The 259,454-nt window shown below is 38.2% G+C and overlaps 7 protein-coding genes across 18 annotated transcripts; 3 read left to right on the top strand and 4 right to left on the bottom strand.

The window, feature by feature from the left end:
- Nucleotides 1–62,840: 62,840 nt before the first annotated feature.
- rnmt (RNA (guanine-7-) methyltransferase) lies at nucleotides 62,841–72,827 on the bottom strand. The gene is made up of 11 exons (XM_079878274.1): nucleotides 72,731–72,827; nucleotides 72,212–72,369; nucleotides 71,152–71,290; nucleotides 70,890–71,012; nucleotides 70,475–70,590; nucleotides 70,147–70,328; nucleotides 68,727–68,891; nucleotides 68,324–68,441; nucleotides 64,896–64,997; nucleotides 64,772–64,805; nucleotides 62,841–63,001 (listed from the first exon to the last, which is right to left on the bottom strand). Exons 1-11 carry the CDS (start codon nucleotides 72,747–72,749, stop codon nucleotides 62,964–62,966), a joined length of 1,194 nt encoding a protein of 397 aa, XP_079734400.1. The 5' UTR covers nucleotides 72,750–72,827; the 3' UTR covers nucleotides 62,841–62,963.
- fam210aa (family with sequence similarity 210 member Aa) lies at nucleotides 72,812–77,897 on the top strand. 8 transcript variants are annotated; one of them, XM_079878289.1, is made up of 5 exons: nucleotides 72,812–72,859; nucleotides 73,655–73,697; nucleotides 74,376–74,765; nucleotides 76,454–76,565; nucleotides 76,903–77,897. In XM_079878289.1, exons 3-5 carry the CDS (start codon nucleotides 74,404–74,406, stop codon nucleotides 77,167–77,169), a joined length of 741 nt encoding a protein of 246 aa, XP_079734415.1. In that variant the 5' UTR covers nucleotides 72,812–72,859; nucleotides 73,655–73,697; nucleotides 74,376–74,403; the 3' UTR covers nucleotides 77,170–77,897. The 8 variants fall into 8 exon arrangements, with proteins under 8 accessions (XP_079734415.1, XP_079734416.1, XP_079734418.1 ...); XM_079878290.1 differs by having other exon boundaries at nucleotides 72,829–72,859; nucleotides 73,658–73,697; XM_079878292.1 differs by having other exon boundaries at nucleotides 72,834–72,859; nucleotides 74,334–74,765.
- Nucleotides 77,898–79,595: 1,698 nt separating this feature from the next.
- Nucleotides 79,596–176,948, bottom strand: ldlrad4a (low density lipoprotein receptor class A domain containing 4a). 4 transcript variants are annotated; one of them, XM_079878282.1, is made up of 7 exons: nucleotides 176,785–176,938; nucleotides 176,099–176,205; nucleotides 151,289–151,749; nucleotides 140,277–140,414; nucleotides 85,021–85,175; nucleotides 84,048–84,101; nucleotides 79,596–83,046 (listed from the first exon to the last, which is right to left on the bottom strand). In XM_079878282.1, the coding sequence occupies exons 3-7, from the start codon at nucleotides 151,326–151,328 to the stop codon at nucleotides 82,516–82,518; spliced, it is 918 nt and encodes a 305-aa protein (XP_079734408.1). In that variant the 5' UTR covers nucleotides 151,329–151,749; nucleotides 176,099–176,205; nucleotides 176,785–176,938; the 3' UTR covers nucleotides 79,596–82,515. The 4 variants fall into 4 exon arrangements, with proteins under 4 accessions (XP_079734408.1, XP_079734407.1, XP_079734410.1 ...); XM_079878281.1 differs by lacking the exon at nucleotides 176,099–176,205 and having other exon boundaries at nucleotides 176,785–176,948; XM_079878284.1 differs by lacking the exons at nucleotides 140,277–140,414; nucleotides 176,099–176,205 and having other exon boundaries at nucleotides 176,785–176,948.
- A 4,805-nt stretch (nucleotides 176,949–181,753) lies between these two features.
- seh1l (SEH1-like) lies at nucleotides 181,754–204,625 on the bottom strand. 2 transcript variants are annotated; one of them, XM_079878848.1, is made up of 9 exons: nucleotides 204,334–204,625; nucleotides 200,186–200,236; nucleotides 199,555–199,701; nucleotides 198,904–199,115; nucleotides 198,722–198,820; nucleotides 197,741–197,881; nucleotides 196,731–196,888; nucleotides 195,526–195,673; nucleotides 181,754–182,826 (listed from the first exon to the last, which is right to left on the bottom strand). In XM_079878848.1, the coding sequence occupies exons 1-9, from the start codon at nucleotides 204,442–204,444 to the stop codon at nucleotides 182,643–182,645; spliced, it is 1,251 nt and encodes a 416-aa protein (XP_079734974.1). In that variant the 5' UTR covers nucleotides 204,445–204,625; the 3' UTR covers nucleotides 181,754–182,642. The 2 variants fall into 2 exon arrangements, with proteins under 2 accessions (XP_079734974.1, XP_079734975.1); XM_079878849.1 differs by lacking the exon at nucleotides 181,754–182,826 and adding an exon at nucleotides 194,049–194,658.
- A 625-nt stretch (nucleotides 204,626–205,250) lies between these two features.
- Nucleotides 205,251–215,546, top strand: ftr56 (finTRIM family, member 56). The gene is made up of 8 exons (XM_079878270.1): nucleotides 205,251–205,865; nucleotides 206,005–206,100; nucleotides 206,217–206,450; nucleotides 206,678–206,825; nucleotides 214,308–214,453; nucleotides 214,538–214,622; nucleotides 214,705–214,835; nucleotides 214,920–215,546. Exons 1-8 carry the CDS (start codon nucleotides 205,293–205,295, stop codon nucleotides 215,037–215,039), a joined length of 1,533 nt encoding a protein of 510 aa, XP_079734396.1. The 5' UTR covers nucleotides 205,251–205,292; the 3' UTR covers nucleotides 215,040–215,546.
- Nucleotides 215,547–223,638: 8,092 nt separating this feature from the next.
- ptpn2b (protein tyrosine phosphatase non-receptor type 2b) lies at nucleotides 223,639–239,765 on the top strand. Its single transcript, XM_079878939.1, has 10 exons — nucleotides 223,639–223,928; nucleotides 224,978–225,068; nucleotides 225,171–225,271; nucleotides 230,955–231,053; nucleotides 232,008–232,145; nucleotides 232,310–232,519; nucleotides 232,749–232,910; nucleotides 233,010–233,206; nucleotides 234,519–234,620; nucleotides 238,720–239,765. Exons 1-10 carry the CDS (start codon nucleotides 223,872–223,874, stop codon nucleotides 238,742–238,744), a joined length of 1,182 nt encoding a protein of 393 aa, XP_079735065.1. The 5' UTR covers nucleotides 223,639–223,871; the 3' UTR covers nucleotides 238,745–239,765.
- A 313-nt stretch (nucleotides 239,766–240,078) lies between these two features.
- psmg2 (proteasome (prosome, macropain) assembly chaperone 2) lies at nucleotides 240,079–245,680 on the bottom strand. The gene is made up of 7 exons (XM_079878361.1): nucleotides 244,827–245,680; nucleotides 244,527–244,698; nucleotides 244,365–244,423; nucleotides 243,434–243,552; nucleotides 242,906–243,079; nucleotides 242,709–242,829; nucleotides 240,079–240,962 (listed from the first exon to the last, which is right to left on the bottom strand). Exons 1-7 carry the CDS (start codon nucleotides 244,881–244,883, stop codon nucleotides 240,882–240,884), a joined length of 783 nt encoding a protein of 260 aa, XP_079734487.1. The 5' UTR covers nucleotides 244,884–245,680; the 3' UTR covers nucleotides 240,079–240,881.
- Nucleotides 245,681–259,454: the final 13,774 nt, after the last annotated feature.

Raw genomic sequence — 259,454 nt, 5'->3', positions numbered from 1 at the left:
TGGACTATGTGCGTAGGGCGCCCTCAGGCTGCCAGTGTGTATTGAAATCACAGTACATCAGAGTAGTATCCATACAGAACCCATGACTGTTTCATAAATGGGAACAAAAGGCGCATTGAGAAAGAAGGATCAGGATGATCTGTTACCACTGCCTGAAATAAAATAAAAAAATCCCATATAACTGTAGGAGACAATTACTGATGACGGAAGCTGAAACAATAGTTGTCTCTAGGGATGTTTGATTATAAACTCGTATGCATAGCACTAAATGTAGCCTAAATTGTGATTATGGTCCTCAACAGGTGTCAGCTAACGAGAAACTTGTGATGGCAGTCACAAGTTTGTTCTTTTTTAAGATTTAGAGCACCATGGGTGCATAAATAACTCCTCTTAAGAGTTGTTATTCCTTTGGGGGAAAAAATCCCCCAAATGAGAACTGTGCCTGTAAAGTAACTGCAAACATGAAACTTGTTTGGAATTTTAAGGAACAAATGTTTATGTATCACCTTCTATGAACATAAGATTGCGTTAAACAGGTTTCTCTGTGGCATATGGGTTTTTGGACCCTACACCCTTGAGGAAGTACTGTACATAATCAAAGTGGGAAGTGTGTTGGAAAAATATTTGACAAAATAACGGCTTGCAAATTGAAGGGTAAAATACAAAAACAGTGAATTGAAAAAAACTGTGCTCTTAGAAAAGAGTGTATTGCACTCTTTGTCTGTTTCTCTGTGGAGACCTCAGAAAGCTCTTTAATGTTGTGTCATGGTCTTCTGTTTGCCATCAGATTTTTTTTCCAGCGTAATGACATAATATTGCCATATGCTGCTACACAGAACATCTTCCCTTCAGAGATGGCATGCTAAATTGTCTTTTTTATATATCTGATAACAAAGAGGCAAAGTTTATGACAATATCATTGTTAAAATCTCTCTCGATATTCTCTGAGGCACTGAGGAAGTTATTTTTAGTGTTCCCTCGGGTGGACAGACAATTTCTTCCATCAATAACTTCCATTTCCTTTGTATTTGATTAATCCCTTCATCTCTAAGAGAGGGAACACAACATTATACACAACTAAATTACTACATATGGTCTTTATAGATGAGATTACATAACAAATTCATGTATGATTTAATACAAAATATCAGTTCTGTTTTGTGATAAAATCACTGCCAATCAAATTAACTAACACTGAGAAAAATGATCATTTGGAACACATTTTTAATCTATAATTTGCTATAGACAAATGTATTAGTTGATTTTAAATTATATTTATGCCATACCATACTTAATCTATTTAAGACCTGGTTGGCTGTAGCCTGTGATGTGTCCTGTCCGGCTCCTCACCTTTCTGTTTGTTGACAGTAGCTGCAGGTATGTGCTGTTAGCAGGTAGCTAACTTTTTAATTACTGTTTGTGTGGCATTTACTATTCGTTTGTTGCATCCAAGCCTGTCTTTTCGTCTCTTTGTGTTTCCCTCGGCTTGCTTCAGTTGTGGATTTGACGACTGCTCGCCTCTCAGGTAGGCTACTAGTTAAAGCTGTTTGTCACAAGAGACGGTCTAGCTTGCATACTTTTATTTAGCAGTTCCCAGTTTAGCAGCGGGTAATTTGAATGCTGTGTACTTTTGCATGTGAAAGGATAATAGAGCAGGGCGTCATCCATTTTAGGTAAGTGTTTTCTTGCATGTTACAAACGGGGAATTCTAGCAGGTGATGCATATTAATAACATTTTGATTTTCTTTGTTTAATGTTTGTATTTGCCGCAGGATTCTCTCTCTCGTTCTTGGCGATCATTGTTCTCAGCTGTTGCTATAGTTACAGCCTTTTCTCTTCTGCCGTGCTGCAAGAACGCATTTATCTCGCATTTATTATTATTTCGAGGCTCGCTCGTGATAACTGGGACCTGTACCATGCAGGGTTGCCAACTTTGGGACTTTGGCTGGAGTGAGACTCTGTAATCAGTGCGCGCGCGTAACCCTAATTTTAAAAACATCAGTCCTTGTTGGTATAAACCCTGATTTATGGAGAAAAAAAAAAGTTTTCAAAATGTACAATTAATTTATTGATTGCACTATAAAAATAAATAAAGATAGAGGTGATTAAATAACAAACATGTAAAACAACAACATCAAAACAATAAAAAAAAAATCTCAAAACAAAAGGGACACATAATAGTTACTCCACCTCCCCAGCAAACCACAACACAAGTTTCACAAATTAGGCCTGTTGTGCCACAGTGGCAGAGTTGGCCTGCTTCACTACCTCTGCAGGAGGCTCGTATCTGAAGCAGGGTTCAATCCGTTCATGAACGTTCATTGCGTCTGTCACGTGACAAATAAACGAACGACTCGAAAAGTAATTATTTATGTTCCCTGTAAATTATTTTTGACTGCATTATAATGATTTCTTAATTCAGAATATGATAAAGACTGCGTAGGTGGATGTGTTCGGGGAATTTGGCTGTTATTAAAAGTATAACATTTAAAGCCCCTTAAAGTCCCCGTGAACCGGAAGTTGCAAAAGACTTTTCTCCAGTGTTGTGACGTAGGCCTATTTCCCAGTGAAAAGGAATATTGAACAGAGGGCGGGGTTTTACTCTAGCGCTCCTCCTCTCCATCGCTGCTCATAAAAGACTAACGGTTTGAGGGGAGTGGTTAGGCGTTTCCCAACCCAAGCCGTCAAACCTATCATCAGAGAAGGAACGCCATTTCAGACCGGAAGTAACTTTTCAGACTTTGATTAAAGATTACGACGGCAAACAATTTTTTTCTGTGTATTAACTTGCACGGATTAATTTTTCACCACTAGTAATATGCGCTAACAAAGTAAATAGGGTCAATTTTGATTTCAGTTGGACTTTAAATGAACGAAATGACTCGAAAAAAAGATTAGTTCATTTTAATGAACGAGATCGAACAAACGAGTGAGTAAAATGATCCGGGGCCGTATTCACAAAGCATTTTATCTTACCACTAGGAGTACTCCTAAATCGCACTAAAATATTTTAGCTAGGAGTTTTCTCTTAAAAGTTATTCACAACGCCTTTCAGACCTACTCTTAGTAAAGAAAAATGACAACTCCTAAACTAAGAGTGAGTCTTCGTTGCTATGGATGACGTCATTACTCATGCACGAGCTTGACTGAAGTGACCACCTTGATTGGCTGATGATTGTAACGCGGGAATGATTCCAAACACCTCCCCTACGATGATGTGTGACAGGTGACAGGTCTGAGAATGCGTGCGCTACACAAGTAGTGCGAAGGACGGAAGATGATGAGTAACTGAATAAATAGCCTAAATGAATAAAGAGTAAGGCAAAACAAATAGCCTAGTAGCCTAATGAAACATATGAATTGATGCAATATCTTTGCAACATTATTGAATTAATCTGTCACTATGCCTCTGCCTACGTTTGCAAAGAGAAGAACATTTTAATTTGATTCACAATGATACGTTACAATTAGTTTACATGCAATGAGTAGCCTAGTTTTGGTTGTTGTTGGCGTTATTGCATCCCTATGCCTACAATGCAAAATTGTTCCCTCGCGATTGGAAGCTCCTGTAGCCGCCGCATACGCATTTCAAAACATCGCAACGTGAAATGCCACAAAAAGCGGTTTGTGAATAGGTCTTAGTGAGTTAGGAGTCCTCTCGACTTCTTTTAAGCTGTCCCAGACTTAGGTGCTACTTTTAGGGCTAAAATGCTTCGTGAATTACTCTTAGTGAAAAAAATGAGGAGTCCTAAAGTTAGGAGTCCATTATTTTTAGGAGTTGCTCCTAATTTCGCCAGTTAGGAGCTACTTTTAGCCTTAAAGGGTCATTTCACCCGTGGAGACATGAATGTGTATTGAAAGTGGGTCATTTATGTAGAAGAAATGTGAAATTATTTTTGAATTTGGAGCTTTCTAGACTGAGAAAAGCCAGAAAATGTATTTTTGGCTTATGTGGATGAAAGACAACAACTCCCAGAATGCACTTGCTTCGCTGCCCTACAAGGCCACTCCCAAGCCACGCCTACCGGTAAGACAGAGCAGTTGAAAACAAAAACATCAAGGCAAGGCTAGGCTACGAGTGAGTCTCCGTGACGAGTTTGCCCATAATGTCCGGGATTCGGCTTTTGCGTTCTACAGTCGCCATTCATCATGTTTACTGTGGCGAGCAGGACGAGGCTGAGGGGCGCGGGAGAACGGCGCGAGGCCGGTGGCGTGATTACTGACGACCGACACCTGTGAGGCACTGTTCTCGTATCTCGCACGGAGGAGCAGGTATTTTCTTAGCAATGGTAAAACACACATCAACCGATCACGCCACCGGCCTCGCGTCTTTCAACCGATCACGCCACCGGCCTCGCGTCTTTCTCCCGCGGCGCTAGCCTCGTCCTGCTCCCTGTATTACTGTGATTACTGATGAGCGCGCCTGTGAGATGCACCGGTCTCATGGGCTATCTCTCACGGAGGTGCGGGTATTTTCTTAGCAATGTTAAAACGCAAATCAACCGATCACTTGTTTAGCATTCATGTAAACATTACATTCAGATTCACCAATCGGGGTGAATTCAGTTAGATTGAAACAAAAGGTGAGCATGTAAACAATGGATGGCGACCGCAGAAAGCAAAAGCTGAATCCCGGACATTTTTGTCGATCTCGACGGCCGGACATGTCCGGGAAATAGAGTATGGTAACCCCTACTACTCAGCTTTCTTCGTCCCTGTTTTCTGCAGGTTTCTGCCGTTGAAATCAAACGCACTCGCACTGATCTGTGATAGGTCTGTTAGCGCATTAGGTCCAACCCCCTATGGGCGGGTTTGAAAGGGTGGATCTAGTGCTTGTAGTCTTAACAGAAATCCCCCCCTCTTACACTTCCTCCTACAATGACGCAAAATGACGATTTTTGCGTCATTGTAGGAGGAAGTGTAAAGAGGTAAATACAGATTTCTCTCGTCTCGGGGGAAAATGAAAAAATGTTGCATGACCATTCAATAGTATGACTGGGTTTCTAACAATGCAAAGCTTAATGCAAATGGGTGAAGTGTCCCTTTAAAATTCTTTGTGAATATGGCCCCCGAACTTCCCATCACTCACAGGGTGCCATCAAGTGACAGTCTGTTCCTGGTGTCAGTCTTGTTTAGGCCAATAACTGAAAAGGTTCGCTCAGCATCCGCATTTGACTGTGGCAGGCTCAACACAATCTGGGCAACCTTTGATCATTTTTTGATCATCACACAAAATGGGGGAAAAAGTTTTTGCACTTTAAAAAAAGCAAAAATGTTTTTCACAATTTTAATCACATTTCCTGCATTTACATACCTTTTGTTTAATAGGGGCCAATTGCCAAGACTTGAGAGAATCATTTTATAAAGCCAAAAATGTTCACCATTAAAGGTATAGCGGAGGATTTTCTTTTTCCGGGTGGATCATCAAGACTATTGGTCCTCCTAAGTGTCAATCATTCTGGTGATACGTTTACGTAAGGCCGTCGTACGTGCTCGTGCACACGATTCACACGATGGCGTGCGCTCAAAACACAGGTTGGGCTTCCCACTGATGCCTCAGTCGCGAAGTTTCTACTTGACAGGTAAAGTTTGGCATGCTATTTGGAGAAATCCATTTAAAATCACTGCTAGTAAAAGTTAATGTAAGCTATGATTAGCTCGTGCATACGTTTAATAGGCGTTCCCTCTCGGGAGCAGGTAGAGTGTTGCGCATGAGCATTTTTTCAAAAAGTGGAGAGGGCGGTTCTTTTCTAAAATTTGGGAAAATCCTCCGCTATACCTTTAATGTTTTGTGTGCAAATAAAATTTAAATAATGTGAGACTCAATTTCCAACATAAAGAGGTATATTTTAGAGGTATATATAGAAACAACATAAAGACAGTATATTTTAAACAATTGTTGAATGCCTTTTTTTATGAATGAAGGCCAGTATCTCTGTAGCTACTGATGTCTCCATGAAAATGATTTTTTACTTTTGAAAATTATAACAACTTTTAATATAAGTGAACTTAAAACTTTCCTCACATAAACCCAAAAATAAATGTAATATTTACATGTGCCCTTCCTGTGCCCTTCCTGTCTAACAGGTATGAAATATACAGAAATTGAATTAGGTTATCAAACAGTCCGCACTGCGTAAATTATAAATTAAATATAGATTAATCCTTATTAAAGCTGCAAGCGTTCTTTAGTCAAGAGCAGTTAGTGATTTTCTCTGTTCCCTTTGTTCTTTGGTTAACGTTACTGACAGACAGAATTAGTGGCTGCTGTCACTTTAAAATCTGCCGCTGCTGACAGGATCTCATAGCCTGGTTAAAACCAGACCATTCTCAGTAGTAACTGAGTTATGGTCTGGCAAAGCTTCTTTAATAACTCATTTCCAAAGGGGCGTCACCAACGGACGTCGCTCAAATGCCTCTGGGCGCAATTGGATAGACCTAAAACCATTCAGAGCGATCGTCATCGTGTAAAGCCATATGCTGCGTCCCAATTCGCCTAAGTTGCACTACGCCATAAAAGTATGTACTCTTTTTGTGAAGAAAATGTATTTACTTTTAAATGTGTAGCAAAAAAGTAGGCAAGCTTTGGGACATACTACTTCGTCATCTTTATCGGATGGATCTGTCGCGTGCATCCTGTCACGTAAACTGCCCTGTTAATCATCTTGTCACAGTTAAAATCTTCTATTAAATCTAATTTAATTTCCTACCGTTTCGGAGAGAAATGTAGTTGCACGTTCATCTGCCAGTGGGTCTTTCATGGAGACTGTCCTCATGTGTTTGCAATTTGAATATAATAATGCATTTAAAAGTTGGTGCACTTCACCAACGGAGTGGACGTCGCTCAAATGCCTCTGGGCGCAATTGGATAGGCTAGACCTAAAACCAATCAGAGCGATCGTCATCGTGTAAAGCCTGCCTCAACGTTTCTGATTGGTGCCGCGATTTCGACGGCATGGAAATGGGCTTGAATGAGCTCTTTGCCAGACTACTTGCAGAGCAAATCTAAATTTGCCGGAAGTTGTCTGGGTTTTCCCAGGCTAAGGATCTCACGCATCTCATTTTCTCGTTTACTCTTGTTCATTTAAGACTTTATGCAACTAATTTAAGATTGCTTATTGTTATGAGGATACTCGACAAAACTGACATTTTGGCATGTGTTATTGTTCGTTCAAGCGCGAAAGAGAACTGCCCAGCAAAACTGAACGCGTTCTGACGCGTTGTCTGTGCGCTCGATACTGGCGCGAGTCTTTCTGTGTGTTGTGTGTGTGAGTGTGTGCGTCAGGACATTCACAGACAGAGCGATACCTGCTCATTATAACTTTCAGTGAGGTATTTTTAGTGTGTGCAAGCGACGTTCCTGGACCATGCTTGGTCCTGCTCCTTTGGCGATGACGGCGTGCAGTTAAAAAATCATAACAAACTAATTTGAAAGTGGGGGGGAGACGAACGGGATTTCGAAAAGAGGGGGGGACATGTCCCTCCTGTCCACATAGGAAATTACGCCCGTGAGAGAAAGGAACATTTTGTTATCTGCTTACCTTGTCATCCAAACTTTCAAACGCATATCAGTGGCTCCGACTCCGAACCTATGCTCTGAACTCTCTGAAGTTCTCACACACAATTGGCTTTATGCCCAGCTGCACTACTTCCTGAACTTCAGCCAGCTCCTTTGTTTCCTGTCTGCCATTATTGGACAAACTGATTAATCCAGGTGTGTCTGATTATTGTCACTGAGGTCAGGCACACCTGGATTAATCAGTTTGTCCAATAATGGCAGGAAACAAAGGAGCTGGCTGAAGTTCAGGAAGTAGTGCAGCTGGGCATAAAGCCAATTAACTGACGTATCAGGTGCAAGGTTTTCAGCGAATCAACGATCAGAATATACTGCAGTGAGAACGTTGTAGGCAGATAGTCATCAACAGAAAATGAACGGATTGAGAGGGGAGAAAAATGGATTTTGGTGTGACATTTTTTGCATGTGCATGAGATGGATGCTGAAAGCGTGAGTGTCACGCCAGATGCGTGAGAGTTGGCAACCCTGACCATGATGGTGGTTGAACAAACTCCGGGTTACAAGATTAGTTTTGAGTTGACCAAACCAAACCAATCCAATCAGGCTTTGTTGGTATCATGATGCTGATCATCAACTTTCTCTATCAACTCAACTCAGAGTTTAGGGGTTTAGGTGTGACATCAGTAGCGAACTGCCAATCACATGCTGAGAAAGAGTGAAACTGCGATTCATTTCTCGCGAGAGAAGCAGCGTGATTCACTTCTCTCTTCTGCAGAATATTACGAGATTTAAAAAAAAATATTAGGAATTTAAACAAATTTACACAGCAAGAACAAAAATAGCTGTCTATGAAAGAGGACAACTAAAAGAAAGTCTTGCTATATCAGTGCAAGTAAAAGTTGTGAAGTTAATTTATAATGTTGATAAAGGTATAGAGAGAATTGAACTTTTAAGATCACATGTAGTCATTTTATAGCTTTATCTATTGATTCTAAAGCGTATTTATATTACATTTTACTTTACTTTTTACTCTATTTACTTTATATATTTATTCCTTTAAATTGTGCGTAAAAATAATTGATAAACTAAAATTGTACGTGTGATCGATTAATAATTACATAATATCTAAATTATACAAAATTATTATTCTAAATAAATGTTACTAAAAGCCACTTTTGTCTTTAAAAATCATTTGCTATGTAGTGACCTTTAATTTGGAGTAGAAACAGGTGGAGTTACTTTATTCTTTGCTCACAGCTGATTAGTCCAATTCCAGTTTGAGATCTCTTACCTGGAACATAATCTGCCCCGGACCAGCAGCCTATACCATGAAGCCGGTTTACGTGGCTAGCCAGGTATGTTTCAGTTTAGTTTGCGCCAACCCTGGGTTTTAGGCACCATGAAAGTGGTTTGGCTTTTAGCAGTGTTCATCGCCATAGTAGCTCGCGCTCCACGGCTAACCTGGGGCACGTTCAAGTTCAAAACGGTGCGCAACGTTTTGCTACGGTTTCCGGGTTGAACGTCATGTTTCCTGGAAACGGCGTGCACCGGTGTGCAACGGGGTTTGAGATAGCCTACGTTTTCTCTTGTTTGGTGGGTGTGTCAGAACTGCAGTCCAATCAGCAGCAACATGTATATAAAGCATGCGGTATTAAAGTGAACTCGCACAATGGGTTCAATGAAAGTAATTTACAAATGTGTTCGATGCAACAACTGAGGATATTAGAAGACATGTTTGTCGTAAGTTTTATTGTAAAAATATAGGATATCAACATAATGATGTAGTTGTTTATATTTTTAGCGTCATTGCAAGTGTATGACATTTGGTATAGAAATAAACAATGGTAATTAAGTGCTTTTTCCTAAAAATGAGAAAGAAAATACAGGGTATTAAAACAGTATGAACTACAAATAAAGTCAGTATGTGAGGCTAAATAGATGTGTTTTGGTCTGAATTAGGTAAGATGTGTGCTTCCATTTCAGTTTCAGCAATCCCTTCACTCGATTGGGATGTTCTCTTTTGTTCTGGGCGGCAAGTTAACTGTAACATCGGGCATATTTTGTAGCATTAAACACATAATTATACCGACTTCATCAGGCTCAGAAAATTCTTCACAAAGAACACAAAGAATGGCCTTCTCAGCTGCCATAGTTGCAACTCATGCGTCATCAGAACAGTGTGTTCAACGAATCACCGTTTCTGTTTAAAAAACGTTGTGCAACGTTTTGTCGGGGCTGAACGCAGCCCTGGGGCTCGTTCTTCGTACGTCGCTAACTCAGTTAGCTGGATTTGATTGTTGACGATTTGGCATGATCTTGGATTGTTTGGTTCTTCGACGCTCATCCTGGACTTGCTGTCATAGCAACAGGTGCGCAAACTTAAACCTGCTCGGGAGCAGGCTTATTTCATGTAAACAGGATTAGATCGCGGCTTCATAAGCGGAGCTGATACGGGAAGTCTAGGGCAGCGCGATAGTGCACTTTCTGAGATATATATTTTTTCTCGTGACTCGTGAGATTGTCGTTTACATTATTAATTTGTTGGAAACGCACATTTATTTTCGACTTGTCGGAGTCGGGCTTTAACTACAGCACAAACTGTACCCTAAGATTATTTGCGAGTGGCTCTTTCCTTTACACTATTGGAGATGTGGAGAACTTGATGGAAAGTGCTGTCTGTCGTGTCGTTCGGAGTTTACCTGGCGCTTTTAGGTTTAAAAAACAGTTTTAGGTTTTTTTAAAGCATTTTTTTTTTTATGCTATAATAATTTTTTTATGAGGATCATGCAATCATGACCATGCCGATTACAGTAGCCTATATGCCACTCAGGCTTAAAGGGATATATACTCCACTTTAAAAATCTGTCATCATATAGCCTACTCACCCTCATGTTGTTTCAAACCTGTATGAATTTCTTACTTCTGCTGAACAGGAAGGAAGATATTTAGAAGAATATCAGTAACCAGACAGTTTCTGGTTTCATTGACTTCCATAGTAGGAAAAAAAAAATACTATGGAAGTCAATGAGACCAGAAACTGTCTGGTTACTGATATTCTTCTAAATATCTTCCTTTGTTCAGCAGAAGAAAGAAATTCATAAAGGATTGAAACAACATGAGGGTATATAATGACAGAATTTTCATTTTAAAGTGGAGGCTGCCATCAAGGCCTCAATGAAGGGGATTATGTGAACAGAAAGGGGGTTCACAATGTAAATGTGCAGGCCAGTTACTATTGTGATTCTTAATATTCCAGATTATATCAAATAAAAAAAGGCATTTGACTAAAATCTTCCATATCACAAATGTGAAAGCAAAATGGCCAGGATCTGTGCATGACTTAAGAATTTTCAGAGATTCACATTTATGCACATTATTTGAAAGTGGTAAGAAAAGTTCCACAGTTAAATATCAAGCTCACTGTATTACATACACTTATGCTGATCCTAACAGAACTGCATTTTTTCATAGGTGATTATGACATGTTCCAGCTTGCAGACAGGTGTTTTATGACCCCATTCCCTGACCCAAACCAATGCAGCTTCTACCAGGACAAGGGCACACAATGAAATGAACTTTGGCTAACTAAAGGGAAGATTTCAGTGTCTGAAAAGTCTGAGGGTTGCACACCTGACAGGGCCTGTGACATTGTTGCACGTGCCATACTACACAACACTGCCAAAAAAAAAACCACTTTTCATTAAATGTTGAATAAAAGACACATATGCTTAGTTCCTTGAGTTTTATTTCAATTGTTCTTTGTAAAGAAAAGCCAGTGGTCAAGTGCCTGCAACAAGAGATATTAGACACATGCCTCATGCAACAAATAAAAAGGAAAAGTTGGCTATCCACTGCCCACCTGTTGGCCTGTCTTCTCTGTCTGTGCAGACTCTTCTGTAGGCCTTTCTGTACATGTGGAATCCTGCAACTTATATTGCAGCCATAAAGCATACAAGTATAAATGAAGTAAAGTTATTTATGCACTTGCAGGTAGGCTAGTTCCTCCATATGACAGTTATCTGAGAGGGTTTATTCACTGTACAGTGCAATGGAAACATATGGACATTACAAAGTCTTATACTTTCTTTCCTTTGGAAAGTTAGTAAATGTCCACTTACTGCACATATTTCAGCCACCACTTTCTTGGGAACAGATACAAGTGTTGGTGTATTATGTAAAAGTGCACAAAAGAGGAAAACACAATGTCATTACAATGAACTACACTGGGGAAAAATGTGATCAATAACTCATGGCAAAATATTTTTACATTAACATAAGTTTATCAGTTTTCACTTTCACAAGTCAAAGCAATTCATCATTACTCAAGATTTAACAGTTGAAATGACTATAATTTAATGCAGCAAAAATTATTTTACAGTGTAGGCTACTAAGATCTTTTCTATTTTTTTCTCAGCCTTTTTCTTGGTTGCTTTTATAAACAGAACACCATTTATTTAACAGTGCCTTTTTTATAAAAGAGACTATAATATAACTACAAATTACCATTATGTAGAATATTTTTGTACTTCACTTTTATTTGTTCCCATGTTCTAGTGTGGTGACTCTGACATTACAATGCACAAATAATTATGCAATTATTAAAATACAAAAATATAGGCTAATAAGTGATAAAAACATCTAACATGGCCACTTCTAACGGATTTAAATTGTCTGCTACTTTTTGCCAGCCCTCTCTCCTGGCTTTTGCAGACTTTGAGGTGTTCCTGGCGTTTTGATTAAACATTAAAATTCCGAATAAACTTCGACTATTAGTTCTTGCTCTGCTGAGGAGAAAAACTGAGCGCGCTCTTTGGCCACGCTGAGCAGCCAATAGCAGCGTTGCTGATCAATGTTTCTTCTATCGATACATATCCCCTTTTAACCAGCGCATGAACGCGCAATTATCTCAGATAACTCAATCCAGCTATACTAATCATATCCGGCAAGTGTGTTCGAAGAACCTAATTAGCCGGATCATGATTAGCACGATGATATCATCTTGGATGTCTCATTTGATCTCGGATGTTTTAAGCAACGTACGAAGAACGAGCCCCTGGTCTAGGGCAGGTTATCTTCCAGGTTAGAGGTTGCAAACAGAACTTGGACCAATCAGCTGTGAGCAAAGTGACAAATGTCTGATACGATAAAGTCACCCCACCCATTTCTACTCCAAATTAAAGGTCACTACATAGCAAATGATTTTTAAAGACAAAATCGTCTGGCTTTTAGTAATGCTTATTTATAATAATAATATTGTATGATTTAGATATTATTTATGTAATTATTAATCGATCACACATGTACAATTTTAGTTTATCAACTATTATTAACTACTACAGTTTAAAGGAATAAATATATAAAAGGTAATATAAATATGCTTTAGAATCAATAAATAAAGCAATAAAATGACTACATGTGAGCTTAAATGTTCAATTCTCTCTATACCTTTATCAACTGTATAAACTAACTTCACAACTTTTACTTGCACTGATATAGCAAGACCTTTTCTTTTAGTTGTTGTGTTTCATATACAGCTATTTTCTTCTTGCTGTGTAAATTTGTTTAAATTCTGAATATATATATATATATATATATATATATATATATATATATATATACAGTACAGGCCAAAAGTTTGGACACATTACTATTTTTAATGTTTTTGAAAGAAGTTTCTTCTGCTCATCAAGCCTGCATTTATTTGATCAAAAATACAGAAAAAAAAAAATGTAATATTGTGATATATTATTACAATTTAAAATAATTGGTTTTCAATTTATTATAGGCTACTTTAAATTATCATTTATTTCGGTGATGCAAAGCTGAATTTTCAGGATCATTACTCCAGTCTATCAAATGATCCTTTAGAAATCATTCTAATATGATGATTCATTATCAAAGTTGGAAACAGTTCTGCTGCTTAATATTTTTTCATAACCTGTGATACTTTTTTAGGATACTTTGATGAATAAAAAAAAGAAAAAGAAAAAAGAAAAGAAAAAAAAAGAAGCAAATGTTTTCAAGATAGAAATCTTTTATAACAACAATATACACTACTGGTCAGTAATTTGGGGTCAGTAATTTTTTTATTTTTTTATTTTTAAATAAATCAATAATTTTATTCAGCAAGGATGTGTTAAATTGATAAAAAGTGATAATAAAGAAGATTTATATTAAAAAAATATATATATATATATTGAATAAATGCAGTTCTTTTTAACCTTTTATTCATCAAATATATTAGGCAGCAGAACTGTTTCCAACACTCATAATAAATCAGAACATTAGAATGATTTCTAAAGGATCATGTGATTCACTGGATGTCACATGTGACACTGAAGACTGGAGTAATGATCCTGAAAATTCAGCTTTGCATCACCGAAATAAATTATAATTTAAAGTATAATAAATTGAAAACCAATTATTTTAAATTGTAATAATATATCACAATATTACATTTTTTTCTGTATTTTTGATCAAATAAATGCAGGCTTGATGAGCAGAAGAAACTTCTTTCAAAAACATTAAAAATAGTAATGTGTCCAAACTTTTGGCCTGTACTGTATATATATATATATATTTCAATCTCGTAATATTCTGCAGAACAGAGAAGTGAATCGCGCTGCTTCTCTCGCGAGAAATGAATCACAGTTTCACTCTTTCTCAGCATGTGATTGGCTGTTCGTCACTGATGTCATACCTAAACTTTAGTTGACAGAGAAAGTTGATGATCAGCATCATGGTACCAACAAAGCCTGGTTGGATTGGTTTGGTTTTGTCAACTCGAAACTAATCCTGTAACCCTGAGTTTGTTCAACTACCATCATGGTATAGGCCCCTGGTTAGCCATGGAGCGCAAGTTACTATGGCAATGAACACTGTTAAAAGTCAATCCACTTTCATGGTGTATTTTGTTGATTGTCTGTCTTTACGTTTCTGTGAACTGTACCGTTTAGTTTTTATGTATTGTTCTTTTTGTGTATTGTTTATTTCTTTTTGGTACTGTTGTTGGAGAGAGCTGTGAGACTTATACAGTATCACTGAGGACACTTTAACGTGATTTCTTCCTCCTTTTTAAATTAACTTTTGTACCAATAAAATCTTTGTATTTGTATACATTACCCACGTTTCCTGCCTACCACCTGTGTGACCTATTAACACCTCTTTAGGTGTTCTTAATATTTCCTTGGGTGAAATTCTCAAGGTGGTGTAGTCAAATTTGCTGTAAGTAAAAGAACTTGGGTTTGTGTTTTAAACCTGTACCGCTTCATCACATTCATGTAACATGTATACTGTTTTGGTTTCGTTTTCAATCTGTCTCCTTAGTTCCCATTTGCCTGTGTTCTTATTTGTCTCCTTGGTTACTCATTGTTTGTTGACGTGATATAAAGCGGTGATATCTAAATGGCTGATGTCTAAGTATCAAAGAGTTGTTTACTTACTTTTTAATTAGTCATCCCATTAACACCATCATTGTCTTCATTCAGGCCGATTCCAGAATATTGATTATTTCATCATCTAGTTTTTTTTTTTGAGGAGACACTGCCTCCCTTGCCTCCTCGGAGGAAACGCCGCTGGAATGAGGGTACATGGATGGAGGCCATCCTCAGATGTCTGGAGAGCATATACCCCCAGCAAACACCATCCTCCACGTCACAGAGCCCAGAGCCCAGCAAGCCTTCACCTCGCCAGAGCCCACCGCAGACAGGGAGCTCAAGTCTGCCACAATGAACAAGCCAGTTCCAGAGGAGAGGACCGACTGAGAAGTAGTGCTGCCCACCCACAAACCTTCTGTACCACTGGTCCCTTCCTGCACTAATGTCTGTTTTTTCGCCGCTGGTCCCGCCCAGCTCTGAATCTTTTGTGTCTTCATCATTGCCACTGGTCCCGTCCAGCTCTGAATCTTCTGTCTTCATCGCTGCTGATTCTGCCTAGAACAAAGCCTTTTTCGTCACTCTGTACTAAGTCTATAGTCCGTCAGCACCTCAACTCAGATGACAACTTCAAAACTCCCAAAGTGTTTCCGATTTTGTGTGCCAATATGCATCAGACATTCAGCTGCGATGGGTGTCTGAGGCTTGGATCGACCCAAGGGCAGAAGAATAACATGAAAGGAGGTTAAGCAAAAAGTGCTTTTCTGGAAATCCCAAGTTAAGTAAAGTTAAGTAAAACAAAAAGGAAGCCAAGCTTCCACAGAAAACTACAAGAAACAAAAGCTGGCCAAAGACTTAACTTTCTTGGTGAAGATGATACATGCATTGTATGCTAAAGACTGAACACAGCTGAATGAAAGAGGCATGCTTAAATAGGCCAAAACACAGGTGGTGCTAATAAACTACTGAGCAGCAACACATTGAATTCTATAGCATCTGGGGCCACCTAATGGCTGGGGAAAGACATTACAAGGCAGAAGTGTCAAGGCACAAGTGTCCGACTTCACGTCTCAACGCCTGCACGCGGCTACTCTCGCCGATCGGGTGCATCCAGCCGCAGCCGATGTCGAACACACCTATTAAGAAGTAGAAAAGTCAATTCAAGAGTCATTACAAGCTGGAGCCTTAAAGGAGCCCCTCCTCCAGGAACAACTCCCAACGTAGCCCTAGCTGCATATGGTCCATGGCGGTGGAACTCACTGATGAGATCTGGGTCTAGAATATCTCGAGCTGGCACCAAAGACTGCTCCTCCAGGCCATAACTTTCCCAATTCACAAGATACTGGATTTCCTCACTGACCTGGTGAGAGTCCAGCAGTCGGCGCAAAGTGTAGGCTGGCTGACCACCAATGATGCGAGATACTTGAGGGGGTTTCCTGACTGGGGACAAAGGAGAATAGACAACCGGTTTCAAACGAGAGATGTGAAAGGTGGGATGAAAATGCTTGGACTTGGGTAGGAGGAGACAGAAAGACATTGCAAATTCAACCCAGATCAAATGGGAGCTCCAAGCAGTCTGGTTGTTAGAGACCAGATATCTGAAAGTCGTTTCAGTCTCCTGGTTGACCCTCTCTTTATGGCCATTTGATTTGGGTTGGAACCCAGAGGACAGTCTGATGGATACCCAAATTAGGTGGCTAAAAGACTTCCAGAACCGGGAGGTGAACTGTGGTCCCCGGTCGGAGACCATATCTTGGGGGAAGCCATGGATTCTGAAGACATGTTGCATCAGTAAGTCAGCTGTCTAACCTGCCATGGTAATCTTAGGTAATTGTATGAGATGACATGCCTTAATAAATATGTTCACCACCACAGGGTTACTGTTACCTTGAGATCTTGGTAGACCCATAACAAAGTCCAATGATGTGAGAGACCAGGGGTGTGTAGGGATGAGAAGTGAGTGCAATAGGCCTTGAGGGTGAGTTATTTCTTCCTTTTTCTGTGCACACACTGTGCACACACAACGCAGGCAGCGACAAAATCCTGATCGTCTCACTGCATATTGGGCCACCAAGATTTTCTCTGGATGTTCTTGTGCTCTTGGGGTGGCCCAAGGAAATGGAAGCATGGCCCCACAGCAACACATAAGAACACATGAGGTTAGGCACAAAAAGACGAACCGGAGGGCCATTATCTGGGTTGGAATGTTGTCTCTGGGTCCTCTTCACCGCCGTTTTGATTCCCCACTGGACTGATGCCACCACTCATGAGCTGGGTAAGATTGGTTCAGGATTGCCTTCCACTTCTGGTGGATTAAACTGTCTTGAGAGGGCATCAGGCTTTGGGTTCTTGGAACCTGGATGGTATGAGAGAGTAAAGTTAAAATGGTTAAAGGAGGGTTCAACGAGCCTGAGTGTGAGTTCAAAATCTTGGCCTTTTGGATGTAGGTGAGGTTCCTGTGGTCTGTCCAGATGAGGAATGGGTGCTTGGCACCCTCCAGCCAATGTCTCCACTCCACAAGTATCAACTTTACCTTCAACAGCTCCCAGTTACCAATGTCATAATTCCTCTTGGCTGGGGAAAGTTGACGTGAAAAGTAAGCACAAAGGATGAAGCTTGCTGTCACTCCTCACTCTCAGACAAGATCCTACTCTGACATCAAAAGCATCCACCTCCACTACAAAGGACAGAGAGTCAGAATGGGTGCGTTAATGAAAATCTGCGTGAGTCGTTCGAGTTGCTTCTCAGTCCACTTAAATTGCATTGATGCCTTCTTGGTGACAGCGGTTAGGGATTCTGCTATAGAACTGAAGTTCCTAATGGGCATCATGTAAAAACTGTAAAGTTCAGGTTTCTCAGTGCTTATCGTAATTCTCTTTCTGCGCCGACAACATTTGTGCCATTGTCTGAGCACATGACTGACACTTGTCCTCTTCTACTTATAAAATGCCTTAAAGCATTATGCATGAATCAATGTTCAAACTATCAGCTATCTCAATGTTTACTGCTCTGATTGTTAGGCAAGTGAACAACACTCCATACCTTTTTACAGTACTCCAGACCCGTTTTACATCGAAGGGTCCAAATTAATCTACGCCCACATTCATGAAAGGGGGTTTATCAGGTAGCAAGCGGTCTTCTGGCAAACTTGCCATTTTTTGCTCTCCAATTCTCCCATTGAATCTGCGACAAACTGAGCATTTATGTATAAGCTTCCGAATTGCTGAGTTGGCTTGCGGGATCCATAATTTTTGTCAGAGAGTAGATAGCATGTAGTTTCTACCACAATGACCACATCTTTGATGAATGTCACTTAGAATGAGAGTTGAAACCCTGGAGCCTTTTGAGAGGATTGCGGGATGTTTAGATTCCTCTGGCATGGCTGCTCTGTTGAGCCTACCACCCACTCTTAGTATCCCATCCTGAAGCACAGGATCAAGCTTGTACAGCTGACTTTTCCTCTTAACAGGAATATTTTTTTTCTCAAGCCTCAATTTCATTCTGAAATTGCTGTTTTTGACTGAATTGAATGAGCTGAATTTCTGCTTGATTCAAGTCCTTCAGTTTCAGTGACTTTTTCTCCATTGTTGATCTGTATTTTTGCATCTGCTCCTGTAAAAGGGACGATTGTTTTTCTGGGTCTTTCTCTGATTGTGCAATGGATTCTTGAAACTGTCTTCTTGCCTTACATAATTGTAACAGTGTTTCCTTGAGTCTTAGCACCCATGCCACTGCCTTTTTCAGACAAAACCAGCTTGAGTAGTAATGAGTTAACTTACTCAGAATGTCATTATTTTCTTTAATGTTGAGAATGTTGACCTTGAATTCATTTTTGATTTCAGGGTCTTGTTGTGCACCTTGACTCATTTGATCCGGTCTTTGAGGCCATTCTTCTTCTGGTTTCAACAAAAAGTTGGGCCCTTTAACCCACGTCTTCTCTTGTATAAAGTCCTTCGTTTTAAGACCTCTGGTCGCTTGATCTGCAGGGTTTTGTGATGTCCTGACATACCTCCACTGTAATGGAGTAGTAGCATCTCTTATTAGCGAGATCCTCTTTGCTACGAATGTTGTAGCTCATTGTCAATGTAGCTGAGCACTGTAGTGCTGTCTGTCCAGAAAACAGATTGCTGTAGTGGAATTTGAAGCTCTTGTCTTAGTATTTTGTCTACTTTGACGGCTATGGCTGCTGCTGTCAGTTCAAGTCTAGGGATTGTGATTTGCTTGAGTGGGCTAACTCTTGACTTTCCCATCAACAAGGAACAATGTTTTTGATTTTGTTCATTGGTAAGTACCAGATAAGTTGCTGTGCCATAAGTATTCTCGCTGGCATCAGAGAAATGATTTAGCTGTGCTTCTGATGTATTCCCAAACTTCTCTGGTTTTACGCACCTTTTGATCTGGAAGTCTGAGAGGTGATTTAGATCTTCTAGCCATCTGACCCCACTGATCAGCACACTTGCCCTCAATCTGTTCATCCCATCCATATCCTTGTTTGCACATATCCCTTAGAAGGAGCTTGACTGGTAGAATGAGAGGCACCAGAAACCCAAGAGTATCATAGATTGAATTAACAACCAAGAGAATACCTCTTCTACTCAACGGCTTCTCCTGTACCTTGATGTCGTATGTGAAGGTGTCTTTTTCTGTACACCACTGCATGCCAAGTGCTCTCTCGATAGGCAGAGAATCCTGTTCCAAGTCCAAGTCCTTTACTCCACTGGCCCTTTGTTCTTCTGGGATGGACAATAATACTTTCCTATTATTGCTTACCCACTTTAAGCAGAAACCTCCTTCAGCACACAAATTTCTAACACCCTTTGCTAAGTCAATTGCTTCTTGTTCTGTAGACACAGATTTCAAGCAGTCGTCCACATAAAAATTGAGCAAAACTGTTTCAACAACCTTTGGAGATGCTACATCTTTTCTATCCTCTGCTTTTCAATGCATAAGAGGCACAGCTAGGTGATGAAGCGGCTCCGAATAAATGCACCATCATCCTAAATTATTCTATAGGTGCATCTAAATTGCCCTCTGGCCACCAAAGAAAGCGAAGCAGATCTGCGTCCTCCTCAGGAACCCTCACCTGATAGAACATAGATTCCACATCCGCCATCATGGCTATTGGTTCTTCCCTAAATCTGGTAAGGACACCAATAAGTGTGTTTGTGACGGTTGGACCTTGTAGCCTTGTAACCGTTCAGAGACATGCCTTGAAACGAAGCAGTACAATCAAAAACCACTCGAATGTTTGTTTTTTTTCTTTGGGTGGTATATACCACACTCTGCTGTCGCTGCGACCAAGCTGTTCTGTCGGAACTTTAACTGCGTATCCTTTCTCTATTATGCTATTCATAAAGCTATTGTAGTCTTCAAGCAAACTTGAGTTCTTTTGAAGCTTTCTCTTCAGGATAGGTGCACGCAGTTTAGCAACACTTCGATTGTTTGGCATCTTGACTGCTTTATTTCTCAATGGTAGTTTCACACAGTAATGACCATTCTCAAACTTAGTCTTTTCCTGCACTGCTTGCATGAACTGTTTGTCCTCCAGGGACATTTCCTCTTTCTCTTCATAGTGGCGCTCTGGAAAATCAGTATTGTACTGCTGAATCAACAATTGCTCTATTTCCACCACTGAGAGCCGATTAACTGAATGATATGGCAGTTTGGACTTTTCTGAAGTGTTGCTTTCTTTTTTGATGGGTCCGTTCACTACCCAGCCCAGTGCAGTCTTTACAGCATACGGTCCATCTTGTTGGCTGTTTATGATGTACCACGGTTCCATTGCCTTTGAATTGTTGGCTCCAATTAGAAGATCTACATTTGCATCGATATTAGGTATGCTTACTTTGCTTAAGTATGGCCATTTTCTGATGTCTTCTTGTTTAGGAATGTTCTCATTTTGAACAGGGATACTGCTGTGTGTGAAGACTTTAGGTAACTCAAAGTACTTTGTGTCTTCCAATGTGCACACTTCCAAGTCTGTAAGGATGAAACTGTTTCCCAATTTCTGCTCTCTTGGCTCATCTTGACACATAGTGATCAGTAGAATCTGAGTTGGCTTCCCTTTCAGGTTCAGTTTACTTTGCAATTCCTCAGTACAAATGTAGCTGTACTTCCTGGATCCAGGAAAGCATAAGTTTCTACATATCTGTCACTCTTGTTTGACTTGACCTTTACTGGCACTATTGACAGCACACAGTTATCTCCTCCAGATTCTGTGTTATCACTTGATTTGTGGTTAAGGGAGACTTGGGCACATGAGATCTTCCTGTCTGGTATTTCAACATCTTTTGTTCCTTTTTGGTTCTACTTAATGTGTAAAATGTCTGGGTGTTTTGGGGAACATTCTTTACATTCCATTTTGCAAGTTTTACTAATATGGCCTTGAGTTAAGCATCCAAAAGCCTTTAGACTTCAGAAATTACACATGCACCATATGTGGCTGCTCCTTTATTTCACTACATGACTCGAGAGCATGATCCTTTGTGCAAAACATACATGGTTTCTCAAAGGCATTGAGCATCTTGGATGGACTGACCTGTTTCCTTGACACATATTGAGGTTTTCTTTCCTCCATGCAAATGTTGGTAGCAAAGCTGCTCCTTGTTATTCCTTTTTTAGTAGGATACTTCTCTCTCTGATTCACCTTTGCTGCCACAATATTGCTATGGTCTATTATGTCACCAAAGAGGGGGTCCATGGCCACTTTAGCTTGATGATCAATAAAGTCAACCAAATGAGTAAATTTTACTCTAACTCCTTGCCGCTCTTTGATGTCGTAAGCTTCTGATCGCCACCTTTCTTTCATCTTGTATGGTAGCTTTGAAAGTATAACTCTCATATTGGTAGGATTGTCCATTTCCTCCATGAACTCTCCATCTTCCATTGTATTCCGACAACCAGTCAGGAACAGAGCATATGCACTCAAGAATTTTTCCATCATCAGGCTTGATCTGAGGCCACTTTAAAGCTTTATCAATATAAGCACTTGCTATGATTAGCTCATCTCCATAATGCCTTTGTAGCAATCGTTTTGCTTCTTTAAAACCTTTGCTTGATGACATATATTCACAGTTTCTTACTATCTCTTGTGGCTCTCCAGCGCAGTGTTAATTTCGTTGACGAATAATTTTCGTCATAATTTTCGTCAACGACATTTTTTCACAGACGAAAACAAGACGATAACTAAATAAAAACTAGTTTTGAATGACAAAAACTATGACGAAAATCTATTGACATTTTCGTCAGCGAATAAAAACTAGACGAAAATGTTAGATAGTGACGATTTGGGAAGCGATCCAGTCTGATGTCCTGAATTTGTGGTAGATGCGCACAATTGTACTGTGACGTGATCTACCCAGTGGCACACGAGTTGGCATGCGCTGCATGTCTCATAAAACGTTAAAACATGTAAACGTCTGGGAAGTTGCTAAGAGTGACGACCCAAAAAAAAAGAGCTATATTCGGTACGGTTTTCTGTGCGCACACACCCGACCCGAAGCGTGCAGCCATTCACATAGACACCTAGCCTATACAGCGCGCGACTACAGAATTGAGCTCTCTTTCGTGTCTGAATGGACAAAATACAAATACACACAAATATTATGTCTAAATGTCCGTTTTGGAGAGTATTCACGTAAATTATGTCGGTTATGTCTTAAACAGTTGTGAGTGTATCTATGTGCATCAGTGCATTGGATCCGCATGTCATTCGACCTGATCCGATGTCTTAAAGTGACAGTGGGTAATAAACCTAATGCGGTCTGTGTCCTTAATATTGATCAAGCAACAAAAGAAAAAGAGAAAAGCATTCACTGCTCATTAAAGTCCGCGTGAACCGGAAGTTGCAAACGACTTTTCTCCAGTGTTGTGACGTAGGCTATTTCCCAGTGAAAAGGAATATTGAACAGAGGGCAGGGTTTTACTCTAGCGCTCCTCCTCTCCATCTCTCACTCATAGCAGACTAACGGTTTGAGGGGAGTGGTTAAGCGTTTCCCAACCCAAGCCGTCAAACCTACATCATCAGCCATTCCAGACCGGAAGTAACTTTTCAGACTTTGATTAAAGATTACGACGGCAAACAATTTTTTTCTGTGTATTAACTAATTTTTCATCACAAGACTAGTAATATGCGCTAACAAAGTAAATAGGGTCAATTTTGATTTCAGTTGGACTTTAATAGCTTTAATAAGGATTAATTATATTTAATTCATGCAAATAAATATGTCTGCTTGAAAGAACAGAGAATGATGTAGGCCTATGCAAGTAGGCTAGTTATAAAGAATATCATTCATTGAAAAAAAGACTGTCTTCTACTTTAGGAAAAGTGGTTTTATTTAATTTTAAGATATTTTTTAAGTTACAGTAGTTAAATCTGTATCTGTATTGCATGTTCAAACTTTAAAATCATTCATATTAGCAGGTTAATATATGTTTTCTCCGGGAGTATATGGGTTTGGAAATTTTAGAGAAATTCTAAATAAATGCATTTAAATTGAAACCCATTATATTTTAGTCGACTAAATCTACTGTAGATTTAGTCGACTAAAATCTTATTGTATTTCGTCGACTAAAACTAGACTAAAACTAAAACAATTCAGATGACTAAAAATATGACTAAAACTAAATGGCATTTTAGTCAAAAGACTATGACTAAAACTAAATCAAAATTTGCTGTCAAAATTAACACTGCTCCAGCGGTGTATTGCTCTAGATCAGGGTTCCTCAAACTCAGTCCTGGAGGGCCACTGTCCTGCACAGTTTAGCTCCAACCCTGATCAAACACACCTAGCTGTGAGTTTCTAGTGATCCTGAAGACATTGATTAGCTTGCTCAGGTGTGTTTGATCAGTGTTGGAGCTAAACTCTGCAGGACAGCGGCCCTCCAGGACCGAGTTTGAGGAACCCTGTTCTAGATAATATAGCTTGTCTTTTTCATTGTCTGTTTTATGTTCTATGGTATGCTCAAAGGACCTGATGAAGGATTTGAACGTCAGTGGATCACCGGTAAACACTTGGATGTCTTTATTTGGAAGCTGAATTTGTGTCTGCTGTTTCACAAGCAATTCCACCAATTAATTTTGCTTCTGCATAATTTGAATAATGCGGTCACATCTGCTTGACGATTACTACTGTGGTCTGTGGCCCTTGATGTGTCTAATTGTAGCGGTACAAGAAACACTGGATTTGGGATGGCCTTCATTTTACTTTTCCTCTCAGATGAATGACCTGGTGAATTGTCAATCTGCTCTGTTTTCAGTTATTTTGGCTTCTGTTGCATTCCCCTTCTCTTCCCCTTTTTTCTTTAGGGAAGCTGCCCTTGCACGTTTTGATCTTTCACGTGCATATGCAGATGATACAGAGGAGGAAACAGATCGACTTTCAATATCTGAATCACACTTCTTTTTAGATTCACTCTTGTTCACAGATACTTGTGAGGCACTGTCATGAGGAGAAACATCATCCTCCATATCAACATTGTCATCTTGGCCTTTTTTATAACCAACAGCAGCAATCCAGTTTTTTGTTTTATTTTCAAAAAGTCTCATGGAATCCATTTTAGGCTGAAACCAATTTTGTTGATCTGCAATCTTTTCATCTTGAGGCAAAATATCTTGAATTTGTCAATTTAAATCCGTAAATTCGGTTAACAATTGTACAAAGTCAAATTGCATCAAATATTGTACATTCTGCAGATTGTCTTCATCAATCATCAACTTTTCAATGGCATTGATCTTACTGGTAAGAGCTGATAATTTCGCTCTTCTCTGTCCAATGAGTTCTGACAGTCCTCTTGTGTTCAAAAACTGCAACGTTATCCTCTCCTCCTTCAGCCATCTTAATTCCACCAATGCAAAAACTGCTTGCACACGATTAAAGGCACACTAAATACCTTTCTGTATCAAACGTGTGCATTTCAGCTTCTCCAAACATGCATTTGTAAACTTAATAGCTGGTTTAAAGGGGTGATGAACTGAGAAATCAAAGTTTTCTTGAGCTTTTGACATATAAGAGATCATCATACTATAATAATATCCTGTAAGTTTCAGAACTGAAAACTACCTTGTTAGTCCAATAAAAGCTTTTATAGACATCAGGCTCAGCAAACGACTCGTTTTTCAAAGTGGGGAACTATGACGTCAAAGAGGATAAAACACCGCCTCCACAAAAGAAGATCAACGCCTACTTCAACACGGCCTGTTTAGCCCCGCCCACCGATTCGCCCAAACATGCTAAATAACATAGGACGACATGATAATTGCTACCGGATCGAGCTACTTACAAGCAATAAACATGCTGTTGACTAAATATTGTGCAGTGCCTGTTTGTGGAAGAAGACAGTCATAAGCTTCGGATTCCAGCATGGTTAAACTTTATTAAATCAGTCAATCACAATTTCCCGACACGGATCTGCCAGCAACATGTAAGTAACCATGTGTATTCTAATGCCTGATCTGCGATCAGTGATTTCGGTGTAATTATTCAAGTTCAGATATTTCTCTTAAAATCGTTCAATACTGTTTATGCATCAGTGACTAAACGATTAACTTCACATAATTTCTCGTAGTATTATGAAAATAATCTTTTTTTAAACTGTTATTAAATTATATAGCCTACAGAAAGCGATCAAAGAACGATCCCTTTCGCCCAAGCTGTCAATCAAACAGCACAGCGCGAGCCGCGAGAGCTTATCTGGACACTTACCAAACTCGTGATGAAATAATGACACTGTTACACACAACGAAGCTCTTACTGTGTACTCACATCGTGTTTGCATTGTGATTTGGTGTAAGCATTTGTGAGAGTGCAAAAATTGCGTTGCAATGATAAGATCTTTATTCACGCGATCAACAGACTGTCTGTCATCTGCTCAGTCATTGCTCATCATGCTGCAACCTTTCATGTGATGGAATAGATTTAAATATAATGCTTTAAACGATACTTTTCACGATTTGTTAATCTCGATAGCTGTAATAGTAAAAACGTAGTGAAAGTTTTCGAGAGAGTTCATGTAATACTAGCTATTTCATTGCAAGCATGTCAGCCAATCACAGCAGTGGGCGTTTGCACTGCAGTCTCACAGCAGACACGCCCCTTAAAACGGAGCGTTCAAATCTGAGGCAGAAATCAGGCTTGGAAAAATGGCTTTTTATTTATAAATTATGACAATTTTTTATGTAAAAATCATACTAACATTATAAGGGCACCCCAAGCAACATTATAAAATAATAAAACAATCCAGTTCATGACCCCTTTAAAGTCCGTTACCTCAAATAATATAACTTTGTTGAGTGACAACGGTATTTTCTGTGACGCTGTTTAAATCCACCGTAGCATAAAACACAAATGTCCACTATTCATAATTGCTTCTTCATCTTTAGGTGAGTGTGATTTGAACTTGAATAACATACCGTAGTCCAGCAACTTCTTTTAAGTAAAGTTTAATAACAAAATTAATTGGAAAATGTTACACGGTCAAAAAACTGTATCGCTCCAATATTGCATCACAAGAAAACTAACTGCCATTGCCGGAAATGACATCATCGTCAATACGAAATATTATATTACACATATAAAATTATCCTAATTATTTACTGATTGCTTAATGCACACAATTATTTATTCCACTTCTATATAAATAAATGTGACTTATGGCTCTTACACTTTGGTAAATCATTCCCATTTCGCATTCCCATTTTGGTAAATCATTCCTGTTGCAGGATTTGCAAACAGACTTTTACTGCAAGATATGGACCCGACAGTAATGCCACAACGTGTAAGTAACCATGTTAAATTCTAATGCCTAATCTGTGATCATTGATTTCACTGATAATCATTCATGTACAGTCAGATGTTCTTTGTCTCAAAATCATTTAGTGCTGTTTAGGCGTCAGTAAATCCAAGTCAGTGACTAAACAATCAACTTCACATTGCTTCTCTTAGTAAGCATGAACATGAAGTGTTATTTAAATTGTGACTGAATTATTTATGGAAAGCGATTGAAAAATGCTCCCATTATAATTGCTGGAGCTGTAAAATCAGTGACTGAGTTCTGGACTCTCGCCAAAACTCCTGTTATAATGACACTGTTTACACTGCACAATGATTATCTTATTTACATCGTGTTTGAAGAGTTAGTTATGATGAAATCATTCGTGAGAGTGCAGAGTTGCTTTGACTAGATCACTGCATTCGTGCACTCCACAGACATATCTCTCATCGGCTACAATTCTCATCACTGCAACATTTCATGCAATGGGAGTGGATCTAAATATAATGCTATAATCAATACTTTTCACAATTAGGTAATCTCGAAAGCTGTAATAGTAAAAACATAGTAAAAGATTTTGAGAGAGTTCCACATGTAATACGTATTTCATATGCAAAGATCAATCATAGCAGTGGGCATTTACATTAAAGTCTCACAGCACCCTACCAACAGAGCTTTCAAATCAGAGGGCTAAAATTAGGGTAGAAAATGGCATTTTATTTCTAAATTATGACAATGTTTTATGCAGTTCATGACCCTTTAAGCTTTGGAATAGTTAGTACCTCTGTGGATTGGGCTGGTGGCTTGAGAGGAATGGGCAACAGCTCAGAGGTGGTTGGTCACAACTAGGAAAAATAACAGAGAAACAGACCTGAAATACCACAATTAGTTTCCCAACGAGTCACTACCTTAGTGGTCTATATGTGAATTGTGGAGGGATAACAATGGGAAGCCAAGAATTAAAGGGAACTCTGGTGAATGGATCAAGAAAAACTGTATATTCTCCTTATGACAACCAATTTGGAGATGGAGGAGTGTAGTGCACTGGCTTACCAGACCAGAGCCCAGGGGTCTCCCATCCAATGCGGTTATGGTCAGGGGTTCTTGGAGAGTGATGGGCTGAACTCTCAGTTGTCTAGCCAATGCAAGAGTATATACAGTATAGTTAACAATTTTTGTGTACTGTTTGTTCACACCTAAAAACTTGTTACATGAAAGATAACAAGAGTTATAATCAACAAACCGACAACAACATGAACAACAAAATCAACAACAGTGTAAATCAAACTAGTGAATTGTCAAACAATGTAACCATATTAATTATTCATGTTGTGGTGCATGCTGGGAAGCGTGCGAATTGGATGCATTTAGGCAGGAAAGGCTTATTCATATGTTTGATAGACACAATAATCTCTACAAAATGTGTAGTTTTATTCAAGACATTTTTAAATGTTGCTTACTCTTGAGAAGCAAAAATATTTTTTTAGGAATATTGTTATTTAACATGTTTTTTATTATTCACATTTTTTTATTTTTTTTTAAGCTCCTGTATGCTGGAGAAAATCTTAAAGCTTTTGTTCCAGTGGCTACTTCTTGTATATGACCTTATCTTTGTGCATGTTTCTGATCATCAGTACCAACTCAAAGAAATCATTATCAATGTGGCATCAGGCACTAGATCATTAAACATGCACTGCTGTGTTGATGAAGTTTTCTGAACATAAAATAAATGAAGCAAAGCTGCTGTTGCCACACCGCATGGACTTTGTGTCCCGCTTCTTGTCAGTTGTCATGGTTATTCATTTTGATTTCATCATTATGTTCAGGTGTGTGTGTCTCGTTATCTCACCTATTTAAGTTCAGTTTGTGAGTGTTTGTCTGGTCTCGTCTCAGTGTAGTTGTGTTTTGGATGTACCTTGTTGAATTTTATTGGAAATAAAATAAATTGGAATTAAAGCCTGTATACCTCTCCCACACAAGCCGTGACAGCTGTCTGAACCTATTTATATATGTATACCATGGATAGTGCTTGTTAATGCTTAATAGCACACAGAGCTAGATGTGTGATGTGTTGTGATGTGTTCTTAATCAAAAACAACAGCTCTAATGAAGTACTTAGGGTGTATGCAAAACAGGTTGTTAGATTCAATTTGCCAGACACACTAACAGTGTCTTTTGGTTCATAAAGCTGTTACCTGCAAATTCATGGAAAAGAAAACCAAATGGTCTTCTTTTTAATAAGATGTTTCTGACATAAGGAAAAGGCATGAAGAGTACAACGACTAAGAGTTATTTACCTGCCTTACCAATATTTTTACTATCTTCACTACACACACACAAAAACCTTTTTTAAACATTTTTTTATATATTTGCTAGACACGGAGCCCCTAAAGGGACCTTTGCAATAATAAAAATATACAGACTTTCACATGCTCGCGAGAAACGTATCTCGTGCGCATGAGAAACTATTTATTTATGGTAAATTTAAATATACTTTAATGTAATTTCTACTGAAACTTGTATGTCTTGTAATTACACATTTGTAGGGATGAAGTTGAAATTTTGAATATTTAAAACATTAAATTTATAGGCTATGTAATAAAAGTATAACACGTGAAAATAAGTAACTTTAAAGCACTACAAATTATTATTAAGACATAATGATTTAAAATGTACTTTTAAGTTTTAAAACTTTTAATTTTACATGATCACAAAGTGCACTTTTTAAAAGTGTACTTAAATGTTTTAAGAAACCATGAAAGTGGACTCTCTTTAAGTACACTTAAATGTCCTTTTATTGCATTAAAATGTTATTATTTATTATATATAATTATTTACACTAATTGCAGTTACAGTACAGTTACAATACAGTTGTGCAAAAATGTACATGTTCTTTACATACATACAAAAGTGTGCTTCTTTTTCACAAGGGCACCGAAAAACAGTTCTTGTTGGTTGTTTTTCTCCAAAATGAATGTACAAAAAAAAAATTAATGAAAATGTTCAGTGCACCGCAGCATTGGACCAAAAAGCAAGTGACAGGTCTGTTAACTGCCAGGGTCAGTTTTTTTTTACTGCCAGGGTCAGTCAATATTTCCAGCAGGGTCATCCTTATTACTGAGCCCTGCCACCTAGCAATGCCTAGTAACCACCCAGTACACTCATGGCGAAGATATAGGCCTACCAACACTGCAAAAACACTCAAAACACCTTAGTAACCACATACCTCACCCTGCAACCCACACCACCGTACCACTACTTCTGCTTAATGATGATTAAGATGAACTGTAGTGAACTAGTCTATCTGAAGATCACAGCAGTCAAGTGATGTTTCTGTTTGATCTCCTTATAACAGCCTTGTTGTTTTCCAGAATGTTCAAAAAGCCCCACATTGAAATTAAATTGTCGTTATTTATGTTTGGATATACACATGGATCAAAAGAAATCTGTTATTTTTTATTTAATATTTATGATTAAATAAAATGTATTCAATATTTCCAAGCTACCGATGTTCTTTGCAATCCTTGCAAAATGACCATGGTTCTGAGCCAACGTTTAGAACACTTTCCCAGCTAACAGGGAACGTTCCCCCATAACTTTCACTAAAGTTATGTAAATGTTAGGAAAATCGTTCTTAAAATAATGTTTACGGAACATTCTTACAATGTTATTAATAGTAAGTATAGTATACATTCTCGTAATTTTGAAAGAAAACGTTTGCGTGAAACTTTGTGAGAACAATTCCTTAGAGTAAGTCAAGGCACAGCACAAGATAGGTGAGGCGGAAACACAGTCCAAACAAAAGGACAGGGCACACAACAGGCTGGTCGAGGATGAGGCAGCTCCTGACGCTTACGCAACGATGGAGACAAGGCAGCGACTCAGGGATCCAGTGGCTTGACACTTGGTGAAGCAGCTGCAGAAGCACCAGCCTGGCTACCAGAGAGACAGCGACCAGGGAAGACACAGGAAGTAGTGTCTTCCCTGGTACTCCCTGTACACACACGACTGTGCAGCTACACACAGCTCCAACGTCATCGTCAAATTCGCTGATGACACGACGGTGGTAGGCCTGATCACTGACAACGATGAAACGGCCGACAGAGAGGAGGTGCACACTCTGATAAAATGGTGTCAGGAGAACCACCTCTCCCTCAACATCAACAAGCCCGGGGAGCTCCTCCCTCCAGGACATCTACACCAGGCGATGTATGAGGAAAGCCCGGAGGATCATCAGTGACTCAAGCCACTATATCCTATGCCATGCCATGCCCTACACTGTAGCACTTTAATACACTAATCTATCTTTATCACCGAATTACCATCCAATGCATATCATACTGGATATGTGTATTAAGGGTATGTTGTATAATCTGTAATTTAGTATATTCATTGTGTATATCGTATTGTGTATAATATGTACTGGTAACTGTTAAGTATATCAACTGTATACTATGTATTGAGTATTCTAATTGTATTTTGAGCATTGTCATCTGTATGTCTTTTAGTATGTAATTGCATTCTGAACTGTCTGGAGCACGCACTCAAGAATTTCACTCACCACGGCATGTTGCTGTTAGTGATGTGACAATAAAAGTGATTTGATTTAATTCGAGACACACACATGACAAGACTCAGGACAACAGGAGAGACAAAAGATAACTAAAGCAGAATAAAACTGACAACTATGACAAGAGAAAGCAAAATAATAATAAAAACTATAATTATATATGGAGTACGCAAAGAAAAAAATAAACAAAATAAATAACAATTCTAGAAATAAATTATTGGATCTTGAAAACTAAAAGAAATAAAACAAGACCACAACCTTGCAGGGAACTAGAGAAAAAAAAAAAAAAAAAGAATCAGAGAGAAACCAAAAATAAGGCTTGAAAGAACTGTAGAGAAATATAGTTTTCTATATAAAAATAAATAGAATAAAAACATTTTCTCTTTCTCTATAGAGAAAAATAAAGACTGGAACTTGATAAGAATTTTTTTTTTTTTTTTTTTAAACAGGAACAAAAAGTCTTATGCTATTCTTGTCATTCAAATATTTAATGCACTTAGCAACTTTTTGTAAAATGTAAACACTCTGGAAAAATGTGTCTTAACAATTTTTGGAACTTAAAAATTCATACCTACAATTTATCAATTTTTATCACTTGAATTTATATAAACATAGCAGGTACAGACAAGACAAGTGGGTAGCACTGTCACCTCACATTAAGAAGGTCCCCGGTTTGAGTCCTGGCTGAACCAGGAGTTAGCAGGTTCTCTGTGTATCAGTGTGGGTTTCCTCCAGGTACTCGGTTTCTTAAACACTGCTGTAATGATACAATCCGGCAGTAAAAGGGTGTTGCGCCAATTATGGAGAAAATGTGGCCAAGGTTTTTTCAGTGGTATGGGAACGTCCTATGAGCAGGCGCTGCCGTGCCTACCACATCATAGTGGATGGGAAATAGCCACATGGACGACCAAAGCAAAGATGGCAGGATATAATTGAAGCAGATATGAGGACCACCAAATTACAAAGAACGGGACGCTCGACCGTGTAAAATGGCATGCCGAGATCCAAAGACTCCACACTTGTAAAAAAAACACGCTAGGATGAAGAAGACTTCAGTTTCCACCACAGTTCAAAGACATTTTGAACGTTTAAAGAACATTCAGAAATAACTTTTTCATAACTTAATGGGAATGTTAGCAAAACATTCTGAGGACAAATTGCACAATAGTTTTGTTAGCTGGGTTCACACAACACTTTAGAATTATTGAACAGAACATTCTGTTCTTGTTTCTAATTTAACCACTTTCCTTTTTTTCTCTCTCTCCATTAAGTGTTTGCTGTTTTCCCAGTGCCATATGCCCTTAAACACAACAAAAGTCAATTGCACATTACAATTTTGAACTAACTTTAGATGTTTTACCCCGAGTGAGTGTTTAAAAGATAATAACCCTCACTTTTCTAAATGTAATAATTTAGTTCATATCCTAAATATAACTAAATAAATTACATTTAATGATGACAGACGATAATGTAGTGACTGTGATCCGTGTGCAGAATCATTTGTTTGAAAATTAGAGCACAATATGAGTAACTGGCTTCACAAAGGATCCCAAAAGAAGTTGATGGAATCACTTCATCATATTACAAGAGCATTAGCACAGCAGAAAATTATCAGTATAATTAATTAGTTGCCTTGCTGACCACTTAATAGAAGCTTGACAGGAATGCATGAACACTGACGAAGGATTATAATAATGGTTGCTTTTATAAGAGCTATTTTATTTATATCTGCAGGAGAGAATGCTATTTCCCTTTCTTCTGTTTTCTGAAGTAAATTGTCTGTGAAGTTTTCTTTTAAAGAGACAACAAGAGGTACCTTTGAAGCCATTCACAAAGCTGAATGTCTGGATGCATGTGTAATAAGCAGAAAATCCTTCCATAACATTCAATTAAATGGGTTGTACTGCTTGGTACTTATCATATTATTTTCATCATATGACAACCATGAGAAGAGTTGTATAGAAGAGTTGTTTTTTGTAGAATAACATGCATCAGGCTATGAAAGATGCTGTCAAAAACACTTTCTTATACAATAGGGATAGTTCACCAAAAAATGAAACTTCCGTCAAAATGTATGCACTCTCATCTCATTTAAAAACTGTAAGACTTTCTTTCTACTGTGGGAAACAAAATATGATATTTTGAAGAATTATGGAAACCAAACAGACTTCCATTTTATGAACATAAAAACAAACTGAGACATTTCTAAAAATATCTTCTTTTATTTAAGTGTGACAAAACAACTTCATAGTTATAGATATTCAGGGTATGCATATAGTTTAGATATGCAGGATCTGATAATCATATTCTGAAGCATAATAAATGGAAGGGAACTGGGTGAAATCGTTCCCTGAGATCAATTTCACTGTAATTTGCTTGTGGCCGTTTTCTCAGGACTTAAGCTTTCATGTGTTCCCAAGGTCTCCAGTGGCCTCATCAAACCCCCATGAGAGAGTATCTCAGTCTTTCACTGCGTAACGCACATTGATAAAGCCCGCAGGCAAAATCCAGACTGTGAAGGTGACTCATAACTGAGCCAGTGTAACTTCTGTCAGCTGACTGAAGATGAGGAGGAGGAGGAGGAGGAGGAGGAGGGGAAATGGAGTGCTTCTTTTCTTTGTTGTGAAAAATGATTGAGGATTAACTGCTGTATATGCAGATCTCCAAGGAATTCATTTTAGTCCTCTGTAGAGGACATGTGTTTGTGGAGTCCATACAAGCAGATTCCTGGACTCCCGGACTCCTGGTCAAAGATACCAAATGTTTTGGTACTGTATATTAGATACCAAAAGTTTGGTTATGAGAACTTCAAGTCCTTGTTTTAAAAAATGTCTGACATCACAATTAAGCAAATGGTATTGAAAGAACAGTAGTTCTCTGTTGTTGTGCAATTGTCACTTATACTTGCACTTTTTTCAGTTATTCAGAAAATGCTTAGCCTAAAGCATTGACATTTTGCCTCAAAAACCTTTGACGTCAGCAGCCAATGTAATTTAAATGTTTTCATTCAGATTATAATAGATTCAATAAAAATAGAAGATTACGAAAGCCTATGTTACTTTCATAACACCCAGACCTAGTCATTTTATGGAAGGGATGTTGTAATTGTGGCAGTGAATGAAAAAGCTCTGCAACAGATTAATAGATCCGATTTACAATGTATTTACAAAACAATAAAAATAAACTGTACATGAAATATACATGCATGTAGAGTAAACTGTTTTAAAGAGGAAAACATCATGTCACAATCCTGGGTTTGTGTTATGTTTTGTTAAGCCTCTTATGTTGAAATGTGTTCTCAGTTACCATTTGTCATGTTCCCGATGTTGTGCTTTTGTAATGATTTTTAAGTTGAAGTGTTTTCTTTTTCTATTGTTTCTGTGTTCCCTTTCGAGGCAGTAACTTCGACATTACGTCGTGTGGCGTATATGGGAACTCCTCCCCTTCTCCACTTTGGGTGAAATCTTATAGACTAATGCCAGCTGGAGACAGCTGGCCAATTGACGCGAATATGCAAATACTGGCAGGTCCGCGGGCAGTATAAATTGCATGGGCGCGACAATTACGTCAGAATCTCTTTCTTCACGCTTAAATCATCGTGCTACAACTCAATCAACGGAATTCTAGTCATCGTAGAAGGTGCAATTAGAAGATTCTTACCTTTCTTCTCAGCATCCGGTGGCTTCTACTTGCCGGACCTGTTCGGGCCCTATCGTACCGCCCGACACCCATCGGTTTTGTGTCGCCTGCTTGGGCCCGATATTGATGGAGGATCTCACGTGCGCCCACTGTGCTGATCTGCCAGTGCGCGCCCTCCGAGCCAGGAGAGAAATGGCTCGAGCAACAGCGGGGATTGGGCCCACTGCCGCCAGCGAGCCGCTGGTGGGCCCTTCCACGCCCCAGGACAAGGAGTTCGACGCCGTCAGCTTCAAGCGAAAGCCCCCCCCCCCCCCCCGTGAAATCGCGGACTTCGTCTTCTGCCGGGGAAGATGACTCCATGTCGCTCTCAGTGTCTGAGAAGGACTGGGCGTCTGAGTCGGCCCGTCCCGACCAAGAAAGCCCTGCAGACCTCCAGGAGGAGCTCATCAGGGTCCTCAGCAAAGCTGTCACCGAGCTGGACCTCACGTGGAGCACTCCAGACGAGCCAGCGAAGAGTAAGCTGGACTCGTGGTTCCTCCAGTTGAGCCGCCGTCAGGCTGCGTCGAGGAGGGGAACCCCATTCTTCCCGGATGTCCACGAGCACGTGGTGAAGTCGTGGGCTGCTCCCCAATCGGCGCACACCCACTCTGCTACGCAGGCCATGTTTGCCCATGTGGACGAGGCGGAAGCCCACGGATACGTGCGCATGCCCCCCGTCGAGGAGACCGTCGCCACGCACCTGTGCCCGTCGTCGTCTGCGCTGGGAAACCCACGGATACGTGCGCATGCCCCCCGTCGTCTGCGCTGGAAACCCCACGGATACGTGCGCATGCCCCCCGTCGAGGAGACCGTCGCCACGCACCTGTGCCCGTCGTCGTCTGCGCTGGGTTCAGACCGCAGCTTGCCGTCCAAGCCATGCAGATTTACGGCCCACCAGGCGGATAAGGCCTACGGAGCAGCAGGAGAGGCAGCCTCAGCTCTCCATGCCATGGCTGTACTCCAGGTATTCCAGGCAAAGCTGCTCCAGTGTCTGGATGAGGTCGCCTCTGTGGACGCTGACGTCATCCGGGATCTCCGCTCGGCAACGGACCTCGCGCTGATGGCCACCAAGCAGGCCATTGGCCGCTCGATGGGGTTCCTGGTCGTCCTCAATAGGCACCTATGGCTCACATTAGCTGACCTGAAGGACACGGACCGGAAAACGCTCCTGAACGCTCCGATTACTCCCTCCGGCCTCTTTGGTGACGCCGTGGAGTCGGTCACGGAGCGTTACTCGGAGATGCAGAAGCGCGCCAAGGCGATGCGCCACGTGATGCCGCGGCGCGCGCCGCCAACACAGTCTCGATCCCGTTCTACCTCGGCTTCTCGCCAGCCTCAGGGCCCTGCTAGACAGGACGCTCATGTTGGCCGGAACAGGCAGTGGCTGGGACCGGGAAAGAAGAGGCAGGGACAGAGAAGGAGCCCACGCCACGAGAAGTTCAGTGCGTCTTCCTCGGCATCCAAGCCATCTTCCTGACAGAGCAGGCAAGAGGAAGAGAGAGCGCACTGGAGGCTCCGCCCCCAAGCGCCTTGTTCTGTTGTATCAGGTCCCTCATGTTACTTCGAGCGACGATTGCAATATGTTTGTGAATGTGGGTTCTGTTCTTGTGAGAAATGCAATAAAAACATGTATCCCTTCACAAAGAGAACTTTTTCTTCCTCTTACACCTCACTCTGTGTCAACCGCCCTGCCCCAGAGCAGCGCGGAGCCACAGCCCATAACTATAATGGCATCTCGTGGGCGCGAGAATGCCAACACAACACACAGCCGCCCTCCGCGATAGCTCCAGCCTAAACACGGCGTTGTTAGAAACAGCAACGGCCACAGAGCTGACGCGCATGCTATGTCACTTTCTGGATGCGTGGAAGGCTATCCCGGGGATTTCGCCGTGGGTACTGAGCATAATTCACCACGGTTATTCTCTTCAGTTCAGACGCAGACCGCCCCGCTTCCACGGCATGGTACCGTCATTAACTTTGCCCCAAAACGTTCCCGTTCTGAGACAGGAAGTTCGCAGTTTGCTCGAGAAGGGAGCGATAGAGCTTGTCCCTCTGAACGAGCAGGAGAGCGAATTCTACAGCCGTTACTTTGTAGTGCCAAAGAAGGATGGGGGACTCCGTCCGATTCTAGACCTGAGACCCATCAACCGAGCACTTCACAAGCGCGCGTTCAGAATGACAACACTGAAGCAGATCCTGGCACAGGTTCGTCCCGGGGATTGGTCCGCTTCGGTGGATTTAAAGGACGCGTACTTTCATATCCAAATAGCGAAGCGCCACAGGCTCTGGCTCCCAGCACCTTTTCGAAGTGTGTAGACGCGGCGCTTTCTCCCCTCAGATCGAGCGGAATGCGTATCCTGAATTATCTGGACGACTGGCTGATTCTAGCCCACTCAAGAGATGTGCTAATCGGTCATGTGGAAACACTGCTTCGCCACCTGGTTATGCTGGGATTGCGTGTAAACATGCAGAAAAGCGTGTTCACACCGAGTCAGACCACATATCTGGGTGTATGTTTGAACTCGGTGACGATGCGAGCCTGAGGCCACTGCAGTTTTGGCTGAAAAATCGAGTCCCTCCGAGGGCGTGGTCTTCCGGCCACAAGTGTATTACGGTTACTCACAGTTGCGTCCGCACTCTGAGACCATGGAGCAACCCGGAGATGTTCAGGTCAGGAGTCCCTCTGGGTATCGTGACACAACGCACCGTGGTCTCGATGGACGCGTCAAATACCAGCAGATTGGGCCCTCTATGTTTACAGCATTAGGTGAGATTATTTTTTTAAATAAAATTTAAAATTTGCATATATCCAAATTAGTCAATATTTAATCAAAATCGGAATCAAATCACAAGAATGGAATTGAAATCTTGAAATTTTTGTCAAGCAATAATAAAAACTGTATCCTACCAGTCATTGTACAATGTAAACATTGTAACATGTTGTCACTAAACTTCATAAAATTCTATTTAGTTACCAAATGTTTTGACAATCACAATTACATACACTGCATTATGAAATACTGTGCAGTGCAGCCTTTCAAATTTGCCGGGGCAGTGACAAGCGCCTCTCAATGATCTCCTTGTCCGTTTCAGCTGGTTTCAGTCACATGACGCTGGCTCTGAATGAAAACGCGTTGTGGAAACGTGTTGGAGGTAGGCTAGTGCTTTTTGTCTCTCTCTGCTATTATAGTTTTTCAAAACGACATGGAAGCCTCCTTGGACTTACCAAGGGGGTAATCTTTCAGCCGGAAACTGAAGCTTCCCCGGGGGCCGCCATTGATTAGCAGACCATCACCTGCTGTTAGCATTCCATTGACTCCCATTCATTTTGGCGTTACTTTGACAGCGAATAACTTTACATCTGAGGTGTTTAAAGACTCCATTTGTCCATTATTTATTTCTAAAGAAACACGAAAATGTATAAAAGGCTCCATTACATTGTATCTTACGTTATGGCCCCGTAGAAGCAGTTTTTGTAAAAATAGGCTAACGATTGCGTCATAACCAGGGTTATTATAGTTTTGCATTTTTCATTAGTTTTTATTTTTATTTCATTTTGACTTTTTGTTTTCAAATTCAGTTTAGTTTTAATTAGTTTTTAAAGTGAGTTTGCTAGTTTAGTTTAGTTTTTATTTTTTGAAAATGCTTAGTTTTAGTTTAGTTTTTATTAGTTTTAGTGTTAGTTTTAGTCTTTTTTGTAATTTGGGTTATTTGTCAGGGGCAAGATTAAAAAAAGTCAGAAAAAGTATTGTGTAATAATAACTCAACAAAAACATCATACAATTTTAGAAAAAAATTCACACCCCATTGAAATTCCTTTACCTCTTACAAAATCCACACACCGTACCAAAAATCTACACATCTTCTATACAGAATTCACACCCTAGGCTATATAAATACCACAGCTGTACAATTTTCACACCCTATACTAAATTTTACCCTATACAGTCAATAGCCTACCCTTCTGGATTGAAGCAGCAAACATTAAGTGTAAAAGTAAAAAAATTACATAACATTATTTAATATTTGGATCACAGCTTAGTGTTTTTACATCGACAACCACAGCCAAAAAGTGCATTTTACCTCAAACTTGCGACTAGTTAACTTCCTAAAGAAGGTGCAATTGCTTCTCGGGTCGACATTAACACACGGACAAAATTATATTCAGAATTTAAAATATTTTATACCACTTTTTAATGTGTGATTGTGTAAAGGTGTTCACGAGATAGAGATACTAACCTTTAGCGAACTTGCTTTCAACGTTGAACGAACACTCGTTCTCATGGAGACGCGGTGTGCACGGAGGGGAGGGGCTGTGTGTGTTTGTGTGTGTGTGTTTGTGTGTGTGTGCGCGCATGTGAGAGACGCATGAGAGACGGAGGGAGAGCAGGGAAAGGAAATGCAGCTGAACGAATACGCTGCGTGTTTTAAATAGCGTTAAAAAATGAAAGACCTTGACAAAGACGAAAACTAAGGACATTTACTCTATAATTTTATTTTATTTTAGTTGGTTTTGCCAAACACACATTACAGTTTTAGTTAGTTATCGTTTTTTTGTAATGCCTCGTTTTTATTTTTATTTCAGTTAACGACAATGTTTTTTCCCACCTAGTTTTCGTTTTTTTGTTCGTTTTCGTTAACGATTATAACCTTGGTCATAACCACGTGACTCTCTGTCGCACAGTAGAGAAATTACCATATGGACAGGAGGAGAAGCTCGCGGGCAATCGGGGGGACGTGGAGGCAAAATGACAAAATGATTAATCAGAATACTTAGAAAAAGTTGCTCCTGCTCCTAGCTCATGGACACCTCCTACTCACGCTCTCCGTCTCTGCAAGTTTCAGAAGGGAATGATTCAGATTTCTCTTGGCACAGCTACTATAAGACAGACAGGTTGCTCACGTCACATCTACGTCGTCAAGCTCAGTTTGAGTCTGCGCAGTACGGTCAGCCACCAGGAAGTGAGTGCTTCTAATTGACTTCACTTTTCTCCGTTGAATCCAATGGGGTCGCTGTGTCCATTTCTTTTACTATCTATGGGCCTTACCCGTCCAATGTAAATAAAGATAAGAAATTCTTCGCTTTCGAGGATAAGTTAGATCATTGGCAGAGGTAATTGTACACCAATGAGGACATATTTACCCATATGGAAAAGGTTTGCTAAAAACTCCTGTGATTCTTATATGTTCCAACAGAATATTGTAAGGGACATATATGCTGCAAAAACCACATATATAAATTGCATAATATTAATGTATTTTTAATCATATTATGTCATATATGTCCTACATACAACTAAAGCCATATAGATTTTCATAATGTAAAAACATAGGAAAATAATGCTAATTTAATATGAATGTCCAGCATGGACGTGTATAAAACACAGTGCAGTTTACCAATCAGTATAAGGCTGTACTTCACTCATGCTTGTTCTTATCTTGTCCTAAGTCGAGCCCTATGCCTGTAGGAAAAAAAATATACTATGGAAGTCAATGAGACTAGAAACTGTCTGGTTACTGATATTCTTCTAAATATCTTCCTTTCTGTTCAGCAGAAGAAAGAAATTCATACAGGTTTGAAACAACATGAGGGTGAGTCAGAGTATATGATGACAGAATTTTCATTTTAAAGTGGAGTATCCCTTTAAAAATTTGCCAACTGCATATAAGTGAATCAGATGTTGGTCATCAAAACATGAAATCTGTATGAAACACATAAACAAATGACACAAAATGTGTATAAATTCTATATGACTTTAATTTGACTAGCATATGATTCAATATAAGAACTTTAAATGATTTATATATGAATTTTATGAGTTTTATATATTTCTACTAATACCATACACATTTGCACACTTTTGTCATGTAAAACTATATTAAAAAGTATTTTAGTATTTTAACAGTATTCATATATAACGCAAAAATCCCCTACAAGTTGTGTGTGTGCTATTTAGTATGAAATGGGCCATAATCGGTCTGATTTTGTATAGGACATGTATTGGCCTTATATGAAACACAGAAGGTAATTCTGGCCGATTTAAATAAGGAAGATATATGGTTGCTGTATATGAACCATGCAGGTTTTTTTCATATGGGTATGAATAAAGATATTGATTTTAGTTAATAAAATACTTAAACTACACAGTGTATCTTTAAGCAGTGGCTTTTCAGTTGTTCTTTGCTAGTTGTTGTTTTGTGGTGGATCGTTCCTAGATGTTCCTGTCTTCAACTTCTTCCAAGTCATGTGGAGTCTTGTCATTAAAAGCGTGCATGCAAGGGGATTCTCTCTCTGCCTCGTCTATCCATGACATGTCAATGATTTGCTACTAAATCAGGTATGTCTCACTGGAAAGAGAGATAACTGTTTGCTTATGACTTGATTTAACAAACCCAAAACTAAACAGATCAGACATGTCTGTGATGACATCATTGTACATTAAGGTGATCCATTTATTGACAGGTATCTATGTTTTCTCCCCTAGAGTATCAAATTATAAATTGCAATATTTTTATTACTGAGGAACCTAAATATTCTGGAACCTAAAAGTTTATTTGGTGAACGAAAAACATAATTTTTGCCTGCAGTTTCTTGCCTTGAATTTCTTACTGAGAAAGCAATAGCCATATTGGGAGTGAGCAGGCAGAGGTGAGGATCCAAGTGTGTGGAGTACGTTTAATAAACAAATAGATGTACATTCAAAAACAGAGAAACACTGGGAACCAACATGAGAAACACAAAAAAACAACTGACAAAGCACAAGAGAAATACAAGGGCTATATATACACATGACATGGGGAAGCTTAACAAGATAACGAGGTAAACTTTGTTAAACTATGGTAAACTAATCAAGGGGAAAACTACAAAGAACTGCAACATGGCACTAAAGACAGGAAAAAACAAAAAAGTCCACAAACACACACAGGGAATATATAACAGCAATTGCTTTACCTCTATTTTGCCCTTTAGCTAGACATTTAATTCTTTATGATTTAAGTAATGTAGTTGAGTTAATGAAAAGGTTTGTTAATGGTATGCAAGTAGAAAAAGTGTGCTGCCATAATTGGTTTTCTGAATCTCAAGAAATGCACACATTGTAGGTAAACATGTTTTCAGAGCATGCATTTACTGGGAATCAAACCCATTACCTGTGTTGCTATTTTGTCATGCTCCTGAACTGCACATGCTTGTGAAAAAGTGTGCTTGGATACACTTTATTTTAAGGTTACTTTTTTACACTGTAATTATACATTTCAGTACTGAGTAATATTAAGTAACTACATGTACTTATTATATAGTTAGGATTAGGGTTTGGTTTGGTTTGGTTTGGTTTAGGGTTTGTTGCATGTAATTGTGCATAATTTATTGTTATTACTATAGGGTTAGGGTTACTAATAAAATAAAGTGTTACAGTGTGCTTAATTATATTGAATTTGCTTTTGGTGTGTACTTCAAATCTCAAATGTATATTTAAAATGTCCTTATTATGCTATTTTAAAGTCTCCTAATTTTGTTTTGGAGGTTTCTACAACAGGTTTAAATGCATCAAAGGTTTCATATTATCATAATATACATTGCACATCACCAAATTTAAATCTCTAAATCCCTCCTTTCCGTGAGCTACTCTGCTCTGATTGGCCAGATTGTATAGTCTGTTGTGATTGGTCTACCACGTACAGCGCCAGTCTTGGACTGCAGTTTTGGAGAGGCAGTGGATATGCGTCCTTCTCTGTTCTTTGGTTAAGCCACCTGAAGTCTGTGCATATCCACAATTGTCCCGAGATCTTCCAGACAAGAACAAATGGTGAGGCCCACTCACTTTTGGACTTCCGGATGATACTGCATGCCTGCATTTCATCCAGGGTCTGTCTCAACTTGTGGTAGTCAGCCGGCGGAACCGTTTTTTAAGGCAGTCAGAACCTTGTCATTGTCAACTCTACTATATGTACAGGACATACAGAGGATTGAAATTCCGTTTCCCTCAGACCCGCGGTGTAAAACACCAACATAACACAAGAAAAGTATTAAACATAAATAAGATACAATATAGGGCTGGGCGATATATCGCATGACATTGTTAGGCGCATCTCGTCAGTAAAGCTGGTTCCTTGATTAGTAGTAAATCACCATCAGTTAACTGACAAGCTGAGCCATATCGCATTAATTATCGCAGGCGATACGTCCACGATATTAATGCGATATGGCTCAGCTTGTCAGTTAACTACGGCTCTTTGTAGTGAATGCCGCACCATCTGAAAGCAGGTGATGGCGATTTACTACTAATCAAGGAACCGGCTTTACTGACGAGATGCGCCTAACAATGTCATGCGATATATCGCCCAGCCCTAATATAATACATACAATAAAAACATCACAGCACATGAGTTTAATTATATTTACATGCAAACAGTATGCAAAAGAGAGAGCAACAGTTGATTGTCCCAATCTGTGGTGGCAAAGCAGTCATGAAATTCTGAGGAGGCACCTTCTGGCCACACACGTACCTGTCTTAACTGGTTTGGTGACTTTCACCATTTGTCTGTATGCTGGAATTAGCATAACAGTGGTGTGTTCGGAAAGGCCAAGTGGGGGAGGGGTAAAGCTTTGTATGCCCCTCTTTGGGTTGTGTAAACCAGGTCCAAGATATTTTCCCGCTGTGTTGAAAAGTCAATACGTATGTGTTTTTGGAAACACAGACCTAGGGTCTGCATGGTTGAAATCTCCAGCTAGGAGGAAAAATCCGTCTGGGTGTGCTGTCTGTTGCTTGCTGATGGCATGATACAGTTCACTGAGTGCCTCGTTCCTATCGTTGTTGTTAGGGCTGGGTGGAATGTAAACAGCTACAACCATGTTCACTGTGAATTCCCTTAGAATGTAGAAAGGTCGGCACTTGATGATTATAAACTCCACTAGGAGTGAACAGTATCTGCAGACTACTACAGTATAATGGCACCAAGCATTATTGATGTAATCACAGACCCCACCACTGCAGGTCTTACCACCCTCGAACAAGACTGGACTAGACTAGTCCGCTGGGTATGTGGTCCATTTTATTGGCCAAAGAGCATACGTTGGCGAGCAAGATATCTCTAGGGATAGCTGGCTTGTGTGGGCTAGCCGCTAGCCTAGCCCGGATACCTCTGTGCTTTCCCCTCTTCTGCCTCCTCTCATGCCACCTGCGGTGCCTCCTCAGCGGTTGGAGTGCAGCATTCAAGGTTGATGTTGTGTGTGATAAGCCGGAGGAGTAATCCCAAGCCCCGAAGCTCATCAGCGTACGCAGAGTTTAACTCGTAAATAGAAGTTCTGTTTGACTCTAGCAGAAACGTCCGATTGTATACGCGCCTAGAGATGGACAAACGTGACGAACACTCATTCACACTTAAACACAACAGCTCACACGAAGGTAAACATGTAAACATCATACTTTCAGGAGTGAGAGGAGCCTCTGCGTCTTCACGCGCCACCGCAGCTCAGTTATTATACAGAAATCCACTTATCAGCCCACAATGGACACGCACTACGATCAATCATAATGTTCCATGATTTGGAAGTTGATGACTCTACCATCACAGTGCTCCCAACAGACAAAAGAACTTCTTCTTTCAACCTTCCCCAGACTAGATGTTTGTGTTGCGGCTTAATAACACAGTACCAACTCTTTTTTGGAATCCTATCTCCATGCTGACGGTCAACACTGGAGAGTAGAATGAGGAGAGGGTCATTACTGTTTTCCTTAACAGGCTGTGAGACTTTCTCACAGTACTACTTTGTATTTTCGATCTGCTGAGTCACATACCTTAAAACATTTGAGCCTACTATCAAGTCATCTTCTTAACCTTGAAAAGTTCACAGTTATTTTGCAGGTAACAGGTTACAGATCCACTGTCTAGAATGGCTAAGAGTTCTACTTTTTCTTCAATTTATACCGGAGCATGGAAAAGATCATCCTCATCATTCCCTTTTGTATAGATCGGTTTTCTCTGGTGATTTTAGTTGGCTGGTACCCGCACTGTTCTCCTTGCAGTGCAGGCTTTCTTGTTTAAAGGCCGCTCAGGATCAGAAGACCCTCTGGATGTTTCTTGTTTTATTGGTTTTCTTTTGGGGCATTGTGGGCATTGTTTGGGGCATTGTGGGCAAGCCTCTGTGTCCAGTCTTGTAGCACCTGAAACACAGCCCTAAAGCAGTGTGTCTTTGTTGTGTGATCAATCTGGCTGATTGCTCACCTCTATGATGGCTGTCTATCAGCGCTTGAACCTCCCTAGCTTTCCAACTCTCCAGTGGTTAACTCCACAGGACCATATAAAGGGTAGGTTCCAGACTGTACCTAACAAACATCTTTGTTACTTCATGACTAGGGTATTCAACTCTTTTTCCCTGTCTCTGTAGGCACTCATCAGCAAGATCAACAGTGTTATTAAGTCTGATACAACAATCTGATTCCCTTTCTGATCGCCTGGGCAAGGTCTCATAAAAGTCTCTCAAAGGAGTAGTGGAGGAAATTGCATATCTAACATGCTGTCTTAAAATAGAGAAAATGGGTCTCACATTAATCAGGGGGTTATTGCGAATGCAGATCCTTACAAACATTTTTAGCATGGCCCATCAGCCTATCAAGAATCTCCTGACCTTGTTCTAACACACTGAATCCCATCCTGTTCAGATAAATTTGTATTAACTTCTCCCATTAACCAATGGGGCATCTGTCTGTTTTGTCACCTCTGAATGTCGGAGGTTCTTTGATATCCTGATGTCTGACAACTAGGTCGAGATTTTACCTGTCAGGTATCTGAACTGAGGACTGTTGGGCATTTAGATTATCTCTCTGGACGTTTGACAACCTTTTCCAGTTCATCTGTATCACCTGTGTCAGTTCATCATCATCTATGTCACCTGTGTTCTGTTCATCAGTGTTTGTATATAGTTCCTTTCCGTTCAGTCAGTCTTCGTCTGTTCTCAGTCCTATTAAGTGGGTGTGAACCTTCTGCCCGTTTGTACCTGTTTGAATTATATTGTAAGTAAAAGTTTGCATTGGAACTTTTGACTCCTCTTCGTCTTCTTCTGCCTGCACCACACCCTGACAGAACAACGGACCGCCCAAAATGGACGATAGGGCCAGAATAATCGTCCTGGCTCAGGAGAGCCCTGACTTTTTTTCATTCATGAAGAACTTTATGTGTCTAGCCGCCACCAGCGCCCTGGACATCGAGACCCTAAGGACCCTGTTCTGGATCGGGGCAACTTTCCACCAACATAGCGACCTCCCAGACACCACAGGTTTGGACTGGAAAGAGACTGTCAATAGGTGTCTGGAGAGCGTTGCGTCCCGATCCAGAACACTGCCTGACCAGCCTGATCTTTACGTCATGCCTGACGAACCTGTTCTTCACGTCATGCCCGCAATGCCTGAGCCCTCGTCTTCAGCCAAGATGGCCGCCGCCTCACCACTTGAGTCTTCAGCCAAGATGGCCACCACCTCACCGCTTGAGCCCTCAACCAAGATGGCCACCGCCTCACCACTAGAGCCCTCAGCCAAGATGGTTGCCGCCTCACCGCCTGAGCCCTCAGCCAGGATGGCCACCGCCACGCCAAGACCTGTTTCTGTTCCCCGTTCTGTGCATCGACCTTTTCCTGCCCCAAGGACTATCCAAATTCCCAGACCTGTTCCAGTCCCTGTTCCAGAGACTCGTCCCGCCAAGACCGTCCGTCCAGAGTCTCGTCCCACCGAGACCGCCTGTCCAGAGTCTTCTGTTCCCGAGCCTGAATCTGTTCCCGAGCCTGAATCTGTTCCTGAGTCTGTTCCAGAGCCTGAGCCTGAGCCTGTTCCTGACCCTGTTCCTGAACTCCCACCCAGCCTCCCTCTCCCACCTCCTCCCATCATCCCTTCCTCAACCATGCTGTTTCCACCTCCTGCTAGCCCCACAGCTCACCCACATGCCACCTTAAGTGAGGTGAGCTTGCAGGTCTACCAGTGTTCTGCTCCAGCATGGTCGGTGGATCCCCGGTCTCCACCTCCAACCTCCGCGACCAGGACTCCACCTCAAACCGTCAGTCCAATCCAGTCCAGTCCAATCAGCTCAACATTGGCTACTACCTCCCTCGGCTCCACCGTGGCCCATCAGTCCACCAACTCCGCCAGGATCCCTCGTCCACCCGGCTCCACCTTGGTCGCTTCTCGCCCTGGCCTCGCCTCGGGACCACACTCCTCTGGCTTCGCCTCGGGACCACACTCCTCTGGCTTCGCCTCGTCCCTTCATCCCTCTGGCTCCGTTGGGCTCCTCACTCCCTCCAGCGCCACCTTGGTCCTCTGTCACTCCGGCTCCACCGCAGCCTTCTGTGTCCCCGCCTGCACCTCGGTCGCCAGAGCCTGCGGCATCGCTATGTCCCGCCAGATCCTCGGTGTCGCCTGGGCTCGTCGGCTCTCCGGCTTCACCCTGGGGCCGGTTTCACAAAGATAGACTTTGACTATGGCTTAGATATAGTAGATAGTCAGACTTCAGATAGACATCTAAATCAGACCGTTGCACAAAGCACTTAAGACTCTGACTATCTTAAGTAGGACTACACTGCAATGCATTCTGGGTAAAATAAGACACTTTTCAAAACAAAAAACATGGCGGATCGAGTAAGCGCATTCAACCGCTCAGTGCAGTTTACCCCAGTGGAAAATATTTGTTTGTTGGAGGAGTATAACAGTTACAAGGACATATTACTAGGGAAATTTAGCAGAGAATGTAGTAACATGAAATGAAACATGAAATGTTTAATTTGGAAAAAGATTGCTACGACAGTTAACAGCGTTAATCCGAATGTTGAGCGGAGCGTTAAAGACGTACAGAAAAGATACAAAAACATGGTACAAGATACCCTGTATACCACCCGTGACACAGAAGCTTTGCTGAGACCCACTGTGTCACCAACAGCATTCAGAAAAGTTCCTGTTGCATAAAAATCTCAACGCAGTGCAAACCGGCGGCGCCATTCGGCGTCTGTCCACGGCGCCCAGTCAGTCTTTATTTTTGTGAAACAGTCTAACTTGCATTAGACTAGTCTATGAGCAAATTTTAGACTTGTCTAACACTATAGACCGGTCTAAATAGCTTTGTGAAACCGGCCCCTGGTCTCCTCTCCCACCTGCTCCGCCCCCGTCAGTCGGCCCCATGGAGTCATCAGCCCTGCCTCCTCCATGGCTCCTCACTCCATTGGCGCTGCCTGCACATCCTGCTCCACCCTGGCTGCCTGCATAGCCTGCTCCGCCCTGGTCCCTCCTGCCTTCCGTCTGCCTTTCACCTGCTCTTCGTACTCCTCCTAAGTCCCCTTCCTCCCTCCGCAGTTGGCCTATCTACGGCGCGAGGACGCGCCTACCGGGAGGGGGTTGTACTGTCACGTGTCAGTGTTTGTTTGTATTTTCATAGTCACATGTCTTCCTTTTGTTCTGTTTTCCTGCCACTCATTTGTTTCCTTGACAACCTTTACCAGTTCATCTGTATCACCTGTGTCAGTTCATCATCTATGTCACCTGTGTTCTGTTCATCAGTGTTTGTATTTAGTTCCTTTCCGATCAGTCAGTCTTCGTCCGTTCTCAGTCCTATTAAGTGTGTGTGAACCTTCTGCCCGTCTGTACCTGTTTGAATTATATTGTAAGTAAAAGTTTGTATTGGAACTTTTGACTCCTCTTCGTCTTCTTCTGCCTGCACCACACCGTGACAACTACAAGAGGATATAATGAATGATGGTCAGAAAAGAAGGTGACTGTTGATAATAATAGCCAAACCACAGTTAGTAGTGACTAACACAAAATATGCTTTGTTCTGCATTATTGTAGTTGTTAAAAAATAAAAATGCATGCATTTTAATAATAACATTAACCATGTGACTTGACTTTATTAACATTGTGGTAATATAAACATACAAACATATTTTAGAATGGGTTAAAGTACAATATTGTTCAAAAGCTTGGTGTCAGAAAAAGTTTCTGGTCTTTAAAATAAATGAATACTTTTATTCAGTAAGGACACAATAAATTGATCAAAAGTGACTCTAGTAAATATGTTTATCATCCATCCATCCATCCATCCATCTTCTTCCGCTTATCCGGGGCCGGGTCAAGGGGGCAGCAGTCTAAGCAAAGATGCCCAGACTTCCCTCTCCCTAGACACTTCCTCCAGCTCTTCCGGGGGGACACCGAGGTGTTCCCAGGCCAGCCGGGAGACATAGTGCCTCCAGCGTGTCCTAGGTCTTCCCTGGGGTCTCCTCCCCGTGGGACGCGCCCAGAACACCTTCCCGGGAAGGCGTCCAGGAGGCATCCGGAACAGATGCCCGAGCCACCTCAGCTGGCTCCTCTCGATGTGGAGGAGCAGCGGCTCTACTCTGAGCTCCTCCCGAGTGACCGAGCGTCCCTATCTCTAAGGGACCGCCCAGCCACCCTGCAGAGAAAGCTCATTTCGGCCGTCTGTATCCGGGATCTTGTCCTTTCGGTCATGACCCAAAGCTCATGACCATAGGTGAGAGTAGGAACGTAGATTGACCGGTAAATCGAGTCGCCTTGCAGCTCAGCTCTTTCTTCACCACGACAGAGCGGTACATCGACCGCATTACTGCAGAAGCTGCACCGATCCGTCTGTCAATCTCCCGTTCCATCCTTCCCTCACAAGACCCCAAGATACTTGAACTCCTCCACTTGAGGCAGGAACTCTCCACCAACCTGAAGTGGGCAAGCCACTCTTTTCTGTTTATATGTTTATATGTATGTTTATAATCCCACAAAAGATTTCTGTTCTAAATAAATGCTGTTCTTTTGAACTTTCTACTCATCAAAGAATCCTATAAAAATGTAAAAATTATTGTAATAATATTAATGTTTTTACTGTATTTTTGATCACATAAATCCAGTATTAGTTGAGCATAAAAGACTTCTTTCAAAAACATTCAAAAATCTTTCACAAACTGTGTTTCCTTAAACCAGAACTTGTGTAGAACATCAATATTACATACATTTACACTGAAAAAAAGTCTGTATTAAGATCACTGGCCAAATTAGAGTCCACCTCCAAGTATTTGTATATTTTGATCTTATTATATGGTTTAGTCTGTGTATGTAAGTCTAATATTTTTCACCCAATTTATTGTCTGCCAAATTAAAATCTTAAGTCCAATTGCCTAGAAATGTAATAGCACACCTCTCTTCAACCAGCTGAATGATCTGTAGCATAAACAGTGTGGGACAAGTAAAACTCATCCACTTTAGCTTACTGGCTTTATGAAAGCTTCATTCTTAATGGCTTTGAGAGTGGAAATGAGGTTATGTGTCTGTCTCCTCCAGCAGAGCTTCAGTTCAGAAGAGCCCGTTAGTTTTTCCCCCAGAGACCTTCAGATAATGACAGCCCCTCAGTCTTGCGCCTCATTTATCGCTCCTCTTACTGATACGTTACATAACATAACATGTTACTCTGTCTCAAACCAGCATTCTGCTTGAAGCTCCCAGTGGTGACTTTTGTCATGATATCAGTGCAACCTATTATATAATACTGTAGCATTCCTCATCTGTTATCTTGTGATTTTGAGATGACTCTGACCCTCATTAGCATACAGGTTTCATTACATTAGGACTACTGTGCACATATACACGCGCCTGCTTCTGCACATGACTGTCAGAGGACAGCTCAGTCACAGCAGCCAACAAATACAGTGCTGCAATTGTCATTTTCATAAATGTAAACAGCTCAGTTTATCACAAGGATGATAAATTACCAAACTTCAACACAGCACTTCAAGCCTTTCTAGCCTTCAAGCTCCCATCAAGTTAAATAAATAAATAAATAAATACTTACTTACTTAGGGTTATGGTTCGACAGAAGTTTGTTTGTTTTGTATTAGTAGGTTATAGAGACTTGTGTTTTAGAATCGATTTGTGTTCAAATTTGATGATAGAACAGTAATGTGATCCTTACTAAAGTGATAGCCTACCAGCTATGCTAAACAACAATCTATGGAAGAGCGTTTCCACCACACTGTAAACATTTTTGGAGTAAGCAAATTTCTAAATTTCATGTTTAAAGTCTGCAAGAAATGGAGGTTCCCTTTCAGACGTTCGACGTAACGTCGACGTGATGACGTAATTGGGATCACTTCAGGGAGCCCTATCATCTTCGAGTGTCTACAAACGAGCCAATGAACGTTGGCGTGCATGAATCACGTCACGCGCCCCGCCCCGCAACACGGGTATAAACAGGAAGCGGTTTAAGAAGGGGGGAGCCATTGGGTCCACCATCTGTTGTATTAATTGTTGACATCTGCAGTGCCCTTGAGGCTTGTCCTCCCTAAGTCCTCCCACTTCTTCCTGACCTCCTTCCCTGATCTTTTAATGCCCCTGGTTGCAGTTAGTTTTGTAGCAATATCCTCCTAGATTTTTTGTTTTTATTTATTTGTATGACTGCCCTTAAACATGCTGAAAATTTGTTTCGCTCGACCTCCTCTAAAATAACATTAATTTCCTCTTTTTGAAAAACATATTTTCTTTGTTTTTTGGTTCAGCCATTTTTGCTGGTGTCTCCACCCTAAGTGCTTACAGTATATAGATTTTTGGCATCATAGCAAATGATACTTAGACTAAACATTTCAAAATACAAGCGTGTGCTACAATTACGAGCCGTTCTAAGGTGACATTTCAGCACTTAAAGCACCACTGCGTGTGATCGTGTTAAGTGCATTTTTGTGAAACACACGTGAAATTAATATGAACGTTCTTAGAATTGCTCGTAGAAAACGCTCTTAAGTGCAAAGATCCAACATTATCTGGAAACGCAGCCCATGAAAGTTCACTAAGAAAAAAGGTTATTAAGGTCCATGTTGATTTCATGTTGACTCTAATGAATCTGTATATAAACACAGAAAACATATACAACAGTATTAAGGACATAAAGCCATGCTGTGGAGCTCTGGTGTGGACTATATATTGATCTCTAAGCCAAGAGTGAACACCTGCTCAGGGCATAGAGTTAGATGCTAATTACTTACATTAGCATTCAAGAGGAAGGAACATGAATAATCATTGATATACCAGAAGTAGAGCTCAAAATAAACCTCCAATCTAAATACAAAATCTGAGCACAAGCAAGTCTAATATTTAGACAATGTGCTCAAGAATCAAACCAGACCCGTCAAGGAGGCACATCTCCAACGACAGCTTGCAAAGATTGATTGAGAAGGAAAAAAGTGTCATTATTGTGGAATCAACGTTTCTCCAGGGTAGAGACAGAAAATAATTGAGATGTCACCAACGTTTCCTCTGAAACCCTACAAGCAAAGACAGGTCAGGTAAAATGTCACAGCACCCGTAATGGGATTGTGGGATCATTGAGGTTCAAGACTTTCCAATTTCGGCAACCACCTGCAAGTCTGAAAAACAAAGAGTGCATAAATCACACACTACTACAACAAAGCTTTTCTTGGCTGCAGTTTTTTAAATTTCCGCCCTAAAAAGCTCCATAATGGACCCTTTTCACAGACTATGATGACGCATTTCCAGAGTTATCAACATTGCAAATCTAGTAAAGGTTTTCATTTATATATATATATTTTTTTTTTATTATTATTATTATTTTTTATTAATATACATTTATAACACTAGTAAATTACAAAATTTGAAATATGTGAAAAGGATCCATTATGGTACAGGAGGGGTAAGACTATAGATGGTAAAAAATTTCAAAACATTTGATGAATGGTTATGCTCTTAATTTTGTCATTTTATCGGAGTATCAATATTAAAAAGATTTAGTCAGGCTCCTCACCTCTAATACAAATACATTTTAAAATAAATTTATGTAAAAAAATGTACTGAACAATAATAATGTACAATAAAAGCCATATAAGCATTAGAAGTTTTCACAACAAGAAATAGACAAGCAGACAGTTCAGTCAAAACTACAAAGGCAGCGCTCAAGTATATCATTAAAGTCAAATAAATATATAAAATGTTATGAAACCTAACTTTGCTCTTTTCACGTTTGGTTTTGGGTTTTGTACCATGTTTATGTTTTCATGTGTTTTATTTTGTAATTTTCTTAGTCACAGGCTGAATCCGAAATCACCCCCTATACCCTTAAATAGGGCACTATTTGAGGGGACATCCATTTGTAGTGGTGTCCGAAACCATAGTGGATGTTATCGAGTGCACTCATTCTGTCCCACATTGCACCGCAATAACGAGTGTACAGCCGATTTACGCTCAACGGCTGTCCGAATTTGCTCACTCGTTTTCATTCACTCCTTCAAGTGAACTGTATTAGTGGACTAATGTAGGGATGAGGGTTTGGGGAGCGATTTCAGATTCAGTCACGGTTCCTGTTTTTTTCATGTGTTTCGTTTGCCCTCATGTGATCATGTCATGTGCTTCCCTTGTCTAATGTGTCATGTTCTGATTGGTTGTTTTGGTCATGCATGAGGCGTGAGGTGTTTCTCAGTTCTGTTTACTCATTGGTTCATTGTTTTGATTGCTTTCAGGTGTGTCTTGTTTAGTCATTAGTCCTTGTGTATTTAAGCCCTCTTTTTTTTCCATGTCCATGTCCATGTCCATATCCAGTCTTTGTTTTGCTCACTTTGGATTATTTTCAATAAACTGCACATGGGTTCAATTTCATCTCGCCTTCAGTGGACTGCTGTGACAGCCCTCAGCCAAAACAATTTGCCCAGAAATAAATAATAGATTCACAAGACCAAAAATTGCCCGTCATATATAGCCTAAACAAATTATATCATGTTTAACCACTACAGAGACATCAAAGCCAGTGGCAAATGTCAGAAGGACTAGCTGAGACATGGCTGTTCTCTGCGGGGTACATATTCCGGACCTCACAACTCTGAAAATGTCTGAGCACATTTTCACATAGGTGCTATCGATATAAATAAACTGCAGATTTTAGGTTTAAACAACTATACTCTTGCCTGAAAAAAACTCTTAAAACTACATTTCATGACACAACAAAAGAAAATTAGATGAACAGTTCAATTTTGGACATCGGACCTCATTTACAAGTTAGCCTGTGTGTTATTTATCAGTGGAGACAGTTTTCAAACATTTTCACCCAGTCCTTCCAGTTGCATATTTCGCCGGTGCTAGCCTGCCATTAAAAACAGTTTTACCCACTCCACAGTACACCAAAAGCAAATAAATTATAACGCCAGACTACCGATGTAAATGTCTGTTGAGAGAATAATGTTAAAAATCAAACTACCCTTTCATCGCATTGCAATAGTTATAATTTGTTCCCTGTATTTATTAGCACAGTCTACAACAGCGGCAAAGTGATATTAAGTTACCTAGGCAACCGAGAGAGCCGGTCCACATGACAATCACGCAAGTGTATTTACCTGCCGCTGACACTCATCACTACAGCAGAAGCAGAGTATATTTCACGAACAAATCAACAAGACATAGGACTATGGCCACGTTTGAAAGCCATGGCAATGTTTTGGACTTTGGAGACGATGCAGGTGAGGAATGTGTGTTATTCAACGAACCGTAACTTACATGTATGAGTCGGAATACACAGACGAACACAGAGGGCAGAAATAGAAAGAATGTCTGTCTGTAGAGACAACAGCAGCTGGAGATGCCGTAGAGAACCAGGACAGAACATCGGGAGACCGGTGGTGCCAGTGCAGAAAATGTATATCTACATATAGCTAGCTAGACGTCCCGACTGTAGTGCGCTTCTATTCTGTGTTTACTTTTCGGCGCAGTACTACTAACCAGAGCAAAGTAAAATTCCGCCGCTGCTGAGAAACTAGTTCCTGTAAATGTAATGCGATCATTGAGATGCAAGAGTAGTTTGATTTTTAACATTATTCTCTCAACAGACATTTACATCGATAGTCTGGCGTTATAATTTATTTGCTTTTGGTGTACTGTGGAGTGGGTAAAACTGTTTTTAATGGCAGGCTAACAGATACCGTTGACTCGCGCTAGCCTAGCACCGGCGAACTATGCAACTGGAAGGGCTGGGTGAAAATTTTTGAAAACTGTCTCCACTGATAAATAACACACAGTAAATGAGCTCGGATGTCCAAAATTCGGAACCACCCCTTTAATGACTGTACAAGTTTAATTAAACCATTGAAATATTAGGAAAATATTTGATTTATATATATATATATATATATATATATATATATATATATATATATATATATATATATATATACAGTGAGGAAAATAAGTATTTGAACACCCTGCTATTTTGCAACTTCTCCCACTTAGAAATCATGGAGGGGTCTGAAATTGTCATCGTAGGTGCATGTCCACTGTGAGAGACATAATCTAAAAAAAAAAAAATCCAGAAATCACAATGTATGATTTTTTAACTATTTATTTGTATGATACAGCTGCAAATAAGTATTTGAACACCTGAGAAAATCAATGTTAATATTTGGAACAGTAGCCTTTGTTTGCAATTACAGAGGTCAAACGTTTCCTGTAGTTTTTCACCAGGTTTGCACACACTGCAGGAGGGATTTTGGCCCACTCCTCCACACAGATCTTCTCTAGATCAGTCAGGTTTCTGGGCTGTCGCTGAGAAACACGGAGTTTGAGCTCCCTCCAAAGATTCTCTATTGGGTTTAGGTCTGGAGACTGGCTAGGCCACGCCAGAACCTTGATATGCTTCTTACAGAGCCACTCCTTGGTTATCCTGGCTGTGTGCTTCGGGTCATTGTCATGTTGGAAGACCCAGCCTCGACCCATCTTCAATGCTCTAACTGAGGGAAGGAGGTTGTTCCCCAAAATCTCGCAATACATGGCCCCGGTCATCCTCTCCTTAATACAGTGCAGTCGCCCTGTCCCATGTGCAGAAAAACACCCCCAAAGCATGATGCTACCACCCCCATGCTTCACAGTAGGGATGGTGTTCTTGGGATGGTACTCATCATTCTTCTTCCTCCAAACACGTTTAGTGGAATTATGACCAAAAAGTTCTATTTTGGTCTCATCTGAACACATGACTTTCTCCCATGACTCCTCTGGATCATCCAAATGGTCATTGGCAAACTTAAGACGGGCCTTGACATGTGCTGGTTTAAGCAGGGGAACCTTCCGTGCCATGCATGATTTCAAACCATGACATCTTAGTGTATTACCAACAGTAACCTTGGAAACGGTGGTCCCAGCTCTTTTCAGGTCATTGACCAGCTCCTCCCGTGTAGTTCTGGGCTGATTTCTCACCTTTCTTAGGATCACTGAGACCCCACGAGGTGAGATCTTGCATGGAGCCCCAGTCCGAGGGAGATTGACAGTCATGTTTAGCTTCTTCCATTTTCTAATGATTGCTCCAACAGTGAACCTTTTTTCACCAAGCTGCTTGGCAATTTCCCCGTAGCCCTTTCCAGCCTTGTGGAGGTGTACGATTTTGTCTCTAGTGTCTTTGGACAGCTCTTTGGTCTTGGCCATGTTAGTAGTTGGATTCTTACTGATTGTATGGGGTGGACATGTGTCTTTATGCAGCTAACGACCTCAAACAGGTGCATCTGATTTAGGATAATAAATGGAGTGGAGGTGGACATTTTAAAGGCAGACTAACAGGTCTTTGAGGGTCAGAATTCTAGCTGATAGACAGGTGTTCAAACACTTATTTGCAGCTGTATCATACAAATAAATAGTTAAAAAATCATACATTGTGATTTTTGGATTTTTTTTTTTAGATTATGTCTCTCACAGTGGACATGCACCTACGATGACAATTTCAGACCCCTCCATGATTTCCAAGTGGGAGAACTTGCAAAATAGCAGGGTGTTCAAATACTTATTTTCCTCACTGTATATATATATATATATATATATATATATATATATATATATATATACACTCACCTAAAGGATTATTAGGAACACCTGTTCAATTTCTCATTAATGCAATTATCTAATCAACCAATCACATGGCAGTTGCATCAATGCATTTAGGGGTGTGGTCCTGGTCAAGACAATCTCCTGAACTCCAAACTGAATGTCAGAATGGGAAAGAAAGGTGATTTAAGCAATTTTGAGCGTGGCATGGTTGTTGGTGCCAGACGGGCCGGTCTGAATATTTCACAATCTGCTCAGTTACTGGGATTTTCATGCACAACCATTTCTAGGGTTTACAAAGAATGGTGTGAAAAGGGAAAAACATCCAGTATGCGGCAGTCCTGTGGGCGAAAATGCCTTGTTGATGCTAGAGGTCAGAGGAGAATGGGCCAACTGATTCAAGCTGATAGAAGAGCAACTTTGACTGAAATAACCACTCGTTACAACCGAGGTATGCAGCAAAGCATTTGTGAAGCCACAACACGCACAACCTTGAGGCGGATGGTCTACAACAGCAGAAGACCCCACCGGGTACCACTTATCTCCACTACAAATAGGAAAAAGATGCTACAATTTGCACGAGCTCACCAAAATTGGACAGTTGAAGACTGGAAAAATGTTGCCTGGTCTGATGAGTCTCGATTTCTGTTGAGAAATTCAGATGGTAGAGTCAGAATTTGGCGTAAACAGAATGAGAACATGGATCCATCATGCCTTGTTACCACTGTGCATGCTGGTGGTGGTGGTGTAATGGTGTGGGGGATGTTTTCTTGGCACACTTTAGGCCCCTTAGTGCCAATTGGGCATTGTTTAAATGCCACGGCCTACCTGAGCATTGTTTCTGACCATGTCCATCTCTTTATGATCACCATGTACCCATCCTCTGATGGCTACTTCCAGCAGGATAATGCACCATGTCACAAAGCTCGAATCATTTCAAATTGGTTTCTTGAACATGACAATGAGTTCATTGTACTAAAATGGCCCCCACAGTCACCAGATCTCAACCCAATAGAGCATCTTTGGGATGTGGTGGAACGGGAGCTTCGTGGCCTGGATGTGCATCCCACAAATCTCCATCAACTGCAAGATGCTATCCTATCAATATGGGCCAACATTTCTAAAGAATGCTTTCAGCACCTTGTTGAATCAATGCCACGTAGAATTAAGGCAGTTCTGAAGGCGAAAGGGGGTCAAACACAGTATTAGTATGGTGTTCCTAATAATCCTTTAGGTGAGTGTATATATATACTGTATATATATATATTAAATATGAGAATAGAACAAAACACTAAACTTTTAAGATAGTTATGACAAAAAAGGCAAATTAAAGCGACAGGTTTTATTTTACTATCCAAAAAAAAAAACATCACAGAAAAAACAAAAAGATCACAGGAAAAAGCATACACTGACTACAACATAATCAGTCATTATTTAATCAATCAAATAATAAAAGCAAAGAATTTTTAAGGAATGTTACAGATGACCCTGTAACATTGCCATTTTGTCTCAGTCTGCCTAATGGCACAGACAAGTACTCTCCATCTTACTCATTGATTTATTGTAGGTTATTTCAGTCTGGAAGTGACAAGAATCAATTTTACTTTGGTTGAGGAGACTATGTGTGAACTGTCAATAACCACGGCTAACTAATCGCTTTGCACCCTCACTGTTTGCCAAACAAATCGACTGAACCTAAAGAGCTTAAAGGACACAAACTAGCAGTTTTTCCCCATTCACCTTCTCAACAAAAACAATTAGCGTCAGGATGAGGACATTGATTTACAGCAGCAAAGGACGCTCCTGTGGAGCAATGAGTCAGCCTCAAGATTGTCTGATGTGTGCGTCTCACATAATTACAGATTCTATAAGATGTGTATAATTACTGACTGCATCCTAAATGCTGCATTCTCTGATTATATCTGGAGGAAGCAAAGCATCAAAGAACATCCAAATCTAATATTTGTCATATCCTGTCTTCTACAATGCCTGGTTGATTTTTAAAGGCTGCATTGATATGATAACCTATAACATCCTGTTCATAGAGATTGGCAGTTGGTTAAAGAAGAAAAATGCAGTGTGATGGAGAATTTAGTTTATTAATGTCCATTTATTTAATATATTTTACATATTTCTACATAGAAATAAGGATTGTAGTCATTTAAAGCCGATTTCTTAAAGGTCATAAGACATGATGTTTTTGGTGCCTTGGAAGCTGGTTTGAAATTTTTTTCTAAGGTATGTCCATAGAAAAACGGTGTTGTCAGGTAAGAGAATTTTTTTGAGAACGTTCTGAGAACTTTCTTGGATTCAAAAACTAGCATTCTCAGAACGTTCTCAAAAGAATGCATGTTTAGGGTTTGTTTTTGGTTAGCCAGAAACAGAACGTTTTTAGGTGCAGTTTATTTACATTCTGATAACATGACAAGAACGCTCCCCTAACCTCCTAACTCCGCCCGTACGAAAATGAACCATGGTTTTATTATAGTAAAAGTGTAGTAGTGTAGTACCATGTGTTTTTATTTTATTTGTTATTATCGTTTGCATAACTACAGTTTTACCATTTGTGGTATTTGTGGTAACCACCGTTTAACTATAATAAATGTTTTTTTGGTTGTATTTGTAAAACCATTGTAATTTTTCATAAGGGCAATATCATGTAACCTGCTGTAAGTCTGTAATCATTGTGCACTCCCGCAAGCTATATTAAAAGCTCTATGGTAGATGGACGGATGTCAGTAATCAGTACTATACAAACCATGTCGTGTTTTGGTCTGTTCAGTTAATAAAAAATAATCTGAGCACATCAACCATCTGTTTGTTTTACTGACAGAGAAACCACTTCATGATTCACAGAGAGAGCAGTAAGGATGACTGCAAATCAATCAGACTGCTTTGCAAATGTGTTTGGTCATTTCACTGAAAAGAAAGAACCGACTCAAAGGAATGTTTAATTAACAAATGATTGGCATCACTGGTTGAGTCGACAGAAATATGGGACACATAATAGTAAATGCTGAAATATTTGCACGGAAAACTTTTCTCAGGTCAGTTGGATGTCCAGCTGCAGGCGCCAATGGCTTTTGGTTTGGGCTCTCTAATACTGGGTTGGGCACCTCTTCAGGTGTGGGTCTCTGCAGGTCAGAGTGCCAAAAGGTAGGGGCCGCGTCGAAAGGTCTTTACAATTGGTCGTGAAAGCTGCCTGTTCGGTTAGGGGTTAATCTTTGTTGTAGCATTATGGGGCTGTGTCTGAAATCTTTGAAATCAGTGAAACACTGCCTTCAGAGGATGCATTGCAAGGTAGGAAGGCATCAAGGCATGTACGAATCCAATGTTAGCTTGCTTCACTTCCTGTTTCCTGAGATACATTCATCTGAATGATTTTTGAAGGCAGCATAGATGTATCCTTCGCTACCTTTGAAATCCCACAATCCTGTGCATTCCATTCCGTGACAGTTAAGCTAAAACAGAACGATTGCGTCTGAAAGTTGTGGTTGGTGGTCATTTTGTGTGTAAATGTTTTTGACCAACGTTTTCCACTTTTGATGTCATTTCTAATGAGTAATCACTATTGTGGTAAATAAATATTCAAACTCAGCCATCTTGAAGGACATCTCAATTCTCTAATTGCACCGCAAGGAGGCAAGGAACAAGGAAGCTTGCTGAGGAGTCATGAGCAAGGAAACATCCTACGGAGGTGGAGCTGAGATGCAGGAAAGGAAGGAAACCCTGGATGCTTCTCATTTCTAATTTGCATCCTTGTTTCCTTTCCTTGTGTCTCAGCTCCACAGCAACAATACTCAGGTAGATTATGGGGAGAATTGTCTTTAAGGCAACAAATTGTATCAGAATACATAGTAAAATTCACAATTTCAAAAGTATCACAAGATTATTTTTAACATAAGATGAAAGGATGATTTGTACAAATTTATAACTCACATTTTCATACAGAGTAATTAAAAATACTTTAAGAATACATGATTAACATTTATGCATGTAAATCAAGTGTATTCATGTCAACATTTGTTGCAGATGTAGATCTTAATTTGTATTTAATCAGGAAAATTCCCTTAAAGTCGACATGATACGGAAGTTGCGACAATCCTTTCTTCCCTATTGTGACGTATATCCAAGTAATGGCTTCTTGAACAAGAAAAAATGTAGGGTGGGACTTGATTTTGTCCAAAGGGAATTGTTTGTATCATTGGATCATTGTGGTTTGCTACTGCTATGATCTAATGTGAGTGACACGTCATCAGAGAAGAGATGTTGCTGCAAGAGAGAGGGGAAGTTATTTAGATTAAATATTATGAGGGCACATGAAAAAATCAGTTATATGACCCAATATCCCAATTTGAAATGTCTATTTTGATTTCATGGAGACTTTAAACTCAGTTGGTATTAAGAGGCCTAATGCGTGTCAGAACAAATACTCACACCACTACACCACCACCAGTCTGAACTGTTGACTCAAGGATGAATCCATTTATCTTGTTTACACATTTTAATCCTGCCATCTGCATGTCACCACAGAAAGATGCGTCAGACAGGCATCATTTTTCCAATATTCTGCTGTCTATTTTTTGTGGGCTTGTCGCTAGTTTGGCCTCAGTTTCCTGCTCTAACCTGACAGACATAGCAATTGCATGATTATTTTAACTACTGTCGTCAGCTTCAACCATTCTGACCTCTCATTAAAAAAGCAATTTAGTCCACAGAACTGCCACTCACGAGTTGGTTTTCACACCATTCTCTGTAATAACATGTTTGCACGATATACACTACCAGTCAAAATTTTGGGATCATTAAAATGTTTTTGAAAGAAGACGTTTATGCTCAGCAAGGCTTAATTTATTTGGTCAAAATAATAAAGATGGTAATACTGTGAAATATTACAATTTAAAATAAAAAATAGAAAGAACCATCAGAAATCATTCTAATATGCTGATTTGGTGCTCAAGAAACATTTATTAATAATGTTGAAAACAGTTGTGCTGCATTATTTTTGTGGAATCTGGAATTTTTTTTTTTTTTTGAAGATTCTTTGAATTTATTTGAAAGAAAAGAATCTGTATGTAAAGACATCTGTAAATGTCTTTACTGTCACTTTTGATCAATTTACTGCATCCTTGCTGAGTAAAAGTATTTATTTTCTCTCATTTCTTTTAATAGAGTATCACAATTTCCTTTGATAAAGAACTTTTTTCAACATTAATAAGAAGAAATGTTTCTTGAGCACCAAATCAGCATGTTAGAATGAAGGATCATGTGACACTGAAGACTAAAGTAATGGCTACAGAAAGTTCAGTTTTGCCATCAAAGGAATACATTATTTTAAAGTGTATTCAAATTGTAATGTTCTAATATTTTGTAACATTTTACAATTTCAGAAAACTTTGAAATTGAAGCTCTAATAATATTGTTTAATGATACTGTAATTTCCTGCAATGACCATTAGATTTGTGTAATGTTAGAGTGTATACAGCAAGTGTATTGTACCTTGAAAATAATCTTAATAGACACAGGGATACAATTTATGTAATTCAAGGTTTAATATTCCTATACCAGGTTTTAATTCCCTGACAAACTTCAGGACTAACAACACTCTACATACTGAAATCAGAAGGGTAAAGACAGAAATAAACGTATTTTCTGGTATTCAAATACATTTGGAGAGAAACACATTGCGCTATAATTACTAAAATGACAAGTTAAAAAAAAAAAAAAATCCAGATTTTATGGATTAAAGTTGAAGTTCTGTCTTAAATTGGACAAACTCCTCCCTCAGAAAACAGCCCAGTCATACATTAAACATGATATCAATTAAAACTTTACAGTTTTAACTAAAAAAAAAAAACCTACTCAAGACAGAGTTCAGTCGAGCTTGAAGGGAAGGGTAGACCACAATTCAAGTAAAACCCAAAGGGACTGGATGACTAAGATCTACAGGGTTAGTACATTGCTTGACTTGAAGAGAAAGGGTAGCGGGTGAAAAGGTTACAGACAAACAGTCTCAGACAGAATATTGATCATTTGCATTGTATTCACTTCCTTACACAAGCTCAAAACACACCAACACTCACGAAAGAAAAGCTCCGTTTGTATAAAAATATTTGATAGTTTGCAGAATGGACACGGTCAGCAGGCTTTTGGAAACTGAATGAATGACAATGAGATTCCACTCATCCAGATACATCAGCTCGATGGTGAATCCCTCAGACTCATGACATTTTCTCAAACACATACACCAGGTATATGCCTAAAAAAAAAGAAAAAGGAAGGAGTGTTGTTTGTCAAGGTTAAGGACGAGACATCATGGTAATCACATGCAAAATGTACTAAAATATCACTTATTTTGAAATAAATTAAGACCAGACATATACTCTATGGAAGTACACAAATGTGAAAGTGAATGCTGATGATACTTCTTTGTGGACTAATCATAAAACAATGCACACATCCCACCTCTCCTGAAATGCCCAGGAGCCTCTCTCATATTGATAGAGGCTCCATGACACCTACAAATGATATATAATTTCCCGGAAATCGAGCGAACAAGAAAGCCTGGTTCCACCTGGTATTAAGATGCGTTTCACATTCCAGCACCAGATCGCCTATTATTTAACAAGGACCACTTGCGTTCGGATTTTGTGGAGACCCACACCTCCTTTTTTTTGTCACACTCAACTACACATTCACTTTCAAAAACCCTTGTTAGGCGGCTTACATGGATGAATCTAATAGTATAATATATATAATACATCTCATTTCAATTGGATCACCCATAATTAATGTTGATACCAGGTGTAAACCAGAGTTACCTTCAATTGTGAATAAATAAATCTCAATATTTTTATTTTAAATACAACATAAAAAAAAATCTAAATACATATACCCAAGCATTTAACTAAATATTTCTCCATAAATAACAAAAAATTATGCACACAAACTTGAATTATTATTATTTTTTTTTATATCTTTTTAAAATATTTAATAAAATAAATCAAACTTTTCAAAGATACACTACCATTCAAAAGTTTAGAGTCAAAAAGATTTTTTAATGCGTTTGAAAAGAGGTCTCTTCTGCTCACAAAGGCTGCATTTATTTGATATAAAAAAAACAGTAATATTGTGAAATATTATTCAAATTGTAAATTACTGTTTTCTATGTTAATATATTTGAAAATGTAATTTCTTCCTGTGATTTTTTTCATCATCATTCATCCAGTCTTCAGTGTCACTTGATCCTTCAGAAATCATTCTAATATGCTGATTTGCTGCTAAAGAAACTTTTCTAATTATCAATGTTAAATACGGTTGTGCAGCTTCATATTTTTTTTTTATAAACTGTGATAAAAAAAATTCAGGATTAGTTGATGAAAAAAATACTTTGTATAAATGTAAATGTATTAACTGTCACTTTTCATTAATTCCTTGCTTATAAAAAAAGTATTCCGTTTTTTTCAAACTTTTGAATGTTAGCGTACATAGAAACAGAGAGAGAGGACCGTTAGGAGAGTGTGTGTGTCATGAAATATTATAAACATTTTGATATATACTACAGTACTGAATGCAAACCACATTCATATCCATATCCATCTTATACGTGGTGCTTCAAGGAAGGTACTAGCATGACATTACTTTTGTGTTAGTGAAGATGCAAGTAAGCTCTTCAAAGTTAATCATTTTTTCTTTGATGGCCAAACCATATGCTGTACTTCAGTAGGAGGAAAATATTAACTACTTTATCTTTAGAAGAAAAGAGTTTTCACAGCGGGGGTCTTTAATTGCTTGGCTTATATGCGGGCAGAGCTTTCAATACAAATGAGACTTCATGCATGTCATACTTATGAATATGAAGATCAAACAAGCCAATCATGACTTCTGTATTAATATCTTACATCTTTTTGTCATGTTTTGTGAAATCGGAAAAAAACTTAGAGACAACATCTGAGATGTTTCAGAAAGTTAAAGCATCTTTCTATATCAAAAGACACCAGGGTTTAACAGGAAGAACATCACCACGTACTTGTAGCCTCCCACTCAGACTTGCTCAAGGTTCCCTGTGGAGAACACAACACAATTAACACAAAGATACAAACATTTTTTTCTTTGTGTTTTTAAAGAAAAGAAAAAAACACATTAAGGCTCACCAGTGGATGTCTAGCAGCAGGATTCGCAGCTATTCTCTTGGCATGGTCATATTCCCCTGGACTGTCGGACGCCAGTCGGCCCCTCTCATCCGGAGGGTATTGCTATGACAACAAGATGACACAAAACTGTTTGAAAGATAAGGTGATATGGTTCTATAGGCGTCATTATCTACAGATAACACTAAGTACAACCGTTTCTACTGTTCTGGGTGACTGCAAGAGAGGCAACTCCAAAGTGTGTATGATGTTCTGGTATATAGATATGACTGCTATACCTTTGCTAGGGTGCTGTACATGGTTGCTATGGTGTCTGTACACCTTTACCATGGTGATATTTTCAGTCACATGTCTATGATATATATATATATGTCTCTATGATCTTGTAGAGCTGAGATTTGACATTCACGTTGGTGTGCAGTTGCTAGGATACACTATGGTTGCTAGGGTGTGGCTATACAGTTCAACGAATGATATGTAAACTGCTTGCCTGTCAAGTCAAAACAGCCCACCCCAATATATCCCTATATAGTGTTATGGTGCTGAGATATACCAGTTCATTTTACTATACTGTTGCTAGGGGCACGGCTAAGACATTTTTGCGTCACTACTTATTGGCTGGTTGCTAGTCTGAATCAAATGAGCCAAACCCCAAATCTCTACGAGATTCTATATTCTTTGTCGGTGTTAAGTCTATAGGATTTCTCACCCAATTTATAGTCCACCAGGCGAAAATTGTATGTCTCATCGTTTAGAACAGTAATAGCAGTATTCAAGCCAGACAATTTGATACCTTATACATGACAAAATGCGTGATATGCCATAATTTTTACAGAAGAAAAGGAAGAGGTCTGGTTGACAGTGAAAAGGGTAAAAATCAAACCAGTTTCATCAGTTTCATTTTCTAAGCCAGTTCAAGGGCCCATTCTCCGTATGTGGATTACTCAGTTATCTGGATTTTACTGGTGACAATTTGACATGATCTAGGATTGTTAGGCTAGGTTCTTTGAAGCTCATCCTGGAATTCTTGTCAAAGCAACAAGCCTGTAAGCTCAAACCTGCTCAGGATCAGACGTATATCACATAAACAAGATTTGACCGTTTTTAAAGGTGAAAGTCTGTCTCAGCCATTGCTACTTTCTTACAAGAAATATGCTGGTAACTTTACTTAAGGCCTTTACCTATAATGCATTATAAAGGTATCCATAATGCATTCATTTGAATGGTGACTGACAGCTATTATATGGGTGGCCTGAAGCAGTGCACAACCTACAAAATGCTGTCTGATGTGCCATTAGAAATGTTATTGACCATTATGAAGCATAATCTACTTCACGAGTAAATTTAAATGAATTGCTCATTTAAAATACGCTACTCTTGACACTGAAAAAAAAAAGAAAAAAAAGTGTAAAGATCACTGCATTGCTGATCATTGCATTGCTTTGAGGATCGATATATCTGCCCTCTCAATGGACACAAGAACACGAAGTAATATCAAACTTAATCCAGATATTTTAATCAAATCTGCAAATTTGTTTAAAGAACCAAATTAGCCAGATATCAATAATCACAATTAGAAGATGTGGAATCTGTTAAATTATCACAGATGTATAAAGCGAGGTACAAAGAACGGAACGATGAAGCAGATATATTCACATTGCCACTGGCATGCTAATGTGATTACAGCAGATTGTGAGGGGGATTTCTCACAGGCAAAAGAGGTTTAAAGTGTGTTAAATATGCTCAATTTGTGATAATTTGCAGTTATAACAACTGCATTTGATTGAGGATGTGCGCTTCTGTGGACGCAGTCAAACTCACTGAAGACATCAGTCATACACAGGAAAATGCATGGACACACAAACAACTAATAAAACAAAAGTATGCCATAAAATAGTTACTTTATAAACAAATTAAATGAATTAATTCGACATCACTTCAGAGTCATGAAAAAGTATGTCATCAAAACCAGAAGTTAAATTAATACTAAACTTAAAATTGATAAAATGACACTAAATACAACTAACAAATGAAAAAAGAGAACACATTCCAAACTAAATAAGTTAAAACCAGCTGCATTTAGCCCCTTAAGCCCTGAAGGCATTTTAGGCCGTATGTCCTCCAAAGCGTTTTTTCCTGCGGCTAGCTTATTTTTCCAATTGTTTTCAAATGCGTTTTTAAAACGCCACGAGGCACTGAGCGTCTATTTTACACTGAAACGCTGAGCGCTTGGCGAGAGTTGAAGAATGTTCAACTTTGGGTAAAACATCACTGTCACTTTATACCCAGCCATCCAATCACAGTGGAGGAGGGGCGGGACAAAAACCACACCGACAAACCATCACATTCTGCTTGCACAAAGTCAACAGATGACAAGCATAATAACGAAACAAAAGAATTTAAATCAAGAGCCAGAGCAAATACTCTACATTGAAAGACATGTTTATATAGAAACAATACAGAATCAAACTATCTGTGAAATGAGATACTACAAACACTTCAGCGGATATTCCGTATCAACTGAAACGCTCTCAAGCGCCCACAGCTAGGAGTTTTCAGCAGAGCGCCTGGCTTTGGTGGACACGCTGCCTTAGAGTTGTTTTTTTTCTGAGTGACATACATAAAGTAAAGACACAAATACAAAACTATAGCAAGGAGAGTCAAAATGTTTCTACAATTTTAAAAGTGTTCTATTTGGACATTCTCATGCTGAGAAACTGCTTATAAAAAGTAAAAAAAAATGTATTATAATTTTACATATCTTTCTTATTTGACACGCAATAACTCACGAAAGAAATAAGGTAGGAGGAAAATTCTATTTTGGTGATGTTCCCCTACATGAAAGTTGCATCTGGACAGCATTTGGAACCACGGTAGCTTTTTGTTTAACCCTTGACACCCCCTAATGGGCATTTTTAAAATTGTTTCTTCATGAGGAATATCTTGTGAATGATGCAATGGATTATGTTGATTTTGGACTCATTTCAATAGGGAGCATTCACTGTATGTAATGATGTGCCATTTTCTATGATCTTGTGCATATTTCATGAAAGGCCACGTGAAATCTATGTTTTCAGTTAGCACCAGTGGAGTTTTGTGTGTCGTAACTGTTAAGAGTTGAAAAATGTATGTGTATGTAGGCTTAAAGGGTTAAAATATCAAGACTAGAAAGAGAAAGGCAATTATAGCACACATTAAAGTATTGGTGAGCGTCAGCTCGCATGTGTACTGTGACTGGTAAGGACAGATCATATTCTGAGAAACCTGATTTTACTGACAGTGACAAAATGTGTAGTTACGATGTTTTGCAATAATCAATAAAAACATCAGAATCAAATCAAATTGTTAAGAGACTAAAGAATGAATAGATAAAATAATCTATCAACAGATTCATCAATTATGAAAAGCCAGTGACAGTCCGGCACACATACCTCCAGCGCCTGCATCCACTGCATCAGAACCTTGTTCTTCTCATCTTTAACTTTCTCCTCAAAGAATTCATTGAAGGTTTTCTTGTAAACAAGGCGCATGTTGTACTTTTTTGCCATTCTGGACAGAAAAAAAGAAGTAAATTAATAAAATAATAGAAATTAAAGAATTGGAAATTATTAAAAAGACTATCATCATTGATGATATTTTTTCCATAACACAAAAATTACAGTTGAATAATATGTTTGTATATGAATTTTCTAGAAGCAGAAATACACTTAGAAATCAAGACTATCTCTGACACTACAGCACACATTTATGAAGCTGTTGCACCCTCTGCTGGCACATCAGGAAAGTAACAATCATGTTGATGCGATGTATTTTGAGATGAGATGAGACACTTACTCCTCAAACAGGGGGAAATACACCAGAAACTCTGGGACATTGACAACCCCCTCCAGGTTAAAGTCATACTGACAGCCGAACAGAGGGTATTCCCCTTTCTTCTGGAAGGTCACACTGAACACTTCATTTCCAAAGCTGTTGGAGTCTGACTCCTCCAAGCGCTTCCTATTTAAAAACAATCAATTTGAAAGTTTTGGTTATCATGAATAAATTACTGTTTTGTTCTGCTTTAGAACATAGCTAACATGTGTGAGGTTTAATACTTGAATAAATTGCAATATCAGTTATGTGGTTGGCGTTGTGAATCACACAATTTTTAATATTGCAATTTTGGTGTTTTTAATTTGACCATAATGACATAGATATTTTGCACACATCTCTGATTTAAACATCAGTAGCGAAAATGCAGATTGTGTTGGAAAGTTCGATTCATTTCTATGAATAAATTCAAGCCGTCCATTTCAATGAATCAGTTTAAAACAGATTGAATGATTTTTTGCATCAAAATGCTAAAAATAAAGTTCTGTAGGCTTTAAAACATTTGAGTAAAGAATATATGTAGGTTAATGATGTAAATACAGGTATGTGCGCTGGCTGAAAAAACATCATTTTTATTCATATCTTGCACATCTACTGCAGTCAGATTCACCGCGTGTTGACTCTGAAGGAATCACTCACATGGCTGGGCACTTGTAATGACACATCAAGGATGTTAAGAGGCTAAAAGCAGGTTTAAAACTTGCCCCATTTAAGTCAACAGGGTGCAAATTTTAAAAAGAGGATAACACGGTGTAGGCAACACCGATTTTTGTCGTTGTTCTCTGTACTGACAGCACTCCAAATTTACCAAAAAATGAGCTCAATGTTAAAATTGACCAGAGTTCTCCTTTAAACAGAAATCAAATTTATGCAGTAGTAGCCTAGTTTGAACCAGTGCAAATTTAAACATTAATTGTACACACTAAACATCTAAAATTAATATTACTGTTTCAAATAACAGCACTGATGTTTGAGCTGCACGCGCAGAAGCTAAAAGCTGAATTTACCTGTATTTACACGTCAACTGAAGCGCTTTCTTAGCGAGCTAATTAACTCAACGAAATACTGTACATCCTATATGATATGAATCAGATATTTATACAACATAAACATAATATTACAACTTATTCCTGCACAAAATGACGGGAATGCACAAGTGAACTTGAACTAAGCCATGTGCTAGTCAGAATGTGCAACTCCTGTTGTGGATGCGCTCCTCCCGTTACAACGCCCTGCAACACAGCAACTAAACCCAAATAATTCACAATGTTTAAATTCAAACCTAATATACACATCACAATTAGCCCAGCCCTACAACACATTGTGCATTTAAACCGTAATAGATATAAATATCATAGTAAGAGTGTGTATGAGAGCTTACACCAGTTCATATGCATCTGGAGTTGTTCCGATGAAGAATCCTCCAGGCCGGAGTCTCTCACAGGCGTTTCTCAGCATGGTGTCAGCCTGCTGCTCGCTCTCAAAGGAATAATGATACACAAACTGACAGCTGCACAAGTCGAACTGCATCTCAGGGTCTCGCAACTTCTCCGACAGCAGCTCCTGAGAAAGACAGAGAGTATGTGACCCTGTACCATCGGGAACTGAATGATGACTTTCAAGTTTCTCCTTTTTGACAATGAACAGAGTCCCTCTAACAAATGAAACGGTGTAATTTTTTGCACAGCTGAAAAAACACTGGCTCGTACCCTGCTGCAGTCTGCGGTGATGAACTCGGCAGAGTACGTGCGGTCGTTTGGGTGACCCCTCCGTCTGATGTCATTATAGCGCTGCTGACACTGCTCAATGGACACAGCAGCGATATCTGTGAAGTGCAAACATAAATACAGAAGTAAGTGTGATTCCCGATATGAAGACATTTTAAAAAAAGGATGCAGTTCATACATTTACGAGCAAGTTAGGCCCTGTTTACACCTGCTGTTAACATCAGGAATTCTGGAGGGACTGAAATGTCATTGCAACGTGTTATTTACTGTTAGCAAACCACTAACATGCAATAATTGTGATAAAAGGTATGGCTTATTGAGAAATCTTAATAATGGTGTAAACAGGACCATATAACTTTACAGACACTGGAAAGTATGAAGAGGATTGTGTAGTTACCTGCACAGACCAGTTTATCAATGCGTCCTTTTTTCCATTTGAGAAGATCCCCACCTTTGCCACAGCCCAGATCCAGCACAGTTATATCTCTCCGTCTTTGCCTCACCTTATCCAAGAACTCCCCTGAGGAGACCAGCACACAGACCTCGGAACAGTTAATAATTCTCACCCCTGACTCACCCAACCACAAACAAACATGTACCATGTACCAATATTGTGCCATGAAACATGAGAGATAAAAGTAAGCCTGTGCTCTTCTCACCAATAAGAACGCTCTTCAACCAGTTGTTGAAGTTACGCATGTGGACTATCCTGCTTTTATTACGCTCTGCCAGGCCACACTCCTGAAGTTTGTTGTAATGTGTGGCCACTTTTTGACTGTGTAATGATTCCTCTGTGACCTGCAAAACATAAAGCATGTACTGAACTGAGCAATGGTTTGATATATTGCATTTCTATATTTTCTATTGTTGATGTTTGTAACACTATACTTTATGTTATATTGCCTTGCCATTAAATAACAGAAAACTAGTTAACGCTGCTGTTTGAGCATTTCTAATACAATGGCTGAGGGAGTGATGGCAAATGACATCTTCTTCTGACTGATGTAATCAATCGCTCTATATTTTTTCTTCTTTTGTAAAATCATAAAAACGCTATTGTGGATTTTTTTTTCTTTTGTTATTGGAGCAAATGGGAGTGCAAAAATGATAATTGTTGTAATTTCCGTTCACAGCCATAAAAGTTTACCGAACTATGACAACTTCTGCTTCTGAGGACATTTGGAAAGGGTCCATTTAACATTTTATACATTTCATGCATTTTAAATACATATATGTTGTGGAAATAATAATAATAATTATTAACCTTAGTCAGGGTGATCATATTGAATTTTATGAAGATTGCATTAGTCTGTGATTAACAGTACCTGTCATGACTTTGGAAACATTACACTTTTTTTTTTAAATGTTTTTAAGCAAAGCCTCTTAAATTTCAGAACTTTCAACTGTTTTATGGAGTTCTTGTCTTATAGTTTAGTTTTATTAGGAAACAACTGAAGGACTTGCAAGTTGTTAAACAACAGTAAAATCTATTGAAACATATTGTACTTCAGTCTGGCTCGTTTTTATTTCTGTCAAAAAATATATATCCTGACTGAGCACTTCAACTCAATTTTAATAAACAGTAAATATCCAGAGAAAATTCCCTGGAGTAAACAACTAGTTTATAAAGTCTTGAGTTTATAAAGAGTCAACGTACATTACATAGAAATGTACATGTCTATGGAACATTACATGTCAATTATGATGGTGCGAGCTTACCAGCTTCTTCCTGGGAGAGTGATCTTCATACCCCTCATCACCGTCCCTGTGTCTCTTCAGTGAGGATGATGATGATGAAGTCTGGGAACCATCTAAAGATCTTATGCTGTCCTGATCGTCCTTTGGATCAGCATATTTACTGTCCGCCTCAAACAATCCTGTGCATAGAAAAGCATATTTATGTTATGAATGTGCATTCGCCTTTTAAAAATAGTAATGGACCACAGGGGGGAAAAACATAAGTCATGATTTCAATTATTTAAATGAAAGCAATGCGTATATATGAAGTTTACGTAGATAGACTAATATAAACGTAAAATTGTAGTGCGACAGTGTTGCGTTCATTTCAACAGCTCATGTCAAGCGTCCGTCTCGGCACGTGTTTCATCTGCAGACTGATTGAGTCTAGTTGACTTTGAAATGAGACAAACATAAATCATATTAAGAGTTTATGTGCTCAACGCCGTGATTGTGTAACACACAGATCACTGAAGACTGAAACAATGTTGCTGCACTCACTTGAGTTTTGCGCCATCATGTATCCAACAAACAGCGCACTTCCCGATCTTCACTGCAGTATTATATGAGAAAACCAGCGCAGCGCCGCCTAAAGGACTGGCGTCGATAACAGCAGTCGAAATGCTTCAAGTAAGTTAGCTACTTACTTCTGACTAATCACTCGCAGCACTGCATACTGCCAACTTGGAATACTGTTTTAGTACTAGTTAATGGAAGTAAATGATTCTAAACATAACTTAAGTGTAACAGCAAGACAGATACAGTACATACATGGTATACATTTAGAACAGGAGGAATAAATTACGAAAATTTCCGTATTTGTTCCCCACATACACATACATATCACCGCATTTTAACGTATTTTCATTTATTTTGTATTAAAACACGTCCATAAGCACGTGTAAAGACTCATCATTCGCGACGTTGCCGTGCATTATGGGAAATGTAGTTCCAGAGAGAAACATTGCTCCAGGGAGAAAAGCTCTACAGCTCGACTGTACTACATTTCCCACAATACAGTGCGAGTACAGTCACCATGTGTAATGTCGCTGCGTCTGGTGGGGAGTTGTGAATGACAGAAGGGACAGGAAAGTGTTTGTGGTGGGAAAATCACATCATGCCGGATCTAGTCACTCATGTATGTAACTGTGCATATTTCTATAGTATCGTTTCTGTGTGTTTAGACAGGAGGACGAGTGAAACTTTGATTCGTTTAGTAGATTAACTTAGACAGTAGACATCCCTTAGCAATGCTAGCTGATTCACTTTTGGTGCCTATCGTAGGATACTTCACACATGTGAAGTTATACTAATATATCTGAGTTTTAAATACGATTTTGAGGAGGTTAGTCTGTGATTATTTCCAGAGTTTCTTTATGAATGTGATTGAGCATGTGCAGATTATGTTTTTCTTAATGTTTTCAGCAGTTCCAACACCAGTGACGTCATTCTCGATGGGATATTGAAGGTAGAGAAAGTAATCCACGTCAAAGTGATATGATACCCGATAGTTTTTATTAATGTACAGGGTTTGCCTGTTTTCATCCAAAAAATAAGTGAAATCCCATGCTTCAATTGAATTGCAGGCGTCAACACATTGTAATGTACAGTAGAAAAATATGGACAAATGTTTATTAGTATTAATACACATTATGCATGTAAATATTTGTGCTTCCAATATCAATGTAACACCAAAATAAATAAATAAAGGTAAATTAGGGTAGATACTGAGATGCTCACAGATGCAGATTCAGAAAAGTCTGAAAAAACTAGTTCAAACGCCTCTATTTTAAATTACATACTGTAGATGATTAGTGTCACAGATTTCTTCAAATATATGTTTTTTAATAATTTTTGTAAAAATGTATAATTTATTTCATATTTATTTTTATTTATTTTTAATCCTTAAAACATATTTCAGGATTTAATCATTATAAATTCAATGTGGTCTCAAGTTTTTGCACCCTACTGTATATTGTGCATCTTTAGTACTACTGGCCATCTATTTATATTATAAAGGATCCTTTGTCAATCTGTTTTATCTGTCTAGAATTCTTTTTGGATTTTTTGTGAGATGTATTTATCCATTGTCTTGCGCCCACAGTCAGGCCCCTGTCAGACTGTCTGCTTGTTTTTATGCTGACAGACCCTTGGGAGAAGAAGCTTGTTTAGCGATGCAGCGGTTTGTGTGTGCTAGTGTCTTCAGGCAGACTGCTGTCCTGCTGCAGATCTGTCCTCCGTCCTGTAGCCGGACCGCACAGAGACTGCATCCCCCGACCCAGCAGTGCTGGAAACACGCACGATGGCTCAGCAGCTCCAGTGCGCTCTGCTCTCCGGCCTCTCAGAAGAACACCAGCAGTGATCATCTGGTAAACTCAGCTCCAGTGCAGGATGATCCAGACCCTCTGCAGGACAAATCCATCGGTCTCATTCAGAGATTCAAGAAAACCTTTAAGCAGTATGGCAAAGTCATGATCCCTGTGCACCTGTTGACGTCTACAGTGTGGTTCGGTACATTTTATTATGCTGCAATGAAGTAAGTAGATGATGGATCACAGTTATGTTAATTTAGGTTAGAGGCTAAGATGGCGTACCAGAGTTACTCCACAATAATAACCTGTTAGTCAAATCCAGTAACTATTAACTGAGAACCGAGACGCTGTAAAAACTGGATCATGAGCTGTTCACGTGTAAATGTACACAGTGCGGCGCTTCACTCTGAATTACACAATGCATATATTTATTTAAATCACTTAAACACACTAAGCCATATCGTGATATGTAGAGAGGATGGGGGCTAATGACCAGTTATAAAAAAATTGTATGATAAAATTGATCATATTTGAATAAAAAATACTAATAGAAGTCTTTCACGAAAAAATGCAGGCAATATGATATTTAAATATAAATAATATACTCTTTATTAATGTATCGGCCTGCCAGATATATCGGTGTGTTGTTGATGATAGTTCATTCTAGTTTATTAAAGTCGAAGAAAGTAAGAAGAAATATGACCGGTATCCCACAAAGAAGCACAACATAAAGTTAAATTCTGACAAAACAAACCGATAAATAAGGAATGTCTGTCAGATTTCCTGAGGTGTTGGTTCTCAGGCGGTAATCTGTTGACCAGGTGTCTGTGGGGTTATATAGGTAATTTTCTTTTTGCCTGGTCATTCTGTCTGTATATGGCGTATGCTGGATTGAGGTAAATGGCACACTGGAATGTTTACTCTGCAATACATCTGGCTGAATGTGGGTCACCACTGTCTAGACATTTCAGAAATGTGGGAGGTGGTAATGGATGCTTGAATATGGGCTATTTCATTCACCATGACTTCACTCTGCAGAGAAGCTCTGAGTTATCAGTTTGCCTTGTCATACGTTCCCCGCTAATCTTCACACTTGAATATTTGAGCTGTTTAAACATTTGATTATTATGTTAAGTATTGTATTAAGTTGATATCAAGTACTTCAAGATCTTTTTTTAAATACTTTAAAAAAACAATTGTTGTTTGCTCTAAATACTTCATTCTGTTACCAAATATCATCAAAAGACTAAAAAATGTCCACTTATTAAATTGATCTGCTTTTTGAAGCGGTTTCACTATTGTGTTTCAGGACAGCTTTTAAAGGGATAGTTCACCCAAAAATGAAAATTCTGTCATCATTTACTCCTCAAGTTGTTCCAAGCCTGTATGAATTTCTCTCTTCTGCTGAACACAAAAGAAGATATTTTAAAGAATGTCGGTAACCAAATAGTTGATGGACCCCATTGACTTCCATATGCCCATAGCAGAAGAAAGAAATTCATTGAATATGAAATATGAATATTATGAAGAAATTATGTTCCACGAAAAAAAGTACGTTTTAAAGGTATGAATGACAGAATTTTTGGATGAACTATCCCTTTAAGAATCTTTTTTTTTTTTTTTTTCTAATGATGGTCTTAAAGAGATAATTTCACCCAGAAATGAAAAGTGTCATCATTTACTCGCCCTTGTGTCATTTATACCTGTAAAACATTTTTTTTTTTTGTGGAACTTAAAAGATTTTTCTTTTTAGAAATGTCTTTTTTGTTATTGTTATTGTTTTTTTCTCCATACAATGGAAGTCAATGGTCAGCAAAATATTCTTCAAAATATGTTTTGTCAAATTCCACAGAAGAAAGTCATACAAGTTATAATATGCTTTCTGTCTCTCTCTCTTTGTTTTTTTGTTTAGAGGAGTGAATTTGGTGCCATTTCTTGAGTATGTTGGGTTTCCTGACAAGGTTGTGAAACTCCTGGAGAACTCTCAGAGTGGCTATGCACTGACGGCATATGCCATGTACAAGGTGGGCCAAGTTATTTTTTAATAAATAAATTGTTTAAATATAATGATTTACTAACTGATTTACTAATAATTCATTATTTAAGTTATTAATATCACTGAGATGCAAGCAAAATTAAGACAATTTAGGTTCAGTTTTCCTGGACAATTTGTATCATAAAATTGAATAAATAAAATGCATTTTCAGACAGAATCTTGTCACCTACACGACAGCTCATCTGAATCGAATGAATTAGAATGTCATTGACTTCAAACCTTGTGAGAGTCACACACTACATGAACAAACTTCTTTTCAGTTCAAGTTAATGTGACGCTGGTTTCATTTTCTTGATCTCCTAAAGATCGCCACACCTGCGAGGTACACCGCGACTCTAGGAGGAACGTCACTGTCCGTGAAGTACCTGAGGAAGCACGGCTACATGTCCACTCCTCCGCCCGTGAAGGAATACCTCCAGGAGAAGATGGAGGAGACCAAAGAGAGGATCTCTGGGAAAATGGAAGAGACCAAGGATCGTTTATCCGAGAGAATGGAGGAAACGAAAGACAAGTTCACCGAAAAACTTCAAGAAACCAAAGACAAAGTGTCTTTCCGAAAGAAAAAGGAATAGGTTTATATACATTTACGAAAGGTCATGAAGTGACTTTATCTTCCCATAATGTCATGAAGATTCACGTTATTTAACAATATAATACACTTTAAGGAAAGCAACCTGTCTTTAGTATTTTTAAAATATAATGTAGGCTGTATGCTCTACACTCACTGTTCACGTAATAGCCTAAACTATTACAAAAAATGTGGTATTATGATTCATAAATTGACCATAGATTTTTGATATAAAATATTACAGCACACAAGTCTATTGAAAGGCATTGGACTTAACTTGAAAACCTTTTAACGGATGAGAGTGTGTGTAATGTGCCCAATATTATATATTTAAAGCTTTGTTCCCTAACAAATAGCACTGCCTCTTTCAATTCTCACATATGTTAAATAATGTTTAAGTTATGGATTGAGACGTGTCACACAAGTTACTGAGAATGAAATGGTCATATTGTAAAATCTTGAAAATTGATTGTAACTTTAGTTATTATGCAAAGTAGTGTTTGTCAGAAAGTTGTAAATGTACGTTAAGATGTAACACAACTTGTACCGTTGCTTATAATGCAGGGGGGAAAAGTCATAAATTGTCCTGACAGTCATTCTGCAAATCATCAACAGCCTTTACGTCCTGTTTCAAATTCAGTAGATTCCTGCCATATTCATGTTTCATTTATGCAACCTTTATTTTCATTTGGTACTGTCACATATTTTTCAAAGCCCTGTTTTTGCTTTAAATGAAGGTTGATAATTGAGCTGATTATTCCACAGCAAAGGTCTCTGCTGGTGTAGCACTTGGACTGTTTAAGTTTGATGGGACTTTGAGGCCTTTTTGTCTGTTGAAGGATGTTCCACCTGGCTGTCAACAGTAACAATAAACAATAGTGTTTTGATGTGTGTATTAAACATTGAGGTTTTTTTAACATGCACATTGAACACATCACTTAAAAGAACATTTATTACTCATGATGATCACCAGTGAAATGAAAATATAAAGGTGCAGTGCTTTATATATTTTTATACTGACAGTTTTCAGCGTGAATACTTACCAGAGCTGTTTGGAAGTGATAATCTCTGTCAAATTGTAAGGCACAACTGGTCATTGGATCTCAACAAGATGGACCCCATGAGGAGGAAGCACATTTTTCTAGGCTAGTCATCTCAGCATGTTTTTTTTTTTTTTTTTTGGACAGAAGTAGGCCTACAATTCATTTATTTTGACTTGAGCTGCCTTCACGTGCTATCGAAATGATCGTAAACCCATAGACCTTATTCACAGCAGCGCCATCTTGCATCTATTCAATTGGCTACCGCTGTACTGTTATTTAATGTGTTTTTGGATTGTTCTGCTCATGAAACACTAGAAAAATATCTTTCCAAGAAATTTCAGTAGACAAAAAACTCCCGACAAGCTGTGGAAAATGCTAAGTAATCTAGGAGCGTTATACAGCTTTTTACAGCGGATGCCACTGGAAACACGGCAAGTCTATCCCTCACAGCCTCACTTTCAGTTTCATACCTGTCATGGCGCTGCTCTTAAAAAGGTCTATTTGCCTAGTTCCTAGGACATGAACGCCCTCTCAAGTCAAAATTCGAATGCGATGAGCTCGTAATCACGACTTCAGAAGTGGGAAGTCAGAATTTTCCGACAGCACGTGAAGGCAGCATTAGTTGGACCAACTAACTTTTTACTATTAAATTTAGAAAATGTATGTGAAACTGGTAAATTCTGTTTTTTTTTTGTTTTTTGTTTTTTTTGAAGTGTACTTTTTTTTTCACCAAATGAACAAAAAAAAAAAATAGGTAGGCCTAATCATAGTTTAAGTATATTGTGAAACAAATCTGATATGATATAGGCTATTTAAACGTAGATACGTTTAAACGTAAACTGCAAACTTTGGCAAAAAACATTGCAAACTAGGGTAGACTGTTTAAACTTGAGTTTAAAATAATGTGTTTGCTTGTTTTTTTTACTATGCCTATTTCAATTATGAATCATTTATTATGGGAAAAATGACTTTTTTCACCTTTAAAGGAAAGTTTCACATCGCCTTCAGGAGCATAACAGAATGACAAACACAAAGCACAAAAGAGACTCATTCTGGTTCTTTTCCTCAACTTTAATTGCTCTCTCTAGCCATTTGATGACAGCGAAAGAACAAGCGTGGAATCGTTTCATGAGGGACTACAACAGTATCTTTGAGCAATAGTTTCATTGTTTTGTTTTTTTCCCCGTGTGTTTATTTTTTATGATTTTTTTAAAATCATTTTTAGTCACCTTTTTCCTGTAAAAGTATTGCAATTACCAGACCTCAAACTGAAAACCGCTGACATCACAATTAAATAGAACAATAAAAATAAAAAGGCGTAAGGACAGCAGTGTTCCTCGCTCACCGAACTGTTTTCTTGTTTAAAAAAAAAAAAAAAAGAAAGAAGAAAAAAAAAAGAAAGGAAAAAAAGTTTGTAGTCCAAAATTTCATAGTCCTGTGATCTCGCTCAAGGCCAATGATGAACAGTGCTGTGGATTCGTCGGAGTTCCAGATCCATGGAACGAGATGCTGAAGTCAGCCAGACAGCCACACGTCAAAGTCGTCACTCGTCAGTCAGTCATTCACTCGTTGATTCGTTCATTAAAGCGGGTACAGGGAATAATTACCGAGTGTTCTGGAGAGGCGGATCCTTTTGGTGCGGAGCGAGACTGCTATGCCGAGGAAAATGACAACATGAACATGCAGTAACAATCAGCTATGGGCTGGATTCTCATGTATGCATTTGATGCTCTTTTATATACCACACAACTCGATTATGTGCATTTTAAAAAAGAACAAAATGTTAACCGTTTCCCACGGATGTCTCACCGATCCAATAAAGCCTCACCCTGAGCTTCTATTTGATATGAACCACTAAACCATCTCTCGGGCTGGAGAAAAGGCCTCGTGGGAGCCCAAAAGTCGGCAGTCGGTTCCGTTCGTTTCGATAACTACGGTACAATTACGTCATGCCGAGTTATTTTCTGCGATCGGTCGAGCGTGGTTAATACACGTCCAAACAGCTATAGCAGTCACAAAATAAATTTCAATAAATAAAATGACAAGCGCTGGCATAATAATTCTTTCTCTGGAAGTTACAAAAGCAGCAGCTAGTTATCCTTTATATAACTGCCTCAGAATATTTTAATCACATAACAGATTTGCATTTACTGTATAGGAAAAAAAATATAAGAAGTCTTTTTGTATTTATGTGACCACACTGTAGCATTTCTCTTTGCAAACATTACTCTGTTTTACAAAAAAGACAAAGCACAATTGAAGGCATTCACAAAACTTGATGCCACCGTGTTAAAGTTTTCTTTTTAATATTATCTATACATTATATTACAGTATTAACAATGCTTTCTTGTGGTTTTCTACCCATTGGGTAGGATATGTGCATAATATATTCAAGTTATATACAGCACCGTACAAATAAACAGAGTCCGACTACTGAAAGAAGCACCATAGGAAGTGAGGCACAACAAAGGTGGGGACTTTTGAGTGCAAGTGGGTTTCTATGTCTGCTTAAACATGACTGTTAGGCACCGAATTTGCTCATGTAAATAGTAACATGCAAACCTCTCGGCTGCAAATGTAAAAAATACATTTGGATTTGTTTTCCTAGCACGACTATGACAGCGGAAATGCACTAATGTTAACGAAGAAAACAAAAAAGGAGCACAAACATCTATGTCTCGGTTGGTAAGCAAATATAAAGTAATGGGGAAGCGGACATAGGCCTACATACCGAACGAACAACAGCAGCAGTAGCAGTAGCAGCGCATAGCAGCAGCAGCAGCAATACAGTACGAACTCAAACTGCGTGGTCAGAATGAGTGACAGAAGCAGAGCCTATGACAGGAGGCCGTTTCGGAGCCAAAGCGGATGGGTGATATAGTAGAATCTTGCTATTTAAGGGGTAAGAAGGTTGTATAAAAGCCTATTTTGGACTTTGACTAAATATCCTTTCAAACTGGTCACTTTAATAAATAGCTAGTTAATAAATAGGTTTTCTATGGTACTTTTTTTAAGGGAAGGCCAAAGACTGATGGTTTACAAAGCTCAGATGTGATCAAAAACACAATCAACATGTCTGAAAGCATTCCAAATGTGTGCCATGTGGTGATGATTGAATACAACTTCAAACAAAGAAAGGAAAAAGCGGGATGTACCTCGTCATGATTGGTACACTTTTTGTTTGGATGAAAATCTCAGAACAGATAAAAGAATAAATACTGGTGTTGAATAAACAGACAAATAACAGACAAAATGTGTTCCTGTGCTGCCTTGGAATAAAACGGCATTCCAGGAGATGAAAATAAGGGATAAAATATGAGATCCATATATGATTGTGAACTAAAGTATAGTATGGATAACTGGAAAAAAACTATACGCATGCTTTTTTATAGTGGAAAACAAACAGTATGACACACTCATTCAGAAAGGGACAGGATGTGCATAAGACTACAGTTCCCATGATTCCCTTCCATTGGACCCCATGACAATGCTGAAGTGACGTAAGTTTAAAGTGCTACTCGACAGAATGAAAGTGGCGTATGTGTCGTGACTTCCATCTGCAGATATCCATGCCAATATCTCTCACTTGGTCAGTGGAAAAAGTGAACTGGAATTTGAACAACCCTTTTTCTTTAAATAAGTGCCATGATGCAGTTCATTTGTAGAGATTTTAGGCTGGATCAGAGTTCTACATCTCCATTTCAGGAAAACGAAAAACATAAAAAGGAAGGAAATAATTCCCAGGAACCATCAAAGACCTGTGACAGATTGACATATAAAAACTAACTAAGGGTTGCTGTTTCTACTCTTTAGAGAATAAGTGCAACATAAAGACTTTAGTTGTTGTAGTAGTTGTTGTTGTAAGTCACATCCCCAAGATTTAAGATTTTATCATGGCACTCAATTTGGATTTTGATTGATTATGAACAGTTTTTGTGCACAAGTCCTGGAAATGCACACAAACGAATAGAAAATTTCTCAATCCTATGACCTATGTGGTCTCTCACGCAAACAATCTGTGCCAACACGCGTGTTCTTTAAATACATGAAAGCATACAAAACCGAACAAAAAAAAGAGATTTAGCCAAGGAGCCCAAACATCCATACAAGGCCCCGAAGTTCTAGCAAAAACGAAACAAAAAAATACAAAAAAATAAACTTTGTAAGCTTGGTTCCGCAATAATCAATTCAAATTGTGCAAGGGGAGTGGTCTAACAGTGAAGCCACTCCCCTTTAGGTCCAGGAGGAAGTACCAGAGAGCACAGATGATGGCACGCACTCTCTATGGCCCTCTCCATGCCTCCTAGTCACACGGGTTTGTCTCGCCGGCTTTCCTTAACCTTGACGAACAGGGTTGTGCTTGCGCCAGGCTGGGGGGAGCGACTGGCTGTCCTCTGGTTGGAGGGTGGTGCATTATTGCTGTGCTGGTGCAGAAAGGAGGCGGAGCCTGGGCACGTCTGACCCATCACCTCGCTATAGGTGGGCGGCGGCCCCTCCACGTGCGAGTTCGAGGCACTCTTGCCAGAGTTGCTGCTTGGGGGCCGTGGCCCGCCTCCGTGCACATAAACGTCTATCAGGTCGCTGTCGAAAATGGTCCGGTTGGGGGGCGCGCGAACGGATGCACGGCTGAGCTCGAGCTGCTGCTCTGGGTCTCTGAGCTGCAGGGTACAGGGGCCCTTGTAGGGCGGCAGCTCCTCGCCATCTGACAGGCAGATGGTGGGCGGCAAGTGGATGTCCTGCTGCAGGTATGGGTAGGTGGGCTGGAAGCGACTGAATCGGTCCCTTTGCATAAATGAAGGAGGGTTGAAGCGCTCTCCGCTCCGTGGCCCATACATCACCTGAACACAGAGAAGAATATATTCATTAAACCTTTAGAATTTAACCTAAGAATAAATAAATAAATAAATAAATAAATAAATAAATAAAAAGTTAGAAATGTTTTTGCAAAAATGCAGCCAGAATAATTACACAATAAATTAACTATACAATCAATATACTATACTTGTCAAAAGGGGTTGGGGTTTGTATCATTTTTTTTTTTTTTAAAGAAGTCTCTTTTGGTCACCAATGCTTCATTTATTTGATCAAAAATACAGTAAAAACAGTAATCTTATGAAATATGATTATTACTTAAAATGTTTATTTTCTATTTGAATATATTTTAAAATGTAATTTATTCCTGTGATGGCAAAGCTGAATTTTCAGCAGCCATTCTGTGTCTCCAGTGTCACATGAACCTTCGGAAATCACTGATTTGGTGCTCAAGAAACATTTCTTCTTATCATCAATGCTGAAAACAGTTGTGCAGCTTAATATCGATACATTTGTTTTTTTCAGGATTCTTTAATGAATAGAAAGTTCAAAAGAACAGCATTTATTTGAAATAGAAATCTATTGTAATATGTCTTTACTGTCACTTTCAATTAATTTAACCCATCCTTGCTGAATTAAAGTATTCATTTATTTAAAAAAAAAAAAAAACCTTACTTCTTGACCCCCAAACTTTTGATCAGTAGTGTATATTTTGTAAAAAAATAAAATAAAATAATACATGTAGATGTAAAAAAATACATGTAAAACAGATCTTTATTATTATGCTGTGTTATACTGTTGTACATAAATAAAAATAATACTAATGTGTTTATTTAGTGGAAAATATAGTAATTTCAGAGCAAATAGAGAAATATTGAAATAGATTAACTGTCTTTGAAAGGGTTAACAATATTGAGCTATTAGCTCTTAGCTATGTTGCCCAGCCCTAAACATGACAATAAAACATTAGAGTAATAAATAACATTATGCAGAAAGGCTGAATAATAGGTCGTGTCAGTTGACTAACCTCAGTGGCTCCTTGTTGCGTCACCAAACTGTCTGTTGGCCATGCACAGCCGTCCTAGTATGATGCAGAAGAGAGAGGACCGATGTGAGTCATGTATTAAAGACAACACATTAAAAACAACTTCAATTGATGCATTAGAGTTTTGAGTTTGAGTAGAATTTGCTCCAGACATCAGAATACTTGATCTAAATGCACATACAGTACATATGAGAATACAATAATATATCATGTATTATTAATTCAGGGCTGCTGGTAAATTATGTGGCCTCTGAGAATGCAGCTGTAGAAAATGAGCTGTTCTCTAAATTTATGAGCTTGTTTCTAAATTTAAGAGCTCGGTTCCTTTCATGCTCTGCATCTGTTGCTAAATCACATCGTCACCTTCTTCCTATCTTTTTACGACTCTCTCTCATGCTAGGAGGTGAAATGGACTGCAGTCTAGACGAGCTTGTCTTGGCGTTCCCAACTACAGGACGTAAATCAACATAAAGAACAACCAGGGATGTGCAGAACTACGTAATTCCAAAATCGACTAGTCTGTGGGTTGCCTGAACGACTAGTTAGACTAATAGAAACCCTATCTAATTAGGTTGGTTTAGCATTGTGTCCACTGTAAGACATGTTTATTAATGAAATATGGATAACTGCAACTTTTTCCTCACAGAAAACAGGCCTGTTGATTATAATGCACAGTAAAAAAAAAAAAAAATGACTAATGGAGCCAGTTGACCATCATGACCCATCCCTAGGAACTGCGTTATGCATTTGTGCAGGTGTACCGACACAAAGACCCTGAAGCTGGCACGCACATTGCCGAGTCCCATATGAACACGGTCACAAAGTCACACACATGGTGATCAAACAAAAGAACAGGAACTCTACACCCACTCAGAGCTCACACAGACAGGACACACATGGCGACTGGAGAATCAAACGAACACCCACTCAGAATAAAATTCACACGCACACTTACCGGCTGCATGCCCTCCTCTCGTCTTCGGGCCTGGCTGTGGCGTGTGAGGAAGGCCCAGGCCGACAGCCGATAGTGGTTCAGCAAACAGATGATCACAACTACCATTACAGTCATCACCACAATTATGATTATTATCTGAACAAACTCCAGTTCAGCTGCAAGACAAGAAAACAGAGAGAAAATTATTTGCATATTTCACACAATTGCAAAAAAAAAAGAAAGAAGATTTTTACATTTTCAATAGAAAATGAGTAGTGTTTCCCTGTGCAAAACTCCCTGCTAGGGTGTCGTGATTGGTTGCCAGGGCAATGCTATGCAGTTGCTAAGATGGTAATTGTCTGCTTAAAAAAAAAAAAAAAAAAAATTTAAATTCAAATACGCAAATCCTCAAAAATGGCCACAATTTCAGGAGATATTATTTAAACAGTAAAAGACAAGTTAGGCATTAAACTTTAGGGGTTATAGTTAATTCAAAATAGTTTCAAAAATAGTATGATTACTCTTAATGATTTATAAGCTTTCAGGAACATCAGAGAGGCAGCGTAAAGATAGACAGTTGCATACGGATGGATACAAGTATTGACACAGCAAGCACAACATGTTCTTCATTCTTACCACCAGGGGGCAATAAAATGAACACTTCTAAGATTATTGAGATTGGGTGTGGGGAACAGACTCAAAAAGTGACGCAACAGACTAATCCACAAAAATGTGATAACATGACATTTCAAATGGCTTTTCTGACCTACATCAAGTCAAGAAGGGAGAAAAAGAGAAAGAGATTTTGGGTCATTTTTATTATTTATAGGACAGGTCAGAGGATATGATGGGGATATGATGCAAGCTAGATTTTAACTTGAACTGCCCACATGAGCAACACAGCTCAATATGGCAAAGCATGTGCACTTACTGCTAGGCCACAGCTCTGATTTTATGAACTGATGATTATGTCATGGGTAGACCTCACACAGTCAAAGGACGGAATTAATATTTTATGTTTCTCGTCATACTTCCTCTTCACAGAGGTGCATGTACTGGGAATCCTTTGAAAGGAATGCCTGAATGAACATGACAGTCTCCTCTTAATATCCTGTTTTAGACGTCTCCAGCAAATTGCACTAGTGTAAAAAAGGGAGCAGAAATGTTGTTACAAACAGGGTAGACCTCTCTTTCAACCTCCTGCTGACCACAGCCCACCCTGCCGACACACTTTCACACACAGATGGGCCCAGTCAATACAGACTTGTTCTCCAGTCACATGAAAATCATGTAGAGAAATGTGACACACGTATATTCAGAGAAATCTTGTTATCCCTGCTGCCCACTGAGGAACTCCCACAATTCACTCTGACACATGAAGGTTTATGTTTTGAGACAATGGAAAAACTGCTGCAAAGCTGCGGTACTGAAGTAAACCCTTACACGAACAACATTAGCTGTCTAACACAATCTACACTGATGTTAAGGGTAATAATTTTCAAACCTACGACTATGACATCAGCAACGCACAATGGACTTTGGTTTACGCAGGAAAGAAGTTCTGAATGAAATGGGTGCTTTGATGGCTCTCTCCAAGAAGCTACAAACTCAAATTCATCCTCTTTAAATTTAGCATGCAATGAAAACTCACCTTATCTATTTTTCAAACGCCTGTTATAGATCTTATTGTGAACATTTTGTCCACATATATTTAATGTTTAATCAAAGTGTCACAGCTGGATCTTCTGGTGAAAACAACACCAGACTTCTCTCTGGTGACATATGCCGGACTTCTCCAATAATTTAGTTTGCTTAAACCCGCCTCTTTGGAGCATGATGGCGCCTGTAACTGGCAGAGCCGCGGCTCGTCTCCTGCTGTTTAGATTATTGATGGTCATTTTTTCAGTGTACGTGATCATTTCAGCCCGCATAACAGATGGATGCGTCCTGGCTGTATGGACTTATGATCGGGACTCTTTGTTTCTCATCAGAGAGTCGATGGAGGACCTGTTTGATAAATACGACAGGTACAAACAGGCGTTTCCTCCTCCGTTTACTATCGATCCTGACTCACCTGACTACTTGTTGCTATATCGGGCTCCGGGCAGGGTCCGTAAGAGATCCAGGAAAAGAGGCTTGCGATCCGGTGTTCAGGTCAGGCGAAGGCGTGCCGCAGCGCGCGATGGCTTTGTTGTTTTCGGCCGCCGGGACCGCATTCGGTGCCTGCGCCGGATTCCTCTTCTAGATGTGTGCGGCAGCGTGTTCTCGCCGCCGCCTGTTCGGACTTCAACGGGTGTCCTGGATCCTTCACAGCGCTGGAGTTGTGGTCAGAGGTTTTCGCCGCCAATGTTTACTTCCGTGTTTGTGCCGGCTCTCTCCGCATGGACCGGCAGGAGACCATGTGACCGCTGGACGTGCCTTCAACCAATCCCGCTGCACAACAGGGACACTGCCTCCGTGACGTCATCCAAAATGCATTTTGGCCTGTTGAATGCTCGTTCAATTGCGAATAAATCGCATTCATTAAACGATCTTTTCACAAGAGAAGGCCTGGATATTATGTGTTTGACAGAGACATGGCAGAGAGAGGAAGAGCTTATTCACTTAAATGAACTCTGCCCAGCTGGTTGCTTTGCTGTTGGGAGGCCCCGCCCATGTCGTCGCGGTGGTGGACTGGCCATTGTGCACAAGGACATCTATAAATGCAATGAAATCTTGCCCCAAAAATTCTCTTCTTTTGAATTGCAGATGGTCAAGTTGGGTTTCTCATCCTCTTTCTACTGCATATTGGTTTACCGCCCTCCTGGCCCTGCTGCTGTCTTTCTTAAGGATTTTAGTGACTTTTTGTCCTCTATAATAAAGTTGGAATCTGTCTTAATCCTTGGGGACTTTAACCTTCATGTTGATGACAGCTCATCTTGCTCCGCAATGGAATTTTTAACATTGGCTGAAACTTTTAATTTTAAGCAGCATGTATCTGAGCCTACTCACCAAAAAGGCCATATTTTAGATTTAGTTTTTACACTTGGCCTAGATATATTAAACGTATCTGTAAATGATGTGTATATGAGTGATCATAGTATTGTTCTGTTTGATCTTCACTTCAGTTCTGACCCAAAGCCTTCAGCAGTTAGGTCTCAGAGACGTGTTATCACTGCAAATACTGCAGATACATTTTCTGATTTGTTTGATCCTGTTCTAGTTATGGACTGCCTTGATGTGGATGACTTCGTTCACTGTTTTAACAATCACTGTGTAAAAATTCTGGATCAGGTGGCCCCTGTTAAATCAAACTTGTCTGCTCAGAAAAAAACGTGGCCTTGGATTAATGAAGAGATTTTAAATCTTAAGAGACGGATTCGAAAGACTGAACGCCTGTGGAAATCCACTAGCCTTGAGGTGCACAGGCTTTATCTCAGGGATCTTGTGTTGTCCTATAATGTGACGGTTGAAAAGGCCAGATCTGTCTATATCCGTCAACTAGTTACACTAAATAAAAGAAATCCTAAAGTGCTGTTTGACACGATTAATACACTTGTTTGTCCTGCTGCCCCAGTTATCCCTGTTTTTTGTGAAGCTGACTGCAACGCCTTCTTGGGATTTTTCACCAACAAAATCAAAATGATTAAAGATAAAATCCCGTCCCATTCGTGGGGTACCGCTGATGTCTTTGAACCAGTCTCCAGCATGTGGTCCACTTTTAGGACTGTGACGATTGCTGATATTTCTGAACTGGTGACCAGGATGAAGCCATCTTCCTGTTCATTGGACGTCATTCCGTTTAGGCTCTTCCAAAAGGTGTTTGAGGAAATTGGCCCTTGTGTAACCAAAATGGTTAACCTCTCGCTGTCTACTGGTGTTTTTCCAGATGCTTTCAAGCATGCTTTAGTGGAGCCAATACTAAAAAAAGCAGGTTTGGACCCGTCGGATTTTAAAAGTTTTAGGCCCATTTCTAAGCTCCCGCTTTTATCCAAGATCATTGAGAAGGTAGTCTGCGAACAGTTGATAGTTTTCCTGGACAAAAATAACATCCATGAGCCATTTCAGTCCGGTTTTCGCAAACAACACTCTACCGAAACGGCTTTACTGAAAGTGTCAAATGACATTATGATGTCTGCTGATTCTGGAAAACACACTGTTCTAGTTCTTTTGGATCTGTCCTCAGCCTTCGACACTGTCGACCACCAGGTTTTGCTGAAGAGATTGAAGGATCAAGTAGGGCTGTCAGGGTCAGTTCTACAGTGGTTCTCCTCATATTTATCGGGGCGTAGCTTCAGTGTTACAGCTAACCAAATAAGGTCTGAGTCTGCGGATTTGCTTTGTGGAGTGCCTCAAGGCTCGGTTCTGGGCCCTGTTTTATTTTTGTTGTATTTGATCCCTTTGGGAAAGATCATACAAAGGTTCAGTGATGTTTCTTTTCACCTATTTGCTGATGATATCCAACTTTACTGCTGCTTTAAGCCATCAGAGCTCTGTAAGTTAAACTCCTTGCTCCTTTGTCTTGTGGAAATTAAAAAATGGCTAAGTGATAACTCCCTGCAGCTAAATGCAGACAAAACAGAAACCCTGGTTATTGCCCCTGAGGATGAAATCCCTGGGATTAAACAATACTTGGGTGATTTAGGCCAGTCTGCTAAGTCAAGTCTTAGAAATTTGGGAGTTATCCTGGACAAAGACATGTCATTAGTGCAGCACTGCAAGCAGCTGACGAGAAACTGCTTTTTTCAATTAAGGAAAATCTCAAAACTTAGAAATATGGTTTCACGAAATGATTTGGAGCTTATTATTCATGCCTTTGTGTCTTCGCGTTTAGACTATTGTAATAGTTTATTTTCATGCCTAAACCAGAAGGAGCTCTGTCGACTGCAATTAGTACAAAACTCTGCAGCTAGAATTCTGACGCATACAAATAGGAGGTCTCATATATCCCCTATCCTAAAAGAACTTCATTGGCTACCAGTGTCTTATAGGATAAATTTTAAAATTTTGGTTTTAGTTTTTAGAGCTTTGCATGGTCAGGCACCCTCTTATATTAGTGACCTGATTCAGCGCTACACCCCTGTGCGTGCTCTGAGGTCTGTGGATCAGAATCTGCTGACGGTTCCGCGCACTCGCTATCGTACTAGAGGTGACCGATCTTTTCAAGCTGTTGCTTCTAGGTTGTGGAATGACCTCCCACCATCTATGCGCTCTATTGACTCTGTTGATGTCTTCAAATGCAGACTAAAGACTCATCTATTTGTTCAGGCTTTTAATTAGCTGTTTGTGGGTTGATATGATCATGTTCGGTCTATGCTTTTATTGAGTGTATTTTATGATGTAAATGTTTTTAGTTGTGAAGCACTTTGTGGCCTTATACCTGTGAAAGGTGCTATATAAATAAAACTTACTTACTTACTTACTTACTTACTCTGCAAGCTCACGTTCATCTGCCTCCACTTTTGATTGCAATGTCCACATCTCAAAATCCAATCAACAACCAATGCACAAAACCAAGTCCCTGCCTACATTTTTTTCTTTTTTGATAATCCATACATATGTCATAAATAACGGAAAATAACATGGAAGAAAATATCTGCTTCTTTCATTGCGATTTAAAAAAAAATAACGAAGAAAATAAATTAAATTAAATCAATCTCAATAAACTACTTGTCAGTTGTTGAACGACTAGTCATCCATCCTGAGATGTCCAGCTAATAGTTTCTATAGGTGAGCTGTTTCAAAATTGAGTTACTATCATTTCCATCATGATCACTTTCTCTCTATAGCAGAAAGGCCGTTCCCAGGATGCAGTTAGGCCATGTAGTGGCATTGTTAAATAAGCTGCATTGGCGCTGGCTCTTTGCCATGACTCCTCTGGAGAGAGTGCTTGCAAGACAAGACCCCATCTGTTGAGGGCTTGGAGGAGAGGACCAGAGACCAGACACATCCCAGGAGTTAACCCAACATAGGAGATAAAACGGCCCAAATCTGCTGCCCATAACCGGATTACGGCCTGGACCAGATCCAAGAGACAGACAACCGGTGGTAGATTGGGGGTGGGGCAAACATGTTGTAACTGACACACCTCTGAGATATTAAGTTTGTAATCTCTGCCAACCTACAGTACCAGGCACAGCTCTAGCACCATTCCCCCATCCAGGACTGCCCGCTGCCGCTGTAACACAATGTTAACAGTTTTCTCTAAATTGACAGGCTAATCTCATCAGAGTAGCCTCAATCTATCCTCCTTCAAAATGGCTTGTTCGGACCCAAACAACCCAATGTGCAAACAACAGATGATGGCATCTAATATGGTCAAAATAGACTGTAGTCAGGGTGGACACTATGTTTTGAAAACAATGCTGTAAGTACAGATGTACAGTCCTTTGGTCATGTCTAATTTTCAGAACTGAAATGTTTTGCTCACTCAAATTGTTTTGGAAAGATACCTTTTTCAATGTTTTGCCAGCTAAACAATAGACACCTGTATAAACTGTCCATCTATCCCTCACAGTCCTGCTTTAATTTGTCAAATTAAATATGGTGTCTAACCTTACTAGGGTCCATTAAAAGCAGGTGTGTAATTAGTGTGTCGGGTCCTTATTGGTTGTAGCCAAATTAGCTACTGCTCAGATAACAATGCAACTGAATTCAATGTGACTTGTGAGTCATCAGAACATTTATTTGTTATCTCTTTGCCAAGAGTGCAAGTTACATAAACTTGTAATCCTTATATAAAATCATATTGCTTGAGCTTTGTTTAACCTTCCCTGTGCTAATCGGAGGGCTCAAGAGTCTAAGTCAGACGTGACGGCATCCCAGAAGATCTGTTAATGTGTTATGATTACAGACACAAACCCCAGACAGAGCAGACACAACAAACCGTCGTCAGCCTGTTTGCAACAGGGCAGAAATGTAAACAGGCTGTGATAATGTGGCAACAACTGCACAACAGCAAGCCTTAGAGCGAGGGAGAGAGGCAGCTGGGCTAATTCGGGTTAGCCTTATGTGGACTCTCTGAGATTAGACAGCTCAATCCTCTTACCACTACGTATGCTGCTCCATTGTGTTGTTATAGCTAAGAGGAGATATGCACTAACACCTGTCACAGAGCCTCTAACAGACTCTTAGGTAAACTGGAACTTCGGTGAATGTTGTTCAAGCAGTCGTCACCTCGTCTCTAAGGTCGGAAAAAGACCTGGCTGCACAGAAGTGTGCTAGAAGCTGTGAGACCGCTCTGTTCTGTGGAGGCCATTCCATTTCTGAGCTGAAGGAAATGGAGGAGGCATTACATAAGCCTATCTGAAACTTTTTCCCCCCTTTCTCTCTCTCTCTTTTTTATACTGTGCACACAAGCTGCAAAGACAACCAAGTCTGGCCTCCAGATCTATATTTCATGAAGCCATTTCCTGTTTCCTCCTCTCCGCAGTTTCATAACAGAAGGAAAACAGCTGTGCTCTCACGATCTGGGAGTAAAGAAACGGAGAGGGTGGAGGAGGAGGGGGAGAGAGAGGCTGGAGAATGGGGACTGCTGCTCACTGCCAGCCATCTGTGCTCCGTCTCCAAATGTCTCTCCGGTACAGTACTATTCTCATGGAGTCGGGCACAGTATGTGGAGATCATGTCATGAGTGATCCAACAGTTGAACTCACAGCAGTGAGGGAAAGTTCTTAGACTGGGCTTTGAATTCCTACCAAAGCACACATTACACAACAGATTTCCACGGGAAAGATTGTGTGTGTGCGCGGTGAACGACTAATTTCCAAGTGACTTCATCGACATGGCAAGACAGCGAGGATGAGAGAAAAACATTGAAAGTTTCCTTGCGTCCTCTCTAGTTTGGGCCAGCTTGTGGTGCAGTGAGTACAAACAACACTAAAAGTGAGCATCCCCAGTAGATCCCATGCACAAACTGGACATGCATAAAGCCATCGGCCACCCATGTAGGCACTTATGACTGCAGGTTGTACTGGTAACAGGAGAAAAACTGAGATGGACACAGCCAGTCATAATAGCACTGCTTCATCAAGCACAAGCCTTAATGTAGTTAACCATCCATTCACCCACGTCACAGCATTCACCAGACAACAAAGGCATTATGGGAACTTAAGAGGGGACGCATTTCCCCCTCCTCCTGTGTTATCTGAGTTGTCCCATCAGAATGCCAGACAAAAGGAAAGGGCACATGCCAGACGCACATGTGCGATGGAGACTTGAAAGACGGCAGGTTTCACCCAGAAACACAATCATAAGGGAAGCCTGAACCTGGTGCAGTAAATGTCCCTTTCTGGAACATTCCCTAGCAACATACTATGAGTCATTTTATGAGAGGCTGCGGAAGGGGCAAAATAACGAAAGAAAGCCAGAAAAGAAATGTCTGTGGAAGGACGATAGACCAACGTATTGCTATTTCAGTAAATATTTGCAGGCTTCAACAGTGTGTGGGGCTTATTCTATTTAGAAAAGAAAGAAAGAGGCATTTAAGCATTGTGGAATTTTCCCGTTTTTCTGTTTTGGGGAAACTGAGAGAAAGGGGAGGGAGAGCTTGTGAAGTCTTTCACCAGAGCAGCCCTTTCTTGTGTGACAGACATTTTCCATTCACACACAAGGTGTATAAAAAACGCAAGAGACGGAGTGCAAGAGAGACTGAGAGAATGTGGGAGACAGAGGAAAGAAAAGAGAGAAAGTAAGGACACTTCAATAAACTGAGTCTCATGGAACAAATGAGATCAGAGAACAACTCAAAGAGCCACCCAAAAAAACAAAGACGGGCCAAATCTACGAACTTGAGGCACACCATAATCAATCAATGAGTTAAAAATGAACGCCGCTATCTAACGCATGGTCTTTCAGTGGGAGAGATAGCAGGAAGTGTGATGGAGAACTAGGGTGATTTAATCGTGCCAGTGGCAGGAGCTGTTCATCTGTGCCTCGCTAGCAAAGCGGCACTGTCACCTAAGCAGGGAGCAAGCCACTGACCTCGCTCTCTAATCTGAGATAAAGCTCTCGTATTAAAGAGACGCCCCATTAGGGCGCCAGACACGTCTAGACTCCCCATGCCATAACACCCACTTTTCTTTAATTATTTAACCTCCTCGTAAGACTGTACAAGATAAGCTCTGCCTGGGCCCAGACGCCACCTGCTGCAGAGTCCCCCTACACCCACCCCCAACCTGCAGCTCATCTCATCCCACCGGTGACGCCGACTTACCACAAATATTGTTTTACACCCCTCTCCTCCTCTTCTTCTTCTTCAATTCGACACCCCCTTCTCTTCCTCCTCCACCTCTCACTACCGTTCGCCCAGGCAGATTGAGTCATATCCCCTTGAAACTGGACCCAGCTCTGGGTTTAGTTCTTCATCAAATAGTGTTTGGTACATGATGTTCTCTCTGTAGTTCTGACGGCATGACAGAGCTCTTCAAGCACTCTACGATGCAACAGCATGTGTACGCACAACAGACAAATGCTGCATACAATATACATTGTCCTATAGAAACTAGAGCTTCACGATTAATCGTTAAACAACTGTGATCTCAATTCAAACATCTACACGATCTTACTCCTAAATGACCATTCGGATGTCTATAAACCTTTGACAAGTACGATCACACTGGAACATTCAAATCTGATTTGGCACTGCTGCTGACCCATAGCGAGCATTTGTCATGTTAAGGTATGAATCAGCTTCACAAACAGTATTTTAAACCACACAGTATCATTATTTCTGTTATAATAATTTTAATTATCACAGAAGTACTGTGATAAAAGTCTATAGTTCAGATAAACGCTACGGTAGCGATCAAGATAGAGGAAATAACCTTTTGAAAGTAACTTGACGCTTCAAACAAGGGTTGTATCAATTACATTACATCATTATACTAGTAGGTGTGTTTGAATCAAGTCATTGAATCATTCATTCAATAGATTTGTTCATAATCACTGATTTATCCAGTAATGAAAAAACTGAAGTCTTTATGAGTGAGTAATTAAATCATTCATTCAAACCAAAATTTAAAAAAATAATTCAAAATTATTTAAGTAGTTTTTTAATATAGTCTGCAGCTGGTAACATTTTGTCAGAACCTCTAGTAAATTACATGTTATTTTGTTCCGTTGTCTATTCAAAATCTCTATTTTAAACAACAACAACAACAACAACAACAACAACAAAAAGTCATGATTCTCAACTAGTCAAGAATCGTGCAGCTCTAATAGAAACATTTGGTTCCTGTGCAAACAAAGCACTGACGGACTGCACAACAACACCAGGAACATGTATTAAGAAAGGAAAGGAAATTTTAATTTCATGTGGATTTTAAATTGGTTAACATGCTGCAGAGAAGGAAACAACATAACACAATAGCAGAAACAACACAAAGACATTTGCATATTCTGAACTGCACTGATATCAATAAGCCAAACCCTCATATTTGGATCAAAAGATTAAAATGCCATAGTTACCCTCATTTTAAAAGCTCCATTTTCCTCCATTTTGTTTATCTTCTCTGCATGAACCGAACAACATAAATGATTGGAGAGCAAATGGCTTGGTGGCTCTTACAACAGACACAAGTGACACAGTGCAAATTGCTCTCAAATATACATGTGTCACACTGCCAAACCCCAGACAAACTCTACTTTTCCAAAGAGATAATGGAAATTATCACAGAGGGAAACCATAAAGAAAGAACGCTAAACCTTGCTAGCTTTAGTCCAGGCAAGGGAATGTCTTCTAAACATAGTGCTCAGACTCAGAGAATAACTGCAAACATCAAGTCAACAACATGATGATTATGACTGGGTTCAGCATGTGACTTCACTGACTGCTGTAATATGAGATGTGAAGGTAAGAGCCCATCCAATCTGAACACTGACTCACTAGATTAACACACATACAACCCCTCGGCCTCCATGCACTCCCTGAGGAACACACTACATCCAGTGCATCATCTCCTACGCAGCTGCACGGCCATACACGCAGAAAGAATGAGTGGTTGACGAACAGGACCAAAAAAAAAAAAGACCTGGCAATAAAATCCAAGACAGACTAAGCATCCTGACCATGCCCTTCTTGATCACAGAATGGATATAATTCTTATCTTGGATGCTGACTGGTCAATACAGCATTCCAGTCGCGCTAAAATATCTCATATAGTAACATCTATGACGTGAAACACCAGTTCATTGTGCAGCACCAAAAAAGGCCAACTATCAACCTTAGTTTTCATATTTTCATGTAAGAGACTATATCTTCTAACAGAAAAATATCACTTCATGAATTTGTTTTTTACTTTATAAAAGCAATACGACACAAACTTGTGCTATATTGTGATTGTCATTACTTTAGGGGTTGCAGTTACTTCACAGCTCATCACGCCTTAGGAGCCATTCACACAGAGAACATTTTTCCATTCAACTGCGCTACTTTTACATTGTTTTTCAGTGTGCGCTAGATGGATGTCTTTAATCATTGCGCCTTGCATCTTTAGCTGCATCTCTTGCAGGATATGGTATTCTAAAAACGCGGCGCTCAAGTAGTCTTTTTTTTTTTTTTACTCGTCTCTGGACCTTGCACTTTTTTCCATTCCACTGACTTGCAACTCGTGTTTTTAACAGCAAAAATGCCTTCTGCGTGGACCAGTCCTTACAATGCTCTTTAGCTGTGACTATATTGGCATCCTATCGTACACGTTTGGTTAAGTATCCATGAGGACAAAATATACTGACAGGTAAAAACAACACATTATTTGTCTGGTCATTCACTATGGCCCAGTGTAGAAATCGATATTAGATTCTATAACTGCATGTTACAAGCCACTTGCCGGATACTTTGTAAACAGTATTGTGTGACATGCTGGGTCAAGGAAAGTACTAAAAACAATTTACTTCTTGCTACCAGCCAATTGTAGGTGATTAGAGAACATTTGCAAGCCATTAATAGATCTTAGCTTCCATGAAACTGTGTTCTGCATTTTTTTCAACAGAAATATTTTTGTCCTTAAGACAGCTGTTAGCAGTTTTTTTCTTGTCATCAAACAGTCAGGCAGTGGTGAACCAGTCTTACTCTCTCAGTAAAACTGCACCTGTCACAAAAACATGAGGACAGACAGTGAATTTGTTACTCATATTTAAAATGTAGCAGCTTCATTTGAGGAATATTCTATATACATGTCACCACATGGAGTTCTGAAAGGAAATAAAAAGGTCAAATTTTAACCTGCATTTGGCAGTTGTTGAGTGTTTTTTGGATCCTGTTTATATGTAACATAACATCTAATATAACATAGGCAGCAGCATCATATATATCTAACAGTCTTGTGTGATCTGATGTCCCCAGAATGTGTGTATGTGAAGTTTTAGCTCAAAATACCACACAGATCAGTTTTTATAGCATGTCAAAATTGCCATTTGGGGGTGGGGGGGGGGGGGGCTGCACAAAAAATGTGCCGTTTTGTGTGTGTCCCTTTAAAAGCAAATAAACTGCTGCTCCCAGCCCCCTTTCAAGAAGAGGGCGGAGCTTCCAGAGCTCATACCGGCAACAAAACAGGACAATCTCACACACTGAAAATGTCAGTACCAGTGTTCGGTTCGAATTGTAATTGGACTTCAGGGCCAGATAATATATGCTGCATGGAGATACAACAGGTATAGTTTAATTACGTGGTTATAACTTATGTTGTCATCTTGCTTTTATCCACTATTAGTAACAAGCCTGTTGTAGCGGACCCCATCCGAATGATGGCCAAAACTTTACTGATGAGTTTTATGAAGTTAATTGTACATCACACTAAAGATGAAGCGTCCGTTTGCACTCCAGAAAATCACCATAAGAGCTGAATAAAACACAGTACAAGAAATGCGCATTAAAGTCTTATCCATAAACTCTCTCTCTCCCTTGCATTATCATCAACATACACAGCGAATTACACAAAACACTTACAGTAAACAAATGGAGAAAACGGCGGACTGTGTACAGCTCACTGAGGGTGGGGGTCTATGCTAATACGCCAGAGTCCGTCAGCAGTATTTTGCAGTATACGTATTTTGTGACGTCATAAAAGTTAGAATCTACAAACGACTTGTTCTGAGACAGTGCTTAAGATTTATGGGGATTAAAAAAATGGAGCGGGAGGATTTTTATCATTACTGGGTGGTTGTGTACACACTCTGCCAACACACATTTATGTTCAAACATCATGTAAAAGTGAATTTTGCATGATAGGTCCCCTTTAAATAAAATGTAAATATTTAGATAATAGAAATGAAAGGTGAAATTCAAGAGGTAATTTTTCCCAGACTTAATAAAATTATGCTCCCCCATTCTTAGTTTGGGGTCAGGCGCCGAAAGGGGTGGCCGACATAATCAGATCCCCGACTGACTTTCAAATGGGGGTCTGGACACATCCCTCATCCAAAATACCAGCCACACGACAACAAAGCTTTAATGTGATGAAGGTTTAATGTTGCTATAAGATATATGTAAAATATATGATAAACTCTAAAATATCATGTGAAAATACTGCAATGCAACACACAATTGTTCTGTTTCATGTGCGAAATAAGCACAATTGTGAACATTCCAATGACTGAAATGCACATTTTATTAGGCCATTACATTGATTTGTGCATCCTCACTCAAAAATGGAAGTCACTGTTGTGATACTATTCATGTAATAAAATGTATTAAAACATTTACATAAGTAACTATTACTGTTTATTACTGAGTATCATTACATTGGTGCATATAAATCATTTTTCATTTAGTTCATTTATCTATGGAAAAGATTCCATGTATTTCAGAAAACTCCACAAATCCAATCATCAAGTTAATTGTGATCTGTGAAATAAACCTAAAATATTCAAATTATTGCTAAAATAATCCTTTATGTTTACGCAGGGTTCTTTTCTGGTAATTTCCAATGCAGAAAAGATTGTTTTCATATTTAAATCAGGCAGCCGGAACTCCACGATGACGAGCCCGATGAATAAGAAGCTAAGAGTTACCGAAGAGACCTTCTGACCTTTCAACTCTGAGAGCAGGGGGTTGGAGGAGTGATGTCTGAGAGCAGGACCCAGTGCATGCATGCCTGATGAGAGGGGATGGGTGTGAGACACACAGTCTGATAACATCACGTCTGATCTGATTCTGTTGCGTCTGCTGTCTGCTCGGCTGTCTCTCTTGCCCGGAGCACCAATGCACCATTTTACAACAACAACAAAAAAAGGCAGCGGAAGGGAGGCCAGATGCTGTGTGTGTTATGCGGACAAATCGTTTACATTCCTGGGTAAAAACTAAACAGGGAAGCTGCTTTAGATAGGTCTACGTTGTGCCGTGACTGTTTTGAAAACCACACTCAGGATTTTTTTTTAAATGTCTATGTCTGCATTAAAAAAAAAAAAAATTCTTCTATAAACTTCACTGTAAAACAAATTATGCTGTTGCTTAAATTTTCTGCTTTTGCGCTCAGACAATAAAAGGCTTTCGATTTACAGCTAACCATATGAAAAATATTCCTGCATGTGCTTGATGCTTTAATTTGTTTGTTTTTTTTGTTTTTTTTTACTGAAAGCTGCCTCAAAGAAATTGCAGAATGGCGCTCATTGTATTTAACCCACTAAAACTTATTATAGAACTTGCGATAGATCAATATATATTGACCCGGCCATTAAATCTGATAATATTTGGCCATTTAGATCAAAAACCAAAATAATTTGTGATTACCAAAATTAGTTTTAAAATCTAGCCACTTCCTTGGATTACATATTTTCTGCAAAAATATACACTACAGTTGAAAAGTTATGCTCACTAAAGCTGCATTTATTAAATCAAAAATACAGTAAACTCAGTAATATTGTAAAACAGTATTACAATTGAAAATAACTGTTTTCTATTGTAATTTATTTTAAAATGTAATTTATTCATGTGATGCAAAGCTGAATTTTCAGCATTATAACTCCAGTCTTCAGTGTCACATGATCCTTCAGAAATCATTCTAATATGATGATTTGCTGCTCAAGAAACTTTTCTTATTATTATCAATGTTGAAAAAGATTGTGCTGCTTAAAGGGGACATATCATGCTAAATCCACTTTTTTAGCCCTTAAATGCATTTTGTTGTATATTTGGAGTGTTTAGAAGTACAGAAAAGTTTAAATTATTCTCTTCAGGTGCTTCGTTGATATCTTTATATTCTGTTTTGGCCTTATTTTTCAACCTGTTCCGATTTTTCTGTTATCTATGACGTTTTGTGAACTATTACGTCACAGTATTTGCAGCAGAACTGCCAAATAAGGACATTGACTTCCAGCCCAACACTTCGAGCAATCCGCCATTTTCATTTCTCGCTGCAATTTTGTAGTCCAAGCTAAAGGATGCAGAAGTTACGAGAGGGTAAGTTAAAATGTTCGGTTGTTGGATGTAGTAACCCACAAGCTTCATTACACCGTCTAATGTAGATGAACTGGCGCGCTTGTGACAGGGCGCATGTTTAACTGAAAGAACGAGCAGAGAGAGAGAGAGACCCGGTCGTGCGCACGCACTCTCTCTCTCTTTGGAGCCAGGCGAAAGTGTAAACAAGACACCGTCTCCAAACTAGACGCTGTCTTGCTCTCTCTCCCTCGCACATATTAATCAAAATAAATCGACACGGTGGTAAAAGGTCGGAAGACCAAAGTTTCATGTGTAAATACAGTAACACACCATTGCGATACATCCATATGAAGACGTTGTTCTGCAGGCTCGTCGTCTTCATTTTCATCTCGCTCCGGGTCCGACTCTGGCTCGAACATGTAAGGCTGGCTGGACAAGTCTTCCGTTGTTGACATTTTGTTAATAACGTGTGAATAAAAAGTTTCTGTGCCGCTAGATAATCGTATCTCTGCTATCAAACTACAAAAATGGCCGAACGGGGTGGAGTTGAACCGAGTGTCACCTGGAGAGGGGGCGGGGTATGAAGTGTCTCAATTGTATTTAAAGAGACCGCACCAAAACGAGTTGCTCTCAGACACACATCAGAAAAGGGGTAGAAAAGGGGCCTGTGGAGCTATAATAATGAGGAATTCAGACCCAAGCATTGCAGTTCCGCTTTATATAGACTACAAATGTATGATTTCTATGTAAAAAGGAACGATTTAAAAGCATGATATGTCTCCTTTAATTTTCTGGTGGAAACTTTTTTTTTTTTTGCATGAACCTAGTCATTTTAACTGTAGTGTACATTTTTTCAGAAAATTTGTTTAAAATAGAATAGTTAAATATAACTTAAACAGTACATCACTTTATTAATCACTCATCATATTCTTGATGCTGTATTGGCTATTTTTAAAACATGTATCAGTTGACCAATAGAACCTTAAGGGAGTTCAGAAATTGGCTTAATAAAATAATAATAATATGCTGAACAATAATATGCTGACACAACTGCCACTGTGTTTGTGTGACTGCCTAAAGGAAACGACCTCCAAATAAAAAGGCTGACATCAGACACAAGTCTGGTCCTCTGGTTACACAAAAGCCAAACACAGGCGAGAGACGTGCAACTCTTAAACTCTATCCATTATCAGCACACCCCCATCAGACAGCATGAATACATACATGGGTCTGTCCAGATACGACTCTGCCAGACCCGTACAAAACACACAACATGCCTCCCTGCAGGGCTCGTCAAACCCCCAGCATGACTACCAATCTCCTCTGAGATGAGTCCCCTGGGGCCCATGGAGAATCCCAGAAGGTGGGTGCACGACCAGACACAAAGAAGGGGACCATGGCCAATGTCAAGGCTGGCTGACTGCTGCAGGGTGAGGCTCAGCTGCTGCTGTCAGAGGGCAAGAGTGGAGGGTGACACCCTAAAGCTGTCCCCTTTTTGTCTTCCAAAGACACCCAGTGGTACGGTGGTAAAATGACCCAACAACACTCACATAAACAAAAAAATGTTGGATTTGAAACTACTGAGTCACCAAGGGGTAACTATCTAAAATAGTGATGTTGACTTAAATACATGTAATTTGACAGAAGCTCAACTGTTTTCCAAAGCTTTTTCATGAATGTTTCCATTACTTTTTCCAACAAGTCACATTGTAGTGCAATAAAGGGCTATAATCAGTAATAGGGCTGGGCGATAAATCGATAATGATATGTCTTGCGATCGACACGTAATCAATATCAATAAAAAATATGTTCGATAAAACGTTTGATTTTTTTTTTCTTCGTCGGAAGAAACCAGAGGTTGCGAAGCAAGTTTGGTTGCATGAACAAAGGCACTCAATCTCTGGTAACCTAGCAACGTAGGGAGTGACACGCTAACAGCCAGTCATGTAACAGTATCAAGTACCATATCGTTGTCTCGTGTTGGATTCTTCAGTAACAGAACCGGCGTGGAGTGATAAGTGGAAAATGAGTGCCGCAGCGATTGCTGATAAAACAGGAAAAGTCAGCTCGCCAGTATGCCAGTTTTTTGGATTTTATAAGTCTGACCGTAGTCAGACCAATGTCGTCTACAAATTATGCAAGACCGTCGTCGGTTTCTCTGTTTATATTTAACACTTTGCACTATTGTATTACACTTTATTAAGCATTTCTTACATATTCTTTATTTCTGCACCTTAATGTTAAGAGATAACTGTTAAGTGTTCATTGTGATTTTAGACTTATGTTTACATTTTAATTATTTGAGTGTTTTCCATGGTTGTGTTGACATTTCTGCCTTTATAACTGAGGGGATTATAATCAGAGGAAGGTTAAGTTTAAAATAAACATGTTTAAATGTAATATATTTTTCTCCTGGTCCTTATTTTAAATAGGTCATAAAAAATATAAATAATTATCGATATCGACCGATATGAAACACTTATATCGTGATACAGTTCCCAGCCCTAATCAGTAATCAAATGTGCTCTCTTAAAATGTCCAACAAGATGTCATGACAAAACTTAACTATTTTACAGATCAGTGGGGTGTAAGCAGATTGTACGAAACCGTATAAACAAGATTGTACAAACTGATACTAATTTTGCCGCAAATTCACCAAAACGTCAAAGTTACGAATTGCCAAGAGAGTGTTGAAATGGAAAAGTCTTGGGAAGAAATGCATTGAAAAGTCTGATTCATTCTAGTGAATCAATTTGTTGAAATGGTCAATATAAATGAACTGATAAAAAAATTACAGGTCTTTTTTTCTTCAAGTATTTATTTAAGTGCCACCTACTTCATTATGTTTCTTTCTTCAATTTAGTTATATAAATTAGAGTATAATCTAGTTTTTTGTGTGTTGTTGTATTTAGTTTAAAATTTAGTTTAAAAGTTGCTTCGTTTACAAATCCTCATTGTTATGTGCCAGAAAATAAGCCTCTGAATTATTCCATTGCATAGTTATACTGTTGAAAATACATTGTCTTTATAGAAAGCTTTAATGTAGTGACCTCATTTTTATTAGTAGATTGTAGTAACTAGCTAATTACATTTTCAAAAAAATAGCTTGTCTGTCGTTCTAAGTAGCTTCAAAGTAGCTTGTAGCTTAGGAAGCTATGGTTTCAAAGTAGCTTCCTGCCAGTCACAAAGACACACGTTTTTTAAAGGAGACATATCATGCTTTTAAATTGTTCCTTTTTACATATAAATCATACATTTGTAGTCTATATAAAGCAGAACTGCAATGCTTGGGTCTGAATTCCTCATTATTATAGCTCCACAGGCCCCCTTTTTACCCCTTTTCTGATGTGCTTCTGACAGCAACTCGTTTTGGTGCGGTCTCTTTAAATACAATTGAGACACTTCATACCCCGCCCCCTATCCGCGTTGCAGAGGTTCAACTCCACCCCGTTCGGCCATTTTTGTAGTCTGATAGCAGAGATAGGATTATCTAGCGGCACATAAACTTTTTATGCACACGTTATTAACAAAATGTCAACAACGGAAGACTTGTCCAGCCAGCCTTACATGTTCGAGCCAGACTCGGAGCCGGAGCGAGATGAAAATGAAGACGACGAACCTGCAGAACAACGTCTTCATATGGATGTATCGCAATGGTGTGTTACTGTATTTATACATGAAACTTTGGTCTTCCGACCTTTTACCACCATGTCGATTTATTTTGATTAATATGTGCGAGGGAGAGAGAGCAAGACAGCGTCTAGTTTGGAGACGGTGAATCTTGTTTACACTTTTGCCGGGCTCCGAGAGAGAGAGAGAGAGTGCGAGCGCGACCGGGTCTCTGGTCTCTGCTCGTTCTTTCAGTTAAACATGTGGATATGGCAGTTCATCTACATTAGACTGTGTAATGAAGCGTGTGGGTTACTACATCCAACAACCGAACATTTTAACTTACCCTCTCGTAACTTCTGCATCCTTTAGCTTGGACTACAAAATTGCAGCGAGAAATAATAATGGCGGTTTGCTCGAAGTGTTGGGCCGGAAGTCAATGTCCTTATTTGGCAGTTCCGCTGCAAATACTGTGACGTGATAGTTCAAAAAACGTCATAGATAACAGAAAAATCTGAACCGGTTGAAAAATAAGGCCAAAACTGAATATAAAGATATCAACGAAACACCTGAAGAGAATAATTTCATCTTTTCTGTACTTCTAAACACTCCAAATATACAACAAAATGCATTTAAGGGCTAAAAAAGTGCATTTAGCATGATATGTCCCCTTTAAGTTACACATTTCGTTAGCACAGCACTGTTATCTTGGTGGAGTGGATCTTCACTGCATTTAATGGTCTGACGGAAATTGAATGGTGCATTTTAGTAGTGTTGTAAAAATGAATCTAGTTACCCCTCAGCAGGCTGACCCACCCCCTGTGTGCCTTAAAACCCTTTTGACATGACAGAGTGCGCACACACCCTCCTAGGAGCGTGAACAGGCCATACAATGATTAGCAGGAGGGGTTGACAGCTGACCTCCGCTGTGACCTCATCACACTTGCTCACAGACGTGCATGCACACACCCCTCTGAGCTCATGCATTAGGTGCATTAGATTATTGGATGGAGTGCTGTTATGGCCAAGATGGGCCTGTAAAGTCCAGTTTTGATTGCCCTGCCTGGGGTTACTGGGGCAGGGGTGTGACCTTGAGTCTACCCTGGAGCGATGCTGGAGAGGAAGAGTATGCATATTGTATTGGATAAAGTGCTAGGGCCCATGGGGTCGCTTGACTGACACCTCTCTAACAAGGCAATTACTGATCTCACCGATGTGTTCGCACACTTCACACAACTGCTTTGCTCACAAACACTTACACACACAATGTGAATCACTACCACATTCTTGGCAACTTCACTTAGTCAAAAGCTGGTAGTAATAATGAATGTGACTAAAATGTTGCACAAAATATTGGTTATCATACTGGACAATATCAGTGAATTATTGTTGTCTGATTAGGCCAAAATTTGGTGAATATACAGAAAATAATTTGCCCATTGACCTCTGTCCATCATGGCCTCCTAATCATCTGCATATATTTATTAGCTCTATCACTCTGTCTCCTCTCCACCAATAAGCTGGTGTGTGGTGGGCGTTCTGACGCAATATGGCTGCCGTCGCATCATCCAGGTGGAAGCTGCAGATTGGTGGTGGTTGAGGAGATTACCCCCCACTATATAAAGCGCTATGAGTACCCACAAAAGCGCTATATATAGCCTATGTAACAAATTATTAATTATTATTATTAACGATAACAAGAGTGAAGAATGCAATTTTTTCAGCCAACTGGCTTTTATTGTGATTTGTACTATACAAGCCTAAACAGACAGCCAGTCAGAGAGAGATATCGACTGAATGTGTGCGATTACCTGCGTCTATCCTTCTTCAGGTCAAGTCATATATTGGTTAAAAAAAATGTTTGCCATGTCCGAAAAGGAAAGTGAAATCTTTGTCATAGCATCCTGTCAATGGCGTCAGCGCTGGTCAATGCATTGAATCAATGCCATTGGTCTCTATGACGTGAAGCATCAGCTTCACTAGCAAGAGTATTTTTTTTTTTTTATTAAAAAAAGTCAAACAGTAATATTTATAATAAGGGTGTAAAATTACTCACGGTTTGGTTTGTTTGTATCACGGTTTTAGGGTCACGGTTTCGGTACGGTTCGGTATGCGCTATGTTCAGGAAAAAAAGACTACTGTCAAATAGAAATAAAGAAAATAAGAAAAAACTAATAAATACAATAGAGCAAAGATACAAATAAAAATAAACAATGCTTTTCAGGTTTTTCAGGTAGGTCTAACATTAGTTTTCAGGTACAGAAATTGAACAAAATAATCAAATCTAAAATAACACTGCATATAATCTACAATGTATACATTTAATTAAGATTAATAGAAATAAAGTTAAACTTAAAAGTTATTCAATCAAGAGCAGTGAGTAATTTCTTTGTCTTTTGTTGTTTGGTTAACATTAAAACAGACAGCAGCAGGAATATAAGGCTGCTGTCACTTTAAAGGGATAGTTCACTTTGAAATAAAATTTTGGTATGTTTTAGCTTACCTCAAGGGCATCCAAGATGTAGGTGTCTTTTTTTCCGCAGTAGTTTCAATTTTGATATTTTTAGGTCAAACCGTTCTTGTCTGACAGTCATATCATGCAGGTCTATGGTCACCCCCTCAAAGAGCATGCACAGAGTCCAAATTAAAACAATTCCCCATCGTCCAAATTAAACAATTCCCCATCGTAAGTACACATTGATGGCCTAAGACACGAAACGAGCGGTTTGTGTGAGAAAACGAACAGTATTTATATCGTTTTTACCTCTTATAACACAGCCACGTCCAAGTGATCTGAGGGTGCGAGCGCATCCTGGTGTGTGACGTGTGCGCAGACTGGTGCATAGATATATGATATGACTGTCAGACAAAGAACGGTTTGACCTAAAAATATCAAAATTGAAACTACTGCGGAAAAAAAGACACCTACATCTTGGATGCCCTTGAGGTAAGCTAAAACATACCAAAATTTAATTTCAAAGTGAACTATCCCTTTAAGACAGGGGTGGGCAAACTACGGCCCGCGGGCCGCCACATACGGCCCGTTAGGCTGTTTAATCCGGCCCATCGAGTATTTAAAAAATTGTCTTAAGATCGCATTCATTTTGCCTTTTTCTTGCAATACTTTGCATTATATATATATTGCGTTGCATATATTTGACAATCGGAATATCAGATATGTCATGCCATAGCTAACAAATGTAAAAAAGGAAAAATGACATAAAAGCAGATTATCATTCATTCAGCGCTGTTGTGGCTGCGGTGTGTCACGTAACAAGCAATGACGCGTCACCATGGAAACCAAACAGACAGCAACTTAAGCGCATAGACTTGTTGCACGTTAATGTTTTTTCCTTTTTTGGAAACTCACAGAGAAAAAAATGTTTGGTAACCGCTTGCACACCTGTTTAGTTTTTCCTTTGATTTGTCTGCTATTTAGTTTCTTTGCTCCTCTGGATTTGTGGATGTATCCTGACTGATTCCGTTTACCGACCTTTATCGCCCGGCTTTCGACTACGCTCCCCTGTCTGCCATTTAACATTACAGAACCCGTTTTTTTTTTTCATTAAATGTTCTGATCTGCCTTTGCTTTTTATGTTTTATTGTATTATTCTTAAAATAAATTTGTACATTCGTTTATTTCGGGGGTTTTTTCACAAATGTATGAGTTTTGGAAGTGCAAATTGATTGCCGTAGCCTATGCAGTTTCAATAAATTTGAATGAACCCTTCTGTCATTTTTACTCTAAGTGTACACTTGCAGGTGTTTTGTTTCTAATTTACTGTTAGGCCCATTAAATAATAATAAGGATAAACAATATTTAAAAAGTATAGGCTATAATTATCTAACATCTGACTAATTAAAAATTAACCTCAAAACATAACATGCTAAATGGGGGATATCTAGCATAAAAAATGTATTGTCAGAATGTCATCTCTCAGTTGTTGAATTTCGTGCGGACGTTGCCACAACGTAAATGTGTTTGCTCAGCCCAATCTCGTGAAAGTGCGAATACCACGAATTGTATTTGTAGTGCTTATGATACGCAGTTTTCGCGTGCATATGATACGCACTTTATGGCGTGTAATAGGCACGCACTCCGCACCCCTAATCCTAACCAAGGGGTTTAAAAAATTTTGGTGTATAAATGGCACGAGAAATAAAATTCGTGGTATAGATACACACTTTCATGAGATCGTGTTTCATAATCTGCTACGGGGCCGGCCCTCTGTCAAATTTTAAAACCCAGTGTGGCCCTTGAGGCAAAAAGTTTGCCCACCCCTGCTTTAAGACATAATGCACGGATCCAATATACTGATACTGATACATATGCGTTGTCTTTCTCGACTATTTACGTTCACTTAAGACATAACTGACTATGTTTGCTAGGATACTCGCCAATATGGGCATTTGACATCATTTTTGTGTGAATTTGTCTGTTCAAGCGCAATAAGAGTCATTAATACTTAATTTAGTATTCACGTGCCGTCTGGGATGTGGCTTTCCATGTACGCGCTTCGGATGTGTGCGGACACAAATCTTCTCTCACAGTGCGTGCAAGTTTTTCTTCTTGCACTTGCATGTTTAAATTGGTGCAAGAACACGTTAAAATGATAAACTTCTGTGACAATGTAGCACTGGCCCAATCAGGACAGTGACTCTTTCGACAACTGTCCCAAGCGTCTTTCACGCTGGCCCCAGGCCATCAGGTAGTCCTTATTGACGAGCCCTGCCCAGCGCTTTCGTTATTGTTTTGTGCCAGTCCAAATTAGCACTGAGTGCCTGTTTAAACACAGAAGGCAATGTGTGCCGTTTTGCTGTTTGGGTAATGACAGCATATATGAGTGTTCATATTACAGCATATGGCACTCGCAACGAACAAAGTTTACAAAGAGTGACCGTTTATTCCACGTTTATTTTTATTTTTCCCCCCCGATGTAACGCACTGGGAAGCCAGAATGATCACAGACAGGATATTTATATGACAAGCGACTTGTCTCCTTCGCTTGCCATGCTGAACTGCAACACACCAACATGTGAGAAACTGTGATGTCAGCAATAGATTTACATACTAATAGTTGATTGGACCGCTCCGCTACTCTCGTGAAACGCATGCGGAGCGCATCCATTGACAGAAAAATACATTAGCTGAATGTCTGTTTTATGCGTTATTATAGATGCCTCGTTAGATTTGAGATTAACTGAGGTGCAAGTGCGTGCCGAACCATAGGCTAAAAACGGTAAGGTTTGATTTTTTAATAACATTTTAGTCCAATTTTATCAGTTATAACAAAATAAGTGGAAAATGACTGATATTGGCCGAATTTGGCAATTCATGCAAAAATTGTCTTACATTATGAAAAAGTATATCTAAAAACTCAATGTTTTTCAATCCCAAAATATAATCTTATGAACAAAAGCTGACTGCATAAACTTTAATGACATTTTAAAACATGTTAAATTAACCTTAAAAACACAACATCCTCCCACGCTAAATTTTTACTACCATTTTTCTAAAGCCAGCATCTGTAATAAATAGTTAACAACACAGACAGAACCTCTGGCCTCTGACAATAAACACTCGACTCTTGTGTACCGTCTCAGGCCTCACCCTCTAGTCTGGGCCAAGCTTCGGCCCGCCAGTGGAAAATAAGAAAGGTGCCAAATTGATGCAGAGATCAGATATTGAAAAGGATGGTGTTTTTGTCCCCTGCGTATTCGTTACATACGAGCTGCAGCACACTAGTGAGACGAATGCCAGTCCAATATCCTGTTTCTCCATTCTGGAGCTTGACTTTGGCCACTGCCCCACTGGAAATGGACTACACTAATCCTGTGTGTGCAGCCATTTGTTAGTTAGAGCAAGACAGCGAGAAAGAAAGACGCATTTCTTTTTCCATGCAGCACGACTAGCTATGCAACAGTGCCGTTATACACGGCGGTCTATTAATAGCTGTGTTCTGTTTTCACTTGAAATAGCCGTATGGTGTAAGGCCTTTGTCAGATAAGATAAGCAGCCTTTAGCTCGCAAAACCTCAGATGTAGACTGTGCCTAAAACAGCAGACAGAACAATATGGGGCCGGACCAGGAAAAGACAACAGGGAAGGAAACTCCTAGAATCCAATAACGTACACACAGAAGAATCTATTCCACTCGTTTGATGTGTGATGAATGCTAAGGCTAATACGACACTGATTATACTGGCAAGTTTTGCATGCTGAGCCCTTGAAAGGTGTGTCCTTTTTTGCGTTTTGTGTGTGTCTGCTGTCACTAGCTCCCCCAGTTTTCCAGCCTCACTGGATCTCCGGCCCTGAATGCAGCCAGCACTGCAGTAGAATCTAAGCGCCAAGTCACCAAGCATTCCACTGTCTGCATGGCCCGTCCTGAACACCACAGCACAGACACGGAAACCACAAATGCGCTCTCACATTCATGTGCCAACACATATATAGGCTGTTTTGACACATATATTTTTGCATTATGACATTTTCATGACATTTAAGCAAACTGTTTTTGAAACTGTTCAAAAAACGGCTTTAATTTATGATGATTTTAATTAAACAGTCATTGTATTACAATGATTTATTTAATTGTATTTTGACGTTGAAAATTACCACAGACCCTTTACAAATTTCAACTAAATCATAGTTGTCTAAACTTCTATAGTGGTTAACGGAAACTACTACAACACATTATCGTTTTTGATTATGAATCTTGATTGTGCTTCTATGTCTTTACAAAAGAGGAAAAAAAAATATTGAGAGATTGATTACGTTGGTAAGAAGAGATATCAAATTTGCCATCACCCCCTTAGGCACTGTATTAGAACACTCACACAGCAGCGTTAACTAGTTTTCTGTAATTTAATCCCAAGGTAATATAACACTATTTTTACAACAACAACAACAAAAAACCTCAAAAGTAAACATCTTTTCGGATTTGTGGTAACGCAAAATGTGATGGGGGATTGCTATAGAAAAAACTGTCATGAAAATAATGCAAAACTCTAACTGGTCGATAAACAATGCAAACTTCTAAATGATGCTTAATATTCTTTACACAAAATACAATTTATTTTTTTCTTTCTCTTATGTAGTCCTCAATAGCTGAGGGAAACTGCATCATACATCGTACATCGTACAGAACAGAAATCCATTCAAGTTCATGAGCAAATGAAAAGTTTCTGGGGCAAGAAGACATCAGTGCCATCTACCAAGGGGCTTTGAGAAGAGGGACAATTCTTTCATATGAAGGTTTACTTTTAATAATTCATCCCATTTGCGGCAGAAATAGCCAGTGCAAGTACTGATTATGACAGGCCCTTTTGTCCTCTGTGGATTCAGACAGCCCAGAGTCTCAGCCAGTCTGGGCTGAAGTGGGGGAAGGGTTGACTGACTGGCTGCCCGCTCCAGACCGCAGTGAACCAATTCCCAGCAATAACGCCAGCAGACGTACACACAGCTTTAAGATTTTCAGCAACATCTTACCCTACAGCTTCTATGTTAAACAACAAGAGGCAATTACAAGAGGTTCTACAAAGTAATCTCATATTAAGTAGGCCTACATGCAGTTCTCATGTATAGTATAAATGCTAATAGATTAAATAATACATTAATGGAGGGAAGAAACACATTTGGACAAGTAGAGGTGTGTTTGTCTGGGAACCCGACAGAAGGGATATAGTTAAAGAATGTGTGCACTATGGCAAGCTAGTTTAACATTTGTCCATACAATTATTTTTAAATATTACCCTTTTTTCCTTCAAATTTACTAGTAACTATCATTATGTACTAATACTTGGTCTTATAGTACTTAGTATCTATTCAAAGTTACTATATAGAATTAAACAGAGAAAATCTACTCCAGTTTTCCTGGTGTGAATTTAACAGACGATAGGACCTTTATTAGACACTAGTGTATTGCAATTGTTACTAGAAAATGTTTTACAATAAAAAGTAAGATTTCATCCGAAATGCAAAGTATCCATTCTGACTAGTGAGAACACCTGGCATAAGTAAAAAAAAAAAGCAACTGTAACTAACAAGATAAGAAAAGCTACTAGTCACTATTTTTTTCTCATAAATCCGTGCTAGTAGCTATCTAGTAAGTAGGCCTACTAGTGACAAACTGAACATTATGCTAATAACTACTGCATTACCTACTCGTATATAAGAAATAAGCACTTCTAACATAAAACAGACACCAGTTCGTTTTCGGGGATAAATGTTTAACGGCTTGCCATATTGTGCGCAGCCCCCACAGCAATACCAGCAATATCCAACTGATGCATTGAGTTGTGTTCCAGTGCCAAACACTCCCAGACGCCCGAGTCATCAGCAATACTCACTTGTATTATCATATTTAATTGGTCAAGCTGTTTAAAATACAACAGGGGCTTATCAAAAAGTCGTTTTTGACAAACACGTCGCATTTTGGGGGGGCTGAACGAATAGTTTAATACGCCACAGACAAATTCAATGGGTGTACAAGTCATATAGTGGCAAATAACGGCCAAATACTGTAATAATTACACCTGAGAATGACATTTACACTCAGATAAATCTTTAATACGTTCGCGTTTGACATTCGCACAGCTTCCATAATAACGGATTCGAAACTGCCACAGTTACATTTGATTCATTTACTAATGCAGATCGAATTAAATTATTGAATTTAAAACTGTTACATTGCCACCAGGGTGAGTTGATAACGGTAGGTTAAAAACATTCTGTTTTCATTCGGTACACGTCCGAAAATGTATCAAATGTAACAGCTTGCGTTCCCTCCGCATTCGAAAACGGCTCAGAAAAACCCGCCCTACTTACATATATCCATTCCCTGTGGCTGGGATAGGGTGCAGTTGCAGGAGCATGTGTCATTGGAGTTGGCGGCGTTGTTGTTGTTGTTGCTGGAGCTGCTGTCCGGGACCGTGATGTTTCGCATGGGGGCTCGGGGAAGTGACGGGACGGGGGAAAGAGAGCCGCCGGCCGCGGCCCTCACATGAACTGAGGAACACTTCCACAGCAGCAGCCTGCGGTCTCGGTGCACGCGCGTCTCATGCCATTCTCACGATTCTCTCCGACGCATTTTCTGCTTCTAGACTACGGTAAATACGTTCCCCGCATCTTGACGGCCTTTTCCTCTGCTTTCATTCAGTAGAATGGCTTTCTGTGACGGTCTCAGGCTCACAGCCCACCTCCTCCTGCGCCTCCCTCCTCCGAGAGGGGAGCAGCTCCAGACAGACAGACAGGAGCGGTGGGAGGGGGGACTGGCGCTGACAATGGCGATGGTGAGAGAGAGAGAGAGAGAGAGAGAGGTTGCTCTACCCTCAATGGGACTGTGTGTGTGTAGAGGCGGTTAGAATTACACACACACACACACACACACACACACACACACACACACACACTCATTAGTGCCAGCCACGACCAATCAAGGCAGGCATTGAAGAGGCTTTAACCTTGGGCTGACCCCGCAGTCTAGCAGATATTCAGCAGATGTGTCAGACACCCCCCTTCTTTCCCAAACTGTCTGCGGTCTATAAATATCCGGGGTGGTTTTGGTGTGGGGAATGTCCGGCTGAGTGGGCAAAAGTGAAGTAACACCAACACCACCAAAGTATTTGGACTCTCAAGTCACTTCAGTTAGTGAATACAAAATACTAAATATCAAACCAAGTGTGTCATCAAACACAATTCTAGAGCTTTTATCAAAACTTATCACATAACTGATGTCGCAGATGTGCTTTTAAGTGGATGTATGAGGTCAGTTCTCCTCCAGAAGAAATTTGTGAAATAGACAACACAAAGTTTGTCTTTTTTTTGTCAAATATTTTGCTTGAATATCTTAGTTTAAAAAGAATGCCACTTGCTTTGATATTTAAAATTCATAATGTTTTTGGGCCACTGTATGTCTAACTCTTAATTGTTGAATTTCACTTGTCATGCACATATTTCAGTGTCTATTATAAATTATTTAGCGGTGCTAGGGGTAATATCTCAATATTTTCTGGGATTTTATTGATAATAATTAGATATTTTTAATGCACTATATTAGATAATTTAATGGAGCTCAGAGGGGACATGAATGCATTTAACCTGCAGTTACGAATGCATAAATAATGTTGTGATTTTTAAAAAATAAAACATTAAATACTGATATTTGAAACCATTTAAAAAATGAAAAGATACTTTAAATGTGAAATCTGCCCGTAGGTGGCAGCAAGTCTCTGTAAATGAGTGAGTCATTGAGATTGAGATTAATTCAGGAATGAACATAGACAGTAAAAGAAATGGACACAGCGACCCCATAGACTTCGACGGAGACCAGTGAAGCCAATTAGAAGCACTCACTTCCTGATGGCTGAAGCCGCTTGTCCACCAGCGTCCAATCAATTTTTGTTCCGCCGCGACGCCTGTGACGTTTTCGCTGCTTGGGGAATATGAAACCATAGCAACGCCCATACAAAAATTCTCGCCGCCGAGTTTCCATTGGCTGCTGCCCCGCGTTTTGACGCTCTCATTTGCATAAAGTATCCACCGAGATACTTTTTTGCAGCACCGCTGTTGACCAAATCGACGCGACGCGACCCATCATGCTTTGCGGGGGCGTTTTTGCTGCCTGACGTAGTTCCATAGGAAATGAATGGGCTTTGGCGTCGCGTCAGAAATCGAGATGCTGGTGGACAAGCGGCTTGAGCGTACTGCGCAGACTCAAACTGAGCTTGACGATGTAGATGTGACGTGTGCAACCTGTCTGACAGTTGTAAGTCTTCTAGTAGCTGTGCCAAGAGAAATCTGAATCATTCCCTCCGAATCTTGCAGAGACAGAGAGCGTGAGTAGGAGCTGTCCATAAGCTAGGAGCAGGAGCAACTTTTGGTAAGTATTCTTGAATTTATCGGACTTTATGCCTCCACGTTCCCCCGATTGCCTGCAAGCTTCTCCTCCTGTCTATACGGTAATTTCTCTACTGTGCGACAGAGAGTCGCGTGGTTATGATGCAATCGTTAGCCTATTTTTACAAAAACGGCTTCTACGGGGCCATAACATAAGATACAAGGTAATGGAGCCTTTTATACATTGTCGTGTTTCTTTAGAAATAAACAATGGACAAATAGTGTCAGATGTAAAGTTATTCGCTGTCAAAGTGACGCCAAAATGAATGGGAGTCAATGGAATGCTAACAGCAGGTGAAGGCTTGTTGGCTTGTTAGCCAATGGATGCTTCATAGAAGGTACGCTTTCCGGATGGATTACCCCCTTGGGAACGAAGCACTTGACTGTATTAATGAGTGAGTCATTGAATCATTCATTCAACCAATTCGTTCAAAAAACTGATTCATTCACTAACAAAACACCACCGTGTGTTGCTCAGTGCTAAAACAGGCAATATTGCGTCTAAAATGTATTGTGTATTGTTTATTGATCTTTTGTATAAAAATGAATGTCAGATTTGTAATCATGCTTATATCTGGAGAAACTTGTGACATTGATTAACTATATTAAATTATAAAAATATAAAAGACATACAGGAGCATTTTGTCTCCTTATCTTGAATTTAGATTTTAATAGACTAAACCACGCAGTGAATGTGCACGCGCACTAGTCTAACCTACAAGACTGCATCGTATAGTGTATGGGCGTAATAAAACTGAAATAGTAGCTTTCCCACTTCTTTACCTGATTTTCTAAAATTGAGTGGGCGATTCCCAAATACATTTTTTCCCCGTCAACCCCAATATTTGATGCGGAGAAGCACAAGCACCGTCTGCTACTGAGAGATCGTTAGCAGCACACATTTTTATTATGATTCAAGCTTTTTATTTTAGCAGCACTAATTTAATTCCATGCCTGACCCGTTTGACAAAAACCGTGACCCGCACTGCACCCACATTAAATCTACAAATAGATAGACAAAATATTTATTTTCTCATGTAACACAACCAATCTAACTCCCATTAGGCATTCTGAGTTAATGCTTTTAAGAAAATAGACATGCAGCCCAACAGCGCGAATGGCTATACTCAACACTGCAAATCGCGTTGTAATTAGAAACCTTGAGAATTGAGTCTATTGATTCCCAACCCGCACTGCAAATGACAACATAAATATTATTCCACCCGTTACTTTTAAATATTAGAGGTTTACCCGTTGGGTACCTGTCCACGTTCAGGGTAGGACAATCTGTCATATTACATGAAATTACAGCAATAGCAAACCACAACAATCCAATCGATTCCTGATGGACAAAATCAAGTCCCGTCCTATTTTCTTTTTTCTTTTTGAGAAGACATTTTACTCGGATATACTGTACGTCACAATAGGAAAGAAAAGACTATTGCAACTTCTGTTTCATGCTGACTTTAATTCCAAACCTTGGATCATCTTATTTTATAATGATATATTGTTAATGGTATATTTGCCTTGATATTTAAAACTCATAATATTTTTGGGCCACTGTATGTGTAACTCTTAATTGGTGAATCTCACTTGTCATGTACATATTTCATTCCAAAATCAAAAGAAAGAAATATGAATTTATTTTTCTAAAAACATTCCGTTTTAAATCATTTGTGTGATATACAGTTATAACAATTTAAGCATTCGGGTACTCCACGGAAATTACTGTAATGTGAAAATTATTATATATTATTAACACTATTTATCAGTGTTATTTTAGTATTATTTATATAATATTATAGTATTTATTAATGATTTTTTATATATTTAGTTTTCATTTTAATTTAATTTCTTAATATTTCTATTTAGCTTTATTTTATTTTAGTTTCATTTCTATTCTTTAGTTTAAGTTTCATCTATTTAATTTGACCTTATTTCAATTAACAAAAATTATTTGTAATATTTTTAGCTTCAGTTAACAATAACAACACTGTTATTTATATATAATAGTATTTCTCTCACTGTCTATATATACTGATTTAAATGTTTAAGTTATATAAAAAAAAAATTGTGGCTGTCAAAAATTACTATTACAGTAATGATAATCCCTATTGAAAATGATGGGGAATGCAAAAATTCCATTTAGACATTATTTTGAAAATGTGTAGAAGATCATTTGAAAAATCTTTTCATCTTCTTCTTCTTGACTTTGATGTGAAATGTTGACCTGGACATGTTGTTGTGACACTCTGGCCAATGTTCTAACTCTAAATAAAGTAAACGAACACATACTAGCTGTGAATAGACAAAACACTAGCTGTGAATAGACAAAACAAAGAAATGTTTACGTCTCAAAAACAAAGGACATGCCGCTTCATTCAGTCGTGTTTACAAAGATGAAACGTTTGCACCATTTAACTGTTGTCGTTTTTAAGGAATGTTTGTCAGACTTGAGAGCTAAAATTGGCCTTGTTATGACTGAAGTTGAAAGAGATGCAGGTTTTGCTTTAGCGCCCTCTGGTGGCATCTGTGGTCATGGCACCACTGCATTGCTTTAAATGTGGGAAGAGTGACCGGTGTTTGTGGCCTACTTTCTCCTGTGACCTCTCACTGACGGTGTGATGGTTTGAAGTGTTTCAGGCCGAGTTGCGGTAACAGATACGTGAGTGTGTGGCTGTGAGGATATTTACAACGATAAGACAATCTGTGGTGAGACAAGCTTTCCCCGTGCGACTGCGAGCCGGTCACAGTAAGGTCAGACAGATAAGAAGAGTTTATGACAACCTCTGATTTTACTGGGGTACCATTTCAATGTTATACAGTGCCCTCCACAATTATTGAACCCCCTGGTAAATATGATCAAAATTGGCTGTAAAAAATAAATCTGCATCGATTATCCTTGTGATCTTTCATTCAAAAAATTTGCAAAATTCTAACCTTTCATTGAAGTAAAAGAATTGAAAGTGGGGGGAAAATCACATTATGAAATAAATGTTTTTCTCCAAAACACATTGGCCACAATTATTGAAACCCTTTTATTAAATACTTTTTGCAATCTCCTTTTGCCAAGATAACAGCTCTGAGTCTTCTCCTATAATGCCTGATGAGTTTGGAGAATAACTGACAAGAGATCAGAGACCATTCCTCCATACAGAATCTCTCCAGATCCTTCAGATTCCCAGATCCATGTTGGTGCTTCTCCTCTTCAGTTCAGCCCACTCATCAGGTCAGGGGACTGGGACGCTCATGGCAGAAGCTTCATTTTGTGCTCCACAACAAATTTTTGTTTTGATTTTGATGTTTGTTTTGGATCGTTGTCCTGATGGAAGATCCAACCACGGCATATTATAAGATTTCTAGCAGAAGGCGTCAGGTTTTGATTTTTTATCTGTTGATATTTGATAGAATCCACAATGCCATGTATCTGAACAAGAAGTCCAGGACCTCCAGCAGAAAAATATGCCCACAACATTAAAGATCCAACGGTATATTAAATTGTACACATGGGGTACTTTTTATCCTTGTGTTCACCAAACCCATTTAGTGTGTTTGCTGCCAAAAAGCTCTGTTTTAGTCTCATCTGACCACAGAACCCTGTGCCGTTTGAAGTTCCAGTCATGTCTGACAATTAAATTTGCTGGAATTTGTTTTTGGATGAGCGAGGAGGTTTTTTTTTAAACCCTCCCAAACAACATGTGGGGATGTAGGGGTTGTTTGATATTTTTTTTTTTTAGGCTTTCTGACCCTAAGACTCAACTAATCTCTGCAATTCTCCATCTGTGATCCTTGGAGAGTCTTTGGCCACTCAAACTTTCATACTCGCCGTGCATTAAGACAGTATAGACACACGTCCTTTTCCTGGCAGATTCATAACATCTTTAGTTGGTTATAACTTCTTAATTATTGCCCTGATGGTCAAAATGGGGATTTTCAATTCTTTAGCTATTGTCTTACAGCCACTTTCTAGTTTGTGATGCTCAACAATCTTTTGCTACGCATCAGAACTATATTCTGTGGTTTTACTCATTGTGATGGATGATTAAGGGGATTTGGCCTTTGTGTTTCCTCATATTTAAACTCCTGTGAAACACGAAGTCATAGCTGGACAGTTTCATGTTCCTAGTCACCCTGGTGTACTAAAAAAGGTAAATATTAATGGGAATATACTTCAGAGATATTTTACTCGTAAAAAATTCTTGGGGTTTCAATAATTGTGGCCAACGTGTTTTGGAGAAAAACATTTATTTCATAATGTGATTTCCCCCCACTTTCAATTCTTTTACTTCAATGAAAGGTTAGAATTTTGCACATTTTTTGAATGAAAGATCACAAGGATAATCGATGCAGATTTATTTTTTACAGCCAATTTTGATCATATTTACCAGGGGGTTCAATAATTGTGGAGGGCACTGTAACTATTAGTCTTAAAACACTTACACTTTATACTGTTTTGCACGACTTTGTCAGCCAGGCAAAAATAAGTCTGATAAGTAAGACAAATGATTTATGGTATCATTAATGACCATAGCACAAACAATTACACTCCAATGATTAGTAATTGTGCAAACCATTAAACCTCAAGTTTGAGCAATAGTAATGCCTTAGTTAACACAACTGATGAAAACTGGCAGGAAAGAAGAAACTAAAGCTTCCTCCTTCAAATAATGTAGCATCTGTAGCATATTTAGAATTTTTGAATATTTACTGTAAGTCATTTTTTAACGGTCATAATAAATATATAATATCATTTTTAAATATTTAAATCAGTATATAGGCAGTACAAGAAATACAATGATGATGTATAATACCAGTGTTGTTATAGAATTAAAAACTATTAGAAATCCTTTTATTTAATTGAAATAATAATAAAATATAAATATTCGATGAAACTTAAAACAGTTTGGCAACTTACTGAAATAACAGTTAATTTATTAAAATTAACTATATATATATATATATATATATATATATATATATATATATATATATATATATATATATATATATATATATATATAAATAAACATTAACATATTTAAAAAGTTGAAATGAAAACTGAAAATATATAATAAATCATTTTATAGTTACCCAATATTAATCAACCTTTCTTATAATATCACCTCGCGCCACAGACGACTCCTTTCAATGCTTGTCAGTGTCTTTAGGGATGACTCATAGCGTCTACTGCTGGAGGCCAAGCTTCTTACAGCTGAGACACAGACACATCAGTCTGCCTCCGTCACACCACCTGTGATTGCTCAGGTGGAAGTCTAAATCACACTGCCGTCAGCCATCACATCAGCAGAGATCAACATCACAGTTAGACCAAGTCTAGCCAAGTAAATGTGCCTTATATTCGTGGAAGCAGGCAGGGACTTTAGACTGATATATTGCACTATGTATTTGGACACTATAAGATGGGAATAAGAAAAATTAAACTAACTGAACCATGATCACTTCCTCACAGCAGGATCAAACTTGTAGGATCAACACAAACTTGTACAGATTCACTAGTGAGAACCTTCCATTGACCACTAACGGTTTTTATATTACGTTATACTGATAATAATACAACACGGAATACAGTTCATAATATATTTAATTTTATACCAGTCACTGTAAAAACTTTTTTTTTTTTGAAAGCTACAGTATGTTAATTGGTTAACTGTAAGTTATCTTATACCGTACATGGTTTAACATCAAATTATGTAATTTTACTGTAAAATACTGTCAAATTTATAGTTTTGGGACTTCAAGTAGCTTGGTGTAGGATCCATTAATTCTAGAATTTATTAAACAACTTTTACTTATAATCAACACTTAAATAATTAAACACTTAACATTTTTTAACAGTAGCATTTTTACATTCTTTTTTCAATTCAAATTACATTTTTAGATTTAATTAAAAAGAATATTTGGGCCATTTGACAGCTGATTGACATAATTTGACTCAATAAAACCTATACCCAAGTTTCTTTTTTTTCTTTTTCTTTTTTGAATAATAATGATAATAATATTGAACACATGAATAGGCAACAGTATTGATTAGAAGTGATTAGAATAGCTGCAGTCAGCATGAACTAATGTAATCCTCATTAATTCTCTCTCTCTCTGACTAGACTATCAACTATGGTAATACCCCAAAATGTGCTACTAAAGAGTAGAAAGGAAGAAATGCCAGACATGGATAAATCAGACGGGAACAAACCAATACAAGTACAGGTACTTGTCAGTTTGCACCAAGACTGCCAAGTTTGTTTGTGTGTGTGCGTTTACCTGAGGATGGGAGATATTGATAGGCTGTAAAGTCATGGGCGTTGAGTGGCCGTTCCCCTGGGAGCTATGCAGTCTCTCACTGCTGGTGTGATGAAGTGTTTACATGAAGGGATCACCCTGAGGGGGCGGTATTCATTAACCAGACTTACAGACTCAGACTATTGACTTTTCGCTCTAGACTGAACCTCTCTCTCTCACACACACACACTTTTACCTTTAACACACTTTCCACAACTTCTGTTTGAGTAGCTGCTCTTGAACATGGACTTTTGTTATTGAGCTCTGTTTCCACTTAGAGCTCCACAGCACCTCATTTTATTCATTTACAGACTTTACAGACCATACCTAAACTGCAGCTCTGGGGAGTCTTTGATGCATGAGAAATAAGAAAAATTTTACATGTTAAACATGGAAAATATGTTGAAATCCTCATGGAAAAACTCACTGTCAATGTGAAATGACGTTCACAAACGATTTTACTTCCATAATCTTAGATAGATAAACAGGATCTATCTATCTATCTATCTGAATCTAGCTGAATTTTTTAGCAGAAGGCCGTCTGTAATTTTGGCAGATTACACTGAGGGTGATCTATTGTAATTTGTTACAGTAATTCCCACTCCTGTCCAGTTAGTGGCGAGTGAAATCCCACACTGCAGCCGATTCTAAAGATTTCATTGGTCATGTCAATCACTGTACTGATTGCCTACACCAAACACTGATCCCTGCACCTTGCCGTCACTGTAACATTAACCAATGAAATTGGCTGCAGGGCGGGATTTCACTGAACTGGTTTGGGGGGGGGGGGGGCCCACGAGAATTGTCTGTCCGAGCCAAGTGTGACACACAAGTCCTGAAAAGTGAAGCCAAAACGTTTCGATCAACCCAGGTGGCTGGATGCAGTATAGGTCATAAACCCTGCCCTCTCCGTGTAATCAAATGGGACGTGAGACACACACAAAAAAAAAATCAAATTACACTTCAAATAATTTATTTCCAAAGATGGTTTCTGTCATTCTGATGTCATGATTGAGAGCTGTGAGAGAAGTAGTCACCGAGACACTTTAAGGAGCTTTAGGAGCATTGAGGAGCTTTAACTGTAATTTTTATACATTTCCATAACTGTTTGTTTCACACTGACATAATGAGTTGTTCTGCAGTAAACTGTATTAACCGATTCTGCGGGAGTGTGGGCGGGGCCTTGATACCGCAGCTCCCCTTCACGCTCACTACTGCGCAGACTCGGGCTCCAAGATATCAGCTCCATATTAAGACACTGTCAGACTATGTCTGCTTCACTTTTCTACAATGGAGAGTGAAGGTGAATCGTCTATCTTTTTTTACAGTCTATGGTCCAAGCCGACGCACAGATGCAAAATCTAATCTAATGACAATTGCCTCTCAATCTCCCTTAATGCATTTATCATGTTATAATAATACAATTATGATACTACTAACTAAATAATTACATAGGCCTAATTATGTTTCTACTCCAATTTTTTTTTTTTTTTTTTATACATAAACATTTAAATGGTGGCTGTCATAAAAACTTGACTGATTTATTCAAACATACATTAAATATTGAAGAACTGTAAAATAATATATAATGAATATGTAATATGCTGCATATTTTTTAAAAAAAATGCTCCTATCTAGGGTTAATTGTTAGCTGGGGGAAACCCTAAACATTTCACCAACTTCTGCCATACTTTGACATGGTTTTAGAATAATTTTCAGTCCAAACGGCTGCAGTGTTCTCCTGCTTTTTCTCGTTCCTCACAGGACACTCATGGTAAGTAAAACTACTCATAAAAAACCGCACACAATCTACCAGGGGAAACATATGCCTATGTTTGTCCTCACTGACTGTCTCGTCTGGCTTTTAGCAACCTTTAGAGTCTCTGCTACATGACTGTCACCTCAGATCAGGACACATCTCCTTGTTTGTCATTTCTTCTGCTCTTAAGAGTGGGACAGAAAAATACTTTCTATGAAGCTCATTATTAACCATTTCCATCTTTTTTTCATGGATGGATACATTTCAATAAATATTTTATTTAAATTGTAATTTTTCTAAGAGAAACTAGAATAAAAAACAAATAAAGTATCTTTGTGGACCCTAGGGGAGTGAACCTTTGGGTAGACAGTGAATCGCTATCATTCGATTCACAATTCAATGGTTTTTGATTAATGATTAGATTCTGTGCATTTATAGGATTATTCAAACGCTGATAGTGCTGGAGTGCAGCAGTTCGGTACATATTACTATACTTAAATTAGTTTTGGGGGCTTTCAATTTGGTTAGACTATGGATGGATTAACAAAAGTGTATTAAACTATACAAAACCGTTCAAAAGTTTTGGGTCGTTAAGATTTTTTAAAGTTTTTAAAAAATAATTCTCCTGGTTGTATTTAGGCTACTTGATCAAAAACAAATACTGTTTTTTTTAATGGCTGAGGCTGAATCCCATTCAGCCAGCCACCAGAGGAAGTATTAGTCATGGGCCTGTTCTACACTGCTCATTTCCTGCTCATTTCCAAGGATACTTTGCGAAGTATTGCCAGTTTCACTGCACTACTGAGCGTTTACCACAAGCGTGCCGCACAAGCCCTGAAAAGTGAAGCCAAAACGTCTCGATCGCCCCCTGGTGACTGGTCCTAGTATAGGTCATAAGCCACGCCTCCCTGTGTTACTCAATGGGACGTGAGACCAACTAAACAATTAAATACACTTCAAATATCTATTTCCCAAAGGTGGTTTCTTTCATTTTCTGTCGTTTTTATCACGCTGATGTAAGTTCAAGTGTCTGTTTCAAAAATAAGTTGGTTTTTAGGTAGTTACGTGATGCGGTGGTGTAACGTCATGATTGACAGCTATGATTGACAGGTTCTCTGAGCGCAGTAGTCACTGAAGCACCAACGGACATTTTTTCGGGATCTTCGGAGGACTGAGGAGATTGTATTTACTTTATTTTAACAAGCCTCTTGTCGTACTGCAATCAATTTTTTAAAAAGTGTGCAGAATCCACTCTCTCTGCGAGAGTGAGGGCGGAGCGTTGATTTCGCGGCTTTACTTCCTGCTCACTACTGCGCAGGTCTGGTCCCGAGATCGCTACTGCGCAGACTCAAGTTCCAAGATGTCAGCGCCATATCGCGACACTGGCGGTTTCAGTTCTCATCAATGGAAGAGAGCGAAGGGGCGTCGTCCATCTTTTTTTACAGTCTATGGTTTACCATTGCCTGCTGTTAATGTTGCTTGTAATGACTATTGTGCCTGTTTACTGGATATCATCTCTTGGACTACTGTTTTCATTGTTTACCTGGTTGGACTTTACATGTAGTTAAAGGGCAGGCCGAATATCAAATCACTTCTCATTGCCTCACGATTTGGGTTTGTCTGCTCTATTTATTTTCAATAAACTGCCTCCATGTCGAGTCTGTCACAGAATACTTCGCCACCCATGAATTCAGCGGAAGTTTCTCAACTCCAGGCCACATTCGCTTACCAGAGCGAACTGCTCAAGAGATAAGGAGCAACTATCTATGAGCCACCAACACCAAACACCTCATTCACTATGTCTGCTCTTTCCCATCTATTTAAGCTCAACAGGTAAGATTTCCTGAAAAATTTGATGGCTCCGCTGCGAAATGCAGGGGGAATCTACGCAAGTGTAGAATTTGATTTCTCTACTCAACCTGAGTCATTTGTTTAAGAATCTAAGAAGTGTGCACTCATGATATCCCTACTCACCAGAAAAGCTTTAGACTCGGCCACATCCGTTTGGGAGAAAGATTCACAGTTTCAAACATCTTTTGATTACTTTGTGCAACAAGTTAAAGAGGTGTTTGAATATCCAGCTGGGGGTAAAGATGTTTCTGTTCAGCCGCTTCACTCATGCCAGGGCCATCGATCAACAGCTGAGTATGCCATCACATTCAGAACTCTAGCGGTTCAGAGCAGATGAAACAACGTGGCCTTCAAAACTGTTTTCTGAGAGGGGCTTAACCACGAGCTACAGGTCAAGCTTGCATGCAAGGGTAAGAATGCTACTGTAAGAAATTGGAATGTGGGTCTGCCTCGACCCAGATTCCACTCCAAAATATATTTTAGAATGAGCTCATCCCTAAAATGGCTTAAATGTCATAGAGATGAAGGAAGTGAAGTTATGTTGTTTCTTCACCATTTGGGTTGATCACATCCTAAGCTAATGGTCATCATCAATTGTAGAATGGGTCTGGGACACACAGAACCATCTCAGACAATGGGGTGTCTCAACTTCATTAACATACAGACCACAGCTGTTACAACAAGAGCAACTTCATTTACATTAAGAGTGGTAAACTGTAACAGGATAAAAGGTTTAAGGTTTGGATCTTCTGGGTTCATTCTGACACTGGTGAGCCCAAGGTGCTTTGTGTTCTTTGCCACTGCTATGCTGTAATAAACTTCATTTTTGAGATCTTCGACGTCCACATAATTTTTTCTTACACTACTGTCTGAATTCATAAACATGGCTATCAAGATTGATAAATTGATTCGGAACTCATCACGATCCAAAGTACGCCCCGTTTCCCAAGCCACAGTCTCTATACAAGCATGTCCCAAATCTGCAGAATGCCACGATGAAAAGCTCTGCTACTACTGTGGTAAACCCGGTCACCAGAATGCCAAATGCCCGACACTAAGGCATCAAGTTTACAAGTACTACAGATTTCCCCTCTCCTATTCACCATAGTTTTTCTCTGCCTGTTGATATCTCCTTCAATGAAGCTTCCAAATGTATTACAGTGCTAGTGGATTCAGGAGCAGCTGTTAATTTGATTCATGCATATCTGGTTAAAGAACTCAGCAGGGATACATGGAACAGTGGGGATGCTATCAACATCACCGCTGTTAATAAAGAACCCATTGGCACTGGAATAACCCATCAAACTGTTCCAGTTACCCTGCAGTCATTTCACTGTTTGTCATTGACACTCTCAAGCAAGTATTCATCCTGGGCCATCCATGGCTAGCTGTTAATGATCCATCCATATCCTTGAACCAGGGTGAGCTCACACAATGGTCAGATTACTGTCAAGACAATTGTCTACATGTCACCGTTTCCATGCCATGTCTCACTACTAGCATTGAGAGCCCAGAGGTCTCCAAAGAAATCAAGTTTCCCAGTGAGTACAGAGAATTGGCAGAGGTATTGAGTAAAACCAAGGCAACCCAGTTACTACCTCATCGTCCAAGGGATCTGTGCCATTGAACTGTTAACCAATGCAGCCCCACCTGCAAGCAGAGTATGCCCTCTCTCACATCCTGAAAGCTTAGCCACGGAGAGCTACATTGAAAAGGGGTTCATCCGGCCCTAAACCTCACCAGCAGCAGCAGGCTTGTATTTGTGGAAAAAAGATGACGGACTCCATCCATGCATTGACAATAATAGAGGTTTGAACACTGCCACAGTTAAATACAGGTACCTCTTCCACTTGTCCCATCAGCGGTGTAACAACTTCATGAGGCACAAATTTACACTTAAAGAGTGCTTATAAACCTCATCAGGATCAGAGAAGGGAATGAGTAGAAAACTGCATTTATCACCATTAGGGGGCACTACAAATACCAGGTCATGTCCTATGGTCTTTCCAATGCACCAGTAGTGTTTCAATCATTCATAAATGAGATCTTCAGAGACCTACTTAACCAATGTGTCATTGCTTATGTTGACGATATCCTTATATATTCACAGAGCAAAGCTGAGCAAATCAAGCACATCAAGACAGGCCTCTCATGCCTCCAACAGCATCAACTGTATGTGAAAGCTAAGAAATGTGTTTCATACCACCCAGACTACATTTATTGACTATAACATCAGTCACCAAGGAGTTGAGATGGATGTGTCAAAAAATCCAGGCAGTGACTGAGTGGCCCAAGTCTGGGCTTTGCCAATTTCTACCAGAGGTTTATCCGAAATTACAGTCTCATTGCAGATTTCGTTTCTAAAAAACTGAATGCAGCTGAATGAAACTACAACGTGGGTAATAATGAGTTACTCTCCATGAAGGCAGCTTTAGAGGAGTGGCACCACTGGCTAGAGGGAGCTGTTCATCCATTTCAAGTAAGGCATGGTAGCCATTGTTTTTCGCATGCTTCCAATTTACCGTTACTTACCGCCCTGGCGACAAGAACAGCAAGGCCGACACTCTCTCTAGAAGGTATGATCCACCTCATGCACAACCACATAATGATCCCATTCAACTACCATCTGTCATCATTGGCCCCATCAGCTGGGACATTATGAAAGAAATCCAGAGAACACAACAGACGAACCCTGCACCACCAGAATGCCCACAGAAAAAACACTATGTACCTCAAGCACCACGTCAGAGAACCATTCAGTTTATACACACCTCTCTCAGCACTGTACACACAGGTATTTACAGGACAATCTCACTGGTACTTAACTTATTCTGGTGCCCATCGATGACTCATGATGTAACTACTTATGTAGCCCGCTTGCTGCAACCATTGCCCATTCCCTAAAGATCATGCTCCCACCTGTCCGTAGACTTCATCACTGATCTTCCCAACTCCAACAGATTCACCATAATACTGGTAATCATTGATAGATTCTCTAAGTCATGCAGGTTGATACCCATGAAAGGTTTACCCACTGCAATGGAGACAATCTGATAGAGGACCCTAGTTTACTTCCAGAGTCTGGCAGGCCTTCTGCAAATGACTTGATATTAACATCCGTCTAACTTCAGGGTATCATCCACAGGGTAACGGACAGGTGGAGAGACTTAACCAGGAAATCGGCAGATACCTCAGGTCCTATTGTAATCAGGAGTAACAAAAGTGGAGCGACTTCCTACCATGGGCTGAATATACACCCTAACTCCCTCACTCCAACCTCCAATGTTCCCCTGGTTAGATGAACCCTCTATGTTGCCACCGATGGATGAATGGATCAGGCGTAGTGAGCTGGTTTGGGACTGTGCACACGTCAGTCTACAATGAGCCATACTCGCCCAGAGGATTCAGGCGGATAGGTGAAGACGTCCTCACCACAACCATCAACCCGGTCAAAGGGTCTGGTTGTCCTCACATGACCTCAAGCTCTGGCTACCCTGAAGGAAGTTCAGCCCAAGGTATGTGGGTCCTTTCAAACAATGATGTCAGATTAACCGTTACATACGTTCTAGAGCTTCCTGCTCATTATCAAATATCTCCTTCCTTTCATGTCTCCCTTATGAAACCGGTCCACCGGGCATCTGGCCCTGGTACCACGAATCTTGAACCGCTGCCTCCATTGGAGATTGATGGAGCACCAGCCTACATGGTGAAAAAGATCCCAGATTCTAGGCATAGAGGGGGCCAGATGCAGTACCTGGTGGACTGGGAGAGCTACAGACCAGAGGAGAGATCATGGGTAAATGACTATTGTTATGTCTATTGTGCCTGATTACTGGATATTGTCTCTTGTATTACCGTTTTCATTGTGTTTGTGACTGTTTCATTGCCTCATGATTTTGATTTGTCTGCTCTGTTTATTTTCAATAAACTTCCGCATTTAGATTCTAAACCTGTTACGTCTGTAACAATTTTCTATTGCAATATATTTTATAATGGAATTTATTCTTGTAAATGAATAAATATCAAAGCTGAATTTCAGCAGCCATTACTCCAGTCTTCAGTGTCAAATGATCCATCAGAAATCATTCTAATATGATGATATTTCTTATTATTTTCTCTCTGTTAGTGTTACTCGATCTTAGTGCTGCATTTGACACTATCGACCACAACTTTCTTTTAAATAGACTCGAAAATTATGTTGGCATTTGTGGAATTAAATTAGCATGATTTAAATCATACTTATTTGGCCGTTATCAGTTTGTAGTAGTAAACGAAGAGATGTCATATCGATCACAAGTTCAGTATAGAGTACCACAAGGCTCAGTACTAAGACCGTTGCTGTTCACTCTGTACATGCTACCCTTGGGAGATATCATTAGGAAGCATGGCATTAGTTTTCACTGTTATGCTGATGATACTCAGCTCTATATTTCTTCACGCCCTGACGAAACTTACCAATTCACACAATTAACTGTGAAGGGTTCCTTCCGTTCCTTCACCTCTGTACAGATAAAACGTTGTCAAAATGATTCCAGTTCACATGGATACGCAGAAGCGACAAAAAATAATAATTCTGAATTCTGAATTTTTAAGGCAGGACAAGTAATTTGGTGGGGTCAATTTGTAAAGAAAGACTACATGCCTGCGCACATCTATATTCAAACGTGCATACTGCATACCTATAGACTGAACTGGTATAGACTGGTATGCCGTCAGCGTTTTCACAGATTCGCGTTTTTGAAGTTTACGCAGAGATTATAACATTTTTCAAAAAAAAATTAACGCTTCCACCTTGGAACCTATTTCAAGGTTTGCGTTCTCGAGCCACCAGGCACTGTTGTGAGCAGGCCGGAGCGCATTTAGGGTTTTTTGTTAGAGCACCCCCTAAGTAAATAACTAATGATCTTTGCAACGGAAGTGAATCAATCAAAACTAACTTTAGCTGGATAATAACCTTATAGAGCTGCTGTAAAGCCAAAACAATAGCTGTTAGGCTACTTTAATTTCCTATTATCACTGTAAAGCTGCTTTGAAACAATCTATATTGTTAAAAGCACTATATAAATGAAGGTGACTTGACTTGACAATGTTATGCTGCAGATAACATTGATACTTGATGTTTTTCCAGGATTCTTTGATGAATACAAAGTGGAAAAGAACAGCATTTATTTGTAATATAAATCTTTTGTAATATTAAGCATTTCATTTAATTTACTGTCACTTTTTATGAATTTAATGTGTCATGTGTCCTTGCTGAATAAAAGTTTTAATTTATTTAGATTCATTTATCTAACTGGAACCATGCATCAGATAATTTTATTGATTGTGTACTGAAAGCAATCATAAACTATATCTTTAAATAAAGTGTATCTGATTTTACAAACTGATTTTAAAATGAATCACATCAATATATGCATGCATCTAAAGCACAGGACCAACTACAATGGCTACATTCAGAAAACAGACACTTCCACCTTAGCAATAGCTGTGGAGATCCCAATCCCTTTTTCATCACTGCAAGAAATCACAGAAATCTTAACTGTAACTCAAACGTCATTTAGAAGACTAATCCCATCCGAACAGTGCTTATGGGAGATGTCTGATTTGTGGATGACAGACCACACCCAGAGATCAGCTGACAGCTGCAGGAACATTCTCATTTCTACTCCAGGAAAAACAGTCTGTCTCTTCCTTCATCACAGAAAGAATGGCGGACCAGCAACTTGTTTTCTCTCGTCACTCCTCATTGCACATAAACTGCAATGTTCCACTCGCTCTTTATAAACTTTATTCAATCTATGAAAGCATGCGGTTTTATTCATCCCATGTGAGATTAGATAACTTCTAAACAGTCACATGCTTAATCTAAAATCAGCAGTTTCGAGGCAGACTCTAGCTTTAAAATCAAGTATCTGCAGTCTGCCGTCCCTCCTGTTGCTGATGCGGTGTCTCTGACTGTTTGGGGGTTTGCTGCAGAGAGAGAGAGGGAGGTAGTGTGCACTTCACCATCGACACACTCACTTCCTTCCCCAAACACATGAACACACTCTGCGCACAACTGCCAGAGGGAGGGAGCAGAAAAATATTTAAGGGCCGACTCTACCGGACTGACAAACAACAGGCAGACATCTTGAACGCCAGTGACATAAGCACAATGAAACGTTATCATATCACAATATTTTTCAAAGACAGACTGCAAATGCAAAAGAGACAATGAATGATTTTATCTGATAAAGCAGTTTTAGCTTCCCTTGTGTTCTGTCTGTCTTATATTGTCTTATAATTTTGGATTATTCTTTCAAGAGCATACAAATCATCTTCCTATTTGCAGGCTGCACTGGTCAGGATATGAGTGTTTGTTTGTGCGGAGCAGACAGACAGACAGAACACAGCGACAGTGCTTTTCAATTCACTCCAATTACATCCCACAGACAGACTCAATGCTCTCATTCCTTTTGTGTGTCCAGGTGCCACAATGTCAGGATATTTCCACCTCCCAAAGTTCACTATAGGATAATATGGTAAAGACTGAACATACATTGTGGAAAATTGGCAACAGATGCTCTCCTCAGCTCACACAGGGCACGTTCTTGTGTTCCATCGGCACTATTTTTCAATTGTTAGTCTACTTACACATGCGGTAGACGAACGTCTTTATTCACTGTATTGTTTTTTTAGCATCTTGCGACATGAGTGCCACATTAAAACACCTTGCCAAGTGTTATCAACCAGCAGGCTGTTAATGGGAGTTAATACAAGTTAAAACAGCTCTCAAAATGAAAATGTAGTAGTTGAATTTATATTAAATGCAGTTAGATGAACTTTAGTCCTTTTTTGACCCACTTAAGCAGCAGGACATAAGTACATCGTTATATAATTAGTATAATTATAAAAGGTTTTATTTTACTAAACAAAAAAATTGCGTAGAAAAACAAAAAGCTCACAAAAAAGCATACATTGACTTTGTTGTTTTTGCATGTGTTCATCATTTCTTTCTATGATAGCCTGGCCAAAAATTATTTTCGCACAATTTGACTTGTTTCATTGCTTATCACAAATAAAACAAAATGACTGCTTACAAAATCTTTAACAAATTATTAATAATATTTTAATAAAGCCCAAAGATTTTCCTAGGCCAGACAACACTTTTGGCCACTACTGTAAGTCATTTTAAATATTTTTTCTGTAGTTACTATTGTCTTTGAAATATGATATAAATGTATTATCAAATGTACTGACAAGCATTTATTATTTATTTAAATACATTTGTAATTACATATTTGTAAAGATGAATTTGCAAATGAGTATATTTAAAATAGATATTTACTTTAAATGTGATCTCAAATAACACAAAGGAGTTGAATTAAAACTATAATTATAAAATTATGTTAATTTAGTACTATTCACAAGCTTTGACTACATGCTGAACTATTACAGTACTTGCTTTCCTGGGTGCAGGTCATGTATTCTTCTGTTTCTCAACTGATAAAGTTGAAAGAAAACAATCACAAACTCCTGAAACACAAGGGGTATTTTTTGCTAAACAAGCATGTGGATGCATACTTTAACTGGAACTGAAATAAAAATTGAACTGAAATAAAAATAAAACCATAATTACAAAAAACTAAAACTCAACTAAAAAAATATTACAATGAAATCAAAACTAACTGAAAAAATGAATAATAATAATAATAATAATCCAAAGGGATCTATTTTAGCACCAATTTTATTTTCAATTTATATAAATGACATAGGTCATGAGATAAACACACACAAAAAAATATGCTGATAGCACAATGTATCTACACAATAGCACAGTCCATGAATCAAGCCATAGAGCTATTACAAGACTCTTTTTGGTCTTTGCAATTTCCATTGTTAAATTTAAAATTGGTTTTAAATACTAAAAAAGTCCCACTAAAAATATGCTATTTACCTGCTGTCGCACTAAAATATATGTTCCACCTATTTTAACCTTGGAAGGGGACTGTATAGAAAGAGTTAATTGCTTTAAATACCTGGGCATAAGGCTTGATGAAAGAGGCTGGGTTTTAATATACATATTGAAAAACTTTCAAAAAAAGCTTAGACCTAAATTGGTTTCTCTCTTTCGTATAAAGAAATGTTTTCCCTTTGAAGCAAAAGAGAGAATTATCCAAAGTTGTTTCCTCTCAGTGTTGGATTATGGTGATGTGATTTATATGCATGCAAACCTATCTTTACTAAAGAAGTTGGGACTGTACATATCATGCTGCAATACAATTTGTGACGAATACATCTTCACGTACCTATCATTGTACTTTGTACGAATTGGTTGGTTGGTCCTCCTTGTGCCAAAGGAGAAAAATGCATATGCTGCTGTTTATTGCCAAGGCATTATTAGGTAAATTGCCAACTTATTTTTATAATCTCTTATCGTATTAGAGAACTTCTAAATTACTTTAAATTGTTTCTAAAGTATATTCTGAGTTTGGCAAAGCTGCCTTTTCCTCTTATGCTCCTATGGAATAAAATGCAGCGCATTATGATGGTCTTTATCTTTAAATATTTTTGGAAACCTTTTGGAGTCCTACCTGAAAGAAATATGTTTTTACGTAATTTTTCATATGATTGCCGGATGTTTTTTCTGTTTATGTGAAACCTTTTGTGCTGCCATTTTGGCCAGGACTCCCTGGTAGAATTATTCCTGTTAAAATAAAGGATAAATAAAATAAAAGTATTTATGGTATATTAAGAATGAGGAACATTTACAGCTAAAAGTAAACACACTTAAATGTAATTAGTTAAAACATTAACTTTTGGCAGCCTCAAAGTCAGAAGTAGAGACAGATCTTGCCGTCTGTATTGCGACACTTCATATTTAAAGTGTACAAGAATTGGAATATAGCTACTGTGACGGTGACCTCTTGACCTCAAACATATATCACTGCTGGAATCCAACCACAGATAAACTGGTCGAGTGTAACGAGTATGTCGATATCACATACATCGTTCTGTGGGAAGGTCATGTTGAGCAGGAAAAAAACCTGGACTGAGTCACTGCAGATTTTCCACCTCAGCGGGCGTCAGCACATATCATCCCTTCTCACCAAGACAAGCGCGCATATACAGCTGCAATCAAAATTATTCAACCCCCTGGAGACTGTAATATTTTACAAATTTAAGATACAGTTTTTAAAAAATTGCATCTATAACGGTTTAGTGGCAAACTAAAAGTTATAATGTCGATATATAATGTAATGCTTTTATGTTATATTACTTTTTTTTGTAATACAGCCATGTCATAATTATTCAACCTCTATTCAACGCTGCTGTTTTTAAGTCACTTATTTGTATGGCATGAGACAAAATTGTGTTAAAACACAATTAATCCTTTGGGAAATCTATATCAAAACAGAATTAGCTTTTGCTGTTATACATGCATACATTTAGCCCATGCATGTGCTAAAGTTGAGTAGCAAATATGGCATAAAAGCTATAGAGAACAAAATGTTTTATTACATTAGTAAGTCTATGGCTACAAGAAGATTTCCTAGAGTTCCTAGAGCCACAGTTGGCAGCCGTATTCATAAGTTTAAGTTTCATAAATGCAAGATGACCTGATGAAAGGAGAAAAAAATAAACAATTCAATGCAGAGTATTAATAAGAACACTAGGCAAGCATGGCCTTCATGTTGGGACATCTGGCCAAATGCCACTCTAGACTAAGAACATAAAAGGCTGACTTGATTATGCTAAAATTCATTTGGATAGACCTGTGGAGTTCTGGAAGAATGTTTTGGGGTGATGTGACCAAACTGGAACTTTTTGGACCCATGAATCAGCAGTATGTCTGGTGGAAAAAGGGCTAAACTTAAGAGCAGAAGAACACCATCTCCATGGTCAAACGTGGAGGTGGTGAAGTCTTGTTATGGGGGTGCTTTGCTGTTGTATGAAGGACATCATGAATTCTTTGAAGTATCAAGCCATTTTGGCAAAGATGGTGATGCCTTAGGAGCAGAGACTGAAGATTGATGATCAATGGACTTTTCATGCAGGACAGCCATCCCAAAGTATCCATCCAAATCTACTTAAGTTTGGTTCAGGGAACAGTCGTAAAATGTTCTTGGAATTCAGTCTTCAGATTTAAGTCTCATCTCTTTCTTTTTTTCATACATTAAAAGGCAATGGTCATCAAAACTCAAGTAAAGCATTATATATAGAGCGAATCTCAACTGCTTGATTGTACCATTGCAAAATGCAAACAATATCGCACAGCTCTAATCTGCTAAATGCAACTATAAGGCATGAAGGTATTAAGATATTAATATTATAAACATTAGCATCATGATTTTCTGTCAAGCTGCTTTGTAACAATGTGTATTGTGACATGACTTGATCATTCTGTGTTCTACAGAAGAAAGTTTGGAACGGCATGAGGGTGAGTAAATGATGATAGAATTTAAAAATGGGTGACATCTCATTAAGACAAAATGTCAGGGATTATGTTTCACAATTAACAATGTTGTTTAACAATCGTTTTACATTGTCTTGTGGCTCTTCAGTGAACCAAAAACCCCTGTGCTCACATCATTCTCCTGTCTGTTTGATGAGCGTATGATAACAAACATTTATTTTCTGCCTGAAAACGCTTTCATTTTCTCAACTCACAGAGTGTGTGTGTGTTTGTGTGTGTGTGTGTGTGTGTGTGTGTGTGTGTGTGTATGTGGGGGTGGGGTAGTGTGAAGACCCCTCTCGTACAGGGCCCCCCCTGACTCACCCAGACACCAAGTGTCTAGACCATATTCATGATCCATCTGTCTGACTGAACGCTACACTACCGCCGTAGCCATTAGAATTGAAATAATTTTTCAGCCCCCCCCACCCCTGTCTGTTCATCTCTCGTTTTGCCTCCTCTGCGTCTCTCTCGCTTGCTGTCTCTTTCTCGACGTGAAAATCAGCAGTCCTCAGCCTCTGAAAATTCAATCACAGCGCACACAGGTGTCTCTAAAATAGCAGCCAACCGCAGACGCTTTCATTAACATGCGGCCCAGACTGCTAAATATTTTAAGTGCAGCAGTTGGACTTGTTCCATCGGTAAAGAGTGGCCCTTGTCCTGCAGACAGCAAGGGAAAAAAATAGAAAAAAGCATGTTTAAAAAAAGCACATAAAACCAAGAGATCCCAACGTGGGGAGTGCTCATGAAGAGATGGATGCTGGGGAAGGAGAAAGAGGGAGGAAATGGACACAGCCAATAAAAGCTCAGCTGTAAAAAAATAAAATAAAAATTTTTTTTTACAAAAAGTTCTGTTGGTTATAGAAAACTCTGTAAAAAAAAAAAAAAACGCCAGAGCCATTTTAAATTTTCCTCTTCCATCTGAATTGATTTTATTTACAAATATCATGTGTGAATTAACTTTTATGAATTTTGTCAAATATTTTGATAACATCACATCTAAGTCAGTTAATGGCAGAGTTATTATCATCAACAAAATGTACAACGAAAACTAAAACGAATACGAAAATATTTTCATTCCTTGAAATAAAATAAAACCATACTTACAAAAAATCGAAACTAAAATAAATTTCCCAAAAAATGTCTTCATACCAAAAACCCTCTGCAGAGCCCTTGCCATGTATTCCTTTTCATTTTCCCAACTGATATAGTTGAAAGAAAACAGTCACAAACCCTTAAAACGCGAGGAATTGTGGGTAATATTAGCTAAACTATCAAGTGGATGCATATGGAAATTCAATGAAATTAGTATCCATTATCAGTTTTTGTAGCCATGCACATGGCAGGTTTGTTATCATTAACAAAAATTAAAACTCTCGCCATTTTCTCGCAATTCTGACTTTATAACTCGCAATTGCTACTTTATATCACGCCAAAAAGTCAGAATTGCGAGATGTAAACTCTGAAAATCTGAACTGTGCGATAAAAAGGTTGCAATTACCTTTTTTCATTTTATATTTTGTGGCAGAAACAAGCTTCCATAGAATACAGAGTGGATAGCATTGCTGAATAAAACCAACTAAACCCACTTATATACACTCAGTTAAAAAAAAATGAACCTTGAGCACATTTGTTGAAGTTTTAAAGAGTTAACTGCCTGTATGGCCTTGAGTGAGTGACATCATGCAAGAAAAAGAGAGTGTTTATGTATGCGAGTAAAACAGAGAACTAAAGCACACACATTCATAAACAAATAGCGTCCATCCACATACAAACACACATTCAGACACCTATGAGCAACGCATTCATGCACAGAATGTAAGGGGAAGGTCATACAAACAACTATACAAACCGATTCGGTAAAAGCCCCAGTTAAACAAACACACAAACGCAGTCTGCTAGCAAAGGATAAAAAATTAAAAAAAACATTCAACCTTCAACAACAACCAGTGCAACACTGATGCAGACAGAGAGTCAAAATAACATCAGCATAACATGGCAGCTGTTCAGTACCAAACACTTTTCCAAAATGCAATATCTAACAAATTTGATGAAATCACTAATACTTGCTGATATTTTTATTTAGCAAGGATGTATTCAATTGATCAAAAGTGTCAGTAAAGACTTTTACATGGTTATGATTTCCATTTCAAATGAATGCTGTTCTCTTTTTCTCCTATTCATCAAAGAATACTGAAAATTCTGTTTCCAAAACAATATTAAGCAGCACAACTATTTTTAATATTCATAATAATAAGAAGTGTTCCTTGGGCAGAAAATCTGTATATTAGAATCATTTCTAGAGGATCTTGGGACACTAAAGACCGGCGTAGTGATGCTGAAAATTCAGCTTTGCCATCACAGGAATAGATAATATTACAGGGGGAATTACAGACCCCAAACTCTTGAAAAGTATAGAGTCACATTCTTAAATTGCAATCATTTCCAGTTAACACGTCACATCAACCGAATGGTTAAATGTTGCTGTCTTTGTTATACTTACTTTCTGCAACAGAAAGGGAGTGCAATCATCAAACAGTATTTGTTGTTAAACATCACATTTGGGTTTTAAATTGCCCGTAGTTGAAAAATACAAATGCAACGCAAATCATGATGTTTTACATGAATGTTAACTTTACAGAAAAATATTGAGAAGTGCCTTAAATGACTGAATGTTGACATTAAAGCTGGGACCGAGATGGGTCTTGTGCATGTTGCCCACTTGGGTCATACCAAGTACCAAGTGCAATCCTACATGAAATCCATCTGGGCAATTAACATGGGGCCATTATGGAACCCGTGGACAATCCTACATGGGGCCCATTTTACAGCCCATTTCAAACCCACATGGGCCCCAAATACAAATGTTGGCTGGGTTCAGAGGTGGGAATGTGTGTGTTCCAGCAAATTTTTACCTTGTAAACACTTAAAATTGTGGTTGGGTAATTTTGGTTATTTAGAATGTTCTGTTCTTTTCTCATAATATTGCAACCTTTAGCCTATATTTTAAAACATTTTGCACATAATGTATATTATACATTACATAGACTTCAATTTGAACATTGTTTGAAAGAGATTTAAGGGTATTATTTGATTAAATCAGAATAAAGAAATGGGCAGATTAATAAATGATCAAAATAATTATTAGTCGCAGTTCCAATAAATAGTTCAAACTCTCAAATCTGATTGGATAAGCCACTTTCTTTGTAAAACAGCTAACACACATCAATTAAAATACATGCAATATCATCTACAGTTACGCTTACTGTATTCCTCAGCAGAAGAATTGTTCTCCGTATATACACCCTATATATACACTACATGTTTATAGCCTAAAGGTCCTTGCACACAGAGTTTCGTATGCGTTTTTTTTTTTTTTTTATTCGGTGGCCCTGAATTGTCAAAACACCTCTCAAAATGCTTGCTACGGATGCGAAAAACACAAAAAATCGAACCCGATTAAAAAAAATGTATGACGGATGAAAGTTTTGGGGGCAGTGCCAGTGTGTAAACGTGATTCACACAACATGAGGTCGTATTTATTTTTTAACGTGCAAAAATTTTGTACAAGAATTTCAGACAAGGACCTTAACTGTGGTAAATCAAATGTACCACACCTCTCTTGGCATATTGTTGTACAAAATATCAATAAAGCAAGATGGACCAGCAAAGACAACAGTAGAGAACACACAGCAAAGAGAGCAGGGCGACTAAAAACCCTATTCGCACGGGATAAGTATTACCTGGTGACCTCTAGTCATTTGTAATAATTACAGAGGTTGTCAGTGATCTTAATCCCATGCGAATCGGCCATGTCTGTAATTTGTAAAGTAAAAATTCCCCTGCAAATGACCTACCATATTTCACCAAACACCGAGGTCCTGTGATAGTATTAGTCCCGTGCAAATCGGCATCTCTGTGATTTGGCGGGGTCGTTTATAATTTTTTCAAGATTTTTGTTTCCTGTGCGCTTTTTTATCCATCTTTCGTGAAGAATGGAGGCTGCGTTGGAGTGTTTTGATAGTATTTTGGGTGCTGGGTAATATCGCTATACACCATACAACTATACAATTTGCAGAAAGAGAAAGCTGAAAATCATCAGAAGAGCAAAAACAAAAAGAATGATTAGATGGAGATGAATGACATGTACAGCAGCATGTGGTAAGGAACATTCTTCTGTTTATGATATATCATACAGCTAGACCTATAATGACAAGACATTTCCAAGCAATAGCCTATTGACATCATATCCGGGAGATAAGTCAGTAAATTCAAGTAAAATCACAGGCTTCGCTTATCCCGTGCGAATGCGCCACACGAAATTCAGACGTGGGGGGGTAATTTCTAAATCACACGAGGCCCCCGGATAATACTAATCCAGTGCGAATAGGGTTTAATTTTTCAGTAGCATAACACCAGTTCAGCTGTTTTCATAATAGTGCAGCTTTTCCAGTAACAAGCTATTTTTTTCCAACAAGTAGTGTTATATTGCTGTTTTTATGACACATTCAGCTTTGCAACCAATTGTGACAGTAATCAAACACTCTGGTATTCTGTCACGCTCCAATAGCATTGAGAAGTCTGATTCAGTTGCTTAGTTTGGACTATCATAATATACTAGTTCAAAGAAAGAAAAATGTATTCAACAATTCTTTTTTGTAGTGACAAATATTTAAATACTGCTGTTTAGTCCTATGTTGTCAACTCAATAAATTAGGGTAATTTTTATTTATTTAGTGTAAATAATATGTGTATTAACACACTGATTAAATAAATGCTTTGTTAATAATGAGGATGACTTTTTAAGCTATGAAACTTGCAGGATGTTAATCAAAAAAAAAAAAAAAATCAAGGCAAATTTGATTTCTTATTTCATGACCCCTTTAATTTACAGACACTAACTCGCTTCAATGTAACTACTTTTGGATAGTTTACTACCGTCTGCTCTAAAAGGACAGTTAGCCGAGCATTCAATTCTGAGAAGCTTTCTACTGTAGCTTCCCCAACACTGATGCAATATCACCTGCCAGAGATGCAGATGTGGTGTTGAGACAGAAGTGGGCGGATGGACTTACACTGGATGGTGTCTGGGGGTGGAGGTACAGCATCAGGACAATGTTCCTCATCACTGTTGTCTCCACATTCATTCAGATGATTACAAATCAGCGAGAGAAGTTTCAGACATCTGCCATTGGTGCAGTGGAACTTGCACTCTGCAGTAAGACAAAGAGAAAAATGTGCCTTCAAGGGTGGATGGTTAGGATTGTTAATACACAATGCGGCACTATTATACAACTGAAGGCATCACATACCAGACAGACTGAATAATTAAGTATATGCAGGTTGATGTAATGCACCACATGGAGGAAAATAACAATTATAATTTGGCTTTGGGTGGAGTGCTAGGATAAAAGAGATATTTCAAAACTTTATAGCACATGTGAAACATTTCTACCCAGTTGCTCTTTGACTAATCTAAACCTCAGACGGTACGCCCATAGACCATTCACGGGCTGTCTGATGGATACTGCACACAAAAATGGTATGAGCTGGCTAAAACAGTAAGCTCCAATCTGACTGGCTGGTTTCTAAACAATTTATGGGATTCTGAGTGCACAGGTTTTTATTCTGATCTAACTGCTAGGCCATGGTTTCAATAAGTGACAACATTTTTGACTGATAATTAAGTCTTGATAACAAATAATTATTAAATATTATTGAATATATTAATTATTTTATATATTCTAATGTCGGCAGAATAGCACAAAATAAAATATACATTAAAATAAATGTTATAAATTACGTGACTGATAAGTCGGTACCAATGGAAATATTTTAAAACATATTCAAAATGTTTACATAAACCTATTACATGCTTTATGTGAGTAACTGGCCAGAGTTATTTTAGTACTATTTATATTGTATTTATTAAGATTTTGAATTGGCTTTTCATTTAAAAGGTAAGTTAGGTCATTTTTGGAGAGGCTAGCAATTGAACAAACTCACCTGCCTGTAGCTTTAGTAATCCTGAAGACATTGATTAGCTAAACTCTGCAAGACAGCGGCGCTACAGGTCTGATGTTGCCTATCCCTGACTTAGGATCTGTTTCTATTAGTTTTAATGACAAAACAAAGGCAAAGAACCCATTTATTTGTAGTGCACTGACAACATAGTTTTATATCATTTGTTTAATAATAAGGTAATTTAAATAAATAAATACTTAAAAACAAAAAACATTTGAGCTGCATATGATAACTTCACACTCGTTTGAAAGTGACCTAACATGAAATTCATCTAAATTTAAAATATCTCATGGATGTGGCTATTGTGCTATTTGACGTAGTTCTTTTACATTTACTCGCTTTAAATGCATATTTCCCGCTGTGCACAGTTGAGGCCAAAGTATATTTTTTACACGTACACGGGTCAGCATACAGTGCGCGTGACACAAATTTCATCATTAGAAGAGTTTGCGCATACTATACGCACCGCCGGATTTTTACGCACAGGTCGCACATGCGCATAAAAACTTTTTTTTTTGCAGTAATTGCTTTATCCACAAGGTTCCAACCGTAACCTGGGGGTTTCGATTCACAAGGTACTTTGAAGAAAAACAGAGTAAACAGAACAGACTGGAACGCATGCAAGCTACAGCGGCAATGGAGGCCTAGATGAGAGATTGTGCGAAGAAGTTAGAAAGTACCCTCATTTGTACAACTCTAGCATGAAAGAACACAAAGATATTTAAATGGGTTGTCACTTGTGGTGACAGATTGTACGCGTACAAGTCAAATAAAGTATACTTTGCAAAGCTGTGCGTTTGACTGTGCGAAAAAAAAACTAAGTATACTTTCTGCTTTGTCCTAAAGCCACCAGGGTGGCTGTGGCGCCAGGGCTTGGGCCCGTCAACGCTGCATGCAGCTATATTTTTAGTTTAAATTTGAGATATTTTGATGGGTTTTTTTAATATGTTTTGTTAAGTTTTTTTTTTTTTTTAACAATTGTATTTAGTTTTATTTTATTTTGTTTTTAACGTAAAATTATATTATTTCAGTAGCTGCCAAGAACATTTCACATTTTCACATTTATATCAGCAATATTATTAACAGTTTTAGTTAACAATAAAACTGGACCGTCATTTTTACCTGTAAATCATGGTACTTTTATGGTAATTTTTTTTTTTTTTTAAACAATATGTTCAATTTTTAGAGCTCGAAAGTGTGCAAATATGGCTTATGTCATTATATAGAAAAGAGCAGCTTGGACATTCTGCAAAAAAAAAAAAGGAAGAAATCAAATAAGTTTGGAACAATACGAAGGTTAGTGAATGATGACATAATTTACATTTTTGGTTAAACTGTTCCTTTAAGGATAAGATCAGCACCACTGAAAAGATAACATGTACGATAAAAATTTTCTTTCATTGTAAAGGTCATCATAATTTCCCCCTCCAGTCAGCAAAAAAGAGCCTTTGTTAATCTTTTGTACAGGTGCATTTAAAAGATCCCAAGGAAGAGAACATACGAGGCAGTTGTTCAGCAGGCTGCTCGGAATAAAAGAGGTCAGGGATGCTGTGATAGAGTTTTACATGTCTCTAATCTACCCAGACTCATGATGCGTGACCTGACGCCGCACCGGATGACATAACATCTACCATAAAACATTCACTTCAGAGCCATTATAGCAGGCAGGGATTTCTGCAAGCTTGTATCAGGCTGTAAGCTGGCCGCTGTCTCGTCTGTGGCGTTAATCGCAGATTTGATCACCAGCAAGGGAAATGAGACACCATGTTTAAGACGCCAGTCTCTAAACAACGGCCAAACAAACTCGAACACATTTAAATGTCTGGTTGAGGACAGACAACCATCTATCTGTCCTGAGCAGACAGCCAGGCGTGTCACTCAATTTAAGGATGATCTAGAAATGTAGACCAAAGTCTGAGCCATGCAGACATTGCTGCTATTATCTCTGTGCATTGCAATATAAACTAGATTTTTACAATTTCTGAACAAAATGTGGGTGGTGCTTGTTGTGTGCAAAACTCGCTGCCATAATGCTAGGGTGTTAAGGTTTGTGGCTTTCAAGTCACTTTGCAGTCACTTAGTAGAACAAACAGATCTTCATATCACAACATTTCTTTATTTTCTCTATATATTTTAATTGTGTAGATTTCTTCAGTTTTTTTGTACAAACGTTAATGAAGACACAATATTATTTTTCTAGTCCAATTTCATATTTCAGATTTAACTTCAACAAAAAAGTAAAATAAAAACAACTTGTGGTTGGTTGCTTTTCATTACGGTCAGACGCTAAAAACATCGCAGGCTAAAAACATCATCAAATTTACTTGCATAGCACTTTTCACAGTATTCATTGTTTCCAAGCAGCTTTACAAAAATAAAATTGAATTATTATAATATCTTAAGACATTCAATCCTTGTAGTTGCATTTAGCAGATTAGAGCTGTGCGATAATATTGTTTACATTTTGTGACAATAAACAAGCAATCAAGCAGTCGAGATGCTTTATGTGAATACTGTATGAATATGAATAAAGTTGGACAAACTTGTATGACTACCTTTATGAAAAGAGCTGGGCATTTATAGTTACATTTTGCAATAAAAAAATAAAAAAAGGCAGTTGTGTTGTGCACATCAATTTGTGCAAGTGTATGCGGAAAAAAATTATAATTTTATATCCAACTTTATATACAGAGATGTGCGATAATATTTATATTTTTTAATGATATTACAATCGAGCAGTTGAGTTTTGCTATAAAGTACCGCTTAATTGAGAATATTGTGTGTGTACAGGTAAGATTGAAAGCATTTATTTACAATGCTGAGCTATTTTTCCAAGTTAAATGTAAGTCTAATCACTAAAACTAAATTATTAAAGCTTTAGTCTAATCTTTTAGAAAACAGCATATCTTTACTCAAAAAACTGTATTATTTGAGGTATCAATCATGTCTGTATCAAAAACAGTGAAGGGCGAGTAACACACCAACGTTTAATACTTCAGGTAAATAGTTTGTCTACTTCACTAACCCATAAGCAACAGTAATAGTGATTTTTGCTTTGAGGTGTGGTCATATTACTGAAATTTTGGCGAAATTTCATGAGCAAAAATGGACCAGTATCGACTGTCAATAGTGTAGTGATGTATGTAACACAGCTTACACAGAACTCAATTTCAAACAAAATTTCTGTTGGTCAGCGTGGCAAACTTGCAGGACCAACTTGAACCTAATGTGTCGCCTTCACTCTAAACTCCAGATTGAAATGAATTTCAAACGCAAGATTTCGCAGATCAAGAGTAAATGAAACCGTGCCTTTAGACTGTCATTTGGTACATTGCCAGTGTGTCTGATGCAGCAGTGTTTTTGTCCTGCAGTTGACCAGGACACTTTCTCTCGCTCGCTTTCCCCTGTCTGCTCAGCCAAACTGATGCTCTCTGACCGTTCTCCGTGTCATCGTCTGCCCATCGCACAATCGCCTGCCATTCTCATGACTCATCCGACCCTGATAAGACCTCAAACCACCCTGCGTGTCTGGGTTCTCTTCCCTGGCCCGGCTGTTGAAGTCACCTGCCCTCCACTCCCCTGAAGCAGTCAGACAAGGCCATCTGTGTGTGGCGGTGGAGATCATGGGATGGATGGGTGTGAGAGAAGCCTCAGTGCCTATATTTACCCTGCACCTGGGATTTGGAGTCCGCCAGCAAGTTCAGGCCAAGTGTGTCAGCTGTTCATGTCTGCGGTTTGTTGTCTTTTTTGTCTTAATTTTCCATTTGACATCATGAAATAGCATTCGCAACCCACTTTATTTCCACAATGTAGTCATGAAGTGAAACAGGATATTCGAGAAGAAGAAAAAAAACAATGAAAATGGGACTTGATTGGATCATGAAAAGTGGGCATTCCAGTTCGACATGGGCTACTCCCATCTTGGAGCACAGCCAACACTTACTTTTAAGACGTTTTGATGGCAAGTATCAAAATGGTAATACTTCTTTTCCAAATGATTCACTATTATTGCAGTAAACTTTATAACATTATCATTTACTGACATTAAATTACTTTGTCAACTATTGTCAAGACATCAGAAAGCATGCAATGCCTACAACACTAGCCATGCACAACTTTTGTTTCAATCGGACTGAATTCATTCATAGTGTTTACATGAACGCTAAACATGTGATAGGATTGATGTGCGCGTTTATATGTCACAAGCTTCAAATCGAAATAGATTTTTTGACATGCGCACACTGCACGAATATAGAGAGTTTCCTGCTGTTTGCGCATAATAACTACTCTCCTACATTGGTTCTTTGTTTGTTTTAAACAGCAGACTTAATATTGATCCATTTCTGGTCATAATTTGGAGACAAAATTGAAAGGAGGAAAAGGAGAATTTTAGAATGACGGGACACTCATTTATATGACACTTTATTGAACCGGAAGAACCGCTTGTTCCGAGCGTCATACGTCATTATGCTATTTCAACGTCATTGCACATGCGCAGTCCTTTCAGTTTTGTTTTTCAATCTGATCAAGTGTTTACATGTTCTCTCTATCGGATTAGAAAATGATTAAACCACCCCTTTTCAATCGGATCGAAATTTCATTCAGATCGAGCTCAATCGGATCGATTAAGATGTAGGCTTTTCAGTCCGATTGAGCCGTCAATCCGATTACAGACGGATTATTAGGTTGAATGTAAACGTAGCAAATGTCTAAACAGCTAATTGCCTATTGGTTAACACATTAACCAATAGCCTAAACAGCCAGTAGAAAGTTAGCATGAAATAGAAATTCATTCTTTCTACTTTCTAAACGCATCTTATTGATCTCATTGTAAAGGATTCATCCATCCATTTTTTGAGCTTGTAATTTTTTTATCAAAAACTCAGTACTGGTCACTTGACAATGCTCTTATTAAAATATCTGACCAATTTTATAGTCTGAGACCAATGATAAAACTGTGCTAGATTATGCGTTTTGCGACGGAGGGACAATGGTAGGGAGCCTTTGAGCTCCATTATGATGATAGACTGTTCTTATGATCACAACTATATAGTGATTTTCAAGTTGAAAGTGTGCATAACGCACAACAGTGACTGTAAAATATGTATTTTAGGTATGGGAGTGACATATTTTGAGTTTTGATATTTGGGATACGGTCATTGGGCTAATTTTGGGCTATTTTTGATTGGCTATTGGACTAGTTCTGTTTTGCAGACCTGGCAACCTTGGTTCCACCCCCAAATCACATCATTGGTTGAGACAAAGTTTCTATGTAAAGCTATGTAGGATCTTCAAACAAACAGAGCAGTGTTTTGAGCCACAGAGCTTCTGTATTTACAAATCCACGTGCAAACAGCTTTACTGATAATTGTCTCTGCGTGTTAAACGGGGATAGGAGAAAGTCAAAAGGAATTACACACACTACCTTTAAAAAGATGGGGGAAAAAATACATAATTAGCCAGAATCAGATATTATGTATTTTGATACTTTGCCGTCTAGTTTTGGATAAGATGTCTTGCTGCATTACACAAGTCTTGTGTACTTCTCCGCTGGATTTCTCCTCCAAGGCTGCGAAATGAGTTTTGTTCTTAATACCTTTAATCTTATTTGGACCTTGTCTCCCACACATCATGCTATATCTTTTGTCACTTTCAACACTCCCCTCCCTGTCTTTCTCCCTCAGTCTGTGTCTGTCGCCGCCTCCAGGTCTTGGCTCCTTTATTAAGAAAAGAAAATAAGAGCGAGGAAGCCTGCGAAAATTTTCTGCGCCAAATTCCCCAGCACATTGAGGGGGAGCAGTGTGTGTCGTGGTGAGAAGAGAATGACCTCCGCCGGCTGAGCTTGGATAATTAAGTGTGCGTGCATAGCAGAACCGAGTCAAAAAGTGCGAGACGGAGCAGCCGTCGCAATATGTTCTCACTTTATTAACATTTCTGAGTAAAATGTAAAACAGACAAGGGCTAGACGCTGTACTACATATAGCTGGTGTGATGGTCTTTTTTTAAAGTTGAAAACTATTAAGCTAATTTTGTCAGACTCTGAAACGCCTTTAACTTTAGATTTAAAGTGCATGTAATTAGACAGGAGCGTTTAAATAGGTCAGTCCATCGCAATGGCTCAAAAACTATGAAAACAAGCCCAGCTAACCCGAGTTTAACCTTGCAAGTAGGCTATCAATTGTTTTTATGGTCCCACAATTATTAGGTGTCTTTAACTTGTACTAACATTTAAATTAATAATTTGATACAATACAATTGTGTACGCGTATGTTTATACAATGTACTTATATTTTTTAAAAATACCTGCATGTAATCACAGCTGTAATTAATCTCTGTAATTACATCTGTAATTACTCTGTTGACCCTTCCCTTACCCCTTAACCCACCCGTAAACCTACCCAAACCTGTCCCTAACTTTACCCATATCCCACCTCAATAGCAGTAAAAGTGTTTTGCAATACAAAATCAACACAATAACTAACATTTTTTTGATTTAAGTAAATAGTAGTTAAGGACACCTAATATAAAGTGTGACCAATCTCCCCCATCCAGTTTGTTTAGTATCGCCGTATTCCCCGGCATTTAGCCCACGGTAAACTCCCCCGACCTATCTGAATCTCCCTACGCAAACCTGCGTGCTGTGGGCTCACAGAATGACGGGAATCGATTTGGAAGCTGTCCACACTCAAAACGCCTCTGCCATGAAACACCAACACAATTCCTTCTTCATGAAGAATACGTGTGTGTGTGTGTGTGTGTGTGTGTGTGTGAGGGGAGAGCAAGCACAGGCATCAGTAGTTTCAGTCTCTGTTGCTAGGCAAAATCATGAGCAAATTAAATCAAATCATATTGACTCAAAAACAGTGGCGGCATACATTTCTTTGATTAGGATCATATTAACTTTAACAGATATTAAATGAAAAGCGACTTGACTGAACAATGCCAGAGACGTGTATCTAACAATTTACATGATACTTGGATTGTGATTGGTAGTATTTGTATAAAAAGATTTACTAAGCTTCAACGCTTGTCTCGTTACTGAGCTTGTCTCCGTCAAATATTTTAAAGCAATAAAATATTGTCATTCTGTATTTTAGTTAAACTTATGTTAAAGAATAGTTAACAAAAAAATGAATTCTGATATTTACTCACCCTTATGTCCTTCAAACCTAAATTTCCTTTATGCATGGAAACACAAGAGAAGATGTTTGGAAGATTGTTCAAGCTGCTCTTTTCCATGCAACAAAAGTTACCTAAAAATAATCTTTTTTTTTCTTCTTTTTTTCATTTTATTAAAATATGGCAAACTGAAGCTTTTCTATAGGTGATGTGGGTTAAAGGAGAACTCCGGTCAATTTTAACATTGAGCTAATTTTTTTGTAAATTTGGAGTGCTGTCAGTACAGAGAACAACGACAAAAATCGGTGTTGCCTACACCGTGTTATCCTCTTTTTAAAATTTGCACCCTGTTGACTTAAATGGGGCAAGTTTTAAACCTGCTTTTAGCCTCTTAACATCCTTGATGTGTCATTACAAGTGCCCAGCCATGTGAGTGATTCCTTTAGAGTGAACGCTGGTGAATCTGACTGCAGTAGATGTGAAAGATATGAATAAAAATGATGTTATTTCAGCCAGCGCACATACCTGTATTTACATCCTATTTTCGGTTGAAGTCCATAGTCGATTGTCGAGTTCGGGCGCATGATCGTACGTACTAAACCTATGCGCATGAACTCGACAATCGACTACTGTGGACTTCAACCATCATTTTTATTCATATCTTGCACATCTACTGCAGTCAGATTCACCGCGTGTTGACTCTGAAGGAATCACTCACATGGCTGGGCACTTGTAATGACACATCAAGGATGTTAAGAGGCTAAAAGCAGGTTTAAAACTTGCCCCATTTAAGTCAACAGGGTGCAAATTTTAAAAAGAGGATAACACGGTGTAGGCAACACCGATTTTTGTCGTTGTTCTCTGTACTGACAGCACTCCAAATTTACAAAAAAATGAGCTCAATGTTAAAATTGACCGGAGTTCTCCTTTAATGCCATGTTTGAATTGAGTGTAAAAATGAATACAGCTCACAAGTAATGTGAACTACTTTTCAAGAGCAGGTCTGACATTTTGCAGAATTTCTTTCTGAGCTCCAGAGAAGTCATACAGATTTAGAACGACATGAAGGTGAGAAAATTATGACAGAATGTCAATATATTTATGTTTATGTCAATATGTTTATATCTGAATATGTTTATTCTGACTACACCTATCAATGTCTTTATATTTTATTCAAAAATGTTATTATGTGTCTTGTTATATTTATGTGTGTATACTGGAAGCTTCAATACCAAGGTAAATTTCGTGAGTGCAAGCACACTTGACAATAAAGCTTTTTCTGATTCTGATTTTAGTGCAAACTTTGTTTGTGTTAAATTTTAAACCAGCTTTGTAATGTTTGTTTGGTTTTGCTAGTTTAAACGTTTCATTCTGTTGTGACTACTTTAACTGACAGGTTGCTCAAGACCGTGGGCCGGCGCTTTTCCCCCTCAGCTGGAGAGCCCATCACATGCTTTTGAACAAAATGTTCTGGTTTTTCATTTCTCTCCATGATGAATAAAGAGCAGAACAGTGTGACCCCGGCTCAGCTTGGGGGCCATCCAGTTGTTAAAACAATATCCTCTACCTCAGGTCTCTCAGGAATTTTTGGATGTATGGGTCCAAATTCCACTCCAAGTTCAAATTCCACATCTGATATTAAAAACTGGATCCTGGAGAATTTTCAGTGTCAGCACTTGGCTGGCCCCGGACAAAGACAGAAGTTTCATTTTCTGAAAACATTCTCTTTTTTGATTTTTGTGAAACATAACCTCCTAACATGATAGTGACTCCTTGCAGTTTAAAAAGATGCGATGTGCAATTTCGGAGAGGCTAGCAATAGCAAGCTAGCTTTGAAAGCATAAGATCCTACCCTCCCTTCAGAGCACTCTCTAAAGTCACGTCTCCTCCAAAACACATGAACACGCACAGCAGAAGTCAGCAAAGCATTACAAAAGATGCCGTTAAATTACCTCATGTCTCAAAGCACATAACATTACAATAATAATGAACGTAAACAACTTACAGAGCTCTTGCTTGTACCACCTGACTGCTACAGATTCATTTCGGCATTGATAGAGTTGACATAGAAACGCAAAAAGGACGTGAACAGCTCCGAGTAGATGAGTTGTAGTCATGAGTTGCCATCTTGTAATTACGGTTACGTAGCATAAGCTTTTCTTTTGGTTCAGGAGGAACTGTAAAAGGTGGCTGCTGTTTGTTTGTGGCGCTCAGTGACTGTCTGTCTAAAAATTCTGCATAGACTCAAGAAATGTTCTGATGACGCAATGATTGGATGAAAATGTTTTGGTCCTGAGACTTCCACAGAAGACACACAGTATGTACATGTGTTAATATTTAGACCACTTCTATTATTGAATGCTATCAGAGTGTGAACAGAGTTTAAACCAGTATAACAAAAAGTGTAAAAAAGTCATGTATTCTCAAACAATTAAAGGTGAACTAATACATTTTTTGATACTGACACCTATTGGGCATCATGCACCCATGTTTTTAAAGTGGATCACTTCTTTCCTTGACCAAGTAAATTTGCACCTGAACAGCCAGCAATCAGTATACAATCGAGTTTTATGGAAAAGCTATTTTGTTGGTATTACATGGAAATTCTTAATTTCAAGTGAGATTAGATGATTTTCAGTTTAAAACATGATTTGCGGAAGGTGTAACTCAATTGGACCTACTTTACACATGAATGGGAGATTCCTTATTTCTTATTGTTTTTGTAAATATAAAAACCGGAAGTTGAACTGGGAAGTAACTGACTGGTTATGTGATCGTAGCAGCAACTACAAGGACTCACCTTATATCAAATAAAGTCTTAATCAGATGCAATTGTACATGAATTTTAATATTTCATATATACTATTCATTTATTTATGTGTAAAACTTTAAGGAGAAACTTAATTTACTTAGTTCACCTATCAAGGGGTAAAGTGACTCTTACCTGTGTTATTATATGTGGCTGGGTAGTCAGCTGCCTGCATACTGCCCTTGCAGTAATGCTTTTATCTGCAGCTTTAACCAGTCCAGTAGAAAGAGTGTTGCTGTGTGACCTCCATTTTGGATCCTCTGGTTCAGCTCATGTATGGCAGTTGTTCTTTAAAGTCCTCCTGGCCAGAGGAAGTGCTGGATTTGCTAAATGACCAGTTACAAAACTCACTGTGGTGAAAATGCTTGCTAAACAAGGGACCCTATCCTCCAAGCCATGGATATGCAGCCATGGCCAACTGTGCAAAGTTTCACTCTAAAGCTTGGAAGTGTTCAACGTGTCTGCTAAAACTGTCTTTCTTTCCACTTTTCAGGCTTGGCATGTGAGTGACACAGATGCCCATAGGCACCGTCCTATCCAATGTGCCATGGGTGTCATCCTTCTTCAGGAGTGCTGGAGTTTCTTCTAAGGAGAAACTGTAGAGAAAAAAGAAAGAGAGAAAACTGGTTAACATGATTATATTTGAACAAGTGATTCCTGTTCCCCTTGGCTGGTTGATTTCGGAAGAGAGCCATATGGAAGACTACACTGGAGAAACAACCTTCTTTATTTGTTCAGATGCAAAAACACAGCAGGGTGGCACTTTGAAGTCTGGAGATAAATATAACTGGGGGTGGCGTGCACACCTCTGAAAGTAAAATCATCTCCACTTCAAACACTACAGGGAGAAGAGAAGCCCGCTCAACAAGAAAAGGCAAATGAAACATTGTTAGCAAAAAGTACAAATACGTAGAAAAAAAATATAAAGCAAAGAATATGGATATGTGTAGGGCAGCTATGGACACAGCAGTCTGGTTTTGACTGCTCTTATCTATCAAAGCACCATGTAACAGTCAAGTCATTAGGAACCGGAGACTCTATAGCCATCTATGATAGAGGTCTGCATGGGCGTTATATTGACCCTAAAGTCTAGGAATGTGCATATTTTCAAAATCGGATGCCTTAACGACTAGTTGACTAATCATTCTTAAGAAAGCTCTGTATAATTAGGCTGTTTTTAAGTTAACTCCACCCTGACTGTACATGGTTTTAAATGGGTGCTTATATAAGGCACATTCTTACATTCAAAAACAGCTGGATGGAGGGCAGCAGAATGCAAGTGAAGTTGTGGAAGACTGGAAGAATGTACTGTAAGAGGAAGATTTTAAAAGAGGAATTCTTTTTAACCTGAACTCTCATGGATGCACAAAAAAACAGCACACGAAGCAATGCAATGGACAAATATATTATTCTGAATGCATAGGATTGTAACAATAATAAAAGTAATGTGAAAGGGCTTAAACCAGCCCGTAAACAAGCCCCCGTGACCTGACCGACCAAATCAGTGCTGTAAAATTTTAACACCATATTCCAATAGTCCAACTTTGAATGGTTTTATCTTGAGACTTCTGCAGCACTAAGTCCAATGTTTTCAAACAGAAGAACTATGTGAACACTCATTAAGAAACATGTCTGCTCGCTGTCTAGTCTGGCTATGACCCTGAGTCTGCAAAATTACACAAAGCTCAGGGTTCAGACAACCAGCAAGTCAATTTTGAAAATATTTAGGTTTTCACATAGCAAGACCTGATCAGGAGACAGACTACTAATATGTGGATGCAGATTGGCACAGACAGTGAGTTTAACTCAAGGATGAGAATGTCTAATTTGAAAAACAGTGGATTTGATTTATAACGATAAGGATGTGGAGGCAGTTAGGAAGGAGCGTGAGTGAAGTTTTCTTTTTGTCCCCAGGACAGAGTTTGTTCATTGTTTGACTGACAGCTCCGATATCAGCCAGCACACACAAGCCAAGACTCTCTCTCGCTCCTCTCCTCCTTGAGGACAGTTCCTCCTTGTGTCAGCATTCTATGCGACGAATATCTCTCTCTGGAGATCGGCCAGAGCGCCGCGGCGCACTGTGACGAACAGAAAATGGAAGATAGGGCCTCAGTGCAACAACTGCAGCAGATATAGAGTAATGTGAAGGACTGATCTGCATCATTTCTGTACTCATTTCTGTACGGTTTTAAGTGTCCCTGATACTTTCTAAAACTTTTTGAGAAGCTGACACCATCCAGGAATCATTGTACAGAAACCCCAGGTGTGTCTCTTTGCAGCACACAATTCATTCATATCAGTACATCTGACCATAGATCTGTTCAACAGGCCACATCTTGTTCCTCGAAACTAGGCCAAAAAAGCACATCTGAAGCTGAGGCTATCCAGGAGACATATAAATGCTTTCTGGTCATGACTGAATGATAAACAAAAGGTTCTATGAGACAAGAATCTTGAGGCTCGGCTTTGACATATTATACTGACTAATCCTTGAATTCGCCCATCAATGGCTGCCCATACATTTCCATTATGACACAGCCACATGGCAGCACTCTCCTTTGAGACGAGAAACGCCATAGGGCATGTTGCTCTTCTGACATTGATTAACGATCTAACAACTTCCCACCATGCCAGATAAAGGCAGTTTGGCTGAGGGGCAAACGAAAGCACACACACAAACACATGTCCTGTACAGTGAAGGTGAAACCTTCACCCACACACTATTGTCGTTCCACATACAGGCATGGTGTGGAGACCAAACGCAAATTTGTGAAAACATTTCAGTGCTATTTCAACTGATCATGTGACATATAAAACTTGTACTTTGAGTAATGACTTTAAAGAATTCTAGACCTAGACAAGCAGAAACCCTTTGTGGGGAGAGATGGATGATGGAGTGTTTGAAGGTTGTAGGGGACCAGGTTATTTGCGCCACTGGGATGATGTAGCCTAGTATTGAAAGAGCTTGGTTTGTAACAAAAACATTGTACGTTAAAACTCCCTAAGAGTTTTAACTACCATCATGAACTATCACATTTGTACAATCCCTTCCCAAGTTGCTACAGGTGTATTTTAAATCACCTTGGATAGAAGAATAATCTAAATGACAAAATTGTAAATTAGACATTAGCATTGCAGGTCAGATACTTTAATGTAATTCTTGCAGTTAATGAGAGCTGAAGTACAGACCCGAGCAGAGGCTTGACATAAGAGAATTTAAGGAGGTTAAACACAGGTCAAGTTCCATTTTTCTGGGGGTTTTTTGAAAGACGCAAGTAGGTCAGCAAGAAGTGAGTTGTATTAGCCTAGCCATGAAATAACTACTGCCTGAATGAGCAGCTTAAAAGCTTGAGCCAAGAAAAGGCAGAATTGCAGACCATATATCATTGCAAATGGCCAGTTTCCGTAAAGTGGTCAGCAAAGTCTGGGGTGACTTCTACTGTTTTAGGGAACTGGTAGATATGACTGTATGACCTTTAAATGAGATGTATTAAGAGAAGTTCTAGGCTCAGAAGAAGAGCAGATCAGGCTTGAGAATCGAGATTATTATCACATTTAGAGAGTCTGCATCCAGTTTGATATGTTAGAAAGGCATGACGAGATCCACTCAAAAGATCATAGGTGGAGAGGCAGAGAGGAGGAAATGAGATGAGCTGAGATAAGCAAAATACTTTAAGAGAAGCAATGAATGCATTACAGTTTTGAGTGCAAATGGAGAAAAGTATGGGCCAAGTACCGAACCCTGTGGTACCCCAATGCTGAGGAGACAAACAAGACAGCGTAAAAGACGGGCCAACTTTTTACCAATGGCCGCTTGCACCTGCACACTCTTTAACAACAAATTACAGAAGTGCTCCTAGACCTTCACCAAAACCCCACGTCACTCTCATTGCAATTGTATGTTATTACATAGACACCTTATGAGCACTTCACTAGCAGCCTTCTGCACACACCTCAGAAGGTAGCTGATGAAGAAGATAAACTGAGAGCGGGGAGTCAGCCTAATTTTTTCTACCAAATTAAACTCTGGTTTCACTCTCTTCAGACTCAAGAAAAAACAGAGGAGTTCCCTCTATCCACTACTGCAAGGCTAGTGTGCTGTTGATAGTACCCTCACTGTCAGTAGGTAGGAAGGAATTTGCCAGAATTTAAGAGAATTAGTTTCCTACAAATGATCTTTTAGTTTCAGTTTCACTATGTCCCCCCATGACCCAAGCCTATTGAGAATCCCTAACCCTAATTCCTGACCCTAATCTTAATCTTAGATTTGCCTCTGGCCACACTTAGGATAACCTCCTCACTCACGCTCCCAACATTTTATGTAACCAGCTGTCTTATGTAACCGTGCATACTTAACAGCCAGTGTGCGAAGTACACAATGACTTCCAGGAGAGTTAAAAAAAACATAAATATATTTTTTTTTTTTAAAAGCTAAATTTCAGGATACAATCTATTGAGGTTTCACAAGCCTCAAACAAACCAAGTTGCTTTTTGGGCAATCTTGAAGACTTTTAAAATAAAACACTTTTTGTGTTTGCTTGTCATATATACATAATCTAGAGAATCAAGGACCAACAATCTGCAACTACAATGGGGGGCTCCATCTCGTGTCCCCAGGACTACCAAGACTCAATTTTTAAAGAGGGGGATCCCTTATTTGGCACCAGGTGAATATTCACCTTCTGAATAAATCGTAACCTAACTTTTGTGGTTACAGAAACACACTCTTAAAATATTTCCTTGTGTAATATAAAGTATGTAAATGTAAATGTTTAGAATTTTGTTTACACCACCTTTGTAGAGTTCAAGCATTAAGTAGGGTCTGTCAAACCACCCCAATTTGTGCCCAGATGAAGATGTTTTAAGTAACTGTTATTAGAATCAAAAAGAATATAGACCGCTAAGCACTCATGCTGTTCAGCCATTATTTGGCATAGTTCCTGCTTCTGGTGTAGGAGTGCCCACGTAATAACCCAGCAAGAATATTTGATGAATCTTTTATCTTACGTAAGGTCCCAAAACCCATCATCGTCTCCCTATCTGCTCTCCAATGAAGGATTTCCTTCTTAGTCTCTGTTGTTCTTTATTATAAGGAGCTGTGAATCAGCCCGGATGTGCCAAGCTTAGATTTCATCCTCTCAGGCATATTCTGCCACCTAAACAGTGCTCAAACACACACTGATACACATACACAAACCTGCAGATAACCTGCAGTACCCCATTTATAGAACATCCACCTACTCTCAAACTATCATTTGTAACATTTATTTTTTACCACTTGTCTATTCCGAACTGGACAGACACTCATACACACCTGTTGTCCTCCGCAACCACTGATTCATTACAGTCCTGCCATGCACCCAAGTGTGACACAAGCCTTTTGCCTTCTCCATTAGATGAGTCACAGCTCAATTAAACCTCCCCTGGCAGACACACACACTTTTAGCAGACTGAGCGCTCAGGGGGGTGGCACTGGCTGTAGCAGACCTGGCCTCAGGCAAACATCTCTTTCAGACTTTTAATTATGGCCATAAAGTCAGGCCCACTTTGAGCCTTGTGCGGGACTGTTTTCTTAATCTCGCTCCAGCCCCCTCCTGCTGAATTTCTGACCATTACCACACGCTCCGGCAATGTTTGTATCCACTCCCACCCGCACCTGCAAACATTGTTACAGCTTGTCGAAATTGTGAAAAAAATTACACAAATATTAGGGCTATGCTAAATGTTTAGAATAACAGAGATAAAATATTGTGATCAATTAAACTGACAAGATAAAGTAATGCTAGCACCACAAATGACACACATTTGGTCAGCTTTTTATTAAAACAAAACCACAACTAGTGGAGCATAAAAACATATTTAAACGTCTGCGTAACAACACACACCTAACCATAACATTTAAATTATGTTAACCTAACAAGGCACAATATTTAATTGAATTACTTATAAAATAAATAAATATCAAATTAAATATAAAATAAATAATACTAAAAACATTAAATGTACTTAAGGATTGAATTAAATAATGAATCACTTGGCCTAGCCTGCTATGGAGGAAGAGAATGTTACTGATCAAATGCGGTGAACTTCATGTGTTGACTGTTACGCGGCAAATTGCGGGACCTGCTCTGTATTTTTTGACCACCCACTCCCACCCGCAGCAAAGGTAAAACTGCCCGCTCCCGTGAGATTTCCATTGGGATCCAAATCTCAATCCAGCCATCAACTTTGCAGCTTATCCCTAACCAGGCATGATGTGACAAAGCGACAAGCAGTAGGCCTAAATGTAAATCAGTTTCTATTCTAATCAGACACGACTGCAACAAGCAACTTTATCGGTTGCTCAAGGCCCCAGTACACTTACAGCAAAGTTTTGTTTGTTTTTTTTGGTTCTTCGCTTAAGGGTAAAACAACGTTTGAAATACCTCAACAGCGGTACACTGTTAGCAAACATCTTACTGCTGAGAGTGCCGTTTAATTGAATATGTAAAATGCTGCACGCTTTTCTCTCAATAACAAGGTAAACGCACAATAAAAACGACAGGGGTGAGAAAACAGCAGTTAAGAAAGCATCTGATCATAGAGATGTGGATATGTTTGCATAAACTCTGCTATTTGGCACTCCAGTCAAGTCACATTTATTTAACATTTTATACAAAAGATTGCTTTTAAAACGAGCAGTTTACAGTATTAAACAAAAAACAGTGCCAGTGTTGCTTTCAATGAGAAATACAACCTCAATTTCTACTATAAAGCAGCTCTCCAGTGTGTTTTTACTCGTGTCAGACCTCAATAAACTGAATAAAAGGGATGAACTGGAGAAGATTTCCACGTCAAAGGTGGCGGAGCCACAGAGTACACCTACCTAATACGTAATCACCATGGACTGACTAGTTTGAAGTCGTTTATGGCCAGAAAGTTTGCTTTTGTAAGCAGTTTTAAACTCCGAAAACAAACATATTTTTGCCCTGATTCTCTACACCAGTCAGTGATTTCATTTTGCTTGAAGTATATCAAAGCCTTTAGTTTCTAATTCTGTGGTGTCACACTGGGTAGCCCCACCACAATGAAATATAATTCATCCAAAAACACTCATTGTAGCAGCCCAGTACCATGTAAACATTTTATTTCCAAGTAAATAACCTGAGCCCTCTGACCCCAGGAATTTACTTTGCCGGACATTCAGAAAGCATCTTAAGATTAAACCAAGTGCTTGACATTTATATGGCCAGTATACATTAGTTTGGGGTGCCCAATCCTGCTCCTGCCAATCGACTGTCCTGCACAGTTCATCTCCAACTCTAATCAAACACACCTGAGGCAACCAATTAAGGTCTTCAGGATCACTTGAAACAGGTGTGTTTGATTAGGGTTGGAGATGAACTGTGCAGGACAGTCGATCAGCAGGAGCAGGATTGGGCACCCCTGAATTAGATGATATTCCATGGGAATGTATTGTGAAACATAAAACATGGAAAAGATTGACAGGTCTAGAAATGTTGTGTACTGTCTGTATTTGCGTCTCACATTTGGAATTTGTGTATAATTGTATTGTGCCGAGGTCTCATTATTGTCTGGGTGTGTGTGTGCACAGGGGTTCAGGGCTGAATGGTGCCAGTCTAAGAGTGTCTCTGTGGTGCCTGCCTCATCTGCCAGCCTCAAGATTGATTTATCAAGACATAGAGAATGAGGCAACACCCCCCTCACACCATCTTTCTGTCTCTCTTTAAAAAACACAAAGTCCCCAAAACAACCCCAGCACCCCACCCCCATCACAATCACATTTTCCCCCTCAGACAAGTGCTTTGCAGCCAGAGCTAGACACCGTCTCACACACTCATGCAGGGTGTGGGCTGATGGGGTGGGGGGACGGCTGGCACAGAGGGGAATCATAACACTTGATGGTAGCAGAGCATGTCGGATGTAAACAGCATCATTTTCTCTTTTATTTCATTTACGACAGAATAAAATATGGAAATAAAAAATGTGGGTGGATGTGTCTCCCCCTCCCTGCACAAAAAACTTCCGTCTCTCGCCCGCATCATTATCCGTCTGCGTCGTTTTCAAATCGGCTGGCGAGACTGAGAGCTCACGGGGAAAAGAAAAGCCAGCAGAACATGTTTAATCTCTACCCTGTTCCTGACAAGAAAAAAAAATACAAAAAATAGGAATGAAAAAGCAGAGGAGAGAAGAGTTGCAGTGTGGGTGGAGTTATGACGGGGGCTTTTTTCTTTTACAAACAAAGTACTGTAGAGGTACTATAGTACAGTTATGATATGGGAAAGTAACATCATGGTATTTTGATTTATACCATTGTACCAAATAAATTATTACTGAACTGCATAGTTGGACATTATCAGCATCAGAAAATATTTTGTCAGTTTGGCAGATTAACAGGAGTGCTCTTTGAGTCTTTTTCCAAAATCTAATGACAGCCTTGTCAACAACTAATAAACATTTTCTGTTTTTAAATGTTTTTCATGAGTTTTGAGTAAATATTGCATAAAATAAGTGAAAATAACATTTCATTTCATGTGTATTATATCAGATTATCTATATTAGCAGGGTCCAAAGTAAACATTGCCCAAGTGCCAAATGCAAGTAAAATTTGGCTTAGGTGAATAAATAAGTTGGCCATGTTGGCCGCTAATTTTATTGGGAACTGAAAAATTTGTGATTTGAGTTGAACTGAAGAAAATAATTCTTACCCTCAGTGATGTAAGCATCAAGAACGATTCAAGGAGTACAAACTGTCTATCAAATAAAACATATGTAGAGACTGACTTTGAAAAAAAATTAACATCATTAAATTTGTTAGTTTTTTCTCCAGAACTTTTTTCCTTCCTGAAATATTCCTTTTATTAAAACACAAAAATGTATTGAGAAAGTCTTCACGATTTGTGACAGGTGAGAGACTTCTTTTGTATGATGCTACAAGTGACTCAACAAACCAGCACAGTTCAACACAAAAATGAAAAATAATCGCAACATTGCTATTTTTCACATGAAAATAGCAAAATAATCCCAAAGGACAACAATGTTTAAAATTGATATTATATTATATTATATTATATTATATTATATTATATTATATTATATTATATTATAATTAAAAAAAAAAATCTAAAACACTTTAAACTAACGTTTCATGCCAGATTAAAAAAAATTGCTGTACATTTTCTTCACCCATCATTGTCAAAACACTGATGTTGGACAAAAGGTAATTACAATTAAAAAACATTTTTATTAAAAACTACTAAATACTTCAAAAAAGCACCATGACATTACCATGATACATGTTAAAAAAAAACTAATCAAGGGGTTTATTAGTTGCATCAGGTGTGCTTGAACTAGAACACATGAAATATCTGAACTGGCTAGGTTTGTTGAGTGTCACGTTTTACTGCATGTTAGAAATATGTCTAAGTCAAAAGAATGGTCCAAAAAGTTAAGAGAAGTTTTCATCGCCCTTTACAAACAAGGAACAGGATACAAAAAGATAGCCAAGGCACTCAATGTTCCTAGAGACACCGTTGGAAGCATAGTTCGCAAGTTCAAAGTTAAAGGAACAGTGGTTACACTACCTGAATGGGGCAGAAAAAGGAAGCTATCAACAACAGCAACCAGATTTCTGAGAAGGCCGTTTCAGAAAACCCTCGAGTGACTGCAAAAGACCTGCAGCAACACTTGGTGGCAACATGCACTGAGGTTTCAGCTTGCACAGTAAGGCGCATACTAAACGCATACCAGAACTCCAAGACATACACCACTTCTGAAACAAAAGCACAAGAAATGTCTGCTCCAATTTGCTCAAAATCATATAAATAAGCTACAGATGTTTTGGGATTCTGTTCTGTGGAGCGATGAAACAAAACTGGAACTTTTTGGCCCAATGGATCAGCGGTATGTCTGGAGGAAGAAGAATGAAGCATATGCTGAAAATAATACTCGTCTACAGTTAAGCATGGTGGGGCTCGGTGATGCTCTGGGGCTGCTTTACATCGTCTGGCACTGGAAACCTGCAGCATGTGGAGGGCAAGATGGATTCATTGAAGTATCAGGAAATCCTAGCAGAAGCTGAAGCTTTGGCGTCATTTGACCTTCCAACAGGACAATGATCCAAAGCATACCTCAAATTTCACCAAGGCTTGGTTGCAGAAGAAGTCCTGAAATATTCTACAGTGTCATCACAGTCACCTGGCTTGAACCCCATAGAAAATGTCTAGTGGGATTTGAAAAAGGTGGTTGCAGAACGCAAACCCAAGAATATTACTGAACTGGAGGCCATTGGCTAAGATTCCTCAGAAACGCTGCCAGAATCTGGTAATATATCTCGTTTGCAGCAGGTCATAACAGCAAATGAGTGTTCTACTAAGTACTAAAGATGCTTGCCGTGAAGGGGTTGAATAATTTTGAGACTGCAGAAGTCATTAAAAGTTGCATTTTCAGTTGAAATTGGGGAAACCACAACATTTGTTGTGTTGAGCCATTTCAATTATGTTTGTTTGATTTGTTCATTGCAAACAGCTGAAAGTCTGTAAATTGCCAATAAACCAGATTTGCAATGGGGGTCTAAATCTCTACCATATTGCAATAAAGAAAATAGACGCAATGAGTTGAAAGGTTGCTTATTATGACTCCAGAGAACTTTAAGCTCAAGACGATGAGAGTCAGATCAGTATATAAGGAGATGAATCACATATCAGATAAATGCTAATGCAGCCGTTTCAGCTTGATCCCTCATTTAAAGATTGTATCAGAATGTACTTGTTTCTAAAGGACAGGTTTAAAAAAAAAAACTGCGTCTGGTTCAGCCAGACAAGACGATCTTATATATCTGCAGCAGAAACTTTCACAGATCATTGGTTGACGTTATTGGCTGGAGAAGTGCAGACCTGGGCTTCATTTCGTCCTTTCTAATTGACCTTCTATTCTTGCTGATGGGGTTATTTTATCCGTTTCTGTCTTAAAGGAATAGTCCCTCCAAATATAACAATTCTGGTTACAAGCCCTATTTATTTATTTATTTATTTATCCATTAATATATTTATATATTTATTTTATGTGGAACACGAGGAGATGTTTTGTGGTTGTTTTATTATTGTTGTAGTTTTTCTCCCCCTTTTTGGAGTTTAACAGCCCAAATATATCTTCATGTATGGAAAATAACAATTTTGTGTACCAATAAAAAAAGAACGTAATTCAGGTTTGGAATGACATGGAGGTGAGTAAATGATGACAGAATATTCATGTTTGGGTGAACTACCACTTAAATCCATCTCAGAGATAAATTCAAAACAATAGCAGGTGAGATGTACTAAAATAATAGTCTAGACAGAAAATGACAGAATGCGTGTTTGTCTGGTGCATGAAGACATGAGGTGTCTGTGACCATCCTATGGCCCCCTCATGTGTCAGCTGAGAGCCCGTCTTTAGGGGCAGCGAGAAGACAAGAGAGAGCAAGAGAGAGTGCATGGAAAGGGCACAAGCACATTATCGTCTCGTTTGGTACCGAGGGTGCCAGACTATAATGAATAAAGGAGGCGATATTAAAAAAAGAAAGAAAAAGAGGTGTGAGGATGCCAAGCGCTTGGAGAGACACAAAGGGACACGATAAACTCTGATAAAGTCAAAGAATGTTGGGAATGGAATACTAGTATGTGCTTTCTTCATACTGCACTCTATATACTGTGTGCTACCTACTATTTTAAAACAGTGTGTGAAACAGAATGCAGTATGCTGCAATAAACTTTTCAAGAATTTAAAGTTTAATAGAAAATTTGTATGTCTTAACTCATGGCAGTTCTATCAAATAATGGATCAAAAAGAAAACAAATATGATATTGCTTTTGGTTCATTGGTCACACTGGAAATAGAAGGTTGAGCGCATTGTCCAGTATCCAGTGCGCCCTAGATGTATACTGCAGAGTATTTTGCCAAATGTACTCTAGAAGGTTATCCGGTTTTCTATACTATGCACACAATACATGCTGCATGCTCCAAAACTAGTTTGAGCAATATGTTCAACTATGTTCAGAATACTAGCATATTGCTTACTGTATTATACTGTACTCTGTTATTACTCTAATATTTAAAACTAGCATGTGAAATAGTATGCAATATCCAATGATACTGTATGTTTCAAACATGCTACTTGCTGCCACATCTCTATAGTTAATACTTAATTTTACATTTTTAAAGAAATTGTGTCCATCGTTTGACAGCCTTCAGATTCATTCTTCAAACTGGAATAGAAGGTCACATTGTGCTTTGTACAAGATTGCATTGTAGGATACAGTATTCCAGTGTGTTTTGGTTGAATAGTGAACATTTTGATAAATGTAGCAGCATGTAACCCAGGTATTTAGTGCATACTGAATTTAAATAAAAAAATAACAAAATGTGCATACTGTGCTCAATACATATAGCAAATATAAGTATTTAAGGTCATATTAAAAAATAAAATACTTATTTTACAAATTGACAAGAAATATGTTAAAAAAAAAGTCTAACGTTTAACAATCCAATTAATACATTACTCATTTTGACAAATATAATTCAAGTATTCTATGCATACTACAAACTGAAAATGTGCATACTGCGCATAATAAACATACTGCACATGTATAGTGTGTAATTATTGAAGGTCATAATAAAAATAAATAACTAATTTAATAAAATAATAAATATTACTTCCAATTTATTCATCAAACTGAAATTGAAGGTCATATTGTGCATTGTGGGATACAGTATTCCACGTGGTGTGCTTCGCCTGAATACTCAACATTCTGATAAATATAGCATTTAATCCAGGTATTCTGTGCATACTGAAAAAAATTTATACTACGCACAGTATACATACTGCAAATATAACGTTCTGAATATACCAAAGGTATACAGGATATATGGGCATGTTACATGCATGCCAAGTCATGGCAAATCACAGCTGGTCATAACGTATTACACATAAATATTCACATATTTAAATGATCATACTTAATCTACATTTAAAGGTACAGTAATATCCTTTGGGCGTGTACAGTGCACGTGATGCAAATTGTCACCAGAATAGTACACGCATGCCGCTCGACTTTCACAGGTTGCACTAAAGAGAAGAAAATAAAGAGACGGAAGAACAACAATAAAATACCAAAGACTGCAACAACAACAACAACAACAGACGCCAACATTGACAAGCGCTTGTGAGAGGGAGTTATGAGATAGGCAGAACTTTTCTTTAAAAGAGTACAGACATTTTACCGGTCATAACTTCTTGAGAAAGATAGCGAGGACTTTGGACAAATATGAACATTTCTAGAGCGCAAGGCCGCAAGCGTCGACTGTCTGCATCCGTGCACGCAAACAAATGGAGGATACTTTGAAAGGCTACGTGTTCGACTGTACACATACGCTAGAGTAAAAAACACGAAGTACACTTTGGGCTTTAGTACCACAGCACTCCATAGGGGACTGGGGAAAAACACACTGGCAGGTCCCTATGGTGTGTGCGCGTTCATGGAGGTGTGGACAGCAAAAAGGCCCTGACATTAATGCCGGAGTGGGGGGGGGGGGGGGGGGTCCAAACACTCTGTTGGTAACACTCTCTCTCAGCAATGCTGGAAGTGTCAGCTTCCACCCAATCAATGGTTCTTACGGTAGCACTAACAGCGTCTAGACGACAGGGTCATTGACTGCTCTTCAGAACTGTGTGTGTGGGTGTGTGTTTGTCTCAGTACAGAGGTCGCACGCAGGGCACGCACTCTCTAGCAGGACAGACAAGGCATTACATTGACCGTGTATGTGGGGGGAGATTGCTATCTCGTCTCCACATACCTCGACACACACACAATCTGTTGGCAGACTAAACATTTGACTTCAAAGGCCATGTGGTGAATTAAAGCATGTCTGTTCTGTCTGCGCGTCTTCTGATGTATGAGTACACTAGAAAAACGAAACTAAATTCTAAACGTGTGTCCTAAAAGGCCCAAGTTTAGACACAAAGATGGGTGGGCCTGACATTACAAAGTCACATCTGACATTACTTTACAAAAGTTCACCAACACATACTTCATTGCTTGGTTCAAGTATTGTAAGAGCAATTTCAGTTCCTAAAATGCCTGTTGAACATACTTAACGTGCACTCTTGCGTTACTGTGATGTTACAAACCTCAGTGCTCAAGGGAGTAATAGTTAACTTCAAATGTCTGTCGTTAAACCTATTCAGGTAGCTATAAACATAAAACATTCTTGTTTCAGAAAGATTATCTAACAGCCTGACACAACTAAGCATAAATTGCATATTACACAAACATTTGGGGTAAATAGGAAGAGTTGAGAGTATATTTATGATTTTAGGTGAATCACAACATTACAAATTTTGATTTAAAGCAAAAAAGTATTTAAAAAAAATAAACAAAAATACTGTGTAGTTAAAGGGATAGTTCACCCAAAAATTAAACAAAAAAAATGATATTTTGAAGAATGTTGGTAATCAGACAGTTGACGGTAAACATTGACTTCCATAGGGAAAAAAATACTATGGAATTCAATGGGTGCCGTCAACTGTCTGATTGCCTTCAAAGTATCTTCTTTTGTGTTCAAAAGAAGAAATAAACTCATAAAGGTTTGGAACAACTTGAGGGTGAGTAAGTAATGACATTTGCTTGTGAATTTAGTAATGACAGTGAATTTTTGGGTGAACTATCCCTTTAATACTTAATGGCTTTAATGCTAATAAGTAAAATAACTATAATCTCATGGAGCATATACAGTACATGTATATAAATACATATAAATTATATTACAAATATACATACACACACACACGAGTAGGGTTTTTTTTCACAATATCGATATACAGTATATTATCAAGTAGGCCTATACTGTAGGTGACTTCCTAAAAATAATTCTCAATACTTATTTCAATACCACAGCAAAAACTATACTATTCTAAATAATGTTAAGACTAACTAATCTTCACTGTATTAATTAAAGTTACAAATTAATTAAAAAAAAAGTTTTAACAATGCAGGCTGATGACTTCTACAGAAGTATTTATCATTGATTAATAATTAACAACCTCATATAGCATCACAGTAGGTTTGTCCTAACGGTTTATAAGTAATCATTAAAAAAAAAATCTATAATATTGTTATATTTTATACAGGACAGCCTTAGAAATGTTTGACCTCCTGAGCAGTGTACTCAATAATGAACTAGGGAACAGACTGAGACACACCCTGGGTAGGCAGCCCACCAGGTAGTGAAAGAGAGCTCTAGTGAGGACTATCAAAACATGGGCTTATGACATGGATCATGACATCATAAAATCCATCCATCCTTCAATGGACCTCTCTCATCACTTCATTCGTATAGGGGAAGAAAAAAAAAGGACAGCATGTACTGTCCTACATCCCATCAGGTTAAGCAAACGTCATACAACTTCTCTTAAAAGCATAGAATACAAAACAGATTGTTTTATTTATTTATTTAGTCAAAAAGCCCCATCTGCTTATACATGGTGAGTTTTGACATTTAAAACTCTGCCGTTTTTTTTAGCTAAAGTGTTTTTAAGATTCGCCTGTTCTGTCTCTCCGTTCCTGAATGCATCTGATTGTATTCACAATGTTCCGGAGCATGCAGCCTCTTTCTAAAGACGCCCTGTGTTAACAGATGACGAGAGACACAAGCCACAGCTGTACGTGCAGTACAATCTAAAGAATGAGGGCTTGTACAGTGCTGTTCTGTTCCGTTCCGTTCGCAGACACACACACACACACACACAGATCTCAACTGAAACCATGCCAACTGCAGACAGAGTCTGCCACAGCACCAACGAACATTTATAGCACAGTTTTCACACAGGAAAGGTGAGGTTTGTGTGTATGTGCAAGAGAGAGAGACACAGGGAGCATTAATGTGTGTTAGCATTTACGCATTGCTATTTAAAGATTTCGCAACAATTTTCACCCAAACGCCTCTATAAGAAGTCAGAGCACATGGTTTAGAGGTCACCCCTAATAACACTCAAATAAGGCAGAAGAAGAAAGTGTCTAATTTGCTGCAAACGCAAGATCAGCGCAAGTCTGCCTAGCAGCCTTGTGTGGTTCAAACTAACTAACGCCACCACATTGGCTCAACATATAAGTCGGTCCTCTGAGAAGGCGCACCAGAGGGGTATGGCCTGGGTCATAGGCTTTGCCCCGGGAGGGGATTAAAAAAAACACTATGCAGGCCTGAAGCGTCTCCATCTGGACTTTCTATCAGAAATCATGTCCCACAGGCGCTAACTTGGGGCACGTCCATGCAATATGTTCCGCAAGAGCTAGCCAGATCTTAGCAGCACTGGCAGAAGACAGACAACGCTACGAAAAGACAAAGGCTTAATTTGTGGTATGAGACACAAAGATGGTCTGTACAGAGGGGTATAGCTAGAAATACTGAAAGCATGTAGAGCTATGCTGTGCTTCAAATACAAGATTAATTTTTATGGGTGAATCATAAATCAAAATTTGACCCCATTTACACTACTTTTTTGAAAGAAGTCTCTTATGATTATCAATGCTGCAATTATTTGATCAAAAATACAGTAAAAACTAGCCTGGCAAGCCAGACCTACATCAAGATGTTAGGTCTTGCAACTCTCCATAGACACGGCTCAATCCGAGGGGCGGGATAAACGGCTGTCTTTCAAATTCCCTCTGCACGCAATAGGAGCGCTTCAACCAACCAGAGCGTTTTCCCAACAGCGGAGCTAATGTTAGTTGATAGATTCAACTTTTGAATCTGGCCGGCAAAACTACGAACACATCTTCCTTTTTTAAGAATGACTTAAGTGCCGTTCTTTGCTCTTTTCTCAAAGAAAAACTTAACTCCAAGTCCTCCAGAGTCGCGGCCAAAGCCGATTCGAAAGACTGTTCTCCAGCAGCAGCCGCCATTCTTTGTTTTCAAGTAGCAGGGAACCGTCGCAAATCTGTCGTCATTATGTTAAGCCCGCCCCGGCTACTCTATACACGATGTGATTGGCCTGACCCAATTTAGGTTTTTACAGCTCCGAAAGTCAATGGAGAGTTGATAGACTACCCTGGCTGCAAAATGCTGCCGCTAGGGTGCGTCTAGATTTCTAGGCTAAGTAAAAACAGTATTTTTGTGAAATATTATCACAATTTAAAAGAAACCGTTTTCTATTTGAATACATTTTAAAGTGCCCGTATTATGGTTTTTCGAATATTCCCTTTCATGCAGTGTGTAATATAGGCCTAGCTGTTTGTGAATGTAAACGTTCTGCAAAGTTGTAAAGTCAAAAGTGCATGATAAATAAAGTTATTGTCTCTCAAAAGAAATAATCGACTCTGAGCCGCCTAAACGAGTCGTCTGTAATTCGTTACGGTTCTAGAAAATACATTTGTAAAACGCACACCTATGTTTTACATTGTCCGAACAACTCGACCCACCCTCAAACACGTAGTTTTACTGATGACTGCTTCTCAAATCTTGGAGTTCAACTCGGGATTCACAAAATGCTTGCTCTTGGGTCAGTACCCAGTTTATTTGGACCAGCTTGCTCCTCAGAATCACAACCTGAAAGTATGAATAATTATTGATGTATATATTTTCTACCGGGTGTTCAAAATACATCGTTTTGTGTTTTATATTGTGTTAGTTTCTAGCTAACTCACATTATTACTGTCTTACTTGAAATACTTATGCTAATCAGTCACTATTACCTAAAACTGTGTCTATTAATGCAGATTGTCTGTCATTATTACTACTTTGAGTAAAGATAAAGGATGGAGCAAGATTTGTTTTGCAAACTTTAATGTTACATCAGTCATTCACGTTAGTGCTTGGCTAACGAATTGCCTGTTATTGATAAGTTAATACAGTTCCCACATCTGCCCTGCAATAAATTAGAATTATTTTAGGTGGACTAACCTTTTAATATAGGACCTACATGGTGAACAGTACTTCCAGAGCAGGGCTCCCTGGAGTGAATTTTGCAATTACTGCTGATAAGTACAAAACTCTGATTAGCATGGAAGAGATACCTTTTATCACATGTTCCTTCATCACTTCTTAATAGAACAGGGCTTCTCAACTCTAGCCCTCAAGGTCCACTCTCATGCAGAGTTCAGCTCCAACCTCAATCAAACTCACCTGCCTGTAACATTCAAGTAATCCTGAAGACCTTGATTAGCTTGTTCTGGTGTGTTTGATTAGGGTCAGAGCTAAACTCTGCAGGAAATAGGATCCTGAGAGCCAGAGTTGAGAACCCATAGGACCATAGACTGTAAAAAAAGATGGACAGCACGTCTCCACTTCCTTTCACTGTAGAAAAATGAAGCCAAAAAATCCAAGTAATGGTCATTGCTGATTACGTCATTCAGAGCCTGAGGTGGAGCCGCGGCATCAAGGACCTGCACATACTCCCACTCACGCAGACTCAATCACAAGCACAGTTGTCAATCATGACATTATGCCCTGTTTTTATAGCATCAAATATCTAACTAAAACCATACTTTTTGAAAAAACGATTAACATCTACATACCGTAATGAGAACTAGCCTACCTAAAATGTCAGAAACCATCTTTGGAAAAAAATTATTTGAACACATTTGGCACACTTGGCTAGGACAAGGAAGCGATAGCCCTGTCCCAAATGGCACCCTAAGCACTCGCGGTCTTCCTACAAGTCTGCACTTTTGTGATATAATGCCACTTTTACTGTCAGGAAGAAGTCTGCAGCAGAGATCGCATCAGTGCGGGCTCGGCAAAAGTGCGCATCGAGGGCGCATATCGACCGCAAAGGGGGCGCTTGCGAGCACCCTTCTGAAACCTAAAATGACAAATGGGAGACCCTACAGTCTCATGGATTTAACAGACACACATACGCGGCAGCCATTGTAAGTCCACAAGACCGAAAGTGCATATTAAGTTTGCCATTTATGACAGGGCCGGTGTGATATTCATCACAAAGGAAATGAAACAACGGCCAATCACACCAAGTAATCAAAGACGATTTTGCGAGAAATCCTTTATGATCCCCGAAATTTTACTTAAACAGAAAAATCTTACAGTGTGCACTAGGGCTGGACGATTAATTGAATTTTCTTTTCTATTTCAATTTTGGCTTCTAATAGTTGTGAAAATTATTATTGTGCAGCATTCTGTTTTGCAATGATGCTCTCATTTTGTGTTGTATTATAAATCCAGTGCAAACCTTTCCTTTACAGCTTGTCCCACCCTAAAAGCACAAACTTCATGTCCTGACTGTTTACTTGTCTTCAATAGTTGTTCAAGGACTTTTTACTCACATTAGTTTGCCTAGTAATTTTTGCTGTGATATCTAAATGATGAAATTTGAAATTGAAATTTGAAATTTCACCAGCATCTAAAATGTTGGTATCATTAAAACCATTAAAAAAGGTTGGTTGATCAAAGGGTAGAAGAATAGTCTGACTCAGAAGTGTGTGTCGTGCACTACACTGTGAGACCTTTCCCCTTCAGGCCAACCGAGTTTGGCTGAACACAAGGCATGGCGCGAGTGCTGTCCCGAGAGCAGTTTGACCGCACGGTCGGAGAGGGACGTCACGCATTCCCCGCCTGTGTCAGGAAGCTTTCCTGCTATGCTGTAGGAATGCAGGCTTCTATCGGCTTTCTCTCCTCGAGCCAGGAAGAGAAGAGGGGGAGGGAGGCCGTGCGAGAGAGGGAGAGAGAGACGTGGGCAGGCTACAGGCGAGGAGCAGTCTGCCTCACCACTTATGGGCATGTTAGGTGGCAGCAGCACAAATGACCATACATGAGTCTGAAGCTGGTGGAAGGAGCCGATCACGATGACTGTTGATGTCACAATGCAGTTTTGTGGCATCTGTTGCCAGGTTTGGCCATCAAGCAGTCAGAGTTAAAGTACAAGTCTCATCTCATTCCATGAACTGTAATCAGGATCCCTGACCCCAATCTTTGTCATAGCCATAGCCATGTCTCAGGTCAGCTGATGAATGCTGCACCACCACAGCTGGCTGAATGATGGCTGCATGGATCAGCAAAGTCATCTAGACTCATCACACCACAGCGATCAAATTACAGGCCTAGTCTGGCTCACTTGCTCACCAGACGAGACAGGGTTGGGAATGTTTTTATTCTATTTGTTTGTGTGGGGGATCGAACTAATGTACATGCAATTTTTTAGCTGATGAAAGATGCAATGTAAAGCCCAGTCTTAAGGCTTGTTTACAAATGACAAATATTCTGTGCAAAAAATTGTGTGCAACAAACATTTGAATTTGAATGAATAGTTGTTAATGTGTACAGATTTTTAACTTTTTTTTTTTTTTTTTTTTTTTTTTAATCGCACAGCAAAGAACTCTAGTCAACCAAAAATATTTGCCTCTTGTATACTGCTGTATTTCTGCTTTTGCATAAGCACCACCTACTGTCAGAACATTTGCATTGCTGTGAACAGGCCTTTAGGCTTTGGTCGCTGGAGCGTTGGAGCTTTTAAAGAGATTAATTTAAGCACACAGAATGTCTCAGAGTGGGTTTTAGCATGCTAGCATGGAGTGATGCTAGTGGCACAGACATTACACACTTTACCTTTAAAGTTCTTCCGTACAAAAAAATTAATAAATTGTACTCCCTAGTCAACCATACACTTGTTGGATGACTAGCTGACAATCCTGACCCATCCCTAATAAATAATGGCTAATATTAACCACATTTGCATGAGCAATGAAAATGAAAATGTTCTTAAAATTAACATCTTTCAGTTGCTTTTTTCTTTTTTTTTTTTTTTTTTGCAAGACTTTGTAACTTTAAGTTACAATTTATTTAATGCTAATGGTTTGAGCTTAGAGGCTGAAAAGTTCGCAAAGGGGTCAGTGGCATAAAGACACTATTTTTTATGTGCTACATGCTACACTAATTGCATAGTATTAGAATGTGAATTGTGACATCCGAAATTTCCAGGTCCTCTCCACTGGGGAACTGAAGAGTGGCAATGGGACGTTTACGAATTTAATAATTCTGGTTTAAGAGCCATTCAGCTGGAAGGCATCAGAGACACGGCTGAGAACAGACTACACTTCAATGGACACAAGAGAAAGCAGGAGGGCGTTCTCGGATTTAATCTCCATGAATAAATATGTTGGCAAGCAAAGGCTAGATATGCATCAACACTCTCTCAACATATAATATTTCATTCTGATCTTTCACTCGCTCTGCATTTTGGATGTGTGATTGACATTGGGCCATTTTTGTTTTGTTTACTGGCTCCCAAAGTAAAATCTACAATAAGTATATCAAAGAATAATATTATAACCGCAGTAAACTGTGCTGCTGGTCCAAATCCGTTCAGTCAAAAGTCTTGAATTATTTTTCAAAAAATATTAAGATTAAAAACGAAAGACCTTGGCATTCTTTCCAGTGCTGTGCATCCTCACAGGCTTGAGTCAGGCCTTGAATAAAGACTTTCGAAATCAAGCTCTGTCCCAAACACTCCCTCTTCCTGCCCAATGAATTATTCCTGCAGGAAACTAATCCATCAATAAGCCTTCAAAGCAAAAAGATGCGTTGAACCAGGACTCTGATCAATATTTATGGGGCATACATGAATAAAACTGAGCTTCTTCAAAGGCAGCTAAGAGAAACCTGCAGAAAGACAGAAAAGCCCTTTTTCTCTTCCTCGCCACAGCCGTAGATGCTAAAACCTGGTGAATTTGGAGTCTTAGCCTGAGCTAGAACAGAGAGACTCCCTGGGTGGACTGGGAAGGGTGCCTAAGATGGCTAAAAATAAAGATCGAGAAGGAAGAAGAGGAAAAACAGCAGCCTGTTAGTCCCTAATCAGTCTCCCAAGCTTAGGAACAAGTACATAGATGGCTTGTTGCTAACAGGCTTGTTCCCTAATGCTCCAGCAACACAGGAGTGTAGATTTATGTACCACATCTATTATGATGTAGTGATTGTTGATGGAAAGCATGTGAATGAGTCACAATAAGCACTGCTTGCTGGCTCTGCTCTATACATTACAACCCATGAAATCAAAAGTGAAGCTTTGTGGGTTTTAGTATAAGTCTGGTATATATAGGCATTTAGCATATAGGCCTTCACATATTTACAATACCTACAGCCTTTCCCTTCTATGAAAATTAAACAAATCATCATCATCATGTTTTCACAGGCATATAAAAAAAAATGTATCTGTTGAAATGCTCTCTAAAATGAGAATGCCCCCTCTCTCTGACTAGAAATAGCAAATTATGGGCTGTTCAACAAAGTGAAACACTAGCTTGCTATTTACTGAATACTGTGCCATATTCACTGCATATTGAATACTATTCTTAAAAAATAGCAAGTAAAACAGTAGGCATTAACCTATCGTGAGCATTTCAAACAGTAGTATGCCACACGTAGTTATACAGTTTTTAATTAATTTTGTGTATACATTTTGTAGCTTTTGTTAGTCCAATTAATGGATAAGTCAAAACAAAAGAAATTACAGCTGTAATCACTCATATCACACAAAAAAATAGAAGACCGTTAAATTCACACACATTGCATTTGATAGACATTCAGGCTATTGCCTGAAAACCAAATTTTTCTGTTTCAAATATAAAACACATCAACAGTAGAAAGAAAATTGAATTTGCAAACCATTTCATTGCATCTTCAACATGAAATTAAAGACAAAATCCTGCTACAAATAAACCATCAGCCATATTATATCTGTATCAGTACATAAGCATGAATGGACTGCATAAATACACTGAAGGAGTGAGTCATGCTATCAACATATTTGTGGTAGGATTAAAAAGATTACTGAGTATATTTGCTCCAAACTGGACTGCATTTTTATCAGCTGTTTTTCAGTGGACAATGGCAACAATATAAGGTCACTAGCAAAATACTGTGATGTAAAAACAAACTCATGCAAAAGAGAACAACAAAAACTGCAGCACCCAGCATAAACAGCTGGGCCAACTTCAGACAGGTCAACAGAAAACAAACCTTCAGGGAGGACAACTTTATTTTTCATATCCTCTCAGCACTATCTTTATACCGTCATATCAGTGCAGAAGACTCTCTAGAGCAACATTAGCTGCAGGAAGTGATCCAGGCTTTGCTCATCCACAGGCTCAGATGGAATTTCAGGAATTTATTCCCCAATTTTGAGTGAAAAACTGTAATTAAGCCATGAATATGATCACACTAGACTTTGAGCACGCAAATTTTCACTGGACACTGCAAAGAACGAGAATGACGCCTTTTTAAAAACACAAATTTGACATAAATAATAAAAACACAGACTGTACAAAATTCCAGTGTCCTGCATTTGCATATGTATTAATGGAAGGCAATGGATTGAAAAGTGTAGTGTGAACACCCCCTTTATGTGTTGGTTTCACAAACAAGACTTAGATTAAGCCAGGATTAGGCCTTGGTTCAATTCGGACATTTAAGTAGCTTTTATAAATGTGCCTTAGAAAAAAAAAAAAAACATTACTGGTGTGCACCTTTAGACAAAACAATGGCACTGACATGTTTTAAGATATGTACAAACATGCGTTTTAGTCTGGGACTAGGCTTAAGCCTTGTCTATGAAAACGGGGGAAAATGTTTTAAACTGATTCTTACTTTTAGCAGAGAGCGTTATCCAATTATTCAAAATATTCAATAAATGAATATTTTCTGTTAAAAAATTATTTTTTTGTCATTAATTACTTACCCTCGTGTCATTCTAAACCCCTAATTCCTTCGTTCAACTTCAAACACAAATCAAGATACTTTTGATGTAATCCGAGACCTTTCTGACCAATTTTTGACCAAAGCTTTCCAAATTTTCTGAAGAGACAAGATTGCTTTACATGATGATGAGATTGAATTTAGGCTTTTATAGCTGCGTGTGTTACGCAGCACATTAGAGCTTCCGCAAGAACCAATGAGGTTTGTTCTCGTGAGTAAAGCAGGTTTGGTTGAGCTTCTGTTTATGTTCACTGATCAATGTTTAAATGTGAATAAAAGCCTAAATTCAATCTGTTAATCATATAAAGCGATCAAGTCTCTTCAGAAAATTTGGACTAAACCACTCAATTCATATGGATTAGTTTTAAGATCTCTTTATAAACTTTTTGAAGCGTCAAATTGGTAGTTGCATAGCTGTCAATGGAGGGACAGAAAGCTCTCAGATTTCATCAAAAATACCTTAATTTGTGTTCCAAAGATGAATGAAAGTCTTGCAGGATTGGAATGACATGAGTATGAGCGATTAATGACAATATTTTCAGTTTTGGGTGACCTAACACTTTAATGTTGTTTTTGGGTGGGGTAAAATTAAGTGAACATTTTGTTCACGTACCCCCTCTGTCACCTCACGTACCCAAGTTTAGGAACCACTGCTCTACAGGACTAAACAAGACCAAGAGTTTCCATGATGTACTTTTTGCTGGGTGTTTAACAGAGGTGGAATGAAATGGACATTGAGTGAGACAGAAAGTAGAGGGGTCAGGAGTATCACTTAATTTGGCAGCTTAAAGGGAAAGCACAGGCTCTGTTCCAAAACCTATTGAGCTGTCTTGCTGTCTACTGCCTACAAAGGCAACTGCCTTCTAAGGCAGCATCTGAAATGGAACATCACTTTTTGTACCAGCAGTGTTCCCATGATGCTTTAAAATAGTGCCTACTCAGGCAGCTCTCTAGTTTTCGGAACAAAGCCACATCCGTGTTATGGCGCTGGACTGTGTGCATCACTAGGAACAAATGAGGGAGTCTGGGGCCTGGGGCTCCACATAATGCCACTTTATGTTACTTCAGCCATGCAAAATGACCCCAGGAAAGAGACAGAGGACGTTTTTTCAAGAATTATTGTCTAGCCACATTTTAAGGTACTAGTATGGGCTGAATTATGCATCTTTGTGAGACTGAAAGAGGTTGCAGCCATGGTCTCTGATTCACCTCTCTCTCAGACATGATGAATTATGAGTCTTCAAACTGGCCCCTGAGGATGTTATATACGGGAATAACAGTGTAAGAGCACCATTACATGCCAAAAAGACACAACCCTGCAATAAAAAATAAATAAATAAACATTTTGAAAGCAAAGCTTCAGGATTTATCTTAGTGTGTGTGTCAGTGTTTTTGTCGCATAACATGAAACATTGCATAAAAGCCTTATTGCCCCTCTTACAACAAATCTATAAAAATAATGCAGACAGCATCCTGATATTTCTATTGCATAATACAAACTGACGTTAAACTGTCACAGAGAACTTATATTTCTAAGTGCATACTGTGTTTACCTTCTCAACAGAAACTTTTAATTAGACGAGGATACTAAAGTCCTGACTTTGCAGCAAATAAAAATAAAAACTTGATATTAGACCATAAAGTTTAGAATGGCACAGCCCCGTTATTTACCGCGCATTTAACCTAAGAACACCGCAGTAGCGGAATACTGAACATTTATGCAGCATTAATTAATAAGCGACGGTCCCTTTAAGATCATGAACGCGTCTTTTCCATTGCGACTGTCTGCAACAACTTCAATTGCTTTTTCCTTGCAGAGATGCAGCACATTTACTCCCTCGAACCACTCCGGGCCATCATCAAATAACTCCATATGATAGATAGAAATGGCTTACGTTTGTAAATGTGTCGTCGTGATGGGGACAGAGCCGCAGAGGGAAGTGTCTCTCCTCCAGACGAGGCTGTCAAGAGCGTCTAGACTGACTGTCTCACTCTCATGGCCAAAACTCAGCAGAGCACAAACTCCCGTTGTGTTCCAGTCAGTCCAGCCCTCTGTCTCTCTCTATGAGTAATTTGCAACACACTAGAGCGACATCTGCAGGACAGGAGTACCAATGAGCGCACACGAACGTCATTAACAATGTGTCCTAGGATGGATGGATATGGAATTATTCTTGTGCCAATAATAATGAACGTAGCTTTTCAAGAAACTAATGGAAATAAAAATTGAAACTGAATAAAATATCTTTGAAACTGAAAAAGAATAAATCGCAGGCAAATTTTTTGACTTCGTTTTTAATACACTGCATGTTTTGCTAACTATTTCTCATATTTCAATCGCTGATCTGAACTTACAAATGCGCTTCCAGAGTTTTCATTTGCGCTTCTGAAGTTTTCGTTTGGCTTCTGAAGTTTTCGTTTGGCTTCTGAAGTTTTCGTTTACGCTTCTGGAGTTTTCGTTCGCCGTTCTGACACATTTCTCTCGTGGGGGCGGGGCTAGTGGCAGTGTGTTCTCATTGGCTACTGAGGTTTTGACTGACAGCTTCTTCACCTGGAAGTGAAGACGTCAGTGTTGTGTTTATGTGGATTTAAGCGTCTGTAATCGCAGCTTTCTATTTCATTTTTTTGTTTTTTTTAAATTTTATCTGTATTTACCTGCTGCTAGTACTTTGTCGACAGAAGCTTTTAGAAGCACAAGAGATCTATTCAGTCTATTCAGGTGTAAGTGTACATTAAAGTACTGTATATAATACTTACAATATTGTAGTGTCCAATGTTTTCAGAGAATATTTGTTTATTCCTGATGATTATTCTGCTTGTTAGGCTCTGATTAGGTTGAGCTGTAACAATTTAAAGAGAATATTACTAGCAAACGTGTATGATATATTCAGCCGTCAAGAAAGTTTCACTTCAGGTAATCAAGGTTGGCAACCATGGCCATCACACTACTCATTGTTAGCATGATATACATTTACACCATCAGAATTAATGATCACTTAAATAAGAGGAATTTAAACAATATGAAAATTACAATCGTGGCCTGCTGTCAGATACAGACCTCAAAGGGCATTTCATTACATATGTCATACAAAGAATGTTCTTGATGCCATTTTTTAATTGATAATTGTATTTAGTTATTTCATTTAATTAACACTATCTTCTAACATTTAAAATTGTAAATATATTTTAACAATCATCAACCGTTTCAGTTGTGACTTATACAACCATTTAAATGAATGTAATTGAAAATATGAAATCAAATAAATGTACATTCTTTATTGTCACTAAAGCATATACACAAGTATCAGAGTGAAAGTCTTGGATGCAATTATATTGTAACAGGAAAGACCAGAATCCACAAAACATTAACTGCATACTTTACATGTAATGCACAGTATTCTCATGATATACATTACTATACAAAATGCACAATTACAAATACAGAATACATTTTAAAAATTAATATACATTTTAAATGATGCAATGATTCTTTGAGCAGTTCCTGTTGCAGTACAATAGCAAAGCAGTGACTGGACACAAGCAGTACAAGGATAGTCCACCCAATTCTCTCATCATTTACTGTACTCTCCTTCATGCCATCCCAGATGTATATGACTTTCTTCTTTACATAAACATAGACAAAGAGTTTTAAGGAAATAATCCATCTCTGTGAGTCCATAGAATGCAAGTGGATTGTAACCCATGTACGTAAGACAGTTGGTCGGAAGTGATTTTTAATAGTTAACACAGTTTACATTATAAGTATTTCTTTTATCTAGCCTATTGTTTCACTTCAGAAGGCATTGATTCATCCACTGAGGTCGCATGGATTACTGTCACGGTCACTGTGTGTGGTTTTTAAAGCGTCTTTAGGACTCGCAGAGATGGATTACTTTCCTTACAGTTTTAATTCGTGTTTATCTGTAGAAAGAAAGTAAAATGCATCTGGGACAGCATGAGAGTGAGTAAAATAAGTGAAAATTTTATTTTTGGGTGAACTATCCCCTTAACATTCATATGCTGTTGGTATGCTAATCCAAGATCAGCATAGATTAATAAGAATAAAGTGCAACCTCTTGTGTACTTGTGAACTGTGTTTGTTTTAATCTAGAGGAAATTGAAACATTTGCTAGTTTATAATATTAAAATAAAATACATCAGGTGTCTGAAGATCAAGATCCCAGTCATTCAAAGGTGATGTGTCTGAACAAAGTAAGATTATTATCTGACAGGGACAGTGGATCTCTGGTACTATCACTCCATCCTCTGTGTCAGCATCAGAATTTTGTTTATGGAAAAGTTGCTCCACTCCCTGGAAAATGAGAGAGGAAATGTATTATAATCTAACAATACAAACTGATTTGAACTCTCACAGTAACAAGTTGAAGACTTAAAATATTTATTCCAAACAAATTATATAAATGTTTTAAGAGATTTTACAGTACTAAATATTTACCTCGGAGTCATGCAGCATTTATCATCTGTAATACTGTTGTGTAACCAGTAGATGGCTGTATTGCCCTATATATAAACATATGGCTGTGCATTCCCTAGTTGCTGGATGTTTTCAGTCATAATTACTTGCATGTTTTAAGTTTTTAATTTGGACATATATTTATTATTAAAGACTATTAAAGATTAAACATTTTTCTCAGAAATGTTCATTTGAAGTGCAATTTTTTGCATTATTATTATTATTAGTCAAATATGGACACAGAAAAAGCATTTTGTTACTCATACTAGCTACATATAATAGCTTTATCAGTCATCTTTATCACACAAAACTAATCAGAATAAATATTGCGACCAGGGCGATACTTCAAAATAACTGAGTGTTTACATATTATGAACAGAGACGTTTTCTGTGGTCAAGTCATGTCTCTCCTCTTTCAAAAACTCTGCATCGCAAATTAATCAGCAATTGAGAAATTCAGGTTTAAATAGCTTTATTGGCATGGTAAAAAAAGGCTTTACATTGCCAAAGTTGAATCAGGCAGTGATTGACAGCGCTCTGGTCCAATGGCATCGGTCATTGACTGATTTTTGTACTGTAAGCTACAGTACAGATACTGTACAGTACTCTAGCCTAATGTTGTTCTGGGCTGGCTGGGGGGAAATATGATCTAATCGAAGACTGTAACTGAATGTAGATAAACAAGTCATGTAATGATTGGGCTAACAGGTAAATCAAGACAACACAGCTGTATAATGTTATGGGCTCTCACTGAGCTCTAAAATGCCTCTCCACCTGAAAAAAGCCAGTACTGTATTATAAATAGTATTAGTATAGCCTAGTATTTTAAAAAAATCAGACTTACCACGAGTAGGCTATCCAGTATCCTGATAGCGACGATGACTAATGATAATGATATCATTCGTCTGTACTATTCCCTCTATAAGAAATCATCTCAACAATATAGTGTAGCAGCAAATAAATACAGATATAAACTTAATATCACTAAAATGAAATAGAAAGCAGCAATTACAGACGCTTAAATCCACATATGTAAACACAACACTGACGTCTTCACTTCCAGGAGAAGAAGCTGTCAGTCAAAACCTCAGTAGCCAATGAGAACACACTGGCCTAGCCCCGCCCCCACGAGAGAAATGTGTCAGAACGGCGAACGAAAACTCCAGAAGCGTAAACGAAAACTTCAGAAGCCAAACGAAAACTTCAGAAGCGCAAATGAAAACTTCAGAAGCGCAAATGAAAACTCTGGAAGCGCATTTGTAAGTTCAGATCAGCGATTGAAATATGAGAAATAGTTAGCAAAACATGCAGTGTATTAAAAACGAAGTCAAAAAATTTGCCTGCGATTTATTCTTTTTCAGTTTCAAAGATATTTTATTCAGTTTCAATTTATATTTCCATTAGTTTCTTGAAAAGCTACGTTCATTATTATTGGCACAAGAATAATTCCATAGATGGATGGATAGATAGATAGATAGATCAAATTAATGTTGGTTTAACTTAAAAAAGTAAGTTTCCTGGTTGTCTTAAAATTTTGAGTTTATTGAAATTAAACATTTTAGTTAATACAATGGAGGAGATTGGATTAATGAATAGAAACTCAAAATATTATGTTATCTGAACCACATAAATTATCTAAGTTGATTTGACAAAAGATGAAAAAAATTGATGATAATTTTTAACAGTGTTTATATAGATAGATGATGGATAGATTAGATGGATGGACGGACGGACTAGTGTATAGGCCTATGTGTATAGCAAATGAGGATGAAAAAGAAGGTATTTATTCAGCAACCTGTACAGCAATGTGTGTGAAAACTGAAGGCCAGATCACCACCTGGAGTGAGTTTAACTGCATTAGTCCTCTGAGTCTGTAAGTCTGTCTGGAGGGATGAGACAGCATTAGGAAAGGGAAAGGGAGGTGTTAATTTTGCAGAGGTGTTGTGTCATTTACCCTCTTAAAAACTAATTTACCAAAACATGACTGAACCCCCTGGCAGGGATTTAACAAGTGTGTTTGCCATTACTGTATGGTTGTGTATGAGAGAGTCCTTGCCAACCCAATGCAGACATGGCCACAGGGTTGGCAGGTGTGCAATCAGGCCACAATACTATGTTCTCTTGATTAACACACTCTCAGCAGCCTGAGGGCCAAAGCCCTGACCAGTTACATCTGCCACAGACAGAAGAGGAAAAAAATAAATAAACCCAGAACTACTGTGACCCAAATTGTTAGATCCTGTAGTACTGGATGACAAAAGCAGGGCTTAAAAAACAAAATCACAATCTGATATATAGACACTATTCTATTTGTAACTTCTCTGAAAGAGCAAATTCATATATAAATCTGTTTTAACCTCACAAAATGCACAGTACAAAATTATTTCTTTGACAGTGTTTTTTTATTATTATTATTATTATGAGACAAACATTTGGATCATATGTGAGGAATAATTTCAAGGACATGCCTCAAAATGTACTTTCCTAAAACAATGCCCATTTTAGAACTATGATTTTGTTGTTGTTGTTGTTGTTGCATTGTCCCATTTTCATAAAAAAAGGACAATTCTCTAAATCTACAACGCAAAAAATCGAATTCTTATAACTAGAAGATAAAAATATTTTCATACAAAAAATATTTGAAATTATTTATGCAGTATTTATGCAGTACATCACAGTATAGTGTCTGTTTTACTGCCCTTAATGATTATTTGAATAAAAAACATTTAATAACTGCATTTTTTTTTTTTACTGTAACCCAAACTCAAAAATATTACAGTAAGGTATTACATTACACTAAGAATGTAAAAAAATATCAGATATAAATATTATTATATATGGTTTAAAAAATGTTTTTCATGCTTGTTCAGTGAACCATAACTAATTATTGCACATGCACCTGAAGAAGACACTAACGCTTTACAGGCAGTAGACAATAAAGGTCACAGTTACAATAACTTTGAACACTAAAAAGACCCTTATACTAACTCTGATATACACCAGAAGATGCTCAGGGTCCCTGATCACCTGTGTGAACATGCCATATTCCTTCTCCAGGAGGACTGCAGATGTGGACCGAGTTTGTAATGTAAGATGCCCAAGACAGTGCTACAGGGAGACAGGAAGGATAGCTGATTGTCCTTGCAGTGCCAAACCCCCAGACGTGTTCGAGAACTTGCAAGTGTCTTGGTGGAAGTGTGGAGAAAAATCTTGTTTATGTCTCAGTTGTTGAATCTTTTTCTTGGGGGATTGGGTGAATATGATGTGGACATAAAGACATTACTGATCATTTAAATGGAAAATGTCAGTGGGTTGACTGGCGGATTTCACCATGTGTCGATGACGTAGCTGAGGTGCATGGTTGGGATCAGGCTCATTCATTTGTTCGATGAGAGAGGGAGGAGGCAGGAGGTGGCCCAGTCGGGATCCAGCTCTGGGGGAGTCCAAATGAGGGAAGAAGTACCTGTAAGAACAGAATGGGAATGAAACGAGAAACGCCCACAACACAGACACACAAGAACAACAAAAAAATGGACATTGAGGAAAAACAAAGAAACAAAGGTGAATGATGATGAATGAAGCCGGAACAGGTACGCATCACACAAGATCAGGAGGAGTTAAATAAATGTTCCAGTTTCAATGCAATGAAGGTTTATCTGCAGAATCTGAGACATGATGTTAATAAATGACCACAAAAGTTCATTTCAGCTCATCCTTCAGTTTGTAAAAACCACAGTCATGTTTATCGACATGCTTTTACAATGGAAGCAGAGAAATTTTAGTCCACATGATTTAATGGAGTTTATCGTTTTCATAATTTCATTAACCAAAAATTGGGACATTATTTGCATCCACCAAAATTTGTAATTAATAGTCTACAAACTAGTTTTCTGTGATTTTGTCATTTTCCACTTCTAAATATTTTAATTAAAAAGACTAAATTAATACAATTAAAAATGATTTAATAAACATTTAGCCTAAATTAAGTTGCCTCTCAGTATATAACTACCTAGTTTGGGAATAAATTTTAAGAAAATGGAATAAAAGGTTTTCAGTTGCTGCTAAACTAGACAATAAAGAGAAAAAGAAGAGAAAGAAATTACTTGTTCAGTAACTTTTAGAAAAACTGCAGGACTGAATGTTCAAGCCTGCAGTCAACAGTGATTTGTGTAAAAAATGAGTCTGTGCTTTAAATGTATAGGGGTCATGTCATCTGACTGGGACTGAATCAGGATTTTGTTCACAGTGACATTTTTTTTATTATTATTAAAGGGATAGTTCCAAAAAATGAAAATTATCTAATAATTTACTCACCCTCAAGCCATCCTAGGTGTATACGACTTTCTTCTTTCAGACGAACACAATCAGACTTATGTTAAAAACATATAATTGCTCTTCCAAGCTTTATAATGGGAGTGAATGGCGGTCCTGATTTTGAAGTCCAAAAAAGCACATCCATCCAAGCTTTGACGCCTCTTGCGGTTCAAACAAACAGGGCTGGGCAACAAACTCAAGCTCCTCTTCTCTTATACCAAAATCCTCTGACATTTCTCTTTAAAAATGATCTTTTTAGACTTCTTATTTGTGACAGTTGTTTTGTTTTGCTCTGTCTTCTGCGTTTTCGCATTCGTCAATACGTCATGCGTCAGGTCAGGTACTCTTTCACGAATAACAATGCTTACGGCCATCTGTCGGAAGCTAGTTATTTTGGCATATAAAATTATAAATATGTTTTTTTTTTTCTTACACTAATGCATCGCTTCGCTTCAGAAGGCCTTTATTAACCCCGAGCCATGTGGAACACTTTTATGATTGATGGATGCACTTTTTTGGCCTTCAAAATTTCTAAATTTGATCGATTGCTCCTGTCTGCCTTGCTGCTGGTTTGCGTCTGTATGCTCCGTATAGCTTTCTGTTTTGAATCTCTATTTACTATCATTCCTTTTTGTTTATATTGCTAAATATAACTTACTCATCAACATATATTAGATGTAGTCTAATAGTGCCTATCACATTAATCTGACATTGCTAGCTTTTATCTAAAACGTTATCGCTAGCACAACACGCTAGTATCTCGCTAGCCTGTTAACCTTCCATTTGTGCTTGCCGTCCTTTTTTTCTCTCTCTCTCGTGCACTCACGCTTTTTACAAGTCTATCAAACAACTGTGGTAAGTAGGATCAGTCAACAAATACAGTGAGTAATGTCTTCTCCTGTTATTGTCACTTGCACTTCGTGTCACATAAATAGCATAGCCTTCTCAGTTAGCACAGAGGGATTTTCATGTGATAAATGCAGGGAGATAGTCAGGCTGACGGAGAAGATTTCTGAACTAGAGACACGCATCCAAACTTTAATCGATGATAATAAGCATGCAAGGGCTTTAGATACTGCTTTGGATGTGACTAGCTTAGTGAACTCTGTACATTGTTCGGTTCCGACTGTAGAGCCCGTGCAGCAGGGCAACTGGGTGGCCGTGAGACGCTGTAGTCACGGGACACAACACCGCTCTTCCGTTCTGATTACCATAACAAATAGATTCTCCCCACTTAGTGAAACACCCTCTGAAAATCCTGTTGAAAGTGCCCTAGTTATTAGCGATTCTATTACACGGAACGATGCCAGCACTGATGGGCAGTAACGTGTTAGAAGTAACGTGTTACTGTAATCCAATTACTTTTTTCAAGTAACGAGTAAAGTAAGGGATTACAATTGCAAAAACAGTAATTAGATTACTGTTACTTCCCCGTAAGCAGGCTGTACTGCGTTATACTGCGAGACTGTCTCGTGATGTGAGTCGTGACTTGTGAGTGACAATGACATGAGCGCCGCGAAGTCAGTGGTAAACACTAGGCGCTGATCCACTTGTCCGTGCGACACTTCTGTCGCGCCGCGCTCCACTATATTCCTATAGGTGACGTCAAGCGTCTTTGTCGCGCCCGCAAAGCATTCCGGGAAGGCGGCGCTTTATTTGAAAAAATGCTGCGCGTCAAAAAGCTGGCCATGCCCATCTTTATGCAAATGAATTCCGTTAGACGAGACGCGTCTATCCAATAGAAGTAGAGCATATAGAGACGGAGGGAAGTCTCTCGCAGGTCCTCTGTTCTGATACGCTACATTTCCCGCTCGGTCAAAACCACGCCCATAGCGGTAAACGCCCATCAACGTATGTGGGGAGGCATCGCGACACCACGCGACAGTCGTGTCGGACAAGTGGATCAGAGCCGTATGGCAAGCGATCGCGTTCAAAAGTCTTTAAACGAAACGCGTGAATTTTGACGCGTCAACACGCACCGCTTGTCCGTGTTCAGACGTCATGTTTATTAATGAACGATGTCATAATGGTAAACTGGTATGCACGCATGCAAACATCAGACGTGATTTGTTCATGAGGGATAATGCATTGGTACGTTGTGAGTGATGTCAGTCTTATGATTTGTCATGCCTTTTTAAGTTGTTCGTTTAACGTTCTTTCTCAAGGTAGAAAAGTCAACAGCTCTTAGAATGGCTCTTTTATTTTAGCAAACTGCCAAAAAAACCTTTTCAGACTGTGCAGCTGAAAAGCTTAAGATTGCATGGAGCTGATAAGCATGAATGGCAGAAGAAAAAGACTGCAATTAAAAAACAAAACAAGAGAAAATAATTTTAATGCAAGCAATAAAAAACTGCACACATCAGCTGTGGAATAAAATAAAAGAAATGCATGATCAACTAGATTAAGGCAAACTCCTGTAAATTTGTCCATTTAAACCCTGTCCACCACCCCCAAAGGTTTCACAAAGTTATTCTTGCCACTGTAACTTATGGCTTCCTAAAGACAGGTTTATGGGTAAATAAATGAATAATAATAATAAAATATATACCAGGGGCCCGTTCTTCGTACGTTGCTTATTACATCCGAGATCAAATGACACATCCAAGATGATATCATCGTGCGAATCATGATCTGGCTAACTCGGTTCTTCGAACACACTTGCTGGATATGATTAGTATCGCTGGATTGAGTTATCTGAGATAATTGCGCGTTCATGCGCTGGTTAAAAGGGGATATGTATCGATAGTAGAAACATTGATCAGCAACGCTGCTATTGGCTGCTCGGCGTGGCCAAAGAGCGCGCTCAGTTTTTCTCCTCAGCAGAGCAAGAACTAATATAGTCGAAGTTTATTCGGAATTTTAATGTTTAATCAAAACGCCAGGGAACACCTCAAAGTCTGCAAAAGCCAGGAGAGAGGGCTGGCAAAAAGTAGCAGACAATTTAAATCCGTTAGAAGTGGCCATGTTAGATGTTTTTATCACTTATTAGCCTATATTTTTGTATTTTAATAATTGCATAATTACTTTGTGCATTGTAATGTCAGTCACCATACTAGAACATGGGAACAAATAAAAGTGAAGTACAAAAATATTCTACATAATGGTCATTTTAGTTATATTATAGTCTCTTTTATAAAAGGCACTGTTAAATAAATGGTGTTCTGTTTATAAAAGCAACCAAGAAAAAGGCTGAGAAAAAAATAGAAAAGATCTTAGTAGCCTACACTGTAAAATAATTTTTGCTGCGTTAAATTAAGGCTGTATAGTAATTTCAACTGTTAAATCTTGAGTAATGATGAATTGCTTTGACTTGTGAAAGTGAAAACTGATAAACTTATGTTAATGTACACATATTTTGCCATGAGTTATTGATCACATTTTTCCCCAGTGTAGTTCATTGTAATGACATTGTGTTTTCCTCTTTTGTGCACTTTTACATAATACACACTTGTATCTGTTCCCAAGAAAGTGGTGGCTGAAATATGTGCAGTAAGTGGACATTTTCTAACTTTCCAAAAGAAAAGAAAGTAAGACTTTGTAATGTCCATTTGTTTCCATTGCACTGGCCAGTGAATAAACCCTCTCAGATAACTGTCATATGGAGGAACTAGCCTACCTGCAAGTGCATAAATAACTTTACTTAATTTATACTTGTATGCTTTATGGCTGCAATATAAGTTGCAGGATTCCACATCTACAGAAAGGCCTACAGAAGAGTCTGCACAGACAGAGGAGACATAGGCCTACAGGTGGGCAGTGTATAGCCAACTTTTCCTTTTTATTTGTTGCATGAGGCATGTGTCTAATATCTCTTGTTGCAGGCACTTGACCACTGGCTTTTCTTTACAAAGAACAATTGAAATAAAACTCAAGGAACTAAGCATATTTGTCTTTTATTAAACATTTAATGAAAAGTGTTTTTTTTTTTTGGCAATGTTGTGTAATATGGCACATGCAACAATGTCACAGGCCCTGTCAGGTGTGCAACCCTCAGACTTTTCAGACACTGAAATCTTCCCTTTAGTTAGCCAAAGTTAATTTCATTGTGTGCCCTTGTCCTGGCTAGAGCTGCATTGTAACTGGTTTGGGTCAGGGAATGGGGTCATAAAACACCTGTCTGCAGGAACATGTCATAATCACCTATGAAAAAAATGCAGTTCTGTTAGGATCAGCATAAGTGTATGTAATACATTGAGCTTGATATTTAATTGTGGAACTTTCCTTACCACTTTCAAATAATGTGCATAAATGTGAATCTCTGAAAATTCTTAAGTCATGCACAGATCCTGGCCATTTTGCTTTCACATTTGTGATATGGAAGATTTTAGTCAACTGCCTTTTTTTTATTTGATATAATATTACTAATCTGGAATATTAAGAATCACAATAGTAACTGGGCTGCACATTTACATTGTGAACCCCCTTTCTGTTCACATAATCCCCTTCATTGAGGCCTTGGTGGCAGTCTATGGTAGCCTATAGTCTATGGTACCAATCACGTTAGTGAAGCCTGAGTGACATATCTGTAATTGGCATGGTCATGATTGTATGATCTTCATAAAAAAATATGATAGCCTAAAAAAAAAAAAAAAAAAAAAAAAAAACTGCTTTACAACATTGGGTCTTAAGTGGCTTGGAAATGCCAAAAAAAAAAAAAAAAAAACTGTTTTTTAAACATAAAAGCGACAAAAAAACGACAATTTCACGAATCACGAGAAAAAAATATATATCTCAGAAAGAAAGTGCACTATCGCGCTGCGCTGGCCTTCCCGTATCAGCTCCGCTTATGAAGCCGGGATCTATGGCAATCCTGTTAACATGAAATAAGCCTGCTCCCAAGCAGGTTTAAGTTTGCGCACATGTTGCTATGACAGCAAGTCCAGGATGAGCGTTGAAGAACCAAACAATCCAAGATCATGCCAAATCACCAACAATCAAATCCAGCTAAGTGAGTTAGCGACGTACGAAGAACGGACCCCAGGGCTCAACATTTAAGCCTTTTCATTTGTCCTTCGGTCGGTCATTCACTTGTCTGAGTAAAAACATTTGTTTGAACAGGAAAAAAATGCGATTTTTTGTGTGTGTGTTGTAAATATATTTTTTTCCGAATCAGTATTCTCATCAGTTCAGCCAGCTTTAACATATATAAATCGTCATATTTATAATATTTTAACCTTTATAAAGGGCACTTTTCCCTAATCGTTTGCTTCATCTTTCATTTAAAATTCTTAAATTTGATCAATAAATTAAAATAGAATAATAAGATGCTAAAGGGCTGTTACCAATCAAATAAACTGCATTAAATAATGTAATGAGATTATTTAAAATATTTTTTTAATATACAAATACGAAATATTATTTGTGCATAGAAATAATATTTATAAACCGCCAGTAGGAGGCGGCAGGCGACCATCTTAAGGAGTGAGTCATTGATGCAATGTGCATAAAGTTAAAATACTGAAACTAATAAAACAAGTTTTAAAAAAGAATGTTTCATTTGATTCAATTTTAGATGATGGAATATGCAGAAAGAATAGAATTAGGCTGAAAGGTCTATTGCTTTATAGCCTATTCATTTCGTGCATAATTTTTTTGAAAAGTAACTAGTAAAGTAACTAATTACTTTTGAAAATAAGTAATCAGTAAAGTAACTGGATTACTTTCTTGGAGAAGTAATCAGTAATCAGTAACTAATTACTTTTTCCAAGTAACTTGACCAACACTGGACGCCAGCCACCATAGATACATGTTTACCGGGAGCCAGAGCGCCTGACATCAAAGCAAATTTAAAAGTGCTGGCTAATGCTAATCGTAAATTCTTAAAAAAAAGATTATTATTCGCACTAATGATGTTCGACTTCGCCAGTCGGAGATCACTAAAATTAACGTTAAAGAGGTGTGTGAACTCGCAAGTACGATGTCAAGCACTGTAATTTGCTCTGGCCCCCTTCCTGTTCGCTGGAGTGATGAGAGATTGTCCTCACTCAATGGCTGGCTGTCTAAGTGGTGTCCGCAAAATAATATAGAATTCATAGTCAATAGAAAAGCTTTTGGGACAGACCTGACCTGTTGAAAAGAGATGGTATTCATCCCTCCTGATATGGTGCTGCTCTTCTCTCTAGTAATATGGCACATAGTCTTAGAGCTCAAACTTGAATTGGGGCTCAGGTCAGGAAGCAGACAGACTGACTAAACCGACCGTCTGCTAGCTGTCTCACGTCACTGAGGTCAGATAAATCCCATCACATCTATCACCTAGATGTCATCATATACAGACTGTGTCTGTTCCCCGAATTAGGAAATACAAACAACTCCCATTTAAGGGTAAAAATTTTATTGATGTTCAACAAATACAAAAAAGATATAATACAAATGAACAAATGATAAAGCTTGGGTTGCTGAATACTCGATCCCTTACTTCAAAAGCACTTATTGTTAATGATATGATCACAGATTATAACCTAGATGTGCTGTGTTTGACAGACACCTGGCTAAAACCAGACGATTACATTACTTTAAATGAGTCCACCCCCCAAGATTACTGTTATAAACATGAGTCTCATCTGAAAGGCAAGGGGGGAGGTGTTGCTGTAATTTATAGTAATATCTTCAGAATTACTTAGAAGTCTTGTTTCAAATATAATTCTTTTGAAGTGTTGGTGCTTAATGTAACACTATCTAGTGTAAATGATAAATCACATTTGAGATTTGTGCTGGCTACTGTATACAGGCCACCAGGGCACCATACCGACTTTATCAAAGAATTTGCTAATTTTTTATCAGAGTTAGTACTGGCTGCACATTAAGCCCTAATTGTTGGTGATTTAAATATAGATGTAGATAACGAAAAAGATGCATTGGGATTGGCATTTAAAGACATTCTGAATTCTATTAGAGTTAGACAACACCTGTCAGGACCTACTCATTGTCGTAATCATACTCTAGATCTAATATTATCACATGTAATCAATGTTGATGCCGTTGAAATTCTGCAGCAGGGTGATGACATTTCAGACCAATATCTAGTCTTGTGTATACTTCATTTAGCCAAGGCTGCAAAGCCGACTCCGTGTTACAAATATGTTAGACCTATCACTTCTGCTACTAAAGATTGATTTATTATAACATTCCTGATCAATTTCATCTCCTCAGCAACCCAGATAGCTTAGAAGAACTCGATATTGCGACAGAAACTTTTGACTCTCTCTTTTCCAGCACTTTAGTCAGTTGCTCCTTTGGGCTTAAAGAAACTTAAAGAAAACAGTCCAACGCCGTGGTACAACGAGCACACTCAGGCCCTTAAGAGAGCAGCCAGAAAAATGGAGCGCAAAATTTTTCTGCATTTCATGGAAAGAGAGCACGATTATGTACCGAGAGGCCTTAAAAACAGCTAGATCTGCTTATTTTTCAACCCTATTAGAAGAAAATAAACAAAACCCTAGGTATTTATATGAAACAGTGGCTAAATTAATGAAAAATAAAGCTTCAACCCCAGACGTTTCCAGCCAGCAAAGCAATGACTTTATGCACTTCTTTACTTACAAGATTGATAATATCAGGGAGAAAATTATAACTATGCAACCGTCTACTACAGTATCGCATCAGACAGTGCATTGTAATCTCCCTGAGGAAAAATTTGATTCATTCATTGCTATAGGAGAGGAAGAATTTTCTAAACTCGTTAAATCATCTAAATCAACAACATGTATGTTAGACTCCATACCGACTAAGCTATTGAAAGAGATGCATCCAGAGGTCATAGATCCTCTTCTTAATATCATTAATTCATGTTTGTCATTAGGATAGGCTACTTACCTAAAACTTTTTAGCTGGCTATGATTAAAACCGCTTGTTAAAAAACGCAACTTGATCCTACAGAATTAGTCAATTACAGGCTGATCTTGAATCTAATCTTTTTAGAAAAAAATGGTATTTGCGAGGATTTCCAGTCAGGATTTAGACATACCATATTACTGAGACAGAGTCACATCTCAGAGTCACAAATGAATTGCTCTCATCATCCGATCGTGTTTGTATCTCTCTATTAGTGTTACTCGATCTTAGTGCTGCATTTGATACTATTGACCACAACATTCTTTTAAATAGACTCAAAAATTATAGCCTGCTAATACCAAACTCTGCTACTTCGCTTTGCTTCGTAGACAGAGTCTGGCATGGCATAATTGAATTGAAAAGCGTTTTCTTTCTCGCCGGGGGGGGGGGGGGGGGGGGGTGGGCTTGTCTGAAGTTTAAAATCATTGGTTACCCATAAGCCAATCACATAACGTTTGGTTATGGCATGTGTTATGCGCATGCTCAGCCGCATCTAACAACTTCCACTGTAAACACATGTATGATGCGAAAACAAAACCATCGAACGAAATACCGGAGTGAACATGGCTGTTAACGACTTTTGCAGATTGTGTGATTAAAATCTACGCATCCACGGTACAATCAGCGTCTACGTCACGGCTCTCAGCCCGCCCTCTGTTCGTTGATTGGCCGGCTGTTTTCAGGCCGGAGGAAAACGGGGAAAACTGTCGCTATCTCAGACTGAGTACAGAACTGAAATGAAATTGAGCAGAAGTACGAAGTCTGATGTAGTCAGGCTACAAAAATTATGTTGTCATTAGTGGAATTGAATTAGCATTTAAATCATACTTATCTGACCGTTATCAGTTTGTAGCAGTAAATAAGAGATGTCTTATCGATCACAAGTTCAGTATGGAGTACCACAAGGCTCAGTACTAGGACCATTACTGTTCACTCTGTACATGCTACCCTTGGGAGATATCATGGCATAGCACTAGTTTTCACTGTTATGCTGATGATACTCAGCTTTATATTTATTTAAGCCCCGACGAAACTTGCCAATTCACAAAATTAACGGAATGCATAGCCGATATAAAAAAACTGGATGACTAATAATTTGCTAGTACTTAACTCTGAAAAAACAGAGATTCTAATTATTGGACAAAAAACGTCCTCAAGTAATAATCTAGAATACTGTCTAACACTTGATGGCTGCTCTGTCAAACCTTTGTCATCGGTTAGGAACCTGGGTGTGCTCTTTGATACCAATCTTTCATTTGAAAGTCACGTTAGTATCCGTAAAACCGCATTCTTCCATCTTAAAAATATATCTAAATTACGTCATATGCTCTCAATGACAAATGTGGAACAATAAGTTCATGTGTTCATGACATCAAGGCTAGATTATTATAATGCTCTTATGGGTGGTTGCCCTGCACACTTAATAAATAAACTACATCTGGTCCAAAACGCATCAGTTCTTACTAGAACCAGGAAGTATGACTATATTAGCCCGGTTCTATCAACACTGCATTGGCTCCCTATTAAAAATCGTATACATTTTTAAATATTACTGATTGCTTACAAAGCACTTAATGGTTTAGCTCCCCAGTACTTGAGCGAGCTCTTAACGCATTATACTCCTTCACGTCTATTGCGATCTCAAAATTCCGTCCAATTGATAATACCTAGAATATCTAACTAATGATCTTTGCAACGGAAGTGAATCGATCAAAACTAACTTTAGCTGGACAATAACTTTATTCTAGAGCTGCTGTAAAGCCAAAACAATCTCTGTTACTTTAATTACCTATTCATTTAATTTCTTATAAATTTTACTATAAAGCTGCTTTGAAACAGTCCATATTGTTAAAAGCTCTATATAAATGAAGGTGACTTGACTTAAGATAATATTTTATTTCTTTTAAATGTCTTTTCAGACCAACTTCTTCCTCTTATAAGGGCTCTTTAAATGAGGACCACACAACTCAGAGAAACCTCAGAAAGGTTTTTATTACATAAATCAGAACTGAAAAACAAACTTTATTTTACAAAAATAATAATAATAATAATTGCATTAGTCTCTAGAAATGTTTAAATTTTCTCTTTTTGAATTCCCAATTGAAGAAGCAGCACTACAAAGAATGTCATGGATGGATATTGCCAATATACAGAGTTAAATATCAGATGCCAGCTTTTCATTTATTCATGCACCAAAATTGTGAATTGAAAAAACGTTTGGTGATGGTTTATTAACGGAAGTAGTAGATATGTTTAGCAGGTCAAATGTTTCTTCATTGAATAGGCCTTAGAGCTGCAAAAAGTTGCTTATTTCAGCACAAACAATCTGTGCCAACACCCTAAAATACTTACTGAAATACTATAATACAGTTAGTTTGACAAATTAAATGTAATGTGCTAGTAATTCCAAAGGCATAGTTGGAGACAGAACAAAATTTGAGCAGAAGTGGGCTGAATGATACAATGCCTCCATCTACTGTCCACACCACAGAATACATGGTGATCAGCTTCAGACTAACAGCGCAAACATGTGTAGTGTTCTTTTGAAAGCTTGAAGTCCATTTACTCACCTTCATGCTATTCCAAGTGCAAATTATTTTATTTCATTTTTTTTAAATGAGGTTTTAGAATGTTTCCTTTTGTGCATCACAGAAGAAACTCAGTTGTAAAAGTTCTGGAACAACATGAAGGCAAATAAACAATGACAGAATTTTGAGTTATCTGTTCCTTTAAAAGCAACTATAACAGTTTTTGGATATAGTCAATGGAAACGGGTGCAGACAATTATGCTTTGAAACTTCAAAATGACCTAAATGTAAGTATTAAAATAAATAATTAATACTGAATCACATCACAACAATTAATAAGAATGTCAATATTGGAATCATGTTTAGTGTAATTTGTTAAATAATACAAAAAATGCTCAATGTCAGAAGAGAACACACAAGCACAGTTCCTTTAACAGCCACACAACAGATCGTGCCGTCAGCACACGCTTCCGTCAGATTAGTAGCTAGAAGAGTGTGCATGTATCACACCGTGCAGAGGAGGGGTCAATGAGGTCTCTGTCCAATCCTGTGCATGTGCATGCAGCAAGCAGCCAATCAGCATGTTATGCCGTTAGCCTGGCATCAGCTGAGCTTTTTTTCTGTTAAAATTAAGACATTTAATTATGAATAAACTACAAACTTGCAATGCAAAATGCAATCAAATGCATATATAATAAGAATTTTTTTAAAATGCCTTTAAAAAGTCAGAACTCGTTAACACTTTCCCCGCCATTGATGGAAATTTCTGGCTTTCCCTATTTTCACTGTAGGGGGCGCTATTACGCATCTTACGCTAGTACTGAATCTCTTGATCAAAACACAGGCAAAGGAGTAGCAGAAATAAGCGGTATCATATTTAAGCACATGGATATGTAAAATAACGTGATCATCATTAAACAGAATATAAATCAAAACTGCCTAATGTTACCGAATGAAATATCACCCAGGACGAGCTATAGGACTGTGCAGCTTAGCACAGTTTAGACTCAATCAACCCCATATATGTTTTGATCATCATTCTGAATCATATCTAGACGTAGTCTTTAACAAAAACGCGATTTTCTCTGATTTTCGCTCAAAATGTTGCTTTTTTAATGAATCGTACCCACATTCAAGTTATGATAAAGGAATGCATGAAGCCAGAATAAAACTTTTTTTTGTTTGTTTTTTAAAGCTGAGGGTCTGTTCTTCATACAGCAAAATATTCTGGAGGCCATGAAACTTTTGTGAATATGATCAAATGCTGGCAACTTTTTTCAAAAACACTGGCAGGGAAAGAGTTAAGTAATGTGAAGCAGTAGTTTTTGTACCTAAAAAGAAAAAAAAAACAGACCAGACCTATTCATTTGTGATGAATACTTATCTAAATTCTATCAACTTTCATATTGTAATTTAATACTTTAACCGTTTTAAGCAAAAATAACTATATTGAGGGTCATACTCTACATCACAGCACCGCCACATACCTGCCAGCAGAAGCCGCCCCAACAACCATCTGAGCAGCTCCAGGGACGCCCACAGTGCTCAGAGCAGCAGTGAGTCCAGAGGAGCCGTTCACTGGGCTCCCGTCTCCTCTCAGGATCCCTGTGCACTTCCAGTTGTCCATATAATTAGCTGCAGACAAGATGAACCAGAATGCACAGCATAAATTTACATTATGTGATGTATATCATTAAACATGTTAGGCTGGGATATTGTTAGTCCATATAATTTTCCCCCGCCTGAGCAGCCTTATTGTCAGCAGAAATTAAAAGTAGTTTTAGAGGTTAAAGTTTAAAAGGGCTGGGTTTACGAAGTCTGGCATTTTTATCGCAAGATTGGGTTATGATATAAAAAATAACATGCATGTATAAATAATTCACAAAAAGATACATCATATAACATGTATGTAGAAAATTGAGGTGAATTTTCATTTTATGCTGACTTTAAAGTAGAGGTAAAAAAAAAAAGAAAAATTCACGATCTCGATTCAAAACACCCAGGCAATCTTATTTCTAAATGACAACGATTCGGCTATGCGTTTTAAATATTTGATCCAAAAAAAAAAAAAAAAAAAAAAGCAAAACTTTCAGATCACTGCCTCTGACCCAGACAGAACAGTTGTCATGTATAGGTGTGAAACAGCTTCACAAACAATCTTTTCAGCCTCACATAATCATTATTTCTTAGTTTTTCTAAAAGTTTATATAAACACTGATGTCTAAGGTAGCGATCAAAATAAAGCAAATCACCTTTTGAAAGTAACTTGGTGCTTCAAATAACAATGGTATCAATTACATCACTATTAACTGTAAAAAAAAAAAAAAAAAATGTATTTGTCATTGAATCATTCATTCAAAAGAATTTGATTTGAACAAGTTTTTGTTCAAAAACGCAGATTCATCCAGTAATGAAACAAGTGAAGTATTTATGAGCGAGTGATTCTCAATTTATCCAGAATCCTGCAGCTCTACTTTAAATTTAATACATTTTGATGAAAGCTAAAACCTATTTGTAATATTATATTACAATTTTCATAATAAATGAAAAGTAACACTAGCATTTATAATTAAAAAAAACATTAAAAGAGTTGGACTGTAAAGAATATCTAAAGCAATGATAAAGAGTTATTATTGAGAAATGTTTTTCAAAAGATTCACTCAGCAGGAAGTAGATTGAGTTGACGGCTGACCTTTCCAGAGTCGCACACAGCCATCGTCTCCAGAGGAGGCCAGGAGAGTACTGGTGATGTTCCAACTCACACGCCACACCTGAGAGTTATGACTGTCAAACTGAGCCATCACTTGCACCTCAAACTTAGTGGGACCAGAGCTGTTGGCGCTCTCTCTCCTGTCAGACACATAACATGAATCAACTGTTCCAAAAAGATTCTTACAGTCAGAGTAAAACATGAGTGGCGTTTACCATTGTAAAACTCGGCACAGTGAAGCTAGGGCGTTGACAGGTGGTGGCTTAAAAGTTCTGAGATGTTAGCTCAATACTATTGTGAGCGGTGCTTACTAGGGCTGCACAATATTATAAAAAACTGCCATTGTAAAATTTAGTTTTTCTGATGTGTGTGTGTGTATGTCTCATACACATATATATATACACATATATATACACACACCCCCCCACAGGTAGGCTTCTTCAAGCTTCTTGGAGACGTTGCCGCGGTTCTTCTGAATTTAGTAACTAATATTTATACATAACTACATAACTAATATTTAAGTGTCTTTGTTTTCTTTCATTCTTTATTTTCAAACATAAAACCATTAAGCTTTAACATTGAAACAAAGGATCATGAGCTGAATGCATATAAATGAACACAGTGCAGCATTTCACTCTGAAACCGGCAGCACATATATTTAATTAAATTGCAGACTTCATGATTTGAAAATCACACCAAGCCATACTGCAATTCCATTTTATGTCAATATATCCCGTTGCCCAAGTGTTTACTAGACCAAGTCAAAATATCCCACCCTCAAGTCCCAATAAATAGCGTGGGCCCCTCCTTAGAATTATTTAAAAAAAATTCAATGTTGTTTTATACTGAATCTCTTCTGTTATGTTCCACAGAAGATCAAGACTGATACATGTTTGAAACATTTATTTCAGTATTTACTTTTTGGGTGAACAATTAAGATGACCAATTTGACTGCTTAGCTTTCTTACTAACGAGAGTGATATCATATTTACCTCAATGGTATGAGTTTGAAAATGCGGACGTCTTTGGTCGCTATCGCCAGCACATGGAAGGATCTCCCAAGATTAGGAGCAAATGCGATGTCATGTACTGGGTCAGTCACAGTCATCAATGTCTCTGCTTTGGCATACTTCCTGAAAGTCAACATAAACCCATTAGAAACATGATTATAACAGAAAAATAGATATTAAAGACCTGGGCCCATATTTTTAAAGCTTCTAAGAATCCTCCCAGAAAGCTCCTAATTTATCTTAAGAAATGCGATTTTAAGTATAGGGTCTATTCTAAGCCTTCACTTTGAAATTACAAGTGTAATTTTTCCTATTTTACCATACTCTCTGACACACACACATTATATATATGTATGTATATTCTTTATTTTTTATTAACCATGCGGTTAATGTTGTAATTAACGTATTTGATAGGAAATGAACAGCCACACAAGGTTCTGAAAGTGCTGTAACTGTTTGTGTGATCACTTTGCTTATAGAAGGTTGAAACAGACATAAATCATCACTGCTGCATAGTTGCATTTTTCAAGTTGCCAAATATGATAATGTAGTTAATGTAGTGAATACTTACATTTCTGGCACTATGGCATTTCTGCGCTGTGTCGGAGATGTTAGCGTGTCTCTAATAAGATCAGTCACAAACATGATCCCTCCACGACCTAATGTGTAGCGTCTTATTAACTCACTGACATGCATTGTGTGCAACACATTTATTCTCCCTTTATCACGTTTCGTCCATTTTCTCAGCTGCTAAAGAAACTTTTAAGCCTCTTAAAAGTCCTTGTCCATACTCCTAAAAATGTTGGACCTTAAGACCTCTTTTAAGGGTTAAGATGCTTTCTGAATTATTTCTTTACTAGGATATTTTCTTTAACTTTGAGGAAACACCCACATTTCTGAAAAATTTCTAAGGGAGCAACTCTTTGCACTAAGAAGTGAAATTCCATGAAGCGAAACTCATACCTTGTATTTTCATTATACTCATAGATTTGCACTTTGCCACTGTATGTGACATTGCTGTCATCACTGCCCACAGCTATCATTGGAGGATGTGCTCGAGAACTAAAAGGCAGGACAAACAGTTGTGACAATCAAGAATACTTCTTTCACATTCATATGTTATTGTGTGTAGATGGCGTTCAGACCTTGAGGGGTTCCATGAGATGCAGGAGCATGAGAGCTTGCAGGAGATCTCGTGCTGCAGTGACCACTGGCTGAGGTTCATCACATCAGGGGCCTCGTAGATGCGCACCACACCGTCTGCAGAGCAGGTGGTCAACATCAGGCCCATGTGCTTTGGTGCAAACTTCACATCGGTCACTGATGTCCGACTGTCCACAAGTGTGGTTCTCTTAATCTGGAGAAGCACACAAAAAATGAATAGAAGATCTATGACACTGCTTCAGATTTGCACAAAAACATGATTGGTTACCATCTTGTTTTTAGAAAATTCATAAGTTACCCTCAAAATCACAATTTTACATTTGGACTTTTGGCCAAAGCAACTTTATCCAAAGCAACTCTGAAATCAATGTATACTCTTGAATTATACCATACTTTTCAATTCATTTGATTCTCTGTGAATCAAACCCATTGCTAGCACCATGCTCTACTCTTTGAGCAACAGGAAAAGCAAGTAGTAAGGACCTATGACATGAAAATTTGCAAAATCCAGTCAAAAAGAAAATTGTCCATGTTTTAATTTAAACAGTAAACCTCTATTATGCAGCACTTTAAAAAAATAATACTGATTTTATAGGGCAGTAAATAACTTGTAAATAAATAATTGTACATACCCAGTGACTCTGACCACGCTGTTTATCATTGGATTCACCGACTATCTCCTCCCATACAGCCGCAGTGCGGTCAAACGAACAAGATGCTAACACTTGACCGAACTCAGGATGCGCCCATGTCACCCTCCAAACAGAACCACTATGGGTCTAAAACAGACAGAAAGATGGAAGAATGTGGTTTAAAACAGTTTTAGGAATTCCTCAAATAAGGTGTTTGATCAAATTAATAAATTATTTTCACATTTTATTTTAGAGGTCCACAAACTTTCCCCCGGTTTCAGAGACAAGGTTTAAGCCTAGTCCTAGATTAAAATGCATGTTTGAGAATATTTTCAAATATGTCAGTGCCATTGTTTTGTTTCAAGATGCACACCAGTAATGTTTTTTTTTCTAAGGCACATTTATAAAAGCTACTTAGATGTCCTCATTGAACTAAGGCCTAATCCTGGCTTAATCTAAGCCCTGCCTTTAACTTTAATATTTTTGTTTGGTAAAATAAAAAAAGTGCTATAATGAATATGCATCTACTTGTATCCCACCTTTTTAACCAACGGTGGAAACTAAAGTCAGTTATGCAGTATAGGGTTACATGAAGATTTAGCACATAAAAGTTTTTTTTTTAAAATCATACCTTCCAACTAGCAGTGCAGTGCCATTCTCCATCATCACCTTTGTCCCAGACCTAGATCAGTTCACAACAGCCAAACATTTGTCAACAATATATTTAACAAGCGTGCAAATAAGCTAAAGAACCACAGCCTTAACCTCAGCTCCTATCTGAAGCTGCTATCAATTGAATCCCCAAGCTCCAAATCTATCAATCCATGTGATGAACAGAGGCTGCTTGATCATTTTTGGTTTTCTTAATTTTTGTGTTTACTCATGTATCGCAACACCATCTGTTTCTTTTTATTTTCACTTCATTTAACCCTAAACTTTGAGAGTTCTTGATCATTACATTTGAAGTCAAATTTTAAGTCTAAGGTACAAGAAATTGTTTCAATACCTTGAAATTTGCTCTCAGTTTTGTTTCAAGCTGTTTAGATTCTGAGCTGAAATATTATTGAGGTTTCCATAAACATCTGTATAACCAAAATTTGTTGTGGGCCATGACACAAAGATGGCTGTCACGTTTAGTCTAAAACAGAAGTAGCAAAAGTTTTTTATTCCCGATTGTAATATACAGTTATAATCTAAATTATTCAACCCCCATTGCAAATCAGGTTTATTGGCAAAATTTACAGACTTTCAACTGTTTTCAATGAACAAATCAAAGTAATTAAAATAGCAGTTTAACAACAAATGTTTCAAGTGGTTTCCCAAAATTCTACTGAAAATGCAACTTTTAATGACTTCTGTAGTCTCAAAATTATTCAACCCCTTCATGGCAAGCATTTTTAGTACTTAGTAGAACTCTCATTTGCTGTTATGACCTGCTGCAAATGAGATATATAACCAGACACCAGCTTCTGGCAGCGTTTCTGAGGAATCTTAGCCCATTCCTCATGAGCAATGGCCTCCAGTTCAGTAATATTCTTTGGTTTGCATGCTGCAACCACCTTCTAAAGGGGTACAAGTCAGGTGACTGTGATGGCCACTGTAGAATCTTCCAGGACACATTTTCCCTTAGGATTTCCTGATACTTCAATGAATCCATCTTGCCCTCCACATGCTGCAGGTTTCCAGTGGCAGAGGATGTAAAGCAGCCCCAGAGCATCACCGAGCCCCACCATGCTTAACTGTAGACAGAGTATTATTTTCAGGATATGCTTCATTCTTCTTCCTCCAGACATCCATAGGGCCAAAAAGTTCCAAAGTTTTGTTTCATCGCTCCACAGAACAGAATCCCAAAAACTCTGTGGCTTATATATATGATTTTGAGCAAATTGGAGCATACTTTTCTTGTGCTTTTGGGTCAGTAGGTGTGTACGCCTTGGAGTTCTGGCATGTGTTTAGTATGCGCCTTACTGTGCAAGCTGAAACCTCAGGGGCTGAAACCTCAGTGCCTGTTGCCACCAAGTGTTGCTGCAGGTCTTTTGCAGTCACTCGAGGGTTTTTCTGAACCTGCCTTCCCAGAAATCTGGTTGTAGCCGTTGATAGCTTCCTTTTTCTGCCCCATCCAGGTAGTGTAACCACTGTTCCTTTAACTTTGAACTTGCAAACTATGCTTCCAACGGTGTCTCTAGGAACATTGAGTGCCTTCGCTATCTTTTTGTATCCTGTTCCTTGTTTGTAAAGGGTGATGATATCTTAACTTTTTGGACCATTCTTTTGACTTAGCCATATTTCTAACTTGCAGTCAAACGTGACACTCAACAAACCTAGCCAATTCAGATATTTCATGTGTTCTAGCTCAAGCACACCTGGTGCAACTAATGAAGCCCTTGATTAGTTGCATCAGGTGTGCTTGATATAACACCTGTTTTGCAGATTTGTGCTGTTGTGAGGAATTCTATTCAGAGGGTTGTATAATTTTGAGACTGCAGAAGTCATTAAAAGATGCATTTGAATTTGCAGAAACCACTTGAAACATGTATTGTGTTGAGCTATTTTAATTACTTTTGTTTGATTTGTTCATTGTGAACAGCTGAAAGTCTGTAAAGTTTGCCAATGATACTGATTTGCAATGGGGGTTGAATAATTTAATTCACAATCACAACTATATATCAGAGTGAAACTGATTCTTGAACAAGAAATAATGTAGGGTGGGACTTGATTTTGTCTATCGGAATTGACTGGGTCGTTGTGGTTTGCTATTGCTGTGATGTAATGTGATTGACAGTTGTCCCACCCTCATGCCAATAAACACTGTCATAAGAGATTAGATGTTGCAAGAGGAAGGGGACGTTATTTTGATTTCTGATTATGAAGACATACAAATTAAAATAATAATAAATAATAACGTGCACAGATAAATCAATTATTATAAATACTGCAATATTCCATAAAAATAAGAATTTTCTATTTTGATTTCATTGTGACTTTAAACTGATTAAAAAAAAAACAGTGGTTGGCATCACCAAAACAGAGGTAATCACTCAAAAAAAGGAAAATTAAAAAAAACTGTCAAGAAACCACCTTTACCATTTTTGGAACATATTTTACAACTGAATTAGGCTAACTTGCATACAACGTGATGGAGATTAACAGACACATTATGTCTCCAATACAATCGATCAATCAATTATTTAATACACCAAATCTCTAATTTCATAGAATCTAACCTATACCCTCTCATAAAGTATACTCTGGAGATACAAAAAAATATACAGGTGCTGGTCATATAATTAGAATATCATCAAAAAGTTGATTTATTTCAGTAATTCCATTAAAAAAGTGAAACTTGTATATTATATAGACTCATTACATGCAAAGTGAGATATCTCAAGCCTTTTTTTGTTATAATTTTGATGATTATAGCTTACAGCTTATGAAAACCACAAAATCAAAATCTCAGAAAATTAGAATATTACATGAAATCACACAGTAATTACACAGTAATCCCATGGTCATGAACCATGTTTTGGTTATTTTGGCAGTGTGGGCCGGTGCAAATCCTGCTGGAAAATGAAGTCAGCATCTCCATAAAGCTTGTCTGCTGAAGGAAGCATGAAGTGCTCTGGAAATGTCCTGGTAGACGGCTGCGTTGAGTGGACAGCACAGTGGACCAACACCAGCCGATGACATGGCTCCCCAAACCAACACAGACTGTGGAAACTTCACACTGGACTTCAAGCATCTTGGATTGTGTGCCTCTCCATTCTTCCTCCAGACTCTGGGACCTTGGTTTCCAAATGAGATGCAAAATTTGCTCTCATCAGAAAAGAGGACTTTTGTCCACTGTGCTTTATTAAATCCAGAGTCAACGCAGCCTTCTACCAGGACATTTTCAGAGCACTTCATGCTTCCTTCATTTTCCAGCAGGATTTGCACCTGCCCACACTGCCAAAAGAACCAAAACCTGGTTCAATGACCATGGTATCACTGTGTAATTACTGTGTGATTTCATGTAATATTCTAAATTTCTGAGATTTTGATTTTGTGGTTTTAAGCCATAATCATCAAAATTATAACAAATAAAGGCTTGAGATATCTCACTTTGCATGTAATGAGTCTATATAATATACAAGTTTCACTTTTTTAACGAAATTACTGAAATAAATCAACTTTTTGATGATATTCTAATTATATGACCAGCACCTGTATATAGGCATGACATATAACAATAACATGATGGTTTATACCAGGGATGGGCAACTTCGGTCCTGGAGGGCCACTGTCCTACAGAGTTTAGCTCCAACCCTGAAAAAAATCACCTGCCTGTAATTTTCTAGTAATCCTGAGGACCTTGATTAGCTTGTTCAGGTGTGTTTGATTAGGGTTGGAGCTAGACTCTGTAGGACAGTGGCCCTCCAGAACCGAAGTTGCCCATCCATGGTTTATACAATCACATTTAACAGAAATTGAAAGGCGCTATATAAATAAAACATTATTATTATTTACATACATAACACCGTTTTTTTAAAGGATAGTATTCCCAAACTAATGCACAGCTGCAGGAAAGCCCATTCAATCACTTATAAAGTTTCTGTCCAATGTATAACTTATCTAACTTAGCTATATCTCAAAATGAGCTGCCCGTCTAGACCGCATTTTTGGGTGTCACAGGCACGTGTAGGATTTACTTTCTAGGTAGGCAGCTCAATATAAGTTTGGACAAAGTCTCTATAAAGTCCTCCTGTGCAGTTAAACAGATCCCACAAAAGAGTGTTTTCTTGCCTTGACGCTCTGATCACTGGAGCAGGTCGCCATCCTGCGACCATGAAAGTCATAAGAAACATCGTGAATCAGATCTTTATGATCCGCTGCGATGCTCTTCGCCACGAACATTCTAGTAAAACTATGTTACTTCTTGACACCACCAAGAAAATATCTTGCACAATTCACAAAATGAAACAGCAAATAGGCGTTTAGTCAAACTTCAGCAGAAATTTTTTAACTCTACCGGTGCCATGTTTTTTTTTTTAACATGAAACCGTTGCTCGCTGCTTTATTGGAGATGAAAATCATCTGAGAGCGGATTACTGCCACCTACTGCACTAGCGGAGTTACTGCTGCCACTATTAACCACACAACCGAGGTGCCGAATGAACGAGTTACCAAAAATTAGGCAATTTTACCACATTTAACAAAACAAGCATCTAATGTTTTGATATATTAAATGCATGTTAAATATATAAATTCTTGAATCTTAAATATCGACATGTTCAGCTCAATATTAGCCTACATTTTAAATAGAATAGAAGGGTTCTTTTTTATTTAGAAATTTATATTAAATAAGATCACATTTTATGAATGATTTATTTAGATAAACCAAAATATGAAGACACTTGTCTACACGCAAACTAGCATATGCCTTCATTTCTAAGTATTCACAGAATTTCCACTTATGTGGATAATAAAAATGTGAGTGTTTTCTTTACTTTAGTCAAAAAGGACATATTACACAGTCATAAATATCATTTGTCAAATTAGTCCATGGTTCACATTTTTTTTACAAACTCCAATATTTCTCTCAAGCTCACGCAATCTCTTTCTTTACAAGACTGCCATCTATTGGACCTTTGTATTATGAATGTTTCGCTCATTCTTTATCTCTTTCACGGACCAGGAAATTACATCAGCTCTCCAGTTCAAGGAAAACGAAACTTCTGTGCTGTCTGTGTGCGTGTAGTGAAATGGCTGAAGCCAGGTTTTCTCAGGACCAGTTCAGCTGTCCAGTGTGTCTGGATCTACTGAAGGATCCAGTGGCCATTCCCTGTGGGCACAGTTACTGTATGAGCTGCATTACAGACTACTGGAATCTTAAAGATCAGGGAAAAGTCTACAGCTGCCCTCAGTGCAGAAAGACCTTTAGTCCAAGACCTGCTTTAGCTAAAAACACCATGCTGGCTGAAGTGGTGGAGCAACTGAAGAAAATTAAACTCCATGCTGATGTTCCTGCTGGAGCTGGTGATGTGGAGTGTGACGTCTGTACTGGAGGAAAACACAAAGCCGTCAAGTTCTGTCTGGTGTGTCTGAACTCTTACTGTCAAAACCACCTTGAACAACATGATAATCTCTTCAACGGAAAGAGACACAACTTGATGGACGCCACTGGAGAGCTTCAGAAGATGATTTGCCGTAAACATGAAAAACTTCTGGAAATGTACTGCCGTACTGACCAGCAGTGTATCTGTATTCTGTGTATGGTGGATGAACACAAAAATCATGACACTTCATCAACTGCAGCAGAGAGAAGTGAGAAACAGGTAAGGACTGAAAGACACTGCACACTGACATGATTATTCAGCTCTCTTAGATGAAAACAAATGCTAAATTTACTCAAAAACAATTTGTACTTTCAGTTTCACTCATGTTTTTGTGATGTACTGTTGTTTCATCCTACAGAAACACTTGGGTGAGACACAGAGAAAATTCCAGCTGCAAATCCATGAGCGAGAGAAGAGGCTTCAGGAGCTGAAAGAGGCTATAGAGAATCACAAGGTGAGTTTGGAGAAGAACTGGTTTCAGACTCAGTTGAGAGTTATTTTCCAGTCCTACAGAAGGACAGCAGACTGTGTGAGCAGCAGTTAGAGGTCATTGTAATGTGTGTCCTACAGCGCATTGCACAGACAGCAGTGGAGGATAATGAGAAGATCTTTACTGAGCTCATCCACTCCATTGAGAGAAGACGTTCTGAGGTCACACAGATGATCAGAGATCGAGAAAAGACTGCACTGAGTCAGGCTGAGGGACTCTTGACGCGACTGGAGCAGGAGATTGATGATCTGAGGAGGACAGACGCTGAGCTGGAGCAGCTTTCACAAACACCTGATCACATCCTTTTTCTCCAGGTTGCACCCCTTTAGATTTTTCATTAAAGATTACTTGCACAATGTTTTTATATATATATATTAATTTAATTAATTAATAATAATTAATAATTAATATAATTATATATTAATTATATATATATATATATATATATATATATATATATATATATATATATATATACATTAGTAGTTTCTGTTTCTATGCTAAATTTAATTTCAGGTTGTTTGTCTTTGTGTTTGTGTAGAGTTTCCCAACTCTCCCTGTCCTTGCTGGATCTTCAGACGTTCCTAGAATCACTGTCAGTTATAATGATGTAGGAAAATCTGTTTCTCAACTGAGACAGAAACTGGAGGATTTCTGCGGAGAGGTGATTGAAAAAATAGCTTGCAGAGGTATTTAAATATACTGAAATATGATGTAAAAATACAGTGCTTAAAAATGATTACTGAATTCATATATCAATTGCAGCAGAGAGGTAGCCTAGAAATCTAGACGCACCCTAGCGGCAGCAAAATTTATTTTGCAGCCAGGGTAGTCTAGCAACTCTCCGTTGACTTTCGAGCTGGAAAAACCAAAATTAGGTCAGGCCAATCACATCGTGTATAGAGTAGGCGGGGCGGGCTTAACATAATGACGACAGAGTTGCGACGGTTCCCTGCTACTTGAAAACAAAGAATGGCTGCTTCTGCTGCCGAACAGTCTTTCGAATCGGCTTTGGCCGCGACTCTGGAGGACTTGGAGTTAAGTTTTTCTTTGAGAAAAGAGCAAAGAACAGCACTTAAGTCATTCTTAAAAAAGGAAGATGTGTTCGTAGTTTTGCCGGCCAGATATGGCAAAAGTTGAATCTATCAACTAGCTCCGCTGTTGGGAAAACGCTCTGGTTGGTTGAAGCGATGTCCTATTGCGTACAGAGGGAATTTGAAAGACAGCCGTTTATCCCGCCCCTCGGATTGAGCCGTGTCTATGGTGAGTTGCCAGACCTAACATCTTGATGTAGGTCTGGCTTGCCAGGCTAGCAGAGAGGACTAAAACAGAAAAAGTATTTTTTGATTTAAGAGGTAAGTGACAGGAGACTCATTTACTCCTCAAACTAAATTAACACATCATAAATCGTGATATGATATTGATAATTCAGTGTTTTAAATTGTAAACATAGTACACATCAGAAATTAGTTCACACCCTCTAACCCCCTCTTTAACAAATTTAGCCATTTTTCTGTACAGAGAAGACATCTTAGGGTTCCTTGAAGATAATGTTGTTTGGATGATCAGTTACCCAAAAAGCATCTCAGTATTAAGTAAGGGATAATGTACATCCAGCCGGTTGCTATCTCGGAATAAACCCCCGACAGGGTGATGATCAGCCTTACATCAACCCAAAGGGGGTTTATTCTGAGATAATAATCGGCTGGATGTATATTATCCCGCTTATTACACGGCTACTTGCCAGTAAATAATAAATAATTAGACACGAAATATTGATCTGAGTTGAAATATTTTATTAAGTCTTTAAACGCAAAGCTTCCGCTGAGAGAGCAGTTGCTAGGGCGGCAAGTTCAAACTGAACATTTAAGAGATATAGTCCAGTCATTTTAAGCCAAAATGGGGGTCAACCTTGAACAAATTGCAACAGAAGCAAACTCAACTGATTTTGTATCCTCAATATGTCCTGAGTAAGGGGGAAAAAAAGCCCTGAAGAATCCCATTAGGGGAAAATTTTTAAAAAAGACCCAAATATAACATATTCATACGCCTAGTCATTCTTTTTCTTACGTAAATATATAGGTAAAATGTTTAACCTTTAGATATCACCATGAAAATTACTGAGTTGATTGCTTACATCAAGACAAGTTTTTTTAAATTGTTTGTTAACATGGACAAACGGTGCATAATCTAATTACGTATGTGCTAATTTGCATAAATACCACAACAGATATAAACATTGGGTCTTGCCAGGTGAAAATGTCTTGCTGTCTTGCTTTCAATAAAGTTCAAGAAGTGCAATCATTAAAAAGAGAAACTATTCTGGTTCATTTTGACACTGGTATCATCTGAAAATTTGTTACAAGTCAATTATATCTGTCACACCTCGGTTGTATAAATCACAGGAGGGTCAGGGTCAGGGTCAGGGTCAGGGGGCTTTAATAGTCCACATAGAAGGAAATCCAAACCAGGCAGGCAAACAAACAACCGCAACACATTGACGTGACCAGACAAAGGAGAAGAGTAAACAGCAACTGAAATAGAAAGGCAAACAAGGGTAATGATGACACACAGCTGAATAATCATAATCAGAAACCATTTAAAGTGTGGTGGGAAACTAGAACAAAGGAGACATGTGACTGAAGATAAACAAACTAAAAGTCCAAACATAACAGAACAGTGACAATATTTTACAAAAGCATTAAGAAGAAAAAAATATATACAGTATATACACTATATTGCCAAAAGTATTGGGACACCCCTCCAAATCATTGAATTCAGGTGTTCCAATCACTTCCATGGCCACAGCTGTGTAAAATCAAGCACCTAAGCATGCAGACTGCTTCTACAAACAGAAGAATGTGTCGCTCTCAGGAGCTCAGTGATTCAAGCGTGGTACAGTGATAGGTTGCCACCTGTGCAATAACTCCATTCATGAAATTTCCTCACTACTAAATATTTCACAGTCAATTGTTAGTGGTATTATAACAAAGTGGAAGCAATTGGGAACAACAGCAACTCAGCCAGGCCACATCAAATCACAGAGCGGGGTTAGCATGCTGAGGCCCACAGTGCGCAGAAGTCGCCAACTTTCTGCAGAGTCAGTAGCTACAGACCTCCAAACTTTGTGTGGCCTTCAGATTAGCTCAAGAACAGTGCGTAGAGAGCTTCATGGAAGGGGTTTTCATGGCCGGGCAGTTGCATCCAAGCCTTACATCACCAAGTGCAATGCAAAGCGTCGGATGCAGTGGTGTAAAGCATGCCGCCACTCTGGACTCTAGAGCACGAATCACCCTTCTCTGTCTGGCAATCCGATCGACGAGTCTGGGTTTGGTGGTTGCCAGGAGAACGGTACTTGTCTGACTTGCATTGTGCCAAGTGTAAAGTTTGGTGGAGGGGGGATTATGGTATGGGGTTGTTTTTCAGGGATTGGGCTTAGCCCCTTAGTTCCAGTGAATGGAACTCTTAATGCTTCAGCATACCAAGACATTTTGGACATTTTCATGCTCCCAATTTTGTGGGAACAGTTTGGGGATGGCCCCTTCCTGTTCCAACATGACTGTGCACCAGTGCACAAATCAAAGGTCCATAAAGACATGGATGAGCGAGTTTGGTGTAGAGGAACTTGACTGGCCTGCACAGAGTCCTGACCTCAACCTGATAGAACACCTTTGGGATGAATTAGAGTGGAGACTGCGAGCAAGGCAGGGTTTTTCCTACATAGAGAATTATTCTCTTCAGGGAAAAGGGCTTGACATTAATGCTTGTCGGGGACAAGTGTTTTTTTTTTGTCAATATCAAACAAATAAAATAAAAAATAGCTAGGGAATCACAGAAAATGCGAGGATGATTCTGGTTTTATTTCATTTAATATAAGTGGTGATTGATAGCGTAGTTGATAATAATATATAGGCCTACCTAATGTAGGCTACTGACGGTAACACAGTTGTGCTGTTGAGGCTTGCGCATTTATTATAACATATTAGCCTATACAGTTAAGAAACATCACACGACCAGTGCTGTTTTCCTGAATTCCATCACGATTGAAAACGAGACACTAATTTCATAACAGTTCAATAAACAAATAGGCCTAGTTAAAATTAAGTCACTTACATTTTAGACGCAATGACTGTTTGTTTTTTCAGCAGCGAATTTGTTCTGTTTCAGCAGCGAAAATAGTTCCAAACAAAGATCACAGCAAAACCATATAACGCATCTCACAGGAACACATCAGCGTTTTGAACGAATTGGTTGAGTCAAAGATTCAATTACCCATTCATAAACTGCCTCATTCTGAATAAATCAGCCGTTTGAACGAATTGTTTGAATGAATGACTCAATGACTCATTGAGTCCATCTACTGGCGGTTTAGTTTCAAAGTATCATTCTCTTCAACATTTCTTATTTGTATGTTCAAAAAATATTTAAAACAATCTCATAATCTCATTTTATACAGTTTTAATTTTTCAATATAAATGATTTAATTAGATTGGTAACAGCCTTTGAGCATTGAATGTATTGATCAAATTTAAGAATTTTAAATGAAAGATGGAGCATACATTCAATAAAATTAGGGGGAAAATGTCCTTTATAAATGTAAAAAAATATATATTCTGATTAGAGTGTTTGACAATTTAAGTTTGAAGGGAGTAAAGCCTATGTTTTGCCTATTAAGGAAATGTAATTTTGCCAAAATAACTTTTATTTAAAATAAATGTTAATTTTAAAGCAGCCTACTTCAGTGTGATATGTTACCATATCATCATGCTTAACACTGAGAATTAGAATAATTGTAATGTGATGATCAGATGCAGATATCTAAATCAGAGAATAGCATAGGTTCAGGCGGTTGGCGGGTGGATTATTTATTTTTAACAGCGGATTCGGGTGACTCAATGTGTTTTCTTCCGGGGGGGCATACCTACTGGATCCCCCTAGAGGTACCTTGGCCAGGCCTTCTTGTCCAACATCAGTGCCTGACCTCACAAATGCGCTTCTACACTGTAAACCCATCATTAATTGGTTTGAGTAGGACAAACTTAAATTCAACTAATTAGTTCAGTCCAATTAACTTGTTTGAGTATTTAGCACTTTCTTTTTCTTTCAAGTTCACAGAACTGATTTATTTTAAGTAAACTGAACTGTTTCATTGTTTTGAGTTTTATGAAATTATTTATTTTAATTTAGACAAACTTCAGTTTAATTGAAACGGCTGGGATGTCTATTTCCCAGCATGCTTTGCCGATGGCACTTGAAAGGGAGAGTAAATGCTAAAATTAAGTGTAATATAATGGGGGGGGGGGTTTGTGTGTGTGTGTAAGATTAATGTTAAATGTGAGAGTGATTAATGTTTTGTTATGCTAATTTAGAAGAATTTCTGTTAATGTTGGCTTTACACTGTAAAAAATAAAATCTTAAAAAAAGGGTCAATGACTGTCAGCAATGGCTGCCATACAAAAACCGTAAAATTAATATAAAATATCCTTTTACAGAAATCTCCATTAATCTTTTTTAACAGAAACACAGTTATTTCACAATTATTTTCTGATTTTTTTTACTAAAAAACATGCAGTTAACTACATGCATGATTTGCTGTGACTATACGTCACTGTATCAGCAACTACACAGTTACTGTCAGTTAAATAAAGCAACATGCAGCATATCATCAGTGTTTCTCTGCTCATCCTGAACTGAAGCTCAGGCTCTACTCTTCCACACAATGGTGACACACGAAACACACCATACAGAAACACTTTACATCCCAACAGAACATTTAACACTACCAGATCTCTCAGGATCTCAGCATCTCCACTTACTACAATCCAGACTTTATTTCTTTCATAACATTCTTATTGAGAATTAACAGAGGTTTAGAAGTTGAAGCTTCATTGAAAAGAATAAAGTTTGATGCCACCATGATGGAGATCAGTGTTTGCTTTAGTTGGGCTCTTGACCTTTTAGTGTTTAACTTAAGTTTTTCTCTGGTTGTTTTAACTGTGTGTCTCTGATGCATATTAGTTATGCTAGGAATCCAAGAGAAACTCAGATCAGATGATGTTGGTCACTTTTTAGTGATAATAGTCATCATGTAGTGTCCTGCTTCCTTGTGTAGTATCTGATTAAGTTGTTAAATATTAGTTGTTAATTTTGCATGATTAAACTGCTATAGCCGATCCTGCAGTGCTCAGATTTTGTTAAGTCATTATACAGAAAATGTTTTGACAGGATCATATAGACTCACTCAGACATCAAGAATCAGTGTATGAATCACAACAATGGTGACAATTAAAAAAAATCTGATCAACTCTGAACTACTATAAAGTCACAAAAAGGCTTTGTTGGTTGTCACCATTGTTGAGATTCATATGTTGATTCTTGATGTCTCTATACTACAATAAAAATGAACCAGCTCAAAACTTTTTCTGTATAATATATATCTTTTTATATTTCAGATTGTTATAATACTGATGCCATAATATTTCAAGGGTCATGTGAAAAATTATGGCATTACATACTTTGTATAAAGCTAAAATTCATCTATATTACATTATCTAACCTAATAAATTCATGCTTGACTGACAAATCAGTGAACCAGATCACCATATGATGATTATAACATCACTGTCAACTGACCAAGATCATCTGATATATTCTCCTGCATCTATTGCTATAACAAGTGTGTATCAAAATAATGCTTAAAGCAGCCAGAGAAAAATAAAGTTAAAAACTCAAGGGTCATGAGCCCAACTAAAGCAGACACTGATCTCAATCATGGTGACATCAAAATTATTTTAAAGTTTTCTACACTTTATTTAAATTAGCATATTTTACTTTAATTTTATGGTTTTTGTTTGGCAGCCGTAACTGCCAGTCATTTGACCCTTTTTTAACGATTTTTTTTACAATGAAGGTATATGATCGTGATTATTCAGGAAATACCTGTAAAATAACAGTGTTTTTCAGTTTATTTAATTTAGGATGTTTTACAGTTTTTTGGGGAGCTGACAGTCATTTGACCATTTTATCATTTAACTGTTTTGTTACTGTTTAATTACAGATTATATTTGTAATTTTACAAACATTTTTATGTAATTTAAGAAAACAGAAAAAATACTATATGAAAAATACAATCAATTTCCTGTATAAAAAATGTGAATTACTGGAATTTGTCATTAATGTCACAATACCTAAAATAACAGCTTAATTTTTATTTTACAGATATTATTTGTAATTTTACAGTGTTTTGAGTACAATTTAAAATTAAAGAAAATGATCGTCAAAAAAATCACAGTTATTTTCTGTAAAATTTGGATTTTTTTACAGTGTAGGATAGTTACCATCATGGTGACAAGTGGTGCATGCAGCTTGATTTGAGAGGAAATAATCCCTTTATATTGTTGCGCTCATACAGCAAGTGCTGTATAACATACTATTGTTAATATGTTAGCAAATTAGTATGTTAGCAGATTAGCTTTTAAAAGCTAAGTTTATACTAATAATAGTGTTCACATTGAGATTAAATGAAAGTTATATGTTAATTGTATCAATTAATGTACTTTGAGTTTCAGAACTTAAAATTTGAGGCTTGCCTTAAATGTTTTGAGTTCTGCCAACTTATTCACGGTTACAGTGTCATAACTCATAGATTTGAGTTATATTAATTGAATGGACTTAGTACTATTAACTTTATTTACCCAAGTTATCTTAACAATAAGTTATTGAGTTACTTGGACACAAATCAAATATTTTTTTATGCTTAAATTGTTTGAGTTAATAAACTTAAATGATTTAAGGCAATCGGTTTCCTCAAACGGTTTGAGTTGAACTAACTCATCAGGTTTTACAGTGTAGAAGAATGGTCAAAAATTCCCATAAACACACTCCTAAACCTTGTGGAAAGCCTTCCCAGAAGAGTTGAAGCCGTTCCAGCTGTAAAGGGTGGGCCAACTCCATATTAAATCCTACGAATTAAGAATGGGATGTCATTAAAGTTCACGTGCATGTAAAGGCAGACGTCCCAAAACTTTTGGCAGTATAGTGTATATCCATATATCCTGTTTTGTTAAGAAAAAAATGTAAGATTTATAAATGTGCACTGTTTTAAGTAGACTTTTAAGTTGATAAGTTGAGATGAATTGAAATAAACCTGTTTGATTTCACTGCTCTCTCAGCTGCTCAGACTATGGGTCCACGGCCCTCCACTGCAGCGGCTGCAGCTTCTGCCCCTCAAGTTCGCGGCGTGCCTCAGTACAAATATGCACCCAGTGTCCGCAACTCTCAGCACATGAACACACAGCCTCAGGTTACTATGCAGCAGGTAAGACTCTGCGCAACATGTATCCCCTCACATCTGAAAGATGCGATTTTTGAGTTTAATCTTCTGATTGACTCTCTTGGTTAGCCTGCTGTACATGTGCAAGGACAGGAACCGCTGACAGCCTCCATGCTCGCCGCTGCTCCTCCACAGGAACAGAAGCAGATGCTGGGTAAAGATCGTGAAGTTGTCTGATTATTTGTTCCTCCCACCACACTATAAAAGGAGGTTAATGCTTAATTTTCCTCTCGCAGGTGAGCGTCTCTTCCCACTTATCCAGAATATGCATCCCAGCCTGGCTGGCAAGATCACTGGAATGCTGCTGGAAATCGATAACTCTGAGCTTCTCCACATGCTGGAGTCTCCGGAGTCTCTGCGCTCCAAGGTTGGAGGGTTTCTGAATGGTTGTTTTTGTATGGAAACTGTATGGAATGAAGTGTTTGAAAAGCATAAATGTTTTGTCTGACAGGTTGACCAGGCGGTGGCCGTACTTCAAGCTCACCAGGCTAAAGAAGCCGCTCAAAATTTTTTAACCAACTCTTACTGGCGTGCCAAGCGTTTAAGCCAAGGTAACTGTAAGAAAAAATGATGTGGATGAAGATCTCAAAGATGAAGTTTATTACAACATAGCAGTGGCAAAGTACACAAAGCACCTTGGGTTCACCGGCATCAGAATGAACCCAGAACATCAAAATCTACAGTTTATCACTCTTAATGTAAATTAAGTTGCTCCTGTTGTAAGCCTTTAAATCTCCTTTGTAAAAGCTTTAAGAGGCATAAATAGTCCTCACTTTAGATGAGCTCACAAAAATAGTTAACTGAAAACTACTAAATATTTTATTAACCTGAATTAATCATGAATTACAGTAGGAATGCATGTTAATAAAGCATTTATTAACACACTGAGTAAGTATTACTATATGTCTAAATAATAATATGTATAAATGTACATTTAAATAGTTTATTAATCATTTACTTACACTTTCTAAATGATCTTATGAACCACTGACAATTCCTAAATAACTGGTTTGTAAATAATGTAATACTTAATTTAGAAATTATAAATTGATCATGAATAAAGTATGAAAATACAATTATTAAACACATTAGATGTGCTTATAAATCAAGAATAACGCAGCTGTATTTATAAACTGCTTATTAATGTCTATTAATAATTTATAAATTATGAATTAACTAATTACTAATGCTAAACTAATGATTCATAGCATGCAGTTATTAAAGTGTAACCCAAAAATGTTATTGAGTGTGGGTGAGAAAACATTCAAGAACCATCACAGCCAGTAGGAGTTTTCTAAAACGATTGTTATCTGCAATTTGACATTTAAACATAGAACACAGAACATAATGCATTGGCAAATAATAAGGAAGATACTTAAAACTGTGTTTTAAGTTTGCCTTTAAGGCATAGACGGAAGTGTTAGATTCAGTATTGTAACATTGCATTTTTCAGGCTCGGTGTGTGATTATTGGGTGGAACAAGAGATGGGAGAGTTAGAATGAAAGAGGAAGATGAGTGCCAGAAAGGGAGTATAACTGCCACAAAAAAGGACAAAACTGCATTGAAACTTAATGTGAGCAAAGATTTGAGAAGTGACACTTTTTTTATTGTGACATGTATAAATGAATCGGATGTTAGGAACATTTTACTCTTATTCTACAGTTCTGTAAGGGCGATGGGATAATGGAACAATGTATGTGAAACTTGATACCACATGTCCATTTGAGTAATAGCTCATATTTTATTTTATTTTTTCAGTCTTGGTTTGGGTGATAATTTATGATGCCTTGTGTCAAGAATTCTGAGAGGAAGGACCCAGATGTAGAATAAGCAAGGGGTGTTATTGACAAAGTAACAGCAAAGATAGGTGAGGTAGGAACACAGTCCAAACAATAGGGCAGGGCACAGGGGGGTCGAGGGCACACAACTGGAGAACAGGTTGGTCGGAGATGGGACTGCAAAGATGTGGCGGTCAAAGATGGAGACAAGGCACCGGCTCAGGGAACCAGAGGCTTGACAGTTGGTGATGAGACCAGACATAGAACCAGACTAGCTGCAAGACCAGGAGAATCAACGGCCAGGATACGGGACAGGAACCAACATGAGACAACACAAGACAAGACTCAACAGGCCAAGACAACAAGAAATAAAAGCAAAATAAAACTGATAACTAAAACTAGAGAAAATCAAATAAAGAAACTAAATACTGTAATAACCGGATCTAGCAAAATAAATAAGTAAACAAACAAGTCAAAAGAAATAAATAACTGGAAAATTGCAAAAAGAAATAAAACAACATTGAACTTCGATAACAAATATGATACAAGTATAATTCTGTTTAAGAATTATGACATGACATGCTTGTAATTAAAAAAAAATTATATATATATTATACCTTATAATATTATTAATATTATATATATATAGGCTAATATTTCCCATTATACCTTATTGCTTAATAACAATTAATTAATGTCGTAAAACATACGTAAAAATGCAATTTCTTTCACTTAAACTATATAAATAATCAGGATAAAAATAAAAGATTATTACATGAAGTAAAGTTTGATTGATTAGCCTACATTAAAGGGACACTTCACCCATTTGCATTAAGCTTTGCATTGTTAGAAACCCAGTCATACTATTGAATGGTCATGCAACATTTTTTCATTTTCCCCCGAGACGAGAGAAATCTGTATTTACCTCTTTACACTTCCTCCTACAATGACGCAAAAATCGTCATTTTGCGTCATTGTAGGAGGAAGTGTAAGAGGGGGGGATTTCTGTTAAGACTACAAGCACTAGATCCGCCCTTTCAAACCCGCCCATAGGGGGTTGGACCTAATGCGCTAACAGACCTATCACAGATCAGTGCGAGTGCGTTTGATTTCAACGGCAGAAACCTGCAGAAAACACTGCAGGGACGAAGAAAGCGGAGTAGTAGGGGTTACCATACTCTATTTCCCGGACATGTCCGGCCGTCGAGATCGACAAAAATGTCCGGGATTCAGCTTTTGCTTTCTGCGGTCGCCATCCATTGTTTACATGCTCACCTTTTGTTTCAATCTAACTGAATTCACCCCGATTGGTGAATCTGAATGTAATGTTTACATGAATGCTAAACAAGTGATCGGTTGATTTGCGTTTTAACATTGCTAAGAAAATACCCGCACCTCCGTGAGAGATAGCCTATGAGACCGGTGCATCTCACAGGCGCGCTCATCAGTAATCACAGTAATACAGGGAGCAGGACGAGGCTAGCGCCGCGGGAGAAAGACGCGAGGCCGGTGGCGTGATCGGTTGAAAGACGCGAGGCCGGTGGCGTGATCGGTTGATGTGTGTTTTACCATTGCTAAGAAAATACCTGCTCCTCCGTGCGAGATACGAGAACAGTGCCTCACAGGTGTCGGTCGTCAGTAATCACGCCACCGGCCTCGCGCCGTTCTCCCGCGCCCCTCAGCCTCGTCCTGCTCGCCACAGTAAATATGATGAATGGCGACTGTAGAACGCAAAAGCCGAATCCCGGACATTATGGGCAAACTCGTCACGGAGACTCACTCGTAGCCTAGCCTTGCCTTGTTGTTTTCAACTGCGCTCGCTGTCTTACCGGTAGGCGTGGCTTGGGAGTGGCCTTGTAGGGCAGCGAAGCAAGTGCATTCTGGGAGTTGTTGTCTTTCATCCACATAAGCCAAAAATACATTTTCTGGCTTTTCTCAGTCTAGAAAGCTCCAAATTCAAAAATAATTTCACATTTCTTCTACATAAATGACCCACTTTCAATACACATTCATGTCTCCACGGGTGAAATGACCCTTTAAGAACAGCTCAGGCATAGGCTATGGGGTCCTAAGCTGGGACTCATCACTTCACCTCACTGGCCGAGGGTAAGTGAAAACAATGTGTTAATGGTAATCCATGTCGAATATTGTTTTAGTAGTAATGTGTTTTAACGCGTCAATGGTTCAGGCGTTGAAAATTCATCGATTTTTGGTTGACCGGGAGATCAACACCAACGAAGGCTACTGCACCGGACACCGGACACAGCTCATTTCTGGACCCTTGGCACAAGCGTACAGGTAGCCTAAGCTTGCTTAATGTTCGATATGAAATACTGTTAGGCTGATCGTTAACATGATGGTTAGTGTAACCGACGCAGTGCTGCAGTCACTGAAATAGATTTTTGTTTTACCAATGTGTCAAAATCTGCAAAAAGTAGCCTACTTCGTGGTTCTCTGGTTATAAAGTTAGCAAAACCTCCGAGTCCAATCTATTTTTGTGATAGCTAACTCAAAATACATGTCTGTACCGGTCTGTACCCATTGCTAGTGTCGTGAAATCTATCGATGTAATACAAATCCAAAAATATTAATAATCCTCGAGCAGGGTTGCGCCTGCGATATGTGTGTGATACAGTTTTGTAACTCCATTGTGTTTGTTTTCAGAAATGATAACAGTCGTTTTATACTAGTGCTTATGCGATATCACGATTTTTGATGATCTTATCCAAGATCTGCTTTTGAGGAAAACATTTCATTGGCATTCTGTACTGACATGCACCCGCAGCGCACTGTTACAGCGCCTGACAACCAGGCCTGGCGTCAAGGGGGGGCTTGGGGGGGCTTAGCCCCACATACTTCATATAGAAACAATTAAAATGCCTCGTTAATTTTGAAAACATAGCCTATTTATTATTATTAGCCTGTTTTTGCAGTGAGATTTATTATATTCCTCCATGCACCCAGTATTTAAGCAGAAATTAATATAAATGTGCGATTAGTCGACCAGAAAAATCTTTTGTCTATGGTAACTCTAATCAATACATTTACTATTTAATTAGTTATAAGTATCCAGTTATTTATATTAAATTTGTTGAGTTAACAATTAGTTCTGAACTAATAAAATAATAAACATGATTTTTTTAGTCACTTGGCCTCATAAATTGTCCTTATGAAAGATGACACTGCAAGCTAATCCTTTTTGCCTCCCTTTAATTCGAATACATCCATGAACATATTGGGCAGTTTTGAAAAGTGCTTTGAATGTAGGGGAAACATGATAGGCTAGCCTACAACACATGGACAAATATCCGATCATTGAAAAATCTATAGGCTACTGAATTTGTTCCAATTAAGTGTTCAAATATGTGTTCTGTTTAACTTAAATGTTAATTTTTTGCATAGTGATTTTATTTTCTGTTTTAGATGCTCTTACTCAGCAGATGGGGACAGCCGCCGTCACCCAATTCACTTTTGCACAGGCTGTGCAAAAGTGGCTGCGTTATGCGCCAGACCGGGCAGGAGGGACTGGACGACAAAATATTCAGGCGTCAGAGGACATTGAAGTGTAAATAAAGAGTACAGTGTTTTATACAAGATTTCAAATGTTCCATTACTTTTTAACATCCTGGCTGTAGATAAAGCAGGCTATTTAATTTATGGCATTACATTTAAAATTAACATTTAAAAACGATTGAAATTCCATTGAAATCACGTTGATCCTTAGTTCAGTTGAAATTTCAACATTGTTTCAATATTCCTGATAATTGAAATACCATTGAAATTCTGTTGATCTATGGACAGGATTTCAACGTTGTTTCAATATTAAAACAGGGTGCAAATGATGTAGAATCAACATCAGAGTTCGTTGTTGATTCAGTGACTTAATGTTGAAAACGGAATGTTGATTTAACATAGTTTCAATGACTGTTTGCTATCTGGGGAGCGCCAGGCTATAGGCTATGTCTTTTTCATAACTGAATCGAACGACAATAATATCGCAAATGAAAAAAGATGACACATGAGCATATTCAAGCAATGGCCAGCATATATTAGTTCTGTGAAACAAAGCTAAACAATGTTACTCAACTATCGAGAAGAAATAAAGTAACGTCGGTGTCCGATGTCAGGCCTTTCCGCTCCTTGAGTTCTCTCCAGCGCTGGTAAGCTTTTCTTCACTTTTCTTCACTTCTTCACTTTGACTGTTCCCTGCTGGTGGAATGACCTACTCAACCCCAAGCTGCTGAATCCATAGCCATTTTCAAGAAATGGCTGAAGACGCATCTTTTTTGACAACTAATGATCAGCAACTTGATCCATTAATACTAACACGTTCTTTTCTCTCATATTCTATATCAGTTTGGGGTAAAAAAAATAAGGATACCTAACTGGGAAGGGTCACAGCACTTGCATATTATTATCCTATTATTAGTTTAAAGGGATAGTTCACCCAAAAATGAAAATTCTGTCAGTAATTACTCACTCTCATGTTGTTCCAACCCCGTAAGACCTTCGTTCATCTTCGGAACACAAATTAAGATATTTTTGATGAAATCTGAGAGCTGGATCACTCCTCCATAGGCTTCTAAGTGATTGAAACTTGCTGGCCCAGAAAAGTTATTAAAGAGATTGTTAATATAGCTAGTCTAAGTGACTACAGTGGCTCAATCTTAAGTTTATCAAGCGACGAGAATACTTTTTGTGCGCAAAAAAACCCCAAAATAACGACTTTATTCCACTATTCATTTCCTTCTCTCTGGGCCTCGAGTTAGTTCACGTAGTGTTTTAGCACAGCACTTCTGTGTTCATCACACACATGACCAGCGTCGGCCAATAGTGAGCCTACGTGGTGACGTGCAACACAGACGCGCTGTGCTAAAACATTACGTGAACTAACTCGAGACCCAGAGAGAAGGAAATGGGCCTTTCACACAGGACGCTGTATGCGCGGGGCTTGCCGCTGGGTTCAGCATTGCCCTTCAGATACAACGCGATTTGCACTGCGCTATGACGTATGACGAGTTTTAAAAACTTATATGGGGACACATATTTTAAAAACTGTTTACACACATTGCCTACCTACAAGTTACCTGACTGTTAGAACAACTATTTTTAATGTAAATCTGTCTGTCTATGAGATGATCATCCATTTTGATTTCCGTGCTTGTTTGGATCCCCTGATTCTATTGGCCGCGCTGGTAATCGTCACAGAGCGCAGCGGCAAAAGTTGGACTATTTTGAACATTGACCGCGGCGTGCGCGTGATCACGCCAATGATGCGCACCGCTGCGCTTGCGCTTTGATCGACGCAGCAACAAAACGTCCTTGCGCGGCGCAAGCCATTGAGATGAATGTGTTTTATAGCACAGCGCCGCGCATACCGCGTCCTGTGTGAAAGGCCCATAGACATGTGGGTTTACACCTATTTTACACTGAAGACGCGTCACGCTGAACCATTGCACATGTTGGGATGTCTTGACTCTTTATTGTTCTATTTCACAAGCTTAGAAAGAACCAACACTTACTTTAATAGATGCATTTCATCAGCCGTGCAAAGATACCTCAGACAGTGCAGTGACAGAAGGTGGTGACGGTCAACAGAACGTTTCTCCACATGCTTACCCTGCTGCCAGAGTGCGAATTACCCCACCATAATTGGGGGGTACTGCTCCTTCACTTCTTATATGACCATCATGGTCCACTCCATACCACATCAATCCCCACTGTGATCGCCAAGTGCAACATGTGTTGTGCAACACACATACAAGGTCTAAACATGCGACAAACTGATAATCAGTAGGCTACAGAATATCTCATTGTTATTATATATCCAAAAGAGAACTGTTTTGATCTCAAAAGTTAGAAGTTAAGTGCACTGAAATACCTTTCTAATTACTAGTAAAAGTAATATATTTACAAGAAGCCTATTGCTTCAGGGTTTTTCCTGGCTCAAAATGAGGCGGAGGTAGTAAAATCATAATAATGTATTTTAATAATAAGATAATTAAATGTGTATTTTTTTGTAGATCATCATATCGCTTAATTTGTTTCCCACATTTTTTTTTTGGTGGAGCTTGGTATCTCTAGGGGGTTCCGGGGGCATGCCCCCCCCCCCCCCCCCCGGAAGAAAATTTTGTACATTTTAAAGATAAATTCATTAATCTGGTGCACTTTGAGTCACCCGAACCCACTATTAAAAATAAATAATCCACCCGCAAACCGCCCATATTCTTTGATTTAGATATCTGCATCTGATCATCACATTACAATTATTCAAATTCTTAGTGTTAAGCATGATAATATGGTAACATATCACACTGAAGTAGGCTGATTTAAAATGAACATTTATTTCAAATAAAAGTTCTTCTTTTGGCAAAATTACATTTCCTTAATAGCCTAAACAGAGGCTTTACTCCCTTCAAGCTTAAATTGTCAATGTTTCATTACATCACTGTTTAAAAACACTAAGAATAATTTTTTGTACCTTTATAAAGGGCATTTTCCCCTAATTTTATTAAATGTATGCTCCATCTTTCATTTCAAATTCTTAAATTTGATAAATATATTCAATTAAAATAATTAGACACTAGGCTGTTACCAATAAAATTAAATAATTTACATAGAAAAATTATAACTGTATTAAATTAGATTATTTTAAATATTTTTGAATATAAGGAATGTTGAAAAAAATGATACTTTATGAAACAAGCGTTTTGTCATTCAACGTTGACACTATTGCTTGAGAAGTTGAAGTTGCTTCTAGCCACGGTGGTTAAAAATGGTACGGTCCACAAGGGGTGTCTGAAATCGCTTTACATTAAAATGTTCCTACAGTGAAAATAGGAGTTGTATTGTATTGTAACTGTAATTATATTTTTTCACAATATCAGAAAAATTATCTGATGAATGTTTTAGTTTTGTCCTGCCCAGGGACTGCAGATGAAATTTAGCTCTGTAGCTAATTCTGGGGCTGTCATTGACTGTCCATTGTCCCTGTTAAATAAAATGTAAATAAAATAAAACATCTGTGGAGATATCTATTTATACAGTACGTTATATTATACTGTATATTCAGATGAACATCTTCGTGTCTGAAATATCTGGCATTCAGCAGTTACATGTTCATCTCACTTCAAACTGAACTGACACTTATCTAAGCACATGCATATCTTTCCTTTGCTGAATACAGAAGACTACAGTATATTGTAAAATGCCTTATTCTAAATGTATTAAGTAGCCTACACATTTAAAATATATTTTCATATTATATTATGTTATTTTATATATTTTTTGTTTTGTTTAAATTTTAACTGAGTATTGAGCATCACACATATATTTAAAAAAAAAATTATATATGAAAAAAATGTCCAACAAATGTAAAAATGTTCGCCATTGCTCTGAAATCTTGGAAGCTGTCTTTCAATGCGCATGAGCAGACCAGCGCCGCTCTCCTCGCCCGCGCATGCGCAGAGAACTGAGCTTCTCGTCGCAAATGTCAGCGACACGGACAAACACTGACAGACTCTCTGACGGTTCAGTGTGAGGACGAGAAATGAGTGATTTCTACAGTTGTGACGTTCATTCTTAATAAAAAAATAACCTTAAAGCGGAAGGAATTGACGGAGATATGGAGCAGGAGTTTGAGGACATAGATTCAGAGGGCCGCTGGCAGAACCTTTATTTAGTAAGTGAAGCTAAGTCAGCTAGCATGCTAATGAGCCACGCAATCTACCGTTAGCCGTTAGAGAAATGTCATTTTATATCCTTCATCTGTCTCTTTTTTTGACTTAAATTCAGTGTGCTCTCACTGTTCTTCGTTTTTACTGTTGTTGAAATGGGGATAAAATGAAAGTGAAGCTGCAAAACCAGGATGTTATGGTGGTTGTTCTGATGTAAACTGAAGTGTTGTGAGTGAAACTGTAACTTAGCTGTATCTCAGAATCTAGTAAACTGCCTATCTAGACATCATGTTTGGGAACTGAGTCTGTTTGTTTAACTTCTTTTTTTTTTTTTTTTTTTTTTTTTTTTATTAATATACTTGTTAATCTGTCATAACAACAGAAAAACAGTGTAGGCTGAGATTGAAATCAAAACATTTTAACGTGTATTAACGACAAAAATGCTGTCTTGTTAGGGAACACAAGATTTTGGGACAGACATCTAATGACAACAATGTAACATTCACACCGTGAATGTTATACGAATAACAGCTGTTAGCTATTTCTGACCTAAACACGTTTATTTACTGTAAACAGCAACTGTTACGTTTTCCTAATATCATTGACTAGGCCTAAATGTCATCCGTAAACATAAAAAACCAGTACAGTCTGTTAAATCCAACTGCCCTGTATTATTATTCACATACATTAGTATCCTATACACTCTATTAACTGGATTTCTAAACTTTCACTCCTGTAGTGTTAAATAAACAAGCATATTTTTATATGCCTCATAAATGTAGGTTGTTGTTGAGGGAGTTTGTCTTAACAAACTTGTTGCTTCCTTGATTAACGTTTCCAGTAATATTATGTTACTATTTCTGGAAGCAGTCAAAATCGACATGATCAGCTAATTTCTTTTAAACATGCTTTTCCTGTCCTTTGTTTCCCGACATGGGCAGTTGACTTGGGAAATAAACTGAAATGAAAGTTGATGAATCTAATTAGTAATTACTCAGTAATGATGACCTAAATTAACTGTTGTTTTGAAGCTTTGCATTTATTTCTTTTTCAGGAAATACGCAACCAGTCACACGAGTGTGCTTTCAAAGTGGCCAAGTATCCAGAGAATCGCAATAGAAACAGATACAGAGACGTGAGCCCATGTAAGTAATGTCTAGGTTCTAGGCATGATGCTTCTCATCATGTAATGTAATGACTTTAATATTGCATTCGACATTGTTTCACTTTTTTTCCAAACATATTAGTTGACCACAGTCGGGTGAAATTAGAAAACACAGAAAATGACTACATCAATGCCAGCCTGGTAGTTATGGAAGAAGCCCAGAGAAGATACATACTTACCCAGGTAAGTAAACTCCACCCAGACCATTAAATTTACTCTTGGAGCTCCAAACATGCAGAGCTGACAAGGTTCCCGTGGGTCCTTAAAAAGTCTTCAGTTCAGTTTTTATCAAATTTAAGGCTGTTAAAGGAGAACTCCGGTCAATTTTAACATTTTTTTGTAAATTTGGAGTGCTGTCAGTACAGAGAACAACGACAAAAATCGGTGTTGCCTACACCGTGTTATCCTCTTTTTAAAATTTGCACCCTGTTGACTTAAATGGGGCAAGTTTTAAACCTGCTTTTAGCCTCTTAACATCCTTGATGTGTCATTACAAGTGCCCAGCCATGTGAGTGATTCCTTCAGAGTGAACACGCGGTGAATCTGACTGCAGTAGATGTGCAAGATATGAATAAAAATGATGTTATTTCAGCCAGCGCACATACCTGTATTTACATCCTGTTTTCGGTCGAAGTCCACAGTAGTCGATTGTCGAGTTCACGTGCATAGGTTTAGTACGTACGATCATGCGCCCGAACTTGACAATTGACTACTGTGGACTTCAACCGAAAACAGGATGTAAATACAGGTATGTGCGCTGGCTGAAATAACATCATTTTTATTCATATCTTGCACATCTACTGCAGTCAGATTCACCGTGTTCACTCTAGAGGAATCACTCACATGGCTGGGCACTTGTAATGACACATCAAGGATGTTAAGAGGCTAAAAGCAGGTTTAAAACTTGCCCCATTGAAGTCAACAGGGTGCAAATTTTAAAAAGAGGATAACACGGTGTAGGCAACACCGATTTTTGTCGTTGTTCTCTGTATTGACAGCACTCCAAATTTACAAAAAAATGAGCTCAATGTTAAAATTGACCGGAGTTCTCCTTTAATGTATTACATATCCTAAATGGTGTAACAAAAGTCCTTTTTTTAAGAGGTTTTAAATTTAGGGACAGAATAGAAGAATGGGAATCATGAAATGGCCTAATGTTATTATTACATTTCATGAAGCTGTTACTGAAGTAAATCAATTTAAGCAACGGTTACCAATCAAGCAATAAGGCACATTTCAGTATCAGACCGTTTTGTTCAGTGCTATGGTTTTTCACTGTCAGTCTGTATTAAAATACAGTATCCAGAAACTTTGCTATGTGTAGTTAGCTACATGAAAAATATATATACAGTGAGCAAAGATCACTGCCAATCACTGAAGCTGTCAAGTACACACAGCTGCACTCATGCGAACACTCCTGTTATAATCAATGAAGCTGTGCAATGAATCTCTTATTGACATTGTGTTTATACTTTGTTGGTTATAATAAAAGGATATGCGAGAATGCTGAACAATAAAAGCAGCCGTTTGAGTGGATTCTGACTAAATTAAACAACTGGCCATTGCGTTTATGCACACAACAGATATGTCTGTGATTGGTTACATTACACAATGTAAATAGAAACCTTTAACACTGTTCACAGAGCACTTAACACTCGCGGGAACATTTTAAAGCATCCGGCTATCAGCGGGTACTGGTACTGCAGAACGCAAGGTATCGTCACATTAAGTTATCAAATAAATCTTTGGCAGGAAAAAGATTCATTTTGGCAACCGCCTAAATATTTTTATTTGATTATGCATAATTTTAGAATTTTTGTTACACAAACTGCATCTGGCATGTAATTTAACGTAAACTCTTGTAGCTCACAGGAAGGTAAGACAGAGTACATTATTTAACACATTTATTATATAGATTTTACAACTATTGAGTATTGACAAAATAATCTGTTTATTGTCTTTCTTTAAACACATTGTTATTGTATCAACAAAGTTCACTATCCTCTAATTCGTATGTATTGTTTTTTTAGTACATAAACCAATTTGAATTATACATTTGTATTTATTGAGTAGGGGTGTAACAATATATCGTGCCACAATATATCGCAATACAAAAATGCACCAATATGTATCGTGGATAGTGACAATATGTATCGGGGATAGTTCACCCAAAATAAAAATTACCCTGTGAGAAAAAATGGAAGTTTTCAGAGTCAGTACTACATTAAACTACAATATATTATGTTGAATATAATGTATAATAATGGGGGAATATTAGTGGGTCCTGATAATGCTTATGTTATAAGTCTTATGTTACCAGTAAAAAGTGGCCTACATTATTTTAAATATATCTAGCCAGTGACAGAGTGCATGCATATTCGTCTAAAATAATTCTGTATTTTCAGGTTCAGAATCATGAATATATTTATTCTGGTGTCACCATTGTCCAAGCCTATTCATTTACACCCACAATGTTATATCAAATTTAGCATTTAATCAACAGTACATTTTTTCTTAACCTTGTATTATATGTCTTGGAGTATCGCAATAATATCGTATTGTGAGTTCAGTATCGTGATATGTATCGAATTGTGAAATTAGGGTATCGTTACACCCCTAATATTGAGTATATATTTTAAAATGAGTATTTTAAATGAGTAACCTGTTATGCAGCTGAAGGTGTGCCCCAGTTTAATTAACGTAAAGAATCTGAATTTGAAATATAGGATTTATTGTTAATTGTCTGGCTTTGTTCTCTATGGTATTCATCTTATTTGTGCAGGTCATAAAATAGGTCTTAAAGTCTTTTTAAAAACTCTGCACAATAATTTATTCCATTCTATTTTGTGTACAACAGCTAGATTGATTTGAATGAATGATTCAATGACTCACTCATAAATACTTCACTTGTTTTATTACTAGATGAATCAGCGTTTTTGAACAAATCTCTTGAATTAATGATTCGATGTTAAACGATAAACTTTTTAAGTCACTTGTTGCCACCTAGTGTCAACGATGTGATCGATGCAATCAATATTATAAGCTCCAAGTTACTTTTAAAATGTGATTTGTTCTATTTTGATCTCTCTCTGGTCGACATTTGTTCTACCATAGACAGCAGTGTTTTTTTTGTGTGTTTTTTTTATCTGAACTATAAACTTTTATTCCAGTACTTCTCTGATCATGTGAATATTTGTAACAGAAATAATGATACTGTGTGGTTGAAAAGACTGTTGGTGAAGCTGTTTCATACCTATACGTGACAACTGCTTTTTCTGGGTCAACAGCAGTGCCAACGCAGATCTGGATGTTCTGGTGTGATTTTGTCGAAGGTTTAATAGGCATCTTGCTGAATCGTTGTCATTTAGAAATAATAGTGTTTAAATCCAGATCGCAAACTTTTAATGATTAATCGTGCAGCTCTAGTTTTCAATATTAGAAAGCTTTTGCTTTTAGGTTGTGATTAAGTTGCCTTAAGCAGGCACTTTTTGTCAAGTTATTTTCGGTAGACTAATTGCAGGGACGATCCCTGGAGAATCCTGTGGTGAAATGGCTTTTCTCAGGCACACAAAATAGCAGTTCTTAGTAAAAAACCTGTGTGTTACTCCTCTAGATTCAACACCATTGGCTATCTTCACTCCGCTGGCAGTTGCTTTACATTGATGTTACTACAGGATGATGTAGGCAGGTGGTAGGTTTTACGCACGTCTATTACCAACCAATTTGTGTGGGGTAGCATTTCAAAGGTCACAAGTTCTAAAATACATTAGTCAGCCATTTGAGATTCGGTTTTGGTTTGATTTTTTTTTTTTTTTAACAAATGTGTAGGTGTGCTAGACTTTATGGCATTTAGTGATTTTGCATTGCTAACAACTAGAGGTTAGTGCTGGGCAGTTTGACCAAAAATCTGTATCACGGTATTTTTTAAGATTCTGTTGGTTTCACAGTATATCTGTTTTTTTTTTGTTTTTTGTTTTTTTTTTGTGGCTTATTTTACTGTCAGGAGTACAGAGAATATAAAAACATTGTAAGGACAAATACAAATTTACTTTGTAATGGTGGTAATCAAATCAATTTATAAAACTAACAATTTAGTTAATCTTAAAATGCAATCAAATGAAAATGTAATAATTCCTTAAATTTTTTGGCAGTTTTACTGTTTAAATTAAAACACGTATGAAAACTTGTGTGATATTCCCTTGAAATAATGTTTTAATAGATTTGATTATATTTGATAGATTTGATTATATATGATATACATTTTACTGTGCAATTTCTTTCATAATTTCTTCAAGTTAGACTGAACTTTTATTTTGCCAGGTTGTAATGAAGACCTTTCTGGTTCTGTGTTTTATTAAACTGTAGTATTATTATTATTACTTGAAGAATACTCTACTGCGCATGCTGTGTGTAATATGTTTCTGTTGTGATTTCTTCAAGTTATACCCAACTTTTATTTTGACAGGATGTTGTGAAGACCTTTGAGTTTGTGTGTATATGATATGACGAATGACGATAGTTTTATCAAATGAAATGCTTGTGAAGTGACTCTCAAAGCAGCTCTGCCGATGAAGTTCATGTGTCCATGTCCTCGTATAGTGAGATGGCAGACGCTGAAACAATCGAAACTATAGATCCATGGAGCTATTCATACAAGCGCAATCAATCTCAGCGCAACAAAGCAAGATTTTCTTTTTCGACCAGTGTGCCGATTTTTGTTTTTCCCCATCGCCCCATAATGAAACATTGAAATGAGAAATGCTGTTCAGTGTATTATAAAACACTACACATAATGCACATATTCCCTTTTTTTTTTTTTTTTATCAAAATCCACTTTAGATCGCAGTCGGAAGTTATTAAACGCACTCCATGATGGTTTCTGTGTAGTACTGAAATGTATTTATTTTAATTTACTGTTGTGTGTTGTACAGCGGACAAGGTTAAAACCAAATGGGAAAACATACGAGATGCATACATGAGGAAAAATATATTCTCAGTCAGCCCCACCTATTGTGCAGCTGTGAATTAGCTGAAGGCAATCAATCGTTTCGCGTTCAGTGTGAAAGCTCCGTTCGTCTGCGATTCGCGTAGCTTTATCGCATCGCACTCAGTGTGAAAGGACCTTAAGATACATTTGTAACTGGATTCCATGATTCCATCCTCATTGCGGAAATCATAGGTCTCTACATGTTTTTTGCAATATTAAAGATAGTTTTATTATACATATGTTATGTTATTATATGTTTGTTGTGTTATAAAATTATAAGTTATTAGTAAGAAGGGTGTGCAGTTAATAGAGGTCCACTCTCAATACACTCTATATATCGCTCTTTGTGGCCATTGTATAGATACAGCAATTGTTTCAGCTGCACACCAGTATGGGGGTATTTGAAATGTCATCTTAAGAAAGCCTGAAAATATAAAGTTGGGTTCATAATGCTTAAAGGGATAGTTCACCAAAAAATGAAAATTTGGTCATTCTTTCCTCACCCTCAAGTTGTTTCAAACCTGTATGAATTTCTTGATGTGGAACATAAAAAGGATATTTTGAAAAATGTCTAAAACCAAACAGTTTATGGGCCCCATTGACTTCCCCCATTGTATCCTTTCCCCCCATACTATGGAAGTCAATGGGGTCCATCAACTGTTTGGTTACCAAAGTTCTTTAAAAATCATCTTTTGTGTTCAACAGAAGAAAGAAATTCATACAGGTTTGGAACAACTTGAGGGTGAGTAAATGATGACGGAATTTTCATTTTTGGGTGAACTATACCTTTAAGGAGCTATTACATAAACCATATTCTTGTGACCATTGTGGCCCATCCCTTCTTCTTTTCAAACTTTGTGTGTGTTTCTCTAATTTCAGGGTCCTCTGAGAAACACCTGTGGTCACTTTTGGCTGATGATCTGGGAGCAGAAGACCAAAGCAGTTATCATGCTCAACAGAGTAATAGAAAAAGGCTCGGTAAACATCATTGATCTAAACTTTTTCTCTTTGAAAGCACCACGCTTTCAGCCTCCACACTCATTCATACAACAATAAAATGTTAAATCTTAATTCATATTAGAAAGTAAGTAGTATCTTAAAGAACTAAGACAATGAAGATACTGCAGAACATATAGCGCTGTTAAGACTATTAAAACTAGTTTTCTAAAATTGAAATAAAACATAAATATTAGATGAAAGAAATGTTGCCTTGACAACCAACAACCAAATAATGTTACAGCTGAATTGCCATCCTGTTTATTTTTGTATGACATTGAGGTATTTTAAATAACACTTTATTAGAAATGAGTCTATGTGCAGTTTGAGTGGGTTGGTGGCATTTTAAACATGTAGTGTTTTCCTTTTATACTATTAATACGTATATTTCACAATAGGATAATATGACAGATATTTTGGAAAGCTTAACTTTAAGTATCTTTAGGTTGTTGTTTTTTTCACATCTGGTCATTTACTAAAACTATTTTAAAAAAATGCAATTCATACATTTTATAATTACCATGATTTAATGGCTAAATGATGAACTGATTTAAAATTAACTTTTTTTTTTACTTTCTGAATGCAAAGATTATGCTTGCATATTTTTTGTACATCAATTAGCACATACATTTTAACTAGATTTTTATCTTCGACTCATATCATTTTTATTTGTCATTGCCCTAATAATCACTGTATATTCTGTGATAAATGCTGTTAGTGGGTGTGTAACTGAAACTCTTTATAAATGGCAAATCCTAATTTTGGACCATTCTAATTTTGGCCATCACATGTTCATTTGTTTTTGGACATAGTAGACCCTCTTTTAGGTTTTAAAACAATTTTTATGTCAGGAAGTTTTTACCACTTGATTTAAATAAAAGAAATGTTCTAAATCTACTTCTACATTTCATTATTTCCACACTTTCCGTAATGCAGGAAAAGTGTGCACAATATTGGCCGACACAAGAAGAACGAGAGATGTCCTTCCGTGACACACGCTTTGTGGTAACACTAGTGTCAGAGGACGTCAAGTCATATTACACCACCAGAGTGCTGGAACTCCAGAATGCAAATGTAAGTTTCTCACATTGACCACTGAAAATCACATTCATGCTCACAGAATGCTTTTTCTATCAGATTCTTTGGCAGATTTTAATTGCAATTCTATGCTTTTAGCAATTCTAATATCTTATATTTTTCTTGTCTGTTTTTTATTTTTATTAATTGTATCCACTTAGACGGGGGAGAGAAGAGAGATTTATCACTTTCATTATACCACATGGCCTGATTTTGGTGTCCCAGAATCCCCAGCCAGCTTTCTGAATTTCCTGCTAAAGGTGAGAGAGTCTGGTTCACTCGGGATGGACCATGGTCCAGCAGTGGTCCACTGCAGTGCAGGAATTGGGCGATCTGGAACGTTCTCTCTGGTAGACACTTGTCTTGTCTTGGTGAGTTGGATCTCTAAAACTAGGAGCCTACAGGATTTTAACTATCATGTTTTTTTGTGAGTCATGATTAGACAACATATATGCAATGGTGGTGCCACATCATAAGTTATACTCTGCGGTATTATATTCTCATGAGTTTGGAGTATATATTGTTCTTTTTTCCATTTGTCTCCCACTCAGACTTAGAGTTAATTAACCACTGCTTTTCCTCTATCACTGATGTGTTCAGATGGACAAAAGAAAAGACCCATTGGAGGTGGACATCAAAAAGATTCTTTTAGAAATGAGGAAGTATCGGATGGGTTTGATTCAGACCCCCGACCAGCTGCGTTTCTCATACATGGCTGTGCTGGAAGGTGCCAAGTACATTATGGGAGACTCTTCTGTGCAGGCATGTCATCACCAGTATTTTAAACAGAATCACCAGAAACTGGTCCCTGGACTAGACTTACTGTGTTTGTGTTTATGACTTTTCTATGGCTGTGTGCAGAAACAATGGCGAGAGCTCTCTAGAGAGGACCAGGAGCCCCTATCTGAGTCTCCCCCGCCGCCTCAGCCTCCTAAATGCACAGAACGCTACAATGGCAGCAAGCTGTCTCGTCTGGAGGATGGGATGGACTCAAAAACAAGCAAGAAAACAGTCCTAGAGACCCCCAATAAAGAACCAGACAGAGATGCTCGAACAATGTATGTAACAAGACGTTGTATATTTTTGATTTAACAAAGTTTTTCCAAAACTGCATGTGGCCAAAAATATTCAGATTCTGGATTTGGTTGCCAAATGAATCCCAGGATTATTGTACCATTTTAATGTTTTAGAATGGTTGGATTACTGATTTCCTTGTATAATTGGATAAATCTTTCAAAATCTGTCAAGAACATGTCGAGTTCATATTTCACCCCAATAAAGGACTAAGAAATATAATTTAGCTTTAAGAAAACAAGGCATATTAGACCATTTACTTTTTTGCGTTGTTTGTGGGGTTTTTTTTAAAGACAAGCACATTTCCCACCAAACTTTAATTTGATTTTAATTACTATAATTTGAAAAATATTTATTTTATTAAAACATTTATACATTGTGGTATTACTTAAAAATAATACCATGTTATTACTTTAAATCAATGTATTACAATTATTTTAATTTACTGTAAGAATGTTTAGTGTAAAACTTTCATACTAAAAACTGTAAATTACAGTATCTGGAGGCATTTGCAAAATGTGCTTATTCAAACAGATTTGGCATATCATGTCACAAAATATGCCTGGGCCAGTGCAGATGTGTTGGATGGGTTTATTATTAGCGAGATTTTCGCATTCGCTCTAGACAGTGTTATTAGCATACTTAATTGCTTACTCATGACACATGGCAATACAGCTAAAAGTATTCCTAATATGTTGGACATTTTATTGAAAGTAGTCTATACCTGTTGAGAGATGCCTTCACAAACACCCGTAAAGAGCTGTATTTGTCATGTTTGAGATTTGGGAATGACGCAAAAGCGGTTCGCAAAATTAGCTGTATTTTTGTAATTCCGCAAGGTGCCACTGGTGTCGCAGAAACTACATATTCACCTTTAATTTTCTTAGTGTTAAAAATGTTACTTATTTATTTTTTCCTTTTGATTTTGGGGTAAATTGTGAACTGGACTAGATTTCCGTGAGATTCACCAAATTTGTGTCCTAATTTAATAGATTGAAACTTAAGGCGAACACCATGAAGTTTTATCTCTTCCATATCCATATTTAGGTTTTGTCCAAACAACATGCAGCCACAAGCAACATACAACAAGTCATTGTCACTTGCTCTCTTTTACTTTTTTCATTTCTGTTGTCATACTGGGGAATGCCATTAGTCTAAAATCTCACTCCACATAGTTCTATTTTAAACGGCTATTATATTCTGATAGGCTGTGAATAGAAAAAAAACTTTTTTACTTGTTAGAATGCTGTTAAAACACTACATAGTCATGTTATATTCACTCTTTTCTCTCTTCAGTGGTCACAAAAGACCAAGAGATGAGAAAATGTCCAACCCCATCCAGAAGACTCAGAAACAGACAAAACCCAGGATCAACGACCCTGATAAGAAAAGAAAAAGGTGAAACTGTCTGTCTGGAAGGAATGTGATTTTTATTATGCTCTGCTTTTCAAGCATGTCTGATCATGTGTATGTAATGTCATATAATCCCACAGATCTTCAACCCACTCAGTTCTCATAATGTCATTTGGTATTTAGTGTCTCAGATGCAGGTGGCCTTACTAGACTTTTAAGTTACTATTTAGTCTTTTGGGACATTCAGAGACCAAGCCTTTTGCAGACTCATGTCACAAAATATCTCTGTTGTATTGAAGCAGCGCAGTGCGGATCAGTGTACAGCTGTTCTTTACTCTGTTTGATATGTGGCATCTGCCCTGGAGAGATTTGAGTGGTGATTTCGTGTGCCTTTGTAATGTCTGTGTGTGCCAGAACTTACTGTAATATGCGAGTCCAACTGGCATCACTGAAAATACTATTATATTTATATCTTCTTCATATAATATAATAATAAATTGTATAGACGTGTTGGCCAATATGATAGCAGATAATTATTTTGGATTATTTATTTTGTACAAGTTTATAATATCCACCATCATAAATTGGTGAGTAGGACAGATCTCTTGACAGAAGAATCTGAAGATTTCAGATTTGAGTAGGCTAGTGGGATGCTGATGGAATCAGACTGAGCTAATCTGATGGCCTATTTAAAAAAACGAAGATTTTTTTGCATTGTGACATTTTCATGACAAGCAGATTCTCCCTTAAATGCTCATTATTGTAATACAATGTAATACAATGTTTTCGTGTAATAAAATTAATTTCAGTATAACAAATACTACTATGATCTTTACTTACAACTGTACTTTACAAATGTATTATTGCGTTTAAAATACATCACTACTTACATGTTAAAGTTAGATTTTTTTACATTACACTAATGATAATTTGGGGGGAAATGTAAAAATACAAGAAACTGGTTTTAAAAATAGTTTTAATTTTCTTTAGCAGTTAGTTTTAACATGTCATTTCTTATTTTTAGATTCAGCCTTCAGCAATTTTATAAGTGTAAAGAGGTCATATGGGGTCAGGTCAGCGTTGTGTTGAGGCTTGTTTGTGTCTTATATTATGGTTTCAGTCTGGGCTGTATTTGCTGTACGTGACACAGCGAGTGCTGCCCTGTTGGGAAACAATGAGGCAGCAACGGCGCATCTGAAGGATTTTTGTACAAAACAAGCTTGACCGGGCTCCTCAAATTCCCCAGGCTGTACGTGAGAGCCAGACACGAGCCTTGTGTGCTGTGACATGCTGGTTTGGAGCTTGCTGCTGTTCTTATGGCCGTGGCTGTTGGCGTTTTAAGACTAAGCTTCAGCATGGTGTGATGTTTTTGCTTTTTTCCTCAGATTTAGACATTGGCCTGTACTACTTGAATGAGATTTAAACCAAATGTAAGCAAAAACTTAAGTCTTTTGAGGGCCATAGATTTGTGTTGAGCTTAAACCTGATGGTTCTTCCATATTGAAATGTGGCAGAGTTCTTTAGTTCTTCGCACAGCTTCAGTGCAATATCTCAAATTTTGTGGGTGTGTGGTTTGCGTGCAGCACTGGTATGTTTCTGCAGACTGAGCTGAGAGTGTGTTTTGCTTGGTTAATTGTGTGTCACTAAAGTAGTTTTTCTTTCTTTACTTTTCATGTATATTTTTGTTTAATTCTGCCATTCTGAGTCTGACCAAAAAAGATGCATGTATAACAATAATAAAACTTCCCTCACTCACACTTTCATGCCCCCCCTTTATCACACTCAGGTTTGCAATATTTTGTTGATCACATCATTGGAATTGCAACAACTGTGAAATGAACCCACTAATTATTTGTCATTGGATGGATAAATAAATACCAGTGGATAAATATTTGTGTCAGTCAGATGGCTAAAGATAGACAAAATAGTCTTAACCAGTGATTATCAACCAGGGGACAACTTTCCTTGAAAAAATATTTAAATGTAGTTATATTAATATAATATTTATTAAAATGCTAAAAATAAAGTTGGACAACAATAACATAATTTTGAGTTATTTTTTAGCAAAAGGGGTGAAAAAGGAGCAGGGAACAATATACCAATATTGAATGTAATTTTGTCACAGTAATAAGAGCTTGGTCCTTATTGGTTGGTAATGCCCCTGCTGCATGTTGGGATATTAACTACCATTTATTTCCTAATAGACTGTAAATCAGTGGCAGATATTGCATATATATTGAATGTGCTATTTAAAGGGATCACCCAAAAAATGAAAATTCTGTCATTTACTCTTGCAGCAGAAATGTATTGCCACAAGAATTTATATCATGGAACACATGTGAAGGTTAGCCGCGGAATGCATGCAAATATTATGTCAGTCTGATGTCGTATTTCATTTACACATGATAAAAGCCGCATAGTCACAAAGTCTTAATGCACAGATTCGATCTTTTGACCATATTCGAATTTATTTATTTTGGTCCTGCCTGTTTACATTCACTTTAGATACGACTGGTAGCCGATAGCTGTTTACATGAATCCCCACCAAAAATGATTCTGACCCTCAGGTTTTGAATGGCCGTGCTATTAAAAATGATTTATATAATTCATGTCGGGTAGTACCATGATTATTTGCCAGCATGTGTACATTAAAAGCTGTCATAGATGTTTGTAGTACAAAATCTGACTGAATGGATATAGACCGGAAAATAACAGTAATTAAAAATGGTAAAGATCTAGAATTCTGAAGTTAAATAAAGTGGGGTAAGATTACATTTATCATCAAATTAAATGAATTAATGAGAGAGAGAGAGATTGAGTGTGAATTACCTGCATCTGTACAGCATCTCTATGGCCCTGGTATTAAGATGTGTCTTGGTCGATCAGATCACAAGTGGACAACGCTAAATACAGGTGTAAAGGGGGTCTAGAATGTTAGGAGCTTCCAGAGGTAGTCGAAAACTCATTAGACTGGATTGCTTTTGTATTTTAGATGTACATGTGGTTAAATGCAACCATAAACCAGACGAGATTTAAACTTTGTCGGCTGAAGAGCCAAGTTTGGTTTGAAGACGAAAACGTATCAAGCACAATGTTCTCTGACCATTCCTGATTTCTAACACGCACTCACAGCATTCAGCGTGGTCTTGTGGCTATCAGAGCAGTCTTAATGTTTTTCCATCGTCTCCTTCGTGTTCATGTGTAAATTAGGTGAGCTTATTATATCGATCCATTCGATCTAAATAAGCCCATACATTTAACCGCCCATAGTCCCTCCCCTCGAAGAAATCAGGACAGAAGTGGTCGAAAGTGGACAAAAGAGACGGATTAAGACAACACGTGTAAACGGGAATGTCTCTCCCTCATCTACTTGTGATCCGATCGACCAAAACGCATCTTAATACCAGGTGTAAACAGGGCGTATGTAATTGAGAAACTGTGAGTTTAATTACAAAAACAGTGGAGTTATCATCGTGTTGCTGAGAAATATAATGTAGCTTTCAGTAGCGTGCTTTATTTATAAAATTCACAGGGCAGTTTTTATGCTCCTGAATATTTCTGTATGTGTGCAATTTCTTAACTATATATAAACTTTCCACCTCAATAAAAAAGCAGTTTAGTGCAAGTGCATAGAGGCACGTCTATTATGACATTAAAAAGCTATCGTTGTGGGCAAATGTGTCGCCTTCGCCTTGTGGTGGCTTGAAATTCAGAGGAGAATCGGATATACGTGTTTAGACGTAGGTCATATGTCCAGAACTAATGCGAAAAAAGCAGATCTTTTTGTGTTTATACGTGTCTGATATGTATCAGATGTGAGTAAAAAAAATCTGAATTTTTTGTTTTTTTGTTCCAGTGTAATCGCAGCCTAATACTGGGTTGTAAAACCTGCTTCAGATATTAGATATTATTCAGATAGTTATGTCGTTTGACCGCCTGGTATTTTTGGATCTTCCCATTAGGGAACAACAAGAACTCTGCTAAAGTTCTTCTTTGTGTTCCATAGATGAAAGTCATGCAGGTTTAGAACAAAATGAGGGCGAGTAAATGTTTCATTTTCATTTTCGGGTGAAGAAACCCTTTTTAACATTGTGATTTGAAATATAACATATTTGACTTTGCATTCTGTGATTTATATTGACAGAGCGAGAACAACCAGTGACATCTAACTCCATGGCAACCTCTGCAAAAGATCTCCATCCCATAATCCTCCCTCATCCAGCCCTATGTTTTTAAAAGCTGTTTACAGCATGAACTCCTCATGAAGGTTTCTCCACTCCAAACAACAGCACACACCAGCACTATATCAGTGGATGAAGCTCAATAATATCAAGAGGACAGCGCATCGCCATGGTTTGGATTTGGTTTTAATTTCATTGGACCTATTTTGTGTCTTTTTTTTTTTTTTAGCTTTTTGTTTTGTTGGAAAAAGCAGCAGGATCTGAAATTGTTCTATGCATTTCTAATGCTGTTCACACATTGTATTTTTAGACAACTTTTTTTCAGAGGCAAAATGAAAAGCTCTATTTTTTTATATGAAATTACTTGAAATTTCCTATCATATCTACAGGGCTGAATGCTCAAATTCAGTTTGTGAGATTGTTAGATGACGTCTTATGCTGAAGAGTGTTCACATTGTGTACATAGTGTACCTTATGAGATGTAAAAAAAACCCAATTTGATTGTACAAAATGAGGATACATTGCATTTGGTTAAAACAAACAGACCAAACCAGCATTGTCTGATGTTGAAGAGTCTTAATTTTCTTTATCCAAGAGTAGCATCCATGAATAAAACTGCTATCATTTAGTTTCTGTAACGATGTGTTGCTTCATTCACTTTTTCCAGGCTGTCAACCACTGAGCTAATATTATTGCTCTTCTCTCTTATAGACTTACGCTGGCCATATCTTACAATAATATTCTGTTTTCCCTTACTGGTAGATCACTTTGTGTTTAGTGTGAAGGTGGATCTCATGAAGAAAGTCCAGTTCATAATACACCCTGAAATAAAAATGTAGCCTTTTTAAGACCATTAACTTTTTCACGTGGTGACATTTTAGCACGTTTTCCCCCAAATCCTCAATACTGTAATGTAGGAAAATATGCTGTTGTTATTACTGTAAAATATTTGTTTTTGTTTTTTACTTAAACCAACAAATTCAGTAAAACATTCCTGTGAATATTCTTGAAAATGCCCGTTTTCCACTTTTTCACATTACTGTAATATGCTTAATTTTGAAAATTTCACAATGAGAGGAATCTTAATTGTGATTATATAGACTTTAACATGATTAATATTTCTTGTTTAGGAGTGAAATACACTCTTTTAATGTTTTTGATGGGTTTTTTTATTTTCTTACGCTCACCAAGTCTGCATTTATTTGATAAATAAAATAATAATATAGTGAATTATTACAATTTAAAATAACTTTTTGAAAATATTTTCAAAACATAATTTTCTCATGAATTTTCAGCAGCCATTACTCCAGTCACATCATGATCCTTCAGAAATCGTTTTAATATATGTGATTTGCTGCTCAAGAAACATTTATTATCAATGTTAAACCATTGCGCTGCTTCATAATTTTGTGTAAACCGTGATCAATTTTTTCAGGATTAGTTGATGAATAGAAAGTTCAAAATAACAGCATTTATTTGAAATAGAAATCTTTTAGAACCATGTCTCTCCTGTTACTTTTGATCAATTTCATAAAAGCATTTTTTTTTTTCTATAAAGTAAAACTGCCCCCAAACAGTAGTATATGACCTGGATATATCTTGACCATTTTTGTTAGCTTAAACCCATAATGATTCATTTCCATCACTGTTCTGTGAAGGTTTAAGACAGCAATGATGGGACATGACTTGACACTTTTACCATGGTAATTCTTGGTGCACCAACAATGAAAGCATTGTCAAACTATGTAGAAGGGGCTTTTAAATGTTTTCACTTTCTTCCCAGAAGAACAGTGTGTCACACACGACTGGTCACAGCAGGTTTAGAACTGCGTCACATTACAAGAACTGCTACACTGCTGGGAAAATCAAGTGGAAGAGAGCCAGACCTATGCTGTCATCAAATGATGGGTGGACAGATGAAAACAAAGTATCAGCATGACTAGCAATATAAGAAAAAACGACACGGGACACACAATTTGCCAAAAATAATGTTACGGGTTATTATTTCTGTTCTATTTCACTTATTTACAAGCAAAATGTGTATTTAACGCTTTGTGCAGTTTGACAGTTCAACATCAGTGATTCTCTGATCCATGTTATAAACGGATGATGTTTCAGCCACGCTTCAGAAGAGAAGAGGTGGGATCCCGCTGCCGAACAGCAGCTTCCATGAGGGAGGAACCCGCCACTGCACTGAGCCCTGCGTCTAAGAGAAAACATCACATTAACAAAACAGCAACACAATCTATGCGGAAAAAACAACTTTCACTTCTGAAATTCTGAAACCACATCCTTCTAAGGTAATGTTCCATGCTCAAGTTTTGAAATTTCATCCAATGGTCCTTCTGCATGTTTTTCTTTTAGAATAACCAGATCCCATTTCCTTAAGGTCCTTAAAGTCTCAAACTAAGTTTCATCAAATCAAAGGCCATAAAAAAAGTCTTACTTATAATTCTTACTTAGGTCTTAAATTTGGGGACAGAGAAAACGGGAGCTGGCTTAATGTGAGTTCCGCATATTTCAAAGTAGCCTATACAGCCTTGCGGTTCGCGATCAATGAATAACCCACATTTATGCCAAGCAACTGTTTATGGTTTACTGTTGATTAATTATGACAAGATTTACTTTTATGATGTTTATATCATACCTGCAAACTTTTCACCTTACTGGCAGAGAATACATTTTCATTCTGCTGTTTTTGTTCAGATCAATGCAAAAAAATATTTTTATGCAGCATACACGCACTGTAATAAATGTTAACTGGTTGATCGACGAGAATCTAACATGGATTCTAAAAAATCAGGATAAGGTGTGTTTGTGAGCGTAACATCCCTGTTCCTTGAGGGTTAGTTTACCCCAAAAATTTTAATTATCCCATGATTTACTCACCCTCAAGCCATCCTAGGTGTATATGAGGTGTATCTTCTCTCAGATGAACACAACTGGGGTTACATAAAAAAATATCATTGCTCTTCCAAGCTTTATAATTGTAGTGAATGGCACTCCTGATTTTAAAGTCCAAAAAAGCACATCCATCCATCATAGAAGTAATCCATACGACTCCAGGGGGTTAATAAAGGCCTTCCGAAGCAAAGCGATGAGTTTTTGTAAAAAGAAATATCCATATTTATTCCGTCCGGCAGACGGCCTACGCAAGTCAACATACCAAAAGAGTAACTTCTGACGCGATGTATGGCGTATGATGTAGGAGTAGCGTAAGCTTTGATGCCTCTCGCGGTTCAAACTAATTGGGCTGGGCAACAAACTCAAGCTCCTCTTCTCTTATATCAAAAATCCTCAGACATTTCTCTTTAAAAATTCTCCTTTTAGACTTTAATTCTTGACCGGTGTTTTGTTTTGCTCTATCTTCCGCGTTCATCAATACGTCATGCGTCAGGTCAGGTACTCTCTCGCCGTAAATCGATGCGAACGGCCGGCTGTCGGAAGTTATTTATAGTTATAAATATGGATTTTTCTAACACAAACGCATCGCTTCGCTTCAGAAGGCTTTTATTAACCCTCCTGGGGTCGTATGGATTACTTTTATGATGGATGGATGCACTTTTTTGGACTTCAAAATCAAAACCACCATTCACTACCATTATAAAGCTTGGAAGAGCAATGATTTTTTAAATCTCTGACTGTGCTCGTCTGAAAGAAGATAGTCATATAGGATGGCTTGAGGGTGAGTAAATCATGGGATAACTTTCATTTTTGGTTTAGGTTTGATTTTGTTTTTGTCAAAACCTATTTGAACTGTAAAGTTGTTTGAATTGTGTTTTTTTACAGTCATTTTAGGGTTTCATATTTTACCATAGACATTGCCCTACTCCACTCATACAGTATTTTATTTGTGGAGATCTTATTAAGCCTTAAATTGACCTGATTTACCAGATATCCTGTTTGTTTCATCAGCATTATTCAGATTGACTATATTCTCTCACACACTTACAGGTTTTTCCAGCAGATGGAGCCAGTCATTGAGATGGTTGATGAGAGCAAAAGCATCAGGGACGTTGTCCCCTTCTGAGCAGAAGATCAGCACTACTGCCATAGGGATGTCCTCTGTGCAGCTGAAAGACAACAAACTCCATTGGCCGAATTCACGATTGTAGATCTGATCATTTTACGATTCATGACAGTTTTTACCAGTCTGTGTAAAGGGCTTTGGTCACTCCTCCTCCAGGAATGTAGAGCCGCTGCTCTGAGTCGGAGATCTCAGGGAACGCGCTGATTCTCTCCATCTCCCTCCAGCCCAGCTCCTCCACCCGCTGGCCCTCCTCCTTCTGCAGAGACGGGCTCAGCAGGTACCGCAGAGGAGTGCTGCTCAACAAGAAGACACAAGCATTTAAATACGACCGATACAAAAACACTTGAATCATCTGGTGTTTTTGGTGACTTTTAGTGGATGTCTGAAGTCAGTTCTCCTGAGGTTCACACAGGTGTAAAGAATCATCTTCTAAAGTCTGAAGCACAATACACAATACAGTATATCGTTTCATCATTTAAAACATGTTTTCATTGAAAAATAAAAAAAATGTGTGTGTGCTAACTTAAAATGCATGGCGTGAGGTTTGAAAATAATGATATCAAAGATAAGAAAATTAACTTACTAATACAATGATATTTATACAATTCTGTGCGCATTCTATCTATCTGTCCTCACGGTTTCATTACCCATGAAGCTGTTGGTCGTCTCTCTGATAAGCGTGACTGCTGGAAAGCAGCACACTTCTGAGGAATCCACTACTCTTGATCCAGGAAACAATCAGCTTTCGGAATGATCTGACCTTTGTCTAAAATGAACAGTAAACAGCAAAGAGTCATATGCAAGTGAAATAAAAATAAAAAATGTATCTGTGATATATCGGCCAATATTTGGCATTTTATAATTAGCGATATCAGCTGAAAAAAAATATTTTTGGCCGATAACTGTTAGAATCAGGACTTTTATTTTGACAGCATTAGGATTTTTTGACAGCACTGAGATGGCACAGGAGCTCTGGTTCTCCGTCTGCAGAAGTTTACTGTCTTTGTTTAACAGTTCAGTCTGATAAATTATTAAACAGAAATTATTTACTAGAAAGAATGTTAAAGTAAACAGTATATGAAAACCTGTTCATCAAGTACAAATTATTTTCATATTGCTTTATTTTCAAATTATTTCTAATTATATACATGATTAAACTGAATAAACAGTTGATTAAAAGTATAAACCAATTATTTATATATATATATATATATATATATATATATATATATATATATATATATATATACACACACCATAGCTTATATATTTCTAATTTTCTAAATTTATAATTCTAATAAATTATTTATATATATATATATATATATATATATATATATATATATATATATATTATAATTCACAGTATTAATGGGGTCTTTATACATGAAAATATATAGCTGTGTTTTAAATTTTAGGATTGGGTCCCTCGCACAAGATAGTAATACTTGGGGGTCCGTGGCATCTGAAACTCTGCTCTAAGATACTGGCATCAGCCATCAAAAACTCCATATCAGATGACCACTAAATTGTAAACCTTCAACAAAGTGTAAACTTGTATAAATGCACACCACTAACCTGGATGATGGGTGTTCTTATCTGCAGGACGGACAGCTTTAAGTCACTGTGGGAGTAAACTGCACAGACACATTCACAACATCAGACACTGACTGTACATGCAAGAGTTGGTGGTGTAAGAAAATATGATTCTCATGAATTAAAGCTATGATATCCCATTACCCTCTGCGCTGGTGCTGAGCTGGGCAGCATCCTCAGTGGATGTGGCATACGGGTTGTTCCCAACCATGGGAATCAGACAGTCCGTGTGGAAGTATCCCACTCTGGGCATATTTAATGTTGAGATGAGGAGATCCACGGCGAGCTGTCCCACGTTTCCAACAGATACTGCAGGCTATGCACACGAGAAACAATTATAAGTAGCTCAATGTTTGATAAGTGCAGCATACAGAGGATCACATGTGTTTGTTTGTGTGATGATGATGAAGCTGAAATACTAATGAAGGCAAATACTTTACTTACCATTATCAACGTAAAGCCTTTAAAAGATGGAGCTACATCCCCCGCCGAAATGAACATTTTTCAAACGTTTATATCTAATTTAGAAGATAAATTCAGATGAATTGCAGTGGATCTGTAGAGATTTTTTACTTTCAATTTCTTGCGCTGTGAAAAAGGACCTGACATTACTGCGTCATGCCTCACCAGGACACCCTGATGCCTGAACGAAAACAATCAAAACTACTCATTTGCGCGACGTGTATTTTTTGAGGTGTACTTTTTATTGTTTTAAGGACGTAAAAAAATTTAACATGCATAATGATATAAAAATATTAGACCTTAAGAGACATTCATTTGTTATAGAGCATCACAGTCCCGCCCACAGCCCGAGAGCGCTTCGGTGCCGGAAGTAAATTTCCCATTCATTTTTCCCATTGACGTTTTCGAAAATCCGTATCTAAAGAGTTTTAGAGCATGTCTGAGGATAACCAGCTACGGCTGAACTCATAGGCATACAACATATCATTTCGAGTGAAAAAACGGCGAGAAAATCCAAAAAAAGTCAAAGGTACAAGACTGTGTACATATTTTCATTTCCGAGCGAAGGAACTACTCATCCCATAAACCACCGCGCCTCACTGAAGTCGACTGAAGCCACAACCGCGAAAGAGCCTTTAGAGCGACTTTCAAATCTGACGACAGCCACGCGAACTTTTTCTTGTGCCGTTTATAGCAGTTCTTTCAGTAGTAATTGTGTAAATAGACTGGAAAGCATGGCTGGCGGTCCGCGGCTCACGGGTGCAGATCTGGCAGTCCGCGCGGCGTTCTGCTCATCAGTTTCAGCGGCCCACGGGCAGGTTGCTGACAAATGCCTCAACAATTTCCCACTTGTGGTCCATGCTCATTTTATTCATGAAGTTATAGTTCATCCTTAATTTTAATAACATTTAATGTATTTTCTTAATAACAACAAGTGAAAATTAAAAAGTGAAGGTCAGCAAACCAGAAAGTGCATCATATTCAGTTTATTAACTTGCCATGAATTATTACACAAATGTTCAGTAAATGCATGAAGAGCTCTCTATGGCTCTGGGTATGCCTAAGCTAAATATTGTTTTGACAGTGGCATCATAAAATGCTTGATATGACTCATATACCATATATGAAGACTCCTCGGTTCAAATGTCACATCAGTGATACCGTGCAAAAAAACGCAACAGTTTTTTTTTTTTTTTTTTCTAATTATCTTGAGTCTTCACGAACTTTCGCGGGGTTTACACGAGCTCCACCAATCAGATGCATCACTGTGGGATTGTGGGATTGTTTAGGATTGTGGGTAATGAAGTACTTCTCCAAGACATCGCGAATAAAAGGCATTTATCTCAAAACAAGGTTAGTGCCCCATGAACTTTTGGCGCTTATATGAGCATATACAATCGCTTAGTACAGCCGTAGCTGGTTTTAAGTCTACCATGTATGGTTACGTTTTTATGGCTTATACCCCAACTGTCAATGGAGAAATTGTATTGAATTTTTACTTCCGGCACCGGCTGTGGGCGGGACTGTGATGCTCTATAGTGACAGAAACATGTCAAAATAAAAGTCTTTCGCCAACAAATTTACCAGCTAAACAATATTTCTTATCTTATTATTATTATTGTTGTTGTTGTTATTGTTGTTAATTAGCACATTATTATTATTATTATTATTATTATTATTATTATTATTATAAATATTGCGTAAACTTTACGCTTTGTAATAGAGGTCCTGAAACTGCTGTTTATTTACACTGCTCATTTGAAAGATGTAATTTTATTTTCAAATATATTAATAAAAAAGATTTTTTTTAAATATAAAAATATGGGGGTATTAGGGGGAGTACTACAAGAAAAAATATAGTTTTATCAGAAACTCACTGCTGAAGCTCTGTTCAACATGATTGACCAGAAGATGACGCTAGACTCTTATAGAAATTAGAGGACAAAAAATAATTGTTCATGTCCTGTGTTAGTCTTATGAGTATATGATGCTGGATCAGGAGATTCATATAAAATTCAGAAGGACATTGTGTGTCAATCACTTTAAGTTGTTGGCACTATTTATAAAATAAATACTGAAATATTTATTTCAGTAAACTCAATATAATATCAGGCTGAAGATGGTAGGCCTAATCGTGATAATGCAATATCCCTGAGCCAAGGGCTATGAAACTTACAAAACACAATAACAGTGACTTTTCTGCAGGGATATTCAAAAATATGATGTTTCACACATGACAATGCAAGAAATCAATACAGTCATCAGCCTCAGCCAAAGGCTTTCATTGAATAAAGCTTTCAGTCCAGCAGAGAAATATAATAACTACAAGCTAAACACTAAAAAAATCTCTGAATGTACTTTAATAACCAACAAGAGCGCGCCTGTGAATTACAGACATGGAGACTCAATCATATGTCATCTTCAGTTAATTATTGAATATTTATGTGTCTGCAAATTAGTCTTGTAACAAACCTTTTTCTTTTGTCTTTGGTCACTTAATTACATGGACTGAATTGGAGACATAATTTCCTGTATTTTTCTTTTTCTTTTTCTTTTTTTAATGAAAGAAAGCCATTCTTCTGTGCTTTCATTGATTTTCATTATATTCTCTATTTTTTTTTAAATTTTTTTTTTTTTGTACTGTAACAAGTTTCTACAATAGTGCCTGATGGCCAATTTTTTCAGATATTTATGTAAATTTTTTTTTTTTTTTACTGTAGAAATGACTTTAGAGAAGTATAGAGCACACTTTGTGAACATCTTAAAGAACCATTTAATTCATATTTATTTTAATTTATCAATTATTTTATTATAAAGTTTAACTTTTAGTATTTTGCAGTGTTATTTAGCATCATTGCAATAGGCCTACTGTTTTTTATATATGTTTTGAAATAGTTTTAATTTTTGTATTTTCTTATTCTAATTAGTAATTGTGTTGTGTTTTTGTCATCTTTATTGCTTTTTAGAAAAATATGTCTATATAGTTTTCATTAATTTTTTACTTGAGTTTTAGTTATTTTAGTACATCAAGTTAAGCTATATGAAAATAAGAAATGTTGCTTTGGCAAATACCTGTTTTTTTTGTTTTTTTTATCTTTTATTTTATTTCAGTTAACATTTCTATTATTTTAAGCCACGGAAATATTTTAACCCTGGTATTTTTTGACAAAATAGTTTAGTATTTTTTTGACCGTTTCCCATAGATGGAAAATAGATTTCACTGAAGCTACTTCAGTTTATTTTGTAGTTTACCACAACTGGAATGCTGTATTGATAAATGAGCTTTCACTGAAAGCCTTTCAGGATCAGAACTATCAGTTTCACAAAGATTAGTCAATGCAAATTCTTGTTTAAACTAAGCAGCAGCTTTTTCAGGGTGTGTACTGTACATCTCCAGGGGTCAGGAGCATTAGAGCTGATTATCTGCATGATGAAAATAGTGCTCCTGCCAGTTAACCTCATTTAGGGTCACCAGCACGATTTGGTCGAACTTTCCTATGCAGGTCCAGTTCTCACAAATGCTCAGTTTTATGATTTTATATATATTCTTTGCTTGTGTGTGTGTGTGTGTGTGTGTGTGCGTGCGTGGGCACACGTGTGTGTGTGTTTAAGGACTTAAACAGCAGACTTCACCTGTGAGCTATCTATAGATCATTAGATAATGACCAGACTTAAAACAAAACCCCTCTGTTCACATGCACTGCAGTCGTAACACAGCATTTAATTATTTCATTATATCAAAGTCACGATGTCCAGCACAATAATTCAATCAGTGTTCAGAGACCACAAACACACACATTCAAATCATTTTTGCTGTAACCTGTCAGAAATTTAAATGCCAGGTTTAATTCGATTAATTTAACCAAATGTGCACAATGCGTTACGTTTGAAATTATGATTTGAGAATTGTGAATGGCTGTGTAAAACTTTTCCCAAAAACACTAAAAAGTATAGCTATTGGTAATACTTTTTAGGTCTTTAAATGTCTAACTAACTTAACTAACATTTAAATGAATCATCTGATACTTTTTGTGACACTTAATGTATACACACATGTTTTACACTGTACTTAAGATAGCTGTAATATCTGTAATTACACTGCTGACCCTTCCCTTACCCTTTAACCAACCCTTAAACCAACCCATACCACCTGTCCCTATAACTTAACCTTAATAGTGAGAAAAAGTATTTTGCAATACAACATGAACACAGTTAGCACATAGTACCTAACAATTAATATTTCTTTTTTAATGTGTGTATGTATGTAATTTATTAATTTATTAATTTATTAATGTATTAATTTATTAATTTATTAATTTATTAATTAATTCATCCATTCATTCTTTATTCAACCAGGTTAAAAACTCATTGAGATTAAAATCCCTTTTACAAGAGTGACCTGGTCAAGAAAGCAGCAACAATAATATAAACATACAAATACACATCAAAACAGATAAACACAATCAAAGATCATAGCAGCAATTTACCAAAGGATAAAATACATATAGGGCCCTATTTTAACGATCTAAGCACGTGGTCTAAAGCGCAGAGTGCAAGTGCAAATAGGGCATGTCCAAATCCACTTTTGCTAGTTTAATGACGGGAAAAATGGTTGGCGCGCGGCGCATGGTCTAAAAGGGTTGTCCCTATTCTCTTAATGAGGAATGGGTAGTGGTGGAACGGATCACAAAATTCACGGTTCAGATCATTTACGGTTTTTGAACCACGGATCAGATCATTTTCCGGATCAGCAAAAAAAAAAAAAAAATATATATATATATATAAAGAGGGTCTCTAGCTGGAGCTTGTAGCAGGAGAGTTTGGCTAGCTTTAGCAGTTTGCCCCTGCTTATGGCAAAAAACATGTTTCTTCATTAAAGGTCATTCAAAAGTAGGCTACCCTTTTTTCCACAGACACGTTGCATTTATGGGGATGATTGGCTCCAGAAAACCAGTATGTGGAACTGAGTGCCCATAAGCAAAGATAGCACGTGCAAGTCATGTAGGCCTACTGGGTGATACTTCCACTGAAACTGGATCTCTGGACCCGGTTTTTGCATCGGACAATTGGTGAAACAACACAGAATTGTGAATTTTATAAAGGTAAACAAAATGTCTTAAATATATACATGAAGTTCCAAGTGCCCACTTATCACCAGTCTATGGTTCAAACTAATGAAGTCAATTGAACATCAATTTATGAAGTCAGCTTATGATGTTCTCTCAAATTTTTAATTTGTATTGACAATTCAACATTCAAGATAACTTGAGTGAAATGAGTGAATGCAAAGAAAGACAACTGCAAAAATGGAGGAAATGGGCGAAAAGTCTAAGCCTCTTTGAAACAAAATTTTGACCATGGCTTAATCAGATTTCTGTTGGAGATGTATACAAATCAGTGCATATTTAATTAGATAATGCCTCATTTACACATAAAACATTTCAGAAAACATTTTACTAATACAACAAATGTTTGCAATTCTATGTAATCAATCAACTGGGCAAGTCTATGGTGATATCTATTAGTTTTTTTTTTTTTTTTTTACACTGTTCACCTGGGGTGCTTGCCTCAAGCGGACTTCTTTTTAACAAGAGGAGCCTAGATCTGTTTCTGAATAGCTCCACCTGTCTGCTTTACACACAACCTGCAAGCATCACTTGGGTCACACAACCTAATCCTGCACAATTTTGGCAGCTATAACTCTCTCTGGCTATTAGCCTGGAGCTCAGCATGCAGTAGCAGTGACCTTCGACTACAGTGCAAAGTTCTTTTTACTGATTCGTCTTATTTTTGCATCTGTCTCAAAAGTGTGATCATGATCAAAACATTGATTGACATTTTTAAGAATTACATTTTGGGGTGTTACAGATGTGATTACAGATGTAGATATATATATATATATATAATGTGCGAAGTTGGTGGGCGCTAAAGTGTTTTTTTGGCACTATTTGCTTGTTCTGATTCTCTGTTGGACATTTCTTTGCAGAATCATGGGGCATGTAGTTTTATTTTGGGAACCCGTTTGTTGCACTCTAATGGCCCAGGTCGAAAAAAACTACCTGCATGTTTCTATGACATTCTGTTCTCTGGATAAGGCTCAGGTCCCTCTTTCAGTGTAAGCCTATGTGACTTTTTATCCATTTTATCCATTGCTTAGAAAAATAATAGCACAAATCTCATCATGATTTGAGGTATCATTCATGTTTCTAGAACGTTCCTCTTTGGTACTTTAATAGTAATACTTTAAAAGTAAAAGTACTGCAGTATTTTTGTAGGCGAACCTGTAAGTTCGTATCACCCCAGTTCCCCTGACAAAACCCAATAGGATTTTCCTTTGGCTTTTAGATTATTGCAGAAAATAAGCTCTGTGACCAAGTTTATGGTTATTACACGTTTTGTTCATCGTGATAATCTTCACAAATGAACACAACATTTATGAATTTTGAAGACTAAATACAATCACCAGAAGTAAAAACCTAAACAAAGGCTATAAACAATCTACATGCACGGTCGTTTTTTTATGGGGAAAGCTTTTTAATTTAAAAGCTTTTAAATTTCCATTAAGCACCATTAAACTCTTTTAGTTTTTATTTAAAAACATTTTCCCTGAAAGTTTGATTTAGAATAGTTTGCAAGAGTGTGATTATAAACACGAAGAGACTGTGGAAGTGGACTAGTAAGTAGATGAGTTTATTTGTTTGTCATGATGACGTTTAATGTCCCAGACAGCCCCTAGTCTCATTTAGACACTTTTTAGCAACTGCATTTATAAGTAAAAGCTTTAAAAATATAGATCATGCGAGGGGTATTACTGATGTATTTTATGTTGTAGAATAAAACGTGAAAATATCTTGAGCTTGAGTTAGCCACAGACCTTATTTCAGGTCTTTAACCACAAAACCATTGAAAAAACCCATTGATTTCAGGGCGATGGAAATAGATGTTGCTATGGTAATTATGGTAAATACCAAAAGCCGACTTGGAAAATGCACATGAACACCCCCTCATGTGGTATTTTCCACTGGGCAACTCGTAGAATATTTTGATGCACGAGTTGCCGAGATGAGATATCCTTTGACCTTTTCAAAATGGCGGAGAGCAACGCAAGAGTCGTGAATAGGCTACTGTTAGCGGATAGTTTTTTTAGCCTATACAATGTTGTGTCATTAACAATTATAATATAATGCGTTAACACTCAATTTTCAACTTCGCCGCAATTTCCTTGGTTCATATTTAATCATTTTATGTCGTTTTATTTATTTTTTTTTTATTATTAATTATGTTTTAATAATCAGAATAGCACCACATTTACGTTGTTTTGTTTTGTTTTGTTTTTTTGTAAAGATAAAAAAGATACTCTACTGACACAGACCTTGCGGGTACTACATTACGACAACAAAAGCACTTGAACACAACACACTGGTAAATACCAGTTCACAAGTGGAAAATATCATCTTTTCCATAGCACATGAAGGCAGCATAAATAAACCTCAATTCTCGGTTTTAGCCTATATATACCATCCCTGCAGCACTCCATCCTGTAAAATGCACTAGAAAATATAAATGCTCTATTTATAGCCTATAGATGAAACATTTAAAGGGATAGTTCAGGATTTTAGACATGAATCTCTATAGCTTCCCCATAAGCAGTGTGGTGCATTGACCATGACTTACCCCCGACAGCGTCCTGTGAGCCGAGCTCCGGTCCAGTTTTGGTCAAGATGAAATTAGTCCGGCAAGTTTGCTGGGGTCACGGCAATAAAGCTTTTTTCTTCTCAAATCAATATGTGTTCAAAAGAGTGATATATTTGCATCACAAAACCGCTGTCTATGGAGAGGTCAGACCTCGTAATGGCTTGGCACTATTTTCTCCCCCGTCATATCACTGCGCGCTGCCGCTACCTACAGCCAGCTGGGAGCCGCGCACGTGTCACTTTGTTTACAGCTCGTAAAGAGAACGATAACATGTCTGACTACAGCAGCGACGATGACAACATTGACTTCGACACACAGCCAAAAGGATATCTTTTGGGATATCAAAAGGATAGCTTCTTTATCTTCGCCAGTTTGGAGTTCACATTGAAGCCCAGAGCAATGAGCCAAAGTCGCCTCAGAGCAACATCTGCCACAGGAAATCTTTGAAATGTGTGAGGAGAAAGCGCCACATCTTTGTTTGTACAGTCCGGATAGTCACAATTCCGCACCATTTTCTACAAAGCTTGTACAAACTGATCGCTCTTGGTGAGTAGCTATGTTAGCTCGTTCGTGTAGCTGTTCTGAGCACGTAAACACTGCTGTAAACACTGCCGAACAACTGAAAAAGTGGTGTGCGCCTGCGCAGCTCGCAGCTGGCTGTAGGTAGCGGCAGCGCGCAGTGTTATGACAGGGGAGAAAATAGTGCCAAGCCATTACGAGGTCTTACCTCTCCATAGACAACGTTTTAGTGACGCAAATATATCACTCTTTTGAACACATATTGATTTGAGAAGAAAAAAGCTTTATTGCCGTGACCCCAGCAAACTTGCCGGACTAATTTCATCTTGACCAAAACTGGACCGGAGCTCGGCTCACAGGACGCTGTCGGGGGTAAGTCATGGTCAATGCACCACACTGCTTATGGGGAAGCTATAGAGATTCATGTCTAAAATCCTGAACTATCCCTTTAAGGCTACAACACCATCTATAAATGAGAACCACATTCTGAGTTCATTGTGAATCACCATCACCTTTTTGCTGACATTGCAAGACCCACATGAACTGATGATGTCTACCAATGTCTTCACAGGATAAACCCTCTAAAGCCTTGTCTTTGGAACAAAGTGAGTAAAGGACAAACCTGCACACACACACACACACACACACAGCATTGGATAGCTGGAGAGCGTTGGATAGCTACTATTCACCTTCTGACTGAAATAGCAGCTCCTCACGCCTGTGGGGTGTAAGCAGGTGGTTAGGTAACAGATAATCATTGAGAGCTCTGCCCTCCCATACAGCTCTCATTATCCACGCTAAAGCTGACGTTATCTAAAGATAAGAGCCCGTGGCAGTGCATGGACTGGCTGATAGAGCTGCCGGCTCAGAGCCAACTGGTGCCCGAACACTGGGAGAACATTACAGGATAGATAAGGCCAGTTTTTATCCAGCGAACATCATCCTATTAGCTGGAGAATTATCTGCTCACATGAAAGAAAACTCACAAATGAGATCTCTTAATATAATATATCCATTGTGTTGATAGCAGTGAGATTAAATACAGGAGGCTCCTGCTTTTGTCCTGATTAAAAAGGTTTTCTCACATGTGTTTCCTCTAGAGATTCATTGTCTTAAATGAGATGCAGTGGAGATCAAATGGAGATTTTGCATCAGTCACCTGCTTCTGTTTTGTTTTTTCTCCAGAGAAACTCTCAATATGCACTTAAACAGTTCTCATCAATTCCTTTGAAGAGCAGAAATGTAACCTTTTTAATACCTCAGTTGGTTATCCTAGACACCAATGTGATGTAATGGAGGTCAATGGTGGTCATGTGGCAACAATTGCACATGTATTCTTCTAGCAAGCAATAGCCGTCATTTCACCGTCTAGGTTAACTATAGACCCGATATAGTCCGGCTATGGGTAACCCACTTCAAGACAAAATTAATTAAATTACATTTATATTTAGTCATTTAGCAGACGCTTTTGTCCAAAGCGACTTACAATTTAGGACTAAATTAAGCGAGTCATCGTGAAGAGGCAAAAACATTGCAAGAAGTGCTCAAAATACAAAGTTCAGGCATTGTTCAGAGTAGCATAAGCCCGATAAGGGAGGATTTCAGTTGTCTTTTGAATGCTGTCAGGGATTCTGCATTCCGGATGAAGGTGGGGAGAGCGTTCCACCAGCATGGAACCGTGAATGAGAATGTTCTGGAAAATGATTTTGTGGCTCTCTGTGATGGAACCACAAGCCGTCGCTCATTGACCGATCGTAGGCTTCTGGTAGGGATGTAGACTCATAGGAGCGAGTGAAAGTAGGAGGGAGCTGACCCTGTGATAGATCTGTAAGCAAACGTCAATGCCTTGAACTTGATACGAGCAGCGAGAGGTAGCCAGTGCAGAGAGATGAACAGAGGAGTGACGTGGGCCCTTTTTGGCTCGTTGAAGACAAGACGAGCTGCAGCATTCTGAATCTTTTGTAGAGGTTTAGTTGCACATGATGGAAGTCCAGCCAGAAGAACATTGCAGTAATCAAGCCTAGATATGACCAGGGCCTGGAAGAGAAGTTGTGTTGCATGCTCAGTTAGGAAAGGCCTGATCTTCCTGATGTTGTGCAGTGCAAACCTGCATGATCGAGCTGTCTTTGAAATGTGGTCTGTGAAGGTCAGCTGGTCATCCAATATTACTCCAAGATTTCTGACCGACCTTGATGGGGTGATTGATGCTGAATAGCTGGATAGTGAAGTCGTGCTCTAGAGATGGATTGGCAGGGAGGCAGAGAAGCTCAGACTTTGCCAGGTTGAGCTGCAGGTGATGTTCCTTCATCCATGCCGAAGGAACATCACCTGCAGCTCAACCTGGCAAAGACTGAGCTTCTCTGCCTCTCTGCCAATCCGTTTTTGCCAAAATAATTTGCGAGATATATATGATATTCCAGCATGTAAGCAAAGTAAACAGTGATTACAAGGTGTTTGGTTTCATTTCTTCACTCATTTCATTTCTTTGTTATCTAATTGATGACTAGGCCTAGTCTATTCTTGGGCGATGGTTTAGACGTCTATTAAATTTTCAATGACAGCCCAAATTCTGCCTTGTTTTAGCCTAGATGTCTAGGCCGTGTTTGGATGGCTATTAAACGTATTTTTAATACGGGGGGGGGGGGGGGGGGGGGGGGAATATGTAAGTCAATGGGGTCCATCAACTGCTTGGTTACTGACATTCTTAAAAAAAAAAAAAAAAAAAAAAAAAAAAATTATATATATATATATATATATATATATATATATATATATATATATATATTTTCTTACAGGTTTGGAACACCTTGAGAGGAAGTAAATGATGACAGAATTAAAAATTTTGGGTGAACCATACCTTTAAATATGTCTCATTAAATTCTTTCAAGAACAAAAGAGTCGTTAAAACCCATAGAAAAGTTCATGGGCTCAATTCAAGATGGCGCCGGTGTGTGTGGCTAGCTGTCTGTCCTCTGTGTTGTTGTCGACTACTTTAATGTTATTTTTAATTAATACCAGTTCTACTTTATTATCTTATGACCATCAAACACTGTTAGAAATTGGATACTTAGTCTCTTTTTCGACTGACGCCTAATGGAGTGGATCCCGTACCTCCCCACCACCATCCTCCTTGAACATTCCTGACTTTCTGTGTCGACTGCCTTTTGATTTTTCCTTAAAGGAGGTACTGCAGGAGATGAGGGAAGCGGGCAGGAGTTGCCATCAGAGTAAAGTCCAGTCTGCTCTCTGGCCTTTGGATTTCTCTTCACCGGTGTTTGGGAGTGTCTCTGATCGTCATGTGGCATGGTGCTCATTGGAGCTGCCTTTTCGACCGATTGTTCCTAGCTTCCTGGATGGTCCTGTGCATCCCGTTTCTCCCCGGATTTGCGGTGGTGGAGTGAACCATGGAGTTCTCTGTCTGTTAAATCGAAATCATCATCTGCTGCTCAGGATGGCATTAATTAATGTTCGCTCTCTGGTCAATAAGACTTTGACTTTCTGCAAGACTTTCTGCAGGATTTCTTCACTTAAAATAACTTGGATTAAAGAGTGAGACTATAGTTCCTTTTCTGAACTAGTCCCTCATGACAGCACTTTTTACAATTTCCCTCGGGTAACCAGACATGGAGGAGGACTAACGGCTGTCTTCAAATGCAAGTACATTACATGCATCATCCCAGCTGATGTTAATTCTAGCGTTGAGGTACAGTTTGCTCTGTCCAGTTCTATGTATTAGGCTACTGTTTATTGCCCCCCATGTATTAAGGAATTTGCTGATATGTTAGGAGGACTAGTTCCATTGTTTGATAATATCTTAGTGCTGGGTGATTTTAATATTCATTTTTGTTGCCCCACTAAACCTCTGGTAAATGGTCATTGGATTTTGTTCTGTGGGTGCAAGGGCCTACACATGATGGCCATTTATTGGATTTGGTTCTTTCACATGGATTTAAAATTTCAGACATTGAAATCAATGACATATGTTTTTCGGACCATAAATCGCTATTTCTCCACTGCCCTTTACTCTATGGTTGACAGGCCATTAACACCTGAAGCATCTCCTCACATTCCTGATGCAAATTAACTTCTCAATAGCTTTAATCAGAAATGCTTGACTCTTCTAAATATCATTGCTCTGTTAAAACCCAAGGGTATAAAACCTAAACCGCAGCTTTGGATCAGTGATTCAACTCGGTCGCTCAGAAAGGACTGCAGAAGAGCGGAGCGTAAATGATGTAAAGACAAGCTGCAGGTCTCATATGAAATGTTGAGAGAGACTTTAAGTGTTTATAATAAAGCTGTTAAGGCTTTTGGTTATTGGTGAAAGGTTATTGGTGAAAATCAACTTAGACCTAAAAATGCTTTTTTCTGTCATTGACTCTGTGCTCAATCCATCTGTTAACATCTTTCCTGAAGCTTCGGTTTCTTCGTTACTGAGACATTTGTTAATTTAAGATCACAGTTTTCCCTGGTAGACTGTGCTCAACCCGAGACCAGTGTGATTTTGAGCCCATTTTATTTCAAACCAGTAAAGGTATTATTGATCATCTGAGACCAACCTCTTGCCCTCAATATATTGTTCCATATAGATTTCTAAAACAAATCTTTGTTTTTAAGAAACATGGAGTGTCATTTAATCTTTATGCTTTTGACACTCAGTTATTTCTTCCTTTGCAACAGGGCCGCTACTATAGCCTGCTTAAATGAATTGCAAATATAAGTAAAACAGAACCTTTTAGTGCTAAATGAAAACAAAACTTAAGTTATTTTATTTGGTTTAAATAAGTCACATGATAATAGAGCCATTAAGCTCTGTCATCTCTCTTCTTGCATTACTCCTTGCACAAAAAACTTAGGTGTTCTTTTTGACTGCAAGCTAAATTTTGAGAAGCAAATTAGTGCTGTGAGCTTTTTCCATCTATGACGTTTACAAAAATCAAGTCTTTCTTTTCCGCTACACATTTTGAACAAATTATTCATTTATTTATCTTATCTCGCCTAGACAAGTGCAACTTCTTGTACTATGGAGTAAGTCAGTTGTCTCTCTAATGTGTCTCCAAATGGTCCAAAATGCCGCTATCAAGCAATTGACTGGCAGACGAAAGTTACATTACGCCCATTTTGACTTCTGACTTTTGAGAGGATTTTGATATTGTATATTTAGAATACATTTAGGGTCTCTATCATTTTCATGTATGAAAGAGACTTGTTCCCCATATCATTTTTGATAAATATTAAGCTCAATATCTCAAAACCGCTCAGAATGCAGATAGAACCTTATAATTCCAAGGTGGCGATTTGATTTTAAATAATTGAATAACCAAGCACCTTTATACCCCTCAGAAGTGATCACAAACCAAACGGGTCCTTGAGATCTAGCAATCTCGGCCTGCTTTCCATTCCCAGAACTAGGCTCCACTGCAGAGGTGATCGAGCTTTCGCTGTTGCCGTTTTAATTCGAACTGCCTCCTCCTTACCTAGTTTTAAGTTCTTGCTTATTTTCAATAGCTTTTAACTAGGTATAAATTATTTAAGTACTGTATTGTCTGTATTGTCTTTCCCATTCTGTTTTTGATTATACATGTATTGTATAGCACTTTGGGTCAACCATGAGTTGTTTTAAATTGTGCTTTATAAATAAATCAAAGAAGAATGAAAACAAAAGCAAAAAACACAACTACACTCTAAAAAATGCTGGGTTGTGTTAACCCAATGTTGGGTCAAATATGGACTAACCCAACGTTGGGTTAAAAATTCAATTTAAAAATGGACAAACCCAGCCGTTGGTTTACATTTTTAATGTAACCAATGCAATTTGTCCATTTTTAAATTGCATTTTTGTCCATTTTTGATTTTGTCCAAAATGCAATTTGTCCATTTTTAAATTACATTTTTTAACCCAACGTTGGGTTAGTCCATATTTGACCCAAAATTGGGTTAACACAACCCAGCAGTTTTTAGAGTGTAAGATCTCATTATCTCTGTTGTTTCTCCATGACAACAATGACATGCAATTGAGATAAAATGGAGACTTTTGCTTAAATCTCCTGCTTCTGTTTGTTTTCTCTTGAGAAAAAGACACCAGTGATTTCACTTGTTTCTCCTCTGGAAATTCATACAGCAATGTGAGCAAAAGGAGATCTCAATATAAACTCAAACATTTCTCATTAAATTCATCCAAGACCAGAAGAGTAACCTTCTGCGCAAAATAAAAGATTTCACTAGGTTTTTCTCCTAACGGACCTTAGAAATCTCACGTCTCTGTTTCATGCGAGATCTCAACAATGTCTCAAGATTTGTCAAGACACCAAAGTCTGCAATGATGTGCAATCAGATTTCAGAGATCTCAATTTGAACAATATGTATATAAATATTTCTCGTCAATTTCTTCTAAGA

Source organism: Squalius cephalus (genome assembly GCF_949319135.1).
Source record: "Squalius cephalus genome assembly, chromosome: 8".
NCBI lineage: Eukaryota > Metazoa > Chordata > Actinopteri > Cypriniformes > Leuciscidae > Squalius > Squalius cephalus.
Note: the sequence above shows the minus strand (reverse complement) of the source record. Positions and strands in the feature narration are given on the sequence as shown.

Bases quoted from the DNA above. Each gene is read 5' to 3' on its own strand.
- seh1l (XM_079878848.1), bottom strand. From the start codon at position 204,444: ATGTTCGTGGCGAAGAGCATCGCAGCGGATCATAAAGATCTGATTCAC. The intron at 198,821-198,903 runs GTCTGAACGCCA...CCTGCCTTTTAG, and splicing joins ATCTCATGGAACCCCTCAAG to TTCTCGAGCACATCCTCCAA. The intron at 195,674-196,730 runs GTCAGCCGTCAA...TCTTGTCTGCAG, and splicing joins CTGTGTGCGACTCTGGAAAG to CTAATTATATGGACAACTGG.
- rnmt (XM_079878274.1), bottom strand. The intron at 64,998-68,323 runs GTATGTGTGCCG...TTGTTGTCATAG, and splicing joins AGTGGATGCAGGCGCTGGAG to CAATACCCTCCGGATGAGAG. The intron at 63,002-64,771 runs GTACGTGGTGAT...CTTTTTTTTTAG, and splicing joins GTCTGAGTGGGAGGCTACAA to GCATATACCTGGTGTATGTG.
- ftr56 (XM_079878270.1), top strand. From the start codon at position 205,293: ATGGCTGAAGCCAGGTTTTCTCAGGACCAGTTCAGCTGTCCAGTGTGT. The intron at 206,101-206,216 runs GTGAGTTTGGAG...TGTGTCCTACAG, and splicing joins AGGCTATAGAGAATCACAAG to CGCATTGCACAGACAGCAGT. The intron at 214,623-214,704 runs GTAAAGATCGTG...TTCCTCTCGCAG, and splicing joins GGAACAGAAGCAGATGCTGG to GTGAGCGTCTCTTCCCACTT.
- psmg2 (XM_079878361.1), bottom strand. From the start codon at position 244,883: ATGTTCATTTCGGCGGGGGATGTAGCTCCATCTTTTAAAGGCTTTACG. The intron at 243,080-243,433 runs GTAATGAAACCG...CTTGTTGAGCAG, and splicing joins GACGACCAACAGCTTCATGG to CACTCCTCTGCGGTACCTGC. The intron at 242,830-242,905 runs GTAAAAACTGTC...GTTGTCTTTCAG, and splicing joins AAAGCCCTTTACACAGACTG to CTGCACAGAGGACATCCCTA.
- fam210aa (XM_079878289.1), top strand. From the start codon at position 74,404: ATGCAGCGGTTTGTGTGTGCTAGTGTCTTCAGGCAGACTGCTGTCCTG. The intron at 74,766-76,453 runs GTAAGTAGATGA...TTTTTTGTTTAG, and splicing joins TTTTATTATGCTGCAATGAA to AGGAGTGAATTTGGTGCCAT. The intron at 76,566-76,902 runs GTGGGCCAAGTT...GATCTCCTAAAG, and splicing joins CGGCATATGCCATGTACAAG to ATCGCCACACCTGCGAGGTA.
- ldlrad4a (XM_079878281.1), bottom strand. From the start codon at position 151,328: ATGCAGGCAGCTGACTACCCAGCCACATATAATAACACAG. The intron at 84,102-85,020 runs GTAAGTGTGCGT...GCATCATACTAG, and splicing joins GAGAGGAGGGCATGCAGCCG to GACGGCTGTGCATGGCCAAC. The intron at 83,047-84,047 runs GTTAGTCAACTG...CTCTGTGTTCAG, and splicing joins CGCAACAAGGAGCCACTGAG to GTGATGTATGGGCCACGGAG.
- ptpn2b (XM_079878939.1), top strand. From the start codon at position 223,872: ATGGAGCAGGAGTTTGAGGACATAGATTCAGAGGGCCGCTGGCAGAAC. The intron at 223,929-224,977 runs GTAAGTGAAGCT...TTTCTTTTTCAG, and splicing joins GCTGGCAGAACCTTTATTTA to GAAATACGCAACCAGTCACA. The intron at 232,520-232,748 runs GTGAGTTGGATC...TGATGTGTTCAG, and splicing joins TAGACACTTGTCTTGTCTTG to ATGGACAAAAGAAAAGACCC.